General features: G+C 39.0%; 1 protein-coding gene across 7 annotated transcripts; it reads left to right on the plus strand.

Annotated features, from left to right (window-relative positions):
• Positions 1 to 78,409: 78,409 nt before the first annotated feature.
• On the plus strand, positions 78,410 to 200,287 carry SULF1 (sulfatase 1). Of its 7 annotated transcripts, XM_039379846.1 has the most exons (23): positions 78,410 to 78,647; positions 79,045 to 79,326; positions 80,550 to 80,642; positions 134,828 to 135,003; positions 136,220 to 136,279; positions 136,600 to 136,833; positions 142,299 to 142,538; positions 154,877 to 155,028; positions 157,035 to 157,204; positions 167,151 to 167,301; positions 168,303 to 168,478; positions 169,004 to 169,132; positions 169,395 to 169,451; positions 170,439 to 170,568; positions 183,839 to 184,055; positions 187,178 to 187,424; positions 189,142 to 189,238; positions 189,341 to 189,435; positions 189,858 to 189,923; positions 190,431 to 190,603; positions 191,536 to 191,678; positions 191,783 to 191,906; positions 192,800 to 192,906. In XM_039379846.1, the coding sequence occupies exons 6-23, from the start codon at positions 136,662 to 136,664 to the stop codon at positions 192,904 to 192,906; spliced, it is 2,646 nt and encodes an 881-aa protein (XP_039235780.1). In that variant the 5' UTR covers positions 78,410 to 78,647; positions 79,045 to 79,326; positions 80,550 to 80,642; positions 134,828 to 135,003; positions 136,220 to 136,279; positions 136,600 to 136,661. The 7 variants fall into 7 exon arrangements, with proteins under 7 accessions (XP_039235780.1, XP_027581211.2, XP_027581213.2 ...); XM_027725410.2 differs by lacking the exon at positions 134,828 to 135,003; XM_027725414.2 differs by lacking the exons at positions 78,410 to 78,647; positions 79,045 to 79,326; positions 80,550 to 80,642; positions 134,828 to 135,003 and adding exons at positions 99,430 to 99,470; positions 101,691 to 101,788; positions 197,893 to 200,287 and having other exon boundaries at positions 192,800 to 192,833.
• The last annotated feature ends 3,355 nt before the right edge of the window (positions 200,288 to 203,642 follow it).

Here is a 203,642-nt window from a genome sequence, read left to right on the forward strand (position 1 = left end):
TCATCTTCTCTTAAACACCATAAACAGTGAGATTTTATTATTTCAGGCTCTAATGCTAGAACTTCACTTTTAAGGCATTGGCAATAAGTTGCTTTAGTGTCTACTACCTGTTATTATCAGACAGGTATTTCTTGCTTAGGCCTTTATATGGGTTACAATTCTACTTTCATTAGCGTGGTTTCTCAATGTCTGTCAGCCATACACTGGGAGACATGAGTGGCATCTGCCACATGGGGTTTTTGTCTTCTTATACTCTCCCCAAGGTAGATACTGTTCATGAAGTAAAATTGTTTTCTCTGACAGATTTTACTTCATCATACGTACATGCTGCAAAGCATTTGCGTTACATAGAGCAAGGTCAAAGAGATGGCTTCTGTACCCTGTGGGAGTTCATTTCACTGTCGGGTACCAGATTTTAAAGTCACTTGTCTCCTACAAAGACTCTCATCCTTGGGGGAAAAAGTTGTATTTCAATTGAGGGTCCGCCAACATGAGGATATACGCATTTAAAAAGACCTAACAGCTTTTAATTTACTGACTTAATTCACCCTTGTTCTTCAATTCATCACCAACCATTTCTGTTTTTTCTTTTTATCTCTTTTTTTTTTTTCACAATAAGATATTCTATTTCTCCTCTTTTTTTGATCAATGTATCTGAACAACTGGATACACAGTGATGTGTTGAAATTTTACAACTATTCAGTGCTGGTCTGCCAGTTCACAGTACTTTTTTGTTGTTTTACAACTTGCCATTCGTTTTGGTTTCCTCTCTACTCTTTTCCAGGAGAAAAATACATTTCCTAAATTGAAAAGGCTGAAAGGACTAGGGAAAGAAAGAATTTCAAGGTTCTAGAAAGATAAAGCTGAACATAGGATGAAAAAAATAGCTGAGTGAATACAATCATATTTGTCATGTTTTTTGCACTGCTTTTTCTCATGAGCATTAGATTACTTCTCCCAGTTTATTTAAAGTAGAAGATTCACTTTTAGCATGATTTATTGCAATCAGTAAAGATTGATATCATATGCTATTAAGTCAATTGCACAGTTACATTAAACAATTAATAAACCACTGAAATCTCAAGTGTAACAACAAAGCAAATATTGTTATTGGAGCCAATGTACCGCAACCATGAGAAATACTGGGATAGAAGGACACTAGAGTCACATTTCAGCTAACGAAATATGAGCAAATCCCTAACAAAAAAAAAAAAAAGAAAGAACAAGTGTGAATGAGGAAATATAAGTTAATTTAAGGAATTTTTAGTTCACACTAAAATAGCAAAATATAAGTAGAATGTGCACACCTCAATGTTTCCTCATTGTCCTAAGTTTACCAAAAGTAAAATTACAGCAACCTGAATGTACACACTGGGTTAGGGAACATTAATCTAAGTGAAGACATGTTCCTGTCTCACCTCTGCTTCCTTCCTTCCTTATCTTGTAGCGGGTTTAGCAAGCAAGCTAAACACTGTGCTGTCTTCAGTGTGAGCCCTGTTTAGAAAGAGCCTCCACAATCAAAACACGTCAGTCACAGCTAATATATTATACACGAATCTCCTATGACAGAAGAATCAGATTTGCTTGGCATAGGCAAGGAACATGGTGAGTCTGTATAATATACCTTAAAATTCACCTCATACTTAATCAAGACCAATAGGTCAAAAGAGGTGATTCTACCTGCCTTCTACTCCACTCTTGTGAGATCCCACCTGGTGTACAGCATCCAGTTCTTGGATCCTCAGCACAGGAAAACATGGACCTGTTGGACCGAGTCCAGAGGAGGGCCATGAAGATGCTCACACAGCTAGAACATCTCTCCTATGAAAACAGGCTGAGGGAGCTGGAGTTGTTTGGCCTGGAGAAGAGAAGGGTCTGGTGAGACCTTATAGCAGCCTTCCAGTATCTAAAGGGGGCTGCAAGAGGGCTAGAGAAGGACTTTTTACAAGCACATGGAAGTGATAGGACAAGGGTCGATGGCTTTAAACTGAAAGAGGATAGGTTTGGATTAGATATTGGGAAGAAATTTTTCTCTGTGAGGGTGATGAGGCACTGGAACAGGATGCCCAGAGAAGTTGTGGATGTCCTATCCCTAGAAAAGTTCAAGGTCAGGTTGAATGGAGCTCTGAGCAACCTGGTCTAGTGGAAGGTGCCCCTGACCAGGGCAGGGGATTGGAACTGGATCATCTTTAAGGTTCCTTCCAGTCCAAATCATTCTATGATTCTATGAATCACTCCAACATTGTAACACATCTCTAATTAAAAGATTAGGAGTGAATTTCCTAGACACATGCTTTTTTTACTTGAAGAAGAGGTTCTTATGTCTATACTAGGGAAAGGAATTATACATTTCCTTTTTCTATATCTCTGAAAACATGATTTCAAACAGTGAAATAGAAATATATCGTAACCACATACAAAATTATCTAGAGAGTCTTCTTTTCTTCCAAATATTCCAGTGATTTATGGATTTACACTAATCTTGCCCCTTTAGACTTTGAGATATGCAATTTTGCGTAAATACCGATATTTTAATAGCATTGTCTATTAACAGTTTTGATACTGGTTACTTCAATGGAAGATCTAGGAAAAATGAAGTAACAAAAAATTTCTTTTTTTTCTAGGACTTTATACTAGAGACATGTTATCCATATGTTTATATAAAACGGTAGTCATAGTATTGCTATAGCTGAAGTCAGACCAAGAACAGACAGCAACGCTCATTTCACTTATACGTAAGAAGTGCTACTCCTGTCAAAATCTCAAGTCTGCTCAGGAGAGAAATGTAGTTGGGCAGAGGCCTATTCTGGCTGATTTTCTAGATATGTAAGAGAGAAGGAAGACGAGAATAAGAAACATGCAAGAAAAAAGACGGAAAAAAAATCCCCAAACCACAATAGATATCTTTGTGTTCTGTTTTCAGAGATGCCCAGATAGCGAACATGGAAACATGGCTCAAGTGTTGCTTCCGTAACAAAATGAGACACCACCTCTGTCATGGTTTGAGATAGCCCCAAAAATCTTAAGCATAGTTAGTGGTTCAGTGTATTGTTGACATGCTATTAGCTCGGCATCAGGCAGTTGGGATGCTCTCAGGCATACCTCCATACTGTATCAGTAGGCTGCCTACAAGCATTTCTGCAATCATTGTAACTGCTGCCTAGGAGTTGTCTGTATAAACTGGAGGCAAGTAGAGTTGGAAATATGCCATGCTTCTGGCTTCTTTGAGACTCCACTGTAAGACCGATATTAACAAAGCCAAAGACTGGTAACATGATCCTGAAAAGAACTCCAAACCCCTCTAGTGAAAGTACACTGTTGTACGCTGATTGCCAGAGATTTGGTTTAAATTATAAGGGATTTTTAAAAGTAAAAATCTATGGACAAAATAACCTGAAGTGAAAGGAAAATCTTCCTTAGAGACAATTTGATCTGAAGCCAGGAGAAAATAAAAGTGTGTAAATACCACTAAGAATGGCAGATATTTTGAGACACAATAAACACTTTTTTATGCCATCTTTCAAAGCAATAAGCAGTAATAATGTTTAACTGTCATAAATAAACACTATACCTGTCTTATAGTATTCATACGGCGTAAATCTGTCTATAACTGTGTGAGGAAAGAGAGCTACATCCTCAGCAGATCTGTGCACCTTCAGAATCATGCAGGGCCTATAACCTGGCAGGCAAGACATGTCTTTCCCCAGCTGTGCACCTGCCTGTGGGTTAGCAGAAAACAAAGGATTTTCTCTCCTGTGATTTCAAGGCATGTAATTAACCTGCTTCTATTTACTGGATACACAAGTGCTCCCGTGAGAGTGAACTGTGCTTCTTTGAGTAGTGTAACAAACAAACAAAATAGACTAGCTGTTTAATTAAGTAATTGCCTTAACGATGCCCTCCCAGGCACAAACATTGGTGGTTTGGGAGAGAGCTTGAATGGTGTTGACTTTTGGTCATGTTACAAAGGCCATTTATTTACTCAGATTTCTTCTCAGAGAAGAGCTGAATTGACAGCTGTTTCCTCTGATTATGGAGGAGACTTTTTGGCATTCTGGATAATTTGGCTATATTTTACCACTCTGTAGCTTTTCTTTTCTTAGTTGATTTAAAAAATAATATCTTTTGAGATTTATTCCAACTCAAACCAAATAAAACAACTTTAAGACACGTGTACATTTTTTTCCAAGTTTAATAATTTAGTCTATAAATGAAATTACAAAGAAAAAAGTGCATATTAATTCAATGAGTTGCCCAATTTCAGATCAGTATGGTATCTGGGGGGCAATATTTACAGGGAATTCACTGAACCAACATAAATCCATGGCCAGCAGTATTCAAAAGGAGAACTGAAATACTTCCAAGGAAAAAAAAAAGAAAACTTGCTATTTAATTATTGATTTATTTTTTTTTATGCTACCTTTCTTTCCAAGATTTGGTCATCCTTGACAATTTTTTAAACAGCTATTATCAAAAAGTAGCAGTCCTCAGCAATCACCCATCCATTACACTGCCCCAGCAGAAAAGTATTCTTTACACTAGCAAAATAAACACCACGCTCCTACATCATCTCTCCTTCAAGTTTGAAGATTGAAACTGTTTTTTTATGGCATAAAACTAAAAACTGGCAGATAGGAAATGAGTGAAGGGGGAGCTTAACAAGAGAGCCACCAGACTGGGCCCCCACAGGATCTGCTTCTCCATGTGCTGGTTACTGCCTATGTCCTGAAATCAGCTCCTGACACGTTGTCTGGAAGAAAGGAGGTACAACATCTCATCGTGCAAAGCTTATTAACCCACTCACACTGCTAATGTCTTTCTAGTACACCTTTGAGTGCACTTGCTTTCTGTAGCTACAATAAATGGCTCCTAATCAACAAGTAATTAATGATCATACACGCTGATGGTTCACCAGCTCATGGAAAAAAATGCTACTCTACTTTATATAAGAGCAATGAGACGAACAATAATCTTATCCCCAGTTGCCTCTCCTCTTATTTGGTTGGAGTACATCACACTCTTCCTCTGTCATGCTTCAAAGCTGTTGATCTTAGAGAAACTGTTTGCATGCTCAAAGTGGGCATCTGCTGCCTGTCTGTGGGAAATGGGCTATGTGTCAGCAAGGCCCGGAACTACAGCACCATCAGCTCCTTGTCACACCTTAATAATTTAATTTCTAAGTACTGGAATGCAGTACAGAGGTGTTACTCCGTCATCAGTTTTAAACCCTTGGGGTTAATCCCTTAGGGTCTGTGTTCGCTTCTAATCGCTACAGTAGTGTTTTCCAATGTGTAGCTAATTGTCTCCCATCTGACAGAGTGTTGTATATGATTTAGGGCTGTGTGATGGATCTGCCATCCTGGTAGATGGTTTAGCTAATGGTTCATCCAACTAGCTGGAGACAGATGCAACTAGCAGTGCAGAGCCAGGAAAATTTATTTTTTTTTTTTAGTAGCATGGTAATTTATTAATGGCACTGCTCACTTTTAGGACTTGTATAACTCATCATAGAGTTTTATTTTTCACACGTGTATATGAAGGGAAATATAAACATATATTGCCCTTAAACCCAGACTGAGCATAACTCAGAGTAAGGTGTCCCAAAATTTGATCTCATCAACATTTTTGTCAGATAATGCGTTACAAATAAAAAATGCAAACTAGCTCCTTGTGATTGTTTGCAGACAGTTTAAAACAAATAAAAAAACTTGAATAAAAACTTCCTGCAACTTTTGTGCACACTCACATAATAGAGACCTGTATTAGAGGAAGAATCATTGGCATAAGGATTGAAGTTATGGTCTCTTCTGCTTATCCTTGATGGCTGTCCAGCAAGGAATAAGCTAGGAATTTGTACTGCACTTTTGCTAAAAATCTATGGATGAAGTCCAGTGGCTCTCCTGATATTCTCTCTTTTACTAAAACATGTTGTAATGGCCAAGGTTATGCATAAGCTGCTAATGAGTTCATATAACAGTTGCTCTGTTACTGTCAGATGTTACAGGAAGCACAGTTCATTCTGTCCTCTTTGTAATGCATTTTGTGATAGTTTAACAGTGAAGGCACTATGTCTGACCAAATTTCATGCAGGCATGGGAGAGTTATAAAAAATATAAACATCCTTTGTAGTAGAAAAACACAATACAGTGTCCTTTGGGCACAGTATCTGTTCTTTCTTTCAAGGAGACCTCCTGTCTAAATGATAGGTATTTCATCATCCCTGTTTTTCTTAATTTGTTTATATTTATCTTTATTTTAGTATGTGTTGACTGTTCTACTGCAGCAGGAACTCTTAAATGAAAATATTGAATCCAAATATCATATGAAAGTCTTCACATGAGATGACACCTTTTTTTGTATTGCTCAGGGAGGTGCTAAAAGAAGCGGATGATTTTTATTGCTTATAATGGGCACTACTCCAGAGGATCAGAGGAGATAAAGGGTTTTGTTTTATTTTATTTTACATTTTTTCCAAAGAGGAGATTGCTAACTACTTTAACAAACCTACTGCCTTGTTCAACAACTTGGCACAAACTTCAAGGGGCTATTCCAGCTGCATCTGACTGATCCTTGCCACAAATAGAGATTAAATAGACTTTCTGGTATTATGCGTGTCTGTCTTCTTTCATTCCTACTGGACTTTACACAAACTGTCCTTCACACTGGCTAGTTTTCAAGCATGAAAATACAAGGTGTGGATTAATCTATGGGCGAAGTGCATTTTATGGGACCTAAGTGTTTTTACTATACAAATAGAACAAAAAGATCTAGCAAGAAAAATAAACAAGCATTTGCTTAAATTATCTTGATGTGAGAATTCAGTGTATCCAAGAGAAACTTTGTTTACTTTCTTTTCCAAACACATTCCTTTGAAGTCAGCAAAACTAGAGGTATTTGATTTGTGTCCGATAGTCCCAGGATCATATGCCCAGTTGCAGTAATCTTTTTTTACATATTTTCTTCTAAGACAAGCTAATGAGTCCCATTCATTGCTCTCACTTATGTTTTATGATGACATTTCAGAAGTTGTGTTGTACCGAGTTACATGCTCACAACTATGCAGAGGTAGTGCATATTGGCACCATCACTATGCCTGACAGGGAAAGACACATTTGCATAGCATATATAAATTTATTTACAGTCAACAAAACAATACAATGAGAGGTGTCCACCCAGTTGAATAAGACACTCGAAAAATACCTTTACAGGCAGAAGTTCATTTGCATAGGATATAAGGTGAAGAATTGTGTTACTGTCTTAATTAAATCCATTTGCAGGACTGGACAGGATGTCCTGAAGACAAATTCAGAAGTTTAACTTAATTCTGATAGCCTCCAGGGGCAGCACTGAAATCCAGATATAGGAGAAGGGTGCTGAGGGTGTCAGGATATTTCAGACACAAGAATTCTCCTCTGTTTTTAGTTCAATAATTGTTTAGCTGCCCATGCCTTCCATATCACGCCCCTCTTCTCACAATAGTTCCGGCTTTCCCTTACTGGCCCATGTGTACTTTCTTCAATGTACTCTTGCCTTCTCAGTATAAGATTCCCATTGAGTCTACCATGATCTAGCAAACGCATATTTTTGTATCTCCTAGGATTAGTTTAAATGTTTTGGCAGCATTATGAATGGTATGATGCCAAAATGTCCTTTTCTTGCATTCATTTTAATTACCTTGACTCGTCGCTTAAAGTGAGTGAGAAGAGATATGGGGATTTAATTTGCAGTAATGAGCAATGAGAAAAGAAAGTGTCAAGCACTAGACAAGATTTTTGTTAGTACTGTTTATCACTAGATTTGGGAGTTCAATCTAAACCTAGTTTTAACAAAGGGGAGTTCATCAAGTTCACTGGCTTAAGATCAGACTCTAAAACACTACCTTATTTTGCAGTCTCCCAGCTTATCGAACTGAAACAGTTCAAAAAACAAATTAATGGTGACTGAACATGAGGCATTGGTTGAGAGACACATGAACCTAAGACTTAAGAAATCTAAAAAAGTCTAAATGTTTTGTGTTAGCAAAATTTTCATGTTTACCCTTAGAGCATGGTCAACATTCTTAAATGTTGGGATTTATTATGTGACAAAGTGTTATGCAGGTCCAATAATTTTTGAGGTGCCATAGATACCAGTAAAACATCTAACATGTTCTTTTTGTTAGCTTATTGCCACTTAAAATTACTGTAGACCACTTACCACAAAATCTGAAAGTAGTTAATGCACTAGTACTAGAAGGGGAGATAATTAGCTACAATTAATTCACTACATCCAAGGTTACTTCACAACATCAAAATCCTACTATTAAAGATAGCACTAGAAATTTCCTTTCCATCAAGTTACCAAATATGATTTATCCAATGGACATGTTCCTGGCACACTAATTTGTCTCAGATGTTTTCTCTGACTCTGGGGTAAGAACCAGTTTCTGGAGGGTGTCTTACATTCTTCAAGAAAACAGTCTGGACAATTAAGTTGTGTCTTAGGAGTTTTGAGACTGGCTTTGATACCCAACTAGTGTGAGGAAACCCCAGTGTTTACAGTCCGAGAATTAAAAGTTTCTGAATCACTGCTTTATGACTCCTCACATCAGAGTCATTGGCAGTTAAAGGAAATAATTGCATCTAGCTTAACTGGAAAAGATGATCATTCTTGTTTTGATACTACTAGTTTTCATTGTTGTTGTGTAGCTGCTATTTATAACACAAAATTTTTGTGTTTCTGCTCCAGTTAAGCATACTTTCTTCCTCACAAAACCACAATGCTTTGCTTCGGAGTCAAGTATTGAGATTAAACATTGAAACCAATGGAAATTTCTAAGATAAAATTAATTTATTTTTGAATAACAGAAGAAAAAAAAAAGAAATTACAACAGAAACCAGCGAAGTAAGATTCAGTGATTAAACTGATATTCCTTCACTGCAGATATATTCTGCAATTTAATAAAACATTTCAGGTTGAGCTAATTTCTCTTTCTTGAAAATAATATAATAACAAAATAATTTTGGCATGAATTTTGGCCCATTTCTGCCAGGAATCTTTTCCTGAATCATCACGATTTAAGTTCTCAAAACCAGAAGCCCATTATCCCAGATGATCACAGTTTAAGGGAGAAAGTCAATCTTTGCAAGTGGGCTCTAGATAACTTAAAGTTATAAAAATGGTCCAGTTGTGCCTGTTCGTAATTGGATAGACAATATGAATCAGATTATGTGAGTGTTTTTACTCTATTTTACTCAACAGTAGAAGGTAGGCAGATGTCAGAAAGGAATATTACGGCTTGGGGTAAGATGCCAGACTGCAATTTGTGACAATAAGAAACATAAATCAAGGGGGACTGAATCCAAGAAGACACGGACATTGTGACACTTCATCACTGCAAGTAAATATCTTCACCAAAAGACTGGGTATATTGCCCTTTGCCAAACTCCTAAAATGTCTGGGGTTTAGGGCAAAGTTGCTTAAAACAGAGATGCTCTATTCTAAAAGCACACGGAGGCAGTCTGGATTAACAGTCTTTGGGTCAGATTTAAAACACTTTGATGAAACCATGTGTAGAGTCTTGGACTGTGCTGTCCCTATGCCTTGGATAATGCAAAACTTCAGTCTTTAAGCCTCTTACACTTCTCTTGAGTTGTCTATTGACTTTAAAAAGAAAAAAGTATGAGAAATAGAATCTTTTAGGCAATAATAAAAATAATAATAAATACTGTTCAAGCAAATATTTTGGATTCAGTTATTTCTTGAAAACTTGTCCCTGATCATTAAATTTTTTATTTTAAGCCATGTAGATACTGAGCATATTGTTAGATTTTTATGCACTGGGACAATTCCAAATAAGCTTATTTCTGCTACTAAATCTAAAGAAAAATACATTGACACAAAACTAAAAATTATTGACACTTACAGAAAAAAATGTGAGTAGCTTTTTTAAGTAATGATCAATTTATTACATGTAAAAGGAATAAGATGCCATTGCAGCAATTTTCTATGTTTTACTCTCCAATAGAGTAATTTGTGATGGGGATGTTTCAGACATTCACTACAGATTGTATTACTGTGTTCACCAGTTACTCTGGAGAAGTGAGCTCTTTGCATCTTCTCCAAAGTCACCCACCACTAACCTTAAACACTTCAAAATTTTCTAGAGATTAACCCTGTTTAAAAAGATGGGGACATTTAAGATGTGATAAGCATAGGGGAAATACAGGAAACATGAGTGATCTGAGATTTCCAGCTCCTACTGGATCGCGAGTGACAAAAAGCACAATTTGGAAAAAACTACAGGTAGATTGTCTATAATTGTGCCTTTGTTAAAATGCAAGACTTTCCTTCCTTCAAGGATATCTCTTTTAACCATGTGCTTGATGCTTAGTATCTAAAATAATTTCCTTGAGAACCGAAATTTTTCTATGAATTTACAAAGCAGCTGCTAAAAGTTATGTTAATTCCTTGTATTACTTTTACAATCCAACTTCAGAAGACTGATATTACAGCAGTACATTATAATCAACTACTCGTTTTTATCATCATGAAGTTATGTAGTGATACAAGCTAAAAAACCCATAAAATATTTCTACTTGCATTCCTATAGAGTCTAATTCTAACACCCATCCATCTGCCAAGTAAGCATTCATCTGCAGCTTAAAAGAGAGGCCTTCCTAGTCCTTTTTTTGGTGTTTTCTTTTTTTTTTTTTAAATTTTATTTTATTTTACTGCATTTTGCTAGCTAACAATATCTGATTCTTCTTCAGACTTCACATTTTCCAGAAAACTTGGGGATAACAGCTACAATTCCTAAACCAGTAAATGAGTCCTAGCACTCTCTTTGTGTTTTATATCTCAAAGATGAGATAAGTGAATCGTGTTACAACACTGTAGAATCACCCCCCGAGGTGTTACCTACTCAAATCTAATAAATTATACAATTCTGTTGCTAACAGAATTTTTCTCCTTTCTTCTTCTCAAAGTCTTCTCCAAAACATACAAGGTATACTGTCCAAAGTAACACTTGGATGGTCCTTTAACTTCCAAGAATCCTGTCTCAGACACTTTGACATTTTCTTGTTTTTCAATGCAGACACAGAGATACTTGAGAACACTGTACTTACTGCTAGATGACAGTCCCTTTCATGAACATAAAATCGGTATTTGAAAAGACTGGGTGATTTACTGGATACATTTTAGAAGTTTCTTTGGAGAGACAGATCTTGATAAATGCCACTTCCTTTTTCTTGTGTGCTTTTCTTTGTGGGTGGGTTCGTTTGTTTGTTTTTATATTGCTTTACACATAACAACATTTTGTTCTTTTCTTCCCAATCATAACTAATAGTTGAAGGCAGGAAATAATAGAAAAGAAATGACTATTCATTTCTATATAAACAGTAGATATGATAACTAGCATTTCCCCCTGAGGGAAAGCCATGTTTTCACAACCAGCACAAACCTCATTCTGTGGCCAGCTCACAACTCCAGAGTTCAGTAGATCCAGCTTTCATGGGATAATACAGAAGGTATTTCAGAAAAGCTTAACCTGTACCTTTATAAATCCTTTACTTTTTTATGTTTTGCTGATTATGTATGTTTACTATCACATAGCACAAACTGAAAAAGGAATAAATGTCTATGAGAATAGCTTATTCACCGAATGGGAAATTGTTGAACTTTCTGTACTTTGTATAAGTCAATCAAAAAGTCTTTCTCTTGCAAAAAGTGTATTGCTCATACTCTTTTATTGCTGTCTCACTGATATCAAACAGAATGGAGTTACACAAAGCGATGTTATGTAGTGAAAGACAATGATTAATTAGGTGACTACGTATGAGAAACAGGAAATTATATAGCTTCAAAAATATCTGAGATTTTGTTCCCTCTCTGGAACACTTTCTGAACTTCACTTTCTTTGGTTCTTACCCAGTGATCAGTTGAATATTATCTCAATATTTTGCATTCTGTTTGAAAATATTTTTTCATCTTCTATGCTCTAATTTTACCCCAAAATTTCGTAAGATTCAGACACTGATTTTCAGATGATAAACATAAATATTAGTATTCATTAAGCTAAACAGAGGTCATTATTATTATGCAATTAGTCATAGAGTACAAGCAATAAACCGGAAATAAAGTCTGCATTTCATTTGAAGTTGTGGGTAGGTTCCTATGGGTAATTTTTGGGAGCAGTTTTACTTATCTGTGATTAGCTTGCGCTTCTGTGACTCTCTGCAGTTCATAGACTTGTACATACACACAAAACTCCCCATACACAGTAGGGACCTGCTCGTCTTTTTTTTTTCTCACTCCTTCTGCTATTTCTCACCTGAAGAAGCATCTTAGGAATAGGACTTTCTTTTCATCCTAGTGGTTTATGGATATCCAATATAGCTTTAATGTCTTCTTTGGACTTCAGCAAAAAACAATAGTTAAAACCAACACCACCACCCCCTCCACACACTTATTAGTGAGACATTTGTTTTATTGGGCAAGCAGTTGACATTCTGCACTTGTATGAGAGCTTGCTCGCTGCAGTTGATTGGGTGAGCAAGAAAAAGAGAAGAAAACTTACTGTTTTTAAAATATGGGATGAATTACAGATCAAAAAAATATTTAGTAATATTAATCCTTTAGACTGAGGCATGCCAGAAATGGTTCTTTCAAGCTGTAATTAGGAAGGAGGAGAAATGCAGAAGCAGTGAGGTAGGAGGAAAGAAGTTACCCATGAGCAATAGAAAGACTGTAAAGAAGACAGGGACATTTAAAAGATAGCAGACTTACTGGGATGCAATAACGGCTGGCCAGAATAGCCATCAGCAAAACTGTTCCCATATCACATAATTGTCCAGCCCTTTCCCAGCACAAGGCAAAGATGGGATGAGTAGTTTCCAGGAAAAAAAAAAAAAAATACTTTCTGAATTACAAATCCTAATTCATCTTCCCGGGAGGTGCAACAGAAGCAAGATTATGCAGTGGTCCATTGAGCAAGACTTGTGTTTCTAGCTGTGGTTAATAGAATCACAGAATCGTAGAATTGACCGGGTTGGAAAAGACCTCCAAGATCATCAAGTCCAATCCTTGATCCAACACCGCCATGGTTACTAGACCATGGCACTAAGTCCCACATCCAGTCTCATCTTAAAAACCCCCAGGCATAGTGAATCCACCACCTCCCTGGGCAGCCCATTCCAATGTGTGATTACTCTCTCTGTAAAAAATTTCTTCCTAATATCCAACCTAAACTTTCCCTGGCAGAGTTTAAGACTGTGCCCTCTTGTACTACTGCTGGTTGCCTGGGAGAAGAGACTGATGCCCACCTGGCTATCACAAAGAACTTTGTGATAGACAGACAGCTACCCAATAATATAGTTTTAGGAAAAATTTCTTCCTGTAGACATTCGGCTAAAGTTTAGTGTCTGTTTTCAAGCAGAAGTTTTCTTTCCTAGTGGGTAGGCTTGTTTATTTTCCCATTCTTCTGCATTTAAGTCAGGAAGTCTTTCATCTATACTTCTCTTTTGAATTCTCCCAAGTTTTTTAGCTTAATGGTACCTTGTAGTGACAAGCTTTAGTGGTTGACAATTTGACTTGTAGAAATATAATTGTTTTTACTGGTTTGGGGTTTTCTCTTATTTACTTTCAAAGTATGCCCTCTTTTTCCATGGAAATGGGAGTTCTCTTGGCTCTATCTGCCTTTATTTAGCCATTCATTTTTCTGAATTTCTCCAACTGAGCCTCTCCTATTTCTCTCCTTTCTAAATAAAGTATCAGGCAATTTCAATTATTCTTCATATGGAATTTTTTTCTGCACCTCTTATATCTTTTATCAGGCACTTGTATAATAGAGAATTAGACTATTGGAAATGTAAACTAGGACCAAAATTTTGTGCCTGGGTTCTTGCTTTTAAAATAAGGCAAAAATAAACCCAACTTGCTCAAATATTTACTTACAAATCTGTGTGTAGACTTCGTTGTTTGCTTATGCTTTTATTTCCTATTTTACCTTTTTTTTCCTTCTGAATCCAACAGCATCTACTGCCTCCATTTTCATGCACAGTCCACCCTTGGACAAAAGATACCAGGACAAAACCAAATTTCGGGGTATTTCTCTTCCTTTTTCTAGTTTATTATTGCCATAGTATCATCAGTGTTTGATAGGTGACATTGCTGGTTTGTTTTTCTCTGTCTCAAATATCACCTGGGAGGTCTGTACAGTCATTGCTACTTCTCCTTTCCTACCCCTGCTAGTTCTCTGCTCAGCAGGGATGTAGTCAGTAGATAACTGCTGGAGCATGGCACTTCCAAATGGGATGTGTATGGTCTGCTATCTCTGTAAGATTTCCACTCCTATCCTATTTGATTTTCTTTCATCCTGCTCATGACCACTTTAAAACAAATGCTGTTATGATCAGGGTTTAATATGTCTGTTTATTTTACCAAGATCATACCAGATCAATAATAGAAGTTAAGTCACAGAAGTTAGCCATAATCTCAATACCCAATCCAAGACCGAGTCTGAGTTTTTCTAAAAACCTAAGCAGATTTTTCTTTGACCTGGTTGGCTCATGGACCCAGCCAGCAATGCTAACTAAATACCACCCAGAAAATCTCAGCACAGCAAGTTTTATAAGAAGTGTAGCACTAGCAATTTTCTTCAACACAAGTGACAGGGACAGCATTCTTGCAGCAAAGTAAAAGTGGACATGTTTCACAGCAAAGCCAAGATTTTATTTTTTCCCTAATGTCTGCCAAATCATTCAAAACAAAAGGAGGCAGCTGGCAAGACTTCAAAAGGAGGCTTGTGGATGAAGTAACTCAAGCTGCACTACTTTACCTGGCTAAGCTCTTGGAGACCAACAAAGATAAAAAGTATAGCTTTTGGGTCAGCCAGGAACCTCTTTGCAAAACTACAGATGGAAAGTTGCCCGGCCATTGTAATGTAACAACATATTCAAAGATGATAAAACAGTGCATTGCCCTTTAATTTTGGATATGCATTTCTTTAAGGGATAAATCAAATGTGTGCTTTAGATATAAGAATATCTTAAAGACAAAGCAGAATACAACTCTACATGGATATTTCCTTGGTATCATGGCTAGGCTTCGCGAACGAAGATTTGGGAAGGCTCTATCCACATTTGCTACAGGTACGCTGGTGGCTTATGAGGCCAATACGTGACAGACATATCCGATTGCAAAAGGCACAGCAGAAAGATTCCTTAGATGGTGTATTCTGCAATACACGGTTCTTTCTGCGTTGCCTTTTTTCCTCGAGAGTGATCCTGCGTGTGTTCTCAAAGGAGACAGCTGCGTTATAGATGGTGTGTCTCCAGGCCTCCCGATTTGAGGCCAGAGTAGACCAGTTATGGTGATCAATATGACCAAGGCTGAGATGTTGTTTCAGGGAGTCCTTGTATCTTCTCTTCGGGGCTCCTCTCATGCGGCAGCCAGTGGCAAGTTCACCGTAAAGCAGGATCTTAGGGAGGTGGTGGTCCTTCATCCTGGAGACGTGTCCTGCCCATCGCAGCTGTGTTCTCATCAACATGGCCTCAATACTTGTGATAGCTGCTTGCTCTAGAACAGATGTGTTGGTCACATAGTCTGACCAGTGGATGTTTAGGATTGTTCGGAGGCAGCGTTGATGGAAGCGTTCTAGGAGACGCAGGTGGTGGCGGTAGATGACCCATGATTCGGAGCCATATAAGAGAGTCGACAACACTATGGCTTTGTAAACACTGATCTTGGTGCTTTTCTTCAAGTGTTTATTACGCCATACTCTTTTGTGGAGTTTTCCAAAAGCACTATATGCCTTTGCTAATCTGTTGTCTATCTCTCCGTCGATCTTACCATCTGAGGAGATGAGGCTACCGAGGTAATTAAACTGTTGGACTGATTTGAGCTCTGATTGGCCAATGGTGATGTGGGGATGATGGGGGACTTCCTGAGGTGCAGGTTGATGGAGGACCTCTGTCTTCTTTAAGCTGACTTCCAGACCAAAGAGCTCAGCAGCATCTGCAAAGCAGGATGTTAAATGCTGCAGAGCTGCTTCTGTGTGGGCAACAAGGGCGGCGTCATCAGCATAAAGCAGCTCCCGGACAAGATGGTTTAAGGTCTTGGTGTGGGCCTTCAGTCGCCTTAGATTGAATAGACTTCCATCAGTACGGTATCGAATGTAGATACCGTCCTGATCATCGAGGTCTGCCGTGGCCCTTTGGAGCATCATGCTAAAGAAGACGGTGAATAGGGTAGGAGCGAGAACGCAGCCTTGTTTCACACCATTCTTAATTAAAAAGGGCTCAGAAAGTGTGTTGCCATATCTGACTTGGCCGTGTTGATCCTCATGGAGTGAGATGATCATTTTAAGGAACTTGGGGGGACAACCTAAACGTTCCAAAATCTGCCACAGACCTTTTCTGCTCACAGTGTCAAAAGCCTTGGTGAGGTCGACAAAGGTTACATAGAGACCTTTGTTCTGTTCCCTACACTTCTCTTGCAGTTGTCTGAGGACAAATACCATGTCTGTGGTGCTCCTGTTGGCTCTGAAACCACACTGACTTTCAGGAAGGATACCTTCTGCTATAGTGGGTATTAGTCTGTTCAAGAGTATTCTTGCCAGGATTTTGCCAGCAATGGAGAACAGAGTAATACCACGATAGTTTGAGCAGTCAGATTTAATTCCTTTCTTCTTATACAAGGTGATGATGACTGCATCACGAAGGTCAGATGGTAGTTCACCGAGTTCCCAACAGCGCACCACGAACTCATGAAATTTGGTGTGGAGTGCAAGGCCCCCATGTTTCCAGATTTCAGGTGGAATTCCATCAATCCCAGCTGCCTTGCCGATTTTCACCTGCTGTATGGCCTTGAGGGTTTCTCCTAAAGTGGGGGCAGTATCCAATTCATACTTTACTGGTTGTTGTGTGATGGACTGAATTGCTGAGTCTTGGACTGTGCGGCTGGTACTGAATAGAGTCTGAAAGTGTTCAGACCATCGATTCAGAATGGAGGTTTTATCTGTTAGAAGCGTTTGCCCATCAGCGCTGAGTAGAGGACTTTGTACCTGGTATGTAGGCCCGTATGCTGTTTTCAAGGCCTCATAGAAACCTTTTTGATCACCTGTATCTGCGCATAATTGAGTTTTTTCAGCTAGATCGATCCACCATTTGTTCTGGATGTCACGGAGTTTCTGTTGGAGCTTGCTCCATGCAAGACGAAAGGCTGCTTTTCTTGTGTGACAGGATGGCAGTGCAAGGTGTGCTTGGTGGGCGGTTCTCTTCTTCCTCAACAAGTCTTGGATTTCTTGGTTGTTTTCGTCAAACCAGTCCTTGTTCTTCTTGAGGGAGAACCCTAAGGATTCTTCAGAGGATTGCAGGATGTTCCTTGGTATAATGACTTGTTATCATTTTCTTGTGCATTTTCTTCAAACTACAATTTTTCTTAAATATTGAAACTTCTAGCATAGAAAAGCAAGCATCTACATAATAGATAGCATAACTGGCCAGTTTCTTTTCCTCAGTGCAAAATTTGTATGTTTGATTGTATTCTATCTAAGTTGAATCAAAAAGGCATCTCGGAGTATTTTGAGCAAAGCTTAGTAACTAATGGCCTAAATATGCTCCAAGGGAGGTATGATGGTAAAATGTAAAATACCAACTGGATCTGGCGGCATTTAATCATATCCTATAGCCATGAAAAAGGAAAAAACTCATTGACTAAAGAAAAAAAAAAAAAGAAAAAAGAGTGAACTCCAAATGCTTATGGTAATTTGTCAGCATGGCCTATTGTAGCCTCAGGACAAGCAGAGATTTAGAGAAAGGAGACTAAAGGGGATAGTATTCCAGTAATGGCATAGGATAGGGCATGGAAGGAACAGGTTCAGCTAAAAGAGCACAAAAACGCAGTCCCTTATAAGGACCACATCACCGCTAAAGTCAAGGAAAAACTTACATTTTCTTGACCGGTAGGGAGAACTAGTAGAAGAAATCAAAGGGAAATGTTTTGAAGCAGCAAGCAACAGGCAAAGTAATAGTTACTGATAACTACTGGCTATCTTAGAGCAGATAAAGGAAAGCTCCAAGGCCATGGAAGTTACAGTAGCAATGTACAGATGCCTGTATGCACACACTTGCTTAATACACACACACATACATACATGCACACATACATTGCTTTTTTCCTTATTATCACTTGGGATCATTCTGATAATATTTCAGATATAATAATGAAAAGTCTCCTGTTATGAAATCTGGAAATTCAGCCATCTGTAGTTGATTTCTACTAGACGATATTTTTGTGGAAGAATGACAAGGCGAAGCTATAAAGGCAGTTAATCTTATTTATAAGTTCTGCTGTGTCATATCTGTAATCTGCAAAATCCACCCAGAAGAGCATTACAATAAAGCAACATATCATTTTCCCATCATAAATTAGTGTAACCTCACCCAACACCAAACATATTTCAAAGTTTGCTTCATTCTTATAAAGTATTTTGGTTTTCATTATGGTATGACTAAATAGCCTAAACTCACTCGGAAAAAACAGATTCACTATTTCCACTAGCTTTTTTCTCTGACAAATATTCTATAATTACAGCTAAAAATTAGAATTAACTAAAGCTCATTTTAATCCCCTGAACCCATTTTACGGCAGATAGGTAGGAAAAGCAAGTTGAAGAGCAGTCTCTTAATCATTAGGCTGGGGATATGTTTTTTGGAATGGAATAAGCAGGGTTTGTAAAATCCTGTCCTAAAATTTTGTCCATACACAATGTGATCTGTCATATTCAGCAGATTGACTACAGTATATAAGTAAATTCTTTAGATTTAGTAATAAATTGTTACATTTTTGACTAGTTATTCTAAAAAAAAAATAAAAGCATGCTGAAAAATAACAGAGCAGTGCTTTTTATTTGATAACCTTGCTTATAGGCTCTTTTAGCACCACATCAATCCAGCAATTCCATAGGATTATGTGCATGAGTGTGAGAAGATAACCAGACTGGTACTGAAAAATAAAGTCATAAGAAAGGCTTTACAAGATCAGTGGTAGGAAAGGCTGTCACAAGTAGAGAACTCTACGTGTCCTTTGACTAGTAGCAGAGGACAAAGTGTGTCAAGATATTTTGCATCTTTCCAACCAGGCCTGGAAGGGGACCAGCAGGTCTCTTTCATTCAGTCATTCCTCAACTCCTCCTCATGTCCAGGTCTTTCAGGCTCCAGTCACATAATTGAAATCCAAGAAGAATCAACTGTTGTGGACACTGACTCAAGGGTATTTTACACTCCCTTAAATAGAGATTGAGTGCACGGACTCAGAATTGCTTGCAATGAAAATGGAAAACTCTCCATTTCTCAATACTTTTTTCAAGCACATTTTTTCCAGGACTGGGAGAAGAGAGAGGGTTTCAAAAGCAGTGTGGCCTTCTGCCAACACCAGAGATGTGTTTCAGAGTCACAGGATGACCTGTTATGATACTGGGAAGTATTTGATGAAGCTCACAGGACTGTACTACAGCAGGTGCTGTGGTTGGGAGACAAGCGTGACAGACAAGAGGTTTTGCACATGTGAGTCAAATCGGAATTGGAGAGTTACTGTTGTTCATCATCAGTCTGCCAATGTTAAGGTGGAAAAAAAAAAAAGTCATATGAGCTATTTTCACCCAACAGTGTGGGATGTCGTCTGAAGTGTTTTTGGAACAAGTCAAAATTCATATAAAACTGTCACAACTATCTGATTGACTCCTAGCCAAAAACATCCACAGAATAAAATGAAAATATTTACATCTTAGAAGGAAAGACTTTCACAGACCAAAGGGAGATGCTTTGCACATACGGATGATACTTTATTATGCTTTAATCAGCATTATGGTATGTTTACTAAAAAAATCATATAAATATGTCTGAAAGGCTTTCAAATGATGTTTGTCCTTTTGACTAAGTAGGAAAGATTAGAAAGTCTAAGAGTGGCTTGGGTGCTTTCAAATGGGTCCCTCTATATCCACACTGAACTTCTTACAAAGCATTGCTGTGATCACACATTCACAATGGGGATGATGGTTCATACTGGATATATGGTGGTTCATATATTCCAAACACCTCTAGTCTTTTTCTCTATGGTCTCCCCAAAATTAAGAGGCTCATTGAAGTACAGCAGTGTTAGACTGACGTAGACGGAAAATCAAACACTTGGCCACGTAAGGACACAAGCAGTGAAGATAATGTCATGAATAAATACTGTGCTAATGACTGTGTGTTAGTTGTATACGTGAATAAGTGTTTTTCAGAAAGGTTTGGCTTGCTGAAGGACAGTGATCCCTCCAAAGTTCTGTAAGTCAGGAAGTATCTGTAGCTCAACTTCCCTCCCAAAGTATCAGAGGAAAAATAGAAGAAGACCATGTCTTTGTTTTACAGCCAGTGTTTGCTGAAGTATATTGGTCCCCAGTTCAGGGAAAATTTTCTGTCTTGTTTTTGAACAGCAATAATTTATGTTGCTGTTAGAAAAGTCTAATCTTCATGAAAGAGATGCTACTCAGTACTTATAGTAACAACTCTACTAATAAGCCTAATACAGGCAAAAGTTTTCAGTGAGAGAGTGACTATTGAAACTTTGATCTCCACTGGAGACTCCAAAAACAAACTCCTCAGGTTTCAAATTTACTGGCAGTTTGACACATCACTGCCATAAGCACTAGGACAAAGAGAAAAGATTTTTTATATGCCTGAATATAGAAGGATATTAATTATAAATAATGAGTTGTGACTGCTTGTGGAGCAGCTGTGGTTCTTTTAATGAATATTGTTTTCCAATGGTTGAAACAAAATGCCAGGACTGGTGGAGATTTGCAACTGGAAAAGCTCTTTATAAAATCAACTGTAAAAACATATTTGCTAAATGTTTCTGGCTTCTATAGTGCAGCTGTACACTGAATTCCTTAGTAAAACATCCATCCTCATCTTGGTATAACCTCCCAGAAGTAATGTAGATGCCGTTCACTTGGTTTAGAGTTAGATTTGGTTTAGAGTTCTCTCTCCTGAAGCCTGAGAATGTCTATGTCTTTGTCTTTTCTATAAAGATAAAACCAACAATATCAGCCATGCTGATGTTTTCTAAGAGATTCATTAGAGGGTGGTAGGTTTGCACTTTACCAAGGGATTTTCCCAAGAGTCATAGGAAGGTATTAGGACAAAATAGATTTATGAAACAAATCTGTTTCAATACTCTAAAATTTCGTTCAGACGAAATCAAATCATATGAAGTTATCTCATTTTACGCGAGCTGTCACATTTCTGCAAAATTTCAGCAAGACCCACCTAAGATGCCTCAGAAATAGAAGAGCAAACAAGGTCACAGCGTGAATTTCGCAGCGCCGCGGGTGCCAGTCAGGGTGACACCGGGATCGCCGCTCAGGGCAGGGGCAGCCCGGGTTCAGCACGGCCCCGCACAGCCTTTCTGCCATCGGCGGGGTGGGTGCCCAGCGTTCCCCCAGTCCGGCTTCCCTGCTCCGGGGCGTGCATCTCCCTGGCATCTCCCTGTTCCGCGCCCCCGCCCGCCGCCGCCGCCAGCCCCGCCGCGATCGGACCCCGCTCCCGCCGCCGTCTCGGCTCCAGGCTCCCGGCTCCACCTCCCGTCCGCCGCGAGGTGAGTCCGCCGGATCCTTCCCAAGCCTCCCCGGCGGCTCCGGGGAACGCCTGCGGGATGTGTCCCTCTGCCGCAGCGGCAGCCGCCCCGCCTGGGGACGGCGGCTGTTTGTGAACCGAGTGGGGTCTCGTCCAAAGGGAAGGTGTTATATGGTTCTTAAGTAATTTCCCAGGTAAAACACACAACCTCCCCTCCAAATAATCAAACGATAAAACCCCCAGCTATGTTAGCTTGGCTTTATTAATTGTGCAACTGAAAATGAGCTCAAAATAACACATTATGGGGACTATAGAGGGATTGAGAAGGAGAGTAAGCAGTGAGGAGCTTTTTTAAAAGTTGGAGAAATTCATCTTCATTGTGGAGGAAATTCAATGTTTCTGGTGGTTTGCTGTTTTCGTCTTTTTGGCTTGTTTTTGTTTTGGAGTGGTTTTGGTTTTTTGTTTGTTTGTTTATTTGTTCATTTCCCAGTAAATCACCAACAGATATTTTATGAAGTTAGCCACAGCTCAACATTGTTGGAAAATATTTTCGTTTCAGAATGGATAAAACATTAGGAGTGCAGTAAACATTTTGAACTTAGAACTGCAACAGATACAGTAAATCACATGTTGTTTGTGTGTCGGAGCAGGAATCCCTGGAGCTCCAGCAAGTTCAGTCCTCACAGCAAGTTCACCTTGGGACAGTTTCCCAAAGCATCTTTGGCTTTTGCAATGCACTTTTTATGGTTCACTGTGTTTTTCCTATGGCACATAGATCTCGGTACTGGCTGATAGGTAAAGCTGGCCACATTTCAGGCCCCTGACTTGTGCCAAATGCAGAAAGTGAGTAAAAGAAAGGTGCTGGGTGGGTTCCTTGGAGGTTAATGGAAGCAGCAGATAAATCCAAGTGTGACTCTTTCCCTCCAGATCTAGTTCTGGAGGTGATTTGCTCTCTGTGACGGTAATACTGGGAATCAGCATCCTAACACAGATGCTGCAGTTTATGTCTTCACTTAGGTGACATCTAGCTTGGCTGTCATCACTTCATGTCCTTGTCTTCTGCAGACAGTGGTTATTGCTGATGCACAAAGTATCTCCCAGTCTGACAGCTGTCAAAGAGAGGACACCTGTCAGCTGAAGGGAACTGTAGATGTCTCATTTCTAGATAGCAAATAGAATTAAAACAAATTAAATCCTCCCATTCCGGTCTGTTTATTTTTTTGTTTTGTTTTTACCACCCATCTGAGTTCATAAACTCAGTTGCTGTAGCTATTACAGAAATATTAACTGGTTACTGGTGGGATGGGAGGTGGCCCACAGTCTGTATGGGAGGGATGTGGTATCCTTTAAGATGTGGTTTGCAAAATGGAAAAGTTTGTGTAAAGGGAGTTGCCTCTGTTCCGCTCTTTTTTGAACAGGTGCCCACATTACAAACACTACCACAGCCAGCAGTATTAACAGAGAGGTTAACAAGTTGGCTGATCCCAGCTATTCTTTCCAAATATCCTTGTACTCTGAAATGTAACAGTCCTGCTCAATGAGAGTAGCTGAGTAAGATGGTGGCCTGCCTTCACTGCCATGTTTTCTGTGTGTGAAAGAGTTTTACTAGTTGCTTCATTTAGAAGCCTTATGTAGGTTAAAATATTTCTTCTCCTTTAAACTCCCTTCATACGTTTTTGCATAACTAAGACATAGAGGGGCATCTCATCATCAAGTTTTAAATGACCTTTCCAAGTTTGTCTGTAAATTAAGATTGTATCACACCAAAGGGATGGGGAGAGAGGGAACAGTTCTGTGACAAAGCCAATTTAACACAACCATATCTGTGTAAAGCAGAGACTGGCAGGAGTAAGCGCCTCAGAGTCTAAGCTTGTTAGTTAATTAAGTTATTAGCAAACTTTTAAAGTAAGCTGTACTCTCAGGAAATGAAATGACTGTAAAAGAATAGCACAAAAGTGATCTTACTTCTTTACACAATATAAAGAAACTATAGACTCCTTTCACTGATGTCCACACACAGTGAAACTGGATGTTTTCTCCCAGTTTGCTTTCAACATGGGTCTTTTTCACCATTACATATAACCCAGAATTGTTCTCTTCATTTATTTGAGCATAATATTGTAATTTTTTTTTTAATTAGCTACCATTTAAGTGCATATAAACATACTAGTTTAAGGGTGCAATTCAGTAGATCCCAGAGCGGTTTAGAAAATGGAAAAAAAGTCTTACCTAAAACTTTTCCAGATAGCTGATCACAAATATCATAGCATTTTCTGTTAGTCCCAAATGCATCCTCTGCTAGCTGAACATCTTTACACGTGCCAATAGCTAGTGCTAACGCCATATATATCTAATGCAGTATTGCTTTTCTTGTTTGCTTTCCAGACAGACATGTCAGAACTGTGAAGGCCATTTATCTTCATACATTGCTAAGACACATGAAATTCAGTGATTCTTTGAGGTTGTGATGTCCTCCTTTATAGTTTTTTCAACAAGCACAACCAGTGGTGTCGCACAAATGATACTGCAGTTAGAAAGAGATAAGCAAGGGGAGTGGAAAAGTCACTGGCTCAAAACCACCTGTATGATATTATCTAAAGAGGAATGAACTGTCAGGAATTTTCCAGATGCTGGTTCCAGCTCCTATTGTAGGTATCAGTTCTCCTGCTCTTAAGGTGGTGTCCAGAAACATGTTGGACTTTCATATTCAGTAATAATAGTAACAATGATGGATGTCTTTTCTATTCTTCTAAAGGCCAAGCACCACTGCCATTTTCTAGACAGACATGTATTTCTCTTCAGGTTCAATTATTGCAAGCCATTCTGTCACAGTTGTGGAAAGTAAAGCCAAACCAACTAATTATGGAATATAGAGCTAGTACAAATGACCTTTCATTGAACACCCCCATGGCAATACTTTGAAGGTTGTCCTTTCTATTGCTTCCTTAAGTAGTACTTCTGTTGCTTGTACACATTTCAGAAATGTTACCAAGTGTGCATGATACTACAGCTCTGTGGTAAATGAAGACAGGATATTAGACATAAACACAGAGGTCACACAGCACCGGAAAGAACTGCCAGACACAACTCTAGCTAGAGGAAGGAGCCAGCTGATGCTGAAAACAACTGCTGAAATCAGTATCTATCTATATACATTTCAGGCATGAGTAGCATTCAGAGTCATGTGAAAATAGATGATGTGATATTTTGGAAAAAAGAATCTCAAGGGCCTATTAAAGACTTCAGAGAATTTATCGTAACAATTTTTTCTTCTTTTTTATAAAAAGATTTTTCAGTTAAGCTTGGATAGAATAAATTAAAAAATATCTTTGACAGAGTTGGAAGAGATTGGATGGATTGGATGCATGAGCTATACTTCCAAAATATGGGTCTGGAGGCTAGTAGATGCCAAGTAGGGAAACAAGAAAACATAAAATTATATGACTGCAGAAAAGGTGCCAACACACCTAGGGAGGTCATAATTTAGCTGTCTGGTTTCCAAGAATACACATTTGAGTAGCACATGGTTTCTTGTTTCAAGACAGGCATCAAAGTAGCAGTTCTGGTATATTAGCAGACATGCAGACTAAGGATGTCAATAAATGCGGCAGTCTTTGATGAGATGCATTTCTCAAATGTGGCATGTTGATTAATCTGCTAATTAAAAGTGAATGTATGGAGCAACAGAGATCACGGTCTTGTCTACCCCACGGCTCTGCCATTGCTGTCGCTGGCAGAGCAACCCACAGCACGTACTGTTCAAACTGACAGAAGGAGTTTTTCTGGCATAGTTACACTGCCTCCCTAAGTGATGTAAGTTGAGCCAATATAAGCTCTCTCCTTCTGGCTAAGTTACGTCCACACCAGGAGTTCTGCAAACATAGCAATATCTGCTGGGGACGTGAATTTTTCACACCGGCAACTGACATAGCTATGTTGGCAAAACATTATAATTTAGAACAGGCCTAGGAAAAAAACACATTTATCATCCCATCCTCAGCCATTTGCAAAGCATTAAAGAGTCCTAAATATTTCGGTTTCTGTTAATGACTATACTTTACAGACAGAAATTCTCACTTCAGTGAGAGGGATAGTGTATTACATTTATTAAAAATCCACTACTTCCTAATTCTTAGTGATTTCTATCACTGAGGTGTCTCATAGCTTTGCTGATAGCATCTAGAGTACTTATAAAATATGTAAATAACCAGATACAGCTTGATTGCTCTACAGAAGCATAACACTTCCAGTGACTGACTGAATCATCTGTTGGACTGGATTCCGGGTCTTCCATCCTCGATCAGGCTAGGCTGGAAGGACAGCATATACAACCATGGTACCTGGGATCACACAGCCTAACTGTGTGTGTGTCCTCCTTTTCAGAGTTATGGTCAGCACGTGTAGTGAACCAAAAATGGGATTTTTTTTTTCCAAAAAAATATTTTAATTTAAATAATCTTAACAAAATAGGTGAAGAAGAAAATTGTTTTTGCAACACAACCAGAGTGACTTTTGTGCAGAGCTCAGGTAGGCGCCATCAGTCTGGAAAAAGTTCACCTGTCTCCTTGCAGTCTGTAATCACAGATTATAGACTCCCTTATCACCAGTCATTCCCAGTTTCCTCAAAACACCAGGAGCAGGGAGGCAAATGTGAATGCATTTGCATTTCTCTTTCTGCTGCATCAGAGGTCACCACCAGCTTTCTGGTTACCCACTCTCCTGTTGGCTAGATGAGATGTGGCTGGAAGGATTGTCTAGCCCATGCCAACCAGAAAGAGATGGATAAGCAATAATTCGCTGTTTAAAGAGGCTCTAAGTAAGTTGACTCATTTTAAGCAGCAATTCGAGCAATAGCTCAGCCAGAAAATCAGGAGTGGGAGGGTGTGCATAACCTCTAGGAAGAGGGTGGTGACAAGTAGCTGGCTGAGGGCTGCGTATGGAAACCACTTCTAGTGGCACAGCAGCAACCAAAGAAGTATGACTATACTGACTGTTAACACTGCTGGCAGCTTGCTACTGGCTTTATCCGGACAGAAATCCTCTAGATCCCTCACTTGAAAACTACCTACCACTGTAACAATGGGGGAGGGGGTGGAATTTCTAATATTCATGGGGTATCTCACATTTTCAATGAAAAAGGGAAGGCAAGAAACTTTCTTAATCAAAAGGAATAAAGTAAGGGCAAATGTAGGCAGGAGATCAAAAAGCATCTCTGCCAGTGAAATCCATTAGCCTTGAAGTAATCTCCTAAGGGAACTGAAGACATTCCCATTGCTTGAGGTATTTAAAACTAGGTTAGACAAAACACTAGGAAGTGTACAATGGAGGACAATCCAGAATCAGCAGGGAAAGGGATTAAATAGTCTTAATAAGCCTTTAACATAGATTCTGTGATTTCAGTGCCAAGAATTCACATGTCCCTCTGCTCTCTCTCCTCCCTGCAGCTGCCATAATGGCACATTATGAAATCATTGTAAATGTGAGCAATTAACTACTCTAATAGAATTTGATAACGTAATGATGGTACATTATTATTCCTCTTGGTCTCAACTAAGACTTCTCTACAGTGGATTTAAGTTGACTTTTAGTAGAGCTATTACAATCTTCTGGTACAGAGATTAGTACAATTATTTTGTGTTTCTAATAATTGCGTTGGGTTTCAGGCAGTGATTTTGTTTTTAATTTAATCTATCTTTTTTCCCCCTAAATTTCAAAATTCCTAAGATGTTTATCTAAAAATACCACCTTTTACTTCTGTGTTTAATCACTCATCATTATTAACCCACATCCTTCTAAGTTTGTAGTCTTTTGAGAGCACAGGAGACCCAAGAGTAAGATCAATAAGTAAAAGATGACTTTGCAGCATAAAGATGAATTAGTATTTATATCTCTTTTCCATAAATGTTAGGACACTGTTGAGGTATTCAGATCAACAATTTACAAACATTGTCTAAGAATAATTTATTGTTTCACAAATACCGCTGTTTGCTATGATTTATGATTTTTCACATTTCCTCTTGTGTCAATTTGATAGTGTGTCCTTATCCAGACAACTGCTTGACTCATGTTCACACTGGCACATTGGGTGCTTTGTTTAGTTTCTCCAGGGGAAAAGCCACTGTGGTTTAGAGAGATTCTACAAGTGGAATTAGCTCACTGAAACCAAACATGATGGTTAAGGTAAAATTACTTACAATGACTTGCAACTGACAACTTTTGAAGTCCTTTCAGTATATGTTTGGATGGAATTCCTATGAAGAATTACTTTGTATGTGCATACCCAAAAAGCCAAAGTCACATTGCTAAAGAATTAAGTTTAAATAACATGTTACATTCCGTGGTTTCTTTGCGTAATTTTGCATAAGAAATATTGTGCCCATAAGTCACTGCTAGTCAGTTTTGGTCTTTTGAATATATAACAAATTCTATAAGTAATACATGACATTCAAATTGGGAATAAAACTGTCTTCAAACAGCTGGGAACTCATAGCTAGAATAAGAATCTTATGTAGAAAAATGTTGTTTAAATCAGAAAAATTACTGGATTTAAATGCCTTTTAACAGAGAGGTTTTTTATCATTCTGCGGTGTTACAGCTGGTAACATGAATGATAGATGTGGCAGTGGGGAAGGAATATGATAATTGAAAAGTGAAGTGTGCTTCATTTTCTTTTTTCATGCCCAAGTGGTGCTTAGAGACAAATTCTGTTCTGTACCACTTTTGGTACATTTTCAGTTCTGTACCTGCAAAACCTTTAAATGGTAAACATATAAATCTAGAAGAAGCCCTGACCATAATTTCAAGATCCAGATTGAATTTTCAGTATGTAACATTATCAGGAAGAAGGCTTCATGCTTGGTAATTGATTTTTTTAATGTCTTGAGAATTAATTTTCACTAGGAAAGTTTATGGTAGCCTTTTTACAAATGAAGCAGATAACTATATTATACTGTGAGAGCCTGGACCCTGACATACCTATCCATCTTAAGAGAACTCATTCTTCTCAAACCACTTCAATTTTAACCTAACTTTTTGGATGACAAAGCATTGCTCAAAGGTTGTGAGGAACTTATTTTATATTACTTGCCAATATTTATTATTATTATTGATCTGACATAGAAATAAAGGTCAGTGAATTTAGAACAGGGATGAATTTGGCCTTCAAAATGCATCTATAACAATATGATTACCAGCCTATTTTTCCCTTGCACCTTAAAACTCAGTATAGATTGATATATTGGCAGGAAGTTTCTTTTAACTTTCTTCATCCTATTCCTTTGACAAAGCGAAAAGAGAACACCTGGCTTATAGTTTCTCTAGTAAATTTGAAAGTGCCAGCAAATGCTCTCTGGCAATGAAGAGGCTGGCATGGAGCATCCCACATCTACCCGATCACATTATTTTCTGAACAGAGACCACCTGCAAACTGCCTGTCTCTGCACTGTGCCAGCTCCCAGACTATGCCCAAAAACTGCCTGGAGAATTCAGACTGAAAGCACTGCAGGGACTATTCTTGCAGTTTAACAGAATACATTTGTGCATACCACTGTATGCTGGTTTTTCCATGTTCTAAACTAGTTATGAGCTACCACCATGTCTTTAGTATTTGCTTTGACACATTGGATGAGAGATCACAGATACATTTGAAGCTTGTTTGTTTGTTTGTTTGTTTGATCTCTTGGTACTTGAAAATCTCCTAAAGAGAAAAACATTAAGCCAAAACACACAGGTCTTTTTTGGCAACATGCTTGATGTACAAAAACAATTACAAAAAGGCATACAGTTAAAACTTCTGCCCTTTTCCTCTTCAGGTAAGGGACAATACTTAAAATGAGTTGATAGTTAATATTTTTTTAATGTAAATAGGCTTTCCTGCTTCTGTTTAGGTTCTCAGGCATGGAGGCAGAGGATTTTCTACTTGTCTTAGCAAAATGAATGCTGTCTTTTTCCAGAGAAATTAATCATTAGAGAATATACATCAATGCAGAACATCAATTGGAGTTATCCAAATTCTCTTGTCATAATTCAGAGAATTTAATAAATATTGACATGAGAAAACATTTTATGTCTCTGTGGTATTTGGTCACATTGAGATCCATTGTCACTCTTGCAGTGACTCCAACATGAAGATTTTGCAGGATCTAGGAAACCATCCTCACCAGGAGAGATGATCCTGCCCAAAACCCTTTTCCACACCTACAGCATACAGCTCTGGAAACTGCTTTCACTAGTATTACTTTCATGCCACTGCATTGGTGTAGTAATTTACTTAGAAATCAGATACTTTTGTGTTACAAGTCAGGATGAGGCCTCTATAAAATGCCTCTTCATGTTTAAAAAGTGTAGTAATGTGAACTTTAATAATGAGTTTCCAAATGGCTTCTCGAGTCTTATTTTAAATTAAATGCAGTTTAGCATTTAGCCTTTTGACATTGTTGTTATTGAAGTGACAATAAAATATTTCTAGTTTAAAATTGTGCTGTCTAGGCTAAAATTTTGCCTGAGTTTTAGTATGAAAAATAAAACGAGAGCAGACACGGCTTGTGTGTTTTCTGGAGAAGAGCCCTAGCATTGGCATAGCCATATGAATCCTTGGGAATTGCCATAAGTTCAGGTGGCTCCAGGGTACAATGAAGAACCTGTCCAGACACACATTTATTTCAGTTAGATGGGTTTGCTTATAGTGCTGGGTTCCCAAAACATCCATCTGGAAAGCATACTGAAAGCTTAAGGAAGCCTAAGCAGCATTCCTGATGATTTTGGGGAAAATTTTCTAAGGAAATTTGGTAAGGCTCCAACTCACGTTTGCATTTCTTTAACATCTTTTGTTTAAAATACTGGCTGGTTGACTAAGCCAGAGGAAAAATCAGCTGGGGTATGCTAGGAAATTTCCTAGCTATTTTGTCTGGGTCACTCAATCCCATAGCAAACCAATCAAGTCATTCAAGGAAATAAGAATAAAAGTGGATTAAATGACCAAATGAAGAAACTGGATTTAAATCATAAGTTTAATCATAAACTTATGAAGCATGTGCAGAGTAACTGGATGGTTCATAGCTATATGTGCACATGAATATTTAACTTTATGTGCAGTTAGAAGTGAGGTGATATGACAGTGAGGTGATCACAAATCATCCTACATTGCAGGGAATTTTTGACTTGAAGAAGTCACCTGCGGTGCCCAAGTGAGTAAGGCTTCTTTGGGCATTGTATCTTTCCTTTTAATACGACATAGCCAGACGCTCATGTATGAATATTTGAGTATGATGGGGCAGATTAAATCTGTCTTGATAGGGCTATGGAAACAACAGACCCAATCTGAGGGACTGGAAGGGTGCTCTAGGCTTCTCCTATGCTTGTGTCCCTGACTGACCTCTGCTGCATGGCTGTTCCACTTAAACACAAAGGGTATTTTGTCCTGGTACTCCTGCAAGCCTTGTCTGGGAGTTAGGAATCAACCCACTACATCTCGTGCTCTGTATTTTTATGAGTGAGTATTCTGCAGCCCACACTATAATCACACAGTGATTATCCTCAATAGGATTTATATAGATGTCTCTCTCTTTTAAAAATGTGACCTTCAGATAGAGTCTTGCAGTGTTAGACATGATGTTCTAAACATATTGTTTTATTTTAGCTGCGCTGTCTGTAGAACATATAATGGAAGTATTAAAAATGTTTTTCTCTTCTATTAAAAATACAGACATTCAAACACCTTAAGAATGGAACGATAATGGGAAAAGTGTTGTTTTCATATAATCCATTCCTGGAGTAAGAATTCTCTTCAAGCGAGCTGATTATCAGTTTTATTTTATTTTTTGGTAAAAATTCTATGCATACAAAATAATTGAAGATGTAATACTGGGCTTTTTATAGCTTTAGCACAATAAAATATGGTAAAAAATTAGAAAATTGGTCTGATTATGTCATCCATTTACTGAAATAATACTACTTTCGATACAGATAATGAAAATCTTCGTTTCACTGAAATCAGTGGAAAAATTTCTATGACCTGTGTCTTAGATCCTTTTCCTTCTTTCATTTTTTTTCATATTGCATTACTAGGATTTACCTTTGAGAGGACTCTAATGTTTTCCACTTGAGCATATATATATACATATACACATATACATATGGGCTTGAAGACAGTTATCTGTTTCCTTTTTGGAGAGAGCCATTACAATGTCAATGTTTGTCAGTGTATGCCACAGTTACCTCTGATTTCAGCTACTGGAGACAGCTGTAGCATCATAACTACAGGTAAACAAATGCCAGGTTGACAAGGACTGCTCTCAGGTTAGGAAACATGTTATATTGCTAAATTATCTAAAATTCTATCTGTGCCAGTCAGGGAAAAGGCTTCAGATGAAAGGATGAAGTTTTTGGTAGTATCACGCCAGTTTGCCTCTGCTCCCACTGAGCTGATGAGAGCATTACCCACGGCTTCACAAGAGCAGGGCTCAGCAGTTCTGCTCTCAGGACTCATATCCCACGATTTGCTCTCTCTACTTATTCCAAAAGGAAAAAATGGCTTGACCTATGCATAACTTTCTTATGCTTAATTTGCCAGCTGGTGAGTGTCACATGTTTCATTCAGGCAATGTAAATAACAATCTCTTTAATAGTTAACATTTTCACTGACAACACAGTCACTGAGCTTAGACAGCTGATTGCTGCTGCTGTAGAGCTAAGTCCTTAAATATTATCAAACTAATACCCTTGTATGGTCACACTGGATACAGATTAATGAAAGCCATAATCCTATTTAATTTAACACAGTCCCAGGGATTTTCCTCTACAAAGAATTTGGTCACATGCATACTGCATAATTTGCATAGTTCTTAAATATATGGCCCCTCTCTAGGAGCAGGGTTGTCTGCCAGTTTTAATAGCAGTTATTAAATCCCACTGTACTTTGCACCATAGTCCAGATGCAGGTATCTGCTAGAAAAAACTCCATGATTAGTAAGAATTTGTTGTGGCTCATTCTCTCAAGTCATCTGTTTTGCCATCAGAGTAGGATGTTATCCCTCAGCAAAGGTAATATGACAAAATATCACCTTAAAGGTGATATTACTGTGAATATCTGTGTCAGAAAATATTAAAATGCTAAAGTCTTTATCTACAAGAGGCCACATTTTTCTGCACACTTCTTCTGCCCTTGCTGATCTGCTGATTTTTTTTTAACTTTTAATGAGTTTAGGCCTGCTGTCCCTGCTTCCCAAAAAAAAACCCCAAAACTAATGGTGGCTTACATGGTATCTTTTAGTTTATACAGTGTGTATAACCACAAAATGTTGAGGTGATACATATCACCCAAGGAGAACGTGGCTCCTGAATTGTCCCAGCAAGAAAGCTGAGCATTGGCTTGTGAGGAGAGGGGAAGACGACAGAATGTATCCAGCAAACAAATCACTGTACCTCTACCGCAGTTGAAATATTTTTGATTTACTAAAAAGAATGGAGAGGTAGCAATCTAATTTAGAAAAGCTTAAAAATCTTCATGTATAATTCTGAAAATCTGAAGTAAGTAGACCCAAAAAGAAAACTATTTTAGTAAGTAAATAATAAGTGATTTATTAGGTATGCTACAAAACATCTAGGATATTACACTGCAAATAATACCTTCTGAATCTGTAAACTAGTAGTAAGATCACTAGTAGTATGCATTGTTTCTTTTCTGCTTTTAGAAATGCCTCAGTACATGATGGTTTCTTTATATTAAGAAAAGGATTTTTTTACTGGAAATAGTAATGAAGTATTAATTGCTACTAATGTAAGCTGACTTTTCCATAACTTTATTGTCTCTGCACACTGAAGTAAAATACAAAATTATATTCCCTGAAATATATATGGATTATTTTGTATTATCTAAACACTAATTTTACAATCCTGCCTTTCTTGGAAATGAAACAATACCATGAAAGTTTAAACCAAAGGGGACATGCAAGTTAAGAGTAAGCTCAGAAGAAAGTACTGTGATCAGGTTATCTGTTATTGTGAGATATGTATCTATATATATAAATATGTATTCCTGTCCTCAAGATTTACATGGCTTTATGGAAATTCTTAACCCTTGCTCCTTCTGGTTTTTGAGGAACATGTTTTATGTGATGGCCCTTTACCTTCTCTGAGCTCTGGTGAGAATTTTCAGAGAGGTGGACCAGAATTTGCAATTTTATGTGCTTCCTCCCTTCGGCTCCATCCTTCCCCTGAGACTTTCACATTTTTCTTCTAGAAAGCCTATTTTATTAAATAAATCAAGCTTAGATTCAAAAGTGTATAGAACGTGCTTGCAGAGCTGGGAGTGCTAATAAAGGAGCCTGTGGGCGTGTGGGGCAGCACTGGTGCTCTCCGAGGGGAGGACAGGTAACTGGTCAGCTTCACATCCCACTCTGCTGTACCAACGCTGCTGAGGGAGAGCAGGGGGGAGGAAGGCAAAGGACTCCCTTCAGCTTGTGATACAAAGCCTGTAAAAACATCTGTTCTTTACAGATTGGAAAGGAAAAACTTTTACATAAGAATACAAATTGGGAAACATATTTCTCTACAAGCCCTTGAAAATGAGTGTCACCCACCACACACATTATGTCCACCACATATATTATGTCCCTGAACTGAGCTAAATTGAAGCCAGACATACTATTTCTCTTTGATGACTCCATCAAGGTATGTTTTAACTCCTCTCCCCAGTCCTTTAGTCTCTCAAAAGATACATGTGTAGATAAGGGAGCAGTCTCAAACCCATACACAGTAACAGCAGCCAAACAAATGGCTTTAAAAAGAAAAACTCAGCTTTGTCGATCTCTCTTCCTGCAAACAATTTCCAGTTACAAATTTCAGTTGCTAAAAAAACTTCCCTGGAAGAGGCAGATGAGACAGGGAAATAAGAGTTTGAGTAACCCTATACATTCTGAAACTGGAGAAATCTAACTCAAACGTTCAATGCGTCACTCACATGTACAGATGTAAAGCACCTCTAATTTCCCTGCACATGTGTCCTAGTTAGTAACTCAGAGACATTTTTGGCATCTACTCATACTTGTCAAAGATCCAGTAGTGTTTGACAGACTTGCTCTGCAGGGAGTTTGAGTGGGACACCATTGTTTGATAGCATGGTTAGTGTTAATGAGATTACAGTTACTTGAGAAATGCTTCTTATTCTCTATTACCCCTTAATGAGTGTCAGAACCAGCCTACAAGCTTATCTATATTTAGCATACACTGTCAGGTCTAAGAACGAAAACCTGTGTTGTAAATTGTATTTTAAAATGCTGGACCTGGTGAAAATATACCAAATATCCTCCTTTAAAGTCAAACTTAACCTTGCTTTCACTATTGCTCCCAAAGACATCATTATTTCTTCAGAGAGAGATAAATGGCTATAATGGCCCCTTATAAGATCAGGAAGACTGGATGAATCAGGAGATAATGTACTTCCTCACCAATTTCCATCTCCATAGAAACTCCACAACTCTGCTCTGCCTTCTGCCTATACAGATTAGGCAACCCAATTTTCCAATAACAGACAGTGAAGTTTGACGCCTGCATTGTCTCACAGAGGAGTATCTTGAAGGGCAGAATTTGAGTATAAAAAGAGAACTTTTCCAAGTGCTCAGTGTTGCCTCTCCCAGCTTTCAAATTCTTCATGTTGCTTTTCAGGTTCCTAAGAAAATTTCTCATGAGAAGCATCAGTATTTTCTGCCGGGGTACCCACAAGTCTGATGATGCTTTAGTCAAACTATTTTTGCTTCAAAGGATGTGGTGAAAGGTGAAAGACTCATGCAACTATTCAGAATTACAATTCATGTCACTTATGGGGAAGACAGGGAATCATCAGAAGCAGAATATGGGATGCTAATTTAAACATAAAGAATTATTTTCAAATTCACTGAATAGTTTGTGCATGAATGGATGTGCTTTCCCAGCAGTTCAGATAAGCAGATAAACATATTTTTTTTAATGAAGTAAAATATAAGAGAGAACATATTCATTGATTATTGTTAGGAGAAGAAGTTATTAAACTGCAGTAGATAAACATCATCTTGCAAAGTTCCTTTGTTAATAAGAATAAATTGATAGATTTATAGACTTTAAATTTGGTGAGATCATTTGATTGTCTCCTCAGACCTGTAAATCAAAGACATTAAATCTCACAGTATTACCTCTGAGCTGAATAGAACTAGACAAAACATGTTGGTAAAACAGTACATGAAACAGAGGATGCAATTCAGCTTGACAGAAGCTTTATGGCTTTGAGTCAAATCTACCTTCATTAAGTTTCAAAAATAGAGAAAACAACTAAAACTGAAGTGCTGTTTTCCCCAGTTTTTCCACTTTGGCTAAGTGTGCTGTATTTTGATGTACCTGTGAAAGTAACGTGTCTGTTTTCTTTGTTCTAGCCTTAGTCCATAACACACACACACATAGAGCAAAATCATACCCCTCAGGAAAACCCACTGTTTTGACATGAGGATTTCAAACAATAAAACTTTCAAAACTTCTCTTGTTACAGAGGTTGATCACTCATTTTGTATGAAAACCCAAAGTGCATTATTTCTTATATAAATATGTCCAGCTTTAGCATTTAACCTTTATCATACCTTCTTGACTGCTAAAGGGCCCTCTATTTTCTCCTCATAAATGTGCTTATGCTCTGTAGTCAAGTGTCTCTCAATTTTATTTTTAATGGACTAGATCTGTTGAAGTATTTAAGTCTCTCCTAGTAGGGTATTTTCTATGGTTTTTGAATAAGTCTGTGATTCTGCTTTTAAAAACTCCATTTTTTTCCAGTATATCTGCCTTTCTAATTAATTCCTCTTTGCTGTAGAGAAAAAAGAAGACATCACCCATTTTTCCTACATCTGTATATTCATGGACTATATTAGCCCTTTGGTCACTGCATCATAGTGGAAACTTATGTTTTATTGCTTGCCTATTTGACCCTAAATCATTTCAGACAGTTTGCTTTTCAAGATTCTACTCTAAATGGATTTCAGAATGCCATTCTAACATGTGCCCTAGGTTATAAGTTTGCAATAGTCAAAACTCAAAGCAATTTTGTCTTTTGAAAAGATTATCTTATCCAAAGTTGAGATTACTTTGTACAGGTGTTCTGCCTTCATTAATATATGCTAATATTGGCCTGACATGCAGTTTTTATCTGAAATGTTTCGTACTTGCAAATTATTAATTGAAACAGTAATTGGATTTAGGTTTCACACTAACATAATCATAAACATGCTTATTCAGTGAATATTTTTTATCAATAAGTCTTTGAGATTTCCACTTCAGGAACAAGAAAGCCACATACTTTGATTTCTTTACCCATATATATTTAATCCCCACACAACTGCTGCTGCATGTGCCTGTTTTCCCCTAACATTCCTTGTCCCTTCATGAGATGTGTTCCCTAGCCCATGTTCTCTGATTTATTGCTCATTTTGTCCTCAGGTTCTTGTCTCCTCTACAAATTCTTCATCTCATCTCCATTTTCAACAACAGTTCTCTTACTTTTTTTCTCATAATGGTTACCTCGTTTTCTCTTTATGGAGATACCTTCCTTTACCTATAGTTGAAAGTACCATGTAGAAATAATACTGCTGGGATGAAAGACGAAATGCTGATCTCATGCTTCACCTATAAAGATTTTCCCTCAGCCCAGAGCCGCAGTGTTTGGGCTATTTACGCTGTATTGATTTTAAAGAGGAAGAATTACTGTCTGACAGCTATACCACGTCCTTTATTAGCATCCAAAGTAGAGTTGAGATTTAGCTAATGAGGCTTAACTATCTCCTTTTGCAGCTGCTGGAAGAAGTAGTCACTTTGGAGGTGCAATTAATATCAGGGTTATGTCCTCCTGTCACACTTAAACACCTGAATCACACTGTCCTTGGAGAACTGGTCCCTTGCCTGAACACCACGTTGGTGAAGTTATAATGATTTCTCTGTTTCTGCTCTGTTATTGTTTAAGGACATTAAAAATATGGAAAGAGACAGGACTTTTACAGTTTAATTGTAATTTGCATACAGGATTTTTTCCTACACTTTCTGCAAAATACTGAAATAACTACTTACCTATGGTACTTAGTATTAGTGAGAGGTATTAGTCACATGAGACATCATGACACTGACCGCTGCTATGTCCAGTATACCCAAACCAGAAGGTGCTTTTAGTTGTTTCCAGTAGCAGCCATAGGGCCATGCTCTGTGCTTACACATCTGATAAAGGTTTCTCTCTGAGTGATCATACAGTATAGGACAATGTGACAAAATTTCTTCCTTTGGGGTTTATGAACAGCACAGGATCGAAAGTATTACAAGACTAATTGGAATTATTACAATAGTCTGCTTTGCTCCCTTCTCCCTCCTCTTGACTAATTAGCGTTTTAACATTACAAAATGGCTGTGGCATGAGCTGTCAGAAAGCTCCAAAGTCACTACTACACGTGAGGCTGTCTGTACACATTAATAAGGAATTTGCCACTGCTGATAGAATCCTTGTTCTCATTCTCTTATTTTTTTCCCCACTTAGGGAGCTCTTGGGTCACTAGATGTTGTCATTTAAATCCATTCATTCTTTGCATTGTCTCTCTGCGTGCTCAGGGAATTCACATGAACACCAGCTTTGTTGTTTCTCTTGCGCAACCATGGGTCAGCTATGGTAATCCTTGCAACCAGGAAAAAATATGGGATTCATCACTTCTATATAAAAACACTAAGCTATATATATAAGTGTGAATCTGCATTAGAAAGTAACGTTTTCTCAATCAGTCTCATCATAAACTGCAGTTTGGCAGTTGTTTTTGTACTCCACTTTTCAAGGTGAGAGTGACTCAGGTTAGTCCTGTGTCAGAAAAGGGCTGTTACCCAAATCTACCAATTTTTAAGGCTTTCTAAAATGTAGTTTGAATACTCTCAGTGGAAACTTTGTAAGCTTTGGGAAACTCTGTTTCCAAAGAATAATTTTACATTTGAGTTGGATATGTAATTCTGTTTGGTGCTGCTTAGGCTATCAAATCCATTTAACCATGTTCTTAAGGATTTCCTGACAGGTCCCAGCAACATGGAAAAAAGAAAATGTTGTATTTGAGTGAAAGATAAAAAAGGCTTGTACAGCTGAGCAGCAATGGGAAAACTAGAAAGAGATGGCAAGAAGAATTAGAGGAGAAGAAATTGGTTGGAAAAATGACACTGCAAGAGAAATTGGGATGGGCAGGGGATTTGGACCTAAGGTAACTGCACCTGCATGGGATGCCAGGCAGATAAGATGAGGGAATAGACAGAGGTCTGTGCATGCCCCATCACACCTTTCTGTGGGGGATAAGGAGAAGTCACAATACTTCTGAGTCTCACTTGTCTGCAGGCAGGACACCCCACAACACAGCTGCAGCTGCCCATGCTGCATATGCTCCAGCTGGTGCAGATCCCATAGAAGCAAGCAGTTTTCCACACCCACAAGGCTTGTGATGGCACTAAGCCTTCCAGCTCTGGGGATGTCCAGCACAGGTTTTGATATGAGAGCAGAAAGTAAGTAAATTCTCAAAGTATTTTTTTTTTAAATACCAACTTAGAAGAATGTAATGTTGTAAAGCTAAGCAAAGAAAGATGAAAAATGCCAGAAGGCAGTTTGCCTGCTAACCTTCTTTCTCTCAAGCACCCTACCCTGGCACCTTGGGTATACAACCTCAACCTCCTCCAATTCAATGGGCTCATAGGAACATTCAGGGGAAGTCACACTGACTGACACTGCCCCACTGAGGTGTTCGGAATTTCCCTTTGGAGGCACTTAACCTCTCTTCCTTGACTAGGCAGAAGTTTGATTCCCAACTGTAAGGTAGATGCCTAAGTGTAAAGGCATCCAGATGGTCTTGACTCCACTGTTATCCCACAGGACATCATCCTCGCTATATAGAGAAGCTACACCTTTTCTGAGACATAATCAAAACTATTTAGCAAAGACACTGTTGTTTGTGAGAATCCTCTGTTTGCTAAGGGCAAATCCAGTAGGAATGGCAAGAAAGGGAAATGAACCTTGTTAAAGTTCAGGCTGCTCTATGATTTGTGGCCATTCAATGAAGAAAAAAATTTTCAGATGGTCATTTATTTTTGGCATGCCTTTCTGGAGGGATGTGGGCAGATTTGTAGAGAAATAAATACCCTTGAAGCTGAAGTAAACAAAGTAATTCATGCTTCAAGTAGATAAAGCTCTTCTTAATGTGAAGGACTCTCAAAAAATATCAGGCCCTGGTTCTTTTGGCCTTTTGACCTTAGGTTCCCCCTCTATGAAAGGATAACACTTTTCCTGTTGCAGTGTGTCCCTGTCCTCAGAAACATGCTGTAAAAATAAATTCATTTTGTTCACAAAGCCCTTAAATACAATATTGTGAGTAGAGCCATGAAAAAGTTCATGGGGAATTTAATAACTCTTGTCTTCAGAGCAGGATATGAATTGTGTATAGTAAATAAGGCCTGTGGGCAAAAACATTGTGTAGCTGCTCATTTTTTGAACTCTGCCCATCCTGTGCGTTGAAGGAGAAGACAGGAATGGAAAAAAAAGATCTGATTTTACTTTTTCTATTTGCCTTTACTTAGAAAATTTTACTTTTGATACTTCTCAGCTTCTGAAAGCCTTCCTTGCCAGCTTTTGTGAACTTTTAAGATGTGTTTAACATACAATTAAAAGAATGTTCTTCAAATCAGCAGGAGGTTTGCTTTGCATGTAGCTCCAAAATTGCTCTTGGCTACATCCATGTTTTGATTTAGATCAAATTCTAGGCAGCTGAAGAGGGTCCATAAATATATCTGTTCCTCAGAGCAGGCCTTTTCACTGCTCCCTGGTCTTGATGTCATGAAATCTCAGCTGCCATCATTACGAAAACGTGTGCTGATAAGAAAACCTTATTGTATTTTTTGGCATTGAAAGTAGATACAATTCCTCATAGAACTGACTGTAGAAATCAACATAAATTAGATTTTTGAAGTACATTATTTTATTCTTCATGGTTTTTTATTTTAATATTTTAAATTATTTTATTCACTCCAAAGTTTAACTTACAGATTTTTGCTCAGTGTCCTCTTGTCTCTGAGTTCTAGTGACCATTGTCCTGAAAACAGTACTGTTCATGGGGCAACCTCTCATATGAAGTAGAGGACCTATCATTCCTAAAGGATAGCAAGAAATAAAACAAATATGCAGAATGAATCTTTCAAAAATATAACAAGGTGAGATGTTATTTCATGTCATGCTTTTCTATGTTTTATTTAGACAGAAATCTTTGCTCTCTTCATATATCTATCAAACAGATGGTACTGATAAATGATCTTGGGTACAATTTGCATTCACTGATCTTGCTCGTTTTCCATCTTGTTTTAAAGCAAGAGTCGAAGATACATATACTTCTGTTTAGCCTCTGAGAAGGCAGGGAGAAACCCTCTGCAGGAATAACTGATATGGCGAGGGGAATTACCTGCTTGCCACATAGCTATTCAGCATGACTGTGGGTGAGCCCTGCCCGGGCTGGTGCAAAACCACAAAAAAGTCAGTCACGTTTTACCTGCTCAATTTTTAAAAGATAGCCTCCAGTACAAGTACATATCTGGGGTATTTAAGTCAATGACTCCAGTCTGGTTTTCTTGAAACAGCTGCATCATGTCATGCGTCATCACACATGCACCTCTCTACTGAAAGTGGAGGAATTTCTGTTAAACCTAAACCCCTGCTTATTATATACCAAGCCTACTAAAGCCAAAGAATATCTTCCTCCTGAAATCCCTTTTTCCCAGTTAGCCATTTCAGACATCTTCAGAAATAACCATCTGTAGTACAGATGCTAGAAGTTAAAGATCAAGTGGTAGACTTAATGCTGAATTTCACTTTTATGTTTAGACGTGTATGACCAGGTCTTATTTTCTAGCGGATTTATATGATTCTATTTTCCTCTTAAAAATATACGAGAGAAATGCTCACAGACCCTTTAAATGTAGCAGTATGAGACACCACTATAATTAACGCCCTGGTCTACTCCCTCTTTTTCCTTTTTTATTTTCAGTGTACAAGTCCTGTGGAGTTTGCAGATTGATTCAATTGCAAAGTTAGATTCCCACTGTGATAGCCGTTTTCAAACCACTGGGCCATTCTGCCTGTCCTGCCAGCCAGGGAACAATGGGTGCTAATTAAAACCCTGCTTAAAAGGTTTCCCTTTACTTCAGCATTGAGGCTTTCAGGGAGCAGACGGGGGAGGGATGCCTTGTTCTGTTTATGCATATGCAAGCACTTAGGGAGCTGGGCAGCTGACTGTGGGTCGAGAAAACACTACAAAAGCCTGGTGCTTATAGGAAAGGGCTGGATTTCAACCTGATGAGGTTAGTTAACAGACTAGACTGAAGAGGGCCCAGCTGTATTTTCTTTCCAAAATTTGAGGCACATTTCAAAGTAGGGATTGTTTTTTAAATCATTTGCTTCTACTGAAATGTTCGGGTCTCTGTCTTCTTGTGTTGAAGTGAGCAGTTTTCTTAAAGTGCAAGGATAAGAAGTAATAGTTTCCTTTATTTTTACTAATAGGATTAATATTTTAAACAACTGGTTTTGCTAATCAACTGGGCTGCCTGTGCCAAAATGTATGTGCAGAATAAAACTGCTTTTCTACATCAAGGTTTTGTTTCTTGAGCCACTTTATGTTTCTGTTGCTCAGTGGAATAACTGAATTCTAAAACGCATACAAACTTCTGCCATTTTCAAGGAGGAAAAATGAGAAATGAGCTATATCTTAGAGCTTCATTTTTAAATCTATATAAAATTGCTCATCACTAAAATATGGCAGATAAAGAATCAAATTCAATATGCTTTGGTTTTCAGCAAGAGCACAGAGCAGAAAACACAGCATTGCAAATAAACTCATCAATAAGCCACACAGGTTTTTGTTTTATGTCATTTGTAACTGACAACTTGATCAATCTTGCATTGAATAGTCCCTTAGAAATACAAGAGTAATAGGAGCAGAATCTCTCATTTCTTCTGCTGAATAGCAGTTCGCTTGGTGGCATTCACAAATCTGTCCTAGACTTCTTCAGCTGTTTTTCTTGTATAAAACTATCTCATCCATTGAGGTGGTAGAAAATATTTAATGGGACAAATTGCATGTCATTGATAGTGAATGGTCAAAATGAACAATTCACAGATAACCTCATAGTTTGACAGGTATTATTCTAAACTTTTTTTCTTGTTTCAATCTCTATGAAGAATGAGTGCTTGTGCAGAAATCAGGAGTGCCTTGCAAATCACTCTCCCACCAAAAAGACTATTAATTTTATCTTTTTTTCCTGTCTGCAAACATTGACTAAGTGGTTAGCTGTATAGTTATGTTAATTAAAGGGCTGATAAGATATTTCTCATTTTTATCTTTACAGACATATGCTGTAATAATTAATACTGCTTAATAGAGCTACTTGCATGCTGAAGGCTGCTTAAAAGACTAAAGATGTCTAGAATCAGGGCATATGGCCTTTGTTGTGAGCCCCATGCACTGAGGAATAAAGACAGAGAAGCCCAATCTACTCTCCCTCTGTCACTCAGTGGCTGTTCACACTGTGATTCCTGCTGCGGGGAGAAGACAACTGCTTTTTTCTCCTTTTTTTTCCTTTTTCTTTCTTCTCTCTCTTTTTATTTTTTTTATTTTTTTTTTTTTAATTGTTTTAGTTCCCCAATTGTTTCTTCCCATAGAAGTGGAAAGAGGAGTGAGGCTGTTTGAGAGAAGCCTGTCTTGCCCTTGCATTTGCCTTCCCCATTTACCCAGATGGTCAGGGAGAAAAGGAAAGTTCCTAGAGCAAAGAGGACAGGGCCTGATTCGGTGTGGCCCCCCCAGTCACCCTTGTCATGGGCACAGCTAAATCCATATGAATGGAAAAGCAAGGTGCTTGTGACAAAACAGCAGTCTCAAGCCCAGGTGCACACATTGGTTCACAGACTGGCAGGAGCTTTGCTGGTGCAAAGCCCTACCCAGCTATTCAGCTCTGAAGGAGCATGGCTCCTTCACATCTTGCAGCCTCTAAGGGCCCATCCTGTACCCACACATACTACTCTACCTCACCAGGATGAAGAGACAGGAACCACCTGAGAAGCCTCTCTCTATAACAAATGCCTACAGCGGGTGCTAAGGACCCGTTCTGCGGAAGTATTTGAAGATCTTTTGAACATGCACTTCAGAGGGTGAAGAAGATTTTAGGAACACCTCAGCAAGGATCTTAGTTCCCTACTTAGAGCTTTTTCAGGGAGGCTGGATTGCTTAACAGGTGGAACTGAAATTATCAAATCCTAAAGGGTGCTGCCCAGACCCCCATTAACAAAGAGTGAACAGCATTTTGCCTGGTCACAGGAGAAAGTGGTGACTTCTCAGTTGCTGTGGCTACAGGCAAGAATCCAAAAAAGATTAGCAAAACCCTGTTAGTGGATAATCCCTTGAAAGATACTCCAACAGCAGATTTCTCTATCTTCTGTCAGCATCAGCCAGTCTTACCTAGCTTCCAGCTTTGATAGCTAAACCTCAAGAAGGTGCTAATTTCAACTAGACAGCTGGCCAGTGTCATACAAGCTTGCTATAATGGAAATGTACAACTTAGCACTAGGTGCCTCTTGATTTTGTTATCTCACCGACTCATCTTCACATCTGCTGCTGCCCCTGCCACCTCAGGAAAAGTTGATGCCAGCTCAGGACTTCATTTCTCATCAGATAAATAGATCTGAATGGTTTAATTTGCCTCAGCCCATCAAACTCCGTATTCCTAAGGGATCATACCATCTGTTCCTCAGCTGGATGCTAGATAACCAGCAGCAGATAAGATTCTCTCCAGAACATGCTGCTGATTGCTCCTGGGAAACTAAGTCGGGGATTGCTGGGAGACTTCCACAACCTATGCCCCACTGCAATGATGTAACACCGGACACTGCATCTCCACTGTCCTGTGATCTTCACAGTGATACTATGTGAGATGGTAGCAAGGAAAGGACTTTCAACATTTGGGCTGTCTTATCTGGTGGGCCCCAGTTGCCTGTGGCATAACTTTGTGTGCTCCAAAGCCAAACTAACTCACTTACATACACTCCTTCACTGCTCTCTGCCAGGTATCAACAGGCCCAGTGTAAACCTGAGCAGTCAACTTCTGGAACAAACCTACAGTTGGAGTGAGGTGGGGAGGGATGGACTGAGGGGAAAAATATTTCTGATTTTAGGGACAGTGTGCATATGAAGGCATTTTGTGATTTGGGAGCAGATGATTAATCTGATGACCCAGGAAGTCACTTCGAGACAACTATAGTACATAAATTTTTAGGGGAAGGAAAACAAACCATTAGCCTTGGGTGAATCTAGTCTGATCTAAAGAGGATGCTTGAACTCTGCTGCAGAATATTTTATTAAGATGCTGAACATGGGCTTCAAAATACTGAATTTTCATCTTTTCTCTTACAAATGATAATGTGTCTCTAATAATTAAATGTCTGCTTAAAGATAGTAGATTCAAGGTTAGTCACCAAATTCTTTTCTTTTCAACAGCTAATTTACGCAGCTGCCAAGCTTTAATCTTGAATGAAGTGCATGGGTGCCATGATTAACATAATTCTATGCCAATCAATTTCTTCTTACCCCCTGTTCCATCCATTATGCCTGAACTTTAATACCACCTGGGAGACCTGGTAGTCGGTTCATGTCCTTTCTTGCTCAGAAGAACTTGTGCTGTGCAGAACTGAGCTAGTCAGGAAGATCCTGCAGGATCTTTCTCTCATTCCAGTTTCCTCTGGCTCCTTCATTTATTCCTAGCCCAGTTCTGACAATGCACATGCTTTACTGTGTGCTCACACATAAGCCTTGCCGTAGACTCTAATGAGCTAAAAACTTATGATTACTGTAGTGCACATTCTAACCTAAATCTTTCTAATTCAGGCAGGTGTTTAGATAACATATCATTTAACCCATCCTTTGTCCTTTGTCCTCTGATGAAGTCTTGCCAGGAACTAGATATACTGAATATTATTTGAAACTGGCTTGGATATGTACTGAGCTTAATCAAAGGCAGTCTTCATCAGCATTATTCTGGTAAGTGTAGTCCACAAGAGAGATGAACTTGCCCAGTGATCCTCTCTGCTCTCAGAGGACCTAAAAAAAATTCTTAAGGGTCCGTATACCCATGGAAAGTATTTATCATCATTTCACTTTTGGCTATTAATTTTTACCCGCTGCCATGGAAGTATTCACAACTCTCAGCAGCCAATGTTTTGGTGGGTGATGGTGATGTGCCATGATGTGTGTTTATTTATGTTTCTGATAGCTTTTGGAAGCCTATGTCTGAGTGATTTTAAGAACCCAAGAGCAATTTTTATTTATTCTACAATTTGCTGAAGTAGTAGAGAAGAAAAGACCTTTTGCACTGGGATAAAACATTATATTATTTTGTGGGTTTAAATGTTTTTCTCAAAGCATATGTGGATGAAACTTCCATCAAGGAGTGACAGTATGTGAGTGCATGTTGATCAAACCAGTGAATAATTGTAATAAATTTAGAATTACCCCATCAATTATAAGCATCCTTTCAGCATGTTGTGAACAAAATATTTTCAGATACTATGCTACTTAATTTAACTGTGATTTGAATACGGTTAAGTAGATTCTACTGTGTTTGGTAACAAAATGCAGGTGATACGCACAAAAAAAGTATACTGAAATTGTACAGCTTGCTGACAGTGGAAATTTCACATATGCATACCTTGTCCTGAATTGTACTGTTTCCTGCTCTGGGAAGCCTCAGAAAAAGTATCAGATAGTATTTTGATAATCCAAGTGCATTTATACATAATGATGAGACAAATGCCATGCCTGTAATGTCTGTACAGGTTTGCATAGTGGAAGTTTGTTCGAAGTAACATCAATATAAGATGTTACTAAAATAGGAAAAAGTGCTGTCTAAAACTGGTAGCAAGTATTCAGTTTGAAAAAAAAAATCTAATCCAAAAAAAATAAAAAAAAAGCTGCTTTCTGTTCCCTACTAGTGCCAAGGACCTTAGCACTGTGTACATAGTATATAAATAAACCACTGTGATCAACACCTGAGAGCTTATAAATGTCTGAAATGTATGGTGACAATTTGCAGTACTTCTGCATTGCTCCCTCATGCCCACTTACAAACTATTTGGATAATCTGGAACCTGTTAGGCAATACCATACACCATTGTTTGCTGGTCTCCTCTAGGCCTGCACAGCGCAATAGCAAACACTGCAAGGAATGCTTCAGTTTATATCGGGGAGCACGAAGCTCTTGTTCGCTTTTTGTGATGCCAGTATCCCTGACAAAATGAGTTGCAATTGAACATCCTAGCCACCTGGTAAAACCATGCCTGCTTTCAGCTACCAGTCTTACATGTTAGTGGTTCACTGTTTTCTCCCAGATTTGCAGTATCTGTCATTCCACGCATCTGGATGTTTGTGTCACTACAGTTTTATCACTTGGGGTCTGCTTGCTGTGGGAAACTAAGTCTGGAAAACTGTATATATTGGGCTTGGTTCACCTCGGCTGTAAGAATATGGATTCAAGAATACTTGGCGGCCAAATTCCCCTGTAGCTGTTTGTGGCCAGCAGATGGAAATTCCGCAGAGGTCTCTGGATCTCGTTCAGAACTGACCTGAATGATTGTTACTCATCAGGTGTGACTAATCATTAAAAGGCTTTAAAGTTTTTCCAAGCTGTTCCCCAATTTATCGCACAGTTTGGATGCCGGGAAAAAAATATATTCAAGTTGCAATTGAAGAAAAGGAATAGTAAAAAGAACAGAGAAGGTCCTATTCACCTTCTGCCCTCCTCTCTCTAGGCTTCTTTCCTGCTCTTTTCCACTTCTGAACTGTTCCACATCCATACGCCCTTCACATATCCCCCCCCATCACTAATTCCTACACTGTCTAAAATGCCTTTGAGTCCTATTTCAGTTCTGGTGTTCAATAGATGTGAGTCCCATTGATTTATGCCAGGACTGAATTTTGTCCCCATAGCATACCAAATTGCTTCTGCACACACGTGGAATGCCAAATCAGTGCACAGACATACTACTTTGTAACTACTTTATTACTCATTTACACTTGGCATGAAATTTATACCCTTATTTATGACACTACTGAGTCTGGATTGTTATATAAATTTGATCCTGCACAAAGCTGACTAGCTTAGAGAACTGGCAGTGGATACAACACCTATCCCTTGTAAATTATCAGCTCAAATTCTAATCAAATCATTAAATCAAACCAACCAAAACCTCCTTCTGTGTGATTCTCTTGTAAAAATGAGGTTGGTCTCCTCCTGGTTCCCAGTACATGTGTGTCAACACCACAGTTGACTCTAATTAGCACCCTTGCTGGCTGTGAAAGCTCCCGAGCCAAGGATTTAAGCAGACAGGGAGACTGAACTCTTTGTCTTGGCCTCAGGTCACGGCAGGTTGATGAACAAGCAAGTCCTACTTCTACCTCAGCTATAGTTGCCTTCTATTTTCTGGGACTAGCAGCCTGGCACCTTCTACAGGCATGCTGTTTTCATAAAAAACATTCAGTTCTAGTCTGATTGTATAATATATGTATTTTCTCTCTTTTTTTAGGAAAATGTTACAGTTAATAGGCCTTTGGTCGGAGCAGGGATTACAGGATTTTGACTCCCCTGGGATCTTTGTCCTAGATTTCAGCCTTGGCAGGTGGAGCATTCTGTAACCATTTGACATTTAGTGGCTAGTCTGTGAGTCAAATATCTTGGTTTATTTTTTCCTTTTTGGTTTGGATGAGATAGTATGGGTTTCTGAGGTATTTGGGAAAGTTGCATGAGTTTCGTGGTGCCACTGTACCTTCCTTGAGCCAAAGAAGTCGCTTTCCTCATTGAGAAATCTCACTTCAAAAGAAGTTGCGATGTTTTCTGAATTACTGTTTCAGCTGGCTTTTATTTCCAAATGTCTGCATCACTCAGAAAATCTGAGTTTATCCTGTTTTGTGGTATTTCTGATTTATTTTCCTATTTAGAGGGAATCTTTTTTGGTCTTTTTACGTATGTCCACTTTCTTCACACACAAAAACATACACACACAAAAAGAATTTGGAGTGACCTCTGGACTTATTTCAGTTTGAAGAAAGAAAATAAGAATGTAAAAAGATTCTGGATCTCAGCCATTACAATGAAAAACATCTGCTGAAGCCTTTGCAAGCATAAATTTGTCTTACCATGGGCATGATTATTGATTAAAATTCATATTTTTTTTTCTAATAAATTATTTCAGCTTCATAACCTGAAAAGGGAAAAGTAGAAACCTGTTGCATGTTGGTGCTTCTATAAAGTAGAGGTGGCCAAATTTTATTCTAGACACAACCTGATGGTGGTCCAGAGTTCTGGATGATCACACAATGCTGGCTCCTTTGCTCTCTTTCTCACTGCTAAATTACATAAAATAGTTTCCTACTGTTGTGTTTCCATGTAAGCAACCAAACAAAGTACTACGGAGGTATAGTGAAGTCCCAGATCAGAGGAGTGGTTTCTCTGAGTCTTGAACGTGCAGTGTGAGGCAAATCTGTAAAACTACTATTCTTATTTCAACAGATCTATCATATCTGAGGACTGCAATGTCTCCAGACTTGCAAGGACACCAAATCCTTATGGCCAAGGCAGTCTTGTTATGAATGTGTATTACACAGTCTTGCTGGGATACCAATTTGTTTTGGGATCTGTGTTGGAGTCAGGACTTGCCCGTGCCTGAGTCACAACAGCAGATCCGGAGAGTCAGAAAAGGCCAGACCGGATGGGTTCCAGCCCCCCTCCTGGACTGGGCAGGGAGCCCTTGGGAGACTCAGAGGCCTGCTTGCCACAGAGGTCTATGTGCTCTCTCCCCACAGAGAAATTTTGGTGAAGAAACAGGAAAACACTCTTTCTTACTACAGATGTGAGAATTCAATGTGGAATTTTTATATAATGGCACTGATGAAACTCCTCCCTGTGATTTATTTTCCGTGACTTCTGCAGGTTTAACAAGGAAAGTGAACTGTGGTGAATGAGTGCTCTGTACAGTTCTGTTCAAACTAAAAATGTATCTTCTACAGAAAATCCCCACTTCATGCCCCTGTGTGGACTTTATTTAATCCTCCAACCCCATATCTGATCTAAATGCATAAATCACTTTCCAAGATCCAGCAAATTCAATGGGTGTGTTAGGTTTCCTCAAATGGCTAGCTAAAGAATTGGGTCATGGACTTAGCAACGTTTGAGAGAAATTGTAAATGATGCCTGTTTTTATTGGAGTGAAGTAGCATTTAAGCATAGGTAATACACATGATAAACCTGCAACACAAGCAAACTGAAAAACACATGGGACCCAGGCATGTGCCAATTCAAATATAGCTTTATTGAACACACCTGATTTTAAGCTACCTTTTAGTATTCCATTTAGCAGTTTAATGAGAACCAGTTATAACATAGTTGGGTTTTTTTCTGTGTTCAGAATTCAGCAAGCCACACAGCTGACTTGCATATCAATTTAGGCAGATAGCAGCAGAAAAATACAATGAAGGCCTTATACAATGAAGACCTTTACTGTCAGTAAATATAGGACATCCGCGTGACCTTCTAAACCAACACATCATTTACACAGTCTGCTGAGAACATCTGAAGCAGAAGCTATCAGTGTTTCCTTGAGACCTTTTAGCATAAAGACTGTATCATGAATTAAAGAGCTCAAGCTGTTGACTACAAGGACTCTGACATTACTAGAGAATGGTACCTAGCAGTGTCCATTCTTACATAGACATCTGCAGCCATTGAAATGGCCACTTGCTCCTGAAGGCAGGGGAGCAGTCTATTATGGACACGTTACAGAGTTCTCTTTCAGCTGCTGTTTGCCTGAAGTGCCAGGTGCAAAAGATGTGCTCAGAAAGAGAAGGGGGTAATGGTCACATAGATTATAAACTGATAATTGTTCACTCGCTATTTCCTCGGTGTTCAGCCGACTAGCTGTTTCAGCAATTATTTTCCTGTTCTTTATTTCTACTAATGATGTGCCCAATATTGGGGACTGTTTCCCTCTTTTGTAGCTCTAACCCGCTATTGAAATCCTGGAAGTGTAATGTATAGTATTAGCTCTAGTGTGTATGACTAATGTAATCACAAGCTTAGTTCTGGAAGGAATCCACTCTGTAGTTTACATTAGCTGTTAGATGACATAAAATTCCCCCCTCTCCCCCATCCACGTGCAAGGTACTGCTTACAGGTTTTTACTTTTCTTTTTGTTTATTCTTACAATTTTGCTAAGTCTGGTGAAAGAGCTGACTGCCTGCCATTTTCCACATTCGCAGTAACCTTATAGTTCTGAGTTGTGTTCTCAGATGCACAGGGATGATGAGGGTCACAGAGCACCATACATCTTTGTTAACTTAGCTCCTGCATCTTTGGCTGCTGATTTATATAGGTTAGAATACAACTGTTCAGAAAGATAGTCACAAAAGCCTGCAAGCCTCTCTTTTTCTTTTTTCCTTTCCCTTTTTTTTTCCTTTTTTTGTTATTGACAATTCTTTATATTTTCTTTCTGGCTAAGATATTATGAGGAGTGACACCCTTTGTGTGAAGTAGTCAAATCATTGCTTTTTAAAGGTAGGCAAATTACAGCCACTCAATTTCTTCAGTTATTATTCTTCTCTTAAGTAAGAAATCTTCCTTATAGAAGGATTTCAAGATCATATGCAAGTTGACTATATTTTGTTCAGGCTCTGAAAATGTATATTCTATGTTGTTTTTTGTTTTGGTCTGGTTTGGTTTGGGTTTTTTTTTAAAGTTACAGAGAATTAAATTCCATGGCAGCATACAGCAGTTAGTAAAAGAGGCTAAAAGAAACAAAAACTGCATTTCCCTTTCTCTGTGAAGAAGGAAGTGAACTATCTGAAGAGGCAAATTATGGAATCTGAGATCAATATAGCATTAAAAATTAGTTCATTCCAGATGATGACAGATTATCATATGAATTAGATCTTTGCTAGCAGGAACAATTATTACAACACCTGTTAGAAGCTTACTGCTGTTATTTCAGTAGAGCAAATCTCCTGTTATCAGTGAACAAAAACCTCAATAAAAATTCTGGCAGATTCCTACTGTGGTAAACAGGTCAGGAAGCAGTGTAACACATAAAGTGCCCACTAAAATCTGGGAGGTTGCATGTAGGGAGCTAAGTGATCAAATTATTTTTGATGGAATTCTCTGGAATATGATGCTTCTTACAGTGACCAACAGAGCTGGTGATATTCATGAGGCCAAAGCAGTTGATAGCTTCAAGAAGGCTCTGAATGGCAGTAGCTGCGTACTACCCTGCACAGTTTTGAGATAAGGATTAGATTCGTCCAGGGAATTAAAATACTACGCAAATTCTCAACAGTAACTGGAATCAAAAATTATTCCCTCACATACAGATTAAGCAGAAATAAAAGGCAGAAGTCTCTGGGGTTATTGTTTGTGCTGCTGGAAGTGGGAATGTAGAAACTCAGGAAAACAAAGAATCTATGCTCTGGCCTCCCTTACTGCCGATGTGTGCTAATTCTGTTATTTCTAACCTCAGAACCTCAAGGCTGGGAAATATGGGGAAAATTAATTGTCTAATCCTGTGTTTCAATGTCATTCAGCCACAAACAAAATTTGCTGCATGAATCCCTTGTTATTTTTGATGAGCATTATTAAAGCTACTCTGGCTGTATCACAATAAAGGATGAATCTACCATAAGAAAAGTACCACAAGGAAAGTACAAGCAGATCCCTTTTCCACTACAGGTGATCTCAAATACCTGCTGGCTCTGCAGGCAGGCATCTCCCTGCCTTGCCGGGGCAGTGCGCTTGCTGTGGCTGATAGGGTGTTACTTGCTCCTTCCATTTTGAAGTGTTGCTTTCTGGTGGCAGCTCCTCAAAAGCCTGGAAGAATCCAGTCATGCTTCCACATCCTTTCCATATGGTGCTGTACAGAAATCCTGATGTGCAGTTCCCTGGAGGAGATGGAGAGAGGAGGAGAGTGTATACAGAAAATAAGTATAAATTTTCTCCTGGTGATTGCTCCCAAATACAGGGCTGGGAGCACAGTCCTTACCTTGGAGCTGCTGTGCCAGTGGAGTGTGGATGCCAGTGGGAGCTTGTGCCGTGGAGCTGGGCTGCATGGCAATGCCATGGCCTGGCTGCCGCTTTGTGCAAGTGCCCTAATTGGGAATGCCAGGTCTCATCCATCCAGCGAAGCATGCTGAAAGTACAGAACCCTGCCTGGGCTCAGCACTGTCCTACCCCATTCCTGGCTGAGAAATGAACTGTAACAACAGCCAGACAGTTTAGGGGACTACTTGGGGTGAGTACTGTATGTGGCAATACGTGGGAAGGGTTTTAAACCTCTTGTCATAGTTTCAGTGAGTGCACAGGATGTTGTTCTGTGTTCTCTCTCTTTCCTGAACTTTTAACCTCATCTTACCTCTAGCCATGCTCAAAATGACAGCCATTGAAAAGGAGGGTGGGGGAATGCTTTCCATTCCTTTCTCTGTTTAAATATGCAAATATACAAATATACTTAGGCTGACCATAAGCTTTGGTACTGCTTTCACTCCCACTGAGTGATTCTATCCTCTCAGCCAGTGTGGTGATCCCCATGAGTAAAAGGGAGATTACTTCAAGGTAAGGTACTTTATTGCAGAACAGATGCCAAAAGAAAGCAAGAAAGCACTTAGACACTTTTAGTGGACAATGGTTTTACTGATGCTCTCAACTTTGAACTCAGATATGGGGTATTATGAGCTAAGTCATCCAATTGTATGTATTCACCTTTCAAAAAAAGAAAACATTTTAGGGAGTACAAACTCTTAATGTTACTGGAGAAGGCTATTCATTTTCCAGTTCACTTCTTGCTGATTTGTGGATATTAAAAATGAAAAGCCAAAAATACTTCTTAACTTTGCCAGTGAGATCAACATCAATGCATATCTGTCAGTGCTACCCACTTAGTCTGTGGTTCCTCTGCGTAACTTGACAGAGGGTCAGAGCCATTCTGACAGCTCCACAATGGGAGTAAGATGTGGTGACAGGCAGTGCTGAAGAGCTGGAGATGTCAACAGGATCTCCAAATATCCAAAGGCCTTGAAAACCAGAGCTCTGATTTGCAGAAAGACACTAAGTTTGTCTAATGTAGGAAAGGCAATCTTGCATGAAATGGGTCCTTTAGACAGAATCAGAGGATACCTGGAAATACTGGAGTGCCTAAACACTTATGCATCCTATTTATGGACTGTCAGGCTACCCAAAAAGTACTGAAGTCACTTTGCAGCTGATTATCAAACTTTAACCCATCATATTTTTACAACTGAGAGTTGTTAAATGGAAGTCTTTTTACACTGTCTGACAAATCCCACTAGAAAAGACTTCTAAATTAGTTTTCCTCCATTTGAGACTGTCTCCCAAGTATCTTTAAGTATCTATGGCACTATGTAGTGCATTTTAAGTGGATTAAAATTATTTCATTTAGTTCACTACTTTTTTTCCCCAAAATACCTCATAGCTTTCATGGAAGATAAAAAAAAAGATAATAATTCTTGTTTTATAATTTGCAAGACCAGGGGCTTAGGGTTTAGGTTTGTAATTTATTAATATATATATCATATAATCTGGTATCTACACTTTTGCCATATGTATTTGTGCAGTGAAATATATAATTAGTATATTAGATGACACAGGCTTAGATTTTCTGCTTTAACACAGACGTGTTTAATTACTTAAGTTAACTCTGTGCTGACTTTCCAGATGATTTTCAACAACAATGGAGGTCATTTAGAATTTCGAGAGTTAAAAATGGGAGGTGACTGTAAGTTCATCAAATGCCTTATCATGCTTATGATTCTGTTAGCTGCCCATGGTACTGGCAGCTAACAGAAAAGCAGCTAGAAAGGCTTGGCATATTAAGGAGACTTAGAAGCAAAGGTTGGCATAATTGCTGTCAGGTGTGCACTTCAAAATCTATGAAGTTTTGACCGGATACTACTATTACTCCACAGAGCCAGTGTGAAATACCTAATAACTGTAGAGGGAACACTGAGAAAAAGACATTTTGTTGCTTCTTGGGCACTCGGACAGTAGCTTTAGTTAGCAGCTCCTTGTTGACAATGAGACTTTGTCATGGTTAAAAAATTAAGGTGTCATGCTTCATGACACCTTATGTCATGGAGCATAAGGTGTATAAAATCCAGTGGCAACATGATTCCATCATGGCTGCTACAGCTGATGGAGATAGACCTGAAAGCATGAAGTTAAGAACAAAATTTCTTACTACTACCAAAGGGGAAGGTCTTGCTTCCCATTCACAAATCTCCTTCCTTGCCTGCTCTCTGCCATGTTCTTCCACCACTTCATTTTGACACCACTCTCCATGACCAGCTCAGCTCCCCAAGCTGCCAAGAAACACAACAAAAACATGGGCAATTCTCTTCTGGTTTTGGTGAGTTAAATCTCTCAGCTAATGGCTTATCCTACAAGGCAAGCGTGGGAGGAAGGTGAGAGATGAAGACAGAAAGAGGCAGAGGGCCAAACAGCAAAGGAGCAGAACAAAGGGCAACGATCGGGAGGTAATGCCAGCTTAGCACTTGAAACTACAGTGGGACTGTGTGCTGGAGGCAGAGAAGTATCACCATGCAATGCTCTGCCCAGCTTCAGTGGCCTGAAAAGAGAGCCTCTTAGAAAATCTGCCACTGTGTTGGGAACACTTATACTTTAGTTGTAACATATCTTTTTTTTTTTTTTTTCCCCAAAAAGATGAGTAATTTGGATCTGTGACAAAGAAAAACGAAATTTTGGCTCATCCTGCAAACAGGATATGGGGTGTTTATTTGACTGAGGGATATTTCTGTTTTTAAAGAACTGTATGATATGTTGCTTCTTACCATGCTATGGACTAAGGAAGCCATTTCTAACTCTTTTTGAAGCCACCATATTCTCCTTTTCACCTCTGACTCAAAGATGGTCTCTGGAAGAGGCTTCAAAGGAAAACTTATGAACTGCATACAGAAAAGTGTCAGTGTCCAGCTGATACTCCACAAGTGTGATGCAGATGTTTCAAATCATATTTATGTTCCACTAATGCGTATTGGATAAGTGCAAAGGCATGGATGGGGGATTGACATCCTTATTGTCTAGTCAACAAATCTTAAAAATACATTTTAGTCATTATTAAAAATGCTTTTTTTCTGCTCTTATACCATCAGAGATGCACAACGTAATTGTGCAGTAGTTCTTGCCAGGCCCTGATTTTTAGCTATTAACAAGACTTACTGCAGAAGTAAAATTGTGATATCTTAGGGGTTAAATTTGACAGCCTCAGGTAAATTAGGCTAAACATCCTTCTCCATAGATCTAGTGGGTGGAAAATCTGACTGCCTTCCATCATAATCTCCACAGAAAACTTGCTGGGTTCCCTTTTCCTACAGATATTCAGAGAGCAGTAAACTAGTGCTAAACCACTCTCAGGTCCTGACATGCACTTACTGACCCCATTGCAATCAGAGGAATGTACATATATGAGAGCTAGAGTTAATCTTAGGTACTGATAACAGTGAAGTACTTCTTGCAACAATCAAATAGGTAAAGTCCTGGTGTCCCATTGCTGCAGTAAGTACCATCCCCCTCTTACCAGCGACTTTAAACTTATTTGGTATTCTGCAGCCAAGCCTCCAGCTGTAGTGCAGATGTAGCCTCTGATGGGCCTGTTTAAAGTCCTGCTCCCACTGTCCTAGTAGCTTTTCCTTGACATGGTTTGCACTGGAGTAGTGTTCTGAGCAAGAGAACATCCTCAACCTTTACCTGGATGCCTTTTGGACGGCACAGTGTTGGGAAATCTGTGTAACACCTCAGAGTGTCTGTAACATCTCAGCCCTAAAAGTGGGTGAGGAGCAGGTGCAGAGGCAGGCATGAGAAGTTGTCTGTCGCTCTCTGCAACAGACATTAAAAGCAATTTAAAGTTTTAGCAGAACATTTTCCATTCCCCTGATTTTGCCTTTCTGGTTTAGCCAAAGAAAATAACCTGGAGGCAGAAGGAAAGAGGAGAGTGAGTAGCTGTTACTAAGACCACGGTAGCTGACTGATTCAGCAAAGAAAAGAACAAGTGGCATTTATTTAAATGCATAGTGGTAAAACATCATTTATGGGACTTTAACATAAGTTGTATCATCAATACGTGAAAAAAAGCCACAGCTGAGATCAAGCTTTGGGATCAGAGACAAGAGAAGCTTCTACAACAGTGCTCCAGTGGGGTTGTGATGGGAGGCAGTCCTAGCTATGATTTCCCCATCTTTCAACAGCCTCGCCCCAGTCAGCAGGGACTGGCACTACTGTTTCCCTGCTCCTCACTCCACTCATGGACCTGTAAAGTAGAAACTGGTTTATGGAGGTCTTCAGGGTCATAAATTTTGTGCATTAAAGTAAGTATAATTAAGTCCCTGGTACACCTTAAGAAATCTATACATTGCTAGTGAGTACTTGCCAAGGCAGAAAAATTCAACTGCAAGAAAAGGTTAAACTGCAGACCGTCACAGACATCTATGGCTCCAGGCCTTATTCAGAAGTGAGCAGGGCTCCAGTGCTCTGTTCAAGCACATGTCCATCAGACAGACTACCAGAGGAGGGGAAGTCAGCATTTGCAAAAAATATGACTGCCTCATTTTTCTGGGACATGGAATTCATATGCTCTTCTCTAAGTTTTAAAGTAGTTGGAATGTCTTTCTGTGTTTTCTGGCAAAAGCATTGCTGACCCATCCATCTGCAGCTAGGAGCATTTTGAGTGGACACTGTCATGATATATAAAATAGGTAATGACTCCTATATGCAGTGATCTTTTAATGAGCAGCAAGATCCTGGGAAGAATAAAATAATTCCTCCAAACCAAAAACTTAATTCACTTTGAAATTAAATCAGAAACCCCAAATGAATGTACTGAGTAATCTGTATGAATGCTCTGCCTAATATGGATGGCTAGTTGTCTAATAATACTTCATTAACTACATGGCAGCAAAACCTACTAGAGCTGGAGTACTTAAAATTTAAAGGGTCCAGTATTTTCCAGACATTTTTTTTTCCCCTGAGCCTAGGTCCTTACTAATTAAGGAAGTCCAGCTTTATAGGTGGAGCAATACCAAAAAAAGCACCAATAAAACTTTTAAAGCTCTCTAAAACATTTTAATGCCTTATTTCATGTGGCATATACAGAGTTATGATGGTTTGTAAGGTATAAATTTTTTTATTAGCAGTCCGTTGGGGAGACGGCATAACACAGTCATTGCTTTGCAACTCATTTAATGCACATCACCACAGCATTTGACTAGCATACTTATTGAAGTCAGTAAAATATTTGACTCAGCAGCCCATTACATACTTACACAAAGAAAGAATAACTAGAAACTAATTTAGGGAATTAGTGGTCAGTTACAAAACACAGCATAAACACACCAACTTTTCTCCAGATTATGCTATATTATTCTTAAAAGCTTCTAGGTCTTGCAGTGTTTTCCCCAAAGAATTTGTGGTACAAAAATTGTAAAAATAAGTGACTTGTGCTTTAACATCTTTTTATGAAACAAATGGTAAAACTGATATGGAAGGTGCAACATTCATTTTCTCCCTCTACTTTCACCTTCTTCCTCCCTTCCCCAACATTTATAAAGAATCACTTCAAATAAGTTAAACAGGACTAGAAGTTCCCTTTGAAAAAGCCTACTTTTTGCCATGCTTGGCATCATCTGACAGACGTAGGTTGTAAGAGTTCAGTCAGCCTGTCCCCAAAGGGCATTAGGGATGGTGACACCACACATAGTGCAGTCACTTCCTAGGTGACTTGCTCTTGATTTCCCTCTTACACAGCAGTAACAAGCACAGCACCGTTGGCTGGTGTCAATGGCATCTATATGTGTCCAAAAGAGAATAAAGATTGGTCATCCTCTGTTATTTTATATGGCATCAGCAGACCATCAGGAGATTAATTGTGTTTTCAGCTGAGAATTGCCTTTGAATTACAAAAATATTGGTTAAAAACCTCCTGTTTATCATGTAACAAACACAGATGGCTGTAGTATAGTATTTTATTGTCTTATAATATGGCATACTGATCTTCTCTAATGAACTTGAAGCTTGGTTTGTGCAGCAGTGGAAAAGAGGAGGTAAAAAAAAGCAAGCTGAACAGGATGCAGATTCAAGATTCAGGTATGCAAGTATTTGAGAAACAAGGATTTTAATTTAGATCTTCAGACATTTAAAGAGTAAAGACTGATTCTTTTGTTAAGATGACAAGAATTATTTCAATCTGTTCCTACTAATATTAGCCTGTACTGCTTGTATTTATAGAAGGCACACTTTTCAAGGCTACACGTGGCCAAGAAATTAAAATTTCCTTGGTTGACATTATAACAAACAAATGATCTCCTGGAATTGTTTTCATGGAAATGTGAGAAAAGCCTACTGGTTACATCATTTACCTGAAATCTGGAATACCAGCTCAAAAATTGCTATGCTGTTCAACTTAAAACAGGGATATGAACAATAGACCAAAGAAATGTGATAATCCTTGAGTCTAAAAAACCAATCCTGCTTTGGCTTCGATGTTTAATTATTTATACAAAAAAATATTCCCAATAAAAGACTAAAAACTTGGCAACAGAGAATAAAAATGTATTATTCCTTAACATCCTTTTGAAAATCTATCTACAACTGGCTGAAGTGTGTATATTTGAAGATTGCAGAGTTGCAGAAAATTCCACTACACTGAATATGTTCCATCCACATACAGCTCTGATATGTCAGCTGGGTCAATTGTGTACCTTCCTAGAGCTGCAAGGGAGGTACAGATCTCCCCTGACATTACTTGATATTTACTAGATTTGAAAAAATGGTGCATTAATTTAACACACTGTCTGCCACAAAACAGGAGAAAGAAACAATCTAACTAATACAGAAAGCTGCATTTTGAAAGAGGCAGGAATAAATATGCAAAACAAGCAGGTAGATGAATGAGATTGATAGGAGTCAAAGGACAGCGTGATAGCTTAGAAATAGAAAAGTGATTTTTAAAGTGCAATAGCTATGAACATTCCATCCCTGACTAGGAAATAAATAGCTATCAGAGTATATTTCTCTTCTCCATCCCTTAATAGCTGCTCTATAAAGAGCATGATATCCTACTTCATTTTATTCAAGAGGCTGGAAATCCTACTTTATTTTATTCAAGAAGCTGGAAATCCAGATCTACTGTAGGCTTCTGCTGGGGAACATCAAGGTCTTGTCAGTTTTTCGATATTCCTTTTTTTTTTTTTTTAAATATGTGCGTAAAACTAGATAGATGTTGCCAAAACAGTTGAAACCACATAAAATTTCAGGCAAATTACTTCAACCACAATGATGATAATCTGAGAAACTTCAGAATTCTCTTGTATATACCCAACTACAGACTTAAACTTGTATGTGACCCAGGCCTTATTAAATGGCACCTTAATTTGAGAACTTCTAAGTGCTTGGAATACTTGATTGTTGAGTCTAAATGTTCTTTTAAATTCTTTTAACTTCCTCCTTAAAAAACCATCAAAGTACAAAACACATTTCAAAGAGCTAGTCCTTTATCAGCAGTTAATAGCTCAGTTCTGCTGTGCATACGCAGGAAAAAATCTTATTGAAGTCTGTGTCTAAGTTCAGAGACTTCTTTTTCACTGGATGCCTTTAAAGAAGTATGGAATTGCTATATGGCTCAAATTAAATTTCTACAGCAGTTAGGCTACAGCCCAGGGACTGGTGGGATTTACAACCGAGTGGGCCCATCAAAGACATATGGTCTGGTAAGCTTAAGAAAGCCTGGGTAGATGTGGAAGAAAACTGGAGGCAAGGAGGGAAGCCTGGGTGCCATTGCGGTGATTTAGGAGCAGTGCAGAGATGGCCCTGGACTCAGATTTCCAGAAAACTTCTCTTTATGTAGAAGTAACTGCTCATAGTATACACTCTGTGTTGGGCTGATGCTGTATGAAAATACTCACTGAAAGGTCATTGCATTCCAGCAAGGCGTTTCCCTTTGCTTAGCACAGAACAATAACAGACCTCATCCTCCAGCCATCTTTTGGCCCTGAAGACTCACAGGTTGTCATCCTTCTAAGAGTACCAAGAGGTGCCTGTGAAGAGGTAGTGTGTTCTCCACCATTGTGAATGCCTTGCAGGGAAACTGGGTATTAGGTAGAATTCTTAATGCCTTCAGCAGGGACAATTTAGCTCCAGCCTGCTGAGATGCTACCCCATGACATAGGTACCTACTCTATGTCAGCTGGATATAGCCTCTTCCACATTTGCTGTTTGGATCTAAGGTTGTTGCAAAAATGAATGGGGAATTAGTCCTAATCCAGCATATTATGCCAAGCCCATGATGAAAATGATTCAACATATTAGCCCAAGACTGTGATGACAGTGAGCTTTTGCTCCTACATGGGATTGTGAGCTGGGCAGACAGAGTGTGTACCCACTGTAGTTTCTCCCTGATACCTGCTGCCCAACGCAGCTGCCTGTGCTGCCCGTTCTCTGCCTTAGCCCTAGAAATTCCTGGGTGGAGGAGGCAGTTTCACCTCTCCTTCACAGCAGTAACTCCTATAGAGATTCCCCTGGAAGTCTTTGCTTAAACAGTAGCTCCAGGTTTCAAGCATGTTTGTTTCACTCAGCAAATTATATTTAACACCATAATATGAAAGCCATGCTTACAATATGAGGACAAGTATCTGCCTCCATGGTAAGCAAGGGCTCTTTGCCATTTTACACCATGGAGAACAATTTGTAAAGAGAATAAATTACATTAACAGATAAATAAAATAGGTGATAAGTATAATCATCTAAACATTACAATCATTATTAACCTCATCTTCCTTCAGTAAATTATGAAAATTTTCTGAAAATAAATTTTCATGCAATCTTTTATATTTAATAGAATGTGAGACTAAATCAAATATTCACATTATTTTTCATATATATAATACATGTCTTTATTTTTGAAAACTTGTGTTTATTTTATAACTCTCTCCAAATGATTCCAATTGGAAGCACTGCTTTCATAAAGGCCACAGTTTAGGTTCTTCTTTAATGCTCAAGCTAAAGGACTACTTGGGGAAGACAGTAAACACTTGCAGTGAGACAGATTAACCAATATTTTAACGGTGAATTACCTTTGAAGTTGGCAACTTCTTGTGCTCTACAGCAGAAAACTCTGAAGCAGCTTTTCCATGGTAGGAACAGTATCAGCTGTGGATTAGTACAACAGGTGCTTCCAAAGCCACATAATTAGTTTGTTTGTCTTTTTGGCTAATGTTTGTTTGTTTGTTTGCTTGCATGAACTAATCATGGTGATACTTTTGTTAAAGTTAACTGTGGACAGAAGCTTGTGCTGCATGATATAGAACTACTACACTTTTTCCCTTTGAGAAAGCCTAGGAGTCCTATCCCACTTCATAGAATTATAGAATCAACGGGGTTGAAAAAGACCTCCTCAAGTCCAACCCTTGATCCAACACCGCTGTGGTTACTAGACCATGGCTCTAAGTGCCACATCCAGTGTCATCTTAAAACCCCCCAGGGACAGTGAATCCACCAGTGCTGAGTCCAGGGGAAGAACCACTTCCCTGGTCCTGTTGGCCACACTGTTCCTGATCCAGGCCAGGATGCCATTGGCCTTCTTGGCCACCTGGGCACACTGCTGGCTCATGTTCAGCTTCCTGTCAATCCAAATTCCCTTTCTGCCTGGCTGCTCTCCAGCCACTCTGTCCCCAGCCTATAGTGCTGCGTGGGGTTGTTGTGGCCAAAGTGCAGGACCCGGCCCTTGGCCTTGTTGAACCTCAGCCTGTTGGAATCAGACCATCTCTCCAGCTTGTCCAGGTCCCTCTGAAGAGCCCTCCTGCCTTTGAGCAGATCAACATCCCCCCAACTTGGTGTCATCTGGAAATTTGCTAATGGTACACTCAATTCAATCATCCAGATCATAAATAAAGATATTAAACAGGACTGGGCCCAACGCTGATCCCCGATCCCTCACGTACCATTTCCTGAGTTTGAGCACCTGTTTTCAGGCATGGAAATGGCTGTCCTTGCCTTATTGACATGAATATCACTGGAGGAGCAAGGAAAAGCTTAAGCATTGAAATGAGGCTTGAGGCTGAAATTTCTTGTCTTGTTCATTTATCTACAGGTGGAGGGGGGGGGTGTAGTACAAGGGAGATTTAATGAATACTGCAAGTCAGAGATTGTATACATAATTTAGATATTCACATATTTATACACTTTCAGTAGAGGCTTACTGATGAATCAGAGGTTAGAGATTAACATTATTCATTGGTGGCAAAAGATATCGACCTCTATTTATGAAAAAGATATGTATCTATTATCTTTCTTGAAAGTGAAAAGAATTGAATTGTCTGCCTAGGTCCCATGTCACTTTTTATGCCTGCTATAATGCTTCTGGATGCTCTGCTGTGTCCTCAACCCTCACTGCTCACATTGCCATAAAACTCTTCTAGGAAAACTCTTCCTTAGGTTCCAGTGACCTCTGGTTTAAAAATAAAATAAATAAAATAAAATAAAATAAAATAAAGTAAAATAAATTCCTAAGGCCTTTCTAAGTTAATACAATTCAAAGTGAACTAACAATCCCATGTATTACATTTTTCCCATGATCTGAAATCAGTGGTCTTAGAAGTCTTTTCCAACCTAAATGATTCTATGATTCTGTGAGTGCAATAAAAATCAGAGAATAAAGCAGAACTGACTGACTTAATTCGAGTCTTCCAAAAGGGGTCATTCATATTCTTCATGACATGGGGAAATGGTATTTTCATGGTAGTGAGTTCCAGTGAAGCATTACTTCAGCTCAGAAAACATTTATGTAGCACGTAGCCATTTCATCTCTAGTGCCAGCCTCTGGCACTGTTCCCAGATCTGCTGGGGTACTGAGGAGCTTTCTTCCTGGTGGCCTCCTGATTGAAAATTGGCTAGTCCACTCTTAGTGTTCTGTTGTAATGAACTAAGCAGATAGACTTCCTTAAGTTTCTCCCTTCAAGCTGTTTTCTCTGACACTTGATTTATTTGTTCAACTTTTTCTGTGTATAAATGTTTGTTCTTAAAAGGTCACCTTCCAGACACTTACCTGAATTTACAATAATTAATAATTATGGATGAGTGTTTTAACTCAGTGCTTTTGTGATTTTCAATCTCTGGGTACTCAACTTGAGAGGATAGAAGGGGCATGGAGCTTATGGAAACATATGCTTCTCCTTTTGAAAGGTCTAAAACTTATTTACATACAGCATCATCGAAACACTATTATCTCTGGCACTGACAACAACAATCAAGAAGTCACATAAACAATGAAAGACTGAGGAAGAAGCCAAAGTCTTGGATATATATTTGAGGGCAAGTAATAGCTCCTGTTAAAAGATCCCAAGGTATTTTTCATATTCATTGAGAAAAGACCTTATTTATTTAAGCCTGTCTCTGAATGACCCAAACACAACAATCATGGATGCGTGTAATTTTTTTCCCCTCCTTCTGCTTGATCCCAAATTTAAATCATAATGCTGAACTTGTGACGTCACTCTCAATCATTTCCACATGGATTCACTTGTAGGATCAAAAAGAAGGTGAAACTCTCTTTGTGTAAGCAGAAAGCTGATTTGAAGTATAGAAGATGATTGAGTGAAATTTCTGGTAATGACAAGAAGACTTCGAAGAAGCCTGGAGGTAAAATACTGTTGTTTTTCAGTAAATAGTTGTTCTGCCTCAAATTTACCATGTTAATAGAAGTTCAGTTTTGAAAGGAGCTCTGCTCATAAGGAGAGCCCAAGTCTTCAGATGCTCCAGCTCCTTTAGAAAATCTTTCCTGAATTTAAAATTGACAGGTGAATTCCAGAAAATAAACCTCAGTGACAAAACACGGTAAGATAGGAGCACACTGGGTTGCTCAGCTTCATATTTCCATTTTCTCTGGTACGTTAGTTTTCTAAAGGTGGCATTTTGGCTCTGATCAAATGGAAGGGCAAAGGTTACTGAATGTGAAGCGCTGGCTGCTGGAAAAGAGAACAACCACTACAATGGTGGGGAAAGGCAGGCCACCAGCGTTAAGCACGGGGAGATGTGGGAAACTGGCAAGAGGAAGAGGATGTCATTTTCTGAGAAACCAGGAAATGAGCTCTGAGTTCAAACATTTCTATTTATGGTATAAGAATTGTAAATATCGCAGGAGATATTTGATACTGAGATGAGGAAATATGTGTCAGGCCTTATAGCTTTAAGCCTTTGTCTTTGCATGGGCTGCTTTGTTCAAGGAAGCAACAATGGAAAAGAAGGGATTTGAAAAAAAAAGGCTTCTGCTGCAGCATTTCCCAAACTATTTTTCCTGTGCCCCTTTCCAAAGTGAGCTCTACTGTTCATGACCCTTCTCTCCCCCTTTTCTCCCCAACTCATTCAGCATCCAGCATTCAGGATTACAGACGCTCATCTCAGTTTGCAGCCCTGCCAGTATCTCTCGTAGCCCCCCTTCTTTCCCAGAGGGTGAGTCCTACTTTGGGAACTGCTATTTCCACTGGATTTCAGTTCCTGGCAACCTATCTGTAAAATACTTTGACCAAAAGGGAGTTGTTCCCCAGAGACTGTGATGCTAATTCTGCTGAGTAGTTCTGCTGTGAGAGTAAATCTCCTGGATGCACATCATCATTGTCCTGATGGGATTGTCCCTAAATGTGTAAAATGAGAAAAGCTCTAGAATGCATTTTTTAAGTGTAGCATTGCACTCTTCTGCCTTTGAGGTTAGTTGCACTGTTTGGTCAGCAAAATGTCTCTGCGCTCATTTCCATTCGATTTCCAAAAAATTTCTCCCTCTTCTGCCTATAGCCTTTATTAATTTACACACTTCTTTAAGTTTAATTAGTTCTACATTTTAAAGAAGAAATGAAGCATTACAGGATGGGAGGGCAGAACACACCACAGTTTTCACTGCTCTTTCCGCAAATGTAAAGGCATAAAGTGTGCAACTCTCCTATGCCAGGGTCTTTCCCAGAGCTAGCTCTTATTCCCACTTTTCATTTACACTGGTGGCTCACCAGAACCACTGACTCTCTTACCTGAGTGAGTGGCTACCCAACTCCTGGAAGCTAGTTGCTCATCTGTTAAAAGGCAGAGGCAACAGCAATGCTCAGCACTATCTGTTTATCTACCGAAATACAGATTTTAAAGGCTCATTATAGTCATTTGACTTTGAAACCTCTTGTCCCCAGAATACCAGAAAATTAAAACATATACGTGACTTGGTAGAATTTCTTCTCTTTTGTTCAAAGGTCTCTGAATTAATCACCTCCTCACTGTAAGAGTGTATCCTTCTCCCATTGTCTGTCTAACATATGCTAAAGCATATGCATCTAAAATCAGGAAAACAATCATGAGATGCTTTAAGGAGAGTACAGAAGTGAAGGGAAATGATTAGAAGTTGTGATCTCAGAGGAAACATTAGACGTAAGGTGATTGCCTGGCCCATGCTCATTGACCCCGAGGGAGACACACCAGCATGACAGGCACTCTGTTCTTCATACAATTCTACATCTGACACCTATTTAACTCCCCTGCCATACACCAAAGTTAGGAGAAATTGCTAGATGTCATCATGGCCCTTGTCCTCTGGGGCATCCTGCATGCTTCCCCTTTGTGGCAGTAGGTGAATTAAGATTATATGGGGAGATACTGGTTTTCACCTGAAACTCAAGAGCTGCTGCTAGTCGCCAGGGAAAAGTCCATCATGAACAAAATATGTTGCAGTTCCAACTCCAGGAACACGAGAAATTTTTCTGTCTTTCCTGCAGTAACTTTGGAGGTCTCCCCACACATATCCCACGTCGGCTGCTGCTGGTGCTAGGGCTGCCATCTCTGCCTGGCAGAGGATGCGAAGCAGCTCCATAGGGACGGTGGGGAGGATGCCCATCACAGCTCCTGTCAGGCCACTTGTGTGACATGTAGGTGATTGCTAAACTTCTTTCTGAGACTGCTTGTAATATAAAAAAAGACAGTGACAGAACTGCATGGAAATACAATCTCATATAAAACCACCATAGTGTTTTTTTACTTTTTAGAAAGATTTTGTAATGGGTTTGAATTGGCCACCTGGCTATATTTGGCTGTGATTGCTAATCCTTCAATATCCTTGGAGGTGTCCTTGATACTCTAAATTAGCTCATATTTTTAGAATATTTCAATTTTTATTTTCAGTTGTGCAATGGACATATTACTGGATATTTTTATGTCAGTATGATTAAAATGCTTAATCCCTCAGAGAAATTTGCAATGACTGAAACTACAGTTAAAAATCAGCTTTAAGTTTTAGAAGAGTAAAAAATCAAGTAAATTTAGAAAGCAACAATTTTTCCAAAAGGTCTTTTCAGTCTCCTAAAACACTGGGACAAATTCTTGGCAGAGGCAAACTTGATAAAAGTACCGTATAGATACTGGAGATGTCTTCCACATTCATAAAACTGAGATGCCTCAGGAGTGGGGCCCCAGGACAACACAGAGTTTCTCAGAAGCTGAAGGGACTGTGACAGCAAAGCACTGGTGTGCCCTGACACAGCACTGGGGACAATTGAGAGACCACATGTATGTGTTTAGTAAGAATCAAAGCAGTCCAGATCTCACCCTGTGAACAAGATGTGAGGCTTAAGTTGGGATGAGAGGCACTCTCTGCAGTGACTGTTGCTTTGTCAAAATGATGAGAATTAAACTCCAACGAAACAGTCTTCAGGAAACACAGTACATGAAGGGCAATGTCATTCTGCTTGTGGAAGTAAAGACCCTCTGAAAATACTGTCTTTCCATTAAAAAAATGACATGGTCTGATTAATGCATCATGTTCATAAAGAAATTTTTTCTGTCAATCACTGTGTCAACTTTCTCCACATTTTTCAATATATTCCTGACTTTTCAACAATCAATATGTGGTGGAACTCGTGTATGTTCAGATCTTGATCTAACAACTATTAGTTGTATTAATTAAACGCTTTTAATTTCCCTAAGTGAGGTTGAAATTTATGTTTCTCAAAAGCATTACTGATGTCACTTGTTTTTAAGATACACTGTATTGTACAATCTGTATCAGAACATTTTCCAGGGAATTTCTATGATCTAAACAAATGCCTTTGTGATCATTAATATTCAAAATATAAAAAGATGCTCTGTTTTTTTATGTACTTTTTTATTCTTTTGAGAAATTGAAATTTCAGAATCACAAAGGGCTTTCAAGTATATCAGAGTCAGATTTTTCCTTGGAAAGGTACAGACAGTTATTTTCCAAGTCGAGGGGCCCATGAAGACTGTCTAGGCTGCTGGAATGAATTGCTAAGTTGTACGTACAGGTGCTAAGTGTGATTATACAGGTGCTAAGTGTGATTACGTCAAAGTGTAAGTGCAGGAAATGAGATCACCCAAAGGTACCACAGGCATTGCAATATTAAGAACTGGGTACTGCAACTGTATGTATCTCCAGGTTTCAAATCCCCCCCATTAAAACCACACATTAACTATTTTGTTAAATGCTACAAAGGAGATCAGGATGGAGTGGAGGGATACAAAGAATGTGGACTGAGTTTTCAATTAAAATCCACTGTCTGCTCTGTTTCTGAATCTCTAGATTCTTTTGAAGAAATGATCATTATAACTGTGTCTAATTTGTTTTCAAAACAGACTGTGAAATAGCCATTGTGTATGCACCTTCTGTTTTTATAACTTCTGCGCTTTGATATTGTAATTGATGCAAGTGGGTGCAATTAAATCTTTATTTGGAAACTTGCACCAAAGCAAGTCATTCAGAAAAAAAGCCACCAATGTGCTTTGACTCTAGATTCTCACACATATTTGCACTTACAATCGAAGCTTTTGTTCTGTTAAACTAACAAGGGCTGTTTAGCATAAGAAAGAGTTAACACAGACTGCCTTAGGTTGGTGCTAATTTCAGGAATAATAGTCAAATGGAAAAAAAATTGCAGGAAACTATGCTGTCCCAATAAAAATGACAAATTTCTATTTTAATAAGTAACTTACACAAATGGAAAGGTTTAAAAATGACCAATGATATGCCAATGATTACTGTCATTCAGTGGTAAAATACATCTCTCTTGTTTTTCTTAAGTGAAAAAAAGATAACAAGAGAGCAGATGAGATCTCTAGCTCAAACTGCTTCTAAACTAGTCAACAAATTCCACGACTTTCACTTGGTGGGATTTCACATCAGCATGAGACAGGCAGAGATCAAGATCTGCAGTTAGCTCTAACATGGTTTGTTAGCATGTCCTTATTATTAGTGCTGTGACACAGCTAACGATCAGCCATCACTTTGCTACTTATAATTTACATTCTGCTGTCTCAAAACTTACCTGTGGATTGGTTTGTGTGAAAAGCATTTTTGTAGAAGGGTAAGCATGATTTATTTCAGTGAAATGATCTGTCAGCTTGGTCCCACTTCAGGGAAAGGCTGTAAAAGCACGAAGTTCAGGCTGTCAGCTGCTTCTGGAAAAACTACAGGCTAAAAGCTTTTTTCTGTTATGCAGAAACTCTCAAGTAATGGGGAAAATCTTAAATGTAATAAAACATGATATGCATATGAGTATATATATATTTGCATATATATAAAATATAGGTTCTTTTTATTCTCAGAAAGTTCATGTAGACCATTTTACCACCTATGAAGCAAACTTATGAAAGCACACAATGAGTATAGTCAGATCAAAAACCCTTACAGCAGGTTTAAAAACCTCTGTATTCATTTATCTGGAAAATACAATGTTGGCCTTCTTGAGACCCAAAGAAGATGGCTTCAAAAGGGCACTCTTTGGCAGAACACACCTCCAGCACAAGCCAAGGTTATTTATGGAGTTCCTGTGTGAGGTTACCTTCCTAACAGGAAAGGTCAGCCTCCTCAAGTGCCAGACAAGCATGGCAGAGACTCTAACCTCAGTCAAAGTCTATCATTATGAGGAAATTAAGCTAAACTCCACTGAAAACTTTGTTGATTGTTGATGAGACTGGTTTAAATAGCATCTGGGCTAATACCTAAAAAAAGTGCTTGTTATCTGACGATTGCCTCTTGAGATAATTCAGCATCTCAGGGACAGGTCTCATCTCCCATAGCAGGGCAGTTGCACATTAGTAGAACACTTTCTGCCCCTAGTGCCATCCTGCAGAAGAGGACCATTATAAAGTTTCTCCAGTCTGACTTGTCTAAAGTTTGCGTAAATTCCAAAATTGGATTTTAAGATCAACTTAAGCCCATTTAAGATGAGATGGTCTCTGAAAGGAGATGTGTTTTATTTCTTCTCACCCTTGGCTCTATGTTTCTGTGCCTTTTCTTATGTCAGTTCTAGTATTTTCATAGTTTTATGGTCTTATTAAATCTGATTGAAATGTAGCCACTAAAAAAAAAAGTGGTCAGCTAATGTTTATGTAAAAGAGTCAGCACAAACAAGAACCATCAGGATCAGGGCAAGGGAAAAGACTGGATTGCTTCCAGAAGGTTTTGCTGGATGTGAACCTGTCCTTGGAAACTGCATCGTCTGCAGCTGGAGTGCAGCTCCTAGCTGCCTCTGTAGAGACGAGTGTTGGTCTGCATGTTAGACCACAGTCCTTAATACAGTTCTTTTGCAAATTCTGATTTTTCAGTGTAAAAGTGACTGTCTAATAGCATTCACTTTGAAGGAAATGTTAGAAAGGCCTTGGATTTATTAAAGTGCAGTATGAAAACAAGTTTCGAAACTAGTTGCAAAATGGCATTTCTGTCCTTTTTTTAGAACTGTGTGTACAGCCCTGGTAAGGCAATGAGCCAACTATAAAAAATATTCTGAATTCCCTAGGACAGTACAGAAGTAAGAATGACTCTGCCTTTCACACTAGTCCAGCTAACCAGGTTCCACCTTCCCACTCATTGATACCAGAATGAAGGAAGAGGAAAAATATTTATCCCTCCCTTCAACCAAATGTGGAATTCAAATAAAAACAAAGTAAACCACCAGGCAAATAGCACAACTTCCTCCACCAGTCCCCTAAAATTCAACTTCACTGACACAAGCTTGGAAAAGATTCAGTGCCCTAAATTACCACTGAAAGTAAATAATAATTACATTTACCATGACAGGAGGTTTTGGGTAAGTGTCAGCCTAAGGACAGCAAATGAGAATATCTGTTGGGAGTTTCCCTTTGCTGATGTAGTAGGTTTTGCTTGGACAGGGAGAGGAAGAGGAGGACTGAAGAAGTACTCAGGCCCATGGTGGCATCAAGAGTCGCAAGTGCTTTTCCGGCCAGACTTCTATTTTGTCCCTTTCTGTTCTGCCCCTTTCCTCTCTCCTGTGTCTCTTGCCCTTTAGTGCTCACAGTCTGAGAAGTGCCAAGGGACTATCTAAGCAGAGAGAGGGAATGTAGCTGCTGTGTTAAAGGGCAGCGAAGGAGAGTGGTGGGTACTGAGAGAGAAAGGGGAAAGCCATGAGGATGAGGAACAAGGCATTCCTGTGCCACAGTTGAAGATGTACAGAGAGGACAGACCGGCAGAAGGGTCAGGAATCTCTCTTCCAACCATAACCTTTTAGAAATGCCATGTCCAGCAGGCTGTGCAGCCCAAAGGGTTTTTTTTTTTCAAATTCTAACTTTTGTGAAAACCTGAAATGAATCAAATCCTGTTAGCACTCCTTTCCTGCAAGGCTTCCCCTAAGCCCCTCCAAAACTTTTCTGTTTCTTTGAAGATCCCCCAGCTCCTTCTTACTCAGCTTGAATGCCCTCAACCTCCTTGGCTTTCCTGAAATTTGACTAATCCCTTCTCATTCTCCAAAGTATCATGATTTTTTCCTTCCTTCCTCCCTCAAATCTTTCTGCCACTACTACAACACTGAATTTTGTCTACCCTTGGAACAACACAATTAAAACTAGTCAATACAGCTGAACAATCTACTGGTCTGTGGGCCCCTCGGATGGCACACTCACACCTGCCTAAACTAGCTCTCCTTGGAAAGAAATGACATCTCTCTTTTCTTTATCACTGAACACCCTCATCAACATCAATACAGGACCCACATCTGCTGTTGGGACTATTTATACATCCAGAGGGATTGTTCTGACCTGAAAACTAATCATGATGTCTTCCAGCAGCTCTCCACCCCACGTTAACTGTTCTCCCTTGGCCTTTCTTAATATTATGTTATAGTTTTCACTCTGTCCTCACTTTTTCAGTTTTCTCTACAATGAATTTTTTTTTGCTGACACAGGATGTGAGACATAGATGTTTTCAGGAGGTGAACTAGAGGTTTTGGCAGTAGAGTGAGAACATTATGGGCTTTTGGCGCTTAGAAAGAGAATGACAAGTGGTTTGGGTTTGGGTTGGTGGGATAGACATATTAATACTTTTTTCCTTATTTTTTATTTTTTTCCTTAAAGTAGCTGGCTACATTTGAATTGTTATCTAAAGGTCATGTTTATAAATATACCGGTTGATTATGGTTTTATTTGTCTTTCAATCTGTGATATCCCTAATTTAGTCCCAGCAACAAGAGTTGAGATGTAGAATTATATACTCATGTATACATAATTATATATATAAAATATAGTTATTTAATTCTACATATCAACATTACCTATATCTGTCTACACATACCTTTTTAGGGATAAATATTGGGATTTAAGTCATTCCTATGTGCAGGAGAATGTATTAGTCACACTTAAGAAAACACTAGGAAAACTTGACTCCAGCAAATGCATTTTCCCATGCAATGAATACTGCCTTATCATTCTTTTGGTGACTTGAAACTGTATTATCACTTTAGTATGTGCTTACCTTAGGTGTTGTGACTATGTCAAGATTTATGATCAAGTGGGCTTTGAGTGAGTCTGCCAGCTATTATGGCTGCATGACCCTACATGTTTACTTGTAGGTCCATACCTTAGGTGCCAAATTCTTTGAGGTTAATTGTCTTAGCAGGTGTAACTCTAAAGTTAATTATATATGAGGCAACCTAAGCATATTGGCATCTTTTCTCAGTGAGAACAGATGAAGTGAGACTGAGAGGTCCCTGCTATATATTAGCTGTATTATAGCTGCTCCTGCTGCTCCTGCAATATGTCTGGTCTTTCTGCTCCCAAATACTCTCATGGTTATGTCTGAGATGAGATCACAAAAGGGTTAAATTAAATGTTTTCCTAAAGTGTTATGGGATTTGCTGATGCTTGGTTGTTATAAAAATAAAAGGGCTACAGGGGCTGTTGCTTCCTTGACTCTCTAGGAAAAAATGAATCTGTATGTTAAACTGTGAGTGTTCCCACGCTATGTTCAGAACAACATCATGAACATAGTTTTTTTTTAGGCAAGTGGTACCTTGACTATGTGCAATATTAGAGGCATACTCAAAGGGCAAAATGGTAAGACTGAACTTTCATAATTAAAGTTTTCCTGATTTTGGTGAGTTTAACCTAGGAGTCATTCAAGTCCTTCGTTCTTTGTTATTGCAATTTTTTCAGGCTGCAAGTTTTGAGTAAGGGCAAAGATGAGAATTAGGTAAGAGGAAGGACTTAAAGATGACCATTGGTTGTCAGTTTACTAATAATTAACATTAAAAGCTATGAGACATTCTGGCTTCTAAATTTTTGGCATTTTTTCAATTTTTGTTAAGTATTGGATGGTTTACCTCAAATTTTTTCAGTAATGAAACTGAACTCTGTCCAAAAATGTGAAGTCAGCACAAGTTCTGAGAGCACACTGCTTTCTGAGTTCTCACAGTTTTAAAGCCTTATAGGCTCCATATATAATTCTCCTTAGCACTTTCCCTACTGCTGAGCATGGGATCACCTACCTTGTGCTGACTGGTTAAATCTGTTGATTTTCCTGCCTTTATTTGCCCCTATTTTCCAGCTGTCTGGTGTATTGAGCTCTTCCCAGACTCACTGATCACTTGTTTACTGTGCTGGAGTTGGAACTCTTGGCCAACTGGCAGCTGAGAAGGGAGGAACCACAGCTTCTCAGTGCATTAAATCGTCATATTAGGCTCTAGCTTGGAAAAACTTTTGCTGGCTTAGTTTTCTTTTTCCCTAAGCATGATGTGACAAATATGTGAGGTTTACATTTCTTGAGTATTTTTCTTTGTCTTTTTTTTTTTATTTTGGGATATTTAAAAAAAATAAGTTTAGCTGTGACAAATCTAACCAGCTTTCCTGCTAGGGTAAAAAACATGTCTTTTTCTCATTATTCCAATGGCCTTGCTTGATACTGAATTGTGATGCAACCACTAACAAGTGAGTTACCTTAGCAGAAATGGTAACCAAGAAGAATCAGTAAGTGAAGAAACACAAATTTGAGTCTGACGATTATTTCAACCATTAATCTTCTTCTGGAGGCAAGTGATAGTGATGACAACAATCTGACAAATTGTAAAGCCCTGTGATGAATTGAGTCAATTATGAACTTTTGTCTGTCTCACCTGCACTCTATCTTCTGTTCTGGTTACCCCTCAGGGGAACTATTTTTAGCATTGCAGTCCTGGGGCAAATTATAGTTGGGTATAACTTCCATACCATCTCATTCTGTTGCAGGGAAGATGGAGGAGGCCAGGAGAGCTTCCTTAAAAAATTGAAGAACTCTAGACTCTCTCGTCCTGCAATAGTTATGCTTGGGAAGGTAATCCTGATTCTGGAACTGTGCCCTTAATGCATTTCTAAAGCAGTCTTTTTGTACCTAGGATATGTATGGATTCATACTGAGTGACTACATGTATATGCCCATGCATATTACCTTAGAAAATATGGAAATTGTTCTGGGGTACCTGAATTAGCATGAACGCAGAATTCTGCATTTTCCTCTGCTTGCACTGTATGTAACTCACTGATTTTTCAGTGGTTTTTGTACATTAACCCTATTGTATTTTTACACAGAATAATATTTTTTGGAATATTATGTTCAAATGAATGGGTTTGAACAGGTACAGTGAGAAGAAAGCTACCCCGTGGGTATTTGGTTGCATGTCCTGCAAGTTATTTATTTCTTCTTCCTCCGGCCAGGTTTTAGAAGAAACAATTGATCTTTAGCTATGCCACTCAAAGTTCTCCAAGTTTGGTAGATGCATTCTGAGAGTCCAGTGAAGCAATGTAGAGGACTATAGTGAAGAGAGGCCTGACTCCTGAGTCTTGCTTGGCCTTGGGCTTTCAGTATGGGGGAATGCACAGAAGTGCCAGGGGAATGTATAGAGGTGCCAGGGGAATGCTTTTAAAAGACCATGTGTGTCTGGAATTTAGGTGAGTCCAGTTTAGGAAAAAGTTGAGTAGAATTTTGCACAGAATATAGTTTGAGATTTAGCACCCAAATTTTACATGAGACTATGTCTGACTTTGGAATGCTCATATAGGGAGAAAAATAAAACGAACTGCCAGCTTCACTAGCAGCTACTGTATCCTCAATACTTTTGATTGGACCATTTTTACATAGATTCTTGAATATGGGCTAACCTCTAAAAAATCTTGGCTTAAGTTCTTAAAAGGAATTCATCTCTCTTATACTACCCAGTGTGAGGCCCAAAAACTACCAATGGCTAAATTCTTTAAGAAAGAAAGAACAGCTGTGCCACACTAAATCATGGATATACTAGGCCTGGCACCCTCCAAAAGTGGAAAATAGTGGATGCTTGGGGTAAAGTGGAAGAATAGGACAAGCACAGAATGATACTTGTCCAGGATCCACTCCAAGCAACTCAGGGATTCCCTGCACCAGAAGTTATATATTTTAATTGCTGTGAGTATATTTTTTTTCCACGGACTTGCCCAAACACTTGAACGTATTTCATTTTTATCCCCACTGCATCCTGAAGCAAGTAGGTCCAAGATTTGACGGTGCTCTATGTGAAGAAGCATATCTTTCTGTTCTTCTTTGAACCTGCTATTTTCTGTGATCTTTGGACAGAAACCTTTGTTGGGAATTCCTTCCTTACCTTTTTTTTGCCACTCGGGGTTTTAGAGGCCTTTTTATTATATCTCGTTATTGATAAGATATCACCCAAACTCAACAGGAGCATGAGTACATTTTAGGCTAGAATTTGACAGTAGACTTGTCTGTGGATTTATAGTTGTGTTCTAGAACCTCTTCTGTTCCTATATAAACTATTAAAAAATAATTGAATCCAGAATAGACTTGTACTTATTCAAAGAAATAAACAATCAGGTACTATTAGTATTGGCAGAGGATATAGATTGAGGTTGCTGCAGAAACCATGAAAAATCCCCTTTAGTTATTTTTGAGAGCTGAAAATGCCAGAACTGAGAATTGCATGAGGTTCTTGAGCAGAAGTGCATGTATGTGAATGTGTGCGTATGTCCGTAGGGAGACAGGAAACTGCCAAGGCCATCTGTGCTGGAGGAAAGGTGGTGAGTTTAGGTCTACACAGCACTGAGTGAAGCTCAGTGCCCTGGCTTAAAGATGCTGTTGGCTACCATGGAAGGGAGCTACTATGTAAGGGACATGTTCTCTCTGGGAACAAAACAGGAGTGACTGTTTCTCAATATCACAATTACCTACAATTAATCTTGCATATTAGGATTGTCTTGAGTTATTTGCATAAAGCATTATTCACTTTGCTACAAGTTTTATGTGAATGGAGGTAGCCTGACCTTAGCAAGAGTTCACAGGTTTGACAGTCAACTTGAGAACCTGTTTTATGATGCATAATTTTAACAGCATTTTGGGTATGGCTCTTCCAGTTCAGCTTTCATTTTGGCCTTTAAAACCTAAACTCTTTGCGTCTGGCAGTCTGGATAGAGAAGAAGTGGTGGAAAAGTCTGCTATAAACTGTCACAGCAAACTAAATCTGGCTGTAGTCATACAAGTAGCGGTTAAATCATCTTGCAACATCAGCAGTAGCTTTTAAGCAAAAACATGATCATGCACAGTGTTTGGGGGCTATTAATAACATTGGTTATGGAGATGAGCATTGTATTTCAAACCATTGCAGAGACTTTGAAGATAAACGTGAGTGTGCATTGTGTCTCTGTGTACAAAACACTCAATTAGAGGTCTTTTTAAACATGTCAGTTTTACACTATTGTGACTTGACAGGCATCAGCTGAGGCATCCCTGACTGACACTGGCATAAAAACTAACAGATCTGTGTCTGTACAGCACACAAATGCTCAGTAAGTTGCTTATGTATATTTATATACAAATATAATACAGAGGGTTGTGTAAGCATACAAACAGCACAACAGAAAATAATTGTACGGCACATAACTGGCATTCCTGTTGGTTAGAAGTATCTAGAGATTGAACCTTGTTGAGTTTGCATCTCATCAAATGGAGCAGCTGTGAGCTGAGTTGCATTTTAGCCAATGAGTCAGTATGCAGGATGATACAGCACAAATTTGGGGGCTTTTTGATATTCCATATTTCTGATCACTAATGATTTTTAATGCAGTTATTATACAACACTAGTAATGGAAGTACAGCTAAAGAGAATGCAAATGAGTTTAATAAAGTCTCCAGGGCTTTCTGAATATGATAGGTTATCCAGCCTGTTTACAGACCACAGTCTGGTAGAACGAAACAAAATCAAACCAAACCCTTGCCCTGAAGACATAATTGGCAACATTAAGAATCTTACAATACCCCAGGGACAGTAGTTGCGTCCCTACTTCACCACATATTATTGTCAAAAATATTGTTCAGCTGTTTATTTATCTGGAATTAGCAGATTAGGGAGTAGTGTTTTAGTGGATACCCAACATCTGTGACAGCAGTTTCAGAGTACTAAGCTGAAACAGACACTGTATCATTACTTTGGGGAAGAATCTGAGCAAATGCAAATGTGACTACAGTTTCTTCTTTTTCCTTTCTTCTCCAGGTCAGCTCTGATAACAGCTAACGGGGCACAGACCCCAGCTCTTGAATCTCACTTTTTATTAAGTATTCGCTTTGCCACTAGTCCTTCAGAAACACCCTTGTGTAAGGTATTAAAGAACAAGTAAGCCAAATCAACATTTCAAGACTCTCATATGGCTTTCATATAGCTGGGCAGAGTGTGTCTTTTCACAATTGCAAACCTTTCTTCAACTTGGATGTTAACACTTTCAGAGTAACTTTTAATGCCAAAAGGATGTCCTTCCCTTTCAGTTCAAAGAAAACACAGCATCTATCATAATATGAAATGTAGATTTAATGCAAGTGTCAAGTCAGGGACTTGGTAATGAGGTAAAAACCCTCGAGATTTTAAATCTTCTGCGCTATCTTATTACAGGGAGGGGAAAGGAAAGAACTGTTTCTTTGGCAGTTTTTCTGTGTCCCTTATCTACCCTTCCCGGACATCTTCTATAAATTAGTGGATTTTTCCTGGCAGTGTCCCTGAGAGAAAGAGGAAGGTGTGATAATGTTTGCTTTGTGGCCGAGGGAAACTGAGATATAGACTAGACACAGCCCAGACCTGCTGCGGCACTGTCCGGAGCCCCCAGCCCGGACTGGGGTGGTGACGGGTCCCCAGGAGAAGGGCGGCGATCCTGCAACTGCGGCTGCATCCCGCAAGACAGCTCGAGGCGGCGCGAAGGTGGCGGAAGCGGGTGGGGAATGGGGGAAGCAACAGGCTGGTGGCACCGCTTCCCGCGGCAGGGGGCGGGAGGAAGGGGCGCGGGGACGCAGCGCGGGGCCGGAGCTGTCAGAGCAGCGCAGCGGGCGCGGAGCGGCTGCTGCAGCAGCCCCGGGGCGGGCGAGCAGCGAGTGCCGCTGGGCGAGCGAGCCGCTGGGCACGCCGGGGAGCCGAGGCGCTTGACCCGCGTTCCGGGAAGCGCGGGCTCGGGGGGAAGTACTCGCAGATGTCTGTGTGCAGGAGCAGAAATATCTGCCCTTTGGATTTCCCCTTTTCTACCCTCCTCGCCCCTCGGTTTTACTCCAGCCTCTCTCCGCCGTTCTCCCAGGAAGGCTGGAGGCAGCCAAGGGGGAACCGCGGCACGGTAAGGAGTTGGGATTTCGGGATGCAAATGTCACATTGCCGTGCATACGACTCCCGCAGTAGCACTTTATCAGGATTTCAAGCTGCATTTTTTATCTCTTTTAGAAAAGCGTCTCTCGGAGGGCATGGCCCTCAATAGACGCGCCATAAAAACATTTTAGTGTTGCTCTAGTGCTGCTGTGCATCCCACTGCGAGGGGGTCCCAGTGGTCCTTTGGGAATACAAGGAGTCGTAAGAAGTTACACAACTGGCCACCAGACTAACCCACTCCCTCTACCTTCCCCCGAGTACCTCCCCCTTCTGCTCTTTTTTTCCATAGCAGCCCTTTTTCAAAATCTCAGGTTACTTTGCTAAAGAGTTCTCAGTCCTATAGTTTCTGCCCTTGTCTCTGCCTCCAGCTCCTTAAGAGCCACCCAACCCCAGCGATTGGATTGGGCAGCCCGTCTTGACACACCACTGTGCTGAGTGCTTGAGGACGTGTTTCAACAGATGGTTGGGGTTAGTGTGTGTCATCACACTCGAGTGGGGATTAGGGGAGAGAGGCAGCCTTGCTGGAGCTGTGTGGTCTTCCCCAAGTGTGAGCTGCAAGCAAAAGAAGAAACACCTAGCTTTGGGGGAGAAGAGGGAGCAATCGTTTCCAGCAGCTCAGAGGGAAAAGTAAAACCCCATACTTCGTTCAGGTAAAGTAAAAGGCACCTCATGCCGGTTTCTCTATTTTCTTTTTTTCCTTTTTCCTTCACGGTTTTCAGAGGAATGCTAGCACAGCACACTTGTCAAAGCCAGTTGCTGCTGCCTTATCAATGCTGCTATTGTACGGCTGACAGATAACAGCGAGCAAAGCCTGACGCTTGGCTGTCTTCATAGAGCTAACACTCTCAACGCCGCTAAGGTCACGCTTTCGGAGGTGTATATTGGAAAATCTCCCTGGGAGCGGTGTATCCCAGCCCTGCGGGTGCCTCCTCTACCCGCCCCCCACCGCCCCGCAGGCACCGCTCTCCGCTCCGCACACACGTGTGTGTCCGCAGCGGCGCGGGCGACGCGGCAGCCGGGCACGGGTGGGTGTTGTGGCTGCGGGTACAAACGCCTCCGTGTTCCAACAGATCCGTGGTCGGGCGGGAGAAGGAACCGCGGCAGAGTATTTCCTAGGCTTTGAGGAGGATGCTTCAGTAGCGTGCAGCCTGTCTGGGGTTCAGCTCTGAGGCAAACCAGACCGTTTTGAAAGTGCGTTTGAGATGTCTGTAAAGTTTGAAGACTCCTTTATAGAGACCTGGCTGGGCTTCTGATGATCGGCATCGAGATGGTTTGGCTTACACATGGGCTTAAACTTAAGAGAAAATCAGGAAAGTAGGGAAAGGCAGGGTGCAGTGTAATGCTGCTCTTGCAGCTGTAGCAGAGCAGATGGATGTAATTCATTTGCAGATCTGTATGTGAAAGTTTTACAAGTCATTGAAAACTAAGTAGCATCACTATAATGGATCATTAAAGTCTCACTATATTTATAGATTCTAAATTAGTGATCTGAAGTCTTAATTAAAAGTAAGCAAAAATTTATGCTTAGGAAGGAAGAGGGGCAGAAATGTAATTAGAAATTAGTTATGGAAGTACTCTGCTATCATTTTCATTTAATTCCGCTATTAAGTTCATTGATGTCTAGAGCATGGGAAGCCCAGCAAATTAACTAAGAAGTCAGAAATGTTATCACTAATTACAGTATGTTAGCTTATCAGAGAAGATGTTCTCATTGTTTTACTCTAAATCATCTAGATGGAGAAATTAGAGGATGGGTTATTTCCCTTTTATTTGCTTTTTTATTTTTTTCTTAAATAAAAGATTTGCTGTATATATATATGCTATCTTCCTGTGCAGAGTAATGAAATTATTTGTTTCTTTTGCACTATAACAGATCTTCACACTAACTCTCACATACCTGTGGTGCTTATGAATTATTGGCCTCCTACTTGTGAAAGAAATCTAACACTGTCCTCACCACTTACAGGTGAGATATTCTATAAATAATGCTGTATATAATGTGTTCTGAAATAAGATCTGTTTAGTAGGCTGAGCAAGGGGATTTATAGCTGGTGCTTTGTGATTTTGGCATTCAACTGTGTAACAATGCCCATAAACCCATGTTTTGGGTTGCACATATATTTTTGCCTCAAACGAACTTTTTTGTTAACTTTTTCTTTTTTCTGAAGAGACTATTTGGCCCCTTTACCGGTTGTTCTTAGCTTGTATTTCCAAACACGCTCTTTGGTATGAATGTATCCTCAGAAGTCATCCACAGCAATTTGAAACAGAGAATTAGCTAAATCCCTAAAATGACTGCACAACCAGACCAGGGTTTATGTGAATAAATCTGACCATTTTGAGTTTTCTCTCACTCCACACTTTCTCATTGTAAAAAGTGATGGAAACTTTTACAAGCTTAAAGTGAAAAACAAAACCAAAGGAAAACCTCATTATGACTCTATGTTAAAGTCTTGTATATTGGATTTCTCCTCTTTCTCCCAGTGTGTCCTGTGAGAAGCCCAATATGCCAGCTTCAGAACAGGGAGATTTAGTCTTCCAAAGCTAAGGCGCAGCACTGTGAGCTGCACAGCCTGCTGCTGTCACTGCCTAACTGAAATGCATCCCTCTTTGTGGGTCAGATGATTTATAACAAACCATATTTTTTCAAGAAAGTGCGTAGCTAACTACACATGGCCAGCTTGTTATTGTTTTACTAGAAAGAAAAAAAACCCCAAAAACTAGTTTCTCTAGCACTGCCAGAAAATCTTGCTGAGAAACTAGGAACAGCAAATCATGTTTTTCCTTCCTTTATAATGATGGGGCTGTTTAAAAGACAATGCCCACGGGGCAGTCCAGCTTCTTGTCAAAATGTAATCTACTGTTCCAGATGGTAAACATTCAAAGACATATTTATGGTGACTTCTGCATACCTTCCTTTGACATTGGCTTTTTTTTCTCTGAGAGCACTTGTGCTGGGTACACACATGAAGTTCCCATTAGCATCCTAGCAGCTGTAAAATTGTTCAGAACTCACAAAGATGTTCCTCACCGTGAGATAAAAATAATCTGAGGAAAAGATCTTAGACAGTACAAGTTCCACGATGCTCAAGGTAAAAAATTCCAGAGGTACAAAAAGATCCATAAACTGCTGCATGAAAGCTGTAACACATTTTTGTTGCGGCTAATTCATCTTTGCTTGATATGGAATGCTGAACATACCAGGCATGTCTGTACTATCAACTTGTTTGTGATGCGAGGGAACCTGCACTGCACAAAAGCTGATGTGTTTCTTTTTCCCCCAGCTAGTGAAGACTAGGTGGGATACTTATTGTCTACATAGAGTTTTCAAAGTGTCACCCTTTTTTTTTTTCCTCTTACTGCTCTGAGCAGTGAGGTGGAGCACAAGAAAATGTTTTCCAGCCAGAATGTGTTCTGCCCTGAATTGTCTTAATTATGTGTCAGTTTATTGCTTGTCAGAGGCTTCCTCTTCTTAGCACTTTATAATCGAGGTGGGTGAGCTTGTTCCATCACAATATGCAACTTCAATTTCTGCTTCTTGGCATGTCTTCTTGGCCTTTCATTGATTTTTGTCTCTGTTTCAGAGGAAAAAAATTAATTATGATTGGTGTAATTTCACATAGAAAAAATCCTCCCTTGGTGAAGTTCCAAAGGGCATGTAAATACACTTTCAAAAACTAGGCTAAATGAGAGGTCGTTAGGAAAAAAATTGCAGGTAGAAATCTAGAAATATCCTTGAGATGGCAAATAACAGTGTGAAAATTATTGTAACAGCTCTCATTTCAATCAGGAACTGATAAAAACAGTTTATTTAAAATGTTGTGATGTTGGGGACAGTGTTCCTAAATGTGGAAGCCATTATAAAATGCACACTCAGTGAATGTTAGACAGCTATGGAAAAAAATATATTGAAAGATTTGCGAATTCTTTTCTGGCTAGAACACTTCATTGCAGACTATTTTGACTGTTTGCAGGGGTTTTTTTTATCTAGCTTTGTTTAACTTACATCCTGCACTTGATGTTATATATTTATGACCAAACATTCATGCAGGATCAGGAGTTTGAGCGTTGTGTTATGTCAAGGCCCATTCTAACCCAGGCGAGGCTGGCACTTGTTGCAGATGTCATGGGAGTCATGGGTTCCATGATTTCCTTAGCTTTAGAAAGAGCTTTGGGGGATTTGTGTTTGAGTGAGAAGGCAGACTGATGCGATAACAATTGAGAAAGCTCCTTTCTGAGAGCCTTGAGAGCTGCAGTGTTCAACAGAGAACGAGGGTCCCGTGACAACTCTGCGGTGACACAGAAAGAATCCAATTAGTGGCCACTCCTGCTGTTGATACTAGATCTCTCCTAAAACATTTCCACCATTACCACCCTCATTGTAATCCCATCCACGGCACTGATAATGGGATCAAGAGTGTCTTTTCAGAATGCCTGTTTAAATTTTAACTGCTGTCTTTGGAGATTTTGAGGATATTAAATTAGAAGGCACTGAATAGCCCAGTTCCAAGAGAGCTACGTGACACACGTGTCACCCAGTAGTTGTCTTTCTCATACTAGAATTTCCTAACACCTCCATCACAGGTAGAGCTGCTGTAAGTGGGCTACAGGTGAAATCATAGAATCATAAAATCAATTGGGTTGGAAAAGACCTCCGAGATCATCGAGTCCAACCCTTGGTCCAAATCCAGTCCATTTACTAGATCATGGCACTCAGTGCCACGTCCAATCTGCGTTTAAAAATCTCCAGGGATGGTGAATCCACCACCTCTCTGGGCAGCCCATTCCAATGCCTGATTACTCTCTCTGTAAAGAATTTTCTCCTGATATCCAACTTAAATTTCCCCTGGCGGAGCTTAAGCCCGTGCCCCTTTGTCCTATTGCTGAGGGCCTGAGAAGAGACCAACCCCCACCTGGCTAGAACTTCCCTTCAGGTAGTTATAGACGGTGATGAGGTCACCTCTGAGCCTCCTCTTCTCCAGGCTAAACAACCCCAGCGCCTCACCCATAGGACTTACGCTCCAGTCCCTTCACCAGCCTTGTTGCTCTCTCTGGACCCGCTCCAGCACCTCAATATCCTTTCTGAACTGAGGGGCCCAGAACTGAACACAATACTCAAGGTGTGGCCTCACCAACGCAGAGTACAGGGGAAGGATCACTTCCCTGCTCCTGCTGGCCACGCTATTTTTGATACAGGACAAGATCCCATTGGCCTTCTTGGCCACCTGGGCACACTGTTGGCTCATGTTGAGCTTCCTGTCAATTAGTACCCCCAGGTCCCTTTCTGCCTGGCTGCTTTCCAGCCACTCTGTGCCCAGCCTGTAGCGCTGCAGGGGGTTGTTGTGGCCAAAGTGCAGGACCCAGCACTTGGCTTTATTGAACTTCATCCCATTGGAATCAGCCCATCTCTCAAGTCTGTCCAGATCCCTCTGCAATAGGGGGGCTATTAAGAAAATGATCCCTCTGCTTTAAGAGGGATAATGAATAATCCATTGAGTTGTGGCTGTCCCTGCACTGCAGTTACTTGTAGACCTTGTCCCTGGGCAGTTACACATGTGGAAAGCAGCAGGAGAAGGGAGTTGGAGGTGATACAGTCCCTTTTGCTGTGCCCTAGTAGTGACAGCAAGTCAGCCTGCTTCTCCCTTTAACAAGTCTTAAATCATCACTCTGCCTTCCCAACTGGATCAGCAACATAATAGTCCCTCCCACTCCCCTCAAGTTTTTTTTTCTGTCTTTCACTATTCTTCCTCCAACACTAATTCACCATTTCCATATGATCAGAGTGCAGTAACTCTACTGTTGTTCTTACCAAGTAGGGCAAGTTCAACGCTGTCATGTGCTTGGAGAGGATGCTGTAAAGTGGAAAGACTCAAGGCTCTAAACAATGTCACCTCGAAATGCAGCACAGTGATATATGAATTGCCAAACCAGACACTTTTTAGCTGAATTATTTTAGTGTATTTCTGTTATGTCAGTAGACTGCTTTTGAGAGCCTTTGCAAGATCTTTGTTTAGCATTGCTTGTTCATGCTCAAAAGTTACTGTTAACTGTGAGGGTAATTCCTTTTTCATTTTTGGTGCCTTAAGACTTTTACTTTCTGGGAAAACTAATGCTTGTTTCTTCTTATGGTTTATCCACACAGCAGATTTGGTATCAGTGATTTTCCCAGAACTTTAGTTGTCACTTGTAGAATCTGCTTAAAAGTTTGGTAAGCCTTTGTAACTGTGTGTGCTCTATTAATCCTGTAGCTCTGAGCCTTCCCAGTCTTAACCATTACTAGTGATTTGGTTACAGTGAAATATTTTTTGTAATAGTTGACCTTTACACCCAAGATTTTATCATGATTTTCTTGGTTTTTTTAATTTCTTTTATAGTAAAAATTAATTTACAATTAAATATGATCCTACATTGTAAGATTTGTAGTTCCCTGCCAAGTTGATAATATTGCTGGAACTCTAAAAAAAAATACTCCTTTTCACCAATTCATCACATGCTAGTGTGACGATACTACCATTATGAACTGGAAGATTTCTAGATATGGTACTGTGCTGTGGAAAATCCAGACTGTTTGTAGGTCAATGCTAGATTATCCATAGAATATTTCATGGAGTTTCTAAATGGAAGCAAAAGACTAGAAAGTCAATGATGTTATATTCTAAAAGAAAAACCTCTCCTGGTGCTGTCTGAATGTAATTATGGCACTGCATGTTGCCTTTTCTCTATGATGTGATTCTAACCCATCTTAGCAAGGAGAGTTGCTGCTCGACAGCAGCTGTATTTTTGTGGTGCTTCACAGGAGGTGAACTCTGTTTGGAAAGCCTACAGAGAAGATGGGGAAGCTTTTGGCACTGGAGTTCTGGAGAATAAATGTAACAGGGAGCTGAACATAGGGGATTGTTTTTCTCAAAAGTATCCATTAAAACAGCATAGTGGTCTGTTCCAGTATTGTAATTGCAATGTGCCAAGATGCTCGTTATTCTAACATGTGCACTGTTTTGTCTGTTTTCACTTAAAAACAGAAAAATGTGTTGTCAAGCACATAAATGTCTGCAAAACTGCCAACTCTCCTGACTTCTATCAGTAGTCTCAAGATATTTAGCCTCTTTTGTAAAGTTTGGAGTGTTAGAGTCAAGATATAATGTGAGAAGTTCAGATCTCTACTTTCTGTTTTTTTAAACCTAATCCTCCTGGTTGCTGAGCTTGCATGCAGCTCCAGAAACATGAAGGAAACTAACAGAAATCCCAAATCTCCCTACATAAATGCATGCAGGCTGTGTGAGCATGGTGGGTTTGTGCATGTCATGCCTGGCGATTAAAAAAACACGTTTTTTTTTCCTGAGGTTTACCATAATCAGTTCCCCCTGAAATTTCTGATCGGTTGTCTGATAACTCCCATTTTGTTAAAGAGGTTTTATTGCAACAGAGGGTGAGGTTTCTTGCCTCTTCTCAGATGGTGGAATAGCTTGCTGCCCTGGAGAAACCCATCCTTGATCCTCCCATCCTCTGCCTCCAGCAGTGTGTTCCCATCTCCTCCCTCATGCCAGGTTTGGCTCTTGGTTCACCTCCTGGCACGATGAATGAGCTCACCAGAGCAACGGGAAGCTCTGTTGGCTGCCTGCCTAGTGAATTGGTTCATCTCAGCAAGTGGACAGGGGATCCACATGGTACAAAGGTACAAAGGAAAGTGTACGATGGTGGCTTGGGGTGAGGGGGAGAAACATGGCCAACACTTTAGGGGAGTGTGAGCTATAAGATACTCAACCATGTGGTGACACCTCACCCTGCAAACTGGGGCACTGTGTGTCTCTGCAGGAGAAGGCATGATGACTGTGCCAGTGTCACCAGGAGCAGAAGGCTAAATGTGCATTTTTAACAAAAGTCTATCCATTTTCATTTAGAGGATTGCTGTAGTGCCACTCGGAATATGGAAAGTCTTGCCTACTGTTTTTGACTTTCTAAGTCAACAAATAGACTTTGGAGAGAAGCTAATAAACAGTGTGGGGAGAAAAGAGGAAAGAAACAGAAGTACCTGCTGAGCTGCTGCTTTAAAAAGGTGAATAAGATTCTGAGGGTGGGATCCAGTCTGCATAGCCAAGACACTTGTGGTGCCCCTTGTGTCTTAAATACTTATACAGCAGCTACCTAAAGGCATGTTTTCTCTCTGATTAATAGAGTCCCCCTGAAGACCTCCAGGCATTGCAGTTAGGCAAGCAGGATTTCCTCTTGGAAATCTTCGAAAGCACCTACCTCTTTCCATAGGTGGGGATGGAGCTTACATACTTGCTTTGCCAGGGTTGCTAAGGCACTTAAGCTGGAAGAACTTGATATCATCTTGGGTTTCTTGGTTGGCCCACAGATTAGCAATGCCGTGGATAAGCACTGTCTGTATTTGAACAGCTGTGATGTAATTCCTATACAGCTCTTTAAGGTGTATCCTATCCTTTCCACGGAAGAATGCATGAAGCAGGCATTTCATTTGAATGGCAGGAGACTCACCTGAAGAGACTAGGATGCCTAGATTAAGTGTAATTGTGGTGTTGACTGTAGAAATGAAACACTGTACTCCTCCGAACTATCACTCCTTTTACTGCTGGGTCATGCTGACACACACAAAAAAAAGACAGCTTAGCCTTTTCTTTGTAAATTATTTAATTTACAGGGAACTGTTTTAAAAATCACCCAGTGTTGTTACTTAAAGAGTGTCTCAAAGGTCTGTGAAGGCAGACAAAGCTTAGGGGGATCAGAGATGTTGTTCATGCCTGCAAGCAGTAAAGATGTAGTGAGGAATAATGGATGATCTTAGAGGAATACAATGTTGGACAAAGAATGGAAGAAAGACAGAAATATAAAATATTCAGGCCCCATGTTTCTGAATTTACCTATGCTAAATCCAGAAATATGAAATATTCAGGACCCACGCTTCTGGATTTACCCATACTAAATCTTTTGAGCATTATCTCCCACCTACTTGGCTGCCTAAGGGCATACCAGTCACAAATTAGAGAACAGCAAAGTAATAAGAAACTGAACATCCTGCAAATAATCAGCACAGGATACCTTTTAACTATCACTTTTTTCCAAGGACTTCAAAAATGCTAACAGTAATATATTTTAGAACAATATTTGGGGTTTGGTAGCTTCTTGACAATGAGAAGTATACATTAAGCCAACCTTTGTAACACTGTTTAGCAAAATTTCCCATGGTGTCACTCCCCACTATATTATTTTACCTGTAACACCTGAATTGTTGAATGTGTCCTTAGTAAAGCACATGTTACCATGTCGTTACCTATTTTACATCTATAGCCAATTTATGAACTGAGACTGTAACACTATCTGCTTGGCCACCGGGAGGTGGTAGGATTTAGGGAGACCATTATCATAGTTAGACCAATAAAAATGTTCTGAAATTAACAGAAATTTATCTGTCAGGCATTCCAGTAGTTTCTTTTATCTCTATATCTGTAGAGGGTTGGCATTTCTCATTTCTCTGTAAACTTTAGTCCATTCGCGGTATATAAGCTCATGGAGGAAGGCTTCCTGTGCTCTACTGCTCTGCCCTTCAAGTTCTAAGTGCAGAAGGCCACTGTGCTTGTTTTTTGGTTTCCTTCTTCTTGGCATGGAGAATTCCTCTAAAGCACAGATCCTCTGAAGTGAGGAAGGGTAAAATGGAGACACTTTGAGATATGCATGGTCAGGGATCACCAGAGTCCTCAAAAAAATAGCAGTTCAGCATAGGAAGGTGTGCAGCTATAGAGAGATATTGAAACAGGTACATCATTCTTTAGATCTTTTCCATCCTGGGCAGCTCACATCCAGTTTTCCCTTTCACTAAATTGCAAACATTTCCTCTCTGCAAATTTTGCACTGTTTTGCACCTAATCAACTTGTGAAGGGTTTGAGATGCAGTATAACCATTTCTCAAGAACTAGATCTGTTTTACAGCTACTTGTTTTGTTCTTGGGTACCATGGATACCTGGAACATAAAGAGGATGTCTACCAAGTCCTCTGAATCCTTTAGACTGGATAGTAGTTGCCACCATGGTCTGCAAAAGCCAGATAAAAGAAGGATGTGGCTAACTAGAACCATGCTGTCTTGGGCAAGTGACACTGTGCAGTTATATCTTGATATTGTCTGTTTTGAGGAACCCCATCCACCCTGTATGTAAGCCTGGAGAATTCACTGCTCTTTCTGGTAGCTGTACAGCATTTGTAGTGTGAGAATATCATATGGACTTTGTATATTCCTCCTTTTGTGTGCTGTGTAAGAATCCTTGGTCTTTGTTAAGAAACCCACAGGGTTATTGGAGAGAATCATGTTCTTAGGAGCTTGAACATATCCCCGTGTTGAGTGAGTTCTGCAATCATACTCATATACCTATCACACTGCTTTTGGGTGCTGGTTCAAAGTCGCTTTGAATAAAGCTGTTTTCCACATACAGCGTATGGTTTAATGAGGTCATCGATATGGGCATCAGCAGCCTAACTTCGGAGAGTGATGCTACTGCTGTGACCTGTCTGCTTCACTGCTCTGCTGCAGATTACTCATGGAGTGCATGCACCCACTTCAGGAGATCCAGAGCAACATCCAATGCAGAGCAAATTTTAATTTGCCACAAGAATATTTGCCCTTCAGTCAGAGACAGTTCAGATAATGAGCAACAGTAATTCAGCCCTTCTGCATTTGCTGCAGTAACACAAGCCTGTACTGAAGCCTGAACTGTGACACTAATGCTGCCATGACAGGGGAACACCCATGTATTAAATCTGGTAGCTATTTGAACTATTCACTAGGTTTTTTTAGTCTCCAACCACCAGTTGCTGCCGGAACTGCTCCATTTCCCGGTCTACAATATAAGAATATGTTGGGCTTTTCAGTTCAGAATCAATCTCAATAATGCATGTATTTATGAGTCTGTGTGTTTTTTAAGGCATACTTTACTGTCAAACAGCTCATCTCTAAAAAAGGTGTTGCAGTTAGTTTGAATGAGAGCCTAACAGAGGGAGGGCAGAGCAGGTCTCCAAGAATGTCTCACCCCTCTCTTCCAGACACCTTGCTGAGTCACATCTGGTATGAAATGAGGAGCCCATGTCTCAGTCCTTATCTTCAAAGCTCTGTGTGGGCCACTCATTGAAGAAGCTTTTTGCCCCACTTCATCATGAATCACCAACATATATACTTAATAGGAACAATGTTACTAAACAATGAAGGATGAGAATTGAGATGGGCAAGAAAGTGCCATGCTGATACTATAGGGAGAAGCATCACAAATGAGTCTGAGAGACTAGGCAACTTCTAAAACAGACAGAGTAGGAGTCTGTTTCATGGCTGACAGACATACCAAAGTAACAGAGACCAGATTTGGTGAGCAGAGCATGGAAAGAAAATACATTATTTTTCTTTCTCAGTGGCATTTCAGTGTGCTTGTTGCACACATCTGTTGATCCGTTCACATATCAGTCTGCTGAAAGGTATATTTATCTGTTCTTCCAGGAGAAATCCCAAGTGTGGTGTTGCGCCTTCAAACATTTCTAGGGCATTTACCATGTATTATATTCTGTTGTCCAATGCCTATAGTTGCTGTAATGGACATGAGGAGGTCATAGTGTCAAAGCAGAGCTAATCTGTTTTCAAGCAGTTTGGAAATTATATACCTGTAGATGTTAATTTCCATCTTACTTTTTTGTAGTGCTGGAAGAAAATTCTTTCTTCCTTAGAAGCCTCATGTAAAACAAAAATTTTCCACTTTGATAAAGCCACATATGCCCTGAGAACCGTTCAGCTTAGAGTACATGTATGTGGAAGTACACAAGTTGGATGATTACCTTGTGCACCACCAATTATATAGTCTGCAAAGACTAAAGCTTTTATTTCTCTTTTGCTGTTTCTTATGTGTCCTTCATATTTTACCCCATTTTGTATACAGTACACAAACTGTTTTCCATTTACACTTTTATCTTTTGATAAAAAGATACTTTAAGATCTTGTGTTCAGTGCTGTCAGGAAACTGCTTTAAATGAAAGTGTGGAGTGATGCGGAATAGTTTTAATGAAGGCTAGAAGGATGTGAACTTAATCTTTTTCATAGGAAATTTTTTTGTTCTGTTCCATCCTGTGCCCTGCTTAAACACATTGGTCTTTCTTGACCTTTTCCTTGATGAAGGATGAGTGGGAAATATCTTGGCTGCAGCCTTTCCAGCTTAACCTGAAAGACTTTCCACAATTCATATGTACTGTCCCTGCTATGGACATTTCATCTTTCCTGAATCAAAATTGTTGGATTTTCAGAGAGAAATTAATAGCTTGTGGCAATGATAATGAAGTGTCAAGCCTTCCTCTCTCATGTCTCCAGCTCTATTTTGCTAGTCCTCTTGCTAGAGATTAACAAATCTCGGGAAAAAAATCTCAGTTTGGTTAATGGGTTCCTTCCAAGCGTCATCTTCATTGGCATTAAGAACAAATATAAAGAATTGCTGTATTTGAAATTTATTAATATTGAGTGTGTTCCTTCTGCAAAACCCTAGAAATATTGCCATGTTTTCCATCTTTATCTGGGTATCTTTTGTGCCTACTGTAACATACATAGAGGGAGACAGAATGCTCTTGGCCAGTGAGGGGTCTATTCTCAGTCCTCGGTGTGCTCGCTGCAAAATACTTTGGCAATTTCTCTGTAAAAAAGTTTCAGAGACAGCAAGAACTACATCCTCAGGATGCTGCTGCTTTTAATGGACAGGCTGTCATGTTCTCCAGTTACCACACTCTTGAGAGAGGTAGGTCTGAACGCGTCTCTTGCTCTCAGTCCCAGTGGTAACCACGGTAGAATTTTGCGGTTTGGTATGTCTCCATTTGTTATGGCACATCAAATTGTGTCCATGGAGCTTTGTTATAAGACACACAACAATCTGCAGTGGCAGTGTGAGAACTGACTGTAGTGCAGGGAATGTCCAGCTCATCTCCAGGAGGAACAACCTCAGGTTCTCACTGCAGGGCAAATGCTCCATCCCTAAAATATCTTGATCATCCTTCACTGAACTTTTTCCAGTTTACCATTGCTGGTTTTATACTGCAGGTCCCAAAATTGAGCACAGTACTGTAGGCGCCATCTAATGAGCTCAGAGCAAAGGGACTTAGCATCTGTTCTTGTGGAATTCCATTAGGTTCCTGATGGCCCATTGCTCCACCCCACCTAGGTCCTTCTGCCTAGCAGTTCCATCTTGAGGAGATTCACTGCTACTTCAGATGTGTGCCATTCTCAGACTTAATGACAGTTGCTTATCTTGCTTAAAACACTTGCTCTCAAGTTGTTGTTTTCATTATTTTACTTTAAATTAAATTTTATTCTTGATTTTCATCCCGAGTTCTCAGTGGCTTTGATTAAACTGGATATTAATAAATAGCAGTATATTAAAGCAATCCCCCATTCCAGCTTGTAGTTTGTTCATGATGTATGCAGTTGTTCTCAACTCACCTTTAAATAGCTCTTCCAGTCACAGGGAGCTGCAGATATTTCTCCAAAATACATTTTCATATGATGGTGCTCTTCCTCTTTTTGGCCAGCTGTGTCACATTGGACATCCTTAAGAAGACCTCCTTCAAACAGTGCCTTTCAAATTTAGTGGTTTGCTGTGCAGTCCAACTAAACAGTGTTGAAGATAGTATTTAAAACATATAAGCTAAAACTATGCAAAATTTTTTATTTTAAGTTTAGGCTTTCTTTTCAGTTATGGATTTTTATTGTCTTTTGCAGAAGTTTGGGAGGACTTTAAATAGACTTTGTGAGTCCTGAAATAGATGAATTTCAAACAACTGCACCCTGCAGTCTGGAGCCCTTATCTTCAGTAATATTAGTGATATTATTTCCTCTGAGTACCTTGCTGCTCTGTAGCAATGCTACTTTTGGCATCCTCATTTTACTTAAAGTTCTTCCCACAAGTTGTCAATTCTCAGTAGTGATGGTTCTTATATGTCTCTATAACTTTAGAACTGATCATTATCACAACCTAATTTTAGTCCAACACGCATATCCTATTGATGGGTGTATTGTCCTTATGAAGTTATTTTAAAATTCTGTTTGTTGCCAGATAAAGAGTTAACCAACAAAGCTGAAATGTAGGAACTTAAAACATATAAAGTCCAAAGCCAGAGATAAGGATATATAAAATGGAAAAGCTGGAAGAACTCATTTATTAATATAATAGTGTATGCATCTTCAAAATCATACATTGTGGCCTTGAGTTTTACTGGTGAATTCATACTGTGCTATCCTGTATGCCATGATATTAAGGGAAGAATACTAATACCAATTTTCTGGCTTTAAACTTCAGGAAAAGTTAGCAATGTACAATAAAAAAGCTGAATGAAAGAAAGGAGACTTGAGCTTTTAAGATCAAAAATAGCTTTTACAGCTAATAGCTTTCACAGTTCTCCCTTCTTCATATTGCTGGAGCAACTCAAAAGATACACAGCTGTTAAAAAAGCCTCCTCCTTAGAAGAGGAGACTTAATGTTGCTGAAGCTTGAATATAATCTAATTTAGATTTTGTGAGTGGGACATGGAAGAAAATGGTCTTCGTAAGAACTATTTCCACCATCATGTTTTAATAATGGAAGTGAATGTTTTTTCTTTCTGTGTTTGGGGGGAGGAGGGGAGGCAGAACAACAGAAATATCTGTATCCTTACTACCTGTGTCCATAGCATTACAATATTTAGTGTACCTTTCACTCTTTTGGACATATTTAACTTCAGGAATTTTCCATTTTTAAGTTCATTGTAAGAGCAACAAAATATACAAATTACACTAATATGAGAGAGGCAGTGCAAACTATAGCTCCCAGCCAATCCACGAGTTCTTTTGCATCCATCTTTAGTTCACCTCTGCCAATATAACAATATAAGATTTCAACAAAAGAGCATGTTTTTCCTGAGAAACAAAATTTCCTAGCACTCTGTATTATGTAATGTTCTGAGAACGCAAAATGTCTGGTTAGACTGATAAGTCACCTCTTTGACTTATAAAAATATATTCACATGGATTACTAAAGCAGTTTTGCTTAAGGATAATGGTGTAATAGATACAAATTAATCCCGTAATTCCTTAAACCTCACTAAATATATTGCAAATGTTTAGTGTCTATTGTGGCAACATAAAGCAGAACTCTTAATTAGCCTAAACAAAACAAATCATAGGAGAGTTTTAAAATCTGTTTCGAATTTCAGAAAAAAACCTCATAGATTTGCCGTATTATTTTTTTTTTCACATCTTGAATCAGACGCGAACAAATGCGTTTGTATGTGTGTGTTTTCCCCAGAGCACTGAGAAGAATGTCGTGTGAGAATTATCTTTTCCATTCACAGTCATGCTGCTATTTGGTCACATTTCAATCCAATGAAAGAAAAAAAGAAGGTAGGGGGAATTGAAAGCACAGCGCAACTGCTTAAATTATTTCAAACTTCAATGGTGCTGCAACCCTTAACAGAAGGCAGAGCTCAGTTGTGTCTATGGAATGGTTCCACATTTCTAAAAAAAAAAAAAAGCTAATAAAAATTTTAAGGACATTAACAAGCTAACACAAAAGATAAATTACATATAGTTATTTTTCTTTCTATCTTTTTGTGGTGAACTTGTGCTTTCTCCCAATCAGAGAGGCAAGTTTCCAGCAAGTAGGCTTCCTTCCCTCCTTCCTTGCCTTCATGTTTCACTTTCCTAAATTGTTCCTTAAATATTTAAATTAAGGCCATCTTGCTTTTTGACTCATTGATTTTAGTGACCTTGTTCTTTGTGTTCAGGAGGCGATAAGGAGTGGTCATGTTTCAAGTCACACTGACTTTGTTATTTCAAGTGCTGAAATATAGGAAAAGTCTGTTTTATTAAATCCTGAGTTATTTTTCTGTCTGAAACAACCTTGTCAGTAGTTTGTGTATCTTACTAAAGAAAAGGCTGAAAAATCTACCAGAACAGTAAGGCACAGGAAGATGCTGATATTTTATCAACTAAGAAAGCACACAAAATACGTGAAGGGGGAGGTGGAGCAGAACATTTTTTAGATGTGACTTGATGAGGGTGCGCTTGATCTCACTGTCCGTGTCACCAACAAAGATGTTAAATGTGCTGATCCAGTACCGACCCCTGAGAAACACCACTTTGCTCTCCATTTGGACATAGAACCATTGACTCCAACCCTTTGAGTGTAACTATACAGCCAATTACTTATCCAGCAAGTTGTCCATCAATCAAATCCACGTTTCTTCAGTTTAGAGGCAAGGATGTCATGCGAGACATTAACAAATGCTTTGCACAAATCCAGGTAGATGATGTCAGTTGCTCTTCCCTCATCCACCAACGCCATAAGCCTTCTGATTAAACTGAATTAGGAAAAATTGCAAGTTATATGTAAAGTGGCTTGCTGTATCAGAGCTGAATGGAATATTTTCTGTTATTTTAGATTGCTTAATGTATTTCTATTACCTACTACGTTGGCTTTATTGTATTTTTACTTCAATTCTCTTAATGTTCAAATTTTTACTTTTGTTTTTCTATGTTTATGTTAGAAAGCACAATTTGTCCTTTATTCTTTTGAAGTTAAGAGCTGTGTATAGTTTTGGCACCAGCTAGCTAGCTAAGCACTGGGAAGCAGACTTGAATCCTCTAGCCAGTGTTTTTTCACAATGTAGCGAAATAGATTCTTGTGTCAAGCTAACACATTTTTCCAAATGAACAATCAACTACTACAGTAATTTTTAGTTATATCCACCAAAATCATGATGAAAAATTAAGTTAGCAGAGTCTGTTGTCTCAGGAAAAAAATATGTATATAGTTTGATTTTATCTAATTTAAGGGGTTTACTCATGACTGTTAAAAGCAGTATTTACTCTTCAAAAAGGTGACAACAAGAAGTTTTCTTCTGCACCTTCTCATCCAGAAATGGGGGTCAGGGGTCATTTTAGGACTGATGCTAAATTGCCCCTTGCATATCCAGTATATTGATAGCAAGTAATCTTTAGCAGTAAGTGATCAAAGCCCTTTATAATTTAGTCTACTGAGATAATCCTATTGAGTTATGAATATCTAGAAGCATATGAGATCAGTTATAAGTGTCACTGTTTTGCATATAGAAATAGATGTTGTAATGATCTGCATAGGCTGATCAATTGTTTTTTTAAACAGCAGATGTTTCCATTGCTTTGTCAATACTGCTGCATGAGTAATGAAGTCCGTAACGTTCATAAGTTGCTGGCATTTGGTGCCTTTTTACTACTCTGTCTTCTGAATCTATTATGAGCAAGGCTACATGGCATCATCACTGCAGTACCGGTAGTGGGAGAGCTCTGTGTACGCTGGAGGTCCCCTATGTGTCTATAATGGAGCTTGAGTTCTGAGAAACACTAGGACCTATCCTTATCCAGAAGTACTTTTTGCAGTGCCTACTGAAGGCAATGGGAAAGATGAAGCCAGAGGAGAGTTGAATGCTTGCATAAATTGTAGTTGCTCAGAGTGCTCTGCAATCATTCTTATAGATGGTCCAGGAAAAAAAGTATTGGATAACTAGAATTGGATTCTCCTGTCCATTTATTGGAAATTGTGAAGTCAGCCACCAAAATGTTTTCTGGGTCATTCTGTTTTCAGTGAATTACAGCTGCAATCATCTTGCACTTCTAACTTATGTATAGAATATTTAAACCTTGGAAATGCAAAAGTACTTTATGCACACAGAAATCACTAAGTTCACCACTGGAATAAAGTTGTTTCTGACTGAAATTGGAAGCTGGTGCGTAAGGACAGTCTTTATACATCATTTGTCTGAGGAAGTAATGAACATGTCTCTGGCTGAGTCTGTAGAAAAATGAGGGTCTAGCATTTTCCTGTTTTCTGAAAGACCTCCCTTCTGGCATGAGTACATAAATTTAGGTCTGTCTGAGATGAAGTGAAACACACATAACACTCCCTGCAGTCCCTCAGTCTTCCTTTGGAGGCTTTGTGACAGTGTTTCTTTTGTGAGATAAGATCATTGCATCCCCAGGACGTGGTAATAGCCACGTATTACCACTTCTGGAATGATTTGAAAAATGTTTTATCACCAAAATATCACAAGTATGGAAAAAGTCCTGCACATAGTAAACCCTCCTATTGGTTGTCTGTGTTATACAGGGAAGATTTCTCTCAGTGTCACACACAGACCTACACTCTCTCAAATTCCCAAACAATATGCCATCCAAAAGTATCTAAACTCCTGCTGTTCAAAGGCAGAAACAATAAATACTAATCTTGCATTACAGTATGCTGTAAGCCTTTCTCATCCTGGGATGCTATTAAGTCTCCATCTGTACAGGTTGGAAATACGTTGTGGCAAGGTTCCTGACTAAGGCTGTATTCAGAATTTTGGTAGTAAATGGTGTACAAAAACCTGAAGAAATAAAATGAAAGAAAAAAAATTAAAATTCCCCTGCAATATGTTTAAAGACAGCAGCATTTAAAGAAAGGAACGGGTCCTTTTTCCATAGAATAAAATTATGGCATAACATCCTCTCTGAAGTTAAGTCATAATGAACTCTTTCGTGCACCTACTGGAAAGTGTTATATTTCCGTATGCTCATGAATGTGGAAAACAGGGATCTGGAAACTTTGACAATGGTAGCTACCATCTCCATGTGTATTTTTCTGCTTTGTATGGACTTGTTCAATGCCTACTAAGGTAAATGGAAAGACTCCTGTTGATTCCGGTGCTGTTAGACTCATTCTTCTGTATGTCATTCAAGGGCTTATTTCATCATCACTTTGCTTCATCACCTGATATTCTTACTCTTTTTTGTGTAGATAAGGAGTCAGTGTTTCACTCCAACTGGTGTGATTAGGTGATTCTTGATTTTGTCTTATCCATGTACTTGAAATTGGCATCTTCAGTGCAGTAGAGAGCAAGAAAGAAAAATAAAAAAGTCATGTATTTCTCACAGTGAAAAAGGGAGATATTTTTAAAAGCTTGCTGACTGTGAGCAGGAATGATGTGAGGGTTGTTTTTTAAGTATCTTCCCTCTATTTAATTTGCAGTTTTAATCACTGTTTTCTTCATTAGCTTAGTTTCAGCTTGATAATTTGTTTTCTTTATTTTCTTTGCTGTTACTTACTTGGCCATTAGAAAACCCTTTCCTTTCAAAAGTTCTTTGCCCAAATTGTTTCCCATAACAACAGCAATAATGGGGAAAAAATACTCCTTTAAATAGCAATTCGGTTCATCCTTTGGTACTTATATGCAGTCACTCCTTCAGTGGGATTTGCACTCACATAACTGAAGCTAAAAATCTGGCCTTGTGCATCACAGCCTTCCCCCATGTAAGTACATGTAACTACAACAAGGAACTGTAATAAAACAGAGTTAAGACTTCATTTATGTTTCAAAACTGAGGGAATAGTATGGTTAATCATCTCTTAGTGTTTGCATACCTATCCTTCCTTCACATCCTCTTGTACTGTGGCTGATGGCTAATCTTTCGTTATATCATGTGCTTGAGACTTGGTCTAGCTAATAGACTAAGTGGAAAAAAATATGTCAGTTATGACTTCTTGGCCTTTCATTATATCACAGATTTTGCTGTGGGAAAAAATTGTTCTAACACTACTGCTCGTTCAACCAAGTCCTGTGGGAAGGGGCCTGGGGCACTCACCCATCCCTGGTGCTGGTCACCCAAGAGTTATTGCACTCAGAAGGTCAGCAGAGCGTTGCTGGCTCCTATGATGTGGTCAAAGGAGAGCTTATGTGGCCACTGGGACAGATAAGTTGTGTTGAGGGTGATCGACTATGAGAGTGCTTTTATTTAATTCCTAACCTCTTGGCCCAGGCAATATACATGCCCAAGAGTGCTGAGGGTGTCCAGAGAGAAAGACGAGTCTTCACTAATTGCCCATAACTTTATATGATATTAATGGTATATGATATTAAAAAGATTCTATAGTAGCTAGTGACAATGTCAAAGAAACCTGTCAGTCTGATTATGCTAGCTATTACTGCCCTGATTAAAAAAAAAATGGAAACCAATCAACAAAACAAAAAAAAATTATTAAAAGCTGGACAGATAATCTTTCAAATAAAGAGAGGCAAAACCACATATTAGGTAATACAATAATAATATTAATTTTCACTTCTCCAATTATTTCATACCTATGTAGTTTTTTAATATTAAGAGTGTTCAGTCTAGATTCTGAGCTTAAATTTTCAAGGGGAAATCATAGAAGACCTATTGGTTTTCACAGCCACTACCAACTTGAAAACCTAACAGCACATTGGTTTGTATTTTGATTTATTAGGAAGCAGGCTTAAATGAACTTACTGGCTGGAATCTAAATAAGTCATGCTGTATTTCTGCTTTGCACCTGAAGAAGCAGCTTTAGAGAGCTACTGTCCTCTGTAGATTCTGTATCCTCTCAGTATAACTTTTTCAAGAAAATACTAAGTAGGAAAGAGAATTGTTGATAAATGGAGAAAATTGCAGTACTAATGTACTTTGCTGTAACCATTCCCTGCTGAAACTTGAGGCAATAGTCCCAGTGAGGCTTAGGGGATAGCTCAAAAAAACATTCCTCTATGCAATGTTTCTTTTTGTGCTGGAATTTGTTCCTAGAAATAATATATAGATAAAGTGATTTGTTTGGGTTTTTTTCTTTCAAAATATCATTAAATTTATTGCTTAGAAATTGTTATAATTTTAATTTTCTATTGGTTTATTTATTACAGAAGAAAAGAGACTGAATTGAGGAAGAGTGGAAAAATAATGATAATATTTCTTTCTTGAATAAGAAAAAGGTAAGATTTAGAGGACCATAATACTGCAAGTACTTATTTATTGCATAATAATAACGATGAGGTAATTTTTTAAGATACCAAATGCTGGCAGCTTTTGATTTAAACTTATTCAGACATTCACAGTCTTGGCTGCCTAAAATCTGATGATTTAAAATTCACAATCCTTTCCAATTAACTGAGACAATGAGTCCACTGTTTATGCCACTGTATTAACCTGTTTTGCATTAGAGAAGAAAAGGTTACATTTCACTTTGGAGCAGCATGTTGGGGTTGTGTGTACTTCAGGTTGCTTGATTTATACTGTCTCCAGTTTGGGTTTGTTGAAGGGAGAGTTGTTTTTTTTTTGCTTCCACTCCATTCCCTGGAAGCTATAAATGCCCCAATTTTTCCTGGGATTTCCTTTTTTTTTTTTTTCCTGCTCCCAGGTATCCAGATGTGAATGAAATAATGCTCCCCATATGTGTTCACTGTTCCCATTGCTGGTGTCTGTGCAAGTCAACCTAGTTTTCCTAATAAAGTTGGGTTTGACCTTTTGGAAGTTCTCAGATGAAGAATCTAACTGCACTCATTAGCCTCAAAAGAGATAGACTTCCCTGCCACTGCCCCTATAAAGAGATGTAAGAAACAGTAAAGCATGATTGTTCCAAAACCAAAGCCAGGCCTCAGAGCTGTTCAGGAGTGTGCAAGCATTAGGCAGCCAGGATCTGGCTGTGCCTTCCCAGAAGAGTGGTGCAACAGATGGAGAGAGATCTTGAAGAAGGGGAGCAGACAGACTGATTGACAAAGAGACTTAACAACAGAGGAAACTAGAGAGAAGCCCTTTTGACTGACAGGCTGACTTAGGCAGGAGAACACTGATGGGTTTAGTGCCTCCATATTCCAGCCAGGAGCATCATGTTGTACATTCTGACTGCTGGGGTGGTGGCCCCTGGTTCTCCTCATTTCTTGTGATGGCACTGGAAGTGGTGTAACAACACAGGGAGCCATGTGATAGAGCTGACCCATCTGAAAACTAATCTTGCTTGCTGTTTTACTGTTATGGTTTTGGCTGGCACAATTAGTACTTGGGCGGATTAGTTCTTTCTTCTGGCCCTCCTCAGCCCCGGGAGTGTGTGCAGACACATGCTGGAGACACTCACTGTCAGGACAGTGGGGGAAGGTGGTGTCTCTTCTGTCAGAAGATTGTGACTCGTCAAGGCTGAAACTATAGCTCATGTCAACAAAATATTTCTTGTGTTCATCAAAATAAATGAAGCAAAGCTCCTTTTTCTGTCAGTGAAACTTTCTCCTGACTAGAGTCACCTGTGAGATCTGGAATCTTAATAGTTGCTGAGGCTAGAAGAGGAGAAAGTAGATATGAACCAGTAGGTTCTTACCAAAGGAAGAAGATGATTGAGGAATTTAGATTAATATACTAGATACTAGTAGCTACCTTTCAGTTGCCTATAGACAAAACTATTGTTTGTGGTAATTTATATATGATTTCAATATTACCTCATTTTAGTAAAGAACAAGTAAATGAATGAACAATTATGAAAGCCAAGGCAAGTATCTCCAAATTTCTATTCAAATATTACAAATATTCCTGGAAAATGTGTCAACAAGTTATAGAACTTAATAACAAACATCTGGATATTTGAACTGTCCATTCAAATCTGGGGCTGGAGATGCAAAGGTTTTGTTAGTCAAACAGTAGGACTACACTGAACTTGAAGATCTACAGTGCTGTTAAATTTGATAGAGCTTTCTCACAGGGAGTGCAAAAGGAAAACACTTTCATTTGATTTTGATAGCTAAATAGAATATAGGTTATCCTTTCTGTACTATTTTACAATAGTAGAAATTGCTCTTTTTTTTTTTCTCATGTAGAAAAACATCCACCGTAAGTTATCTTGCCTGTACTAAGGCTCTGAAATAGCAGGTACACACTGATAGCTACTTTAATGATGAACAAAACACAATGAAGTCATGATTTTTAAAAAATGTAAAGTTTCAATTATTTTAAATATGGCAGTTTGCTAACTTGTAAGCAAGGTAATTATACATGGATAAACTTGATTCTGCGGAGTGATTCGGCAAAGTAAACAGGAATTTAGTTTATTTTATTTAGTTTAGTTTTACAAACAAATTCTAAATCCAGTATGAACAGAGCTTGTGTTAAAACTGAAAAGTGTGATTCCTAGCAGTTTTAAGTATTAATGTGCTCTCCCCTTTTTGCAGGTTTTGCCTGTAATAAATTCACTATGCAAGACGTACAGACTTCTACCCAATGCTATGAAAATTAACCAAGGCACATTAATTTCAGGAAATCTTCAAAGGTACAAAAATATAATGCTTATTCATTAATTAATTAAACCAAAGAAGCCATCAGCATGTGCTACATAGCCTAAGTCTTATGTCAGGTCAATAATTAAGCTGTAGTAAATCTTCTGGAGGTTCTGTCCTGCCAAACTTTAAAGGCTCAAGACTAACTCAAGGACCCTTAACATTTTAGTAAGCCAGTAAATGATTACGCAGATAGCTTTTCAATCCAAAGTCTGCTACTATTAACTTTCTATTTTTTAAGACATCCAGGAATGGTATGTTTTGTGGTTATTGAATAATATCCTGTGAACAAAACGTATGCCTTTCGTGAGTTTACAAAAAGGAATATTTTATAGACTTCAGTTATGTCAAGATAAAAGCGCACTTTTCCTGCAGGGAAAGATATACATTAAGTGAAAAGTAATGGTTTGGAATTTTCCCTTGTTTATGTGAACATGATGATTATGAAAACTTGAACCTAACCTCACTGTATGCAGCTGGTCATGGTAAAGAGAAAGCATTATGCAAGCTGTCGTATTGGACTCTGCCAAAGCAATTCCAAAATATCTGCAGTAGTTATGTGCTTTCAAGGTCTGGCTGACTTTTAGGTGGAATTAGGAGGTCATAGCAAGTTGTGTGGTGGCCTCGTGATGTGGGAATTATGGCACTAGACTGAGTATCAAATGATTCGTCTCAGCTTAACAAATAAAAATATAAAGCCACATGATAGAACACAGAGCAGGAAGTTCAAAATGCTCTGAGATTCATTTTTTCCCTTAACTGTATTATTTTCTGTCACCTCATTTACATAAAGTATTTCTGGTTAAACAATTTGCAAATACATGTGATTTAGTAGCAGGTATATGCGTGGCAGAGGTAAATTTGATTTAAAATTAAGACATTACTAGCTGTGAAAGACAGCTGGTATACATCAAGTTTATTTCACGTGCAAGTTTTTGTATGGACTTTTGTTGGAACCACTTACTCTTTGACATGTTAGCTCATAGTTTATTTTAATTACAGAATATTTAAGTTTCCAGATCTTTAGATAATGTTTCATAATGATAGGAATTAATGTGAGATTATTCAATCTGCTTTATTTTCCCTCCAGATGTGTGGCTGTATATTGGTCCCCTGTAAAGCATGTATTATTTTCTTGCATACCACATATCAGGATATCCAGGCTGTCCTATACCGATGATCTAGTTAATAACTTCATTTACATCTTAATGTTCTCTCCCAATTTTATCTAAATTTTTACTAGGTTTATCTGTATTTTTCCTAGGTTTCTCTTAAAGAGGTTAACTAGACTAGGGGCAAGAAAATGCATGCCTTAGATTTTCACAGAAGTGGAAGTTATGAAATGGTATCATTTCAATGGGTGATCTTGCTTTTGATGAAGAGAATGCATTGGATTATTATTTTCCATACCTTCCAGTTCTACTCAGTGAAATTACAAGTGATCATTTCAGCCATGTTCCCAGTCTACCAAAGGCAGGAAACACAAATAGTCTTATAAAGGAGTTAAATTGGAAGGTTTCCAAGCAATTTTTGCAGATTCAAAGGTTAATTTTTATTTTTTTTTAAAGCTTGGACATTATTTATCTAACCTGAAACTTTAGTGGTTCACTCTTTATTGACTACCTCATCTGCTGTTCTAGAGAGATTTTGCAAGAGAAGTTTATAAACATACTTTTTCTCTACAGGTTTTGGGTCATATATCTCATACAGTGAACCTATAACTGTGAAGTATGCATAAATGTAATTCATATTTGTTAGTATTAGAAATGCTTTCAGAATATTTATTATGAAATAAAGTGTTATCACTTGCACCATGGATAAAATAGTTGAAAAGTTCCAAGAAAAATGAAAAGGCGGCTTTTTGACCTGAAGCTTAAAAATCATGTTTCATATGTATATAATCTATTAATGACACACTCAGTGCAAAGACTTTCCTGGCACATTATCCGCTGACGTTCCAAGAGCCAACTTCAGTTAATTAAGTTGAATACAACTTAACCCTTGGGGTCAGATTTTTTAGAAACGTAGTTTCATTACTGCACACACACATATCCCAGTCCCAGTTCCAAATAGATATATATGGTTCCCAGTTTATTTTGGGGAAGTATAAGAGCTTGAAAAACCCATTTTAGTTCATCTGAAATGAGCACGATCTAGAAACAAGAACTGGAGAGGCTTGCATGATACAGGACTTAAGAGAGTGAGTCCACATGAGGTCAAGAGTACTGGACTGATCAGTGGTATCTCCAAGCAAAAAACCTGGATGTATAGTAAAATGGGTCTCACAGAATAATTTGCAAAAATCCCAGCAGGCTGGGAGAGGCTAGGGGAGGTCAAGAATCTTAGGAACAGAGATACAGAACTTGTAACATTTTCTTGCAGTTCACTGCATCACCACCCTTCATTTTAGTGTATGCACACTGAGGACACAGTCACTGGTCTATCAACAAAGGTATTGCTAAATGTCCTGCTAGGAGGTGTACAGCAAAACTACTGTCTTTTTGTAGGGTTTCTCTTTCTGTGCTGTGATGTTTTGCTGTTATTAGTTGTCTGCACAGGATGCAGCCAAGTTGTGTTGAATCTGCAGTCAGGCAGCCTTTCTCTATCTAGGATCTTGTTGTGTCTTCATCTCCTTATCTAGAGGGGTTTTCTTTGTTTCCTGCTATAAGGTCACTAGGAAATACCTACCAAAAATAGGTAAGTCCCTTAGGAAAATGCTCTGATACAGAAGTACATCTCTGTGTTGCATGCGCATACATGTTCAGACACAAACCCACGGAAAGATTATCTGCTAGCGAGCATTCTAAGAAGCTATTTGCTTCTGCATCCCTCCCAAGTGATCTCTGACATCAGTGACTTTAGTTCTCACTAGTGTATCCCACTTTTGCAAACAAACTGATTCGTTCTCAACTTTTTTTCCTCTCATGTTGTCAAGTTTCTCAGTTTGGAAAAGAAGATTACTTAGAAGGGGATTATTAGCTGAAAGATAAGGGGGGTTCCACCTAAATGCATTAGGGTAAGCGAATTTTAACTGCAATAGTTATAGCTGATAAAATCAGATATTCCAAGAAGACACAACTTTGCCCCTTCATTTCCTCTCTATTTTGTTACTTTTTTGCCCACATCACATTTCTGATCTTACCTGGTAAACAAGTGCCATTTCCATTTGGTTTTCTTTTCCATCACACAGTCACACATAAACCCTTTCTGTTTTTCTATATACGCTGTTGATTAAGATCTAGAGGGAGTTTTTTTTTACAGACTGTCAATACAGCAGAAAGTCTGTGATCTTGGAGTTTTCCCTTTACAAGCTGTGAAAAGGAAGACTCAGGGATTTGCTTTTAGTATATCTGTAACCTACCACATGTCACTTAACTTGTTTGCCTTTGTGGCTGCTCATCCCTATTAAATTAGTTCACACCAGTAGAGCTCCAAAGAAAAAGGATGAGGTTTTTCTCCTTCGTTTCCTCCTGCTACTTAGTGGGAAAGGGTTCTCAGCTGCTGATTATGTTGCTTCATTGGTTTTCTTGCTGGTGTGTTTCTCTGCACTGCATGCCTTAATGAGGAACAGGCGGTCAGCAGTTTGGTGGGCATTATGCTTAGTGTGGGCTTGGGAAAAGAGAGACGGGCAAGAGCAAAATAGATCCAAATAGTTTCGTTTCTAACCTGCACCAGAATGAAGGCAGGAACTTTTGTATAAGTGTACTCTTAAGATTACAAGATCAAGCTGTCAAATTGCCCGTCTCTGGGAGTATTTATGATTTTTTTTCCTAAATTTAGGTGGGGTTATTTTCCTGTAAGAGCCAAGTCACTTCCTTCCTATCCATTATCAGTCATATTACTGTGCCTTACTGGAGGAATGGCACAATGCAAGGGCATCAAAGTAAGACATGCACAGTCTGATAAAAATACTTCTAATATTTCATGTAAGAAGTGTCTTTAAGGTGGATTTTGTAAAAGAATTGTATGTGTCATGTTTTCCTGTACCCCTTCCAAATATTTCCATTCAGATGAACATTTAAGAAGAACTGAGATTTTTTTTTAGCCATACACTTCTATTGCCAGTAATTTGATCCAGAAATATCTGAGATTTTGCAAAAATACAAAATATCTTTATTTGTATTATCAATAAGATTGTAATTACCATATAATCATAGAGTCATAGAATGGTTTGGGTTGGAAGATCATCTAGTTCCAACTAAACTTAAAGATCATCTAGTTCTAGCTACCCACCATGGGCAGGGACACCTTCCACTACATGAAGTTGCTCAGTGCCCCATGCAACCTGACCCTGAACACTTCCAGGGATGAGGCATCCACAGCTTCTCTGGGCTACCTGTTCCAGTGCCTCACTGCCCTCACAGAGAAGAATTTCTTCCTAATGTCTAATCTAAATCCATCCTTTTTCAGTTTGAAGCCATTCCCCCTTGTCCTATCGCTAGATGTCTTTGTAAAATGTCCCTCTCCAGCTTTTTGTAGAGCCCCTTTTGGAGCTTTTCTAAGGTCTTTTTGGAAACTTCTCCAGACTCAATAATCCCAACTCTTTCAGCCTGTATTCATAAAGAGGTGTTCCAGCCCTCTGAGTATCTTAATGGCCCTCCTCTGGATGTGCTCCAACAGTTCCACATCCTTGTCATGCCGAGGGCCCCAGAGCAGGATGCAGCATTCCAGGTAGAGTCTCCTGAGAGCAGAGTAGGAGAGCAGAATCACCTCTCTCAACCTGCTGGCCACATTTCTTTTGATGCAGCCCTGTACACAGTTGGCTTTCTGGGCTGCAAGTGTACATTGCCAGGTCATGTTGAGCTTCTTGTCAACCAATATCCCCAGGTCCGTCTCCTTAGGGCTGCTCTCAACTCATTCTCTGCCCAGCCCATATTTGTGCTTGAACCACATGCAGGACCTTGCACTTGGCCTTGTTGAGCTTCATGAGGTTCACACAGGAACTGTATTGCGTGATATACTCAGGGAATGGAAAAAAAGAATACTAGAAAGGAAACTCTTTTCTGACTATATGTATTAAGACCAGAATGACAAAAGAAAACAGTTAAAACAAAACCATACAACCAGGCAGAACTGCCTAATGGGACATCAGTGGTGATATAAAGTAATATGAAAACTGTAAATGCTTTTTGAGTGAGATGTATGGATGAGACTGACATTTCTTCACAGAGGACTTTTTTGGACATCTTGAAAAAAAATTACATATCTTCAACTACTTAAATCTACTTGCAGTGAGAAAAGCACTTGGACATGTGTTTATATAAGTATATGTGCGATTGACATAGCAATGAAGCAGCTTACTGACTTGGGGCCAAGAAACACTAATGGGAAAACTTTCCAGCATTTGTTGTTGCCTTGCAGTTTTACGGATCTAAGACAACATTTCTTTCTCATTGTTTCCTCAAGTTGTAATAATTTTCCCTACCTCCTCCTCAATCTGTTCCCAGAAGGAAGAAGAAAATGGCTGCTTATCTGTGTCATGTAAAGGTCTGGTAGGTTTGTGTCTTGATATGCAACCAGATTGTTTACAAGTGAAGTGCAGGCTCTCACCTAAAGAAATGTTGAGAAAGAAGATATTACTTCTGGGAAGAATTTCACCGTGTTTCACACTTTATTCCTCGGGTGGAAGAAAAATTCATGGGTTTCCAGCCAGTTTTCCAGTTCTTAATATATAGGAGTGTGTACAGAGGAGAGAAGAGGTGTACATGAGAGATTCCCTAAGTAAGTCATCATCCCCTTCTCAGCTCCTTTGGTGCTACACTGCAGTGAGAAAACTGGGGTTTCTTAATCAGCTCTATCAGCTGATTAAGCTGATAGAGGAATTGAGGCTCACCTCCTTGCTCCAGGCAAGATTTCCTGCATGACAGTGCTACAGTCAATGCCATAGGGAAAATATTGCTTCACCATCTCACAGGACAGAGACATTTAAGATTATGTAGTGCTTGGATAATGCAGTAATGGGATGCTCATAAATGCCGTGGAGAAATGCCAGGCTTCACAGCTTGGCAGCCATGTATCGCCCAGTGAGCATGTTTATCTGTAGGAACTGATCCTGGAAGCTGCAGGTCATACCAGTTCCCACTGAAGGCATTCCCAGACCTCTCCGTGATCAGGTCCTATAAGATGTAAATTAAGATGACTAAGGCAATAAAATATAACCAGTGATTAACAAAGCAGGTCTTTATAGCCGTTAATTCTATATTTATAAATAGTCAGAGACATGACTGACTGACGATGTTCAACCATGCAACTAATTGAAAACAAATAGAGATATGATGACACAGTAATTGTAACTGAAATGAAAACATTCTTCACCAGCATCTTTAGATTCTTCTACACACAATAACTTTTTCTTTTAGGTAGGAGGCCTTCCCCACCACTCTTCCTAGTTTCAATGGTACGAAATTAAACCATCATGTACACTGTGTGTTTCTGAATACTTAAAACTGTGCACAGCTATTGAAATAAACCGGAATACCATAAGACAACAAAAGAAACCAGTTTTTATACGGAAACTTGAACATTGAATTTCAGTTGTGATTTAGATAAATTCGTAAATATCCCAACTACTGGCCGTGATGCCGTGGAAGTGGTGAACTGTGTTTGCACAGCCTCATGCTTGCGTTACACTTAGAATTCCATAAGAATTATAATCTGTGATATTCAGAACATAGTGAATGTACTTTACACCTCAAGGTACCCGGTTGGATCATTATGAATTTTTAACCTTATGAAAGAAGGTAGGTATTCTAAGAATATTTTGGAGTGGAGGTGTTGATGTTTTCCCCCCTATGATTTTCCTTCTATTCACTACCAAGTGTTGTTGACCATCTTCAGAGTGCATTGTCTGAAGCTCAGGTGTGTGGTAATTTTCTGCTGGTTCTCTGCTGAGACTTTTCTCCCAGTCTGAATATTATACCACTCATAATGCATAGGCTAGGGTTAAAATAAAGAGGGTGATACAGTAGTTAAGGTGAAGCATGATGCTGTAATACAACTGCAACAAAGATATAACTATTAACTCAAAGGAGATTAACTGGAATAGACAGCATAAGGATACTTACGGTTATTATCTGGAAAAAAATTGTGATAAGAGAGAGCTGAGTGGATCTGTCTCATTCCAGGAACATATCAAAGGTAGAGCAGCTCTACTGTTCTTCTGATTTCTGAAAACTTTCATTGATGTGTAACTCTATCATAAGACCACTATCATGAATTTCCCATGTCTTTCGTGGTTCATGATGGTTAGAGTGATTGTGTTAAAGTTATGCAGCTTCTGCAAGCAACTTTACAAACATAGCTTCTACCTAATAAATCACTTTTACTGAAGGTATATAGGCTACATCAGACATATTCCTGTAGCAAAGATTTGCTGGCTACAAACTTTAGATGCTGGCTACAAACTTTAGATGCCCTATATAGAGTTACTCATTAGATTATCACCATTATAACATCTGAACAAAACGTATCTGTGGAGGAAATCTGTTTTTGATGTTGGATTAGTTCTGAAGTTTGCTATTCACTGCACAAATATTGTTGAATAAGAAGGTATCACTTTGTGATATTTGAATTTTTCATGTAGAACAACAGTTTATGTGCATTCTTGATCAGTATATTGAATAGCAACAAAATACTTACGTAGATCAGAATTTTAAAATGAAACCTGAAATGGGCGCACCTTCTGTCTAGATAATAACGTAAGAGACTCTGACTCTTATGTTTCACTTTTTTTCTTTTTGTAGACATGTCCTTTCTGTAAGTAGAAATAAAGAAAAACATTTTCAAGTGGCACTATTACTTCACTATATGAAGAAAACAAGAGGGATCATTTCACCCATCACTGAAATGCAGCCATTTCAGTGACGTGTAATTTTATGGATGCTAGGAAACTAAACAAGGGTTTAGTGAGCAGTAGAATAATATATGCTGTTAAAACTGCACAGAAAAGGTAAGCAGGATAGAATGCAGCTACTTAATTAAAATATTTTGTATATGTCTCAGAGATGTTTATTTTAAATAATGGATACTTTCTTTACCTGTGTGAACTCAAAAATTGTTTCGATACAGGGAGATGTTTGACCTGCTTGAAGCTATAAAAGAAGATTTGTGATTCTCCGAAGTCCACAAGCCCTAGATTAATGTTAGTGTCAAACTGATTCTACGTTAAGCTCATTTAATGTACCTCTGGGCTATAAGATGTTACTTTGCCAGCAGCAAAGGTCACATGTTTTCAGGTATTGACAGTGCAAGTAATGACAAGTTGTTTCTGTGTTTGAGTAGATCATGGTCTTTTTAGCTTCATCCAATGAATTTGGCAAAATGTAGCCTCTGCTCAAGAGGGCCCTGCACCTTTGAGCATACAGCTAGGGGAATTATTAAACCTCCCACCCTGAAATCTATCGCTTCATTTAGTTCAGACCTCCCAAGGAATTTTTATGCCCTTAGCTAAATAGCAAACAATTTTGAAGCTGACTTTACTAGGTACAAATAGAATCATTTATATGTTTAGTCCTTTTTAAGCACATTTTTTGTTTAAATATATTTAGCTATGGCGTGTCAAACTAGCCTTACAATTGCAGTTACAAAAACCAACAGCCACTGTGAAACTTGCAAACATCGGTCTTAGGGAAGGAAGCCTGATCAAATAGCTGAAACTCAGGAGCAGCACTGAAGTGCAGCTTTCCTGGCTCCTTCCTGGGTTGTTGAGTGACAAAGTAAGTCGTGTAACAATAGCAAACTTTACGCAATGTTGTGAGTCATCTTTAACAGGTAATCAGAAAATACATTGAGCCACTTAGATGGGGGCCTGAAACTTCCTAAACAGTCACAGAGTACACATGACTTCTCCTGTACATTTGAGTGGTGAAGAATGCTCAGAGGAAAGTTTCGTTCTCTAGGGCAAAAGGCAGTAAAGGGACTTTAGGTTAGAAATCTCTGGGAATAGAATTTGCTAAGTATTGTCAGACACCTGCAATTGTGGGAGAGGTTTTTTCCTCCCAGACTGTGGTCTGAGCAAGGGGAAATGGAAGCAGCTTATGGTGGATGATGTAGGGATGGATATCCCAGATAGCTGTCTGTTTTGCACAAACACAGATACCTAGGTCAGGGCTACAATCATGTTTCTCTGAGAAGCAGATACTTGGAGCCTGGAGTCATATCCTCAGTCTCAGTGCTTTCTCCTAAACTCTTTCTACTCTTTCCATATCATCACAAAATTGTCATTTGATAAAGAGCAGAAATGTCTCAAGAATGACAGCAGCCTGTCCCCACATCAAGTGAGCTAAGCTGCAGAACCAATCCCTGCTCCTCCTCATCCCCAGCATATGGACCTTGCCTGGAGCAACTTTCCCAGGAGAGGTAGACTGAACATTTTATCACTATTGCCTGATGACTGAGGAACACTCCTGGGACTGGAGCTGGAGCTCCAGATGTCGTCGTGAGGGGGAGTGCTTGAACCTCAGGCTTCCAGTTTCTGATGGATCCCCAGCAACCCATGAGTTTTCCATGGCTGATGTGTGCCTCACAAATTGGGCTTCTTTGGAGAATCATGCCTGTTTTGCATCTCCCAAACAGCTTTAGCTAAAAGGCAGGGTCTTAAGCAATTAGTGCAAGGTAGACAAGGTGACAACTGAGCAGACCCAGAAGCCTACCATTAGGTCTCCAAGGAACTTTCGGTATCTTAAATTGTGCAGTACGATAGGTATGGATTATTTTAATTGCTCCTGTGAAGTTAAGCTTCTAAGTTTCTCTGAAAGGGCACTGATGTAATTTGTTGCATGCTTGCTGAAAAGCACATTGGGTCATGCTATAGTGACCCAAGTACTCTTAGACATTGTTAATTTGTTTGTATATGTGTCACAGTTCCTAGAGGTGTCCTTACAAGGGTTTAACTGAACCTGATTAGCTTTATCAGCACAGACTTGTACATGGACATGCCTTTCTCACATCTGTGCCATTTGTTTCGCTGCCTCCTTTCTCTTTTTCCTCTTGTCACATTTTTCCTTATAAAAGGTTCCCTAACTTTAACACTTCTCTGAACCTTTTCCTTTTTATGCCTTTTATCTTTGCAGAAAGCTGCAGAAGATGTAAAAATGGCAGATGGAAGATGAGACTAAATAAGATTTGAAAATGCAATATAGTTTGCCCCCAAACATTTCACAGCAAAGTTTGGGATCTCTGTGTGTGTGTGTGTACATATAGGTAGATAAGGAGATAGACATTGTTGTAATCTCTAGCCTTGTTTTGTAGTGGTGATCATTGATTCCCCAGACAAAAGTTGTGAAATCATGAAAATTTAAGAAACCATCCCCAATGTGATTTTTTCATTTTCTTCCTCTCTAATTTTGTAATTGTGCAATAGTTGTACCTTTGCATACAGCTTAAAGGAGCATCACCAGGGAGATTTTAATCCACGTATGTAGAGTATGTTGATTATATCCTAAAACTTTCAAATTTGTGCTTTTCAATATCTTTTCAGTAAAAAGAGTTGGCCAATAGCTCAAAAATGACACCAGTTACCTCATCTACTAGATAGGATCCAGAGACCTAGATGTAGGTGCTAGTGTGTGCATATCTGGACTCCCATTATAGGCAATAGCATTTGAGTCAATACAGCCTGTGGAGCTTGGAGATCTGCACCTGGACAGTCAAATAGTTTCAAGGTTCCCCTAACTGTACAGCCTGGATTGCCTTCTGACTGTTGTGGGAGCTTAGACACCTACCTCATGTAGTGACACCAACATTTTGAAAATTAAATCTTAGTGTCTATGAGGTAGAGGTGAATCCCACCCCATGAAATTATTTAAGTAGACGCAGATGCACGTGTAAAGTAAAAACAGTGATTGAATTAAAATTAGTGTGATTTTAACATGAATAAATTCCAACCTATTCTGTTATATGGCCCTCAGGGGTAATTAAAATCCAGTGTATGGCTAACTTTTATATGCATTTACCTATCACAGGGGGGATATATATGCCTGTATTCATGAGGCAAGTAACTCTAGATTATTTTTTTCATGTTTAAGATTCAGGGTGCTCAGTAGGCATTTAGTAATGCTAACTCCCATTAAGCATTACATAAGTCAATTACACTTATTCATTTCCAATGAAAATATTAAAACCAGAAGTTAGAGGGCTAGTCCTGTAGAGTCTGAACAATTCCAGATAATGATTACTGCCATAAAGTAAGAACACTCGTCACCTTCAGAAGTTGTTTAGAACTAAGGCCAATTGTTTAGAAGGCCTCAAGGGCATGTTCATACCACAGGAGAGGCTCAGCCCAGGACCTAAGAAGCACTGACAAGCAGTCAAAACAGACATGAAGTGATTCATAGATTTTTGTGCTTGATCCCATGCGTGAAGGTGAATCTGACTCTCTGACCTTCCTTTAAATAATCAGATTCAGTCTTGTTTTTCTGTGCAAAACAAGTTGCTGACAGCCTAGAAATAAAGAACGGTTTGAATTTCTTTTAGGCTCAGAGCTCTTAAATTCTTCTATCTCAGCACTACCTCACTAGATATGTTGGTTGTGCACCCATTCAGAAGCAGGATACATTCAGCACTTGGTATCCATGTGGTGCAGATTATTCATGCCACAGAATTTAGCTAAAGCTCAAAGCCAAATGAATGTTTCTACACTCCTTCCAGGAGCATCTCAGCTCTGTAATCAGTACAGCTGCTTTTGCATTACACAGAGCTGGAGCTAATAAGCCCATATAAATCTTGTCTGGCTCCATGGTAAGCCAGTTCCCTGGGAAACACAGAGACTCAACCTGTATCCAGTAGGGTGTATTAATCTGGGCTCAATATTGCTCTGACAAACCCATAGTGGAACTGACATTGGTGGCAATCCTGATGCTGCCAGGTAAAAAGGGGTGAAGGGAATGAAGCAATTGCTTCTGTACCATGGTCTGTTTTTCTAGAAGAGGTGTTTGTGGTTTCTTAGTGGAGGCACAGTGCCAGGAGATTTCAGACACTTTGTTCTTTTTTGGTTCTTTTGGTTTTGATTTCAACTACCGTATCATTTTGAAGTGACAGGAGGAGTTGCATGGGCCTTCTAGAGAAGTCCACTCTAGAAATCTATAGGTTGAGGGGGTTTTAGTTTTTACTTAGTTTTAGTAAGGTAGATGTTTTGAAGTTGTCAACAAGTGATCAATTTTAAGGATGTATATTTGTCTTTAAATTGTACTTCACATCAGGAGACTCCAGTGCATCAATCCTAGGCTGAGACACTACGACCTGGATAGCTCCTGAAAAGCTAAGGCATGAAATAGCACTCCAGCACTTATTCTTTCAGTTTCTCCAAACTTTTAACGTTTGTATATATATATAGTTTCTTCATAGGACAATGAGACATGTTCTAGACTAATCTTGAAAGCCTAGCCTCAGCTTTATTAAAATCTTAGTGGTTTAATGGTGGTTGTGAAAGTTGCTGTAGTTGAAGCATCTGTTTTCATATTGATGGAAGCATTTCCAAATGAATTTGTTCTTAGAGGCCCTTGATTATTATTTTTTTTTGTCAAATGCAGAGAATTCTGGACAATAAACTTCTGGCATATTCCATCAGCTATTTTATGATTCTATATTAATTTCTATATTTTTACTCTTCTCTTCAAAAGTCCTATTTCAAGTAATGGAGTTTCTAAAACTATAGTATCAACTTGTGTATAATGAATCCACAAGCCTCAAACATTCTGTTAGACAATGGAAAACTAAGATCCATGGACAAGACTGAAACATAATTAGAAAAAATGTAACAAGAAAAATAATTGTGCTGAAAAAAGTTTCTCTAGGCTGCAAATATTTTTGATTTCTATAGCAACTTATAATCAAGAACATTCTAAAAATATGAATTAACTGAGCCTCACAATTTGAAAGATGAATAAGAGATATATTGGGATGATCCTGTTTATCACTAGAGTACAGTCTGATCCATTTGTGATTGATATTTGAGATATTTGAGAAGAACATCTGTTGACCCAGATGGTAACGATCACATACAGTAAGTATTTCTAGATTATAACTGCAGTCAAGATTGTGACCCAAACGTGCTAGCATTTAATGTAAAAAATGGCAGAATTAAGACATTGACTAAACTGAGAAGGGAACTACTGTCAATATTGTCTGCTAAATGCATTGGAAATGCATAAATACAGGTAGTTCCAACCATGCCTTGCTATTTGCCTGGGCAAGTCCCTCAATCTTTTCTTAACAAAACAAGGACCCAAGACACACCATGTGGAACAGATTTTGAAAAAAAAAAGCTCTGTGGAGCCAGGAAAATCTGTTGCCTGTGACCCTAGAGAAAACATCACATTTGGTAAGACTTCACTTTGACTGTATTTCTCAGAGCCTTTTGCTACAAGTGTTTTAATTATTTGAACTATGTCAATAATTACCCAAGTTTGCCTACATGAGCTAAGTCATTTAAGAAATTACTTATGAAAGTAATGAATTTGATGAGAGTATAAGTTAAGCTAATTAATCATCAGTTAGTCACGGACTTGTGTCTAGACAAGCAGCAGTCTTGCAATATGCAGTACCTGGGGCCAGTAAGTAAGAATACTGTATTTCACATGAAGCTTTTATTTCAGTGTGATTGTTGTAGCATATAGAGACACTATAACTTGATTAAAATGAAAAATCCAATGTATTTTGTACAACCTTTACCCTTACAGTGGTGTAATCCAGATACTGTATTCTTCAACTGAATTTCCTCAGCCTGTTGGAAAAAGAAAGCCACAACTGCACAAGTCTCTGTGCCACAAGCACACTGCCTGTTCTATTCTCTTTCATAAAAATCCATCTTTCCCTAAAGCTTCAGAAAGTTTAAGTGTATTGAACAGGCAAACTGATCTATCTTCAAGGTGTCCCTATTGCAGAACTGTAATTCAGGAAAATGTTAGGTACGGTGCTCAAGAACCATTTTTTTGTAGATGAAATTCAGTGCTTATCACACCATACAGAACAGCTAACCAGAGCAGCTTTTGTTAGCTCATCAGTTTCTGTCCTGTAACTCTTCTGGAGTCTAAGGTTCTGCAGCAGCTTCAGAACCTTAGTGTGTTTCTAACAACTCATAGCTACTCATGATATAGCACTGTAGCTGAGTGTTGATGGGACAAGGGTTTGATATCGATAGTGGATTTTTATCCAAGAGGAATAGTGTCACTGTTTTTATAGCTGAAAGCTTAAAAAAAGCCTTTGTGGTCTTAGCTGTCGTTTTCACCATGAAGGATCTTGCTTAAGGGCAGTTCAGCATATTTAGCTTTCACATGGCAGACCTGTGACATGTCCCTCGTCTCTCACCAATGGTTCCCTACTTGGGAAGCTCCTTTCAGCTCACATCAGTGGACCTCAAGTCCACGGGAGTGAAATTCTTTTAGCTGCTTCTGGGGCTTCTTTCTACTGTGCTCTTCAAATCTGTCTGAATTGTACCAAAGTTAACAGGGCTAAAAACAGAGCAGTAGCTAGGAATTATGAAGCTGATAATACCAGTGTGGCCAAATGTACTTATCATGAAACACAACAGTAAAGTTTCACTGCTCGAATGAAAGCTTGCTTGCTATACTACACGGATTCCTTTGTTTTACATGCTCAGTGGCAGATCGAAGAAATGTCTCTCTTTTCGGGGATGATTTAGGTCATTCATACCATAGCCATCAGCAAAATTCCTCAGTGCTCTATATTTTGCTGTGAGAGTGTTCATGTTCTGAAGTCAAGTTCAAATGTTTAGTCACCAACTGTTTAACATTTCAAGTCACTTTTTAACAAAGTCCGTTTTATATACAAAAAGTGCTCCTAGCTAATTCTTGAGTTTACCTTGCTTGGCCAACCACACTGAAATCTTGAGTTCCCAAGGAGTAGATGCAGTAATATGAAAGTACAGTAAAAACACATTACTATATCCACCTTAAGCAAATGAACTGTAGATGAGGTCCTGCATCAGCAGAGTATCCAAGGAATTTAAGCCAATTATGTGATGTAAAGCTGTAGTAGCAACACCAATGTTCCCAACCTTGCCAGCATACAGTAAGAAGACAGCAGCACTTTCTGCTGTCAGGAGAAGAAACAACTCTTCTTCCTGTCTCCCACTACTCACCTTCTGCCCTAGCAAAATGAGTGCAAGGACAGGATCCTCACCAAAACAGCTACATGATGAGAGAAGTCTCTCATGCAGGAGGGACACACCAGTTCATATCTTGATAAGGATGGCTGCAGAGCTGAGAAAGGCTGAAATTTCATATTCATATGGTTCTGTGGCTTCTTATGTGGATCTTCACTCTCAGAGATGTGAGACTAGTTTATTGTAAAGAAGAGAAATGAGGAATTAAAAACTTTTAATTCTGTCAGAATGAAAACCATGCTTCAGAAATATATAGCTGGTTTGGCTTGGTAATAGGAGTGTTCCCTCCTAGTCTCTGTCATTAAAGGAGGCGCAGAGAAGCATGGATTATTAACTTAAATCAATTAACTAATTACATTAAAGTAATAAATTGAATAAAATTATTCATATTTGCTTTGTAATACCATGAAGGAAAATTCCCTGCACAGCTTCACATATAAAGCAGAAAAGATTTATTTAATGGGACTTGACCACAAGAGTTGTGTAAAGAATCAGACCCAGAAATAGTGGTCAGAAAGAAATGATACTTCAGACAAAGTGGAGCAGTATTCCCTGACAGTTCTGCCAAATTCATTGATTTATTTTTATTATTTTTTTAAACACTGAATGATACTTTGTTTTAGTGGAACTAACCTGCCCAGGCTAGCAGGCTACATGACACTGAAGTCATGTTGTGATTAACATCAAGATTCCCACATACTTAAATCAATTCCTTGTGCAAAGGTACAAGAGCCAAAAAAAGTAATATTCAGAATTAATGATGTTTGGTCATCCATTCTCCAGTGAGCTTGGAAACACAGATGAATATGGTGCCCTTTCCACTGCATGTCATCAGATCTGTCTTCCTAAGTCATGAAGAAAACATATTTTAACATTGCCAGCTCACTCTGCTTTATCAGACATCTCATTTTTGGCATCATATGAGTCTAGGAAAATTTATCTCTCATTTGGAAGAAAAAAAAAGATGTTCTTTAGTACCTAGGGTTGCCAAAAAAACTTTCAAAATGGACAATCATAGAGGCTCTGAAGCCAAAAGATAAGTAACATGAACACAACATTTATTATTTTTAAAATAACATTATTTTGAAAACAGTTTCTTGATTTATCTTGGAGATTTGACTCACACCTTTTTTATTTAACATTTGCTGCTGGCAGGAATAGAGTCTTCATTTTTCGGTGTTCTTCTGATTTCTATTCAGTAACTTGATCATCTCTGTCATTTTCATCTGCATGGACCACCTTCTTTATTGCTACTGTTACTACTGAAGTAAGTTGCAAATAACTTCAGAACATATCTTAACAAAAATATCTTTTGGGAAATCTAGGCAGAGTCCTTCAGACTGTTTCAGACTGAACCTATTGTGCAGCATGGTTAAATTATTGTTATTCTTTTATTCCCTCTGTATAAATAGTATAAAAGCAGTATAAAAATCTTTTTGATGTCTAGGAGAGTGTATGGCATCACAGGAAAACTAAGGAGGTCTTCTAAGCTGATTAAATAAAACCAAACAGAGTAACAGGAGGGAAGGGAGGAGGGAAAACACTTTCTTGCCTGATCTGAATTGTTTACAAAAGCTACAGCAATTCTTCATCAGTTAAGGATGAAGTTTCTCTGGTGGACTGATGACCTTTGATGTGATAATTGGTGGTTTTCCCAAAACTCCCGAAAGAGAGCATATATAGTAGGGTTAGAAGAAAAAGGGATAAATATTAATGAAGCATTGGATTTTCATTCAAAACCAGCAGGAGACAAGCAGTTAAACGCTTCTTTTCATCCCATGAAGCAGGATAGAAACTAAGATCCCTATAATATTTGCCACACAACTTACAAACCTTAATCGCTGAGCAGTTTTGCAGAGTGTCATGTATCTCTATGGGTAAAAGCTTATTCTGTTGTTGAAAAGATTATTAATTCTGTATTAAGTATTAAGTTTTTACCTCCAGTGTAACACACACATAAATGGTATTAATTTTCCGTTATGGTGACCTTAGAAATTTTATTCTTCGGGTCAGGCTGGATAAGTTGCCCCAGGATAGGAGAACGGAAAAGTATTACGCTTCTTTTGTTGTGATCCAGATGGAGGTTTTTATTCTTTACCTGAATCCAAGTGGATCCTAAGTTACTACTTTTCAACATCTGCTTGCACACAATTCGCTGTCATCTGCTTGATAGCAGAAAATGACAGGTAAAGGTGCTACAGTTAGCATGCAGGTTGCTTGCTCTCTCACAAGCTAGGTGAAAAGAAAAATGCTTGCAGAGAAGAAAGGAGCAATATAGCCCATTGCTTAACACAATAACTTTTTCTGGTTGGTTGGTTGGTTTTTTTATAACAGAGATGCAAGTGTTTTATTTATCTGGTGAAGTTATTTTCTTCTGGAGTTATCTGTTGCTTTTGTTAATAGGTGAAAAGTTACTTAGAGTTTGCCAAAAGGCTTACCATCTCCAGTCAGATGTTAATTTGCATGTCTGTCATGGCTTGGAAAAGATTAATGTGTTAGCCTTTTTTCTAGCATGTCAGTCATATTGTGCTGTTATCTTGAACTATTTTAAAGACAAATAAAATTGAGATTTTTCAGACTGGTTAGCTAGTGTGACTGCAAAGGCATTTTTGTATTGAAGAAATGTCTTTGTTATAGCAGCCATCATATCTGACCTGCTCCCTAGGTCACTAGGCACTAAAGATGAAGGGCTCTTGGTCTGTTGCAGAAGAAACTCATTGTGGCCCATGACTGGCCCTGCTTTCATATGCATACACTTACTGCCAGCCTAGCGACATACACGTTCTCTCCAAATGATTAATATAGCATCAGATGAGACATACTGTTTCTCTGGAAAACATCCTTGTAAAGCTGGCTGAAATGGGAGGTTAAATATCAAAGGGCTAACACAAAGAAAGGGACTGATCAAACAACTAGACTATTCTGTGATTTACATGGGTTATTTTGCTGATGATTAGGTAAAGAAAAACCTGCTGAGATGAAGAGTGAGCAATTACATATTGAGGAAACTCTCATACTTATTACCTTATTAGTAGTATTCATAGTCTGAGAGACCCTCCACAGGGCAATCCCTTGCTAATTCCTTATAGCCAACAGCTTTGATGTACTTACATTATGTGATTTTCTTGGAGGAATGGAAAAGGCAGGAAGTATTCACTAAATACATAACCACCTAGCATCAGAGAAAAATTGGAGAATTCAGGAAACATTTGTAAATAAAGAAGGCTTACTAATGCCTGTGCCCCATCTCCAGCTGTCAATGTAATTTCCTAGAAGGCTGGTTAATAAAAAAATAAGAAGAATAAGAAGAATCATAACCACTCATTAGTGCAAGACAGAATAATTCCCAAATTGAGAGGGAGATATTTCATTGTGAGCACAGATGACCAGAACAGTAATAGTTGGCTGTGGAAGTAGAGAAAGCTTTGATTACTAGACTATAAAAGTTTCCTTTTACTGAAGTTTTGGTGTGTTACATGTATAGAAAAGAAAGTGGGAAATGATACTTAACAAGCATTTTCACTAGAATAGTCATTCCTGTTCTTCCCATCTGTAGTATGGCTTCCTTTCTGGTAAGGAACCTTGCCTCTATGCTGACAGACATTTTGAGCTTCTTTCTTGCTCCAGGGCAATCGAAAGGTGCTTGAGAAAAATCAGGTTCAGATGTCAGTTGATATTGTTAGATAGACTCAAACACAATGGTGGATGGAGCAGGACATCTTACCTGTGTCTGTGCCAGTAATGAACCAAAAAAGCAGCAGATGGTGACTACTGTTCAAATGCCAGCAAGTGTTGTTCCTTAAGGCACAAGCATGTTGTGAGGACTTTTCTCTGTGACAGCACATAGTCTAGGGACCTGTGAACGAAGTATCAAAATAATACCAATGACCTGCCTATGGGATCAGCAAGTTCATCCACTGGCATAACTATGCTAACTTACAGTTCTTCAAGATGTGCTGCACTTGCTGGAACAGGTGACATGCTCAGTTAACAGATGCCATGGTAGTCCACAACACAGAGGCAAGCATATTTTAATCCTCGTTGTCATTTTCATTACAAAGTCTGAATGCCCTGTGGATTATGCAATTTAAATGCCTTTATCTTCAAAGAGAGAAAAGACATAGTGTTGAGAATTTAGATGTAGAATATCCAATGGCTGCATATTTATACAGGGCAGAGAACCAACACAGATGAAGATTGTGAAATAAACCTCTCTGAAAATTTTGCATTAGTAGATAGGTAAATATCAGTAAATCCTTTCAAGTTCCCCTCCTTAGCTCCTAAGGTGCCACACACCACACATTACTGAAGAAATACAGTAGCATGGTTTGACCCTGGCCAGGAACTAAGCCCTACACAGCTGCTTGCTCACTTCCTAGCCCGCAGGATGGGGGAGAGGATCAGAGGAGTAAAAGTGAGAAAACTAGTGAGTTGAGATTAAGGTAGTTAATGGGTTGATAAAGGAAGATAATAACAATAATGCTACTAACAATAATACTAATAGAATTAGAATACACAAATGATGGACAATAGAATTGCTCACCACTATATGACCAGTGTCCAGCCACTTCCCAAGCAGCAACCTCCAGCCAGCTTTCTCCCCAGTTTATATACTGAACATGATGCCATATGTTATGGAATATCCCTTTGGTCAGTTGGGGTCAGCTGTCCAGGCTGTGTCCCCTCCCAACTTCTTATGTCTCTCCAGCCTTCTCCCTGTCAGGGCATGAGAAGCTGAAAAGCCCTTGACATAGTATAAACACTACTTAGCTACAACTGAAAACATCAGTGTGCTATCAACATTGTTCTGGAGCTAAATCCAAAACACAGCACTGTACCAGCTACTAGGAAGAAAATTAACTCTATCCCAGATGAGACCAGGACACACCGTCTGTCTTATATTCCTACAGGATAGAGGATTAAGTGGAGTAATGGCATTGTCAATTTATCATTTCTCTTAATAATTTCTGAATAGTGTGTGATCAGTTTACAAGCAAAGTGACTAATTAAATGTAAGAGAGTATTAGCTCACATGCAAGGCTGATGAATGAAAACAAATTCAGGAATACATTTCAAGGAGTCTTATCTGGATGATCATTAAAGATCCAAGTTCTTGGTCCAGTCTAGCTTGACTGTCATCATCCATAAGGAATTATGGATGTTGGTTTTTGGAAATTCCTTCTGGTATAACATCCTCAATATTAATATTGTCGAATTTTAAGGGAGGCCTTGTATTTATGACTCTTGTCATTTAATATCATAGGGATGTATGATCTGCACTTTGTCTTTCATTAAAGGTAGAGATGGCCAGAAGATGACAGTTTAGTTTTCAAGGATTCAGATTTTTTCATTTCACACTGCAAAGAAAAGAGAAGCCTTCCAGTGCTTTTTGTTTTTTTTCTTTCCCCAGCATGTAATGGTATTGAAATTTATTTTCAGATTGAAAAGTTAAGGTATTCCATCTGAGCATCACATCTGGGAGTAAGCAGAAAGCTTAGTCTGGACTCTGAGTAGTCAGACTGATCCTTCTTTGTTTTAGTTTCAATGCTGTTTTATTGATACCAGTGATAATCAATTAGCTAATTCTTTGCAGGGTGAATCAAGGAACTTATATGAAAGACATTATGTAAGAAAACATGAAAAAATACTGGAAGTGTTATATTCCCTATATCATTTACAAACAGAGAATGACAGATTAAAAATTTGTCCAAAAGTCCTATTCAACAGGATATTTCCATAACAGATGGCATACAGAATGGTTTTTCAAGCCTTAGGCAGGTATTAGATGCTAACTTGTGACATTCATCACACTGTCTAGGAGATCCATCTGATTCACAGTAGTCAATCAGCTGCCTTCGTTTTAAGCAACTTCACACTAAAAAGAAAATATATTAGCAATAGCTCTTTGCTGTTTGGTTACATTTATTTGCTTCCTAAAATTGCTTTCCCACTGTGTCCTCACCTGTAAAATAAAACCTGTGTCATTTGACTGTTAACAGTGAATATATATTTTGCGTAGATGCTGAACTAAATCTTAAACCATGGAAGATAGGATAATTTATAATAAATAGACCCCTCTTTATCACACTGGTAAAGGTGATGATTTGTGACATTCTACTGCTCACAATTTTTGCTTGTTGTTGTTTATGCCCTTTCCCACACAATAGCTGATTCTGTGGTTTTATCCATAACAGTTTCCTGGTGAAGTGTACTTGCCCATTACAACTTTTAGGGCAACTTTCCTGCGCTTATATATAATGGCTTTGATTCTTATTCACTGTATGAATATATTTATTCAGTCATTTACAACTGATGCTGTTATGATGGCTGCCTGCATGTCACGGCCATCAGGCACCTATGGCTGCCAGCTCCTGCCCCCTCCAGGGCCTTCACCACCCTACCTATGGCCCAAGACTCCATTTCAGCCCCCTGGGTTGCCCCCAGCCCTGCCAAGTATTTTCCAACCTGGCCTGGGCCTGTCCTCATCCCCAGGGAGATGCCCAGTGTGTGGAGCTAGGGCTGTCCCTGCGCCCTGCTGCTGACTAGGGAGTAGGATGGGACAGGCTGCCACATCCTGCCCGGCTGCTCCAGAGGACCCACACTGTGTCCTGAAAACATGCTTATAGGTGTTACTGGAAACCCAGGAGGATTTCATTTGCAGATACATAAAAATTACATTAGCAGGTGTAGGAAACAGATGCCAATGCTCAGACAGTTTGCTGTATCTCTTTCCCAGCTCTATTCCATGAAAAAAAGAATATGTAACTCAATATTGTAATAAAGGTCTAGTTTTGGTAAAAAAAATCATGCAAAGAAATGTGCAAGAGTTTTATAAATCATTGCAATGTTAAGATAAATGCCTCTGACAGGGGTCAACAGAGCTTTTTAAATGTAGGAGTTAATGGAAACATAAACCGGTGCCATACGATGCTTTAGCACAGTGCATTTTTCATTCCAGATGCATTCTCCCTCTTCATGCCCAGAAATGTTTGGTATATTTTTTACCAGATTTAAACATGACTATAATCTAAACATATTCTCTTAGTTAGGAAAAAGGTAAGCTTCTAGCAGCTTTCAATAAAATGGAAAAACAAGAAGGTGGGGTAGCACGAGCGGGTGACTGAGTGGTGGGTTATGCTCTGTGGGTGCCATGATCCACGTCCTGAAGGTCAAGGGAGGGGTTTTAGGGTGTGTTATCTGCTTTAAACCACCCTGCTTTTAAAGGACATGCTAAGGAGAGCCAAGAATTTTATAAAAGAACATTATAAATTTGAATAAAATAACAGAGATATAAAGATGTTGTATTTTCAGGGCATCCTCCTTTCTGTGGTGTGGAAGTCTTTTGAACTGCCTCTCTGTTTAACACCATCACCACAGTAAGTGGTTTTCCCAAACAGTGTTAATGCTTTTCTTTAGGAGCAAATTACGGTTTCCAGATACACATCAGAACACTAAACACAAATAACAGAGTATTTGCAGTCTGGAAGTTTTTCTGTATTAACGTACATTGTTTAATTCTTCTGCCACAAGGAAAATGTTTGGGCAGAAGACAATGGCAGTTATGCTACAACCTCCTTGTAGGCTTCTTCTGAAACTTCTGTCCAAGAGGCATTGTTTACTCTTCACTGTAAGCCATGGAAAGCACCTTTAATTTTGGAGGGAAGTTATTAGGAATCTGTGTTAGTCTAAGAAACATGTGACCCTCAGTCTTGGATTATCTATTTGTAAGAGCTTATGGTAAGCTGCATACATGAGTAACCCTTACTACTGGGAGGATTCTGTGGGAAAAATGCAAGTTAATAACCTCATTTCTAGTGTAGAAAAACTCAGGGAAACACATTAATCATTGTGAAGTTAAGAGATCATATTGATATGTCAAGAGTAATAACTTCTTTGATAATTTTTAGGATACTGAGAAATAAAAAAGGATTAGTAAAATTGAATACGTGCAGGGCTGGTTATGATTTGCCACCTTTTCCAGGAGACTCTTCCTATAAAACTGTTTTATTGTGGTTATAAACTTTCCATCAAAATTTCTTAAATTAAATATAGAAATAAACACATTTTGCAAATGCAATGCCACTGTAAATAAAGGCTTTGGAAAATTATCATGATTCACCATGTGCAGTCCTGTGTTTAGAGTTCTGCAGTCTTCTAAGAAACAAATAAGCAGCCTGAATGATATTTTCAGGAACAATTGGAACTTGTTGACAGTGTTAAAAATTTGAAATTCCGTATTTAAAGCAGTAACTGTTTCACATAGTGAGACAGAGGATGTAGCATTAAATCTGCCTTCATTTAGACTTTAAAATCAGTCATATGGGACAGAAGTGGCCCCTCTGGAAAACTATTCATTTAACTCGATAAATTACTCATTTTTGCATGTTTATTTTAAAGGACAACATACACAGGAATGTATTCATGGCAGATGAATTAGCTCCTATATTATGAGCATGCAGTGTGGTTAGTGTGAAACATTTACACCACCCAGCTCATCAGAAACTAGCAAGATCATTTGTTTCATTCCGACTATGCTCTTTACCTTTACATGGGACCTGGGACAGAGGGTATTTCAAATCTCTCATTTCTCAAATATAAAGTTGCGCTTTTTTTTCCCAGTCCCAACTGCTTCAACTTTTTTATTAATGAGACAAACAAAAAAGATTTCTAAATCAGTTTTCATTTCTGTTGAAGCAGTGATGACTGAAATAATTTGAAGACTTCTCAGTTCAAAGGACTTTGGATAAGGACTGAAATCTTGGCTAATTCCTTCAACTGAGGAACAAAATTTAGTCTTTAACGTTTAATAATTTTAAATGGGGGGACAAATATTAGGGATTTCTTTTAAACTGTGTAGAGCGATGAAGCAAGTAGAATGAGAAGTCAATAGAAAAGATCTCAGACTTACGGGCAATGACAGACACAGATATTCTCCATGACGCTACTATATAACAAATTCTAGGACTAACTGAAATAGTACCACGACATACGTCCAGCTCTAGGTCACTAATATGGGAAAGATATCAATAAACTGGGATGTGTTCAGTAAATGGCCATCAAGATGGTTGGCGTTGGAGTTCTTGTCCTGTGTGAGGAAGCTATGGGAGCAGAGTTGTTCAGCCTGGAGCAAAGAGAGCTTTGGGGGACCTAACAGTAGCCCTACAGTGCCTAGAGAGAAGTCACTGAGAAGATGGAGCCTCATTCTTGACAGTCATGCATGGCAGGAAGACAAGACAAGAGACACTGGGCATAACTTGAAATACAAGATGTTCAGACTGGATATAGGAAAGAACAAATTTCACCCTCAGAACAGACAAGCAGCGGAACAGGGCCCCAGAGCGTTTGGGCAGTGTCCATCTTTGTGGTTTTCAAACCTGACTCGGTAAAACCCTGAGCAGCCTGGTCTGACCTCGCAGCTGAGCCTACTAAAGACAGAGAATTGGATTCTCTATATGTTGGTCCAAGCATTCCTGAATTGGGTCATTGACACAGTTTATGAGACACCTTTCATATAAGAACAGCTCATTTACATTTAGGGAAAGAAACCCCAACCATCCAGTAAAGCAAGCATTGATGGTTTCCCCACAATAATCACTGTAAACTGGGATGCCTCCCAAATTCCTTCCTACACAAAATGAAGAAAAAACACTACAGTCCTGTCTTTTGGCTTGCTATCTCATCTCAAATTTCTGGGAGTGATTTCCTATACATCCTGATCCTTGCCATTTCTGATCCATGCTGTATTATTCAGAAGCTTTTACCTAATGGTTACCAATTTCCATTCTTGTCTTCCCTTCTTTGTACATAATGGACAATCAGGTGCTGCAACATCACTGCTAGAGAAAATAATTCAGTATGTGCTGTGTCAAGCATCTTAGTATAATCTCGGTTTATGAGCAGGCTTACAGTTAACTATAAAGATATATATATATGTGTGTATATATAATTGATAAAGATGGTGTAAAATCATGTCTTTTCATTGCTAAATAGGAACTTTGCCTAATAAGAAGTGCTTTGGAAATAAAAAAATGTTTGCCTCAATGTATTCAGCTTCATCTTCTATGCTTCAAAACTACTCTCTCATCTACAGAAGCCAGCACTGTGAAATTGAAATACCTGTATGCGCACTTGAAAGATGAAGAAAGTGTTTCCACAGGCATATTCACTTGGAAAATGAAGGTGCATTTATATGTACTACCCTTTCGAAATGTTTTCCAAGATAAAGGTATTCTCAGAATAGTTTCAGGAAGTCATTCTTGAGTCTTTTAGATCTCAGACTGAGGATTATTTTCAAACAGCTCTCTGAGAACTGATTTTCAAAATTCAGGCTGGTATTTCTCAGACAGCAAAGCAGTATATGATATATTCTGTCCCTGAACAGGCATATGTGACTCTAATTTCGGGCTTTTTTGATAGGAGTACTAATTTTCAGGTGAAATTCAGTATTCAGATGCTTCATACATTTTGGCCTTTCCTCCTGTGCCGCTGATGCTTTACTTTTTTCTAAAATAATACTAAAGATCTTAAAACATTCTTGTCCCAGAAATGTTTTCAAAAGCCTGCAGGCAGTTGTTTTAAGGAGCCGAGCAGTCCTCTTGAATCCAACAGACGCATTTAGTTTGCACAGTAAAACATATATATCAGGGTCTAAATAAGTCTTGGACACCTGATTTGGCAGTAAAATCCATCAGCTGTACTCCTTGCTCATATTTGCTGTCATCCCTGTACAAAACTGTTTTCACCTGACAGGGCATGGCCACATGGCGATGACTTTCTGAGTTTCCCTGAGGTGGGTCAGTCACAGGTCACTCTGGGAATCCCCCACAAGCGTACACAGATGTGTGCTTGAGTGGAGACTGTGGGACAGAGAGCTGATGAGAGGTGAGGAGAGTGGAAGGATTACTGTGATAGCAGACACAAGCCTCCGTGTTCCTGGGCTGGAGCTCTACCTTGTGCCCCACCAGGGAACATAGCTAGGGGAACACCGGGGTCTTCCTGATTACAAAGACTGATGGCAGGGTGGTGTTCTTCACAACAGTGTCTCAAGAAAATGCAACTTCCTTGCTGTCTAGTCTTTATGGAAAAGGATATAAAGCGTCTGTTTTTTGTAACAGATTGTTTTGTTTGGTCTGACTGACTGTTTACTATTATTAGTAGGCTGCTTTCTCTATAGTACAGGTTTGTCAGGGAGGAGCTTATTTGAAAACACATTTCTTGGTCTGTCAAGGAGCTTTTACATGTCTATCAGCAAAGGTACTGTACCAGGACTGGAAAAACTGCTTGCCAAAAGGAAGTAGCCTACTAAGAGAGATTGTGCTTTACAAACAGTACTCAGGACTTGATCCATTGAGTCTACCTTAGTAGTCCTATTAAATTGAGTTTGAACTTATTGAAAGTAAAACTCATTTGAATATAATGGGATTATTAAAAAAAAAAATTAGGCTTGGTGTTCAGATCTGAAAGTGAAAGAAAAAGTCAACAGACACCACGAGCAGCCTGTAGTGGACCTACGTTCACATAAGCACATTCACTGTGCATGTAAACACACAAAGTACTGATACTATAAATAATTTCACTTTCTGCACTGTAGTATGATAGAGTAAGTTTTCTAAAAGCACTTAGAGGAACCACCTGACTCACCTGGTAATTCAGGGAATGGCACATACAGTGTTTCTGAGTAGTCAGTCCTTTGTCATTACAGCTAAAAGTACATTTGAGTTCTCCTAGAAGAACAGATGATGCTATCAGTTAACATACATACACTTACGTAGATTCATACTTCCTCACCCTTCAGTCCTTACATAGACTCCTGTGGTCCCCATGAGGACCCTGTTGCTTCCCCTGTGTGCTCAGCAAGGAGATCGGCCAGAGCAGCCATGCACTGAGCTCAGTTTCCACTCAAAACCACCCACCTGCATGATGGCACAACCTACCATAACCTCTCCCTTTGATAACAGAGGTGTGTACATTACCATGAGGAAATGGGCATGTTCTTTGTCTTTTCAAATAAATATGTAGATCCATAGATACTCTGTCCTAAAGATGCTGTATTCATAATCAAATTAATCATGTCCATTTATTTAGGAAAACAAACCATTTACAAGATCAAAAATCAAAAATCCCTCTTGTTTCAGACATTTGAGGGGAAGTAAACATATCTAGAAAGGAAGCTTTTTAAATTAAAAAGAAGATGTGGAAAACTACACTCTTCCAGTTTCTAAAGCCAGTGGACTTAAACGGGAATTTAAAGAAATGTGCAAACTGTGTTGCTGTTGTTAACTTCTGCGACAATGATCTTCCAATGCAAGACTACTTACTGAATCACTGAATTACCAGTGTGTTATTGTATAGTATATTTTCATAATGCCCCACACTGCTGAAGAGAGCAGGAGTATAGCAAAGATATGTGGGTTTAAAATGGAATTTTAAAATTACCTGAGATTCCTTCATACACAGAGTTTACTCTTTATATTTGAAAAATACTTGGAGTCTTTTAGTAATTATATTACCTCGTAGCTGGAAAGCCACTTCCTTTAAAGATAAAAAAATCTGATATCAGAAGCCTCCTTGGAGCCTAGCACACGTCTAATTATCTCTCTCAGTCTTAATTATTTAGCAAGTGCTAATAAACTGCATGTATCGTGACACTCATGTTTAATAAGCATATAAATTTAATTGATTTTTTTTCTCTCTCTTTGAAGACTAACAGACATGGAATTCAATCACAAGGCAATGGCATTATAACCTCCAATATAACATCAGGTTTTAATAAGCCTCCTGTTTGCTGCACACATGTGCTTAAGACTGCCTGGAAACCAAATCAGTAGAAAAAAAGGGATTACTTTAGATTACTTTGAAATGTGCATTGTTTGAAATGGCCTCTGGTGACCAGCTTTCATGAATGGCTGATTTTACTTGTGGGGCACGTCATCTGGCTCAATTATACCAGGCTCTTTTGTATGACAAGTGCACTTCTTGGCTGTGTTGAAATATGAAATTCTAAAATAAAGTAAATCAGATGGTGAGAAATAAATTTAAGTAACTGTATATTATTAGAAGTTTGTAACTTAGCAGCAGGCATTCTTCGTACTGAAAAATATGTGGGAATTTTCTTTTAAAACTTTCACAGATTTGAAGTTAATATAAAAACATTAATTTTAATGTTCTTTAATGCTCTGTTCAGCTATATTAACAACATTAAAATAAAAGACATATTTTTCTTTTCTCAAAGGTAGATCATTTCTTCTACAGTTATGTATTTTTAAAATGTTATTGGAGTTTGTTGTTTCACCGTAACAGATGAAATGTTGGAAACTTCTACCTACTAAGAATATCCCTTAACCTGTACGAAGTTATAAAAGTGGGTTAGCAAGTGTGCATTATACTTTCAAGTCACTGCAAGCTTTTTCCTTTCCTGTCTGTAACTGTTTGCAAAATTACAATGTAAAAACGTAATATAAGGTTATGATTCTCCCTACCTGCAATTACTTTAAATTATAGTTACTTTAAATTAATCTAGCTTGAGGCACTGAGGATACATCATTAGAATACACAGATTACATTTGAAAGGGGAGCAGATAGCTGATTGATTAGTAAAGTGTGCTGGAAATCCAATAGATAAGGATTAGATTAGACCCAGATAGGAACTACATTCTTTGTGTTCACTGTAAATCCTATACTTTACAACCTAGATTAGGGGATTAACCTTTAAAAAGAAATGGTAGGTCCGGCTTTTTCCTGGCTTCTACAGTACTGCAAATGTGTTTCCCATGGCTGCAGGCTCAATATTCCCACAGGAAACTGACCTGCAGATTTACACGGTAGTGCCTGGTAGTCTGAGATTGCAGTGTTTGCCTTTTAAATTCAAGATAGAAGAGTAAGATGTGAGAAGAGCATTAACATTACTAAACTCAAAACAGTCATCTGTCAACAGCTTTTTCCACTGAAGTGCTTCACTGTATTAGTGAAAGTGAGAGTTGTTATTGTTGATGTAGGGTGTTACAACCCACTGGTGGTCATGGCAATGTGATTTAGGGGACAGATTTAAGTCCTCTGAACTGCTGGGTTGCTGTGGTGCAGATCAACATCTCACGTCCCTGACCTTTTATTACATAGTTTCAATCTGTCTGCACAATCTTCATGCAATTACTAATCTCATGAAGTTACTAATTTTGTTGGGTCTCTAACTACACACCTGTTATGATTCATAGGACATACTGTGTGAGACTTTTAAAGGTCCATCCACCCTTTGACATAAACATCAAAGATTCACAGAAGCTGTATTTTTGTGGCTGAGAAAACCCCTTTTACTCCCTTTTGCCTTAGAGTTTCTGTGCATGCAAAATGTTCTTGACTACAGCATCATTGCCAGGTGGACACATTTCAACATAAAGGAAAGAACTGAAAATGGTAGCTGTAAACAGTCTGGAATTTGTAGGGTCACAGTGGATGAAACCACCTCCAGTTAGCATGATGCCAGTGACAGTGATTTCTGGCACTACAGGCAGACTGGCAGGTTTTTGAAATTATGCTGACCACGTGCCCACCAATGTGACCAACCTCCAAGGTCATATTGGAGATTATAAAACACTGAAAATAGCAGAATCCCAACTCTGAATTAAGAGAATTCTTCTAGTTGTCCTTTGCCCTTCTATTTTTCTTATGCAGAGTCTGATTTTAAGGAAACAGAGAACAGTGGGGTCATATTCCTGTTAAAAGTGCTCATTAAAACTAAAATTGTCAAGTCAGCAGGTCATAAGTAAAATAAATAGGAAGATGTTCTTCTGCTTGCAGTGAGAAAGGGAAGGTCATTTTCTTGTGGCGGTTGATATCTGAGGTTTTGTTTCTTTGAGAGGTTTTATCCATTTATTTATCAGAGAAGCCTGTAAGAAGAAATTATCTGAGATTATCTTTTGCATAAACGAAATGAGGCAACTTAACACTTGCAATGGCAAGGCCTTCTGCTTCTTTTCCATGTGCTTGATATATTTTTGTGCACTAGCACTTATCAGAGAATCTAAAAAAGTCCTAAATTGCAAAACATCTGTTTTGGATTATACCTTAATTATATACAACTATATCAATTTTTGGAGGTAGGGAAATCTAACTACAGAGATAAAATCTGTAGGATACTGGATAGTAATGAGGAACACAACATAACACAAATTGCTGCCACATTAGGAGTCTCTTGATTTAGGATCCCTGTGATACCTTATACTCTCAGTTCACTGGGCACATTTATTGCTAATATCTGGGAAACAGAAACCAGAATTCTCATTCTTATGTTTGCTAATTATACAAAACTGGTGATAGTGACTGATACCCCTGAAGACTGTGCTGCCTTGGCAGGGCTAATTTGGACTAGATGACCTCCAGAGGTCCTTTCCAACCCTAATGATTCAATAAGTCCATGAGTCTGTGATTCTTAAACTCCACAATCACAGTCCACATTATTATTATTATTATTATTATTATTATTATTATTATTATTATTGTTGTTGTTGTTATTATTATTATTATTATTATTACCTCTGTTTCCTTTACTGACCATAGTTGATCCATTTTTGTTTCTAATGAAAGGCCACTAGAGCAGTGGGCCTTAACCTATGACTTTGGATAATGTGATGTCCTCAATGTTCATGCTCGACAGAAAACACCAACACCATGGTACAGAGAAGATAAAGTTGTTTGCCCTTTGTTACCCCTTCATTGTGAATTACTGATGTGGGGCATTGCACAGCACATAGTACGGGGGATGGACATATGTCCAGTATACTCACTCATTATCCCAAAGTTTGATTTCAGATTTACAAACAAGAAATCTGTTTATGTAAGCCAGATTCCCTGTGCAAGATTTTGTGGAAGCCACATTTGTAGAATATTAAATATAATAAGTCCATATATCTTTAAAGCCTGTAATGGAGTATTCTTGTGGATGCTCAGTGCCCTATTTCATAAAAAAAGTGTATGATTATGGACAGATTTTTATTGGCCAAACACAAAATGGTATTTTAAGTGAACAGAGTAAAAATGTGGACATGAAAACAAAGTGGAAAATGCTCTTTTTTGAATGCTGTCTGTCTTTGGTGTCTTCCAAATTAAGCACTTTCTGTCAATGCTCTGAAAAATCTTGAACAGTTCTAGATCAAAATGAGTATAAAATCTACAGTTTCAAAAGGCATTGTTCTACCTGTTGCTTTTCTTCTTAGTTACTGCACAATACTCTCTTAACAGACCTAGAAATAAAGTCCTTGTAATTTTTATGCCACATTACACAAGTGGCATTGCAGCCTTTCTTTGCAGTGCCCTGCCAATGTGATTCAAGTTTTGTGAGTAATTAATTCTCCATGCCAACAAGTCCTTGAACTGTCTGTTATAATACTAGCAGCATAGAAACAACTAAAGAATGGAGTTTCCTGATTTTATCCCTTGAAAGGTGATTGCAAACTATGAATTTTTGCTCGGGGGGGGGGGGGGGGGGGGGGAGAAAGAATGACAGAAAGAAAAAAAAATTATATCCAGATGATGAAAAGTAGTTTCTTTGGATTTCTCTGGTTTCCTTTATTTGCTGACTACATTTCAGTTGTCACAGGTATCTTATATAGGAAAAATATACTTTAAATTTCACCAATAGCACTTGTTCATTTGGCTAGAGTAAAGCATTTTATAGTACCATCTTGATTTCTGAACACTGTGCAAAAAAAGTTTGTTTGCCTCCCCATGTAAAATTGAAAAGGTCCTTTTTAGAATTTCTCCTATTTTTGTCTGTTTCTCAAGACAAATTGCAGTGTCTGCAGGGGCTCTTATAGGCTACCAGCCATGTATCCACCGCAAACATTGCAGCCTTGTCTTCCCTACCAAGCTATCAAGCCTGTATTTGGACAGTTTTCTTTACTTCATTTCCTTCTAGGACTGAGAAACACACTGTACAAGAAAAAGTTGTCAAAGATTACTTCTTAATAAAGATTTGCCATATGCAAAACTGAAATATGAGCAACAAAATGTGGCATTACTGTGCTCTTGTGCAAGAACCATTCACTGAAACTTGAATAATTAATTTTATATGTGTAGATCCATCCTGATAGTTTCCTTTATCCATCGATAAGAAAAAATTACAGTTGGAAAAGAAACCATCCCACTGTTTTTTCTAGAAAAAACTTTCCAAAGGTGGCTCTAACTTTCTACAGGAAAAGGATTTTTTTTTTAACTAAATAATATAGACCAGAGAGGGTGAAAATGAAGAATACTTGTTGTATGTCCATTCGGATTAGTGTAAATTTTGTTAGCACTAAGGTGTAATTGTCAGAAACTTGCACTTTCATATGGTGGGGGATTATTCAAATGTGTTGGTGCCAACGTTTGCTCAGCACAGTCAGGATGACTGCACTTTCTGGGTCAGCATTATCTGTAAAACTTTGCTGTACCGTACAACTGAGGTAAGAAACTAAACACTAAGTCTCGCTTCACATAGGCTTTTGTGCTTTGTGATATGAGTCAAAGTTTCGCTATTTAAAGATCAGACATTTAGAGACCTTGTATTTCTGCTTTTGCACCAAGAGCATGTGGTATCTGGTGTCTGTCAGAAGAAGGTTGACTTCTCCAGTAACCCTGATCTTCAGGGCTTTTGTCAGTTTTCATGTGACTTAAGAACAAATACATGGAAACTGAACTATTTTTAAAAGTCTGTCCAGACAAATTACAGACTTCCAGTTACTTATCTGAATGTTGTGTAATCACTGAAATAGCATTTAAGGTTTAATGGTGATCCCCTGTATTGACTTTGCAGTGCTGCAATCTTAGTGTAAGGCTGGAGTGTTTGTTGGTGCAGAGACAATGAAAGACAAGATTTCTCTGCCACTGATGCTTGGATTTTCCTTTTAAAGACATTCACACTCTTCTGGTGTAATTACAGCCTGCCAGAGTGAGGAGCATGAAACTGTTTAGCTTGTGAAGCTTAAAATAAAAGGTGTATGTGGAAACAAGAACACGATCCTTTTTCTAGCCGTCCAGCACCAAGTCCCATCCCCTCCCTCTCCCGTGGCTTCTTCCCCTGAAATTTAGAGCATCTTCCTATTAACGCATTTTTAGGTGAGTGGTGGGGCCCTTTTTGTCTTCTGTCTTGCTCTCATTAAATTATTTCTGCTTATTAATCTGTTTGCAGTTCATGTTGCATGTCTGAATATGAAGTCTCAGGTGTGGGTGCACAGATCTCCTCGTGATTTATGCTCCATTATGCTAATTATATAAGGCGCACCCCAGTTCCCATGCAGTCTTCCCCTTGGGCAGAATTCTGGATTGTTCTTGGGCTTGGGTGGTTTTTTGAGTTTTTTTTAATTGACCGATATCACCATGCTTTATCCATAGTCCCACAATAAAAACAGGAGAAACGTATGTGGCAGGTCAATACCCTGGAGGGAACAGGCATGACTCCATGGTTTCCTTCCCTCCCCCTTCCTTTTTGCCCCCAGATATTCCCTCCCTTCCCTTGTGTTACAGAACCGCTTTGCAGAGCTTCAGTCAGTAATGCCAAAAATGTTAAAGTATAAGTGGCTGCCCCTTCCTCCCCAGACCAATCAGTCATTTTCAGTCACAGGTTTAAATCTGCTGCAGCAAAGCCAAGCCTCTGTTCTTGCAGCAGGTCTTACAAAAGCAAGGCTGTTTGACTGACAGGCACGCAGTGAGGGCTCTAATAACATAGTGAGCCAAGTCAGGAAGTGGAGTATCGAGGACGAGACTGTGGCAGAGGTACTGTGCATTATGGATGAGGCAGTCAGGTCTGTCGTTGATTGACTGAGGGATGGTTACGCTCCTTCACAATGCTGGGTAAGATCATATGGACTGTCACTTAATATGAGCTTTCTTGTCAGTGGGAAGATGACTTTTCATGTAGTGATCCAATGCAGATTGCAAATGAGAGCCATGCTCTCCCCTCTGCTTTTTAAGGGTTTAGTCACTCATGCAGGTGAGTTAAAATAGCTTTATTGCTTGCCAGGTGTCATGCTCTGGAATTAACTCTTGTTCTCAGAATCTCACTATAAATCTGACTATAAATGTTGGAAAAGCACCTGTGTCTGATGACGTGAGATGTATGTCCTTTATCTCTAGCAGCCAAGGTACCACCTAACCACTGCATAGGTATGGTATTAAATTAAGTAGGAGAGCTAGGGGGAATGCAATTTTTTTTTCTGCTCTTTTCTTTCAGTACAGAAAAAGAAGGTGTAACAAACAGTTCTGCAGACTTTGAAGCACAGCCACAGTACTGAGGTCTCTGACTGACAAGCCTTCTGCTTTCTCCTTTTCACAGGGCTCCTCCTACAGATGTTCTGAACACGTCTGCGTCCCGGCAATTTTTTACTGCACCCAGGTACTGAATATATGGAACAAGCTACATAAAAAGAAGCGTGGGGTGTAGGAGAAGGAGCACTGTGAGGAGTATACCAGAAGTCATGCCTACAAAATGCAGGCAATAGCATGACTTCAAGCAAAAATTTTTTGAAAAAGCATAGTTGCAGAATGACTGAGTTTATTCCTAGAAAATGACAGAATAAACCTCTTATTCAACAATATAGCTTATAATCATGTTAAATGGTATGTGTGAGACTTGACTTCCCTAAGTGTCATCCTTTCACTGTATGACTGGAAGTTTATTTATTGCTTGAACGGAATTTCTTTTTGTTCCTACAGGCTTGAAAACTAGAGCTCAGACACTTCTGGATCAGTCTTTTCATTGAAATACTGGAACTACTATGAAGTCTTCTTGGTTTGCACTCATCTTGGCAGTGCTCAGTACTGAATTGTTAACAAGTCAGTGTTCCACCATCAAGTCCCCAAGATTCAGAGGACGTGTGCAGCAGGAGCGAAAAAATATCAGACCAAATATCATCCTTGTACTCACAGATGATCAAGATGTGGAGCTAGGTGAGAAATAATTGTTATTTGCTACTACATTTTGTCATGTGTCTTGCAGTAATTTCTGCCAAGCAAAAAGTATTTTAAATTCAGAGAGGGTGCTGGTCCTGAAACAATATTAGAGCGTGGGACAAGTTTGGAAAATGAGTTAGCAAATATTATTTAATGGCATTCATCACATTTAGTTATAGACTTTAGGAAGTACATGCTTATCAAAATCCACCAAGGAAGGCTTTAATCACCACCACAAAAGGATTTAATAATGCATGCAAGGACATACAGGTAAAAAACTTGCATCAAAAGCCCTTTCTCACTTTATGACTTTCTGTAGCATTTAAAAATTTGAGCCTAATGAGGTCAACCTTTCCCTCAGTGCTATATATATGTATCTCTATCTCCATATATTTGTCACAGGCATGTGTGTCATCTGACATGTTTATGCACACAGACAAACAGGTCTGGTTTCAGGACATAATATTTCTGTGCATTATATTAAGTATTATACATTATTGACTATTTAAAATCCATCTTTAAGACTATGCTCTATGTATAAAATATGATAGTTTTACTTCCACAAGTATACTAAATATCTGAGCACAACCTGGACATACTAGCCAGAATTGATTTTCACATATTCTTCTTAAGATGGAAAAAGTTAAAACAACTTGGATGATGTTCCAGGAGGCCCTTGAATGTTTTCCATTAAGTAAGTTAGAAAGATATTAATGGTAGTTATGCATATAGCTGATTTTTTGGTTCACTGCTCGAAATAAAAATTCAAGGAGAGAAAGAGGATCATTTTAGGTTACCCCCAAGCAAATATTTTGGGTTTGGGGGTGAGATGTGAGATCAAGAAGGTGAAAAAATGGCTAATTAATTTGAAATTAAATCCTGCCTTCTTAGATTTTTTTTTAATGAAAGTCATATTTTTAACAGAAGCATAGTGAATTTCTAAACAAAATGACGTATGACTTTGGAAAATAAAAATGCTTCATTCCAGGAAACTTAGAAGAGTTCATTTGTTCTAGAATCACACACTTTCAAGCAGAAAGTTGTAGAAAAAAATTGGTCTGGATCTAAAAGTGATTCTTTAGTTGCTAGCATTTTTGTATTTTCCATGATGCAATAATAATTTCACAGCCCTTCAGGGTTCTGAGAACATAATTAATAAACTATATTTTGTGACTGAGTGTTGGTGCTTTTATGCAGCAGAACTTCAAAACCGGGCCTTTAGATCTGAGCGCATCTTATCTTTTTTTATTTCCCACTCTTTCAAACGTCTGCTCTGTTTAGCCATGCTGCATAATGAATAGCTGTTCCCTGCTCTGTTTTTAGCCTAAAATACAGCTATTACAATAGGAATGCACTTTTTCTTGATAGAGTCATTCTGAAAAATTTTGTTAAAAGGGTCAAGTCATTTCTTCCTTTTTTGTGGTCTGAAAGAGCCTGCTTTCTCCAGGGCACTGAGCAAGGTAGCTCAGCAGACACACGTCTCTGAACAGTGTTACCGTCTTGCTGTCTTCAGTCTTGCAAGAAGGTTTGCAAGTGGTGAAGGAAAAGGAAGGATGTGGCAAGTCACTTTGTTCGTACTGGGAGCTCCTCTCTTTGAAAGCTGCTCTGAACGTTCACAGGGCATGCTGGCTCCCATCAGCAGGCAGCTGAGCCATAGCCTGGGTGTGTATGCATTCTCATTGCATTGAATAAAGACACAGGTTTCCCCTTTTCATAGATCATTTCACAGGAAACAGGATTCAGCCCCAAGACTTACTGTACCGCATTATTCACACTTCTGATAATAAATCATTCCACATATTCGAAAAATAAAGGCAAACTGTTTTCCATGTGTGAATTTTTCCCCTGCTCCTCATTGATTCCTAAGAAAAATCTTAAATTTCCCAAAGGTCATTGGGAAGTAACACTTCCTGCCACAAACAGAATAAAACTTGGGTATTGGTATCCAAAAATCACAAGACTGAAAGTGTCTCAGTATGGATCATTTGCTACTATATTCCCAGCATGAACATTTCTAAAAGCTGGTCTGAACTAATGCCTTAACATAAAAGCATATAAGGTACGTTATAGACTTAAATCAGGAAGGATTGTCTCCAGAGCGTGTATAAACATTGAACCAAAGTACTCATCTGCCTGAGAGCAAATGATATACAGAGGAGTTAGCCAAAGTAAAATTTGCAAGAGACAAGGAATGTGCATTTAGTTAGTGCTCAAAACATAGGAATATACACATCTTCCTATTGATCTGCACCATCCCCTTGAGTTTTGTATTCTGAGTGCAAAGAAGTTCAGCAGAGTTACTGCCTCATTCCATCTATCAGATAAAACCCACAAATTGCTCGACAACTCCAGTCGCTTCCTATCTATGCTAGGAGAAATGTGTCACAGAGGAAGGATATTGTAGATCTGGTAGATGGCAGCTTAAATGGTGTGAAGCCGCCTGGCCCACAGCTCTTGAAGAAACTCAGGAGATACTTGGGCTCTAATGCTGGGAAATTAGTTCTTAAATTGTGCCACCGTGCACTTTATTCCCACAAGATCCTGAGGGTAGAGAAATAACTGTCCAATACTGAGGCAAATCGGCATCTTGCTCAAGGCAAAGCATCAGCTCCCAGAACCCAGAACTGCTTCCCTGATGGAGACAACATGCTGAGGTTTTCAGGGCAATGGCCCCACCTCCTACTGGGTTCAGGTCTGTATTCTGTTCAGTCCAACATTTTGCTCACTCTTTAGTCTCTTCCCCAGTCTTCCAGATTCTCTTTTCATTTGCACACATCAGTACCTCAAAACATGACCCCCCCAATTGCTCTTATAATCCTCACTGTAAATAATATCTTGCATGTCAGAAAGAAGTCAAAACTAATGAATGTGTTGGTAATTCCAGTGTTTCTAACCCTTGCTAACAGCCTAATGCACCATTCAGTGAAATCCATATAAACCATCCACTAAGTAGAGCTGGGTGAAGAGATCACAGCATCATCGAGATACATCAGGCATAATTTGCCTGGTTTGCTTTCCATCTTCACTAGAACTAAAGCACTAAAACACATAAGCTGAAAAAATGGGGATATGTGCTGAGATCTGAGAAAGTCTATTACCTTCCTGGAGCCTTGCATACAATCCATATAAAGACAAGGTGGCTCCTAGCTATCCCTTTGTAGAGATGCCCACCTGTGATGAAAATCCCTAGCAACTTTAAGACTTGATACGAAACCTTGGTTACCAAACATATTTCCTGATAGATGAGGATAGACTGAGAAATGACACTGAATTTCTTGCCTGACAAAACTTGCTAACTTCTGTGTCCAAAGTGGTCATTCCCAGTTATCTGGTTCCCCTCAGGTGCTCCCCAGTCGGTCATGGAGAGCGCAAGTGTCTTGCTGACAGTGCCTGAGTACATATGCCCTGAAGACTGTGGGCCAGATGGTAAAGAGCACAAGCTGTGAGGAGAGCTACAGACAGCAAAGGATTATAACTCATATCAGCAAGTTTTATCTCCTACTGGTGTTTTGTTTTCCAAATGAGGAAGTCTCACCTGCTTTGAAGTGCCTATTCCAGAATTTCCAGAGGGGCTAAATCTATTATCAGTGTCAGTAAGTGCACACCTGGAGGGAAAACTTAGTCATAAACAGCAGGTTTGCAAGAGCAGAGGACTGACAAGCTGGAAGAATAAGGAAGTACTCTAACAGCTACTCATTTATAATACATAGAAGCAGAAAAGTGCAGATCAGCTCTGCTGCAGTTACCATGCATTAAGGTGCCTGAATAGTGCGCTTTATATATGAGCACCTCGAAGCACTTTACAGCTGACTTCTCGGTAATAAACTGTGACTTTTCAAAAATGGAAGAGTTACGGCCAAAAGAAAACAAAACAAAACAAAAACAAAAAGAAAAAGTCAACCTGGGGTCCGAGATAAAGAGATGTAGAACAAGGACAATCTCAGCAACTCAGTGAAATGCTCCCACTCAAGTCAATGGAGACCTTTTGTGCTCAGGGACCTCAGGGACTGTGCTCAGTTACTCTCCTACTTCTCTATCTCCCTAAGTACATGGGATTCAGGAAAGCACAAATGCAGATGTTCCACATTTGAAAAATAAGGGCTGTGAAAGAGGAAGAATCTAAAATTATGGTGACTTATATGCATGGTATTAAATGTATCCTTAAGGACACACGATGAAATACTGAAGAACCTACTGCCTCTTCCCTTTTTTAAACAAATATTTTTTATGCAAAAGTTTTCATATTCAGCACCAATTCCTTAGCCCAAAACCAAAACAGAGCATGCTTAACTTGATAATCTGTAATATTTTACTGCTTACACCTGAAGTTGAGTTTCCTTGGGAGTTTTATGGTTTTGCAGCCATCTATTGCTTTAAAATATTTTTAATTTGATTTTCAAGCAACACAAATAAAATCATCAAGAAAAACACTTGTTCTATCACTGGAATCAATGGATTTAAATGTAAAACAACTACTGTCAACTGTGCAAAATTTTAAAATCAAAGATAAAGAAAGTAGAATTCCAGAAACCATTTTTTACCACCAAAATTGTGCAAGTATTACAATTCACAAACCTGTTTCCTGGGCACATACTGACATATCCACAGTTGACCCTCACCCTTCAATCTCTGCTCTGTTGAATAACAGAAAGAACAAACTTTGACAGCTGTTAGCAAATACTGACAGATCCTATCTGGGGTTGTTCAGCCTTTCTGCAATCAGAAATCTGCAAGCCCTGCCTTTCTCACCTTGCTGTTCACAAACATGTTTTGAAGGATGCAAAAAAGTCTTTGTTCTTTAAACATTATCAATGCAGTTTCCTGACAAAGGTGCTGCATTTTGCCAATAATTTTGCATACATACTTATCCCCAAAAACTGGTTTTGAGCAGAGTGCTTTAGTATCAGAGCCAGTATCAGATCTTGTATCCACAGAAACTTTCCTTTAGAAAAATTGCCACTTAATTCTCTCTTTCTCCTTCCTCCATCTTTCACTCCCTCCTTTACCCCATTCCTATCTCTCTCTCTCTTCAGTCATCTGATAAAACTGAAAGAACATTAACATATCCTTTGGTAATATCAGCATTTTTCATATTTTACTGGTACATCGACTAATAATTCATTCTGTGTAACATACTGTTTTCCTACAGCTGCACTTGAAGAAGTATTGACCTGTAAATTTGATACAGCTTTAACACTCTATTTCTAGATTAATCGATATTTTAACTTTGTTTCGGAGCCTGACAAAAAAGAAATCAGTTTTTCCTGAATCCTGTAAAATATTTTTGATGATATAATAAAAGTCTGATCTTTTCTTCTAAAATTACCCAAGCTACAGAGTAGAGCACACAGATGTTCAAAGGCAAGCTAATCACTGATACTGTACTTTTAATAGCATTACAACAGCCAATATATTCAAACAATTTTTTACAGCACAGTGATGATCAGAACCTCTTTTTGCAGGGTCCTTGCAAGTGATGAATAAAACCAGAAGGATTATGGAGAATGGAGGAGCCTCTTTTATCAATGCATTTGTAACAACCCCGATGTGCTGCCCATCACGTTCCTCAATGCTGACTGGGAAGTATGTGCACAACCACAACATATACACCAACAACGAAAACTGCTCTTCTCCCTCATGGCAGGCTACTCATGAGCCACGTACCTTTGCTGTGTATCTCAATAACACTGGGTATAGAACAGGTAAGAGACGAATCCACAGCAGTTCTTCATTTAAAGTGAAGTTGACATATCCAGCAGTCAGTCTCGAATCACTGCCTAAAATGAAACTGTCTGGGTTTTGGCTGAGATAGAGTTAATTTTCTTCCTAGTAGCTGGTATAGTGTTGTGGTGTGGATTTAGCACAAGAGTAATCCTGATCACCGAATCTTGATTCAGTGTGGTCACTGAAGTTTTTAGTTGTTGCTAAGTAGTGTTTATACTAACTCTAGAACTTTTCAGCTTTTCATGCCCTGACAGCAAGAAGGCTGGAGGAGCACAAGAATTTGGGAGGGAACATGGCTGGGATAGCTGATCTGAACCAGCCAGAGGGATATTCCATACCCTATGGCATCATGCTCAGTACATAAACTGTGGGAAAAGCTGGCTGGGGGCTGCTGCATGGAAACTGGCTGTATATCAATAAATGAGTGGTGAACAACTCTATTGTGCATGACTTGGGGGTTTGGGAGTTTTTTGAGGAGCTATTTCTCTCTTTTTGTTGTCTCTCTTTTCATTATTATTATTATTATTATATTTTATTTCAATTGTTAAACTGTTCTTATCTCAGTCCATGGATTTTACCTACTTTCCTATTCTCCCCATCCAACTGAGATGGGAGGTGGGGAGTGAGTGAGCAACTGAATGGTACTTAGTTCCTGCCTGGGGTTAAACCACAGCAGAAGCAACTATTGTCCCAAATTGCTTATGCAGAGCAGAGGTTGAATGTTATGGAGAGGAAGGGTAGTACTGCCTGACGGTCCACATCTGCAGTAACAGCCATGTAAAGAAATTCAGTTGCAGTGAAGCAGCATATTTCACATTTGGATGTCCCAGGTGGAAAATAAGCTGTTGGGCAGTTACACTTACTGTGAAAGAGGTGCATTTTAGTGGCATTGTGGGTCTGAACTGGCAGTTCCAGCCGTGATTATGGTCAGTATTATGGCCTGCTTGTGGACAGCTGCTAACAGTTATGGAAGAAGATGTCAGGGCCAGGCTGGGAACTGGTGCCAAAGACCTCACAGGAGTGGAGTGCTTGTCATGGGAGCGAAACAAGGTGAATGGTATAATTTAAACTTTGCCACGGGGCAATATTTCATTTGCATTTTCTGAAAAGGAATAGAAACATGCCTTTAAGAAGGATTGTTCTACTATGCACCAATAAGATTTGATAGTTTTCTTGTAAATTCCTGGTGGTTTTCTGTAGTCAGGAGATCCCTTTCCTGTCTACAAAGAACTCTTCTTATTCCTCTCATCTGTGCTTTGGCTTGATGTAAAACCCAATTCATTTCTGCATCACCTATCCCCTAAGATTCAATCTGTAGACATGTTAGGCTCCAGCCTGACTTCCCCTTCACAAGGTACCGGAGTTGTGCGAGGTCATCAGAGTGCAATTTGTCCAGAAGTATCGTTCAGCTACAAAGACTCCCCTTTACAGGACCAGCGAGGCACAGATTTTGGTGCCAACTGACTTCCTTACAATGTAACTGGCAGCAAAGAGATTTGTTTCTATCAGCAGCGTAGGCACAAGAATGGATTGCTTTCAAAACATATAGCTGGCAAATGTCTCCATGCTGTCTGCTGGTCCTAAATCTCTTAATGCTGCTGTATCCAGTGCTTCAAACTTATCTGCCTGTTTGCCATCTTTCCTTCACCACACAGACAGTTCACTCTTTTTTCTTCGGTATCTCTGCATCTGTAGTTCTGGAGACCTTCTGCTTCCTGTGTAAAAAGCAAAACCAGACAAATCTTTAACTTCTTTGGACCTGGTGTTGACTCTGACCCATGCGCGGAATAGTATTTCAATCTCTGTTAAGCTGGTCTCAGTGAAGTTGTCATCTGAGTACAGCACTGCTAAACCTCTTTGAAGGCTTTGAAGAAGAAAAGGAGGGAAAAGAGAATTGGCAATCACCGCTAGAAAAGGTGGTGAATTTGGCCTAAAATATAAGCTTTGTCTCATGACTTATGTCTCAGAAATCCTTTCTGCTCGATAAATGGCTGCTTCATGAAGGACCTGGCTTTCATGTTCTTAAAATTTACTGTCTTATTGGTTTGTCATCTTAGCTTTGCACAACTAAAGGCTTCACACGTAAACTGGACAGAGCTAGTGACAGAGCTCTGTCACTAGCCCTCTCTGCCCTTCTGGGGGTAAACACTGTTTTGGGCATATCTTCTGCACTACCTTGTATTAAGAAAGCATGTGGAGATGTCCACTAAATACAGACTAGGCCCTCTTACACTGAAAGGAAAAAGGAGTCAAAAAAAAACGGAAAAGAAAAGAAGTCCTTTTCCAGAGGCAAGCAGAGAGAACATCAGGGTAGGTGAGTTTTACCAGAGGGCAGGAAGGATTAAAAGAAAATAGAAACAAATGAAAATACTTGTATGAATCTCCAATTCTGACCTAGGTACATTGTTTGACCCAAAATACCATGGCCTCAAAGATTTATCTTTCTACTCCTTGTAAGATGAACCTACCTTCTAATTAAGCCGCAATTATTTTTTTGAGGTGGTAGTTTAATTAACAGCAGATCTTATATTTTTCAAGGATACCGTTGCCTTATTAAAAAGTCATCAAAAGTGTGCTAGCCAAGTAATAATCTACACTTCACAGCTAGAAAGTTTAGTAAAATTATAATGACTCAAGAATACCTGGGAGTCAAAAATAATTGGGAGCGAAAATGAGAGAATTGTGGAGAGAAAGTGGCTACACCCCACACAGTGTAGTTGTGACTCTGTTTTGATGTTGCAGATGTTATGGGCACTTATCCTGTGCATTTCTACATGTTTTGAGGGTAAATCAGTAACGCCCTCAATGGAAAACTGAGACAGAGAAAGAGCAGTGAATGACCCAGGGCAGTCACAGTCTGGTGACAGTCCTGATAAGGCACTTGACTAGAGAGCTCCAGTCCGAATGAGATGATGTACAATACCTCCAACCTGGTACTCTGAAATGATGAGAATTTAACTCCCACTTTCTGCATATAAGTCCGTGGAAATAAAGGGGTGGGGTAGTGTTTATACAATGTCCTCACTTCTGTTTAGTCCAAATAGTTTTCAGTATCTATAAGGCACTCACTGTCTAAACCTGCTGTAGCATTAACTAAACCCTCAGTATTGCAATTGATCACATGTGGGCAGACTGTTATGAGAGGAGTTCTGAAGCCACGAGGACTCCACACAAGCACAGCAGGCCATTTAAAGAGGTCTGAAATGTGCTCTAATAAACTGCAGTTATAATTGGAGCCCACTGGGAAAACCTGGCAAAGAACAGAATGTTTTTTCTTTCCTTTTTCTAATTTACTCTTCTACTCTGATGTGACCTAAAGGCAATGCTGGATTTCATGGAAACATCCCTTTTTGAAGATTATACATTAGTGCTAAATCATAGGCAGGAACTGTGCTGGGCACTAGCAGGGCAGGCAATATTCAGAAGCATCCCTGCCAAACCAAAATCACTTTTGCTTCTAATTATCATTTTTTAAAATCCTTAAACATTTAAGGATTGTTTCAATGTTTACAGTTTCCCTTATTCACAAGCTGGATGCTAATGCAGAAATGAGCCAACTGCACAACTTCTTGATTGTTAAAGTCCACAAAATTGGTAACATTAAACTGGAATTTGTAGGAAATAGACACAGTAAATAGGTAGAAAGAGAAAAGAAAGTAACTCTGGAGAGTTTCAAACAGATGACACATTTGTTTTAATTACATAGGTTCCAGCTATTCATACTAGAGAGAAAAAAGAGTCACATTCAAATTTTGTGGAAATTGTGAGAAAAGCTTGAGAAGTTTTCTTTCATTTCATAGTTTTAAATGTCAGTAGATAACCCTTCAGCTACTTAGATTTAGAAATTTGATTCATAAGATTATTAGATGCAGAAGTTAGAGATTTTGCTTTGTGCTTTCCAAAGTGTCGGCTGGTTTGCTGTTCTTTCAGTCTTACACTTTCTTCACCTTCTGCTGTCCTGTTCTGTTCTGTCCCAGTCCTACAACATGTAGTCTTGCCTCTCAGATGTGCCTTTTACTGTTGCCAGTTCCCACTGTGTTTCACCTACACAAACACAAAGGAAAATCCCAGGAGTGCACTACCTCAACCTTGGCTTCCTCCAATAGGAAAGGAGAATTGTGCTACATCTTAATAATTGAGAAGTAGCCAAGCATAATCTTAGTATTTAAGAAGACAAAACCATCACATGAGAACAGCCAATATCCAAAAGACATAAATATAATTAGTATTTTATTCTTAAATAGTGTGTCATGCTTTGTATACTGCAGTATTTTACATTTTTGCCAGCTTAAGTTTCATCCCTTTGCAAATATGAAAAGAAATACAAGTTTAAAATCCTTACCCTGACTCAACATACCTACACATTCAAAGCCCTCTCTGCTTAACGTTGCTTTGTAAAATTACTACATTTAAATCCTCACTCCTCTTAGCCCTTCACAGCCAGTGTAACCGTGCAGGAGAGAATGGGAATCTGTGTTGGCTCAGCAGCTGCTGACAGCCTCACAGCATCATGCCAAATGCATAATGCTCTCCCTTTATGGAATCCCACCTGAAAGAACAGGGATCACCAAGTTAGGCAATTATTTGCTTTCACTTTTTCAATTGTCTTTGGGAAGATGTATTTCCCAGTATTTTATTTCTTGCTCAGATGTATCAGCTGATTAGAAAAACATTCAAGAGTCATGCATGTGAGTGTTCTGAGGTCATTCTCCTCCTTTTGTGTCAAAAAAATGCTAACATAGCAAAGGTAAGCAGCTCAAACATTAATTCCTAAATGGCTGCATTTGCAAAACTCAAAACTCAAGAAGTGACTTTACACCAAGATGCCCTTATCTGGTATGTTTTGACATTAGTCACAGACTTCTGTGTAGTGCTGAACAGAAATGGTCACTTGGTTGACAACTAGCTAATGTGTTCAACAGTACACATCAGCGTGTCCATTGACATCTGTCACTTATGGGTACATTTCTTAGTCTAATGACCAAAGAGCTAATAAAACACAAAGATGACAGGAGACTGAAAGCTAAGGAGTATTTAAACTGTGCACCACTCCCTTCTGACACACAGGGACAAGTTAATCTTTCATAAAGGGAGCAAAAGCTATGCCTTCTGAAGGTGTAGGCAGACAATACGTTTCCTCTGGAGGCAAAGCCAGTGTGTTTCCTGTTCACAGCCTTACAGCACAAATCACTGCCAGCACATGCTATTTTTAATCTGCATCATTTCAGTGACCTAATTTGTATCCTGCCTCATGCACCCTTTCAAAGCAGAGAAAGTGGCAGAATATGATACAGAGGTGGGAATGAGTGAGCAGAGAATGAGTCCTGGTTTTCAGATTATTTCTAAAGTGAAAATAAAAAGAAAGAGAACTCTGAGCTTTCAGGTTCTTCCTTCATTGGTACAAAAGAGTCTGAGAAACATCAGACATAATTTAATCTGTAAATATTTAAATAATTAAAAATACACCACACTTTTCTGAATAATTTGCACTTTCAGTCAACAAATAAAAATGTATAAATGAAAGTGAAATATGGCAAATACGTGCACATAATCCACAAAAAATGAAATGTTGAAGAGGAAAAAGGCCAAAAAGGATAACATGCAGGATTTTCTAGTTCTATGGTATCATGTGAAGTGAAACTTTTTTTGTTTTCTGTCCAGGACCTCATCAAAAACCACAGCCTATCTGCCTACTTATGCTTAAAGAAGAATCCTATGCTATTAAATATCATACAGAAAACCATACACTGAAAGACTTTTAGCAAGTTTATGTATTCAAGTGCTTCATTTAGGAAAATCTGGGTAGAACATTGTCTGTGGAACCATTTCATCTCTTGTTCACATGGCCAAATTGTGGTCTTTAACTACATAATAAAATACCACTTCTTGGAGGGTGAAATTTCCTCAGTTTTAAAAGAGAGACTAGTTCTATCAAGAGATGCTGATTCTTGATCAGCGTGCTGATGATGCTGGCATCTGCAAGGATGGGGGTCTCAGATCCTCTCTGCAACACTCAACTGCTCACTTGCTGAGGAACTAGGTAAAGTGGGTTTTTATCACACACATTGGGTCAGGGATGCAGCTATAGGTTTTCAGATGTCTGATTAAAGGAAGATACCAGTGAGACTCAGGAGTCCTTTCAGACATTGTTGTGTCCTCCCTGCTGTTCGAAAGCACTTCTGGCTCCCTTTGTCCTACCCTGTTAGGCAGAGCAGTGTCTACTCCTGTTTTCTCATCCCAGTTTTCTGGCCCTGTAAGACATCACCTTGGCCTCTGCTCTGAGCCTTGTCCCCCTGCTTGTCTGTCCTCAAGTCATTCCCTCTCTCCCTCCCTCCCTTCCCTCCCAGGTTCAGTCAGTTCTTGACAGACATGTCCTGTTCCCACTGCTTACCATTAGCGATCTCCTTTCCCAGCCTGATCAGCAAATCTGCTTCTCCCACCCCTCTTGTCAGTCAGTTTCTTGCTCCTTTCATTGTCCAGTTTCTTGGTTGACATTGCAAGTCCTGGGCCCCCAAGCCCCCACTGCTTTCCCCCCTCTCTTAGCTCCTTTGCTGGATTCCCTGCTGTTCCCCAGACTGCTTGTCCTTATCTGGTCACCTCCTGCCCTCTGCATTTCAATCAACTTTCTCCCACCTACTGACACCACTCACAGGTGGACAGGGAATAATGTCCTGAGGTGTCCTGATTTCCAGCACATGCAAATCTCAGGGTTTTTATCAAAGGATTCTAATAGATGCCTCCTTGACAGGGAGTCCATCATGTCTTTGACAGAGTTTCTGCTCTCAGTGCAGAGCATGTAAGTGCTATCAAATGAAATCTCACATAATTTTTTTCAGATGTTAACCACAATTCCTTTTCCATTACTACAGTTCTCAAAGATGGCTACTGTTTGGGCTAAGAAGTTTCAAAAAATTCAACCTGCAGCAGACACCCAGTGTGGAAAATTTAAGTCCAAGTACAAGAGAGTTATAAGCACCTAAAACAGGATCTTATAATGAGAAGTGTCAGGCAACATCAATACTGGAAAGTGCTACCAGCTTGGTCGATCATACAGGCCTTGTTAAAGACATCACCCAGTCTAACAATTGCTGTATCAAGTTATAGGTTAATGCCTCTTGCAACTACTGAGTTATAAAATGTTTAATGATCTTTTTGGTTGCAATGGTAAACCTGGCAGCAACTGGGAAAGACCCACAAAGCTGGAGAGCTGTGTTTAAGTTACAAGACTGGAAACTGAGAAATCTGAATTCTTGGCAATGCCACAGGCTTCCTTCATGACTTAGGTCTAGCGGAAGGTTAACCTCTTGGTGCCTCAGTTTCCTCACCATATTTTTTTGGGGACAATGCTTATTTCATTTCCTGGGTGGTGCTGACATACTAAGCTGGCTTTCTGCACCTCTATGATGTGATACACTAATACTCTGCAATTTTACAACAGAAGGGAAAAATCAAACTTCTTGGGTTTGAATCTATGGCTTGCATAATGGGAAGAAAGTAAGGAGGAATTTACTGGAATAATCCGGAAGCTGAAGCTATGTTGGACTCTGTCCCCAGAAGCACAGAATCACTGTGTGTCAGCCCTGAAATGTCATATAAACAGTGCTTTGCAACTCCTGTAAATGGTTTCCTGACTTTGTTAAAGGAAGTGGGCTGTCTACATAAAGCTCTTGTCTGGGTCACGGTGACTAAACCTTTCTACAGCATGCCTTTTTAGAGGTTTGGGTTTGTTTTAAATCAGAAACATTCCCATAAGCCTCAACAAATAACAAGGGTATAGAGTAAAATATACATCCTTTGATCCATGGAAGTGCAGAGATGTCTCACTAGTAGATGTAGCCCAGTTCACCTGTACACTAATCCAGTAATGCTGACAGGAGTTAGAGGACTAACCCTATTGTGTAATACTGTAAACATTAGTCATAATTGCTTGTAAAAAATGTTGGGGAAAAATGTCCCATGAATTATGAGAATTTGAATCACATTCAGCTGTAAGTATTCCGTCTTCAAACTCCAGAGATCTCCTAGGTCAAATTCTCTTTGTCTTGCACTCATTGTAACTGCCTGGATCTCTCAGTCCAGTTCAGAAATCATTAGTTAATTGCTAAAGGGAAAACAAAAATTTGTATTAAGACATCTATTCATGTTAGGTGCAAACATGTATATTCTGCAGCCCCTCCAGAGATACATAGATGTCTGTTCACCATGCCATGTGTTGTTGTTTGCATAAACTTAATTGAATGTACTCATACAGAATACAATTATTCTGATATATTAAGCTACACTACATGTGATTAAAAATAACAATGTGTCCTGGGAACAGTTAGCAAAACTGCCAGAATGCAGATAAAAATTGTGTTATTAAAATGCAAAAGCAGGCATTTATCTTTCCTGTTATCCCTATGGGGGCCATTACATGCAATAATGAAAAGATGTCCCTTGAAATGGCATTACTTTTTAATGAGGTTTTTACCTATTGAGTAATCTCCATTTTACTAATTACAAGCAGAAATGGCTTTCTAAACCCTCTAACTGCTGACTATGAGCAGCTTTTAAAGCTGAGCTTTCCCAGTCCGTACTCAGACTTGGGCAATTCAGCAGGTGTTGGACTACACCTGAGTTAAGGATGGGGGTTGACTCTACAAGCCAAGCATGTGAAGACCCAGCGTTTGCACATCACAGTGTCAGTTCCTGGGCGGTTCTATGGCATATTCCATAGTGTTTTAGTTGTTTACAGTCCTTTGGTTAAACAGAAGACAACTAGGACACCCATCATGATTATTTGCTGATTGTTATTTGGCCCCATGGACACTACTATACTTTCCTTTTACTCTGGCACTTGTCTTCATTCAGACCATGAAGAGCCAGACACTAAGTGCCCCAGCTGTGACTCACTCAACCTATCCTATACTCAGTGGTACTCAGAAAACCTCATGGTGCAGGGCTGAACTCTTATATTTCAGTAAAAGCCTGTCTTTTCCCTTCATCTGTATAATTACTCATATCCTCCTGAGCTTTTGACCAACAAATCAGTTTTGGTTAAAGCAGTTTGGCAAATGCAATCCATTATCACAGCCACTGGAGCTTCTGCTGGTATTCGGGGCTTTGCTACACGTTTGACATGGGAACTGGTTTACTCTGCAACAGGGGAAAACATCTATTTCTGCAAGCTGTCATTCAGGGAGCTGCTTAAAACTTGACAGCGCTGAGATTATTTTTATGATAAAATACTAAATCATTGCCAAGACAAAGGTGAATGGTTCAGGCTGTCAATCCACAGTCTCATAGCATGCACCAAAATATGGGGTTCAGGGGGCCAAAAGTGAGCTAACAAAACATTATTAAAGTTAGAAAATTAAGTAATCTAAAGCAAGGAAATTCCAAGATGAATTGGCCTCCACCAGTTCCAAGCCACCCTTTCCTTTTCTAAATTCAGTTTATCTGTTCTCATCCTTATGCCCCAGGTCATTTCATCTCTGCTTTTTATGCTGGTGGCTTTCTCTCAGGTAATAAATATCAAAAGAGAGAGGAGAGAAGGAGAAAAAGAAGTTGATGGCTCTTTGTTTTAGTGCCAAAACTGAAACTGTGGGAACCTTCTCAGGTCCATAAAGGAACACCCCATGGTGATGTTAAACTGAGAAGCTGGAGTAAGACTTTCCTAATCATCTGTGTGCTACAGTTTTTTGGAGCTTGGTCATTCTGAGACATTTTCATAACCACCTCCGTTATTTAAAAAGGCACTACATCATAACCTGCAGACACTAGAACTTCTTAGAGAAAAGCTTGACAATGATTTTTAAATGGGCAAATCTGTTTATTTTCCCCTAGCCCTTTCCTTGGAAATTGCTGAACTGTTTGGCTAAAAGGTTCCATAGAGCAAAATGCAGCCTGAGTCAGATAGCATGGAAACTTATCATCACTAATGATTGAAGTTTGGCAAGACTGTAAATAGCAGAGTCCAGGTCTCTGTATAAGTCAATCTTAATAATAGATGGGGCAATCAAACCATCTTATATGATAAATGACCATAACTCCCATTTCAAGCTTGAAAGCCTCTGATGATTGTGGGAGGCAGGTTGGCAGTAGAGCCCTCAACTGATGAGCACGGCACTCAGAGGTTCCCCAAGGTTGTGCAGTAGCTGCTGATGAATCTGGAATGGCACTCGGGAGGGCTGACCTCAGATTTCCCCTGTAACCACAGACTGTCCTTGATTTTGCTTGGCTCAACAATGCTTCCTCTCTCTCAGTCACGTCATTCCCCCATACTTTGCTGCTGTCTCTCTCTGACTTCATTTCCCCTTCTACTCGTTCCTTGGCTTCCCCTCTCACAGTATTACAGCCTTTACCCTTACACTTTCCCATGACATCTGACTGAAAATTTAACCCAGTTTGGCTGCCTTAGAGAGGGGCATGGTTTCCATTCCAGGAGAAAACAGTGCTGGGCACATATTTCCTGCCCACTGTCATCCACCCTCTTCACCTCACAGTTCTTGACTTCTGGTTGGCCTCAGGAAAATAAAGGAGACAGGCTGGATTGCTTTCTTGGTGGCTGTGGGAGGAAGATCTGGAAGCCTGGTCTAGTGTCTGTAGGACTTGTTTATATGTCACATTCCACGTGGTATAGGAAAGTAAGATTATATATGACTATAATCTCTGGTTAGTGACATTTGGCAGTTCCACAGTTGGATTGCATCATATTTATGTTGCCTCAGGCAAGTCTTAATTGTGAACATTTTGATTTTTCCACCAATTTTCCCAAGAAGTTCCCCATGCCCACATCAGTTAGATCTGAATAATTTAAGGCTTTCCACAAATGTGCTCTTTTGGTAAGATTGAATGTGTCTCGGTTGGATGTGAGGTTTTCCAGTGTGACTTCATTTCCTAGTAGGAAACAAGTACGGGGGTTTGAGGTGTGTCCCATGGCCCAGCTGAGAGACAGCAGCTCTGGGCAGCAGCTCTTTGCAGGTAGGCCTGGCTGCACTCAGGGTAGGGAGTGGGGCACCGCGAGGGGTGCAGGGAGGGAAGCAGCTCTTACCCAGAGGAGCTGCACCCCTGTAAAGGGAGAGATCTGTGTCATTCCCTCCTCTTCAGCAGTTTCTCATTTTGTGAGCGCCTGGAGTACCAGTGTGCAGACTGCTGGGGACAAAGGCAGCAGAACTGCTGGCAAAGGTGACCCTCCAGGGTCTAGTAAACTTCAAGATAATTAAAGATGGAAACAGTGAAGTTACTGAGACATCCACAGAGTAACCTGCTGGGACTGAGCTGGAGATAATAAGTCCCTAAAAATCCAAGTTGCGGACCTAATCAGATGTTTTGTCACCACACTTCCCAGGCAGTGGAAAAGCAGGGCAGAGCCATCTGAACTGACTATTCTATCCAGGCCACAGACCATACATATGCAGCTAAAGACCTTCCATGCCCATCTCTCCCTAGAAGCAACACGGCTCCATTTGCCACGGTGCCATGCCAGCATTAATGCTCCTTCCCAAAGCCAGTTGGCTGGTTTTTGGTGTCTGTCTTTGGCATAGGCAATCCACACTTCCAGATATCTGGGAGCCAGCTGCATTGTGAGATTGCTTTTCTTCTTACTTCCTTCCAGAGGAATTGACAGGAGCACTTACAAACCCTCCCGGGCCCGACCGCAAAGGCTGAAATTTTTAGTCTGAGTGGGTTCTGACTTGTCACCTAATGGAAAAAAATACAGAGAGTTTGGCAGGCCAGGTAGAGGTGCTTGACCTCCAAGCCTTTGTCTCTGTTAGTTTTGCCTTAGAGAAGATGTGGCAGCAAAGCAGGGTGGGCGTTCTCTCTTGCTCTACCCAAATGTGTCACAGTAGGATGGAGATCTGGACTTTTCAAACCTTTTATCAAACTAGCAAATGTAGCCAGGATAGCAAGCCCAAACTTTCAAGTTAGAAGCCGAGCTTCAAAACATCACAGAACTTGCTTAAAACCACAAGGTGTTTCTCAGATATATCCTCTGGGCGCTGAGTTTTTATTCCATATTCAAGTGGAAATGAAGGGCAACATACTCTTTCTAAAAAAAAAAAAAGCCTGAAAACATTTCACATGAGCACTAGATTCTAAAAGATTAAGAATAAAACGTAGAGTCACGAAGGCTTTCAACTCTCATAAAACTCTGGAAATAACTTATTTTAATTTCAAAACCCTCTAAGCTATAAAAGGAAGATTTTTGGTAAAGCAACTCTGACTCATTCTAACACATTTTCTCTTCATTCATGCATTCTTTTGACTCAGACTAAAAGACTTGGATTGCAAAGCCTCATGTGTGTGTGTGTTCTTTTTTTTTTTTACTTCGCAGCTTTTTTTGGGAAATACCTCAATGAATACAATGGCAGCTACATCCCTCCTGGGTGGAGAGAGTGGGTTGGATTAGTGAAGAACTCTCGCTTCTATAATTACACCATTTCTCGCAATGGTAACAAAGAGAAGCATGGATTTGATTATGCAAAGGTATTTTCCAGACACATAAATGCCACATGATTAATCCATATAAAAATAGCTTTCAGATAATTAATTAACCAGGTAATTAATTACTTAACCAAGTACAACCATGAAATTGAGATGTCATTTTCTCTCCAGGGCACTGCAGATCAATTTCCATGTGAGAATATTAATCACTCAACAGAAGAAAGTTTCCCAGGGCTCTTCAGTAGAGTCTGATGATTCTTCCCTCTCGCTTTCCCACCCTCCCTTCCTCTCTCCCAGAGAGTGATGGTTTGGTGGCAGGAGCAAAAAGTAAATAGAAACCTTTACCCAAAATAATTGTGCCCCTTGCGCCACTGAACTTTAAAGTTTGCTGAGTGTTGTCACTTACTACCTGCAGGAGAAACCTTAGTTAATGTTGTTCTCCATTATACAGTGCACACCAAAGGAAGGCTGTATGCCTGTGGTGTCAGACTATGAGAATAGATAAGTGCAAGAACACAGCCACTGGAAAAGTTCAGAGCTTGTGCGTGCTCTTGACAAAGTGTGGAAAGTATGCCAAGGTGACCTGCCCACTGCCATGAAGTTTCTCGGAAACGGTTAGGAGCGCAGGTCGCAGACTTTCCAGCCTGCAGAAGGCAATCTGGAATTTCCTCAAACTAGCTCAAGGAAGATGATACAGATGTTGCAGCTGTGGTTTCTGACCCATGTAATGAGATTTTATTGGAAACTCGCAATGCCTGTTTCTGATTTTCCCATCCATAGAAATTACATGATACTGATTATATATTTATAGAGAGCAAAAAAAAAGAAAATAAAGAGTACTGGTTAGTTATACGTTCCTTACACACACAGTGTATGTAGCTAGAATAAATAGGGAAGCAAGAGTGGATCATATGCTTTGGGAGAGCAGTCATATAGGCATTTCACTTGAACAGGCCACAAACCCCAAAATTATCACAACCCTGGTGCCTGGCACTCATTTTCCATTTTGGAAACTAAAATATCACTCACTGTCTCTTCCATATGCTTGCAGGGTTTGTAGCAGCCAGGGCTACTGTATGCACTCCAAGTTTGCTACAGGAGAGGGGAAGGGGCAGGGGGACAGGGAGTGGGCGAGCGAGGAGGTCACAGCTGGTTGGCTTGTCCTAGCACTGACATGCGACACAGACCTTGTCCCTGAGGCTCTGCTTTTGCAGCTGTTTGGGGCCTCGAATCCACAACATAAGATTAGTCATGCCTGGAAGTGCTTGAAATTACAAACATTGTCTCAGCACTTTCTCAATGAAGCTTGCACTAGACCTCCAGGCCAACAGTGAATACTCTAAGGTGGCAGGTGGTTTAATTTAAGTTTTCATCTTTTTTTCTTAGTTCCATTTCCTCCCTTCCCCTTGTAGGCTTCCATTTGCCACCTTGGCTGTAGGTTAAGCCAGTTTATTAGCGAGTCACAACCTTAATCTCAGCAGCTGCACTGCTTAAAGTTGCACAATTAAATGAACAGAGCCCGCAGGAATTCAACTGCACCCTGCATTCTCATTTGCAATTTCTTTGATAAAGATTTTTTGCAATCTGTTCCACTTTGTACAGATGTGAAAGTAGAGTCTGAACAAAGATTGTGCAAGAAAGGTTTATGTAAACATAAAACCAGAGTCAATGTTAGTTGGGAACCATTACCTTGTGAAGTGTTTTATCAATGAAATTCAAGAAACATATATTTGTCAGTACAGTCTGTCACTTTAAATGTTACTTGGCACTATATAACGAAATCTGGTAATCAAATTTACTTAATGCTTTCTTTTATATCTGATTTGCAAAATACCATCTCATTTTATGTGGCATTGCTTGCTTAAGAAAGTAATTACTTCTTGGTCTCCCCTATGCTCCCTCAAATCATACATCTCTTTGATGGTATGCTTTTACTTCCTGATCTGAGCTTTAATGAGGACTTGAAAATAACATAATAACATGATAGTATGTGATCTAATTAATCATGCACTTTGTAACTTTTGCTTTGTGTTAATCGTATGTTCCAGGACTACTTCACAGACCTAATCACTAATGAGAGCATTAATTACTTCAGAATGTCTAAGAGGATATATCCCCATAGGCCCATAATGATGGTCATCAGCCACGCTGCACCCCATGGCCCCGAGGATTCTGCACCACAGTTCTCAGAGCTCTACCCCAACGCTTCACAGCATATGTAAGTCAAAATCACATACTGCCAGACCCACTCCTTGTGCCTGCTTCTGTGAGGAATTTGTTTATGGAGACATTGCAGGAACAGAGAACTCAAATATAAAAAACTCATAGTAAGCAGTGAATGTTTGCTTGGCTTTTTGCTGTGCTTGCTCCTTTTGCGGGGGAGAGTGACAGCTCTGACCATTATTAAAGCAGAGAGAAGCTCTTTTCCTCCTGGGAAGTTGTGGGAGATTAAAAGGTCAGTATTTGGCTTTGTAAGGGCAGCTTCTTACAATACCCTGAAAATATGTAGACACAGGTCAGGATCTGTTGCAAAGATATTACTTCCTTCATTTTCCTCTAAGATATGTGCTTCCTGGGCTCTAACAAACTGAATGCATTGAGAGTAAAAACACCCTTTTGAAGCTTTTGAGTGCACCAGATTTGTTTATAGACTAGATAAGGGCAGATTCCCAAAATAGCTTATTAGACTGCATTTTAAAATAGCATCCTTAATCTTTCCTGGTGATTAAACTATAATGAAAAAAAAAGAATTATTCATTTTAGTTTTAGAACTGAAAGCAACTCTAGCTAAAAATCTGTAGATAGTCTTGGATTACACATCTTGCTTCATACTTTAAGTATTCTGTGTCCTTTTCCTTACAGTGAGATGCTATGGAAGTTTTCCACTGCACTTGTGTCTACCATGGGTTTGTAGACTGGTCTTTCCATTTGTTCTTAAACAATGTCTTTGCACATCAAACCCTACCTTAATAAAATATTACAGCTGGATTGTACATTGATTTGGTGTCTCTAAATGAGGATAAATCAGCTTCCTAAGACAGTTGGAAAGCTTCTTGATCTGCAAATTGCATTTTGGGCACCCTGCAGTAGCTAATTCCCTAGGATGTTTTTTGTAGTTATATTAACTTCTTTAAAATTGCAATGTAGCAGTTACTGCATAACTGCATATATAAACTGATCACTAGTTGGGGCCTGAAAGAGATTTGCTGTTCATCGCATATGGTTAAATATTTGTTAGTTGGTATTTTTTTGTCCTCTTACTGGGTGCTACTTTCTAGATACACCACTTTCCCTGACCTCATAATCTTGTGTTCTCAATGATTACACATTCCTGAGATTAGACTTTGCAAGTAATGCAAATCAGTCAGCCATGTTTTGTAGTTATTTAGATATTCAGAATAATTTTTACCTGTATAGAGAACTAATGAAATTGAGATATTAGTTTGCAAATAATAGACATGAACACATAAAACCTGTAATATTGGGTTGTATGAAAGAACTTTTTAAGTCAGTATCCTAAATTACATGCTCCAGCAGAAAGCAGCAGGGAATGCTTAGGGGGGAAAAAAACCCCACAAACTTTCTCCTCTGTTTTTCCAGCTTCTGAAAATCATCACTTTAGATGAAGCATCTAGGTCAATGTGCCCCATTCTCTTTGCATTGGACTGATCTCTTTTTCAGTTCTGATGGTAACCCCACCATCTTGTGGCAGCAAGTTCCATGGTGTCACTCCCTGCACTGAGGACAAAGGTCTGCCTTTTCTTTCCTTCTAAACCTGGAGCTTGGTTATGCCACCTGTGTCTCTTACTTCCCATCCTGTGAAGAATAATGAATAGCCACTACATCAAATTTAATGGATCTCTCACATGTCTCCTTTCGATTGCCACTTTTCATAGCAAGAGAGTTATTTCTACTTGTTCTCACCCCGTTCAACAGATTGCTTCCCATTTAGTGGCACAGACTGCCTGGCCTCAGGCAAGCCATCCTGTCTGCTGAGGGACTATCCATCATACAGGAGGGTAGGATTCAAACTGTTTCCGCTCAGCTGTGGGGACCATGTCTGGAAGAAAAGCACTGGAATCATTGAATCTCCCCCTACATATCCCCAGGCCAAAGCAACTCATTTTAGGCTCCTTGCTCACTGTCTTCTGAAAAGTGCTTGTAGGAACTTGCTTTGGTTTATCGTGCTTTTGACACTTTCTACTGCTTGGTGTTTTCAGCCTACTTGTTTTCTAGTTTGTGCTGCTAGACCAAATGGATTTAGTTAGTCTCCAAATTTTTAACTACCTCTCCACCTTATACAGGTTGCATGTTACCTCCAAAGACCAAGAGAAGATCCTAGTTATCTGTTCGAGGCTTAGTTTCATTTAAGTACTTGAGTGTAAATTAATTTTTGTTTGTGTAGACTCCTGGGGTCTAAATATCTTGCTTTGCTAGGCTACTTGTGAGAGCACTTGGCTGTGCTGCTTCTTTTCTTCTGGTGTTGTTAATTTCTTGGCAACCTTCTTGCAAAGATTTTTTGCTCTATTGACCTCAAGAGATCCTTGCTACGTTGTTTTGTGTTTCTTATTGCACTGACTGACTGCATGTGTTAAGTTCAGTCTGCAGACTAAGAAATGAGACAAAATGAAGATAAACTGCCAATTTGTGTGGCTGAAGATTCCAAACAACTGATTCCTCTACCAAAAATATTATGTTCTAGCAACATGCTCTAAAAGATATAAGTAGTTCAGTTCTTACAGAAATATTTGGTGCTCCATGTGAAAACAGCACAAGAACAATAAAATCCCTCCTGCCAAGATTTGTGTAATTTGAACATTTAACCCTTAGGTTTTCTTCCTTGGTGGTCAAGCACCATTTGAATCCCTTTCTTTCTGACCTTGGGTGACAGCCATCTGACCTTGGATTTTGTTTTTAAAAATGTAGTTGCTGTATCATGTTACTGTAACGCCTACCTCCAACAAAGAAGGGAAACCAGGTCAAAAGCTGCTTGCTGGCTTAACAAACTGAGATGGAAGGTTATACCTACAAACCAAGGATTAAGATAGCCTGTCAACCACATGTGAGGGGAAGTTTTGCTTAAAAGAACAGTAGCTGAAGCAGACCCTTAAATTATATGATGTCTCTTTGCTGGTAAAGTGCCATTTGATTGAAATTCCTCGTCTAAAAATTAAAAAACAAACAAACAAAACCACCAAAAAAACCAAAACAAAACACCAACCCACAACCCAGAAGTTTGTTTAGAAGAAGTTTTCCACTGGCACATATGAAGAGGGGAGTGGCTACTCCAGCTCAGGGAGAGTTCTGCCCTCAAATGTGGGTGTCTGTTGGTCTCAGTTCCTCCCTTATCAACATGGCAAGAAGAAAATCAAATGACTACAGTAGCACAGTCCATAAGATTTATGAAAAAAAATCAGAGCCAAAAAGAAAATGAAGAATTACATACCATCATTATGTACAGTCCTGTCCTCCTCAGCACAAACAGCCTGCTGAGTAGCATGAGAAGTCTTACAAGGACAAGAACAGTAATGATGTGTACACTGTTTAATTATTAATATTAAGTGATTCCTACTAATTCTTATTAACTCCGGTTTACAATGAAACACAAACTATATCTTACCAGAAGCAGCAGTCTATTTTTTTTAAGCTTCAGTTCTCCCTCTCACTCTCCCACTTCTCCTCTCCTTAAAATATGTCCTATTTCTAACAACTAAAAATATTTCTGAAGCTTTATCCTGGATGCTATGACCATAATGAGTGATATTTTCTGAAAATAAATCATACTAAGGCATGTACTCTAGCTCTGCCCAGAAATCACTTCTGTGGAAGAAAATGGGACTGGAGAAGATGTACTAGATGAAAGCAATGCATAGATTTTTTTACTGTGGTAATGAACATCATCTGTGGGAGAGCAGAGTTGGAAATGTTGTTGTTAAATGTGAAGTTATGTCACACGACAATAGCGTTCCGTCAGACAGCTAAGCAGGAAAGCTCTGACTCAAAGGGTGCTCTAATGGAAGCCTGAATTCTCAGTTATGCTCAGGGCCTCTGGCACTTTAACTTCCCTTTACCTTCCAGTGTGAACCAGTCTTAGGGGAACTGTGAATCAGACCTAAGCTGTTTATAAGCTGTGAGTAAACAAACATTAGAAGCAAAAATCTGCAGGAGGCAGGTTTACTGAAGAATGTAAAAGATGGAAATCTGAAACACTGTTGGCTGGGCTGAGTTAAAGATCCTTGGGCTGAGTTAAAGATCCTTGGGCTGGCAGGAGGACTGACAGCAAGATTTTATGACTACTTGGAAGAAATTCTATTGCCAAGATAGAGATCTTAGGAGGAACAGATAGAAATGATATCTTGGGAGAGATCAGAAGCCTTCACAGGCTAATGTGAGAAAGGGTAGATGATATGAAAGGCAGAACTTTATATTTCCATTTAAAGATCATATGATAGGTGCTGATAGACCTGGTGTGGAGGTAGTGGTGTGTCTGCAGTAGCAAAGCACGAAGAGAAATGCTCTTGCACCTCTGAATTCCCGGCAGAGTCTTAACTGTGATTTTGGGGTGTGAGGTGACTGTATCTGGAGTCCCTGAGGCCGAGTCTGAAGCCTCTGGCAGTTGCAATGGTATGTCTTGTAATGTGGACATTTGACCATTAGAGTGGAATCATACATTTGCATCAGTAATAAATCTTGACATATCAATGTCTTGTGTCACTGCTGGCCTGAGGCCTGCTTGGACTCCTGACGTAGAGAGAAATGATCAAAATTATCACGTGTGTCATTACGAGTGTAGCTTGAAACAAGACTAGAAGAAATGGGGTGAAATAGAAATCTAAGTAAGATTCTAGTTGCACAATGAGGTTCTGCAGCAGCAACAAATAATGTTTCTTAAAATAGAAAGGTTTTATATTTAACAGGTAACAACTTTTTTACTTCTTTATTCTGAAATATAGCAGTTGTGTTACACTTCAGAGTGAAACTTTCATACCTCACATCCCCAGATCTATAAATATCACTGGGTTTAAAGATTTCCCTTTTAAAAGGCAGCAAAAGAAGACCCAGTAGGGTGAAATTCAACTTCACATTAGTACAGACCATGGCACTGGTCATGTTGGGGCTTTTTTACTTTTAATTTTGCCCAGAATCTGGGCTTCCTGCTTTCCAAGAACAGTGTCTAAACCTGGAAGTCTGCTTTCCCTGGAAACAAAGAATTTGCTTCCTTCTTTTATTTACATTTTTTTTCTGAAGAAACATGACCACTTATGCCATATTTGCTAATCATATTTCAAAGAATAATAGAGGTGTTAATTCTGTACAGAAAGTATTAATTTTTTTCAATCAGTTTTACTGTAGGTATTACTTTAAAATGTTGTTGACTTTTATTTTTATGAAATGAAAATGTTCCTGGGTCACCTAAGTACTGTATTATTTTCATTAATGGGAGGAGTCCCAATCCAAACAGATTAGCCAAACACTTTGGGGATTAAAACCCCTGAGAACTCTATGGAATTATTAAAACCAATATCTTTTAGGCAGTATTTTTGTGAACATAATTTTCTTTTGTTGAATAGAAACAGAAGAGAATCAGGAGATTGTAAATAGGGGAAAAGACAGATTTTTACTGTGAGCAATTGAACAAATGTTTGTAAATATATTTATTTCTTTCCACATTAACCCATCTGTTAGAGACTTGTATATATTTAGATCAATTTTTTGGAAAGCAAACTAATTTAAAGTTGTACTGAATTCTGGAAGCTCTTAAAGCATACTATACTCTCTTTTATTTCTTTTCCACATAGATACCACAACTGGCTAAACAGCAATAGTCAAGTTGAATCTCCCATTATTTTCTTAAACTGTAAAATATCTTTTAATGATATTTTTATATATTACATATTTATGTTATTTATTTATATAATATTTTGCAAAAAGGTTATATTCCATTTATTTCATTGAATATCACAATTCAGTTCAGTTACTAGTAGAAGATAGTGAAATTCATTTCTGAATTATTTGCTGCTTGGGAACCTCATTTTAATAGATCCTCAAGTACAAACATCCATTGTTTTAGGTTGTTGGGTTTGGATTTTTTATTTCTTGTCGAACTTAAAAGTTATTGTGGTACCTTAAAAGCCAAATAAGATGCATTCTTTATTTTGAAGTTCAATTTTAAATATATAAATATAACAAATATGTTGTCAGAAAGAGTTACTGAGGCCTTTTGACCACAAGGTGACTACTAATACAACTCCTTTTCTCTCAACATAACTATAAGTACCTATTTGAACTGATTCTTACAGATAAAGAAATGATAGATTTTGTGGTGAATCTTCCTTTAAAGAGAAAAGTGCACTAGTGCTTAAAGATATTTACTCCTTCCATAGCCTATAGAACATTTAATTATCACCTTAGATGTTTCTGTAAATTTATTTACACAGATAGGTGAATGATTGCAAAATCTCAGGGTGAATTACTGTTCTCATTATGAGGATGTGTTTGTGGGAAAGTGTCTGACCATGTTCAACATGTGTTATTGTTACGTATTTGGGGTTTTTTGTTAGTTACACTGGGGGTATCGGTTCAAAATGTTTTGAATCTGGCATCTTCCGGTGTCATCTGTCATGAAGTACCAAGAAGTCTCTGTGTATTAAGTTCTGCATAGAATGTGTTGGACAAATGTAAGTGGGCAATTGAGCAATGTAGATTTGCCCAGGTTAGTATGTTCTACAAGAATGACAAATACTACAGTAGCTCCTTGCCAGACTTAGAGGCCATGGACAACCTGAAAATAGTGGGCTACCTGACACTGTCTGCTGATCATGAATCAACTAATGTGCTCTGCAGAAGATAGCCTCTGTGATTGAGGCAATAGAAGAAGGTACATACCTTCAACTTTGTACTCCCAGTGCAAAGAGGAATCAAGGAAATATAAATGTCAGCGTTACCTTACGGAAGTATTTGTCAATACTGAGCAAAGTCGTTCCCAAAATGGAAGAATAGAAACAGTGACTGTACTATGATGACTTTCAAGGGCTTATAACAGCTAAACATTTAGCTGATATCTCCAGCTGCTTCAAAAAAAAAATGTTGTGTTAAACAATTATCACTGACAGGGGAGAGGTCTTTTTACATAGAAAAGTTTTCAGAAATCAGCAATATTCTCCCCAGGATTCACCTCTGTAGTGTTTGTTTGATTGTTTTACACCAAAAAAAGGTAGATAGATCTGAGGGCAATGTCAGGTCTTGTGGCTGGAAACCAGTGCCATTCTGGTGGATTTCTGAAAGGCCCAATAAACAGGGGTACACAGGGAACACAGAAAAGCTGTGGGGTGTTGGAATTCATTTCTGTCTCTTCCCTAGTACTCTTTTTCTGACACTTTGGACCCCTGTTTCACATTTATCCATCAACCAGTGACACTGGATGTTTCACAGAAAGTCCCATTCCCTGAGTTGTCTGGGAGGAAAATTCTGCTCACTCTCTGCCTGCTGCATTTCTCACCCAGAAAATTCAAAATGCATTTGGAAAGTGTCTGTGAAAGGTTTTAACTGCCCTGCTAAATCCTTGAGTGCTGCTTTTAAAGATTATCCATTATGTGGAGGAGACTTCTCACAATGGCCTGGGAACATGAGACCTGAGCCTGCTTCAGCAGCTGGCTCTCCTTCCTGGCACAGCAGCAGGCTGTCATGGTGCTGCCGGCTGAGCATAGCTCACAGCCACCTCATCCCTCTGTGGCAGTGGCACTCAGGACTCCACTGAAAAAAGGAGGGTTTTACTAGAAAATGCTGATTAATCAAAACTGAGCTCTTTCGTGGGAAAACATCTCATTTGACAAACTTCCAAAAAACAGAGGAAAGTTTGCACTGGAAGTATCCTCTTCTGTCAGTGTGCCTGATAACTGATAGGTGACCAAAACTCCTAAGATTTGCTTCTTCAAGGTCTGGGGCTCCATCAGTCCCTCTGCTAGGACTGCTGGCTAGCCAACAACACAAGGGCTGTGCTCCTGGGATAAATTTTATTAATTTTGTGGCAGTATTCATTTTAAAAATCAGACTTCAACCATGAGAAATTACAAAAACTTTGACCTTTCAACATGAAATAAAAGAATTCCCAGCAGAAAAGGAATTCTAGCTTATGCTTGTCTTTGCCAAGTAGGGAACCAACCTTTTCATACTTCTTAATCTCTACCAAAGATTGAAAAATCCTGTGATACTGTTATCTCACTTCTCTTTTTCTTGAGGCTAATGGTTAAGTAGATTAGTCAAAACTAGCTGTGTGTACTAGAGGCATACTTCTCAAATTCTCAAAAAATGGTCTCCACTTAAAATGTGGACTTCATTAATTTATTGCAGTTGACTACAAGTCTATTATGTTATCCTTTCAGCTGATTTTTATCCTTGGATTATATAGTTATAGATTATCATATGATATCTGATACAGTAAAATCAACTGCTTCCACTATTCTGTGATCACATATAACCATGTTAGGAAATGCAAAGGACTGGTCAAAGGTGTGACTTTTAAGTTGAATCAGTATACACTGTTGATATTGTTCAGTGCAACCACTGAAGAAAAGACAACTACACATAAATATTTCAATGGGGAAAATGTACCTTAACTCACATTATGATTTTCAGTATCTAAACAGTAAATTAATATTTAATTACATTTTTATTATAAACTGAAAAGAGAATCACAAGAATCAAATTAACCTAATAACACAACAGCATTTTTTTCACTTTCTATTTATGTCTATTTTTCAAATGTAATGCTGCAACTCATGTATTGCATACTGCAGTGTATTGGAAACAGGAAAAAAATAACAGCCAAAGAACTTAATCAAAATGACAAAGCCTAGATTCCTTCTTCCTGGAGAAGGAAACTGCTCATACATAGGTGAAAACATTATGGGACATGGCTTTTGTTTGATTTCACTTCACCTTTATATCTAGCATGTATGCTAGGTATTAAAACTGGATCGATGGAGAGCTTTCGTAACCTACTTGTCTGTACAGCAAATTTACTTGGCATATTTTTTGCAGTACCTTTTCTTCCAAGGAGGTGTATCTGTGAACATATTCTTGTTTCTTATATGTTATCCTTCAAAAATTCACTGGCTATGGATAGAACACTGCTCTTAAATCTTTCCTTCAATGTTTGTGCAAACTCCAAAAGCATCATTCTTTGCTTTGGATAGGACTCTATGCCCTTACTTATTCTTAGTACTAGTATCAATAGCAGTGTTAGCTCAATAATGTTGTCATAGTTCATGTTATGCTGGTAATGCAGTGTGCTTTACATTCACATTGAAAAAACAGTACCTTAACAGAATTTAAGGTATGAATAACTTATTTTGGTATGGGTGGGATTTGCATGTCTACCACATCACCAGGCATCACCGGGACATAGCTTAGATGAGGGCTAAGGGCAAGTAATGGAGACTGAACATGGATCTGGAGGAACAGCATTGGCTGCATCACTTTCTCAGCTCTCTCATTCAAGGCCACCACATGGTCTCCTGTCAGGACCCTATGCCCAGGAACTCAGTCCTGGAGGGATTGCACTCAGGCTCCTGGTAATGCCTGCACTCACCTCTGGTGATGGGAAGGGAAAAAGTCAGTGTTTTCACTCTTTGGGGCATCTTGAAAACTGATAACACTGGTGGTGTTCTTGGTACTGACTACTAAATTTCTCTGTCCCACTGAAAAATATCTTTCTTTGAGTTTTGTTTAAACGTAATTTTCCTACTGGATGCATCAGGGCAGCTTACCTTAATATTAAAGGGAAGCATTTATCTTTGAACTCTGACTTTCTTAATTTTTCTGCTTATCTTTATGGGATGCATCATTCAGATAAGTCTTTTTAATGATTACAGTTTTGTTGAGTAACACATTTTGGCATATCTCAAATATTAACATGGATCTTGTAGTGATCTTTGAGTCTGAAAGAAAGCTCAGAAAGCAAGTGGTTAAAAAATTTTGAGGAAGTGATGCATGAACCAATGAAGCTTGGAAGCCACTGAAGTGATGTTTGTTGGTATTTGTCAAATATCACATGGAATTTGTAACTTAACTGCTTGTTGGCTATTTCTGTGCTAGAGGAGTTCCCACCTTCCTCTGATGCCTGTAATGCTGCACAACTTTTCAGATCCGTTCTTTTCCTCCAGCACTCCCAGCTATAACTATGCACCAAACATGGATAAGCACTGGATTATGCAGTACACGGGGCCCATGCTGCCCATCCACATGGAGTTTACAAATGTCTTGCAGCGCAAAAGACTTCAGACCCTGATGTCAGTTGACGACTCTATGGAAAGAGTGAGTTCAAGAAACTACTCTGAATACAATCTTATTAGTCAGTAACTAAATTCATTCATTCATTCTTTACCTTCACCAACCACATTCCAGGGAAAGTCATTGTTCCATGAGGAATTACTCCACTTATCCCCAGTAGAAATGAGTTCTGGTTCTCTGCAATATAATGCCGAGCTCCTAACTTCCTTTTTTAATTGCTGGGTCAATAAACTGATGATTTTTTTAAAGGGAAAAATCACTGGGCCTAATATAGAGCCTGGTATTAACAGAAGATGCATCACCTGTGTGTACACATGGATAGACACAGGTGCACAGATGACAACTTCTATTCATTTCACACACTCCCTTCAAAGTTTGTCCTTCAGCTGAAATCTGGGAACTGGCAAATCACAGCAACTCAGGTGTCAGTCTACTGGTGTTTGCAGAAGTTAGGCAATGCAGTGTACAGCTAATTATAGGTAACATGATACATGAACTATTAGGTGTACTTTGTATGACTTTTTGTTCCAAAATCAAGCACCATGACCAAAGATCTTCCCCTAGAGAGATTTCCTTAAACTTTAATAAAAATTTACAGCCTTTTCCCAAGCCCACAAGTGTAAGGAATGAGAAAGTTGTAGACTAACACAGTAAATCAAATCTGAGTACCTTTTCCCCTAAAGCTGTAGCAGACTTTTTTCACAAGCTCTGAGTACACAATGAATTTTGGACATACTAATGCAACTACGCCATTATTACTGTATTTTTTTCTATTCTGATTTTCTGGACCTGTTTAATTGTCCCCTGTGTCAAATGTGAAATTGAACTTGTAAGTTGATTTTTTTAACAGCACAGTAAAGACAAGATGTAAAAATACCCATCCCGAAAACATCTGTGTAAACAACCTCATTGATGCCATGTTTGGTTCTGTATATTTAAGGCTTATAAATGATGGTTATACATGATTATGCACAAAACATGTTTTGCTACACTTTACTCAGAGTTCTTTCTGTGCTGTGTTGCAGTTACACCAAATGCTTGCAGAGATGGGAGAACTGGAGAACACCTACATTATTTACACTGCTGACCATGGTTACCATATCGGGCAGTTTGGACTGGTCAAGGGGAAGTCAATGCCGTATGACTTTGATATTCGAGTTCCTTTCTTTATTCGTGGCCCAAGTGTAGAGCCGGGATCAGTGTACGTTCTCTTGTGTCTCTAGCACAGCTGTTGAGCCTGATGTAAAATGTTTCATAGAGCATGTAATTATCATTCTGTCCAACTGTCTCATAAAGAGGCAGGTCTTTCACTTTGCATGTTATGAATAAGTTATAAAGGAGATGAGAAAATTGTGTAATGCATAGTCATGTAGTGTTAGACTCTGGGTTTTGCTTTTAAAAACTATGTGTTCATCTTTACTGCTCACCCTGTGGTTTATCAGAATGAATGGCATCATGCCCTCATTGTCAATGAGATAAGAGCAGTGTGACTGCTGTACCTCCTTGTTTTACTGTGCTAAGCTTTTTCTTTGTGATGACAGTCTGCAGTACTGGCCAATCATTCTGAGTTGTAGACTTCAAAGGAGGTTTTCTAAACTTAGCACTTGTGTAGAGCTTTACATCTTCAAAGTCCTGATAAACATTAATTACCATTCTATTTCCAAGAGAATGTGAAGACTTACATATCAAACACATGACAACTTTGACTGTTTCTGTTGATTTGCAGAGTGCCTCAGATAGTTCTGAATATTGATCTTGCTCCAACAATTCTGGATATAGCAGGACTTGACACACCTCCAGATATGGATGGCAAATCTGTCCTAAAGCTTCTAGACTTGGAGAGACCAGGAAACAGGTGGGCCCCAACACTGTTTTTAGCCAGTTCAGAAGCAAACACCTAAGTAAATCAAAAACTGAGTGGAAAAAGGGACTCTGTGAAAATGAGCTGTGTCATGGCAACGACCACAGCTTTCCCATTCAAAGAGTCTCTTAAATAGCACGTCTATAAAATGGCAGGTGTATATATAAGTGGAGAGTTGTTTTTTCAAAAATAAGTTGTTAACACTAGCGGTGCTATACATAAGTGCCAGCAGTAAATATTATTATTTTACTTTCAGGTTTCGAACGAACAAGAAGAACAAAATTTGGCGTGACACATTTCTGGTGGAAAGAGGGTAATTGTTAGGGGTGAGAGAGTTTTGGGAGAGCATGCCTGCTGGGAACACTCTCTTGTACATGCTTTCCTTTCTGGTCTCTCCTCTTCCTTTTTATGGTCAGAGAAGTAGTAAATTTTGCAAGCAAACTGACAGGCCTGACTTGTTTCCTGGTTTCCCACCACTGCCTTTGGAAGGTGCTGTGCTTCCAAATCCCTACCTTGGAAGAAATTTGAAAGTATGCTTTTCTGGCAACTCTCCTAGCCTCTTTCCTTAACATTGTGCTCATGCCCACTTATACCATCATCTGATTTATTTTCTTACCAAATCTCTGTTTCAAATCCAGCTGTGCAGAATCCTCTTATCAATTGATTTTGTATTTTCCATCATAGGCTGGAAGCATTCCTCATTTTTGTTGCAGCTAAGAAAAGAGTTATGTTTAAATGAGATTTGTGACTATAACTGTTCCTCTTTTCACTGATACCTCCTTAGATCCTCTCACCTTGCCAGTTGTTGTGAAAATTTTCTCTGGGTAAAATTTTACAGCAATTATCTTTTGGCACTTTATGACTTTACAGATTGTGGAAATCTTGTGTGATGTATTACGAAACAGTGCATATAAGACACATTGTAATATATAAGGTACAGCCAAGCTAGTGCTGAGTATGGAAGTCCTATCGTGTCTTCAGCTGAGTTTTTCAACCAGGCGAGTACTGCTTCAGAGAGTTTTGCCTTGTGAAAGAAACCGCACTGATGTATGAATGGTGATGAACTATACCAGTTTGACATGTTTTAGCAACCCTTGTTTCTCTTCGGGCAATTTTCAGCCAATCACCTGAGCCTTTTTTTCAGTACCTGACCTTCATCAAAGGTCAATAACAGAAATGTGGGGATTTTTTCCCCGAGAAGACAGTAAACCTTCAAGTAGCTTTGCTTTTCAAGTTACATTCATCCTCTTAAGAGTTTAGAAGAATGTATCTAAAATGTTCAACTTTATCTTTTTGTAAGCAAATTTCTACGCAAGAAGGAGGAATCCAGCAAAAACACTCAGCAGTCTAATCAACTACCAAAATATGAGAGAGTAAAAGAATTATGCCAACAAGCAAGATACCAGACAGCCTGTGAACAACCAGGACAGGTAAGCAACAAGTAAATGCAGTCTTCCAAGAGCCATAAGGAAATATGTACACTATGGATCAAAAGAATTTGAAGAATATGGCGTTTGAAAGATAACTAAAAGATCATTGTTGTGAATATCTCTAGCAAAAAAAACAAACAAACAAACAAAAAACCCAGACACAATGGTTGCTCTAAGCAGTGATCCTGTTTAAGGTATTGAAGGACTGGCCCTTAGTTCACTGTCTCAGTATAGGTCTTATGGTAGAACTCACATGCTCAAACATAACATGAAATGACTGCTTTTTCTTTGATTCAGTGTATTGCTAAATATGTAAGATTATCCAGTGGTAATTATGAGTAAGGGAAAGAAGCTTTTTGAGCAGTGAAAGCTTGTACTTCCTGGGCTAGTTCAGAATTACTGAAGCAAGCTGGTTAGTCTGAAGGTTACAAGTGATTTCATGTTTGTTTTTTTATTGAAACACCTTTAATAGAGGGGTCCCCTGGCTCAGAAATGGAGTGATTCAGGCAGTGATACTGCCTCAAAGGATTCAGGCAGTGATACCCATATCCAAGCATTACTTTTTCTTCTTGTAGCCTTAATTATTTCAGTATAATGCCTGACTCTGATACAAAGGCCTTATTGCCTGCTCATAAAACCAGAAGTTACTGCACCCGTGACTACTATGCTTACACCTTAAGCTCTGTAGTGCGTATACAGAGAGAGAGCTAAATTAAGAAACAGTGAGTCTGACTCCAAATTCTCTTCAGTACATTTTGAATTAATGCTATACCTATGGTAACATATAGAGATTAATTTACTGGGTAGATATGTGAGGGATCTGTATGCCTTCTCATTGACACCCCCTCCAACCATGCTGGGGCACATGCTGGGGGCCCCAGGCAGTGGCTTGTGCCTGCCTTGCTGTCCTCCTTCTCCATCCCCATCCCCACACACCTTCCCAGAGAAGTGTGAGGTGATTTCTCCCAGGCAGGCACTTGCACTTTTCCCTCAGATGTTTGCTCAGAGCACTGCAGCCAGGCATAGACCTGGCGCTGAAATATCGGTAGACTGTTTGGAAGGAGGGCATAAAGCCTTCACTGTGCTCTACTCCCCTCCACAGCCACCCATGGTGCTTTGCCCAGAGCAGGTAGAGCTCTGCACAGCAAACTGGAGGGCTGAGAGAAATGCTCCGTCCCTACCTTCTCCCTTCTCGTTCATTAAAGTGTTACAGTAAGTCTTGGTTAATCAGATTGGACTGGATTAGTGTTTTGGCTGGCACATCCTTGGTCAGGTCCTCTGTCACAGCTCTCACCTCACACATGCTGCTTAAACGCAGCCACTTTTGAAGGGATATACACAATAACACCGTCTCACCCAAGGGCAAAGTTCTCAGAAGTTCAGGCACTGCCATTGTAAACAGAGGTTAAATTTGAAAATCTGAACATTTTATAAAAACTAAAGGAGATCAATGAAGTCATTTAGACTGTTAGACGCTAAAATGTTTAGTTTTAAAGTACCAAAATATTTTCTTTGCAATTATTCCTTATATTTATTACCTCTCCATAATCCAGGTTTGGAATAACTTTACTTTTCCACACGTGAAGAGAAAAGGTTAAGTGTCCTGACCAGATATCACTGCAGGAAACACTGCTCACAGCCCTGTTCTCAGCCCAGGGCAGTAGACCATCCCATATTTGTGAATCCCATTTGATCAAAGGGTGAAGGAAGAGGGGCTTGAGTCATCAAGGAGGTTATGAGAGCAATAGTGCTTAATAGCAGGTCTCGCACCTACAAACTCCCATGAAGGTCTTTTAAATGCAGAAGATATGTTGGCTCCACAGAGCCCAGCAACCATCCCTCACAGCAGAATGAAAGACAGGGCTGAACTGACCTCTTTAAGACCAATTTAAGACCTAGGCGTTGGAGTATATAAACTATTTTTCTTAAACAAATAGATAAAATTTGTCCCTGGTACTTCTAATATCCTGAAGGCTTTCTCCAGTGATGTTGAAGTTAAACGTGCCTACTGAAACCTTTCATGAGACAGAGCGCCACAAAGGGTGTTAGCGCATCCTCTGGGCTCGTTCAGGCCCTGGTGCACAGACCCACTCTTCCCACCCCATTTGCCCTCACACCAGCCTTGAGAAGCAAGGGCAGTTTCTCTGTCAGGGTTGGATTACATGAGGTGCTCACAGGGAAGTCAACATAGTCAAAATAGTCAACATAGTAAGGGCGTACAACACTGAAATAACATGAGCTTCAGTGAGGCATTGCAATGTGAAATAAGTGTCTGTAGGATTTTTTCCATGTAGAAAAGGTGTTCAAAAAATCAAGTTAATAGGTCAAATAATTTTACTTTAGTACAGATGGGTTCCAGTGTGCACTTGCGAGATTCCTCCAGCAGATTTGCCTTAGTCATTTTGCACCTCTTGGAAAAGAGAAAGGAAATATTGCTATGTGGGACTTAACTTTGTTTTATCTTTTGAGATTATTATATTTAATTTCAATTACATAGGTGCATATATAGAAAAATATCATTTTAATTACTATGGTTTATAATACTTCCTACGTTTACTCTAATCAATTGCAGTTAATGTCTGTTAAATTAAGATTGCCTTCACAGAATGAGTGATTGCTACCAGATTTTTAAATAATGAAATTACTGGTCAGTGGGAAATTGCTGCTAAATGTCTGAAACTAAGAATAACCATTTGGGGAATTAATACACCAATGTACTGTCTAGTACATTTAGAGCTTCTTCTTAACTTAAATTTACTTAAGTCAATATTTAGTTTATTTGAAATGGAGAACACGAGGAAGTTGAAAAAGAAAAAAATTTAGTTTTTCCTGTATAAAAACAAGGTGTGATCCTGAGACCTGCTAGTTCCAAAATCTCCAAGGATGTGGTACTCAGGATAACAGCTTCAGCTTATTTTCTATTAAAAAAAAAAAAAAAAAAAAGAAAAGAACCTGGCATAGTAAAGATAATTTTTTTAATTTTTCAATGTCCAATGTCTATCTGAAAGTAGATAAAATATGAGGCGAAGAAAGAGAAAATGTTGAACATCTGTATCATATAAACTACTTTCACCTTGTTTTTTTTAATGTATTTAAATATTTTAGCACCACTGACAGATTGCAGTACTTTCAACGTAGAGCACTGTCCCCTTCTTATTTTTTTCATAATCCCCTTTACTGGAGGACAGTTTCCAAAAGTTCAATCATCTCCTTGAGAACACATCAGAAATGAGATGTGCATTGGATATGTTCACTTTTTGAGTTATGTTCAGGCAGTCATTAACTTGGGTCAGCAGTGAGCCCTTGCCAAGAAGAGGAGCATGCCTGCTGAGCTGCACTAGCAAGAGTACTGCTAACAGGTCATGGGAAGTGAGCACTTGCCTCTCCTTGGTGCCTGTGAGCTGCAGCTGGAGTGCTGCATTCGGTTTGGGACCTCCATGAGCAGTGGGACTTCAGTAAGCTGGAGCAAGTCCAGTGGAGAACCCCTGAGATGGTGAGGAAATACTGGGGGGGGGGAGCAGAAGGCAAAGGGGAAATCTAATTGTTTTCTTCGACTAACTAATGGCTAACTAGAGAGAAGACAGACCCAGGCACTTCTTGGAGGTGCACAGCAAAATGGTCATCAGCAAGAGACAAGTTGCAGCAAGGGGAAACCTAACTAAATGCATGGAAAAAAAAGTGCTACCATAAGCATAATTAAGAACCAAAGCCCAAAGAGGCTGTGGGAAGTCCATCCAGAGATACTTCCAAAACCTAATAACTTTGTTGCTTCTTTGAGGAGGAGAATGAACCAAATGACCTCCAGATGTTCCTTCCAACACATGCTCTCAGTTTTTTACTTGCTTAGTACCTGGACTTGAAGATTTCATGTTTTCTTCTTCCTCCTCAGCTTCACAACTTGGGAAGTGCCATTAATTTTGTCCATCTTGTGAGTTATGGGTCACCTGCTAGTATCATATTTGGATATAGACTAGATTTTAGCTCCCGCCCTGACCCAGCTATTGACCTTTGCTCACCCAAAGCACAGGCAGTCCCATCACACCCAGGCCAGGTTTACTCTTCCTGCAAAGAGGCTCTCTGCTCAGCTTCAGGGCTTGGAGAAGGGTAAAAGTTTCCTTTGCAGTCCCTCCCCATCACAGAGAACACTCAAGAAATTATGGTGGGAATGGGAGGTTTCCTTCATAGTTGATGTGCCAAATTTGTCAGCAATTTACATGCTGTAACTTACTGAGGTCACCTGATTAAGCCTAGTTGGTTTAGCAGTGGATATTGATGGGGTTTAACACTTAAATGGTTTGCAGGATATTTTTATATTTATCCTCTCAGCACTGTGTAATAAGGTACACAGTGCAGAAATATCAATTCATCTGCAGCATTGCTATCCCTGCTATTGTTTTAAAATGGGAAACAATTAGTGTGAACTTGTAGCTAAAGCTTTGTTAGTTTTCCAATAGAGCAGAAATAATAGCATGTGAACAAATGTTTCTCTGGATTAATACGACCTTATCGTGACACAAATCTCTTCTCAGATTTCCAGTGGAATAACCTGAGATGAGAATATATGTTAGTTCAGGAGGTTTAGAGGCAAGCTGCTCTTAAATCCTCTGGCAGATTATTTTTGTTGAACTGACTCCATCTTCTCACCCATGAAATTCTTCTGGATACTTAGCAAATATCAAATAAAACCATGTTAACTGTGTTTTCATTTAAACTTTTTCTTTCTCTCTTCCCTTACCTAAATGTGTAATTAAGGAGTTGAATTAATTCATAAGTATTTTTTCTTTTTTTCTCTACCAGTCTGAGTCATAGGAATTTTCCAGAGGCATAATTTTGGCTTCTGGGACTTAACACTCTTTCCCAGATCATAGTTACCTTTTGAGGTCTTGTGACCGATAGGCTGTTTCCAGTGTGCTGGTCAATCTATTATTTGTAATCAATATCAAATCCATAGCCAAACATGCATTTTTATCCTCTTAGAAAAATCACACAAACCACAGCCTTATTCTAAAATTTTCCCAGTGGGAAAAAAAAGAACCATCGTGCCAAAATAAGGACTGTGAAGCATTGTGTTTAAAATTTCAGCTCTTAGGTTGGATGACTCAGCAACGAAACCCAGACACAGGTCTGTATGTTTTATGGGCATACATCTCCTACCATCTGCTCGGCACTACCTGCCAGTTTGTGATCAGCAAACGTCTGAAACTTGTAAAGATCTGTGGTCTGGTGCCAGCTCCAATGAGCACTGACAATGGGCAGAATGGAAAAATGCATCGTGCTGCCCATGTTGGTATGACGTGCACACCCATTTACTCAAACTGTGCTAGACAGGTATAATGTTGTAGCCACACGCTCCAAGAGCTCTTTCTTCATGCATCTCAGCTTTGGAGATGCGTAATAGTGTGTTTCCTCCTGAGGAATTGTATCCCAAAACTACCCTGAGGAAATAATGTTTCGTTTGGAGAAAATGCCTGATGGTTGTACAGTGAGACTGTAGTTAGATTAGGTCTCGATGTATTTTACAGTGATCTGGGGCTTTACAGGTAGTCACTGGGGACATGTTGCTGAATCCAAACATCAGCCCTGCAGTAAATGTGCAAGATTCTCCTGGCTCTAATCCAAAAAGCACGTTATGTAGTCTGTACTCTTATTTCAAATATATTCTTCACCCTTTAAAAACCTAGCATAAGAATTTGATTTTTATTATTCAGATTCATATTTATCACATTATCATATCAGTATTCAGTCAAAAGCACGCCTCTTTGTCATCCTAAAAGAACACTTCCCATCAATCAGCTTACAGATAATATAATAAAGGAAATTAGAATGGGGCTTATTAGGTGTAGTCTGGTTTGGCTCAAGTATCTATGTTCTCATAAAAAAAATATCACAGACCATACATGTGTATAGGTCAGCTTTATGACCAGCTGCAGAGTAGGAATAAAAACACATAAGCTGGTAAGAGCTGGCCAGAAGTGTCAGGTGGCTCACAAACCACTGACAACCAGACCCCAAGCACCCACTAAAACCCAACTAAAATTATGATATGACAAATAAACATCATTCATGGATCCTCCTGATTCCAGAACAACCTCCTGATGCTTGCAGAAGGCACTGGTGATCAACCTATTGTACCAGAGCATTGATTCAAAGCCGTTTTATCTTTGCTATCTGCCCATTGATAGCATCTTTTCTTAGTATTAATTCAGCAGAGCATCTATATACAGGCTTAAATGGAAACATAGGTGTTTGGGACCAGTGCTTAAAAGCACGTACTTCAGTGCTTTTTTGAACAGCTCTTGTAGCTCACTTTAGACTCTGCAGAGTCATCCCTCATAGTTGAAAGAAACATGCCTGCAACTTAGTTGCTCAAGAATTTGTAGGAATTGCCAGAAATTATGATACCCCTAGTTAACATACCACTCTGTTTATGAGTTGAAACCAAATATGAAGATAAGTTCCTTTATCTCTAAAAATAATCTTTCAAAGCATGGTATTTCATATTTCAGCCTAAATATTTCACATTTCAGCCTAAATATTTAAGTTTTTTGTTAAACAGAGGTCAGCTCTTCCCAGATTTGACAACTCTTCAAATTTAAGCAATTCTTAATCTGAAGTATCAGCTCTATTCTGGATGAAATCCAGAGATATTCCAGGAAGATCACAGGGTTCACTGGTTTCATCTCTTTCAATTCACAACTGTGTTCAGCATTTTCACCATCATCTTATCAGTGTTCTCTAATAAAAAGACTTTTTGGTAGAATGGCACCTTTTTTAACAGATCAATTTTTTTGAACCTTTTTTAAAGTAATTTTACATACCTAAAACATTTTGAGAGAAAACATAGTTTATGCAAGAACCATTTTTAGCACTTTTTGTAGTACTCCTCTGAGGTTCTCTTTTTGCAGAGTTTCCATTTTAAATTATGAAGTGAAATATCGTATAAACTAAGTCCTCTGCAAATTAAATGTGTATAGTACAATTTAACAGATTATTATTGGTATTACTATTTATAACTAAAAGACTAAATTTATCCTTTTCATTGGGTTCTATCTGCTTGCACTTGAGAGTGGATGCTTATTGGATAACAGCAGAAGTCTGTTGATGTTGAGTTATAACTACAGACAAGTTAATAGATTTGGTGGAGAATGCTGTGGAGGTGAAATATTTTCTGTCTCAACCTAGGTGCCTACACTTCTAGAGCTGACAAAGCAGTTCACGCATTTTCTATAACTAGAGAACTGCTATAACTGTGACACTTAAAATCAATCTTGTCTATACATCAAGAATACAAAATTGTGTAGTCTGCGAATTTCCTCGGCAATTTTCTCTTTCCTCCTTTTCTTTAGAGTGATTAATTCCTTCATTCTTTTTTTCCTCCAATTATGTCCCTGTGCATTTAACTGAATGTATTTCTAAAGTCTGTCATACATTTCTGCCTATATTACATCAATTCTTGTAAGACAAACTACTTCCTTCTCTGTTGAACCACTGACCACTGCATTTTTCAGCAACACTTCTCAGGGGTAAGGTTGTATATAAATAACCATCTTTGAATATATTCATGACAGCAGACTCTGGAGCATGATTCAATAGAAGGTGGTTCAGTTATGAGAGAGAGGTACAAAACTTGGGATCTGCCCTTACAGGCAGCATCAACTCAGTTCTAAAATGAAGGAGGAGATTTTTTTCCGATAAAAATGCAGCAATTCCAATTTCCCTAAGCGAAGCTGGCAAACCATCCCTGCTAAACAGCTGCACTCATGTGCAATGTTCAAGTACTGCTGAGATGTAACAACACAGTTTGATATTTCCAGGGGTATTCAGGAGCCTTGGTCAGGACCAGGGTTCGTGATTGCTCTGTGGGAATGCATAGAGGACATGACCTCAGCCTGTAAACATTTCTCAGTATTCGGGTCCAATTCAGCAGAAATGAATTGCTGCTACTCTGTACTGTTTACCAGAGCCAACTAATTACAGGTCACCTTTCAATATGCTGTGTGGTATGGCCACTTTGGATGGCACAAAGAAAGCAAAAGCAAGACAGTTCTGATTGCAGTAGCACAGCCCTGAACCAGACTCCCTTACCAGCGTTATCACATCAAGTCCCCTGGCACTGCCCTGGTTATTGCTAATAGAAGAAAATGGTACACACATATACAGCCCATGGTGGTATTTTCATCTGAACTGTTTTCAAATTTAGAGCATTCCTTTTGTAACAGGAAAACAGGGAAATGAGATCTTGAGGACATGTTTAAATTCATGAAGTCTTCATTTTTCAAGCCTTATCTTAACATTCCCTAGGCTGAGCAATAATACTCAAAGTCAGTCATTACAAATATGAAAAACCACCTGTAAAAATATTACTGCCGTGTTATATTTCCGGTTGCATGTTCTTCAGGGTTTCATAGCTTTGTGATAAAATCTGACAAGGTATTTAACACTGACTCGTCTACTGTAAATACTCGGTGTTTACATATCATAGAAACCCTTAGCTTGCCTACTGTTGAGACATCTTTCATGAATTGCCTAATTGATTTCCCCTCTATATAAGGGGGCAGCAACTGTCTCAAAGCTGTGACAGTCTATTAACTACACAAAGTTGATTTGAAGTCCTGCCTAAATAGCTATTTACAGTGCAGCGCATCACAATGATTTATGCTGAACATACAGTTTTATACCTTAATTATAATCAGTAGTGAAATAGACTTACTTAGTTTGAAGGCTGTGGCACAACTGATTAATACCAGGAAACTGAGACCCCAGGTAGTTACAAAGTCAATTGGTGTTGTCTTGCTTATGTAGCTCTAAGTCGCAGCTGGACCCATGCCAGTAGCAATGCAAAGCAAAGCCACCAAGTACAAACAATACCTTTTAACCAGCCCATGTGCTCCCCTTTGTCTTTGAAATGTCTTTATAAGGGCGAACTTCTACCCCCAGAAGAAAATGCATCATGCCAATGCAATTATTGAAGGAAGAGCTCCTGCTGCAGTACTTGCCTCCCCACTGAGGAACACAAGAACATGTTTAAACTTCAGGTTTGTCAGAGATTATCCTTCTGAAGGATAGGATTAGGATAGGATAGGATTAGGATAGGATAGGAATCATGGTTTAACTCCAGGTAGCAACCAAACACCACACAGCCACTCACTCACTCCCCCACCAGTGGGATTGGGGAGAGAATCAGGATGGTAAAAGTGAGGAAACTCATGGGTTGAGATGAAGACAGTTTAATGGGGAAAGCAAAAGCCATACACACAAGCAAAGCAAAACAAGGAATTAATTCACTGCTTCTCATGGGCAGGCAGGTGTTCAGCCGTCTCCAGGGCAGCAGGGCCCCATCACACTTAACAGTGACTTGTGAAGACATACGCTGTCACTCCGAACGTCCCCCCCTTCCTCCTTCTTTCCCCAGCATGATGTCATATGGCGTGGAATGTCCCTTTGGTCAGTTTGGGTCACCTGTCCCAGCTGTGTCTCTTCCCAGCTTCCCATGCACCCCCAACTTCCTTGCCAGCATGGCAGTGAGAAATGCAAAAAAAGCCTTGGCTCTGTGCAAGCACTGCTCAGCAACAACTAAAACATCTCTATATTATCAACCCTGTGTTCAGCACAAACCCAAAACATAGCCCCATACTAGCCACTGTGAAGACAATCAACTCTACCCCAGCCAAAACCAGCACAATAGGATAGGATAGAACTATTTCTGTTGGAAGGGACCTACAACAATCATTGAATCCAACTGCCTGACCACTTCCAGGGCTGACCAGAAGTTAAAACATGTTGTTAGAGGTATTGTCCAAATGCTCCTTGAACACTGACAGGCATCAACCACCTCTCTAGGAAGCCTGTAGTGGGTTTTGACTACCCTCTTGGTAAAGAAATACTTCCTAATGTTGAATCTGAACCTCTCTGGGCATAACTTTGAACCATTCCAGACCTCCCTTCCCACTTCTCCTCCTCAAGGAGATGTAGAGAACAATGAGGTTGCCCCTCAGCTTCCTTTTTTCAAACTGGACAAACCTAAAATCCTTAGCTGCCCAGTCCTTTTACACCTTTACCTCTCCTAAGTTGCCTCTGCAATTTGCGGGGAGCACTTTGGGGAGAGCTGGCAGCCAGCACACACAGATCCAGCCAAGACTCCAAGTGCATCTGCAGAACAGACCGTGCTTGGTTCAGGGTGGTTGTAAACCAGCAAAGCCCCTCCTAGTGGGGTTAAGTCCTACTAGCCTTCAGGTGTGGGGTTTCAGGACTCCATTGGTGTGGAAGCATTAAAGGTCCTCTTTCACCTTTGCTTCCCCTCTGAAGCTAAATTGAGGCAGAATGTAAACTGAGGGTGGGGAGCTGAGGTGAGAGGGAAATAGTTGCTGGAGGGTAGGTGATGAAATGCAATGAAAGAAGGAAAAGATGAGTCAATGACAGGGAAAAAGGCTGACACAGTTTGAGTTTCACAACACTATTAGTTTAGGTTTTTTAATTCTCAGTTGGTTCTCTTTTCTCCTACTGAGAGTAAATCAGTGCAGGGTTTCTTAAATCAGCATGCAGCCAGAAGCAAGGACTATCCCATATTCCTATGGCAACAATGAAGTGTTAGATTGGCTTAGGTGTCTTGTGAAATATCACTGTAAGAAAGAACATAAACATGGGGAAAATAAATCATATACAAATGAAAACTTAATGAAGACATATTTAGTTTGTGTATAAGCCAGTGTTTTGTTTTTTTTTTTTAGTTGATAGAGAAATGGGAATCCAGAAACCAAACCTAATATTCCTGGACTACAAAGAGTAGTTTGGTATTCATAGCAGGAAGGAAAGTAGGAAAGAGGGGAAGAGAAAGGGCAGTGCATTCAGTCACAATATTCTTTTATGTGCATTAATGCATTTTATAGATCTAAAGATGAGCAGAAGGACCATTACAACTTACTGCATAATGCATACTCAGTGCCTGATTACGCTGGCATGGGCAGGGATTCAGGAAAGTTAGACCGAAAATTCCGTCTTAGGACTCTAAAGCATCTTTATAATGACACTTTTTAAAGTAAAATTAAAAAAAAAAAAAAAGAGGAAATGAATCATATTTAATCCCTGTTTTAAATAGAGAACCATTATTGGTTTGTACTAGACAGAGAGAGTCTTGTTTCAATGTTAGTCATAATATTGTTAAAAATGATCTAAATGGTTATTGAAGCCACTCCTAGAACCTCTTGCTATAATTAATGCTAGACAAAGAGAATACTTATTCTACTTCAAAATGGTGCTTTTGAGACTCATTAAAGACTGCCATATGTTTATAACTGTAACACGTACCCAATAAATACAGGAAATATAGTGATGCAGTCAGCTCTTATCCTGTAACAATCATCTCTTGCTGTGGTAGGAAGAGTGCACATGCTATTGCAGAATATAGTCTGCAAAACTTTACAGCTCTTGGACACTTGTACGAAGTCATATTGTCACTTGTAGGTGTATGTTTACACTTAAAGTCTGGGCACGAGTGTAATTTCTCAGGCAGCCATAGACTTGCTCAAGTTGATGTCCTTTTACATGTGCCTTACATGTGCCTCTGAGATCAGAGTCATGCCAATCCACAGGCAAGATCTCAGTATGGAATCCGTCTTTAACTCAGCCCACATGTTAGGCCAGAGGGACCTGGTTCAGACCCACATCAGCTCATCCCTCAGGTTATCGGATCAGCAAATCTGCCTGAAGGCTTAGTTTTCTTTCTTCATTCTTCAGCCAGCATGACAGCATCCCCAAAACAGTCCAAAGCAGCCATTAGTTAATGGAACTTACCGAAATGTGTGTGCTCTGATATCAGTGCCCATTTCAAAAATTAAGTTGGGGACTCCATTAGGACCAGCATCTAGCTGTCTTGTTATTATTAATGAGGCAAGAGAAAGCTACTTATGCTATTCAGTGCTGGGAACCAAAAAAAGGACACATTATAGGAAACTTAACTGAAACTGCAGCTAAAAGGTTCCAGTCATCAATAGCATTATTGAGTTTTGTTCTTTACAATATCCAGCCAAACTTAATTGCTTTGTATGCAAACTCTGGTCGTTATGGCTTAAGATGCAAAAAGTGAACTAAACTCATTTGTCATAGTCATTTATGGTTCTATCAAAATTATAAATAAACAATGTTATTTCTAGTTCTCCTTATTGTTATTCAGACTACTAGTGACTCAAAGTCTTCACTGGCTTCTTAGTTTGTGTAGTGCATTGCGAGTGCCCTATATGGCAAGCTTTGGGCATGGGCAAAGGAGCCCTGATCTCTCAACACCTATCCATATTTTTTTTTAAATTACATTTAGCTTTTTTAAGACAGTGTCATGTGGAAAGGAAATTAAAGTCCCTGTTGCTTTTTAATTTGATATGTGAAGGTAAGTGGATCCACTGGAAAAATCCACCTGGAATCTTCCATCTGGTTCAGTGATGTTGATAATTAAGTCAGACAGATATTGTGCAGACAAGCTGGAAAAAAACCTCTGTTTCCTCTCATTCTCCCACACTTGCTCTGATATTCAGCACACATACAACACTTTTTACAGGTACTCCTTCCAGACTGCACCTTTTCCTCCCAAGTCTGATAAAAATCTCAAGGCTTATATACCCAAAGGAGTTTATTCAAGATAATTTCTTGTTTAGTGTCCCTAAGGTTCTTCTAGCTTGCACCTGCTGGCTGTAGGGAGTGGTTTATGTATTTTTCTATAGATTACATTTGCAATTTGTCCTTTTCTTTCCAAAGAATTCTCAGCTGAACCAGTTCTTCTTCGTCTGTGGGGTTTTTTTATTTTTCCCTGAATCATGTTAGAAATTCTGAGTCACAGAACAAAGAAAAAAAGTTTGTTTTCTTCAAAGAAAAAAAAGAGTTGGTGAAAACAGCCCTGACAGCTGTACGCCTTGGCTCAGTAAATTAAGATTTTTACTTGCTCTTTTCAGGTATGTGTTTAGTCTAGATACTCTTGATTTATATCTCTTTTTCTTTTTTTTTTTTTTTTTTTTTTTTTCTTTTTGTTTTTTTTTTTTTTTTTTTTTTGTCTGGGTTGTATTTTTTTAATGCAGATTTGCAGTGATTTCATTCAAACTTATGTTTGCCTAGCATGAGAAAGATGTTGGGAAGAATGTGAGTGAATATGTGCCTTCCCAGTGTGTTATGTAAGGCACTGTTTAAATTTTTAAGGAAATTTACCCGTCTTGTTTTACAATCCATCTGAAAACAACAGGGGTTTGAAAGGCTGCTGGGAAATCATCTTCACTTCTCCCTCTCACAGAAATGGCAGTGCACAGAGGATGCTTCTGGCAAACTTCGAATTCACAAGTGTAAGGTGCCTAGCGACATACTTGCCATCAGGAAGAGAACCCGCAGCATTCACTCCCGGGGATATAGTGGTAAAGACAAAAACTGCAACTGTGGAGACGCTGATTACCGAAACAGCAGGACCCAGAGAAAAAATCAAAGACAGTTCTTGAGAAACCCTAATGCGCAAAGTAAGTGTTATTTATCTCTTGGGCTCTGAGGCAAAGGGCAGAGGAAAATGGCTAGCAGAGCATTGTCCTACCAGCATGCTCTTGCTTTTGCCTCTGTGTTTAATAAAGACATCTGTAGTTTGTAGTCAAGTTCTACATAATTGCCTCTGTAATAAGTACCTAAAGAAGTACTAAGCCTAATGGGCTTAAACCACGGCAAGAGTGGTTTAAGCCCGTTTAAGACTACTACCTAAAGGGGGCCTAAACTGGAGAGAGACTTCTTATAAGATTATGTAGTGATAGGACAAGGGGTAATGGCTTTACACTGGAAAGGAGTAGGTTTGGATTAGCTATTAGGAAGAAATTCAGTACTGCGAGGGTGGTGAGGCACTGGAACAGGTTGTCCAGAGAAGTTGTGGACACCACCTTCCTGGAAGTGTTCAAGACCAGGTCGGATGGGGCTTTGAGCAACCTGTCTAGTGGCCAGTGTTCCTGCCCATGTCGGGGAGGGGGGTGGAAATAGATGGTCTTTTAGGTCCCTTCCAAGGCAAACCATTTTGTGATTCCAATTATAGCAATAATAACAATATTTATCCTTTGGATCACAGTGAGGAATAGCCTTTAGGCTGCCTTTGCAGTGGTGGTTGTGGCGATGCTCTGGTGCCACCTCTCGCACTGCTCAGACATAACAACCCTGTGGCATCCGCGGGTGAATCAGTGCTGTTACTTGCCAAGGTGGCCAGTGCAAGTGTTTTCTTTCATCGTTAAAGCTGAATTCACTCGTTGTTCAGTGATAACCCGCAGACACCTGTTGCGCTGTGGTGCTGGGGCTGCTCACGGACCTGAAACACTGCTTGGATCTCACTTCCCTGCACGTCCATAGCGGGATCCCCGCAGGGACACGAGTGAGATTGCAGTGTCCTCTAGTGGAGCATGGGCTGAAGGGAATGTACAAGAGGGTTTTAGGACGTGTTTGTGGTAATGATTTCTACAAAAGAAGGCTGTTTAAAGAAGCCATAATTTTAAACGGAGCAAGTATTTTCTTCTCTCTGCCAAGCAATGAAAGTGAAGTTCTGTAGCTATAGCAATAGAAGTGACCCCGGATTTTAGACTTGGTTCAAAAGCAGGCTGTATTCTCTTGCACTCTAATTAGAATACTAGACTGGGGAATAAAGTAAAGATGGGTCTTTAAAGCAAGAAGATAGTGAAGTCCTATGAGAAGCACAGAAGTTAGAAGATTCTGCACAGATGTCTATGAAATAAGAAAATAATGTCAGTATAATTAAAAATATTTCCTTATCTAGAGCTCCACTCTGGATGTGAACAAGAATCCCTAGTATTTTTTGTGCTTTCCACCACAATATTGTCTGTCTTAAGTTGTCTCATTGTTCAGACTAAGTGTTGCCCTGATATAATTTCTTCCATGTGTTTAATATGATCTAAGGAACCTCACAATGTGTACAAGCAGACCTCTCCTGGAAAGTCTACATGCCACAGACTACCAGAGTGATTCTCAAACTGGGGAATGTTCCCTCAAGTGATATTTTCAAAGGGAGATAACTGCTGCATACCTTGGAAAGAGGTATTGCCAAGTCACAGCAAGGACTGAATGGGGATTGCAACCAAGGGAAGTTACCTGGGGAGAGAAAGTAGGGAAAGGAGGGAAAACATCTGAAAGAGGCATCAGAAAAAGTTCTTTTGTTATGATTTTCTCCTTTACAACATTCTTATGCTCTGTCTCCTCCAAATCAGCTTTATCACTCCTCTGAGTAGTGCAGGGAAAGACTCACGATGAAGAGACATTGTTGAGAGAATGAGGAGTTCAGGCCTCAGTCTTCAGATGACATGTGGATGAGATGCGTATATATTCCATCCTTTCAGTCACTTGATTATTAAGTAGTATCATCAGAGGCTGTGAAATGGAAGAGGTTGTCCCATCTGACTCTATGAATGTTTCTGCATAATTTCATTAAAGACCCTCAGGACAGGGTGGTTTGAATGAAAAGTTGAATCAGACTCACTAACTGCACTTCTAAAAGATTCTTGCAGGAGAGGTTCAGTGTGAGATTCTTAAAGACACTAACATAAAAACTGTGAGTAGAACTGACACTACCTGACAAAGGCAGTACTTTCTTACAGCTACCATTTTCTGCTGCATGAAGAATCGTTATGTGACATGGGTGTGCTCAGCATAGATGTAACAAATGGAAATGCCCTACAACTGATTTTTTAACAAGATAAATTTTGTATTTCTGGAGATCTCTGTGTGTGGTTTTGCTAGACAGAACATGCTTTGGTGTGGTATTGACTGTGGGTTTTATCAGCTTAGTTTAAGTCAAGTGTATTTAGCAAAAGAAGTTAAGGTCTTTCAGACTGAGCCTCAACACAGGTTTTCTTGTACATAACATTAAAAATCCCTCTAAGAGTTAATTGTCTCATTAGTCTTACTCACATACGCAATAACTAAAGGAGCTGCAACCCTACTAAGCTCAGAGCTTTCAAGGGGTGAAAGTGACATAATAAATCTCATTGTAGCTCTGCAATGAGGCAATTTTTTGGTGATCTATGACTTGCACACGTAAATACAGATGACATGTGTGTCAAAGTATATGTACATATGTACATATAGATACATACAGATACGTATAGACTGGTATCTGATGGATTCATACCATTTTAATTCTTACCTTTAAAAAGGAAAATGTGTTAACTGTTTAAAAAGTCATTTTTATTCTGAAGTGTAAGTCAAACATGTCACATGCCAATTTGCACTTCTTTCACAGTGGTGAAGGGTTTAATTTTCTAAAGTGGTTTGTAACCCTGCGATCTCTGATTTGTGTGTCTCTTTTTAGATACCTGATTTCTGAGATACTGATTTTATTTGCAGATATAGATGCTAATTCTGGCATAAGGTCAGACTAATGTGAAATGCAAACCTTGAAGTGATAGAAATTACATGCTACTCATGAAAGTGAGGGTCACAATGTATCAAAAATCATTAAATATGTTTCTGTAAAGTCAGAGGAAAAATAAGCTGGTTTTACTGAACATCATTCTTGTTCCTTGGGATATGTTTTGTGTTCATGGCGTGGGTCATGTAGATACATATATACAACTGGAAATGTTTCTTTCTTCTGCTTCAGAATACAAACCCCGATTTGTTCACACTCGCCAAACCCGGTCCTTGTCTGTGGAATTTGAAGGTGAAATATATGACATAAATCTGGAAGAAGAAGAATTACAGGTGTTAAAGACCAGGAGTATCAGCAAGCGTCACAATGCTGAAAATGAGGAAGAAACAGAGGAAATTGCTGGTGCTGTTGGTGATGCAATGTTTGCTGATGGCGCTGATGCCATAGGTCAACCCAGCTCTGTTAGAGTGACACACAAGTATGATTGCTTTTTCTGTGTTGTTTTCTTTTCTTCTTCAAATGTTGTTTTCTTTTCTTCTTCGTTTTCTAATTGTGTCCTCACTGTCTCCATACAATATTTAGAAACCTAAAACTGTCATCCTGGATTTTAGATAAACCTGAGTTGTATTTTTTAGGAAGTGGAACCATTTATATTTAGTATATGTATTTTAAAAGGAGGTCTCTAGTTTAGGTTTTATTTCTGAGGAGGAGTAGGCATCTCCAGAGAGAGTTTCATCCTCCATATAGAAACATGCATCTTATGATGGATTAATCATCCCGTTAAGCTGATGCTCCTGCTGTTCATTATAGTCTAGGCTACCAACTTGACATAGGGGCCCAAATTTGAGATTACTGAAATCCCACTCTACATGAGGATAGATTAGATCAGTTACATCATGTTTCTTAATAGTTGGTTGTTTGCAGCCATTCGCATTACCTAAGATACATTAGACCTGTTTATTCAGGCTGAGAGAGCTGGGGCTGTTCAGCATGGAGAAGGTTCTGGGGACACCTTATAGCAGCCTTCCAGTACCTAAAAGGGTCTTGTGATATTTTACAGGGGCAGAAAATTATAGGACAAGGAGGAACAGTTTTAAACTAAAAGAGGACAGATTTAGATTAGATTTCAGGAAGAAATTATTTACTCAGAGGGTAGTAGAGCACTGGAACAGGTTGCCCAGAGAAGTTGTGGATGCCCTATCCCTGGAAGTGTTAAAAGCCAGGTTGAATGTGGCCATGAGCAACCTTGTCTAGTGGGTGCCCATGGCAGGGAATTTAGAACTAGATGATCTTTAAGGTCCCTTCCAACCCAAACCGTCTAGGATTCTATGATCCTGAAGAAATCTGCAATCATTTTCCCATCCTGAATGTTGTTTAGATTTCAATTTTTAGCCCTACACTAAATCTGAATGAAAAGGCAAACATCTCAAATTATTTTTTAGCTTAAAAAAGCTAATGTGAGTGATCTGAAAAGCCAGAAAGATGCAGGCAACAAAAATCTCTCTTTAATCCCTTTTATTGCACTTAAAACATAAGTATTTATTTCTTTTTGTCTTCTTTATTTTTTTTTAAGGAAAACATAAAAGTTAGTTTTGAATAGGTAAAAGTCATCCCTTTTTTTACATTGATAATTTCCAATCATGGAATTAATAAAGCTTTAAATAGTTTTCCAGAAAAGTTATTATTTCTCCATAAAGTGTTTTGACCTTTACAGAACACAGCATTGCTTTAGGAATTCTTTGAACAAGGCAAAAAACAGAACAGGATAACATGGGAAGAGATAGGCACCTACATATTTTTTCTGCTGTTCTTCTCAAAAATTAAAAGAAGGGTTCTGCTGAAGCTGGTGGCTAAATAAACAATGGCACATTTGATTAACAAGAGGCTTTAAACTCTGAACAGATTTTTACTTCAGTTTCAATTTAATTTCTAATTGATTAAGAATGTTAATGCATTTTTTTTGCTTACCAGGAAGAGAGCATCTGTCATGGATGAGGATTTTTTTTTTCAAAGAAAACAAATGAATGCAATTATTATTATTAAGTTAGCATAAGAGGGCCTGGTCGAGTTTATTTATTTATTAACAGGCCATAAAAATTAATTGATTAAGAATGTCAGAAGAAAGAGAAAAAATGGGTAGGCAACTGGGAAATCACTGACCTTCTTTTTTCTGTTTCTTAAACTCATGACTACAGATGTTTTATTCTTCCAAATGACACTATTCACTGTGAGAGGGAGCTGTACCAATCTGCCAGAGCCTGGAAGGACCACAAGGCTTACATCGATAAGGAGGTAAGAGGTATTTTAAAACCTGAGTGAAGTCTTCACACTGCTATCTTTTCAAAGAATAATTGAAATGTTGAAATAATTGAAACTCGGAAATATTCTCTGCAGATCGAAGCTCTCCAAGACAAAATTAAGAATTTGAGGGAAGTTAGAGGACACCTAAAAAGAAGAAAGCCAGATGAATGTGATTGTAGTAAACAGAGGTAAGAGAGATGGCATTAAATACTGAAAGCTACACTGTGACTAAGGTCACACATTTTTCAGGGTTTTTTGAGTTGGAAAATAAAGAACCTAACCTTTATTGATATTTATAACCATTGTAGGGTACCTATTTTAGTTAGATACATTTTATAAGTAGAAGCTACTGTGAATCTCAAGAAGATAACTTTTAACATTTTAAGATTAAATATATTTGTATTCTACTAACATGTTTGAATCCAGCTGTAGTTTTGCTACAACCTAGAATGGGATCATTCACACAGATTTAACTTTCTTACATGAAGTGAAAATTGTAAGTTATTCTGTATAGTTTCTTAAGAAAATGTCAAAGATAGTATGTTTCTGTTTTGGTTTTGTGGTGCAAATAGTTTCATGACTTAATAATTCCTAATAATTTTTCCTGTAGCTATTACAACAAAGAGAAAGGGGTGAAAGCCCAAGAGAAACTCAAGAGCCATCTTCATCCCTTCAAGTAAGATTGTTATTATCCTCTCATTCTCATAGTTGGCTTTTTGGTGACTGGAGAAATGTAGTTTTGGGATTTTTTGTTTTTTTGGTTTGGGGTTTCGTTGGGTTTTTTTTATCTAGAGAAGAAAGGAGGGGGTGAGGAAAAGTAAAGGTCACATGCAGCAAGCTCTCACAAAAAACATTCAGTAGTTTTGGACCAGCTTGTGAATACTTATGGATAATATTTTTTAAACCTATTGATAGAAAATGGATGAAAATAATTATATCATAAACTGATCAATGGTTTTTAAAAAGATTTAGTTGCCAGTAAATGCAGCAGTGTATCATTTCTCATGCTTGCTGAAGGGAACACCTTGTCACAATAGCTGGGGTGGAAGTTGAGATAGGAGAAAGTCATATTTTTATCCTCACACCTTTAAAAAACCCAGAAAGATATGAAAACTGTTAGTGCTGTTGCTAACCAAGCAGAGACTGTTCTTAGTCAGCTGTGCCCAACTTTCTCTCTAAACAGAGAAGCAGCACAGGAAGTAGATGGCAAACTGCAGCTGTTCAAAGAGAACCGGAGAAGGAAGAAGGAAAGGAAGGGGAAAAGGCGCCAGAAGAAAGGAGACGAGTGTAGCCTTCCTGGACTGACGTGTTTTACACATGACAACAACCACTGGCAAACAGCTCCATTCTGGAACTGTAAGTCTTATGTCTACATGCAGATGTGATCCAGGTTATCCTCTGCTCTTATTACAGTTTTTCCACTTTGTGCAATCAGAGCATTATTTTGACCTTTAGTGTTGTCACAAACTTCAGCACAGGTCTACTTAAACATTTTTTTTTCAATGTGTATAATAAACAACTTATCATGAAAAAAATGCACATACTATCCCTTATGAATTCTTCCCATTATTCCCATTTTTTATATGCTAAAGTAATTTTAAAGCCACAACTGTGTAGCACTCATGGCGTATATGAAGAAAGTATTAGAGCTAAAAGATATTTTAAGTCTCTAAATTTCAGGGTATAAAGAAAACTGTCCTATTGAGGCATGCTTCAACATTTCTCGGTATTCTGCATTAACAAAAAAATTACCTTTCTCATCTTTTGTGATGGAGAAAGAAAAGTGCTTGAAAAATTTACTTTCAAAAACTTCTTCAAGATCAGGTGATGATTAAGTTACAACACATTTGACTCCAAGCAGAAAATTTGCTAAGAACAACTTTTCATTTGGAGAAAGAAATTGTGTCTTAATGATAATCTGTTCTGATTGCACTAAGACTTCTGCTAATATGTATTTTTTAAGTACATTTTAAAATGTACTTCAAGTAGTCATATGCATGATTTTTGTTATAAAGACAACAATTTAGTTGGCTAATTACTTTTAAACTGTGGAGTTACAAACAGTTATGAAAAGAGTTCTCATGTTGCTGTGCATTCTGGCAGTGCTCCAGCAGCAGTCATGGGGTAAAAAAATGTCCCTTTGACACAGTCCATAGTTTAAAGAAGAGCTAATGTGTTATAATACCATTACTGTTTTTATGAAGCTTGTTCAGAAAACTTTGATACTGTTACAGCTAATCACAGTACTCAAATCACTGAAAACTAATAACTTGTTTTTTTAATTACAGTGGGCTCTTTCTGTGCTTGCACAAGCTCGAATAACAACACTTACTGGTGTTTGCGAACAGTTAATGACACCCACAATTTTCTCTTTTGTGAGTTTGCAACTGGCTTCTTGGAATATTTTGATATGAACACTGATCCTTATCAGGTAAACCCTGTTCCCTGTTACAAAATGCTGTTCACCAGACTCCTCTAGGGTTTTTTTTATTTCTGTTAACAAGTATTGTTTCCCTCCATTCCTCTCTTTCTCAGCTGACCAACACAGTGCACACAGTGGAAAGAGGCATTTTAAATCAATTACACATACAGCTGATGGAACTGCGCAGTTGTCAAGGTTATAAGCAGTGCAATCCAAGGCCGAAGGGACTTGAAACAGGTACAAGATAAATAGTAGTGTTTATTTCCATTTTATTCATACTTTTTTCATCTACTTAAGTACTAATTATATGCATGAAGTGTCACTCCCCTAAGTGTTGCTCTGAATAGTTTGGAGTGATCCATATACACCTACAAAAAAACATGACCAGGAAGCTTCTTTGCGAGTTTGCACAGATTATTCTCAACAGATATTGATGGCAAACAACAGCATTTGAGAGAAATGCTACAGAAAGGATATCATGTTTTTGGAACTAATCCATAACAAGTACACGCAGATCTTCATAATCATAATTCTTTTCTCTGTTGCAGGATTTATTTGGTTAGTTTTTGCCTCCCAGTATCAGGTGAGGTATTAAATCTTGTGTTTACTCAGGTTGCTGTCTGCCTATGCGAACAACTGCAGGCCCTACACCACAACTGAGACAACATTGTAAACTTCTAATCACCAGTAGTCTTCATTTTTTTAAGAAAACAATATTTCTTTACAAGAGTCTCTGAGTACAAAAATAGCTGGTATTTTTTCTTCAAATCACTGGAATTCATTGTACTTAACTTTGGTTGACTGAACATTGCGATTCATTTTTTTTACAGGAACATTCCCTTCTACATAGTTTGTGGTGTTGCATCTTTGTATCTCTTTCTTCATCTACAAATATTTCTCTTTTTTACAATATCTGACAATGGGGGTTTTATTATTTTTGAAAAACTGTGGTTTTTCAGTTCTTTTATATAAAACTTCCAGGAAATCTCTGTTGGACTGCAGCTCTGTCTTTATTTAACACAGTACATTTCTTTTTAGGAATTAGATGCTGTGCATGGAAAACTACATTGTGAATGGTTTTACAAGTTCTAAACACTAACAAAAGTTACTCTTGTATTTTCCTATATCAGGAAATAAAGATGGAGGAAGCTATGATCCACACAGGTATCCACACTTTTTTATTCTACTCAGCAGCTTCTTTCCAAATAATTGCATGACTCCAGTCCATTTCAACTAATGTCTGTATCCTACCATGTTGCACACAGCATAGCTTTTGATGCATGCATTTTCTAACTACTTTACACTGAACTTGGCCATTATTTTTCAGATCTACCATTCTGCATTTAACGTAGCTCATTGTCATAGCAAGACTTCATACAGCTCATATTTCATGCCTGTATTTCTTAAATGTTTACCCTAGGAAAATGACACAAAAAGAATCACCTCTTTTGGGTTACTTTCATATTATCGGGTGGATTTTGGATGGGTTGGAGGTTTTTTTCTGGGTTTATTTACAAAGTCTGTACAGCTGCTTTTTAAATGTAAACCAAATGTGCTTAAAAAGCTTTCTGCAGTACAAAGAGCCTAATCAAACCTATGAAAGTAAAGTAAAATCTTCTCACTGGCTTTAGGAAATGCTGGCAGATGCTGCTTTAAGGAAAAGCAGTGCTCAATATGAGCAGCATGTGCTCAGAAGCCAGCGGGAGACTGTTCAGTATAAGTATGGCAGAAAGATGAGGCTCCTTTGGGCTGGGACCAGATCAGACAAGCATGAAATGAAATTTCTTAAGAAGGTTGTATTATTTGAACTAAGGAAGGGCACCAGGTGAGGTTTTTTATAACTAACACTTGAACCTACATGAAAGTAGGCTGTTTGCAAGTATATTTTTCTGCTTCCAAGTATACTTATTGTACCTACATGTTTATCATGCAGAGGCCTGTGTCTGCTGCTAGAGAAACAACTCAAACATAAAGCAAAAACCTGAAGAGACTGAAAAACGGCAGGTCTTAACAGTACTGCACTTGCTGTTCATTGAGCAGTACTTGTCCTCAGGGTGAAAAACAGATTAACATCTGTCGAGTGTCATATCTAGACTTGACTCCTTTACACAGTTTATCAGTTTTATGCATTTTCATCTCTGTGCGCTTTGGAGGAGTAGCTCCTGATATACACTGCTTACCTGAGAGGTAAACTGGGTCCAAGGGGCATACAACTCTACACAAGACTTTTTTCACAGGGTCTTCTGAAAAGAACCTTGTCATTAGTTTCCCGCAGCCAGGGAACAATTAAGCTAATATGTTTCAATGTTTTATAGATCTCCAATTTATGCAGCTAATTTTCTTGCAGACAACTTGTATCTTCTCACTTGAGTAGTTTTGGGACCTAGGAAAATGATGAGCTCTCATTTGGATTGTATGCCGATGTTTGCATTGCTCGTTACATCCTGGTGGGAACTGGTTACTGCAATGATAGAAAGTAATCCCTATAATTATGCTTTTAAGTCTTTAATTAGAAGGTGTCCTTGTAAGCATTCCTCATTTTAACTACAGATCTAACAAAAATGGCATTTTTGAATTGTAGGATTGCATGAAATAGTAGAGCACACCGGATTAATCTTTAAATTATATCTTGCTACACTGTTTAGTAGCAAAAACATTTTAACTTCTAATACCAACAGAACATAAAATAAACATTTTGCTACTGAAATAAATAGCAGGTACAGTATAACACAAGCATTATTGCTCCAGACACCCAGTTTCTCAATATATGCAGATGCCTGAGTTCAGTATTTTGGTGGAATATGTTTTTCTTTTCTAAAACAACAAAAAAAATTAAATTAATAAAACAAATTTATCGGGAATCATTAAAACCATCTCTTAGAGGATCCTTTTCTTGATGCCTGCAGAGAAACAAATGGAACAAGAAAGGAGGAGCCCTATGCTGCTAAATCATCTGAGCTGCCCTTTAGGCTTCCTTCAGATCATGTGCTTTCTCCACTCGGACCTGTTTTCAGTTCAAAATGCCATGAGTTGCACTACTTGTGTTGCAAGTAAAACACTGGGGCAACAGGCTGGTATGGAAATAGCCAGTATAGTGCTGTTTGCTTAACACAGGGAGAGAGCTTCAGCAGGGAAGAACTAGTGTCACCTCTGTCCTTTGATGGACAGAATGTGGCTCTGCAGGCATAGTTGATAACAGGATTTGTGAACTGCACATTCCTCTCTCCTCTCCTACTTGTCTGAAGGTTTTCAAAGCCACCAAGGATATGATTGTACCTACCTGTCTTTAGTCTCAGAGGAGACATATTCAGATCTCTTCTGAGTTTTGAGACAATGCATCCACAGATGGCATCATAAGACTCCAGGGTATGATAAATGGAGAGCAAAGCTTAACTAATGCTTGATTTAAAAACAAACAAACAAAAAACCAGAATAAGTTTTGCTGTGAACAGTTAGCAACAATTTTTCTCTCTTCTGAGTCTGTGTCATAGCTGAGAAATTCCAAAATATTGGTCAAGGAAACTACGGCCATGCTGTTACTCAAATGCAACTCATCTGCACTTTCCTGTTTTACATCTATTTGTAATGAAATTTCTTACAGGGGAAAACCTTTTCTTTCCTCTCTTCTTCCCTCTGTATGCTTTGATTTCAGTAGGAAAATTTCAGGCTTCCTGCAAGTCGTGGGATTAAGATGTGAGGTAACTTGCTCAGTCAACCAACATAGTCAGCTCTAGGACCTTAAGACTTTGCTTTCCCCTTTATTTAACATGTATGAATACAAGTTACCTCTGTCCTGTGTGTTCTAACGAGCTATTTTCTCCTGCTTGACATGAAGATCAAGGAACAGTTCCCAATGCCTTTACAGCTGTGAAACATCTCTGAAACTGCAGAAACGGTGCCACATTTAGAGGGTAAAAGTTAGATCCAGCGTGAAGAACCATGTAGCTCAGGCTTTCAGCTGTTTTGTAGGAATACAACAAACTCCTTGCTGATCCTGCTCCTCCACAGCACAGTCCCATTGCCCTGCTGCAAGGCTCCTGAAAAACCCTGTTCCTCTTCACTGGTCCTATGACTTCCCCACTGCCCAGCCTGCCACTCCAGCTTGCTCAGCTCAACCCGCTGTCCCACTGCTGGGAATAGGCAGCAGAGGCTCTTCTGGGCCCAAAGACACTTTTCTGTCTCCTTCTTTGCCCCATCACTGCCCTGGTCCATCCCCAAACTGGTTACCAGTCAAACATCACTCCTGTTTCAGTTTCTGCCATAACACAGCAAATTGCTTTGGCCACTTATTGTCCCTACAGCAGTTTGTTTTCCTATACAGGCTCTAATGTATAAAAGAAAAAAAATTACAAAACTATCAATAGAAATAATAACAGAGAAAAATTTAAATGTCATCACATTTGCAGCACAGTTAATATGTTAGAGGGTTTGGTGACTAAATTACCCGAAAAAGCATCCCTGCCTGTGATGCCCTTTTTGCCTCTCAGCACTGGAATAGTAAGTCTTCTTTCTTGAAATCTCTGTGGTATTGAATTATCTTTTGTTTCAGGAAACAAATTATCCATATTTGACTTGCCAAGATGGCTCTCAAGTGGCCATGCCATGATTTCATTTCTCTTGTCTACTTCAGGAAAAGAAAGAAGGAAGCTCTGTCCTAGCTGTTCTACCAAATCCAAAGAGTTTGTGTTTCTTCCTGAAACAGGAAGTTTGCCAAATGTTTACCAAAAAAAAAAAATTTCTAGATCTAGATTTGAAAAAAAAGAAAATAGTTAAATTTTATGTTGTCAAATATTTACAATTGCATGAAGTAAAAAAATAACAAGAGCAAATATTCAGGTGTTTTCAATAATGGAAAATGATGTCCTTTTGGTGGGAGCAGAATAAGACCCCACATCATAAGAAAATCTCAAAGTTTTTCCCTGACCGTAATGGTATTTTTTTGACTTTCCATATGATGGACTAAATATTGGAGAAATTCTTTGCACTATGAAATCCCAAGCTACTAAGAAGCAAAGAATATAATCTGTGATAGACAGAAGTTTTATCTTCCGTTTTACTTAAATAATGAGAAAGGGCAACTTAAAATGCAAACAAATTAATTGAGATGCCAAGAACCAACTATAGAGATGAAAGGCTCAATACAAATGAATATTTGAGCTCAGTTCACACTGTTGGACAAATTTGTCACTTCTCCTGACAGACATTTGCATTTCCTGATTAGTTTTTCCTTGTAGACCACTTAGTTGATAAAATCTTTGGACTGAACCCAGTCTACACAGTGAATTAAATAAAACAGTGCTGTTCTGTGTTACTCGTCAATATAAAATAGGCTTCACACCATAGTTGATAATCTGAGTAACTATAGTTACAGTAGTGACTTTTTAAAATACTTTGGAAATGGGTTTCCTTCATGTCTTTACATTTTCTGGCTGTGATCAATAAAAAAATGCAGCTCCATTGCTACTTTTGGACTCATATCTATGCCCTTTATTCAGACTTATTATCTGATAAGGCTGTTGGATATTTTCTTTGAAAGTTTTTTTTAAAAAAAAAACTTAAGAAGATTCTCTATCTGTGTATATTTTAACACTATTTTACGAAGTGGTGCAGTCCTATAAATTAATTCACACCAATTTTTTACAGCTTTTATTTCCTCTAATTGCTCCATATAAATGAAAATCAATGTTTACAAAATAGATAAAAATCACCTTTGGCTATCATTTATTAAATAAATTGTGTCTAGTTAGTTTGTAGATCTTATTTCTTAAGCTACCTAGAAACCAAATTCACGTGGGCATTGAAGTTCAGGTCACCAGTGGCTTTCAGAGTTCGTCCCATCTTTTATACTTAACCGTTGTTTGGTTATTGCATATTTTGCTGCAGTGTTCAGGAAAGGTGAATTTGTGTATTGAAACACAAGGAAAGACTTACCTCTGAATGCCATCACAAAGCCCCATTAGACCAGATTTTAGTCTTTTTTACTCAGCCCAAGAATGTAGCAGAAGACAGGGGCGTTATTGCTGTGTGTTTAGCAAGAGCTGTGAACATATCCAAGGCCAGAACCATTCATGTGATGACAGAAGAGGTGGAGTGTCTTACATTTTGAGCTACCTACTTTATGAACAGTGGTGCTTTCAAGCCAATTGGCGTAGAAGCACATATGGAAGTTTTGCTTGCACTTTTAATAGTGTTCACCACTAGGCTTTATTCTTTCTTTCAACAGAGGACAGTTATGGGATGGATGGGAAGGCTAACCTGCCCAGTTTCACTGGCGACATTGACTGGCAAGGACTGGAAGACTTGTACAGTGTGAATGAAAGTGTATATGAATACAGATACAACTTTAGACTTAGTCTGGCTGACTGGACTAATTACTTGAAGGATGTAGATAGAATGTTTGCACTGCTGAACAGTTACTACCAGCAAAATCAAACAGACAAGGATAATACTGCTCGAAGCAACGGGAATGGGGACGAATCATCCACGCCTTTTACCTTGGTGGAAATGACTTCTGCTGAAGAATCGAGCGGCCTGACTGCAGAAGAGTTGCAGCTGATTGTGCCAACGGACTTTGCAGCCCTTGCTTTGAGCACAGTGACTTTAAGTCAGGAGAGGAAACTTGAATTAAACAATGATATTCCTGAGAAAAGTAGTTTGACTGACGCACACTGGAAAAATAGTCATCAAGCTGAAAAATGGATAGAGGATAAAGAATCGGACCGTTTTGATATGGATTTCAGTGGAAATGGTTTGATAGAGTTGGAGTCCCGTCACACCTTCATGCTACAGCCCATCAGCATTCCTCAAAAAGACGCTCATCAGGATAGTGACACTATGGAAGATATATTTGAGGATCAAATGTATCTTCCCATGAGGTCTGATGAACCCCTCGTTCATCAGGCTGTAAACATATCCATTAGGGATTCACCTATCAGTACCCAGAAAGCAGGAACTTTCTTAAAAAAACCAGAACAGAGTCTTGCAGAAGAAAGTTCACAAATCCTAAATGTAGAAGGCAGTGCCTCAGCTCCACTCTCCTTGGATTAGATCCAGTTGTAAACCATTAAATAAGTTCTCCTTTTTCTTATTAGCAAACTAATAAAGGTAATCATGGCAACTGACATTCCATGTTTATTGTAGATACATTTTGCAGCTAAATTGAGCCCAGTTCAGTATTTGTCTGTGTGCATTTTCTTTTATTTACATGCACATGCTTTCACTGTAATTCTCCCCACTGGGAAGCAAGATTTCCAGTTTTTCATTAAAAGAAACAGTGTTAACTTTGAAATGGGAAAGCTAAAAATTATTTCTTTTAAGAGGATGTCCAGTTACTTTATTTCCAAATGATCCCACCATGAATGAGTGTTTCATTTCACCCAATATGCCTGCACAATGTCTTTCTCATCAATTATTTTAACCACTGGCAATTCTTACTGTCACACTTTCAAGTAAAATGCACTTTTAAAATCTGTATGCCATACCATTTATGAATCTAATACCTTACAGGTTCTTAGTTTGCTCATTGTTTCATGAAATTGTGAAACCAATAAATAGATTGACAGGAAAGAGATATACAGAATGGATTGAGGAAACAGACTCTGAGTATTATTTTAGCAAAAATATTGCATGTTTTTGTTACTTTAATTAAATTTACTCTCAGAAAGGTATGGCTAATGATTGTTAACTGTAGAAGGATTTGTTTAAATTGGATTGTTTCCCTATATGTTGATACTGTCAGTATTAAAATTCCATTAATTTTTTTGACTTTTTTTTTTTGCTGATAGTGGTAAAAAGGGTTACATCAATAGATAAATGCTTTTATCACCCCACCTGATTTTTATTATTCTGAACAATATCTTGAAAGCATTATCATTTTGAGTCTTAAATTCTTTCTTTGTTTTGAACAGGCATAAAAGGGAATGATAAAATCATGTTAGATTTCCATTATTTTAGAAACAAAAGGCACACAAGGTTAAAAAATAGTAGTTTAGATAATTTTTGTTGTATTCTAAATTTTTTCTTGAACTTTACCAAACATTAAATTTTATGAAGTATAATACCAAAATTACTTTGAAAATCTGTATTACTCAAAACTTAATATTTTCCCTTGCTTTTTTATAAATTTCTAAATAATTAGCACAACAACAACAACAGAGAATTACCTCAAAAGATGTAATTCCATAGTGTCCAACTCACGGGTGTTTCCTATCTCTTACATGTTATTTAGTGTAGAGAGTATTTTTTGGCTATTGCAAGCACTGCAGGTTAAACTTACATTCATTACATTGTATTTTAAGTTGAAACTTTTTAAAAAGGAGATTCTTTTAGTAGGATTAATAATTTTAAGAAGCAGTCTTTTTGATGGACTCTGTAAATATGTTAAAATTACTAGTTCTTTATCTGATGTATGTGTCATGGGCTGATTGATAGAAAAACATATTTATGGTCATGAATGATGCTATTTGTACATAGGTTTTAAGTTACTAGGATATAAACTGTGTTTTTAAATCTTGTATAATATTTCTGTGATACTTTTATAGTACAATTCTGGCTTCGGGAAAGTCTAGAAGCAATATTTCTTGAAATAAAAAGTGTTTTACTTTACCTGCTTCAGAGAAGTCCAGATGATCCAATTTTCCTCCTAAAAAAGTTTTATTTTAAAAGTATGTTAACAGTTCGAGTTTTAAGAATCCATCCACATTTAAAGCAACGGGTAACAAAATAACACACAACATTCTGTTAGCTATAAATTATTCCTGGAGATGTGAATAATATATATTTCTTTGTTTAAGACATGCTGTGACTTTATGTTTTTTAATTCCAAACTCATCTGATCCTTTCTTCCTGGAAGTCAATGCACCGAGCTGCACAACCAGCAGTTCCCAGAAGTCAGGCAACATTACATAAAGCCATGTCCTGCTTTGCTGCTCTCTCTCCTCCCTGCAGAGTTCTCCCTGTGACAGCAAAGCACAGTAGACAGGACACACAGGGCTTAGCAAGAGTGGACCACAGATCTTTAGCCAGGAGGAGTGTCTCGTTGTACAAGAGTCATCACAAAAAAGAATTTAGGTTTCAAAGTAAACTCCCTCACTCCCTCTTACTTGCACTCTGTGTTTGTTCGACAGGCTGTGAATAAGATTAGCTTCATACCCAAACTCAGCCTCTGAATCTTGAACTCAGCTTCTTGAACTCTTCTTTCTTTTACATAGTCCTTGGACACTGATGCTCCGGCCAGTGTGAAGTGACAGATGAAATTTGTGGGAATCAGGAAAGAGGGTGAACCTAAGTGTTCAAAAAGCAGTCATTGCAGTGCCAGATAGACCCTGAGAGATGTCTGCCCTGGAAAGCACACTGGGAAGTACAGGATGTATTTCAAAACAGGGTGCAGAGTAGGCTGAGCCAGTGCGTTTGGGAGGACTTGAAGGACAAAGGCAAATTGAAGCAAGGTCCCATATAACTACCTTTCCTATCTTTTGCAGGGAATTATCCAGCACCAACAATGTGCCCTACATTCTTTGGAAGAGCTCTTCTTTGAAAGAACCAAGCAAGATGCTTTCTTCTCTCTTAATGCTTAGGTAGAGATAAAGAAGGGCATGGTGTAATAGTGTGGTCCACCCATTCACTTGTCCTTCCTTCTTACCTGAGAGCTTGAAGTACTCACTTAGGAAATGGAAACTTCTAGGACAGTGCTCAGTCTTCTAAACTATCAGAAGCTTAGTGCCCTATCTTCTAAACTAGGTGGGAGCCTTTTTTACAGCTCTCTTACAGGAGTGTGGAGGAAAGTATAAAACACTCATTCTGTAGCCAAGAGGTACAGAGAGCAATGAATTCTGATCCTTGCTCTCTTGGAAACATGCATCAAATATAAAACTAGGCCAAGTTAAAGAGGGCAAAATCTGTCGTATCCCTAAGTATGCATCCTAAGCAGTGTGTTGCTTTCTGAATATCTTTTGCATTTCTTTCTGTACAGTACTTCTTGTCCTGTAGTTGAAGCGTTGAGTCCATGAGCAGCACATGGTGTCACTGTCAGGAAGCTTTTACAGGCATTAGGCAGTTGCAGGCTCAGGAACAAAACAAGTGCCTAAATCTGACTTCATCAGCAAGCACTGAAGGCAAGGGAAGGGTTGAGAGGAGGACGTTCTTGGCTTTTTCTGATCTGCAGAGCAGTGGCAGGTGTGTCTATTCTGTTCATTACTTTCTGAAGAGCGCCTGGAGCTGAAGAACTTTAAGGCTTACACATCTTTGGGAGGTACCAATGTTATGTGAAAAGTTTCTCCTAGAATTTAAAATAGGGTGGCCAGTATTGTCCTCACACCCTTGGACAGCGTGAGACACTTTCTGAGACCTAGCAACTGAACCCTGAAGAAAAGCAAAGATTTTTTTCAGAACTAGAAAAGTTCTTTTCCAGGACTACAGACAAAGAATTACAGAATGGTTTGGGTCGGAAGGGGCCTTAAAAATCATCTAATTCCAGCCTCCCACCATGGGCAGGGACATAACTTAAGAGCTGTTGTTGGCAAGTAAATCCTGCTGTTCCTGAGGTGTTAATGCACTCTAACAGTTTGGGAAAAAAAAACAAAAACAAAAGCAAAAAAACATTTGGATCAGAACATTGTTCTGGAGTTCAGCCACCTCTAGGTTTTTGTGACAGTTGAGTGAAGATTTTTTCAGAGTTCAGGTCTGAGCATAGACCACCCCCACTCTCCCCACTAAAGTCCCTTTAGATGCCTGCAGCTATCTATAGTGGAAGTCATGCAAGCACAGTGGGAGGGTCTGTGTGTAAAACAGTCAAGGCTGAGAAGGCAAGAACTGCAACAGCCCTGTTCAGGGAGGATCTGCCCAGGCCTAGACTTGAGGCTTGAGCACCTGTGGATGGTTGGCGTCTGGTAGGTGTGATGCTGTCACAAAACATCCTTTACTTTCAGCAAAAAACAGTCCTGTTTACGTGCTCTGACACCATTTTGCAGTGAAACCTGATATGTAGTAAATGGGGTACAAGCCAAAGAGTCATTTCGGAAACAGATGTGTTTCTGTCCCCTGAGGGGGAACACAGTCACAGCCTGAGCTACCTAGGGGCTGCCTAGGGTTACTTTACACCCTTTCGGGCAGCAGGTGTCAGTGCAGAGCCACACAACAAGCGCCTCTCCTTGAGCCCTGCACCCACCGCTGTGCTTCCAGCCGCTGCCAAGTGGGTTATCTAATCGGTTTTCAAACAGCAACGGTACCGCGATGTGCTACAAATCTACTAACTTCATCCACAGCACACTCCTTGGTTTAACAGTTCTGGTCTGGGACACTAGTGACATCCAGGGGGATCTGCAAGATGCTTTTTTGTGTGGTTAGATATATTGGAAATGAAAATGTGCAAGTCATACTTTGAACATGAACATCAGAGAGGATCTGGACCCTATAGATTTCTGTGCTGTCAATGAAACAGTAGCTTCTTCCTGACTAAGCACAACAGCTGAAGCTGCAGGGTTGGCTGAGGGGTTGAATCTGGTAGGTGCTGGGCACATCACCACAGTTTGTGACTGTGGTCTGAAAGCAAATGGATTTAGATACCTCAGAAAGACAAGCCATATCCTGAATCAATGCAAATTCAGCTGCTCCATTGCAGCAAACTTTTTGCTCATTGTTTGGTCATTGCTGGGGTGTGGTGGCTCATAGTATTCACAGTACACTGAACAGTGAAGAAGTTTCATAGAAACAAGCCCCAGCTCACCCAGCTGTGAAACCTACTACAGGTCAAAAAACTGTAAGTATAAAGATTCAATAATGAAATATGTCTAGAAAAATACATTTAACTTCAACTTGCAGTTCTTTTGATCTTGAAAGACCAGGCCACCTTGGGACAGAATTGCCAACCATGGATACACCTATACTTTTAAATTAAAGTAAGTCCAGAGAATAGAAAACCTAGCTGTGAAGCCAAATTGTATGAGCAAGGTCACATCCACACTGCTAGGCCAGGCT

This window comes from Pipra filicauda, unplaced genomic scaffold, assembly GCF_003945595.2.
Source record: "Pipra filicauda isolate LSUMZ 115617 unplaced genomic scaffold, ASM394559v2 scaffold177_size2800117_pilon, whole genome shotgun sequence".
NCBI lineage: Eukaryota > Metazoa > Chordata > Aves > Passeriformes > Pipridae > Pipra > Pipra filicauda.

Excerpts from the sequence above, each read along its gene's own strand:
- SULF1 (XM_039379846.1), top strand. The coding sequence starts at position 136,662 with ATGAAGTCTTCTTGGTTTGCACTCATCTTGGCAGTGCTCAGTACTGAA. Across the intron at positions 184,056-187,177 it reads GAGAAACCCTAATGCGCAAA|AATACAAACCCCGATTTGTT; the intron begins GTAAGTGTTATT and ends CTTCTGCTTCAG. Across the intron at positions 190,604-191,535 it reads AACAGCTCCATTCTGGAACT|TGGGCTCTTTCTGTGCTTGC; the intron begins GTAAGTCTTATG and ends TTTTAATTACAG.